The sequence below is a fragment of the Corvus moneduloides genome, chromosome 4, assembly GCF_009650955.1.
Source record: "Corvus moneduloides isolate bCorMon1 chromosome 4, bCorMon1.pri, whole genome shotgun sequence".
Taxonomy (NCBI): Eukaryota; Metazoa; Chordata; class Aves; order Passeriformes; family Corvidae; genus Corvus; species Corvus moneduloides.
In genome coordinates, this window is record NC_045479.1 from 9316782 (window position 1) to 9603343 (window position 286562).

Consider the following 286562-nt stretch of genomic DNA (forward strand, 5'->3'; position numbering starts at 1 on the left):
GGGACACCTTCCCCTATCCCAGGTAGCTCAGAGCCCCATCCAACCTGGCCTGGAACACTTCCAGGGATGGGGCAGCCACAGCTTCTCTGGGCAACCTGTGCCACGGCCTCAGCACCCTCACAGGGAAGAATATCTTCTCAATATCTAACCTCAACCTTCTCTCTTTTAGTTTAAAGCTATTCCTCCTTGTCCTATCACTACACGCCCCTGTAAAATGCCCCTCCTCCAGCTGAATAAGCCTGTGCTCTGAACAACCCTGAGATACATCTGCTGGTTTCTCTTGAGTGTTTTGCTACTGTACTGTAACCATACCAATTAATACCAACCACCTTTCCCTCCAACAAATTATTTATTGCAGCAGAAATGCACAGTGAGGATTCAGGGCTTGTTCTCAGCACCTCTCCTGCATTAAGCTGCTGTGATGGCACCAGCAACATAGAAAGCTTCTCATGAAGGTTGCAGTTCTTACGAGAGAAAATTATGGTCAACCTTAGATCTGCATCTGCATTTTTACAGCTAGGCCTAGTACTTATCATTCTGTGAACTCATTGTCCAGAAATGTTCCTCCTTGTCATGTTCCTTGACCAGAAACCTCTGAAAATAGCTATTAAAAAAAAAGAAAATAAAAGAAAATGAGGTTAAACAAAGCGCAGTCAACAAATAAGCTGATAAATTTGAGGTACTTTTCTTCTGTAATTTTGCTCACTTTTAAGAGGTTATCCAGAATGCTTTGCTTTTAACCATTGTCAGACTTAAACAATGTAGCAGACCAGCTGGTTTTGTGTATATAAAGCAATTTGCAGCCTCCATATAGTAAGAATTCAAGTTCTTGACACAAGAAACACTGACTTTTCTTTGATCTCTGAATAATGAAATTTTCAGAGAATTTTCTGCGTTTAGTTATTTAGAGCTTTCAGAAAACTTGCCTTGAGGCCATTTTTTGGATCACGCTTGCTTCCCACCACACTAAGCTTGACAGATCTAAGAATCTCTTATTTTTTATTATTTCTTATTTTGTAATAGAATTGTTTCCTTGCATTCATGAGGCACCCTTCCTTCTCTGCCATGACGTTTGTTGTTGATTATGCCACCTGACATGAATACTTTGATATCTTGTCTTTCATTCTAAAACCAGGTTTAGACTGAGTGTATGCAAAGTGAAATTTAAATAACATGAACTGGAAGTTGTGTCACAGTAGGTGCTCCCATTGACTCTCCCTGTTGAAGAGTCAAGGAAACTTAAAATCATAGAGTTGTTTAGGCTGGAAAAAACCTCGGATATCATCAAGACCAACTGTTAATTAGCAGCTGTGCTTATTACCAGTCACATGAAGGGGACACTAGAACTGAAGAGAGTGTGCTTTGAGAGCACTCACATTTGCAGTATGTGGTTTTAAGGAGACCTGTGATGTATGCAGAAAAAGAACTTTAAAGATATATATATAACCATAAACTATATTTAGATAAGGAAAATTAAATTATGCCATATGTCATATTTTTTACCTAAAACCATTTAGATGCAAAGCTCTATTACTAAGTATTCCTTTAACGCTACAAATAGGGTAAATAGGATTGCCAGGCAATCATGTAACACTCTGGCATTTGGTGCAAATAGCACTGAAAACGCCCATGTGCTGCACAGGTACTCAATTTATTAGGTGTATTTCTATTTCACTAAGCTTATCACAGTACAGATTAAGCTCATGAAATGCTTTTTCTCCTTAAATATAAGACCTTCTTAGCTTAGCTTGGATTTAAGTGTTTACTCTCAGGATTTAGTAATAAATCAAACATGACAGACGTTATATTTCAGCATAGACAGAGCGTTTCTTCTCCCCACCAAACCCATCTCCTGTCTCCTGCATTCCCATTAGAGGGAAAAAATGGAATCCATTCTCTTCTGAGATTTCAGTATCTACTGTTCCATTTCAGAGTTCTCCTCTCAAAAGTGAGAGATGCTCCTCAAAATTTTATTCCCTCTCCCAATCAGACATCAGCATACATTCCATTGATCAAGTAATCCAACCTGGTGTAATGCCTCTTCTGAAGAGATTCATGTATTTTCTTCCCGGTCAGCACAATAACTAGCAACAAGAATATCACCCCAAAAAGCAAAGCTGCTACAAGGCTGCTTTTCTCCCCCAGCTGAAAAACACCTTTCCCTCTCAGAACACCTTCTGACAGGGAGCGTTCTGAGTCAGATCGGTCAGAACCCCAAAGGTCATTTTGGGAAGATGCAGGGGAATCACTGGACAGAGTGAAACCTGGAAAAGAGAGGAGGGTCACATGGCTGGTATGACTGGAAGAGACAACTGTTGGCTCAGGAGCCATGGCTGGAGTCCTTAGCCTTGATGGGGTGGTAGCAGATCCAGAATTTGTGGTCACTTGCTTGGTTGTAGAAGTAGAAGCAGAATTTGTGGGCTTGGAAAGAGGAACATGAGTGACAGCGACGCTGGTGACAGGGACACCAGGTTTAGCTCCAGTGGCTGCAGCAGGTGGAGAGGCAGCTGTAGTGGGGGAGGTTGTAGCTGGTTGAGCAGCACCAGGATGCAGAGAGGTTGTACGAGACTCCAGCTGGGCAGCACTTGTAGGCAGAGGAGGAAGAGAAGCACTGCTGGTTTTGGGAGCGCCTGCCTGAGTAGTGGTGGGGAATGAAGCAGTGGGGTTTCCAACTGGAACAGCAGAAGGCGTGTTTGGTGGCAGATTAACTCCCTTCTGCCTTGAGATGAGGTCTAAGCTCTCAGCCTCTTTTGCTCTCGGAGATTCAGGAAAAACTGTATGAAATTCCATGTTGTCTAAATGCTTGCCTATGTGGTTCAGGAGTTCAGAAGCCTGATGAAAGACAGATTGTTGTGAACTGGCAGTGTGATTCTGGTGGATATTCTGACTGTGAGAAATAATGGTGCCAGCATCCAAAGGCAAAGAATAATCATTTGAAGAAAAGTTCTCAGTTTTGATGGATTTATCCTCTGGGGCATGGATGTCTGGAAACAGAAATACGGGTATTTAATTATTAAATCTATTTTTGACTACTGTAGGCATACTCTATTTGTATTTCTTAGAAACATTTATATAAGGGGGCTCTAAGAGATACTGACTAATGAAACTTGCTTTCTTTAAAATATGCACAGTGACATTTATATTCTACGTCATAAAAGCTGTCGGCCTCAAGCCTAGTCACATAACAGTGTCCTGTGGCAGAAATACCATACAAATGATAATCTTAAAAGCTACCTGATTTTACAGTATTTCTTCTACAGTATTTACCTGATTTACAGGTATTATAGAAAGTATTTGGCTGAGCATGAGCTCTTGGAAAGACTGGCTAATTGTTAATTCATATTATATATATATAATTTTATAATTATATTTATAAAAATACAGAAAAAATATATAATAAAGACATAATAACTATTCAGCTGCTGTACAGAACATTTAAAAGGGAAAGCTCTCAAGCAGTTCTGACTCTTACTCATCTCTTTTTATTATTGAAACAAAAAGGTTTGTTAACTGCACTGGAATTGAAATAAATAATTTTTAAAGTATCTTTCCCCCTTTTAGCTTGGTTTTCAGTGTAACCACATACAGATTCTCATATGAAAGAACAAAGTTTGAAACATTTGTTGGTACTGACACCGCTCCGGTGCTACCTTTGAAAACTTATTAGGAACATTAAACAAGCTAGCATAATCTTTCCACAATTAAATGTTCACAGAAGCTAAAATGTGCAAAATGAAAAAGAGGTGCTATATGCAATCAAATTGTTCACTCAGCACTGCACTACATGCCCAACAAAAGCACAAGCATGACTGCATTTCTTGTTTCTTTGTTTGAAACCCCAATGTTCTTCTAGGGGAGAAGGAGCTGGAGGAAAGTGTAATTATAGTCATAATTTTACAGAAGTGCAGTTCATTTGTTGCACATTGCTTTTGCACAATTCCTGTGTGATTGTGCTTGCACAAAAATACTTGGTAACTTTATATGAGTAATCTTTCTATATATCACACTGTTGCTCCTTGCATAGTTCTTCTCGGAAAAGTTCTCTTTTTCAGCAAAAGTTCCGTCTCTCAAGCAGCCACACAGAAACTGCCTTGTAAACTCTTGGCAGGACAGTCTAATTATCAGTTTCTTATCTGAGCTGTTCAAATAGGTCTGGTGCAAGTCAATGTCAATCAACAAGTAGGCCTTGCTGTTAAAAATCCCACAGCGTAGGCCAGAGAGCAAGAAGTTCCCGAGTGTGCACCCCACATGCCATAAAGCTCTGAGTTTAGAAAGTTTGCTTCTGTACTTCAGGTTCCCTAACTGAAAGCAGAAAATAATGATTACCACTGCCAGTTATTCATCAGTGTAGCTCGGGTCCTTTCAATACACAGCTGGCTACAAGGGCATGGTATTTCCCTTGGTTTTGGTGATACTTTTCAGCATTATGTACAGGAAATTTTCCTTCTTGAATATCTCTAGATGGAAGGAGCTTCTTTTTGTTTTAAGCAAGGACAAATTACAAGGAGTTCTGAATCTAATGTGAAGGTATTTTATAAGGGTTGGGACATTATTCCAAGCAGGAAGCTGGGCCCACAAAGGAGCTCACCACACACCTGCCCATCCATCTTCCACAAAGAAAAAGAGCAGTATTTTCAAATTATAATGCTTGCCTTAGAATACTTTACTAAAAATACGACCCCAAGCAGTTCCTCGTCACTACTGAAAGTTCATAGGTGCAAAAGTAATCTGGTGTGGGAGCTGGTGGCTCTCACTATTATTTACCTCTAGTTATCTTGTAGCTCACAAGTCCTGTTGCAGGTTTCATTGGACAAGCCTCAGTGCTAGGACAGTAAAACAAGTAGCAGTTGGGATGTGTACTTGTTCTTGCAGCATAAAAAATAATCAAATTGCACTTCTTGTCTCCTGCAAAACAAAATAAATGCCTGTTTCAGCAATAAGAACTTTTATACCAGTATGGTAATGAGATCTAGTTCGTTAACTTTTCCTCATGTGAGTAAGAGGAAACCTACTAACACATAACATTCCTACAGGAAAAACAGCCAAAGACTGCAGAAGAATGGCCCAGGGCCAAAATATGAAAGGTCACACCTTCCTTTTCCTGTACAAATAAAGTTGGGGAAATTATGAGTCTAATCTCCTATCCTCCCCTCACCCATACCACACTGGCGCCACTTTATACAATGACTTCTTGCTTACAAATCCTGATAAATCTGAAAACCTCCTTGATACACTTATAAGGAAGAAAATTATTTAGACATTTTTCCTTATTACATCCCAGGAATCACTTGGCTAGTTGCTGCTTCGGGGGGTCACCTTCACCACTGTCATTTCTACTTCCTGCTCTACCTCCTACTGCTCCAAGAGCTTGGCTCAAACCAGCTGTCTCAGAGAAGGGTGAGCATTCTCATTCTTGGCTAAAATTAAATACAGTGCAAAATGCCAGCTACTTTTAGTGCGTCTACTAAATACAGCTTATTCACCTTCGGGGTTCGGGATTTGTGAGGTTTTAACACGTAAAACTAACGCTTAAAACTAACGTTTCTGTGATGCAACTATTTCCTGAACACTACGGGGTCTTGCGTTAAGATCTAACATCTACTGGCAAAAGAAGGTAGCAGCCGCAAGCTGGAACTAAGCGCAGCCTGAATGAGAGGGTAAATTCTGTGCTGAACACGGAGAACACCAGCAGCTGAACACCCCGCGAGCCCAAACTCCAGAATTAATCTCCCAGGCAGTGGCGGAGAAGGAGGCCGAGGTTACCTGCGAGCCGGTGCCCCGAGCAGCAGGCGCGGGCACACGCACCCGCGCTGGGGACGCGCAGCGGCTCCGCGCCCCGGACGCCGCGGGGCAGGGACAAGTCTATATCGATGATGGAATTCTCCATCTTCTCCGCGGAACACTCCTGGCTCAGGGCCGGCCCGGCCATCACGCAGGTGATCACCAGCAGGCGAACCGGCCAGAGGCTGCCCCCGCGGGCCATGGTGACCCGGGCCGGTCCCCGCGGGGCTCCTCCGGCACGGCCGGGGTTCGCGGCCAGCGGCAGCCGGGGGACCCCCGTCGAGGAGTCTCCGCTGCTCCCGGGACGGGCACGCGTTCCTGGGGCACCTTCGGGCTGCCCCCGCCCGCAGCGCGGGGTCGGGAAGGCAGCGGCGGAGCGTGGCCAGGCTCGGGACGGCCGCTCGGGGAACCGCGGGCGTCCCGGCACGTCCGGGAGGAGGGGCCCTGGGAGGCGGGCCCGGGCCCCCTGCTGCCCTCCTCCTCCTTCTCCTGCCTGCCTGCTTGCCTGCATGCCTGCTTGCCCTCCTCCTCCTTCTCCTGCTTGCTTGCCTGCTTGCCCTCCTCCTCCTTTTCCTGCCTGCCTGCCTGCCTGCTTGCCTGCTTGCCCTCCTCCTCCTTCTCCTGCCTGCCTGCCTGCTTGCCCTCCTCCTCCTTCTCCTGCCTGCATGCCTGCTTGCCTGCTTGCCCTCCTCCTCCTTCTCCTGCCTGCCTGCTTGCCTGCATGCCTGCTTGCCCTCCTCCTCCTTCTCCTGCCTGCCTGCCTGCTTGCCCTCCTCCTCCTTCTCCTGCCTGCATGCCTGCTTGCCCTCCTCCTCCTTCTCCTGCCTGCCTGCCTGCTTGCCTGCTTGCCCTCCTCCTCCTTCTCCTGCCTGCCTGCCTGCTTGCCTGCTTGCCCTCCTCCTCCTTCTCCTGCCTGCCTGCCTGCTTGCCTGCTTGCCCTCCTCCTCCTTCTCCTGCCTGCCTGCCTGCATGACTGCTTGCCCTCCTCCTCCTTCTCCTGCCTGCTTGCCTGCTTGCCCTCCTCCTCCTTCTCCTGCCTGCCTGCCTGCTTGCCTGCTTGCCCTCCTCCTCCTTCTCCTGCCTGCCTGCCTGCTTGCCCTCCTCCTCCTTTTCCTGCCTGCCTGCCTGCTTGCCTGCTTGCCCTCCTCCTCCTTCTCCTGCCTGCCTGCCTGCCTGCTTGCCTGCCTGCTTGCCCTCCTCCTCCTCCTGGGCTTCCTGCTTACCTACCTACCTGCCGTCCTCCTGCTTTCGTGCTTACCTACTTACGCGCCCTCCTCCTGCCTGCCCTTCTCTTCTCTTCCTTCCTTCTCACTGCCTGCCATTCTCCTGTCCCCTTCCTGCCTTTTCTCCTGCCTGCCTTCCCTTGCTTCCTCCTGCCTGCCCTTCTCCTGCCTTCCTCTCGCCCTCCTCCTTCTGCCTGCCCAGCGGGGCTGCGAGGATGTTCCCGCTCCTCCAGCCACTCGCCGGCCCCAAGGGCTCTTCCTGAGCATCAGACACAAAGGGAAAACCACCTAGTGAAGCTCTTGGTGGTCAAGCTGATAGGGTTTTACCCACAGTCAGACTTGTCCTCCTTCTGAGATCTGCTTTTGGAAGCTGTAATGAAAGCGATTAATATGCATATCCTGGACTAAACGGACATGGACATATTTCCATGTTTGTAAAAGACTCCTTGCTACCTGAATAATCCTGTTCAAATCACAGCCAAGCACACAATGTTTGTGGAATGGGAGTTGTACAGAAAAGCCTGTACTACTACTGGGACCCCGTCTGGTGTCTTGGCCATTCTTCCCTCAGCTGTCTCAGTGCAATTGCTTGCTTAAGTAATGTTTTTGCTTGGAAATTTTTCATTTCCTCTTTTTAATTATGTTTTTTTCTTACTATTTTTGGGGTAGTGTTTAGGAATAAAAGTAGACCAAAGGAATTAAAGAATAAAAGGATTATATTCCTTATTTATATATATTCCTTATTTTCAGGAAAGAGACCTTTTATTTAATTCCCTGTAAGTAAAATCCATTTTCTTTTTAGAGATGTACATTACCTCACGAGATCCCAATGGGCAGGTTAGGTTATATATTGTAATGGTTAGATGCCAAGGCATGGGCGGCTGTCTTGTTCTTCATGCCCAGTTAGTCCCCTTTGTCAATACTGCTGGGTGTTGGCTTTTATTTGGACATGAATGTTGTAAGAGACTGAGCCACCCATCTGATTTTGCATCACATGGCCATCTTGGGGCAATTCATAATGTTTGGTTGTGATTTCGCAGTCTTGGTGGGATGGTTTCTTCAAAAATTTTCAGCTGCACTTGTTTAAGAAAATATTCCTTTCTAGCCCAGCTTCTCTCTTTTGGTAAACTGGTGACATTATTTTCACTGTTAGAGGACAAAGTCCTAAGAGAATGTGAACATTAAGGTGTCACCTACTAACTGCATCACTCGGTGAATGAACAGGGGGAATGAATACTAAAAGCAAGCACAGATATTACCCCTGCTATGTATTAGATAAAGTTGCAGCTGCCACCTGCCTTTGCTTACGTAGAGGTGGTAGAAGAAGCTGAGCAGAAAGAAGCTGAACAATAATGCTAAAAATCTGGCTGGGTGGTCAGAACTGGAGGGTGAGGAAACTGGTTCTTCACCTGAAAAGCTGGGATGGTGTACTGTAGTGATGGTGAATGTGAGAATATGCACAGACACTGCTGTGGTCAGACAGGCATAGATGACCATGGGAAAGTGAGAAGGGCTGATGTGATCCGTAATATAAGAAGGGCAGAAGAGATCCTGGGGATAACACGACTGCCCCACTCCAGCCACCATGGCAAATTTCTGCTCTTCCTGCCTCTTCCTGGTGGGACAAGCACTCAGTCTCCCTGGCGAGACCAGAAGCAAATTGGTGAGGCTGCTGAGGTGCAGGGAAGCCAAGGTCCCTCAAAAGCTATGCAGACACATCCACTGGGCTAGGAGAGAGCCAGCCTTGCCCAGCAGCTGCTGTGTTCCCTCACCACTGCAATGGGAAGAAAGGGAAGCTGAGGGAGGGAGAATGGTGGGACACCGTCAGCCCTTAGACATGGTGCTAGGTCACTAAAGGTGTTTTCTGTAGAGCATCTGTGTGCTTTGCAGCCAGTGCCCTACATGGTGAAATGCTCAGGCACAGACAAGATGAACTTCTATTGTAACCAATGCTATTAGGTTACAAAAGCACACAGTGCAGCATACAGCCTACAGCTAGCAGCAGGTGCTGTTGGATTGGGATTGTTTTCCCATAGCCTGGATCTTAGAAACAGTGCTGAGGTGCAGTTCTCACAAGATAGGAGCCTCATTCTTGTGTTAGATTAAATCTTGGTGGCAATTAGCAAAGGCAGCCAAGAGAAACGATGCCGAGTTCGGTGCAGAGCTTTGGATGACGTTGGGCTTTGTGCGTGAGCACAGAACAGGCTTGTTCAGAAACCAGCACAGACCAGTGCTGTTCTTATTTATAGACAATTCTTCTGTCATAGACAACTGTGTGATGTCTTTGCTGATTTGACTGTCAAATATGAAAACAGTAAGTCCCAAATCTTAAAGTATGTTTCCTTCTCATTTACGCTTGAGGTTTTTTGAGTTTTTTTAATCTTGTTTTTTTCCTAAGCCTGAGCTGCCTGTGGACTTTTGATCTTGGCTTTTCCCTCACTCCTGACACACATGTATATAAGGGCTGCTGGTGATGGGTGTTGCCCACACTGCTCTGCTCTGTGCCCAGCACTCTGGGGTTTGGCAGGTTTGCCTTGGCACAGAAGAATTCTTACCCTTAACTAAAAAAATCACAGAATCACAGAATTGTTAGGGTTGGAAGGGACCTCTGGAGATCATCTAGTCCTGCCCCCCTGCCAAGGCAGGGTCACCGTGAGCAGGTGACACAGCAACCCACATTCCAGGTGGGTTTGGAATGTCTCCAGAGGGGAAGACTCCACAATCTTCCTGGGCGGGTGGTCCAGTGTTTTGCCATCCTCAATGGGAAGTTGTTCTTCTTCATGTTGAAATGAAACTTCTCGTGTTTTAGTTTATGGCCATTGCTCCTCGTCCTGTCACTGGGCGCCACTGGAAAGAGTCTGGTCCCTCCTCTTGGCACCCCCTTTAAGATCTTTATCTGCATTAAAGAGATCCTCTCTCAGTCCTGTCTTCTCCAGAATAAACAGGCCCAGCTCCCGCAGTCTCTTTGTAGCAGAGCACCTCACCCCTCACAAGAGTTTGTTATTTGTTAACTGGTCAGACAACTCAAACAGGACAAGCTGTCTTGTAGTGAGTCATTTTGGGGCCATGGGGTTAACACTGGTCTGGCATCTCCCAACTGCCAATAAACATCTCACTGTCCAAGTGAGATCTGGAAAGGTAAGCTGGATTTCTGACAGACTCACTTTCCAGCTATAAAAGCCACACCAAACTTCCACAAAGCAGACATCTTCTACACATTTCCCAGGAAATGTGTGGAGTTTCTGTCCTGAGCAGGGACACTGCTTTGTGGTTAATCCCCTGGAGGTTGAGTGAAGGAATCTGGGAATATTACTCTCACATCAGGGGAAGTTACATTTGACTCCTAATACTATTTCTTTTGCCACCTTTAATAGAGGTACCTTGATATCATGCACTGTTTTATGTTATGCTGTAATCTACTGCTAGTTGTTTTCAGTTTTATACTGTGTAGTAAGTTATTCTGATTAAGATCTTTTGTCTATCTCTTGTCTGTTTAATAAATAATTCATTTTTATAAATAGACCCTATCTGCCATCACTAGAACTTGTGGGCCAGAGTGAGTCCTTACATTTAAACTGTTGCCAAAATCTGAGGCTAAGGCAGAGCTTGTCTGAAGCTCCCACTTCTCTCATGGCACTCCTCTTATATGAAAGGTGCTCCAGACCCTCATCATCTTTGTGGCCTCCACTAGACCCTCTCCTCACCAAAAACTGGGAAATGAGCTCTCAAGCCCAGTTTGTTAGGTTAGAAAGCTGGCATTACTTTATTCAGCACAGAGGTATGTGGGTATTGCCTCACCAACATGTAAATCAGTTATCAAAATTTTGGACTATTTATACGTGTTGGTAAAGGAATTAGTGTTCATTGGTTACAAGTTACATAGCTCTCTTATTAATTAATATTCTATCTTCTATTGGTTAATGATTCTCTTGCTTTTCATGCTAATTACTCCACATGCTCAGTTTCTCTCTTCTTTGGGGTCAAGGAGTTTCTTGGGTTGGTGGCCTGTGGATCAGTGGTTACAGATCCCCCTACCACAATTGCCTTTTACCCACCTGGAGCTGATTTCAGCACAATTACTGAGCATCCCTGGCTGGGCCAGGGAGGGAATGTCCGGCTCTGCTTTGGGCTGGGGCAGCCTCACCTCGAATACTGTGTGAAGTTTTGGGTGCCACAATGGAAGAAAGACATAAAGCCATTAGAGAGTGTGCAAAGGAGGGCACCAGGATGGTGAAGGGCCTTGAGGGGAAGCGTGTGAGGAGCAGCTGAGGACACTTGCTCTGTTCAGCTGGAGGAGACTGAGGGGAGACAGCGCAGTTCCAGCTTCTCGTGAGGGGAAGAGGAGGGGCAGGCTCTGAGCTCTGCTCTCTGGGACCAGGGACAGGACCCAGGGAACGGCTGGAGCTGTGTCAGGGAGGGTGAGGCTGGGTATCAGGGAAAGGTTCTTCCCCCAGAGGGTGCTGGGGCACTGAACAGGCTCCCCGGGGAATGGGCACGACCCCAAGGCTGCCAGAGCTCCAGGAGCGTTTGGACACCGCTCTCAGGGATGCACAGGGTGGGATTGCTGGGGTGTCTGTGCAGGGCCGGGAGTTGGACTCGATGATCCTTGTAGGTCCCTCCCAACTCAGCATATTCTGTGATAGGCTCCTTTTTAAAGAAATATAGCTTGTCCGGTAACACCGAGGAGCACAGAAGCGGAGACAGCACTCCAGATATTGGCCGCACTGGGGAGGAGCAGCGGAGGAGGAGCACTTTCCCTGGCCAAACAGAGCAACGCTGCTCCGCCCCGGGCCGGCTCCGGGGAGGCAGAGCCGAGCAGCCCCAGCCCTGCAGCCCCTGCGCCGCCCCGCCCGCCGGGCGGAGCCGCCGTGACCCGGCGCAGCCGGAACCCCGTGGGCGGCGGCGGCCCCGCGCTGCGGCGGGCGGGGGACGGAGGCAGCGCCATGGGCGCGGAGCAGAGCGCCGAGGCCGAGAGCCGCCCGGGCGAGCCCAGCGCCGCAGGTCGGTGCCCGGCAGGGAGCGAGGGCGCGCGGCTGTCCCCCGGGGAGCGGGGCTGTGCCGGCACAGCGGCTGTGGAGAAAGGCACGGCTGTTTCCTTGGGAGGAACAGCGGCTGTGGAGAAGGGAAGGGCTGTTTCTCTGGGAGGCAGCGGCGGCGCGGCCCGGCCCTTCCTGTGACGGCGCGAGGGCATCGCCCGGGCCGGGGGAGCAGAGCCGGGGGTGAGGAGCGCCCGGGGCGCGGGTGCGGAGCTGGGGTAGCAGGAGCGAGCGGGCCGTCAGCGGTGCAGGTGTTCCGGAATCAGCTGTTCCCCGGTGTGGAGAGAGAAAGGAGCTTAGAACCCTTCAGTGATCTCGCCAATGTGCTACAGAAAGCACACCTGTGCAATGTGAAATAGAGCAATATTCGCATAGGGTTGGATTCTGATGGAATCTGCGTATCGATTTGATTGTTCCCTCTCCCTCCCATATCCAGCATCTCCGTTGCCAGCCAAGCAACGAGCAAAAATGGACGACATTGTGGTTGTAGCCCCAGGAACGCAATCCTCACGGAATGTCAGCAATGATCCAGATGTCATAAAACTGCAGGAAATTCCAACTTTCCAGCCCCTTTTGAAAGGTAAGTGATTGTTCTTCCTCTGTTTTTAAATGCCTTCTTTTTCTGTACCTAATGGAGTTTGTGTATCCTGAGGTTTCTACTGAAGTTTGTATTTCTCTCCCTACTTTTCACTACCCCTCCCGTTTTAAACCTTACTCTCTTTTGTTCTGTCATAATTAATCCCAGCCTTCTAAACAGTGTGTGAGCTGGTTTAGGGGTGTGCTGGTAATGTTCTCTGCAATGGAACCATCTACTGTGGAGGCAGAACAGTTCCAAGCATACCAGCTTGCCCTGTACCACTGGTTGATGAGAGATGCTGTGTTACATTCTAATATATAATGGATGACAATCTCCTATTTTGCTCTAGTCTCTTAAAAACAGTGTGTTGCTCTCAGAGTCATAGCTACCTGTGTATGCGTTCAGCTGCTTGAAATCAAGATACCTTGTGGGAGTTTCCAGCACAGAGCAGATTTTATTCTTGTTTTTCGTAGTGGAGTAGATGGGCTGAGATGTTTCTTTGTTTCTTTTTCTCCCACTCTTTTTTTTTTTTTCTTTCATCTCCTACACTCATTCTTTGTTCCTTCCATTCTGTTCAAAGGGAAGTGAAGATTTCAATCAAAGTCGTCAAGCCTGCAGTTTATAAAAAACTGTGTTTTGTGGCCTAGCTTCTAGCTATCTCTTTTTGAGGAGAATGCAGAGTGTCCTTAGTATCTGAAAGTCCCTTAGGAGGTGTGATGTCTGGAGCAGCCTGAACAAGTTGATTTGGCAAAAGCAGCCTCCTCCTGAGTTCCTGTCCCTGGAACAGCGTGGGTAAGCAACCTTGTGTAACTGTGCTGTGCAGTGGGCACTCAGTGAGCCCATGGTTTTTTGAAAATGCCAGGCCTGCTGTTCGTGCATGCATGGGCAGCAGCACTTGCTCCTGCCTTGGAGGTCTGCTGTGACAGAGAGGACGGAGCCAGGATGTTTATCCCTCGCTGCTACTGGAAGGAATGATGTGGTCTTGTACAGCTGAGGGTTTAGGCACTACTGGTCAGAGTGTCACTGATTCATGCATGGCTGCCAGGCAGTTGTGGGAGCTGCTTTGCTCTAAAGGCATCACTAAGGTCATCTACTAGAGGCAGCATCACACCACCACCTTCTGGACAGAAGGTATTTACTTTCTGTTTGTTTGTGGATGTCTACTGCATGAGGGTCCTGGAACATGACCAGAACTTGTGGACATTATGATAGCCTATTGGGCCAAATATTTAGCATTTTATTGGGCATTTTATATTATAAGGAAGTTCTGGATGTGCATGGCACTGTCTGCAGTTTCCTGCAGAAGGGGCAGAAAGATAGGGAGGCCATGAAAAAAAGCAGAACCTGCTTTGCCTGTGAAGCAAATGCTTTGTCCTGCTTTGTATGTAAGGCAGAACCCAGATCATGCTAGTGACAGCTTGAAATATAAATGCTGGAATCCAAATCCTTAAAAGAAATGAGGAACTTTTAATATGAGAGACAAAATTTAGAAGATGCTACAACATCTGGCCCCAAGGTTGTTGTGTATCTGTAAGAGTGTGATGACAAAGAGTTTCAGTTCCACCCAGCCTCAAACTCATGAGCAAACCTGGGTTGCACAAGACGTGTGGCAGGAAGTCCTGGGAAGTGAGACTGGTGATCACTTCCAGAGATGGTGTTCCTTTGAGGGTGTTTGAGTCACAAGGGTACAGGGCTTGAGGTGGGAAGTGAGAAAGAAGAGAGAGCTGCAGCCATGTGGCTGAGATGGAAAGGTTGGAGGGCACTGCCTGAGATGACCAGTCCAGGTCCTTCAGCTACTAAATGGGCACACTTTAAGTTGTCTTGGTGACTGAGTTGCTCTTTCTGGCCTTACTTTGAACCTGAAGCTGTGGATGTGTGATGGAAACCTTCTCTTCTGTTTTTGTCACTTGGCCTGCTGCTTCCCTGCCAGTCTTCTGAGACATGGTGACATCTGGTGACTGCTCAAGAGTTTTGCATGCTGAATCACTTTTGTGAACAGCTTTTTCAGCCTCAAGTACTTGTTATTACTTGAACAACTAGACTGTGATACTTGTGTTCACTACAGAAAGCAGCGTGGGCCTGTTGAGTGAGTTGACTCTCGAGACATGGCAGATCTACCACAGGCCCACTTGAGAAACTGTTCTGTTCTGGTCTGGTCTCTTACCTGTATTCTTCCCATGCAAGATTATGTCTCTGGAAAGGTTGAAGAAGTTTCAACATCTTTTAGGAGCTCATTCTAAAAACTTGTGTCTTCTGATCTACCAGCTTGGAGGTGGACTTACAGTCCCTGTGGACTTAATTGTTCTATTCAATTTCTCCTTGCCTAAGCAAAGCCAAGGGGTTTTATTTTGCTTTTAAGTTTCGAAAGGGGAATAATCATTAAATAAATGGACTGGCAAAGCACATGGTCACGTAAACACTGTATATTCTTGAAAAGCAAATGCCCTTATTCCTTCTAGCCGTATTGAGTTGAACTTGTGATCAGTGAACCTGGAAATCTTTACCATTGTGTGCTCTCACTTGGAAGAAAATGCCAGTGGCCTGACTATTACATCTTTCATTCTTTCCCTTGACTTCTGCAGGGAGAATTGCACCTCAGAGTTATGGCTATGAGCCCTTGTAAAAAGTCCCTCTCCATCTTTCTTGTAGGCTCACTTCAGGTTACTGGAAAGCTGCTATGAGGTTTCTCAAAGCCCTGTCCAACTTGACCTTGAAGACTCTTCATGATCTGGATAGCCTGTTCCAGTGTCTTGCCACCTTCATCATAAAAAAATTTCTTTCCTTATGTCCAGTCTGACCCTACCCTCTTTGGTTTAAAACCTTTGTCCCTGCTCCTTCATTACAGGCTCAGGCAAAACATCTCCTGTCTTTCTTACATGCTTTATTTGTCTCTGGAGGCTTTCAGGGGAAAGAAACTTTTTCCTGCCTATGGCTAGAATTCTGCACTGGTAAAAGGTATTCAGCATGAAGAAGCAAAAGGAACAGAGGTTACTGTCTCACTGCAAAGGCACTCTGTGAGCAGCAGAAACTTCTTTACATCGCTGTGCCTCCTCCTGTTCTCATAGGATTTTGTGATTAGTTTGCTCTCCAATCTCATTTCATGGTTCTTCAGGTCAGCGTGGTGTTATTGTGACTATCTGAGAATCCTGACTGGTTGACAAAAGCTGCCAGATAGACAGTGACTGTCTGCTGCTGCTGGCAGGTCAGGGAGGACTCTGACCTCCCTCTGGGTGGGTCTTGTACATTAAAATTAACCTGTAACTAAAACAGCACCTGTAGTGACTTGAAACAAACTTTTGGTAACTGGTCCCCTGTAAATACTGGTTATGTTTTTGTGCTGCCCTTTCCCTTGTCGTTTCCTCCTTGTTTGGAGGAAGCTGTTGTGGCAGTGTCCCTTGGAAGCATGGTACTGAGTATTGAGCATACTCTGAGTTCACTGGATATGGGCTTGTTGTTATTTAGAGATAATTCAGCAGCCTGACTTATTTCTGGAGGAAATCTTAATACTAGAAGAATAATTTTAATGCTAGATATTTAACTGTTGAAGTTGCTGGTGGTCCCTGCTTGGCCTGCTTCAAGAATGTGATGATACTTGCCTTTCTCTTTTGTTTTGTCTGATGGTGTTTGGATGGTTGTGTACAAGTTCCCAGGAGAGGAGGGATTGTTTCTGTGAATTAAGCAATGTGCTGATGTGCAGCTGGAGACTGGCCTAGGAACAGTTCAGCTGTGTCACATGCAAATTGCATTTGTCATCATGTGCAGCATGTCTTCTGTCGTAGAAACTCCTGCTCCCTCCAGCACTGAGAGAAAAAAGGTCAGCAGAGGCTGCTGAGGCTCACCTGCATTCCCAGACGTATCACATAGGTGAGAGGTGTCTTCTCTGCAGACATTCAGCAAGTTACTTGTGCACTCCATTCATTTGTCAAACATAGATGGTCTTCATCTTACAGCCTTGTCAAGGGTATTGTGTGCAGCTCATTAGCATCCTCTAGCCCAAAATAACTGGATTCTTCTCCTAGCAATAATACTGCTGTTTTTCTAAGAATAGCAAATAATGGGAAGAGATTTCTCAGTAAGGTGGTGGCATTTCTGCCCATAATGTTTTTAAGGGCATAATAAACAAAGATCTATCAGTCATGAATTGGAAGCAAATGAATACATTAAGGAGTATACAGTGAGAACTTAGTGTGCTGCTTGTTACCCATATTTATTATTGTTAAAAAGGCATTTCACAAAGAACAAAGTGAGACTTCTACTCTGAAAAGTCAAGGCTACAGTTTACCTGCAACAGAGAAACCCAGGTTAATGGTAGAAAGAGTAGGTCCAGCATAAGGAGTGTCCTTTGCTCTCAATGTATTTTGAAATGGAAAACTTGTCATATATTATACCCGGTGTACATCTTCAGCAGAGAAGCATGGGAGATGCTGAGAAATCTGTGAGCAAGAACTGGGGTGAAACTTGTGATGCTGTCCTGATGCTCCGTGGATCTTCTCTTGTCCTCCAGGGACAGGAAACAGAAGCTTGTGTTACCTTGAAATGATTGTTTATACTTTTATAACTTCTTTTCTGAAGTCGTTTTTCAGGCAGGAAAGCTACTTGTCTAAAAAATGCCAGTGTATTTTTCTTTCTGGCATAGTGTACAGAGGAAGGATGGATGTTTAGAGTTTATTGCATTTAAAGCAAAATTTTGTCACATCCTCACCCCTCAGTGTTTTCTTACATCCTTGCTTCTTTCCCTTTCCTCATTGTATGCTCCTACTTCGACTTATAGTGTAAAGAATTTAGCTAATAGCACGTCAGTGAACTTTATTCCTGTAATTCTCTACACGTGGTACTTGAATACTTTTATAGTTGTGTCCCTGCACCTTACAAGGAGGATCTGCTGCTTCCAGCTGCTGAGGGTACAGGCCTCTATTGGAATTTGCAACATCTGAGTTTGTTGTATGGGCTCCATGCCTAGTGCTTGTAACAAAATGTGCTCTGAAAATGTTCATGTTGGGTGGAAGGAAGTACCAAGAATGTGAGTACATCTGCCTGGTGGGTTTGGGGTTTTTTATTGTTATTTTGTTCGTTATTGGGATTGGTTTTTTTGTGTGCTTGCTTGGTTGGTTTTTTTTGCCTTGTAGACCAATATTCTGTATTGTAGAGATGTGTCTCTCCATTTTGAATTCATGACTTGAAAGTAGCTCCTGAAATCAGAACCTAGAATATGCTTCCGTTTTGAGGAAAGAAGCTTCCCCTTCAAAGGATAGCTGTCAGAGTGGATAAAGATGATGTCTGATTTCCATGTATTCTTCAGTTGTTTGTTAGTTGTTTGGAGACCTGAACTAACTCAGTTTTGTGTGTGAGGGGATTTGAGTCTGTGGTTAGACATTATCCAAACAGTATGCTCAACACCCATAGGGAGAGCATTGGGGACTGCAGATACTGAGTTCTTCACCTTTCCCTTTCTCAGCTGTTCCACACCACTTGGTGTGGTTTGTGTGTTGGCAGATGAGCAGAATGAGTGTAAGCCTGTCTGCCTGGGTGATTAGCCTGGCCTCTTCCCTGGCTGAGGACCTTGGAGGCCCAATTTCTACAGAACCCAATAGCTGTGATTCTTGTCTGATCTCCTCAAGCGCATACTGCTCCTCCCCACCATCTTGCTGCATGGGAATAAGCTTTGGTGGTCATCTCAAGTCACTTGCTGATCCTCCTCCTTTTACCTTCACAGAGCCTCTGTGGCAGAGCTCTTCAGCTGGCAGTGCAGCTCTTGGGCTGCAGCTACCCTTGGGATACATTAGAAGATGTGCTGAGGAAAAATACCACTTGGGAAGGAGTTAACTGTGTCTAGGCTTATCAGTTTGCCACACACTTAAATGAGGAGTATTTGCATGCTGGCCGGTGTACCTTGAAATCATTATTAACTGGCTAGAGTGAAAGGCAAATAATTGCTTATAACATCCAAAATATCCAAGTGTAATTATAAATGTGTACAGAATGTGTAATCTCTTTATGTTGGTAGGAGACTGGAAATCAGATGCATCTGATTGATAAGGCAGAGGAGCTAGAGTGGTCTGCTGGAGTGTAGGTGGTGAATCTTTCCAGACAAGGATAAGCATGTAATGGGAAAGCACATGGAGAACTCTTTTTTGTCCTCAAGGACTTCAGGCATCAAAATCTGGATAGATTTTTTTCTCTTTTCTCTCCTTCACATTTGTGTACTTTTATTCAGCATTACTGCCTTGTTGATAAGTTAAGACTTGATTGAATCTTTGGCTGAAGGGCCAGTGCAATTTCTCTTCTAACTTCTTTTTAGTGTGACTGTTGGCATCTTTCTCCAATGGATATCCATCTGTTGAATGTGATGTTTTCTATCGATGCAAATTTCATGCGAAGAAATGTTCCTGTTAGAAATCTGTCTAGGGGTTACATTTGTGCCCTGTATATACATAGTGTACATACCTGCCTTTTCTGTATATACCAGCTGTACATATGTAGTTTGCTTCATGGGATGCTGCGTGATCCCCGGTTAATATTCTTTCTCTTGACTGGTGGCTGCTTTTGGAATGCTTGTGTCTTACCGCTGGCCCAGCAGCAGCGTTGCAGTGCATCACTTTTGAAAATGGAATGTTTCTGTTTGATCTTAGGCTTTATAGGAATTAATGAGTTTATCCAAGTCCAGAAGGTTATTTGGTTTTAGGCCAGTTGGTTTATTGAGAAATACTATGCTTGCCCAACAGGGTGTAAACTATTGCACCCTAATTATTGATTTTTTTTTTCCCTTATGGGTGCCGATTCAGTCAAGTGACTGTGGTTGAGGTAAAGGATGAGAGGATGCTTCTGCATCTACTGCCTGTCTGCAGTTAACTACACTTTCTATAACATCACATCATTCAAAAACTCCACTCTTGTCTTTATTTCCTGCCCAAACACTATCAGCAGAATGAAGAGCAGATTGCAGAAAGTCATATGTGTAAATAATTCCCCCCTTTCCTAATAAGTGTTTGACTTACTTAGATTATATGAAAACAAGAACGGTATTAAGGTACAAGTGAAAAAGCAGGTCTGCTCCAGCCCTAAGCCTTGTTATCAAAGCAGTGTGGTGGGAGCTCAGCTTTAACCATGTTCTCTCTGGATAATTGTGTAAGATGAGATCAACAGCTGACCAGTAAAGCACAGGTCAGCAAGCTCATTGTTACAAAACCTTGAAGTTTAGAATCAAATTTGATCTGCCTCTATTCCTTTCTTAGGGCATCTTAACAAAAGGGAAAACAGGAATTTTGTGGTTCATTTAGCTTAGTGAGGTCTGACAGACTGAATATTCCTTCTATTTTCCATGTGGGGCTGGCCATGGTATGCTTGGCTTGTTGACACCCTTGCATGCATAAACCAGAAGATGTGCAATTGCAGATTGCATATTGAACCCTGAAATGCAGATCATCTCCTGGACATCCTGATTTTCAGGGTGCAGTAGTAACAAAATGATGAGTAGTAATGTTAGTAGGACGTGGAATTGCTGCCTCTTGTAGCTGTTATAAGCACCACTCTGGCAGTGTGCTGTGCATCTCAGCCTGGGAGCCTCCCTCATCCTGAGGCAGTGGTCAAAGAAGGGATAAGTTACTCAAGGACAATGGGCGGGAGGAGATGTACATGCTCTAAAGCAATAATTTGTATCCATAATGGATGTTCAGGGTGAAATCATGACTTTGCTGACATGGAAGGCAATGCTCTGTCAGTTCCAACGGAGCGAAGATTTCTGGCCCAAATCAGTGAGCATTTCTGTATAGTTTAAATTTGTATGGCAGAGTGCTAAGGTTGATGTTTGAAGTTTAACAGTATGGAACAGGTTCTGGAGACAGTGTGGAAAGCTGCCCAGTAGGATTGCTAGTTAGTTCTCCCTCCCACCGTTAAACTAGATCCACAAGGGCCTTGGTTGTTCAAAAGATGGGAACTTCCTTAGGAGTTTTGTGTGTTCACCTGTTTTCTACACTGTGTATTAAATAACTACAGGCTAGAAAGCATTTGTTGCTCAGGAGAAGGGACTGAAGATCAGAATTCACACTCCTCCCTTCACTCTAGCTCGCCCCCTTCTCTTTGAGACAGCTTGCTCTTGTCGATTCCTTGACCTTGCAGACTGAGCTAAGGGGCTCCTGGCAGCCTTTGGTGGGAGCTGCTGAGACACTGCTCAGGCTGTGGTCATCCTTGGAATACTGTAACGCAGTGTGGGAGATGCTTTTCTTTTTTTTTCTTATCTTTCAGCAATCTTAAGACACTTGAGAAGTTCTGAAGATGGCACTGCAGTGATGTGAGCACCTTTTGTGTGTCTTGGTATCTTGGATGCTTGTGGAGTTTTTTTTTTGAGGTTTTCCTGTCTGTTATGTGTGTGATTGTTTACCTGGGTGTTTTTACCTGTGTTGCGTGTCTACTTCTCTCATGTTTCAAAATATTTATTAACTGTAATTGTGGCACATAATTTGGGAGAAGACACAATATGCCCAGGCTGCCCCTTGATGTGTTCATTAAATGCAAAATGTACATTATCTCCTGCCTGCTTCTTGTGTTAAAGATCCACTATGAGTATGTTTCTTCATGTGGTAAAGAGTTGAAGGCGAAAATTAGGTGCACTTGCTGTTTATGAGAAGTTTTTTTGTGAAGTTAAGGGCAAACAGTAAAAATACTAGGCTGCTGTTTGAATACACTTTGTGGGGGGTTTTGGGTTTTTTTATATGCTGATGCATATAGAAATGACAGTCTTGAAAAGGTAGGTGAGTCTGTTCTAATGCAGTGAAAACTGAGACTTTATGATCCCCTGCTGCTGTTGTTAGTTAGGATATCCCCTGGAAGTCACTCGTGTAACTTAGACAGATATATTGCATTGTGAAGTGCAGTTCAGTGTTGCAGTAAAAGACCTGAGAAGTTCAGGCATTAAAATGAGATTCTTTTCACCATGTTACATCAGTGTGGCAGTGGTAAATTTGTACCTGAGGGAAAGGTGGAACAGCAAGTGTGATACTGGGACAGCAGCACAGGCTGCTAGTGAGTAGCTGCTGTGCAGGAGAAATCGGTGCATTTCATGCCCTAGGAATAATGAGGTGCACCAGCAATCCTTCAGCTCAGGGTTGCAATGTCCTTTCTCTGTTTTCTGACTTGCTGTTCTTTACTCCCGTAGTTAAAAATACGGATACTGATTGGAAAGCCTGCAGTCTAGGTAAGTGCCACAGGGTGTCACTGGAATACAAAAGAAGTAGCAGACTTGATTTAAAAGGGCTGGAAACCTTGCTGAAACAGCACGCTGGAAACTGCTTTCTCTTCGAGCTCTTTCCATGAACATTTGTGTTCTGTTTGCACTGGTACCAAGTGACCAAGGTCTTGGTGACCTTGCTGGATTTGGTACCCATTGGAGCTGTGAGCTGAGCCGCATAGTGCTTTACTGAGAGGCAGCTACAGGCTGAAACAGTACTGGGTCTGTGAGAAGGAGATGGTGCAGTGATCTTCAGCCAAAAGCCCTTCAGAAGGCTTTATGATCTTGCAAAATAGAAATATTGGGTGCCACTTATCTTCAGTTGTTGTTACTGGCGGGTTTCCAAGTGTGCGTGGTAAGAAAATGCAGATATAGATCAGCAGTAACGCAGGTGGAAGAACTTGAGGTTCAGAGGCTGTCTGTGGCTCTTGATCCTCAGCTCAGTACACCATCTGTAACATGGATTTTAATAGTATTTTCTTGACAACACTCTTTTGGTCACAGGTGTGTTGAAGATCGAGGTGTTCTCATGCCAAGAGAGTGGTGAACAGTAAGTTCTTCCCTCATGGCCCATTATGCTGAGAAAAATGTTTATTCAGCATAGGGGATTGAAACTGGGGAACTGATGCATCTAGAAAATGATTGCAACACTCTTTCCTTCTCCCCAGCCCAAAAAAGTTCAGCTCAATCGGATCTTCTTTCCAGTTCATCACCAGCCCTACAAAGTGGTGTTGGTGCAAGAGTGTGGAACATGGGATGAGCTGGGTGAGGGGAGAGACATGAAGTGAGAAGGAGAAAGGGGAAGAAATAATGTGTCTGTTCAGTGATAGCCTAAAATTCCAGACTTTTACCCCACCTTCCTCGTGTATGAGTACAGGTAATCTCACATAAATGAAGACATCTGTTTTGGGAGAATCTTTGTATTGATCACATATGTCAGTTCAGCTAAAATCCAGTGCTTTGCTAATTCTTAAGTTATTTTTAGGAGAGGGAGTGTGGAAGGGGAATGTGTTGATCCTTAATATCTCTTGCCTTGGAAATGTCATTAAGGTATCTTGTGTCCAGTCTGTCATGCTAATAAAAGCCCTTTGAGTTTGCAGGGGATTTATGTGATTCTCTTCTCATCAATGCGTTAATGGGAGGTCTGTACCACAACATCTGGACATCAGCTGGAGAGTATTGCCCTTCGCTAAATGCTGCCCAAACCTTTTGGTGCTTGGGAAGGTGCTGGTGCACGCCAGGAATTTAAGATTATAACCTATTTGCATATAACTATTTTAAAAAAATGCTAATATAGGCAACGTTACTGCTTGCCTAAATTTGTTCTCAGTGAGACATCATACAGAATTACTTGTGCAGATTCTCCTCCCCTTGATCTCACTGTCCAGAGTGAAATCTCTGGCAAGGCATGCCTCATCAGCACTCGGACTTTGGTGTAAAAGTACGGGAGTCTGAGTTTCCTCATTTAAAATTTACTGTTTGTGCAAACATTTTCTAAACTCTTTTGTCAGCTGCAATGGATGGGAAGCCATGTTTCAAGTTAAAACAGGAAGCATAGTGCCAAGGAAAACCCTTATGCTAAAGAATCCCTTTCTTTTTCATATACCAGCTGGCCAGGAAAGTGATTGTCTCTTCCTACTGTGTTTTCACTCTGCTGTGTCCTTATTGTGGTGGGTTTTCTGCTGTGCATCCTGCACCTTCTCTGTGAGTGTTGTGTGTAATTGGAAGCTGACCTGGGATCTGCTGGACTGCAGGTACCATTTGCAGTTATGCTGTGATTGGGATGTTTCCAAAGAGCTCCCTGGAAAGTGATCTTACGGACCAGGGAATTATAAGTCATAGTCATCAAGTGACTTCAAAAAACATCATAACTTTCATCTGGTAGTGTTTCAGTGAGTAACCCTTTGCTTTTAGTTCTTAGTCAAACCAAGATGGTGTTGACATGCTCCGGGAAGAACATATCCTGGTGATGCTTCACAAGTTTTGGATAAAATCGCTTATGTTTTAAAGTGTTCCTTTCAATACTGTGTCAAACACAAATAAAACTGCTGGGAAGGCACTACTGACACTCCTGGTGCTGGCTGATCTCTCTGCAAGGAATGGCTCAGGGTTGGCCTCAGCTGGCTCAGGAGGAGGATGGGAAAAAGGTTGGTCAGGATTTTATCCATTCTCATTCTTTGTAATAGGAGTCTTAGAAGATTTCTGTCAGCTAAACAAAGCCTGAACCTAAAGGAGAAGCTTGATTTTCCTTTTAATCCTGGAGTCTTGACTTCATCTAACTGAGCAAAACTTTTATCTTGAATAGGAAGTGGAAGAGATACTAGAAATGAAACTTAAGTACTGCATGCTGCTTTGCCTCCTGTGAGAGCAAATCTTATTTTTTCTGTGATGCAAAAGTAGCAAGATGCAGGCGATTGAAATGGATGTACATATTTGCATTTATACATTTGCAGAAACAGGATGAATTAGGGTAGAATACTTATTCTTGGTTTTTGTTGTCTCCCATTCAGGGAACTTGTCACCAATTTTAGTGTGAACTGAAATTTGGAGTCAGTTTGGGTGGTGGCTGAGTTGCTTTTTTTTGCAATAATTTGAAATTCTCCACTGTTGTACATTTCCTTAGTTATTCATCTGATTTATTATGTTCTGTGGTAGAGAAGACAGTAAGAATTTGTAGATTAATCACTTGGGAATGTAAATGATTTCTTTTGTCTAATGATCGCTAGTGTGACAACTGATGATTAAGCTACAGTGGTGTTTTAGACTTTCACTTCTTTTTACTTTAAATGCCAGATGCCTTTTATTACTATCTGAATCCAATTACTTTTGTGGTCAATGTTTGCATATGTATTTAGATGAGGAATGTAAAGGCTCAGCCTAGCTTTTAGTGCCAGGCCATGGGACAGATGTGGTAGGAGCAGAATTATTTTTCATGCCATAGCTCTTACCTGTGCAAAGAAAATTTGTGGTGGTGTGTCTACCTTTGTACCACCTCAGCTTGCAGAAGAAAGCATCTAAAAAGGTTAAAGTTTTGATTGCATCAACTATTTAAAATGTAAGTAAAAATAAAGCAGTTTTCTGTGCTGTGAAACAACAAGAGTGGGTTAGATGCTGAAGTGTTGTACTGCAGGAGTGGGATTAACGTGGAAAGGGGTGGTCTATCCATAAAAATACAGTGAAATGGTTGAGTGAGTTGGCTAAAAATGGGCTGTGCTGATGTGCCATCATGGTCAATGTGCAACAGGGAAAGATAAGGATAGTGCATACAGGACAAAAGAAAAGGTAGAAATTGTTAAATATTAACAGATTCGGTAGAGTTTTGGGAAAAGGTGAGAAACTGAGGATGTTTGTTTTCTGACCTCCAATCAATTAATATTTAACCAGTTGTCCTAGGTGACTCATCTCTACTCCTTGTAAACGAAATTTTGAGATGGAAGAAAGATAGGGTTATCAGTGTAACCAAGGAATTATCTGGGAAATAAAAAAGGAAAAACTCTTCTGGCAGGCAAGGAACTTGATTTGGCTCACCATGGGATCCGGCAGGCACTTTGGCTGGTGTGGGGAGAAATCCCAGGGGTTGTGGACTGAAGTCACGTGGGGGCCAGCTGAGATCAGCTTTGCCAGCTGTCCTGGTTAGGTACTTTAGGACTAAGGCGAGCACATATCCAAAATTAGCTTCTGGACGTGGTGCAGGAGAAGATAACGTGTGCAGGATTTATTGAGGCACTCTGGCTTCCCGCAGAGTGTCCCATTTGGATTCACCGATGCTTTGCTGACCAACTTACCCCTCAGGAAAGTGGGGCAGGATGGTTATGAAGCACTGGGAGGTGATGCTGTGGCAGGAGTACAGACAGCTGGACTTGTGGACTTGCGCCTCTGGAGCTTCTGTACTAACATTTTGTATTCTGCTCTTTAATTCCCTGTTTGGTTTGGTGATTTTTTCAAGAGCAAGGGTGAGCAGAACAGTCTAAACCTAATGGCTTGGAGCTCTTTTCCCTAAAACCAGCAGAATTGGGCCGTACTTTGAAAAGCAGCCATCTAGAAGGAACTGAGGTTTGAAAAGATAAAAAGTGCTGAGACTGCTCATAAACCCGTTGTTTAGAAACTGTTTTGATGCCAACTATTTTGATGCTTTTGATTTTCCTGCCCCCTTATCTTCTTAACTGAAGGGGCTTAGCAAGAAAACAAAATCTGTATTACTTCTAATTTTTGACCCTACTGAAGTTTTTCAGGAGACTCATCAAGTTCTGTACTGTGCTAAACTGCCTCTTTATTATCCAGATTGCTAGGCTTATTTTTCTTGCTAATCAAAATAAAGTACAGTGAAATCAAGATGAGTGTATTACTGTATTGTTCAAGCCCTGAATATCAAAAAATAAAATGAAATAAATCATACTATGCAGTTGAAAACCACAGAAATCTCTCTCTCCTCTGTCATTTCCTCAGCTTCTAGTCTGTACTACCATGCCTTAAATGTAACTTGGGAGTGTGTGTGGGTTCTTGGCTCTTTGAAGTCTTTGTGCATGTAAGAACAAAATTTATGTGACTTCAAGTGCTTTTCACTTCCTGTGGACCACCACACTGATTATTTCCCCTTCAAAATGTTTCCTTTGCAAAATGAAGCCACAAATGCACCCCTGCGTGAAATAGAAGGGATTTGAGTTGCTGGCATTTGGCTAAAAAAATAAAAAGAGATTTTCTAGTATGTGTATTTTCAGGCAGAGGCATTGCTCAGGCATGAGGTGGTTGAGTGGGGCTGGACTAATGAATGGATAATGTGCTAACTTAAACACGTCAGGGTGCACTTAATGTTTTTGTTGCGTGAGACTAGATATGGGATTGTTTCTTGAAATTCAAGGCAAGTTGTCTATTTTACTACTATTGCTCATTCTATGGCAGGTGTAAATGGAGCCAATGCCTCAGTAGGATGGAGGCAGGGAGGGGGAACTGAATTTGGCCTAGTATTTACCAATGCCCAAAGGGTGTTGTTCAGTCTCCATATTCGGCTTAATATGTCAGGCAACAAACCAGGTACAACCTTGTTACTTGTGGATGGCTTATAGCAAAAATGAGAATTATTTCAAATATCTTTCAAATATATGGCAAAAAGTCTTTGAACCTTGGTGTAATAGTCTTTATAGGAGCACATGTAATGCTTAAATGACTTTTTTCCTGAAATTTTAATGAGATGAGCAAGTTTCTCCTAAGCATTTGACAAACTGGTATTTTCCATGAGCAAGTCTAGGGTGTATATTTGTTGCCTGTTCACACTCAGCAATAATATTTACTTTTAATGCCCGCTCTCCAAGCTTGTGTCACTCTTCTCATTAATAGGGCAGTTTCTGGAGAGCATCTGTGACGGGAGCAGCTCTTCAGATGTGCAGGGACTGTTTCCTGTGAAAAATAGGAGCAGATAGGTTGATAAGGTGGTTCGACCCTGCCTGGAGGCCAGACACCCAAGGAAGCCACCCTGTCGCTCCCCTCCTCAACTGCAGGGGGTAGAGGAGATACAACAAAAGGCTCATGAGTTGAGATGAGGGCAGGGAGAGATCACTCATCATGGGCAAGACAGACTTGACTTGGGGAAATGAATTCAATTTAATACCAATCAAAATCAGAATAAGGTAACAAGAAGTAAAACAAACCTTAAAACCACCTTCCCCTCACCCCTCCCTCCTTCCTGGGCTCTACCTCCTCCAAGCCAGTGTCACAGGGAGATGGGAATGGGGATCATGGTCAGTTCATCACACCTTGGTCTGCCACTCCTCAGGGAGAGAGGTTGGAGGCCTTTCCGTGCTCCACCATGGGGTCTCTCCCGTGGGGTGCAGTTCCCTACAAGCTTCCCCAACATGAGTCCTTCCCGTGTGCTGCGTTTCTTCAGGACTGCTGCAGCGTGGGTCCTTCCCATGGGGTGCAGTCCCTCAGGAGCTGCTGCTCCAGCCTGTGTCCCCCACAGGGTCACAAGTCCTGCCAGCAAACCTGCTCCAGTGTGGGCTCCTCTCTCCATGGGTCCGCAGGTCCCTGCCAGGACCCTGCTCCAGTACAGGTTTCCCAGGGGGTCACAGCCTCCTTTGGGCATCCCCCTGCTCCAGTGTGGGCTCCTCCAGGGGCTGCAAGTGGATCTCTGCATCCCCATGGACCTCCATGGGCTGCAGGGGCACAGGGGACTCTTCTGCTCCTCCTTCCTCACTGCTCTTGGTGTCTGCAGTGTTCCTCTCACATGTTCTCACCCTGCTCTTCTCTGGCTGCAGTTGCTTCAGCCCAGTAACTTTTTTCCTCTGTAAATCTGTTATGCCAGAGGTGTTTCCAGCCATCCCTGATGGGCTCGGCCTGCTGGAGCCCGTGGCATTGGCTTTGCTGGACAGGGGGGAAGCTTCCTGCACAATTCTCAGAGAAGCCACGCCTGTAGCCTCCTCTACTCCTGACATCTGGCCATGCACCCCCAGTGCAGCTGAGGAGCAGACGGGTTGCTGTCTCCCTCCTCAGCCGCAGAGCTGTGTGCCTTGTGCCATGCTGTGGTGGAGCAAGCACAGCCAAGAAAGCAGAAGTAACATGGGATGAGATGCAGTGAGCAAAAGGGCTGGATCCCCTGTTTGAGCACTAGGGAAAGAATCTGTGCCAAAGTTCTAGGTTGTAGCATGCCTTAACACACTGATATTGGCTGTTCTGTCAGTACATTTCTACTGCCTCTGAGCAGTGGTAAAGTAAGGCAATCACAATCACAAACTCGCTGACCGTTGACTCTGTTGTTCATTTAGAACTGTGTCTGTAATTTCAGGGAGGAGTTAGAGTTCTGCTGGTGAGATCTTAAGTACTGTTTCATTAAACATTGGTCAGAGCCATTGCTATCCCACTTTGGATTCTCAGCTGTGGGATATTTTCTCTTGAAATTAAGCCAGGATGTGCTCACTTGCATGGAGTTGTGTGCAAATGCCTTTTTTTCCCTTGAGTCTCACTTATCAAAGTTTGGAGTTTACTGTACCTTGTAACTAATTTTATTCATTTAACACACTAGACTTGTTCCAGCCAAAATGTTGGTCGTGAAACAGTGATGAGAACTTTTAAGCTTGAAAGAAAATTTTGTATTTCTTCCACAGGAAATGTAATAAATGACCTAAAATAGTGTCTTATCTCATGTTTATACTAAACTTCAACTCTTGTTTATCAGTTTTTTTCTTAAGAAACGAATGAACATTCTTTCAATCCTTAAGAATCAGAGAGCTGAAAGACTCCCGTGTTCGTGTGTTCTTCTTCCTTCATATTTTTTTCTTCACAGTGACGTTTTAGGTCTTGCCTACCTGAAAAGCCTTATCCTTAAAGTAAGACTTTGCATTAGGATGTGTATTGGGGAAGGAGCAGCTGCCCCCCTTGGAGTTCCCTGTAGTTCCAGGAACACTGAGAGCCAGGCTTGCTGCAGCTGGAGGAGGTCCTCATCTGAGCTGCTCCAGCTGAGGTGATGGTGTAGGTATTGTTCTTGTAGAAGAGGTCAGGGAATGGAGATGTGCTGCATTACACTGCCCTAAAAAACCTTAGTTTTGCTGATATTTTGGGTCAAGACAGATGATTTCATACCAGATTAGGTGCCTTGTTGGGTTTTGTTGGGTTAGGTTTATTTTTTGGCTTTGGTTTCAGCAGCGAGCCTTTGAAATGAGACCTGGGATTTCTGACTAGAGTAGAAAAGTAAAAAAGTTAAGTAGCTGGTTTTGGTTTTCATGTATTTACCATTAAGCAGAAATGGATCATCAAGACTTCTGTACATTAGGAAGCAGTGAGACAAATGACAGTGACAACATTTTATTTTTGCCTTTCTCTTCTTTAACTATATGCTCCATGAGGCAAAAGACAGAGCCACTTAACAATGGGCCCTAATGTTCTAAATGGCCTTGAGTTTCACTGTGGCAGCTTTTGACTTGGAGCTGAGCTAGGAAGGTCGCCTCAGTATTCTTGTCCTTGGAAGGACACTCTTGTACCTTCACTGAAAAGCCCTCACAGTAGGATGATTCTATCAGACTGGAAGATTTTAAAGACATTTGTTGCCTGAATGTAGGTAGGGGTTAACCAGTTGTAAAATGTACAGATTGGTTCACTGCCTTACATTCTCATTCTCTTGTGAAGTGACACTGTAAAGATACTGAGGGGATCTCTTCTGTCCAGGAGGGCATACTGCCCAAACCTGAAAAGGGAAAAAAAAATGGTTAGACTGATTTTTTTTTTAAATTGTTGTTGGTTGTGGGTTTGGTTTTTTTTTGTTCTTACAATGTAGAAGGCAATTAATTGCTGTAGCCCCAGAGAGCTCTGCTCTTTTGAGGTGTCATCGAGGAGTTTGGCATGATACTAAATACACTTGCCCTCAGGCATGCTCTTGTTCTACAGTTAATGATGCTGCCTGAAGGTGATGCTGTAGGTAATGGATTTTTTAAAAACTCTATGAAGTGGGTTGTACTTAACTCCTGTGCCCCTGCTTTGGGATAATAAGCATGGGTTTGTGTTAGGAAGCTGTTCGGTATTGAGAAACGTGTTCCTCAGGTGGCATAACTTATAAACCTTTGACATATCTCTGTTTGATTTTTTTTTTTTTTTTTGGTATGTTGGCATCTTGGGGGGTGTGTGTGTACATGTGTGTATATCCATGTATATTTATACACACACACACGTGTTGGATGAAACACTGCAGGGTGCAGAGAAGCAGATAATCTTCCAAGCACTAGAGCAGATGGGCCAAGACTCCATGGCTTGTCTAGTTCTGGCTGTTTGGGTATTAGTGGAAGTAAGCCTTGTTGCCAGCTAGACATGTATGTTCCTTCTAGAAAGAGATTTTGGAAAGACTTCTGTGTACAAGCTTACTGTAAAAGTAAATGGTAATATTTTCAAGAGTAATTAGGGATACTGGGATTCTTTGGTTTTTGGATACTTGGTTTTAATATTGTCTTTAAACAGTCCTAAAATAAAGATCCCTTTGTGGTATCCCAGTAGTGGAAGCATCTCTGGTGTCTTGGGTTGCAGCAGATGTGGAGCTTCCAGTGCTTTACGCTGCTGGTTGTCATATGGGTCACATGGCAAGTGACTGTACACTGAAACACATAAAGGTGACTCCTGTGCTGTGCTTTGCTGTCTCTGCTTCTGGGAACAGTTAAATGCAAAGGAAAAAAAAAAGATGTTTTAAGAACATCTTAAACCACTGCAGTCTTTTATTCAGTGACTATCTGTCCCTTTTCAGTGAATGTTAAAAACACAGTCACAAAGTTGAATTTTCACTGTCCCCTGCTTTAAATGCAAATAAACAGTCATTGCATAGTTGTCTTCTGATGTCTTTGAAAGGAAGCTATTTCTGCAAAGTGAATACAATCTCTCTGTTATCTGAGTGAGCTGCTATCCAGTGCATGGCTGAATCAATCCCTGCAGAGACACAGAGAGGATGCCTGGAATGTAGTCCAGAAATGTTCTAGATTCATCATTTCTTAATAGAAGGATCAGACTGATGCATTAGTTTTGGGTTTTGGCCACATCTGGTAAACTAGCCCTCACAGAGGATATGGAAAAGTAAAATAAGGAAACAAACTGCTTTCTTTTTCCTTTGTTTTCCTTCTTAAATGAACATTTGATTCCTATCAAAATGACATTTGTTGCCTTGCAGTCATATAGTTCTGTATTAAAGTGAGGCAGTCACTGAAGAACTGCAGGTTTAAAGAGTATTTGCTCTGAAAGCTTGCAGAAGGCAAAATTTCTCTGGCCTGTGTGAGGAAAGTGCTTGGCTTGGGCTCCACCTGTAGGATGGGTACCATGGGGACTGCTGTTCACTACTTCTGTGCAGGTTCACTGCCTGTGCTGTTGGATGGGAGAACATTGAAATGGTGCTGTACAGAACTGGAACACTCTGCATGGAGAGGCTGGTGAAGAGAGGCTGATGTCCCCTCCAAGGCAAAGTGAGACAGTCTGGTTCCTCAGGGTATGCAGTATAGCTTGAGCTGATGTAATAGCTCCCTCCTGTCCAAGGAGGAGAATACATCCACCCACATTCCTCCTTGGCATGTCCCTCCATCCTCACCAAGTCTGACATTTATCAGACTCTGTGTGAAGCTGATTTGTGTTGCTAACACAGGAGAGAGCTCTTTTTGTGCCAGGTTAATTTTCTACCGTTAATAAACCGCTTTGGTCTATTCCGCTATCAGACAAGTGCCAGCGTTGGTACAAGAGAGGAGGTGGATGCAGGGCCACCACCCCTTTGTGACAGTGATGAACCATTAGGAGGGAGCTGATTGGGCTTCATGCCAAGGCTTTGCTTCTCTGGTACTGGGTGTTGCTGGTTGATGACCCAGTCCCTTCCCCTTTACTTTGTGCTGGTGCGAGTGCTTGTTTGGGTGGATGTGCTGAAACATGCTGGCACCTAACCTGCCGTGAAACCATGGTCTCCAGGTGTGATGAAAGAGCTTTCCTTGTTTTTCTCTTGCTGGGAATCAGGTTTCACAGAGGACTTAGCTCCCTGATGGCATTAGCCTGGCAGGTGTGTACAGGCATCCCGTGGCACGCGCGTCGTGCTGTTCCTGCTCAGAACTCCAGAGTGCATCCATACCTTTAGATGAAGTCATGACTCCCACATCTGATTGCAGCATTTGCTGAGTAAAATAGGTCTAGTAGATCATACTTCTGCCATTTATATTGTCAGCCACATGTATATTGTCCATTTCAGCTGAACTGTTTGATTTTTATCAACAAACTAAGAAATTTGGACCCAGCAATAAGTCCGTAGTGGAATAAAATCAGATTTTTTTTTTTTTTTGGCCATGACTGCAGCTGTTCTGGATATCAAAGACTCTTATTAATTTTTTTTTGTTTTTAAAGTCATTGGATAGCCTGTTCATTCTTGGCTGTTTTATTCTATTTCTCCCCCTGTTAAATGATTGCACAACTTGACATTAAAATCAATAATTCCTCATTGATAATTGCTCTCAGGCTATGACATCAGGATTTTCTGGAAATATAAATTCATAGTGCTGATAGCAGACTATATGATTTCACTCTGGAAAGTGGCCCGTACAGTTGGACTCCCTGATGTACAGGATGCAAGGGAGGAGATGATACATGAGTCTGTGAATGTGCCTGACACATTGGGTCTGTGTTTTCGAGGGACTGATGTGTTACAAGAGCACAGCCTGTAATTCAGGTGCGCTCTGATGAAACCAGAGCATCTCCTTGCTATTAACTGCTCGAATATCTTGCTGTTCCTGTTCAGCTGTCCTGTTTCCTGCCTTTGCATTATTTATTTTTGCCTAGCAGAGTGATTAAGTGCTTCTTCCAAATATTGCTGCAGGGATTAGTCTGCCATAGGCTTTTTCCTTCTGGCCTTCCCACAGTTCCTGGCAGTTTAGTATGTGGGTTTCAGAGGCCTGGTGCAGACCTGCACTGAGACAGTGCTCTGCTCTGAAGCAGATGTATTCAAAAGGATTATCAGGAACATTCTTTGCTTGCACGTGGGTGGAGTGGGCTCAGTGTTTAAGTGAGACAGACCGCGGCAGGCGGCTCCAGAAGTTAGGAATTGCAATTAGATGCTGGAACAGTCAACCACAGGATACTGCTGGGGCCAAGAATTTAACAAGGTTCAAAAAAGAGTTGGATGTTTGCTTAGGGGTTAGGAATAGAGGGAGTTGTCAGAATAAATGATTACCAAACGTTTTGGAGGGAGTCTCAAGCCTTGTGTTTTTGGATCTGTGCTGGTTTCTAGGTATCAAGCGAGGTTACCTGTCCTGTGCTGATTCCTGGGCTGCTAATATTCTTATTAAGGAGTATTAATGTGATTAATATTATTAATTCCTCTTAGGATGCAATGCAGCACTAGTCAGTCCTCTAGTTATGTTCCACTTTGGCAGTTCTGTTTTTGAAAATGATGCCTGAGGCTTTTGGGGAACTGGGAAAATTCAATTTGCAGGTTTGGCTTGCAAAGCAATTACAACCTCTTGGTTTTTTACATTTTAGGGGAGGGCTGCTTGTGGTAAGGGAAGATGTACACCCTCAGCAGTAATCCCATTGCTGTGAGAACCCAAACTGCCTTGGAAGGAGTCGATTTGGGTGTTAGGGACTAACTTTTAGGCACTGCAAGGCAGCGTCAGGGAGTCTCAAACTGGAGCAGTGGGGCAGAATCATTCTCAGCTAATAAAGTTAAGTGTGTCCCTGAGCTCGGGCTGTCCACTTCCCCCAGACCTCAGCTTGTGTCTTTTGCAAGAGACTCTACTGGGCTTTGTAGCTTTGCCTGCTTTTCAACATTGACTTGTAGCTCTTCACAAAGCTTTTTAGTTTTAAACATGCACATTGTACACACCTCAAGCACTGCAGTAGTCTTTGGGGAGTGGCATGAGCACAGCAGGTTTCATGTCCTGATGTTCCAGCTGGCTCGCCAAGTTCAGTTGGAACTTAAAGCTGGTTGAAGGCAGTCTTATTTTCCCTACTCCCTTATGTTATCCGTGCCTCTCATGCAGCCAGACAGGGAGCTGAGCCAACTGAAAACTTAACCCTAGCCTCTCTAAAACAACGCTGGCTTCTCTTAATCTCATTTCCCTGAACCAGCTTTCCACCTAGCCGTAAAGCAACAGTGATGTAAAGGAGAGGTCAATATAATGTATTTGGGTTGTGTATGGGGACGTAAGACAGCAGCTTTGGCTTAAATTGGCTTACCTTGTATGCTGAAACACAGTCTTTCTTCCAGCAATCCTGGAAACAAATTCAAAGCAGAAACAAGTTGGAGGGTTTATACCCTTACTTGAAGTGTTTGAGCTTAGGCTTCCATGAACTTCCTCATCTGCAAGAGGTTATTGATTTATTTATTTTGCTGCCAGTTTTAAGGGAAAGGAAAATAAGTAAAAAAAAAATCCTATGGGTTAATTCCACTGCTTTTGGATAAAAATGGAAAGGACAGAATTTTCATCCTCTTCCTATACTTGTTGGAAAGATCTGTTGCAAACAAGAGCAGTGATATTGTCAAGGGCTGCTCATTAATGTTTTCTCTATAGCAGCAATATAATTTCTTGATAGTTAAATGGTAGGATTTTACACCGTGCTTCTACCAGTATTAAAAATTTTCCTTAGGAAATAACGATAGGATGGAAAGAAACTTCCAAGATTTCAGGGTGTGCACAGCGCCATGGGTGAATGAATGAATGAATGAATGAAGCCTTGCAGGATATGGTCTGATGGTTGTGGAGAAGTTGACATTTGGCTGTAGGGAAAGTCACCATTTTTTAAATAATTTCAGTGATGTGAGTCAAAGGCACAGATGCCTTCAATATAGTATCATTAAAGAAGGAGTTTCTTTACATTGTGATTTTTGTGCTGCAGCCGTAGTTGGGAAGTGATTACTTTCTCCAGAGTAAGGGTTTTCTGCCCTGTGGTTTCCTGTGTTTCCAACCTGTCTCGGTGTCTGGCAGTGGCTGGGTGAAGGTTAACGTCTGGGATGCAAACTGCTTCCTCTATTCCAGGTTGTCTGCTGAGGTCACCACTCTCTCGAATGGAACTCTTGCAGTGAAACCTGGAGGATGCAGACAAAACTCCTCAACTCCTGCCCCACCTGGTTAAACCAGGACAGGCTGGTTAAAGCATGCACAGAGATGATGGTGCTATTGCAAAATGTGTAAAGACCCTGTGTCTCCTTTTTAAATTGTACTGAGACCTGACCATGTTCTGGTCTCAAAACCAGTGGAGTCTGACAAACATGTTTTGTGGTGTCAGTCTGGTGGAGAGGAGAGTGCATTCTTAAAGACTGAACATAGGTAGGTTGGAGATAAATAGCTGTGAAGTTTGGTGTGCTCTGAGAGGGGAGAGGTTGGGTTAAATGAGGCAAAGGAGTGGATTTCAGTCGTAGAGCTTGGAATGCTTTTGGTAAAGAGGACCAGGGGAGAGCTTCATGCCCTTCACTTGGAGGAGAGGAGGGTGAAGCTGCTCCTGTTGAAAAGACAAGCTCTGCATGATTGTTGAAGCCAGTGGGTGCAGGTGGCAGGAGGTGCATGACTCAGGCAAGAGGGGGATTTGTAGCTTGTTCTTGTGTGATCTCGGGGGAGTGTTCCTGTGTACGACAAGTTTGGATGATGATCGTGCATGATTTTGAAGAACTTACGTGGGCATCACAGAAATTGTAAGTTGAAACGCCTGTGTTTACCTTAGTTCTCTCTGAGGAAGGACCTGATGTGGGTTGAAGTGTTCTGGTTGAATGACAGTTGTCTTTATCAGCCACAAGCACTGAAGAGTCACGTGCTAACCACAAAAAAACCCGCTCAGACATTTTGCTTTGTAGACAAAATCAGAAGGCAAGTGGAGAAATATGGGAAGAACATGTGTTTTCAAGCTCTCTGCAGCTAGCATGTCTAGAAGTACAGGAGATAGTCCTTTAACTTTGCTAATACTGAAAGAAAAAATACTACATGTCCTGAAATTTGCAGTGCAGTTATGGAAGTAACACTGAATCTCAATGTGTGGGATGGGTGCATGCACACAATCACATGTACAGTAATTACAATAGCCTGAAATTCGTGTGCTGACCACAGTGAGCTTGCTCCATTTTTCAGTAACTAAGAAAGGAATTTGGCCCCATGAATGAATTTGAAACGCTCTCAGAAGCATTCCTTCATGTTATAAGAAACATGTGCATTCTGCGGTCGCAGGCGGTGATGGCCGTATACCAGAATGCAAATGGTGTGCTCCTTGTGCTGCTGCTTCTCTAACCCAGGCTGCACTTGATCAGTTTGCATTAACCAAGTGGGAGAAAAGAGGCAGAGTGCAAACACTGAGTTAGAGCTGGGTGTAAGTTAAAAGTCCTGTTCTGGTAGCAATTCCATGTACTCTTTGTTGGAAGGATGCAATATGATTTTACTGCAAAGGGGTAATGTTCTGAGAAGTTTTATAATGTTCTTTAAGAGTAGCAGAGATTCTTCTTTGGGTACCTGTTCCACTGTTAGATCACCTTCATAGTAAAAAAACCCAAAAACATAACAAAACTGAAAGAAGCTTATGTTTATGTGTTTCAGTTTTTGTCCACTACCTCTTACCCTTTCACTCTGTACTTGAGAAGAACCTGACTCTTTCTTTTCTGCCTCCCATCAGATGTTGATCATAGATGGGGTTCTCCTCCAAGCCTTTTTTCTTGAGGATGAGCAGTTCCAGCTCGCTCAGCCTTCCCTTGTGGGACAGATTTGTAGCCCCTTAATGACCTCCATGATCCTTCACTGGACTTACTGCCAGCATGTCCATGTCTGCCTTGTACTGGGAAGTTCAGCGCTGGACACAGCACTGGGCTGCGCTGGGCAGAATGGATGGACCACCTCCCTCTATCTGCTGGCAGCTCTTCCCAGTGCAGCCTGGGATCTCTTGGCTGCCTCTGCTGCAGAGGCTTGCTGTTGGCTCATGTTCAACTTGCTGTCAGTCAGTGAGTCCTTCTCTGCAAGGCTGCTCTCTCCCCCAGCATGAGCTGGTGCTGGGGGTGACTCCTCCCCTGATGCAGAGCTCTGCATTTTGCATTGCTAAACTTCATGAGATTCCCATCAGCACATTTCTCCAGCCTGTCAAGGTGCGTCTGAATGGCAGAGGTGTTATCAGCTATTTTGTATAATCTGAAAGTTTGCTGAGGGTGCTCTGTCCCTTCATCTGGGTCATTTATAAACATGTTAAACAGTATTGGCTCCAGTATCATACTCTGGAGTCACACCACCAGTAACTGTCCTCCAGCTGGACTTTGTTCTACTTAACACAACCCTTTAAGCCTGGCAGCTCAGCCAGTTTTCAATCCACCTCACTTTTCTCCAACCCGTTTAGACGCTGTATGAAGTTAAAATCTGTATCAGCAAGTAAGGATCCATCAAACCATTTTTAATTAAAAGGTCCAGATAAATATTTCTGGAAACAGGAGATTAAAAAGAAATAGTAATGCAGAGGCAGAGACAGAAGGTTACAGAAGAGCACGGAGAGGAAAGGAGGTGGATAAGTACAGCTTTGGGTGGGAATTCTGCGAATGAGCTGTGGCTTAGCTTTTCCTTTGTCTGCAAGAGACTTTGGAAATGTGGACTGATTTTTGGAGGAAAGCAAGTAAAAATGTTAGGAAGGAAAAGTTCACAATCTTGTTTGGAGATCTCAAAAAGCTGCACAGAAAACTTGAGCCGTGCCATGGCTCAGTTTCACAAGGACAGCTGGCTGAAATAAATGTACTGGATTCAAACCCTTCTTGTCCCCATAGGAGAACAACTTTCCTTTGATTATTGCTGATTTATACAAACTTTTCTCTCTTGAGTATGGGAAATTATCCAGTACTTAATTATTAGGCATTGTGGACCTCAAGGTTATGCATGTTATGTACACGTTTATCTCAGCTGGTTCTGTTTCAATTGATACTAATTGGTTTTGTTGAAAGCAAAGCCTCTGATAAGATGTCTTGTTACCAGGGTTCCTTTGAAGCTAATTAGACCCCTGAGACAGCACTGCTATATGTTTTTTAATTCCTGTTGTGAAAAAGAAGTGTTTATTTTCTTCACAGGCATATGAATTCCTGTATTGCAACTCTCACCTCCCTTATTGCATGGGGTGTATCCTACTGGAGGACAGCTCTGGGAAATTCTGCAGTCAATCTGTCCATTGAAACAAACCAGCCAGGGAGGTGTCAGTCGGCCAAACGCCACTAAAATTAGATGGTTAATTATAGTCAAGGTCGTTTGGGAATTTGTGTTCCTGTCAGTATTTCCGTGACCAAACATCCTATTTCTGGGTACTGGAAATACTCGCATGCTTCAAATACCATAAATAAGGATACCCCTAAAATGAGTGCAGGTGTGACTTGGCACCCAGGTTTTCTATGGAGCTGCATCCCTGCTTGTCAACCAAGGCTCATTTCACCTTTAGGACAGAGAAACAACTGCTGATGAGGTACCATCAAATGGATGTGCTTCTATCCCTCCAAATACATTCCCCCCCTTTTCCACCCAAGCTGTGTTAAGATACGTTTCAGTGCAAATGCTTGTAAGCAATTTCGGGCTAAAAATGTTCTTTGTGTATTCTGGAAAATCAGTCTTTTTTGGAAATTTTTTGAAATTGTATTTTAAGACTGGTGTGTATTGTTTCTGTTTGTGTAGGGTTTTTATGGCATGCTGGTTCATGTTACAGGTTTGCAGTGTTTCTGTGTGAGGTGTTGGTGCATCTGCCAGTCATGGAAAGGGACAGGATAACCTTGAGGGCAATCTGTTGCAGTAGTGGTGTAGCATCTTATCAGGCCTTCAAGGCCAGAGGAGAATTTCCATTTATTTAGGCCGGCTGTCTTCTTGGAAAGAGAGTGGGGATCCCAGTAAGATTAAGCACTCTATTTTGCAAAATTTGTATTTGTTTATTTTTCAGCTGCTACTAATACTTTACAGTTTCAAAAGAACTGGTATGAAAAGAGGAAATAAGACCTTGATCTTCCAAAATATCTCTCTAAAAGATGGCAACCTTCTCACTGAAAATTGATATAAAAAATGTCTCATTTGTTGATTAAAGTTAATTTGAGAGCCTGGATGTTACTTCCTCGTGGTTTGAGAACATATTTCTTGCCTGACCTTGACTGTGATTGTTACTTGTACTCTGCCTACTTCCATGAAAGCAGCCAAGGCTTTTAGAAAATCAGGTGATGAGGAGGAACTGTCTTTTTGTTAACATTTTCTGTATGAACTAGAAAAAATAATAGAGGGAACGACAGAAGAACAGAACTTGCTGTTACGTAAGAGGATGTTGCAGGTAACCCTGTGGCAGCAGGTATCACTGGGATTTGTGAACTTGCAAGAGCAGTTGGATCCAAGTGATATTAGAGGCACCACTGAGAACTGGAAAGGTTGAAGAACCCAAGGACAGATTGACTGGCCTGTCTGATCACTGGATTCCTGTGCTGTGTTTGAAGCCAGGTTGTCATCTTGCCTTTCTTCCTTCTAGCAGCTGCCTCTAAGTTATGGTGGCAGGGCAGGGAGTAATTTCCTGTGTTGTTTTTTCTCGGTGCTTCTCATGCTCTAGTACAGCTGGCATATGTTCATGGTAGTACTCAAAACTGAATTTTTTTCTTCACGTTCTTTCTGAAGGTACTTGTTGTTCATTCTGCCATGTGTAAGCTAAAAGAACATTGTTCTTGCAAGCTTTTAAGAACAGCTGCCACCTTTTCCTGAACACTGGAGCAGCTTTTAGGACTGGTTTGCTAGAAAAGTGGGAGGCAGTAGGTTGGTGCTAGCAGAACATCTTCCATTTGCAGCAGACCTTTCCTTCTGGGTAACAGGACAAATGGATTTTTCTTGCTCCCCGATGCGCCAGGGAGGGATGCAGTTGTAGTTGCAACATATCCATTATCTGTAAGTTGAAGTTTTTGTAGAGTGCTTTCTCTTTGATGGAGTTGTATGTAAGAGCCACTCAGGGTAAAAGGTGTCTATTCACTTTCTTTACAGTCTTTATTCACTGCTAGACATTTCAGGGCTCTTGAGCTTTACTCAGCCCTTTAGGTTTTGTCAAAATTTTCTCTCCTTCTTGCTTTAATAGATTGTCCATGGATTCCATGTTGCTGGGACAGAAAGGAATGCCTTTCATTCAGCACTAGTTGTCTGAAGGCACAGGTTGGCGTACTTCAGATAAATGTCAGCTTGGTTAAGGGGTATGGGGAACATGCCAGGCAAAAGATCATTTGCATCCTTTCTCTCCAGAAAGCTGGTGGCTCATGAGGAGAGGATGGATAAAGGAGGGAGGGGAGAAGAGGAAAACATCTGAGGTTCTTCATCAGGTGGGAGGAAGGTACACCAGCCCATTTATCAGCTGTGTCTGTTCACAACTTTAGAGCAGGCTAGGAAAGGATATAAGAAAATCTGTAAAAAAAAAAAAAAAAAAAGAAGAAACCTAAGGTTAAAAAGATATGGGTCTGCACTCCTGAATTTGTTCACATATGTTTTGTTTTGTTTTGTTTTCTTCTCTGCAGTATCAGCTTTTTCTTGTTCACAGGGAGACAAACAGACTCTTGTTTGAGGGGGAGGGGGTGGTGGGAGACCCGGGTAAGCAGCAAGGAATGTCCTGTTCATGGCCTCACTCTGCTCCAGGTCGAAGACATGCAAGGGGGAGGATTTTAATGTATAACGAGCAGCAAAGTGTCAGAAAACACGACAATGAAAACAAAATGCAGCCAGTAACCTTGGGGCTCTGACACTGAGCAAATGTTTATCAGAGGAAGATTCTGCTGGACATCACTGGATAAGAATGAGTTGATGTCACTCTTGGCAAGGGCAGGAGCTCGTTTTTTTCCACACAAACAGCACAACACAGCAAGAGGAAGGAGAGGGAAGGGTGGGAAGGAGGGGAGGGGAAAGAGGAAGAGGAGGAGAGAGCTGTTTGCTATAAATTGTTCTAATAAAAGTATATTAAAGCATGGCTTGTTTTGTTGGAAGGGGTCTCAGTGCTGGGACATAAATAGACAAAGGTTATGAATGCACCAGGGCTCCTCCTACACTGTGGCTCTGCAGACCTGTACACAGATTCCTGACAGCTGTTGCGTAATTTGCTTTGACTTGCTCCCAGTCCAGAGAGTACTACAGGCTTATTCCTGTGGTCCTCATTCAACAAAACCTCATTGGGCTTCAGTGGGAATTTCTGCTTGAATAGAGAAGTTCAGCTTTTGTGACCTCTGGTAGTTTCGGTGCCTGGCCAATGAATAGGAGGATATCCCCTCACCCTCAATCTCTGTATGTCCTTTTAAAGCTTCATCATATTTTATGCTTCAAGTAATGCAGAGTTTTCTCTGTAGAAAAAGAGACTTATGTCACATAGGTAGCAGAACAGTGAAAGCTGCCTTTCAACAGGGACCACTCTGTAGCCAAGAAGTAACAACTGGTAGGTATGTGGTGAATTTGAAGGTGAGCAGTCTTGGAAAGCACCCCAGAAAAGATGTAGATATGATGAGTGGATGTAATGATAGAACAGTTCTAGAAAAAACTGCTTCTAGAAACAAAACAATCTTCTACAACCTAAAAAACCATGGGAAATCTTTAACAGCATCTAATCTATGAGTTGTCTATACTGAAACATCTACTGGTCATCCCCTGTATGAACGCTCCTGGTAGAGCGTAGAAGTGACAGGGATTTTTAAAAAAAAAAATTTAAAAGGTATAACAAGAACAGGAGTTGTATGGTGTTTGCTCTGTGTTCATGCATTCTAGTTCAGAGCAGACTGTTTCTAAAGTGGCACAAGTTAAACTAGAAAAGAGTTCTCCTAGGCTGGAATCGGTGCCCGTACTGAGCCTTCTAGGAGTACAGATATGAGGTCATGTTGTGTATCCTTCCTTTCCCTTTCCTCATCTTCATCGTGTACATAGGTTGCTATCAGCAACCTGAACCATCCAAACATCCTCTAAGGTGTTTGTGTGGATATCAAACAGCCCTTCAGGATACTGAGCACTTGTGGGAAGTTGGGCCATTCTTTTTCAGAACATTAAAGGGTTTAAGAACTGCATTGTTTGGAGCCCAAACTTTGTAAATCAGTTTAACAATTTACTGTGTTCAGCTGGCTCTCACTGCCAGGCTTGTAGGGCTGCTGTGGCAGAGTAAGGAGGCAAAGCTTTACCTTTGACCCTCTTGGTATGGGATTCCCTCAGGTATGTGTGACCCTCTGGAAGCTTTTCAGTTTGATCACTTCCTGCTAGACCACACTGTCTCATTCAGAATACTCTGTGTCTAGTATGGTGTTGATGGAGCAGATTGGAGTGTTCTCTGGTGAATGACCTCACTGGACTTGTGCACACTTGAGACCTTTGCAGTGACTCAGCTCTGGGCATGAGCAAAGAGCAGTGCACCAGCCTTCAAGGCACACTGGACAAGGAAAAGTTGTGGTTGTGTTGTGTTGTGTTTGTGTTGGCTGGAGCCTTTGATAAGGGCAGGCAGTTTGACTTGGGAAGGAGAACAATCAGGTTTGGTGCATGTTCCACTCCTTTACTGAATGCTATCAAAATCAAACAAGTCATTTAACTGCTGCTGCAAGTGCTGTTCTCCTCTCCTAAACTAGGTCATAAGAAGGGGAAAAAGATGACACATTCGTTAACTACAGAGTTGGATGAAAACATTTAAGGTTCTAGTGAATGTCTAAGAGAGTCTTAAGAAGTCAAAAGCTCTGGACTTTCAAGTTCTAACATGTTCTAAATTGTTTTATACCTTAACTTTAAAGAAGTTGAGGAGGTAGATACTGTTACATGTTGCTATTGCTTGTGTTTCTGTAGAGCTGGTTTTCCTATTCTTTCTGCAATCCAAGAAAAGATGTGTATGTATCTGCATTACCACAGTTTGTTTTCTTACTGCTTTTAGACTTTTATTGCTAGAGTGGAGATGTGGAGTCAACATGTTGATAGGTATTTATATTAGTAAGAACAAGAAATGCTTCGTAATTTCAGAACAAAAAATGGTTCTTCTGTTATCATCCCTGAGGTTACAGGTTCCCAGATGATCAAAATTCTTCCCCTACAAAGTGTGGCCTTTACTGAAATATACCTCTCCGTCTGTTTTTGTGTCATTTGAAAAAGCAGTGCTAAAATCACTGCAGAAGTGGAGATGTTTGTGTAGGACCCGATACGAAAACAGCATCTGGAGCAGCTACTTTCTGTTAATAGCTGGAGAATTAATTGCTGTCACTGTCACAAACCAAACTGTTGTTTCAATGAAGAGAAAGTGAGCTTTATGGGCATGTATATATATTAATATTAAACTCAGCAGCTGAGTAACTATTCAGTGTTTTTAGTTTTATTTGGCTGTTGTGCTTATTTTCTAGTATTAGGAGCATCTGGTATTATATGTCCTTGTCTACCATAATTACTCTTATTGGTGGTATTCTGATGCTGTACATATCCATAACATGATGTATTTTTCTTTCCCTCACAGTGCAGGAAGATGATGCCAAGAGTGAATTCTCTGCTTGGGGAGGTGCTTTTATAAGTTTGCATGCCAGACTCTGCCCCAGACTGTGGAAGAATGTCTGTCTGTCTGTCTCTAGATCATCCCCAGAGCAGGAGAGTCGATCTAACAGCTGTGAGGAGGGAAGACATACCCTATGGCTTTGTTTTGTGCTGCTTCTTGTTGGCCCCCTTGTGAGCCAGCTTAGCTCAGTGGGATGAGGAGATTCCAGGGGTGACAAGTAGGTAGTTTTCTGGTAGGTTGGTGGGCTCAATCCATCTGTGCAGGAGCTTAGTGAGAACCAGAACTGGAACAGGAATGGCAAGGAGGGGTGGCAGAGCAACAAGATGAATTTCATTTTTGGTGGCAGAGCACCCCAAGATCTACTCAGGATGTAGTTCTGAGAGTGTGTCTTTAACAGGGACAGGGGACTTTTCCAAATGCTGGGAGGCTTTCCAGCTGGAAAGGCTTTTTAGGTCTTGTAATGGACCTTATAAGTACCTTGAGGGAGATATGATTCAGGATGAGCAAAACTCCACCTGCCACGTATTTAAAAGCTTTATGGTGAAGTTTTGCTGTAAAATGACTGATACTTTCCATGACAGGCGTAGGAAGTAGGTTCATGCTGTGTGTGAGCACACCATCAGCAGGCTGTATATAGAAAAATAAAAAATAAGGGGGGATGTTTTTACAGCTGCACTGTTTTGAGGGGTTAAGTGGAGGAATGAATGAATTGCTATATTCTGGTTATTTCTAACTGTAGAGAAGTGGTACACATGCTTGAGTCAGGCTCAAGAAGCTCCCAGGCTTCCTGACCCTGGGCTGTTACTTCCAGCTGGTAAAAGCAGTACTCCTAGACTGCAGTTACCTAGAAGGACAGGATCACACAAATGTTGTCATGAGGTATTCAAAGCTTGCTTAAGTAGCAACTTATTTTAATAGTGAGATGATGCTCTTTCCTAATATTTTTACTAATGAGTTCATTTACTGAATTGCAGAAGGAATGTAAACTGAGGAGGTGCAGCTTGCTTTATTTTTTTCCCCCCTCCTCTGGGAATTTTAAAACACTTCCTGCTAAGGATTCCTTATTGTGCTTTGTCTTTCTTTAAGGCACTTTGCCACTTGACAGTATTTGACAGAAGATGATAAATACAGAGGTAATACAGAGCACAGTGGGCCACTTACTTCTGTGTAACTGCTGAATGTTTCAGGTGCCATAATAAGGCCCTCCAAGCTGAATTATTAGTTTTTTAAAAATACTGTCAGAAGTAAATAGTGTGTGTGTTGTACCCTGCTTCCCTCCCCAACTCAGCTTTTAGGTCATTTCAGTATCCTAAATTTAGTTGTTACAATTTTGTGCCAGCTCCATATTTCCCTCTGGACTTCTTAGTAGGTAACCACTTACTCTAAAAACCAAGAGAATCCAGTTAAACTTGTTATAAGAAAAAGTAAGGAACAGTTTCTTAACTTCTGTAAAGTATATGCTGTATGAGCTATATATGTATGGATTATAAAATTTCAAATGTTTCCTCAGCCCCGCTTGGGCTTTGCTCCTCCTGAGTAGTGCAGCCATTTCAAGTCAGGCTGGTAAAGCCTTCAGAGAAGAAATAAGTGTCATCCAAATTAAAACTGGATGTGAAATGGCAGCCCACATTGCTAGCAATGTGATGAGTGGGTTGCGTGTGAGAGAAGAAGACAAAGTAGAAAATGTCAACTCTGTTGCATTTACAAGTTTACTCTTGTTCTTTGCTATATCTTCCTGAACGCACATGGTAGAGATAAATCACTGTTCCTGCTACCTGTGGCCAGAACATGCCAATAATATATTTTGGACAATGCTTCTTTAACGTAAATTTTAAATAGTGCTCTTGAAAAACAGGCAAAGGCCATGACATGGCCATAATTCTTTTTATTATGGCAGTGTGCTGGTACAAAACTGATAGGAAGTAAATGAGTTGGAGTTGATGATCGCTGTGAGTCCCTTCCAACGCAGAATATTATGTGATTCTGTGAAAAGTGTTCATAGGTACCAAAGAGAAACTGTGTGTTTCATGTATATAAAATGATGGTTATACCAGCACCAGCACTGGGCTTGGTTTGCAATTGCAAAGTATTGATAAAACATTCACCAACAGATCTTATTACTTATTTAAAAGGAATTCTTTTAGTGAAGGTTTTCTCTGCCACTTTTAAAACAGTTTTCTCCATGCATGGAAAAGAACCAAAATCGTGGTCTCGCTGAATCTGTTAGTAAATGGCCTGTTGATCAGTCTTGCTTCATGCCATAATGTGAAAGTAAATTGCAAAGAAGACTCTCAGATTTACATCTGAAGAAAATGCCCAAAAGTAAAGTGACATTGCTGCCTGATAATTTTCTCCAAACTTCTGGGCTCTTGGTGAAAGCAGCGCAGTGTATGTGCCCCCACTGAATTTACCTGGGGTTAGTGTGTGTACGCAGGCTGGTTATTGTGGAGTAGCAAACGTACCCCAGCTTCACATGGGTGCCCTTGTGCTTACAAGTGATTTTAGATGTCACCTTTTCTCTAAACCACAAAACACTGGGTTTTTGTTTGGTTTGTTTGGTTTTTTTCCTGCGGGTATGGGCTGTGTCATGTGGATGAATATCCATGCACTTTTGCCTAAAATAAAATAAAATAAAGATTGCTGTGAGGTTTATCTTTAGTACTAGTTATAGAATCAGTTGCATGGATTTTTAGCTTGTAGATTTTTAAAAAAATTATTTAAAAGAAATTGAGTTTATTTGATCCTGTTGTCCAACTTCTCTTCCATCTACGGCCTAGAAAACTTTGCAGAGAGAGAGAGATACAAAAGGTAGTTCAGGTCCCATTTTTTTTAAGGAAGAATGGTGGATGTAAAGTTGAGACTCACTCAAGGCTTTGCACGCATAAAATAATTGAAGTGACATCTTGTTGCTGCTAAAACAGAGAAGTCCCCCTCTGTCCTTTCCTTCCCTTTCTCCTGGGACTAGCTCTAGTATTTGATCTCGTGGTGCCCTGATTCCTTTTGCTACCCTAGAGGAAAGAGAAAACCACAGGATTAGTTGTCTATGGTTTTAGTGGAATGAGTAATTTTCTGTGCAGGAGCTGTGGTGAGGCACATGATGAGGAAGGTGGGAGCTGGATCTTCCCTTCCATGGAGCATGAATTTGGGAGTCAGAAGGAAGAAGCCTCTGATTTGGCTCTGGCTTTTATGAACCTTTATTAGATGTCTGAGAATCTGTGTGGGAGAGGCTGTGTCAGTGCTCAGTGCTCAGCTCTTGTGGTGCTGTAGGAAATGAGGCTCCTCTGCTGCCTGTCCCACTGGCGTTCGGTATTTGAGGGCTGAAGAAGGGGAAGGGTGTTCTGGCACTGAAGTCATCAGGCCAAGGGACAGCAGCTTCCCTGTGGTCTCAGGTAAATCCTCTAATCCCTTGGTGCCTCGATTCCTTATCTTTTAAGATGATGTTAGTCTTCAGGCTTTTGGGTTTGCAGAGTACTTAGAATAACAGGGTCCGCTGTAGCCCGTGGGTATGACGTGCATATATGATCAGATGATGGTAGCTCTTGGGTCTCTCTTGGTGTGTTTTCAAGGAAAAAAGGTTGTTGCATAGCAGATACAATTTATTGCATAGCACAAGAGCATTGTCTCTCACTTCCCTCTGAATAATCCTGTCCTTTTTTTCACCCTTACGTCTATTTTTATACTTCGAGGTCTGTTGCAGGAAGTTGACCCTATGATACTGCAACTGTGTAGTCAAAACCACTTCTTTTCCATATTACTTCTGTGCTCTAGAAGTGAAAAGTTAGTGGGGAGATGGACTGAGTAGGATCTTGGCTGCTTTTAGTTGACAAAGTGCAGCTGTGTGCTTTCTTCAGAGTATATTGTGTACCTTTTTCCCTAACTGAAGCTTCAAAAGAAGCTTCCAGTTTTGTGGCAACCTCTAGCAACTTTTTGAAGATGGAACCCCTGGGCAATCTCGTACTTGCAGAGAGGTACATGTTCTGTGACTCCAGGCTGAATGCACATGCAGATGGTGCATTATTTTCTCCTTTTGGACATTCAGGTTCCTAACAATCTAAATGAGACAGCATTTCTGATTTCTTTCAGCTTTGCTTCTTTTATAATGGAAGCTTTCCTTTAAGCATTTTTTGTGTCACTGAGAGACATTTGTGTTTTTCAGCAGTCTTCAAAGTCCTGGTCACGATCTGGCTCCATTGTGCTAACTGCTGTGTGACTTATACAAAGCATGGAGCAAAAGTCATCACGTGAGAGAAGCTGCAAACTTCAGTGGTGCAAAAAAACTCTGTCCAGGTTATTGGTTATGTGTGGCCATCCCTGTGTGACAGAGAAAGCTCTAATGATATATAGAGATCTTTGCAGAATGTAAGGCTTAAGCAAAATGAGCCTCCATAGGAAAGCAGAAGTATCACAAACAAATACTTATTTAACAATAATGATAACAACAGCAAAATCCCCTCTGAATCCAAGTTTCTCTAATGTAAGTTATGTGACCTCAATAGGTGGAAATGTGTAAGAATGTGGGGGTTTGTCTTAGAATTGTAGCAATCTACACTTTTATAGAAGCCTAAATGCCCTGAATCTTCTTAATGTTTGTTTTTTAAGACACATGGTGGAGGAACAAGAGGGCAGGTGATTCATGTATCTCGGTGACTAATGTCTTGCAGGCCATAACTTAGAGAGTGTTAGGAGACCCAGGTGGAGAATTCACAAAAAGAGCATGTTTGAGCTCTGTGGTCAGAAAAGATGCCTCTTAAACGATAGACAGGAGGAGAGTCCTCAGCCCGTCTGTCACCCATGCAGAAGTAAAGGGTCACATGGTACCGACTCCAAAGTAGAGGGAAAATCTGCTGCTACAGCCAACATTCCTCGCAACAATACCAATGTGTTCTTTGCTTACACAATAGCTATTCAGTTTGCCTACAGTGATTGTGCTCTCCCACTAAAGTTCAAAGGAATTGAAAATACCCAGGCGACAAAGCCAACTTTTGTTTTGGAGTGAATACGTATTTTAGTACAAGGTATTTTTTCAGTGAGATTTTCAGAAAATTAACTGCTCTGAGAAAAAGATCGTGTGGTCATCTGCATTTCAGCTTAAAGATTTCTGGGTGAATAGTAGTGATTTTATTTTTATTTTATTTTTCAGTTTCTTTATAATTGACTTCAACTAATTGCTGTTTTCTTAAGGGTGGCCTGAGTTTTAAAAATTTGAGTGTATAAATGTTTATGTTTCCTAACTCAGGTGTTATTAAAAACACACAAACAAACAAAACCTTCCTCAACCAACCAAAAAACAAACCACCAAAAACCCCACAATAAAACCAAAACAACCTTCAGAAAAGTTTTTTTAACTGTTCAGGCTTTGGTGAAAAATTTAGTCTTTTCTTAGTTTTCAAGAATGAGAGAGGAAATACATTATTAGAATTCAAAGCATTTAGTCAGTAAGAGTCCTGTCAATCTGATTACCATATCTGTGTGCAAGTATTTTAATACCTTTTATTCTGCTGCACATAGGTGTGCAATTCTTTCTTTTCAGTAGGTGATGTTAAAGTGCTCCTGCATGGAGAATGTATGGAAATGAGCTCTCTATTTCAGCTAATAACAAGCTGCTGCCTCCAAACATGTGGAAGCAGCAACAGTCAAGAAGCAAGGTTCCGTCTTTAGGGCTGTAGTTTCATCTGTTTCTTGTGGGGATCTTTTTTTGGTACTTAGGAATCTTGAAGGTACTGGCAAAACAATCTTCCCGTGCAAATAGCAACAAGGAAGACAACTGTAATAGTTAATCCATGGCCACTGAGGCCAGACTGTATTTAAGAAGCTGACCAGACTGGGTAGCTTCTACCTAAGAGCTTTAAAAATGCTTGATATGAGACAAGTTGTGGGGTTGATTGTTTTTAAATACCCTTGGAACACAGGAAAATTCCTGGAGACTTGAAAAACATTAGTTCTTTTTGAGCTGAAACTAATGTTGCCTTAATGATAGTAAATGAAATGACTCCATTATATCTCTATCATTATTATTATATACTATAGCAACTGTAGTCAACTCAAATTCATGAGGGATAGAAGAACTGAAAAATTTTACTGTCTTGGATTAATTCTATGAAGAGGAATATCATAAAAAAATGAGGGTAGCAAGAGAAGTAGAGAATGGCTGAAATAAGTTTCAGGCAGTACAGGTGGGTTTGAAGAATGGGAGAAGGAAAAACAGTGTAGTTAAAGCAGTATGAAGGGACCTGTAGGCAAAAAGATACCCACACTCCAAAAACAAAAAATTCCCCAAACCCAGGCAAAAAGAAACTTGTGTTAGGAGAACAAAAGATTACAAATTGTAGTGGGTTACATAGGAAGTCACCAGAAAACCAGAACAGAAATTTCCTTCAAAATGGCTTTCTACTTGTATGTACTTAATAAAAGCTTTTTAAGTTCTCTAGAAGCTTGCTGGAGAGTCTGTGGGATTGTCTTCAGAGAAGACTTTCAGAGAAGCATCATTCTTTACAAGGATGAAGGAGACGTATTGACAGAAGAGGTTTTAGAAAAAATGGTAATAAACCTCCAGAAACAGGTACCAAGCATCAGGAATGCCTCTGTCAAGCTGACAAGCCATTGCTGACTGTGGTGTGGAATCTGATGCTTTATTTAACCTTGGTCTTGGGGGAGGAGGTGATGACATGTGCAATACACTGTAATGCACACTCTTTAAAAGGGTGTTGGTGATTAGCAGGTCCTGCAAAGGGGTAGCAATTAAAAAAGCAACTGCATTTTTAGAGGTGTAACCAATACACTCTGGAGAAGAACTGACTTGGCTTCTAGAGGGAAGTAAGGCCTCAGATTAGAAGCATTTGAAGGTATTACAGAGGTAATCAAAGAAATAAAGTCATCTCTGGGAGAGGAAACTGATTAGTGCGGTTTCTGAGCTTGGAGAGATGCTGGAATGAAGTACAACCTGCTCAAACTTCTGTTGTGTCAGCACAATAACAGAGCGTAAAGCAAATGAGAAGGGTTTTTTTCATGTTGTGTAAATAGGCATCATACTTATTGTCACAGGATATTGTGGAGTTGAAGGTATACCTTTCAAAAAGGAGTAGTGAAATTCAAGTATCGACGGCTTCGTTGAGCTCAGTCTTTTCTGCCTGAAATTTTTATTAGTAACTTGGGAGGTGTATAAGAGATGGGGGTTTTTTTAAATGTCCACTGTTGTCAGATGTTGGAAGTAGTATCTGGGGAAGATAGACTTCTGGTCTGATTTAAGAAGGTGTAACTTCTGAAGTCCTCTCTTAGATTCCACAGAAAGATTGGTTAGCTGATGACAGCAACTCTTTCTGGCCTTAAAATTAGTAACAAGACCCCACAGCATAATATGCTTTGCTGTCTGTAATATTAAGTTAACAACCTACTGGTTTTCTTTTTGTAATGCCTGCTGTTACTGGTTGAAAAGGGGATTGACAAGTGGAAATACAGAAGTCAAAAAGAAATATTAATGCTTTTCAGGTTGGAAAGCATTCAAGGTATTGGGATTGCTCATTAAAGCAGCAGAATGTAACTATGGTGGGGTACTATGTTCTGTATGTGAGTAGAATCAGTATTGCGTGAAAAGCTTTCTTTCAAGAACTTCACTTCTAGTCATAAAACTGCTTTTTAAACTAACAGCTTTCTTCTGCTCAGTAGGATGTGATTTGTTGGATGTGTATGTTGACCTGGAACCAACAAGGAGATGACTAAGTAGGAGGAAAATGGTTTTAACATGCCTCTGCTTTGCCAAGGAATATGGAAACAATAACAGATTTGTCAAGTCTGTGGGTCAGCTAGCCTTGTAGTGATATATGATATTTCTCTGTGCACGACATACTTGGTGTATTGAGCTGTTTTTTTCTGAAGCACCATTGTGCTTTAGAAATGTGACTCTGTCTCAGCTGCTGTTTGTCACCTCCCAGTCATGCTTTTCATTGACCAGATGTGTCTGAGTAGGTAGGAGATTTTACTTCATCATGGCAGGCACAAAGGTGGTCTGTGGTCTTCCTTGTTTGATGGTGGAATTGGATAGCCAGGACTGTGTAATGTTTGGCACTTGCCAGACCCTTCTGGTCCATGCACTGGAGCTCTGCAGGAGGCCTTCTCCCATTCTCCTGTTCCTGTTTCCCCAGCCACGACACCCCCCGTGCTGCCGTCCCTTGTGATGCTGGGGTGTGTTGTATCACTCATGTGCCAAGCAGCCTCTTCCCAAGGCTCCAGACAGTGCACAGAGGATTCCTGGTGTGGTTCCTTCTTTGGAAGAGAACCAGCAGCTTGAAAAATGAGTATTCAGTTTAACAAGAAATGGAAGCTCTTGATGCTGTTTTCTTTTCATTTAAGAGCAGAACTGTGCTCTTGGGGGGCTGGGGAGTAATAATCCCACAGAAGAAGTCACAGGAACACCATTTCCTCAGTGCAGAAGAGATAGTACCCCGGTGGCTGGTTGCTCGCTCTGAGATGTGCTGGTGGCCAGGTTCAAGTTATGGATATTTCAGGAGCGAGCCTGAACCACTCAGCGATCTCTGTTTCTCCCCTTTTTGGCACTTGTAGGAGTGACCTAATAAATATGTTACTGCAACAGATGTGATTTCACATCCTCTTACAAACCACATGTAGACCAGTCACTGAGGGATGGCCCTGTTCAGTGGAGAGGTCAAAATGTGGGACAAGGCTTTAAAAAGGAAGCAATGATATTCAAGAGGAGAGATTTTTACTAATACGTTATGTTATTATAATATAAATAAGGCTTGCTAAAAAGTAAAATGCGCGAATTAATTAAATCATAGAATGCTTTTGGTCGGGAGGGACTTCTGAAGATCATGTAGTCCAACCACCCTGTCATGGGCAGAGACATCTTTCACTGCCTTTCACTAGATGAGGTTGCTCAAAGCCCCATCCAGCCTTACCTTGAACACTTTCAGGGGTAGGCCATCCAGCTTCCCACCACCCTCATTGTAAACATGTCTTCTTTATGTCCAGTTTAAATTTCTTCTGGTTTAAAACTATTGTCCCTTGTCCTGTCACTTAAAGGCCCTTGTAAAAGTCTCTCTTTGTCTTTTTCACAAGCACCTTTAAATATTGAAAGGCCATGATAAGGCTCTCTGGAGGTTTCTGTTTTTCAGGCTGAACGACCCCAGGTCTCTGTCTTTCCTCACAGTAGAGGTGTTCCAGCCATCTGACCATTTTTGTGTCCCTCCTGTGGCCTTGCTCCAGCAGATCCATGTCTATCTTGTGCTGGGAACCCAGAGCTGGATGCAGTGCTCCAGGTGGGGACTCACCTGAGCAGGGCAGAGGGGAATGTTAGTAAGAAATGTTAATATTTATAGCATGGTTAGTAAGTGGTTACAGTGAGCAGCAAAAATGGTGGATTGTCTTTCTGACAATGGGAGTTTCTGCCAGGCTGCATGGCCTTTTTTGGCTGTTGTTTACTGTACTTTTTCCTTTCTTGCAAGTTGAAAATAAGCTAAATTGTTCTCTGGCATTGTTGGCATTACCTCAGAGATCTTTGGAGAAGCTAATTCCTTTGGTTTCTCCCTACTGCATCACCCAGAATAATATCATAGTCTATCTTTAAGCAGCATATGATGTTTGTTTTTTATCCTTAGTCCAAACATTTGTACTGGATTGTACTTCCCCCTCTGCCTTCTTACAAAGGAATTCCAGCTGAATAGGGAATGTCTCCCTTCACTCGAGCTTGTGTTTTTCTGGATAGGATATTAGAGGCTTAGGTTTATTAATTTTTCTTTTAGCATCATGTAACCTGTACAAGGCTGTAAGTACATGAGTTAAGTAGCATATTCTTTATTAGCTCATTTTACAGTCCTTGGCCTGTTCCACTTCAAAATTCTCATAAGCAGCATAAGTTGGCCAAAGTACATACTTCATGTTAATTAAATCTCTTAAACAGTGTCTAATTTTCTTCTTCCTCTTGAAGTTGGTGAGAGATTAGTAGTAAAAGAAAATTAGTTCGTTGATAGTATCATGTATTTGATCAGTGCAGAGACAGGATAAGTGCCTCAGGTGTATGGTGAGCTCTTCGTTCCTATGTGAGCATTCAGCATGTTATAAGTCGACAATATTATTTGAACATTCATACTAACAAGATAATATTGTAAAAGATCACAATTCATGAACTGAGGAAGCACTGGAACATGAAATATAAACTATTTTAAAAAGTCTTATTTCCTTCAGTGGGTTTGTTCCTGTCGGAGTACTTTACCTGAAAGTAGATTTGAAAGATGTGCAACTGATATTGATGAATCAAAGATTTTGTTTGAGATTATTCCCTCCAAAACCTAAAAAATTATTTGACTGTTGCTAATACAGGGTTTTGAGACTAAATGGTGAATGTTTGTTTCCTCTCCTGACCTCTTGACTGTGGCAACACAATTGTAGTGGGCAAATCAGTAAAACAAAATTACCTTTTTTATTTATCTCTTATGATGACATTTTGTGTGGAGAGCAATTGAGAGCATCCCAGGAGAGTAAGATGCTGAGTGTTGATGAAATGTAAACCTGCTTCTTCTTCATATTTGATGAAGTTACTGTCCTAGTTTTATTTTCATTTTGGTCGGGAAATGTTTTCAGAAAGGTTTAACTTGCTCATATTCATAAGCTGCTTCTTACTTGCATCTTGGTTTCTATCTTGTTCTTGTGCTTTGGCAAGAACTCGATGTTACCAGTTGGAACTTCCAATAGGCATGGGGGCCATTCAAAATACTTTCCATTTCCCACTGAGGTACATTCTTAGAAGAGCTTTTCCAATCCAAATAACTGGCATTTATTACTTTTTAATTGCTAAGTGTGATACTTGCTTACATTTGCTGTTTTAATGTCTTTTCCTGTCTGTAAAATGAGAGTCCCAGAGGGCACATGCATGCAGTCACTGAATTCAGTTTACATAGCTTGATGGATGTTTTGGGAAAAGCATGCTGTGTGTATGTGCAGTTTGTCACAGATGGTGTCCCAACAAGAAAAAAGTTGTGCTAATGCTGAAGGAAAATCAAATTAAAGTAAGCAAATGAAATGGCAAAAAAAGGGTGGCCTGAGAGCTTAGTGTCATTTTTTCCAGCTGCTGTGGGGAAGGCGGTCAGTGTGGCACACACATGCTTGAGCTCAGCAAACATTCTCAAGTTGCGCTATGTAGGCAACAAACAATGGGCAGGAGAAATTTTCTCTGGGCAGTTTTGCTCCTCTGAATATTACCAGCGTCCCATTTTTAAGTCCAATGTCTCTTTTTTGTGAGCTTTTTGTGAAATCTGGTCATGCTTGTAGGTAGGAATCTTAATTTCATATTAAAGAAACAAAAAGAGGTATATTGCTAGTCTTTGAGAGTGTAAAGAAAAGCCTTAGAAGGTAAAAGAGTTCTGAAGCTTTAAAAAAGGCAAGGTAGGCAAAATGCAGACATGTCACCCCTAATAATTTAACTTAAGGTGGGCCATTTGTTTACTCAGGTTTATTTTGGGGGACCAATGAATTTTTAGAGCTCTGGTCTTGGCACTGTGAGTCTGGTGAAAATAGTATGAGTCCAGTGCCCTTCTGGGAATGCAGATCTCAACTCCTTTTGGCATACATAGATGAGGAGAGGGCTCATTCTTCACAGTTTAGGATTGCTTGTGGAGGAGAAAAAACGGGACTTGCATATGGCTGAAAACCTGGGAGATATGCTTTACGGACCTGCATTTAGAGTCTGTTTAGTTTTTGTCAGGGAGGGCCAAGCTTTATGGCAAACTGTTCTATGCACTGCTATAAGTTTGAAACATCCTTGAATGATTCTGAATTAGCTTTTCATCACCCCTCATAAATCTTGTCTGCTGGGTTTGTTCTGCTGTCTCTTGGATTGCAGCTAAACTAGTTGTATGAACAGTCAGACTCACTCTGGGCCTTCCTTTGCTCTGTAGGACTCCTCAGTGGGCAGACGTCTCCGACCAATGCCAAGCTGGAGAAGCTGGACCCGCAGCAGGTGCTGCAGCTGTGCCTGCGCTACCAGGACCACCTCCACCAGTGTGCAGAGGCCGTGGCCTTCGACCAGAACGCGCTGGTGAAGCGCATCAAGGAGGTGTGGGGCAGGGAAGGGCCGGGGCCGCGTACCGGGAACGTGGGGGCTGGCTCGGCGTGGCCCTGGGTCCCTTGCAGCCGCCTGCAGAGCAGCCTCTGTAGGACAGAGGAGCCCTGTGGGTGTGCCCTGCAAGTGTCCCTGGGTTCTCACTGTGGCTACTGTCACGGTGTTTGTTTGCTGGCTGTGCCTCAGGAGGCCTGGCTGTAAGCAGCGGCTGCTGCTCTGGAATGGCAAGTGCTGCAAGCAGCTCTTGGGGAAGTAAAAGATTACTGAAGCTTTTAAGGTAGCATTCCTTGTTTACGTCTGTATAGCATACATTTTATTATGCCCCATGGTTAGGCTCTAATTTAAGGAAGGAAACAGTTATCTTAACATCTTCTATGGCTGGAGAAGGTAGTGGATTTGTAGAGCTAGACTTATTTTCAAAGCCCGTAACATGCCATCTCATTTCTGACCTCTATGGCAAAAAGGTCTCCTGTGCTGCTGCTTTTACCACTAAACCATCATTTGGAAACCACTGATCTGTTTAAATATTGAATTATACTATTTGGTATTGAATTAGTTCCTGGGATGAGCATCCTGCAATGAGATTGTCTTTCTCACATGTGACTACTGATGTTGGAAGCAGTAGAATGGCTGCCAGATTTATTTTTTTGTTTTAAGTCAAGACAGACTGGCATGAGAGGGAAATGTTGCTTGAGGTGTTTTCTCAGATACTGCCAGATGTGCAGAAGAGCTGGTGAATGCTGCATATGTCAAAAATCCTTGAGACCAAATACCTTTTCAGTGTCAAAAAAATGTTTTTGAGCATGTGGTTAATTTTTATGCACGCAGTATAAACACTGACCTTGATTTGTTGTTGCTCTATTGGTTTAGCGTTAAGAAAATCCCACATGACAAACTGGGTAATAAATTTGATTCATGGGCTGTTTTGAGAAGCTGCTGTCATCTTGGAGTTGTAAGTCCAGAATAATGTGGGAAGCATTAAAAAGGCCTTTTTACTTTGGTGTCTCAAGATCTAAGGCCAGCTATTACACAAGATGTAAAGATATTTGCAGATGTTGGTGACTCAGATCACACAATCTCAGAAAAGGGATTTAATTGCCAGCCTAATGACAGTGTACTGCATTAATCCAAGCAGATTGTAATTCTTTTGGCTGTTAAAGTGTGAGAGAGAAGAGTGACATGATTTAAAGTCATGGTAGACACCACCAGTACAATCTTCATTAATTGGTGTTTTGTTTTAATTGATTGGGTTTGTCTTCTACACGGCAAGTGGCAGAGTCCCTTTCAAATTAGTTACGGTGGCCTTCTTCCAGTTCGTAAGGCTTGTGATTATCTTTCATCTAAATAAATTAAATGATGATACTGTTATTCTCACTAGCTTCTTTATAAAAGACTCCACTGACAAAGTGATGGAGAGATGGGGAATTCTCTAAGTCAGGGAACTGACAAATCAGCTGTGGTTTGTTTGTTTTGTTTGTTTTGGGGTGGTTTTTTTGGTTTTTTTTTGGTTACAACTTTTAAGTAACTTCAGATGCTTTCAGTCCCTCTGCCAGATCTGGTGGGTTTTTACTGTTCATTTTCCTAATAATTTTTAAATGTTTTTCTTTCTTTGGCTGTTCTGCATGTGTGTTCTGGAGGAGCTGGGTGGGACCCACTCAGCTTGAATCATTCTTTCCAAATTGTTTGGGCTTTCCTTGATGCACTAAATCCAACCACTGCTGACAGTTGTTGACAACACAGGGTGCAGCTGAACCAGAGCAGGGGATGTCTCTCCTTACAAGTGTAGACAAAGGAAATCGCCTTTGGCTTCACCCATTTGTCAGCAATGATTTAGTTTTGCCATGTACACAAAGCTTTGACCCTTAGTAAAGCATAAAAATGAAAGAGAAAATCAAGTGTATTGTGAAAAATAGAATGTGTGCACGAGCTGAGACAGTAAATTCTTTTATCCTCATTTTGGTAGCCTTTCCTTTTCCCTTTCTTTAACACTGTAAATACTGAAGTGTTTTTCTTCTGATAACAGACTTGTCAAGTGACTAATGTTTTTTAACTTTCTACAAAATGTTAGTGAGCTTCAGTCTGATTTCCCACCATTTGTCTGAGGTGTGTTCACTTCTCAGACTCTCACTAACTGTACTCAGCGAGTAATAGTCCTGCTGTATAATATGCTATACTCACACTGCCTGCAGCCAGGATTTTTTTTTAGTCTTTCCTTGACAAAATGTCCCAGGGCAAATATCTTTTGTCCATTGTCTGTGTTGCCAGGAAAGAAGTTTCCTGGATTCTGTCAAAACTCAGAAGTACTGCTGTAAATTAATTGGTCCTCAATAACTCAGAATTGACTGGGGTGGTTTGTAAATCAGCACACATTGAATTACAATGGTTCTTCATAGGAGAGAGAATAAGCTAAGGGAAAAAGCCCTACTTGCGTGCCAGTAGTGACTGCAGATCTGAGCATACCCAGCTGACGTTCCGTACCTTCAGGGAGCATTATAGTCTTGCTTTGCTCTCCATCCCATTTCCCAGTTTAGCCAGAATTGCTTTGCAGTGTTGGCTGGATCCATATCTGCTCCTAAATGCAGAACCTGTGCAACTTCCCGGTGGCTGTGACTGTTCTCTCTCAAGCAGAAATACGTTTATGCAATGTATTCCTTGAAGGGGAAAGAATTGAAGATATGAATGAAGGTGGTTGACTCAGGTACCTTTTTTCAGCAGTTCTTCATACCAGAATGAGTTTTGGTTTTGGAAGGGAGTGATTTTTTTTATGACAAGAGGTTTTGTTTTCACTGTCAAGAAAAAAAAGGAGGATGTGCTTGCATCTCTTTAGGGAAAATATTATAGATTTGCATGGTAACTCTGAAGTTTTGAGGAACTCCACCTGCTGTGGGTTTGATAGGGCCACATGTGTTCTCTTCACGAGGAGTGTCTGCCCCAGTTTTGTGATCTGCAGAACAGAGGGTTTCTGACAAGATTAGCTTGAAGGCAAGTGTTGACCAGCTCTAAAGGTATGGCTGGAGGAAAAGCAGCAAATTACGTGGAGAGAGGACTACTTTACATTAAGTCCTTACCAGTGAAAGTCATCTGTTTTGGGTGCCAGGGAGAGAATTTCAGGAGTCATGTGATAAGGGATGGTGAATACCAGGGAATGGGAAACAAGTAGAATAGGTAAAAGCTGGGGAACAGTGCTACTTTTTCAGAAAGGGCTCATGATTTGGTGTGTCTTCAAAACAGTCTGGTTTCAGCGCCTTAAAAAACAATTATTTGTGCACAAGGTGCGAAGCTTCTCAAAAATCACATCTTACAAAATATCTGAAGGTAAGCATCCAAAAATTACTAGTCACACGTGAAAATTGAGGCCTGTCTTTTTTATGTGAAAGCAAAAGGGAAACTGAAAGCCCTCTAAGCTCCTTTCAAAGACACTTTGAGTGAAAAGATCTTCAGCATTTCTTATTAGACTTGCAGCATTGTCATGGGGGTTGTGGTTTTGAGTATCCGATGTACCCTTAAAGGCAAACCAGTTCCTAGATACACTGTGCTTAAAATGTATTTGAAAATGGATTACTGGGAGGGCTCTGGTGCTTTGCCTTGAAAACAAATGTTAATGCAGTGTTATTTGTAGCTTTTATTGCTATAGGAATCCCAGACTGCCCATCATTTTGAAAACAGAGCAGTTTTTACAATACTAGATGAAATTTTAAATGTCTCAGTCCAAGCTGGCACACATCTATGCAGGGGAGTTGGGGGAAACCCCCCACATTTTCAAATATAATAAATATTACTTCTATATTCACAACAGTTAAATAAATTTTGTCCAGGCAGGCATTAATATCAGTAACTGGTTTGCCATGCAGAAAATTGCAGTGTATGGGTTGTTTCATACCTATGAATTCTTCTATGGGAGTAGCTCATTATTTTGAACAAATACTCCAGAACAGCCTGAACATGCATTTGACTTGTTTTGGTTTCCTTTTTTTTGGGTTTTTTTTTTCTTCATCAGCTTGCTGCAAAAAAGTAAATGTGATAGGCTTCTCTAGTATTAAGTTAAATTATCCAGAAATACATCCCTTAATATTTGGCAAATAAATAACTTTTGCAGCCACACAAGCACAGTATCACATCTCCCAATATATTTCAGCTTTTTAAAAGTATGAGCTGAAGTTCAATCATTATTTCCTATAAGCAGAAAATCTAATGCATTTGACAAGAAAACCACTTTTATACACCAGCATTATATACAAGCATGTTGGAGCTTATCTCGTGCATTTAATACTCATAGATTGTGATTCAGCTATTCTTGTCACTGCATGTGCCCAACAATTTGGGGATTTAGGGATTTCAGTTTATCTTTTTGTGAATGCTGTGTGGCCTTTTGACCTTTATTTGCAATTACATTGTTTCTGTGACATAAAGTGGTTTTTTATCAGGGACACCCCATCATTTGTGGCAAAACCTGCTGGGAAATGTGGTGTGCAGAAGTCATGGACATGGTTTTGTTCACCCTAAGAGAATGATGGGTTTGCTGTGGGCAGGGCCCATGGCTTTAAACCCCTCTCCTTAGGGGTGGGAGGGCTGGCTGTGGTAGGGAGAGCTTGTGGAAGTCTGATGTTCCCTGCTGGAAATTTAAGGGCAAGGTCCCTTAAGGTGGTGATAAAGGGAAAAGCTGTCCTAAGTGCAGGAAGCTGTTCCATGAGCAGGAATGAATGAGATCTGGGCCAGAAACTTTGGAAGGATGTTGCCTGGCTGGGGACTATGTCAGGCAAAGCTGTGGTGAGACTCAAGGTGCACTTCTGCTGTAAGCACACAGAGCTTCTACTGTGTGAAGCACCACAGGCACTTCTCCTAATTCCACCCCTCCATGGGCAGAAAGATCTGAAGTGCCTGGGATTCATCCCATGCTCCAGTCACAGCTGAGTAGTGTCCCTTCAGGGAATGGACTCAAATAAAGGGGAAGTTTCGGGGAGGTGTTTTTTGCCTGGCCTTTGGTTTTTTTTGCTTCAGGACTCTGCCGAGTGAGGTGTTTATTGCCATTCCTCTTAGTTATGGTTTCCCTGTAGGTGGTTTCAGACCTGAGTTTCCAAGACTGTTTGTGAAATCTGTTTTCAGCAGACATGTTCTGAGTGATGCATCTTCTGACTAAACTGAATTACGCCAGAAAAAGATAAATGGCCTTACTGAGTCCAAAATGCATCTTCAGCTTCAGGCCTTTGCTTTAAGGCCATATGGATCAGCCCATGAAGTTACCTTTCAGCCCATTGAAGGGGAACGCTTAGGGGGTCAAAAGTAACCCTGTTAAAAGAAGCCTGGTAAAAGTGAAAATGGAGATGTATTTAGTTTTGACACAACATATAAAGATCTTCTAGATGAGGCTGTGTTAACTTGCAAGCAGAATTGAGTCTTTTGGTTCACAGACTTAAATTACCAATTCCCCAAATCCAGGGAAAGTGGCCTGAGAATTCCTTGTGATATTTCTGAAAAGGGAAAGAACCTCGGTTGAAATGCCACTTGTGTTTTCAAGGGATGTAATGCCACACTGCCTTTTAGAAAAAAACTAGGGAGCGTTGTGTTCTGTAAGAAATCAATACCTAAAATTTAGTCCTTGGCATCTTGGAAGTTGATGGATGAGGACTAGGACAATCTATCCAGCTCTTTATTTCTCCTCTCATCAGCAATGAAGTGTTGTTTATAAAGACTGGAATCTCAACAGGCACCATCATGCAGAAATAAATGCACAGGATTATTAAGCTGGAAACATATTAAGCTTCACGTCCTTTAGTTGATCTTGCTCATTTTTCTCCACTCTGATGTGCAAGTAGCTTGAATACCTAAGTGGTGGGGTGGTGTCTTAACCAGCCAGTACCAAAATGTGAAAATGCTCTTGAAAAGGCTTCACAATTGTTACCTTAATATAGAGAATTAATGTCTTGCACTGTATGCCTGAGGCAGATGGCCAGTGCTCTGTTGTACATGAACTTTATGAAGGGATCTAGCAGTTATGAAGGAAGAGGAAAGATTGTTTGCACTGGTGACAGTCTGAAATCTGTTTTGCTGACATGCACTGCTTCGTCTGGTGTCATAAAAAAACCAGTCCCTTGCTCCTAGAATGTATGTGTGCAATCAGTTCTAGCATGTTCCCTTCTCTTCTGCTTTATGGCCTTTTGAGGAAAGATCCAAACTGGCATCCTTCCCACAACTGAATTTCCAAGGAAGAAAATTAGGTTTAAACAAGCATCTAGCAGTCAGAAAGGTTTGTGTTGTTATAGAACTTAGGTGCTTAAGAAACTGTCACTGAAGATCCCAAGTCTGGCATGCAAAGCCTTTTAGTAACACTTTCACTGGAGTTAATGCACAGAGCTTATGATCATCAGGTAGCAGAAAGAATATAATTCAGTTCCTTCTCGCAGCTTGCTTAGACTAGGAAATTGGATTTCTTATTCTAGCCTTGTTTTCCCATTGGAAAAAACCTCCAACAACCCCCTGCCCCAACATTGTGGAACTTCAGATAAGAACTTCAGGAATAAGAAGTGCTAGATTTCATTACAGAGTTAGCAGAATTAATGTTGGATTTGGGCATGAAATGGATTTGAGATAGGAAGAAAGCAATTATCAGTCTGGGGTGTATCACAGCTTGTACTTCCAGGAGAAATGAGAGTATGCTGATTGTCTTGCACAAAGCTGAGGGATCTCATCTGATACACTGTGTGCAGCTCTCATAATGCTCAGGGAAGGAGAGTTCATAACACAAGACAAGGGCTGTAAGGATATGTGGGGGGTGGAGAACCTTGGGGAGGAAACTGGAAAAGCTTCACTTGTTTGGCTTAGTCAAATGATGGTAGAAAATGATACGATTTCTCTTTCTAAATAAGTTTGGCATTAATGTAGATTAAAAATGGTCTTCTCCCTCCCTGAAGGATTGTGTTGGTATAGGAAAAGTCAATTGACAAGCTTTCATTCTTAACTATTACCTCCTGTTCCAGTGTTGAATTGAAATTTTCAAGGTGTCAACTCTGCCCTTAAGTGAGAATTGGGGTGGGGTGTGGAGGTGCCAGGAATATTGGCTAGAAGCTTTTCAGCAGTTCAATATTTGTTTTAGACAGGTTAGCCAGCCTTACTTGCAAATATTTGGAGTTGCACTGATGACTTAAAGATGGTAGTTGGTAGACTTGAGGGAGCAGGGTGGACCTTGTGTTAGCAGCCCCATAATTAGCACTTTGATAACAATCAGATGTGATCTGCAGAGATGAATTCATGTTGAAAGCATTGTGAAGCCTTAGTGCCAGTAATCTGCCCATCTTGCTTTTTATGAAGGGTAGGGTTTCCTAAATGTTTCTGTGCCATTGGGGCATGAATGCTTCTACATGAGAACATTTATTAGCCATTATTGCAGCGCTGCTCTGGAGGTATGAAACATATGATTTACTATTAATTAATTCATTCATGTGGGCATTGCTCCTGACTGGATGCGTCATCTGCCTCTAGAAGCCTGGATAAAATGCTGTATTGTAGTATAGTAGAATTCCCTGTAATCACGTGTATAAACTGTGCCAAAACTGTAGTGAACTGGATAAAAAATAAGACTTCTTAACTTACTGAAACAGCAAGTGATGCATTTGAAAGAGTGGCTGCTGGAACTTGCTGCTGCAAATTGTCTAAAAGACAAAATCCCAAATCAGATGAGTTCCAGCTGAAAAAGAGGCTCAGGTAGTAGTTGTAAAAAAAATCAATATAACAGCAGTATATGGTAAAGAATTTGTTAAAGTCAGAAAGGATTCTTGGGTCGTAGCTTTCTTTTTCTTTTGCTTACTCCAGTCCATAGAATTTAATTCTTCCTTACACCTGACCTAAGGCTACACAGAAACTGAAGATGAGCTACTTATTTTCAATTACAAGTTCTGCTAGATGGTAGTACAAATTTTCAAATGCCTTCTTGCATTTGATCAATTCATTCTAGAGATGCGTTGGTAGACATAAAAAACAAGAAAGAAATACTCAGCTTTCTGTGAATCTTGAGGCCACTGCGGCTGAATACAGTAAAAATGAATGCTCAGAGTGGATCAGAGGTGGCACTACTGACACACTGAACTTTTGTGTGAGTCATTGATCTCTGATGGTTTGTACTCTTGTTACCGTCTTTTCAACAATGGTCTATAGCCTCAAAAGAGCTTGGTCTGTAAACAATCTACAGTGCTCAAGATTTCCTTGAGGCTTTCCTGAAGCCAGAGATTTACTATCCAGATGTTGTGACCTCCAGAAAATTGCTGGGACATCTGAGCTTCAGCACTGTGGACGTATGGTGGAGTCAGCCTTGAAAGTCTCTCTTCTGGGAATGAAGGAGTAGATCCTCCCCTTAACATCACTGGAGTGTACTTGGCTCATTTCATGTGCTTATCAAACATGGAAGCACTGATGTAAAGCTACAAATAGATATTTCAGGAGTTTTTCAGGTTATCACTGACTGCCTTTGTTGGAACTGACATGCCTTTGAGTTTCTCTGGTGAAGGGAAGTTGATTTTTCATATGAGAAATGTGGCTCGCAGGAAAAGAGCACAAGCTTCATCAGGGCTCTCAGGTGTGCAGAAATCCCCAGTTCCTGACAGCTGGGCTCATGTCCATGCACATCTAACACTTTAGCCTGCTTGCATGTGTCCAAGGCATGTGCAGAGCACGTGGAGGAGGTCTGATGCACCCAGATGTGTTGGACGGGCAGTGGGAGTGTGTCAGGGTGCGTGAACCCAGCTTTGTCTGCAGTTCCCCAGAGAAAAAGAGGGAGTCTTAGATAATCCTTTTAGAACTTCACACACAGTCAGCAATAGTTAAAACTCAGCTCCTTTGCATTCTGTGAGAACAGATTTAAGAGCATTTTCTACTTAAATATAATTTTCTTCTAGTGTGTCTAACCCTGACTAAACACAGCAATACCATTCCCTTTTGAAAGACTTCTGTAGGACATGTGGAAAAGAAGACCTGCAGCTATCAGTTCCCATGTGTGAAGCTGAGAATAAATAGCAGATGGCTTGCAAATGTAATGATGATGACTATTTTCACTCTGAAATGAGAATGGTGATGTTTTCTGAGAAACATCTCATTAATGATAGTGTGTATCTCTTTTCAAATCAAAGCTTATTTGTGATGGGAAAAACAACTTGCTTAAAGCTAGTCATTCTGACATGTTGCAAGTACAAAACTGAAATTTATTATAAAATAACCCCCTGGGGTAAACAGCATTTTTAAGTGCTGTTGTCCTGTAACATTCAAGCTCTGGCTGGAGATAGGAGTGTTGTGGGCAAGCAATGTGTCAGCAGTATAAAATCAAGAAACGAGGAAATTGAAGGTTGTGTTTTCTAGAAGAATTATTAGGTAGCCTGAAATAAGAGTTGTGCAAGCTATCATTTAGGCAATAGATCTGTAACAGATACATATTTTTTCTTTTCCAGGAACAGCTAATTGAAGACAGATCAGGAATGTGTTATTAATTCCTGTGGAATTATATTCCACAAAAGAGAGGTTTTCTGAGAACATTGCACACACAGGTGCAATAATCTTGTTTGGGTGGAGTATTTGTATTTATTTTTCTTAAACTTGGTTGTTTAGAATAGGTATGGAAGCATTTCTGATGCTCAGGATATAACTTAACATTTTTAACCGTGATAAATTTTAGGGGTGACTTCTTAGATGGATGTAGATTGTTCTACAAAAACAGCAAATGAAAACTCTAAAAAAGTGTTCTTATTAATCAAAGACAATGAGCTAGAAATTACTATGATCTTTTCTTGGTGACAGTTTAGAAAGCTTACTGGTGAAATCAGATTTTTTTTTTTCCTTTCTGCTGTTTCAAGAATCTTGGGCATTTAAGTCTGGTACAGCCACAGCAAACACTGAGTTAGAACTCAGGATCACGTGCAGGGGGAGAGATGGTGCTTTTCATCGTGTGATCCTGCTGATTTGTGACTGTCAGACTGGTGGTCAGGCCAGCTCATGGGCCAGAAGACCAAACCACTGAAAAAGAGAGAGGCTGGGAAGACTCTGTTTTGAGGACTTAGGTGCAGAAGTAAGCTTGTGATTATTCAGCTCATTTGAAGGAGGAGGTTGTGACTGCTGCTTTGCAGTGCCCTGAGTTTCACTTGCTTTTGTGAATAGTGTAGCTGTTTTGAAAGACAAAGATGATGGATATCTGTGGTGTTGAGGGAAATATAAGAAAAGACAGAGCAGTAGAATGAGACTGTGATAGGAGATGTGTCCAAACTGGAGAGCTGGCTGTAGCACCTGCAGCACCAGGTATTCCCCTGGCTGTCAGGTTTTGCTGCCCATCTTCTCCTGCCTCTTTGAAGTGGGGCCCTGCTGGTTTTTTAAACTCCTGGAAGTCTGTGGGTTCATTAGGTCTGGGCAAGAGGTAGGTATTGTTTCAGTCATAGCTTTGGGACTCTTCTTTTAGCACCAGTCAGTGATAGCAGCCATTACTTAATCTTGGGGGCCTGCCAGCTGGCAGAGGGGTGCTGGTGGCTCTGGGGCTCCAGCTGGAGCTGGGAGGGAGGTGTGGGCTGAGGAGGCCACGCTCTTGGAGTGACAAACACATCCTGTTCAATAACACAATAGGCAGGGAAACACTGACATAAAGGTGGAAAAGCTTATTTCAAGAATAAACCTTGTTATTCTTTGGAATTCTGAATGCTTTTGTGTGTCCCAAGGCCTCCCAAAATAATTAAATCTTGATCCTACAGGTGCAGCAGCTTATCTTATGTTGATAGCTGTTATAATGTATCTACTATAGTACTAAGGGACTAAGCATGGGTTGAATTTAGGTCTTTAGGAGTAAGGGCCTTGATGTACCTATTAATATTGCTATAACTCAGTTCCAGAGTCAGTTAAAATGGTTACTCTTCATTCTCTAACTCAACTATGATCTGTGCAATGCTTAGACAGAATAACCCTTAGCAATTTTTTACAGCAACAACAGATCACAGAGGGAACAAAAGGAATATTTTGTCATGGGATTTGGTCTTAGATGTGATAAGGAAAACCTGAACACAAACTATAGTTGTTTACCTGGCAGTGGGGCAGAGGAAGGATACAGTGCCATGAGAGCTGTACTCATGGCTGAAGCTGAAGAGAAGGGTGTGGGATCCTTGGCTGGGCATCTCTGTTTGGTACCCTGGCACAGAAGCTGCCCACTCAGTTTATCACTTACCAGTGTGTGCCGAGTGGGAGGAACAGAGGATGTTCCTATCATCAGGAAGTCATCACGATCTATTGTGCTGACTTTGCGTGACATTATCAAAGAGAGAGGGGAAGAGGAAAAAAAGCCATTCATTGAGCACATTTGTTTTCAGGCAGTACAGAAAGAGGAGCTGTCTTCAGTTTTAAGTGTGTTGATTGAGAAGTATTTTCACACCAGCACATCGTGACTAATACTCCATGCAGTCATGTTCCTGCCTGCCACTTTCTGATGTGGTTTGTGTGCAGCTGCAGGAAGATGTTCATTTAACCCCAGTCAAGCACCTGACAATGTGAAGGAAAGGCTGCTTGTGCTCGGAATGCTGCTGTAGCAAAAGAACTTTCTGGAATAAGGATTGCACCTTAATAGCTTTGTATTTTGGAGGGGCAGCCATAGGGGATGGGAGCTGTGAGGAAATTGTTGGGACAGAAGGACACAGGACAGATGCATGTCTGGCTGAGCTCTTGAAGACTGTTACTAAATGTGGGGGGAAGCAAAAACATCTTGCCTTACTGGCATTTTAGGAGGGACTGGAAAAGCTGGGAATGTCCAAACATCCGCTTATGAGATGTATTTGTTTTGTTATGAATGTCAGCAGTGCCTCTCTAGAAACTTGATTCCAAGTTTAATGAACTTCTGATTGCATTTGCATGTTCTGCAACTGGGGAAAATGTGTCTAGCCGCAGTTTTCAGTCTCTCAGTCATTGAACTGACAAGATGTGACATCTCTTTCCGAGAGCTCAGGACACTCACGTGCCCATGACAGGGGTGTTATAAAACCATGCCAGGGAAGAAGTGTATATATATGTGTGTTGTGTGTGTGTGTGCATATATATATATGTATATATAGTCACAGGTTTGTTTTCAGTGTGGTCTCTTGAAAAGAGTTGGGCAGTGGCCAGTGCTGACCTCAGTCTTTTTGTGGGCTAAATTAATGTCTTTATTCTGCTTGGCAGTGTGGGCCAAGAAGAATTTTTAAATGAATGCAAGAATTTATGGTGTGCAAGATGTCTGACAGTATCCTCAGGTTTTTTTGTGTTTTATCAGTGTGGTGTTACAAATGGGCCTGTGTAATGCAGAGGAGACTCTTAGGGTTGACAATGTGAATGGTGTAGTAGGAGGGGCTGTGCTGGGGCCCTTTTAAGTGAGGAAATATCCATCTTGCACTGTTGTTAGAAGTAATTATTAATCTGTTTTCATTTGACAAAAAAAAAGCCCAGTAGATGTCATTTCATGTTTTAATGCGAAGCTGAGGCATAAATTAGTGTCCTGCCTGATGATAATCCACAGAGGAGGCATGAGCTTTGAAACAGAAACAGACACAAATTCTGAATGTCACTGGCTGTACAAAAAAAGTGTGTCATGCCTGGAGGGTGAGCGTTAGGCTTGTCCATTTTTATGGTCCTGTGTGGAGGGCTGTGAGCCCTTTGCATGAGAGCCCTCTGCACTCCCTTGGAGCAGAGAGGCCTGAGGGCAAAAAGACTTTCCCCAGAGATAAGCAACCTTCCTCCCGGTCATGGTGAGAAAGTGAACCACCCCCAGCAGGCCTTGTTTCTCTATGGTAATAGCCTGTACCCAGTTGGCTAGCTGGTTTCTACCCCAACCCCTGCCTTTCCCATAAAAGCCCCCCATTTCTGCCCCTCAACAGGGAGTTCTTGTCCCTGGCCTCCCCTTCACAGGGGCTGCTGGACAATAAAAGCCACCTCTGTGGAACTGCTATACGAGGCTCCTGTCTCTCTGTTCCCAAGTTCGCCTTGGGTGATTTCACAATGAGCTGAATCACAAGAGCTGAAATCACTTGTAGCTGAGAAATCACTACACTTGGTGAAATCACTTGCTGCCCAGGGAAGCCAGAGACCACTCCTGGAAGAGCGGTTCCTTGCAGGACACTCCCTCTAGGAAGGTCGTGGCACTCTGGGTTGACCATCCCTGGCCTCCTAGGAAGCAATAATCCTGTGCTTCTGAAAGAAAAACTGAAGAAACTCCTCCATCCTTTTTGATGTAGGAAGGGGAGAAAGATCCTGTCTTCTACTCTGGGCATGTCCAGCCTCAGGTTTGCTGCTTTGACAGGAGAAATGATTTTTGGAAAGAAATAACATATGCATTAGGAGCTGTCACTCCTTCATTGAGAACACATCTTTTTTTCTCAACTCCACATGGGACAGAAACACTTGCTTTGATGATCATTAGGACTCTGACCTCACATGCTGGGCTCTGCCCTCTGCTTTGTTCTGTTGCTTCTGAACAGGCTTCAAGTCCAGTCTTTTAACTCTCGAGAAACTCTTCTGTACCACTAAGCTGGGGATGGTCATAGCTTCCTGAGTGGTGATGTTTGAAGGACAGATTGGTGATGGTGAGGTTGTCAGGGGGCTGGTGACAATGCTGCTTCACATCTGTCATATCTGATGGGTTCAGGGTGATGGGGAGTTGTCTGCAGCTCTGGTGGCCTGGCGCTGTAGGAAGCTTGAAACAACCAGAGCAGAAACAATGGCTCAAATAAACACTCTCAGATGGTTGTAGGACAGTGAAGAACTACTGGCGCTGGGGTGTCTTGCTGGGCTTCCCAGAGAGCTTTACAGACTGGAATGGGCAAGAAGGCTGAGACTTGAATGTTTTCCAGATGAGAATGTGGCAGGGCTTTGTGTCAGGGACGTGGGAGTTGATGGAAGCTGTTCAGAGAAGGCATGTTCACTCATTGACCCTCGAGGGTGTCTTGGACTGCCTTGGCTGTAGGCAAGGGAGCAGACTCTACCTCAGCTCCCCTTCTCCAGATGCTTTTTATTGCTACTGTATGAAATTAAATAGATAGGAATGAAGTGGATTCTTATGCGTGTTCCCTGCTCATTATGGATTCCTGCAGGCCAGTTTTAGTCTCTGTGGTGGGTAAATGGGGCTGATTCTCAGAGTCTGAAGGCCCCGTCCGAGTGCCAGAGGAATGGGACTGCATGCCAGGAGAGGTAAAAGCACAAGGTCTGGCTCTGGAGGAGCTCACTTGGAGGGGGAGGAGGCAGGAAGGATGTAAGTGTGTACTTAGGCCTGCTTCAAGGAAAGCAGCAGAGAGACATTGGCATTTATCTACAAGAATTAATTAGTTGCCTTTTTTTTAAAAGTTAAAAAGACCAGGTTCAGACTGAGTAAAAATTGACCTTTCCTCACAATTGCTCGACTTCAGTCCTCCCTGTTGTGTCTCTGGCTGTGTAGCTGCTGTGGCCTCCCTCAGCAGGCAAACTTGGATGGTAGGTGTAAGGAAACCATAGGAAACACTCACTTCCACCCGTTCTCTTCCTTGTGAGGCAGTTTTTTTTATGGCCGTTGTGAACGTGTCCAAAGGTAGCAAAGAGCTTGGAAGGCCCCTCTGCATTTCTTCTTCCTATTGCAGGTCAACATCAGCTTCTCCCCTCGTTCCCTGCCAGTAAGTGGATGTTACTCATACACAAGGTCAGCAGATGGAAAAGTCAGCAGATGGAAATTATTGGAATGGAGAGAAAGTGGGGGGCCTTGGGTGTTTTTTGCTTGAAAGCTTGGTTAGGTGCGAGCTTTGCTTCTTGCACAGTGCTGTGAGGCCATGTGGAGAACCTGCCAGTGGAGGAGAACTTCAAAACCAGAGGAGGTTTCTGCCCAGGTCCCTGTGCTGCTGCATTTAATGAGGCGTGCTGGCTTTTGGAAGGTTTCCCACTGGCTGCCCCTCCAGGCCACTGTCTCTCATTAGGTAGGATGTTTTTAGGCACTGGATTGAACTTGCTGGTTGGTGGTGGTCTCCTTTTTACACACTCCTCTTTACAGAGCTAGCGCCAAGCTACTAAATTATTCAGCTGGGGTTTTAATAGAAACCCCTGTGTAGGCTTAAATTGTTTCCACTCTATTTGGAGTTTCCTGCTCTGCTGGTTTTTATTTTGTCCCGTGCATGAAGGCATGGAGGAAGGAATTCACAGGAAAGCACAGAGGCAAAGAGGAAGAATTCAGCCTGAGAGCAGTAGAAAGTACAGGCGAAATTAAAGGTCAGTTGGTACTGTATCCAGCTCTGACGGAGGTGACAGTTCAGCAGAAACTTGTGTGTTTGTTTTCAATGCTGTTTGTGACTGAGGTTTCTCAATAAAATATTTTCTTGCCCAACTACTTTTGACTAGGGCTTGAAAGGGACATTTGTGAGCACATACAGCTGCAGCAGTTTATCCCCAGTGTCAAACCTTGCTGCCATCAGTGGGATGGCAGAGTTCCCTCTGCTGGGACCTCCCTCCTCAGCGGGGCCTTCCAGTGTTGCACCATTTCCACCCAGTCCTCCCTTGCTGCAGGCTCTCCCCTACAGACCCACAGCACTGGACACGGGGTCAGGATTGCACCTGCCTGTTCAGTGCTGTGTAAGTCAGGTCAGGTCAGCACCATGCGTTTTCTTAGCACTGCACTGATAAATGTATTGTTCCTGATGACAGGTATGGTCACTGTCCTCCACCGGATGGGTTGACTCTGTCACACAGTTCAGGAGAGGGATGTTATTTGAACCTGTGCTTCTTGGCAGACCAGGAGTTCTCAGCATCAATTCCCTGAGGCTGTTTCATGGTGAGCAGTGACCTCCTTCCTCTGGGAGTAATTAGATGGGAAAGGTTTGGGAAAACAGTGGTAAGAGGTGGCAGTGGGCTAAAACTGCTCAGTGTGCGTCCTCTCCTGCCCTTCACTCACAGCCACTGTGGGCTTGTGCTGAGTCCCAAGAGAGGGGACTGCTTTCCACAGAGACATCCCAGTTGGAAGAGCCAGTGCATTGGAGTCACTGGGGTTGTCGAGCACAGATACAGTGAGCCAAAGCAACTGAGCTTCAAGTGTGCACTTGAGGGCTTGGAGCAGCCGTGTTACCGAGCTCTCGAACACGTGGTATGTCTTAGGATGTGTAAAACTGCTTAAACCATCTGGCTGGGCTGGTGTGTAAGGTACTGGCTGAATCCTGCCTGGAGATTGCAGGTCTGGCTGAAGAGAAAAATGGGCTGTGAATTATAAAGGCTGCCTTCATCACTCAATGGCAGGAACAGCACTGCAGTTCCTGTCATTGTCATCATGCTCGAGCCATGTTTGGCTACTGACTGTGTTTAATTGCATGGCTAATTTACTTAATGTCTCTCCTGGGGTCACTTATGACACTCTTATTTTTGGGTTTCAGGGAAATTAGGGACACTAGCAATCCACTGTGGCTCTCTCAAGGCAGGAGTTTTCCAGATGATGATGGTAATAACAGCTGTGGCTTAGTTGCAGAGTAACCTGGCTAAACAGGGAAAATTGAACACTGGCAACTATGGTAGAGCTTAACACTTGCAAATGAATGATCTCCAGTGGAAATATAGTTCAGGTGTAGGCAGAGGGCACAGGTTCCCTGGGTTTGGATAACTTGGAGGATGTGTGTATTGGTTTATTGGGAAATCCCTGGCAGCACCTGTTGGCTTTCAGTCCTGCAAATGAAGAATTTTCTGATCAGATATTTAGGTATTTGGGTGGAGAACTGAGGTCATCTTATGTCCTCCCTGGTATACAACTACAAATCATCCCATTCCATGACAGACTGGTTATGAGGAGCTCCTCTGTACCTGTCTGTTACCTCTGGTTAGTGGAGCATCTAAGGTGGTTGTTTTTGGGAATGACAGTGTGCTGAAAGGTCTGCGGCAGCAGTTGTCCTAATGAGCCCTGCTGTGCTTGTTGTTTTTACACAGATGGACCTCTCTGTGGAAACTCTTTACAGCCTCATGCAGGAGCGCCAGAAGAAGTACGCCAAGTACGCGGAGCAGATCCAGAAGGTCAACGAGATGTCTGCCATCCTGCGCCGGATCCAGATGGGCATCGACCAGACGGTGCCGCTGATGGAGCGGCTGAACAGCCTCCTGCCAGAGGGGGAGCGGCTGGAGCCCTTCTCCATGAAACCCGACCGGGAGCTGAGGTTGTAGCGCTCGGCAGCTCCCCCTCCTCACCTTCCACACTCCACGTTCGGCACGGCCGCGCTTCCAACAGGCTGCATTGGCGGCTCTTTGGAGCGGGCGGCGCTGCCACCGGACTCTCTGCCAGGGCACCGGAGGGAGAGCAGCGTCAGCTGCCAGAGCTGCACAGCCAGGAATCCAGGAGCTCCCCAGAGGAGATGATTTACCGTTCCTTCATCTCCCTTCTCTTGCCCTCCTGTCTCCTTTGCCACTACACCGCCTGTGCAGACACATTTGTTTCATTGCTGTGACTAGCTGGGGTTTACAGAGGAGGAATTTTCTTTCATCTGATTTATTTTATTTTTTTTACTAAAAAAATTCAAAGGGATATGGGGTGTGATGAACCCTCTAACATAGTTTGTGTGCCACTGGGGTTTAGACAGTTGGATGGCTGGAAGGTATTTCTGAGATCCTCTGGCCTTGGAAATACGCGTTTTATAGGTGAAAGTCTGGGAGCCAGGAACTGGCTTATTAAAATCTGCCTATTATCATAATTAACATGGTTTGCATGGCAGGGTTTTGGCATGTCCTTGAGGCTCCTTTTTCTATGGGATCCTTAATTTATGAGGCTGTAAAGGAGTAGCTGTTCTAGGTATGTATGTCTGTTAATGTAAAGCAAACCTTAGTGTTCCTTTCCCCCTTGCCCTGGCAATGTCCCCATGCTTCAGCTGGTGGCATTTCATGTCCGTCTGACAGGCACCGGTACCAACCTGCTCACTTCGTATCCCAAAGTTGGACACAAGGTGGTTTTTTTATTCGGACACTCCCGTTACCTTGGTGCTGTCTTTTTTACCAGTCGAGTGCAGCTGCTTCTTTACCTTCAAGTGGACGAGGGTGGAGGGGAGAGACACGAGAAGTCCTTTGGCTCTTTGTGTTGGTGTAGCTGCCCTTGTGCCGGGAGCTGGCGTTGGCACCTTGCTGAGTGCCTGAAACCACGGGGCCGTTCTCAGCCATCTGCTCCAAAGGCAGCAGGATGTTCCTGCCTCCTCCCAGGCGAGCCAGGGCTGAAGAGCCCATGAACCCCAAGGGTTGTTGTATGTCAGGAGTGCAGTTCCAGTGGTGAGGACAGTCAGGGACAACCCAGCTTCCAGTACAGCACAAGGTAGGGTCACTTGCCAAAGGCAGCCTGCTTCGATACGTCTTAGTGCTTAAGAGCATTTATTCAGCAAAAGGTTGTCTCTGAGCATTTGGAAGTAAGAGTGCAGTAGGTTTTTGTAATAATTACTGCCCGGTGGCAAGAAGCAACAGGCTGTGCTCTTGTTGCATTCCCAAAGGCCACGTAGTGTCATGCAGACTGCAGCCAACTTAGAGGTGCATCTGAACCACGGTGGTGGTTGATCCCAGGGCCTGCTGAACACTATGAAATGAAGAAATGAAGTCCTCTGGAATAATGCCCTGGGAAGAGGGACAGACTGCTTCAGGGAGGGCAAGGAACTCAGCAGGAGGTTTTTTTTTTTAGCAAAGGCAGCAGTGGGTCTCCTTGCCTGCTGCACCAACCCCAGAGGTTTTATACAGTTGAACATAAATAGGCATATGCTGTGTATTGCCCAGGATAAAACATCAGAATTCCATCCTTGTTCAAGCTTCCTGCCATGTTTTACACTTGGTTTGTTAAAAGCTTTTATGAGATTTAACCCATGAAAAGCTGCTTGTCATGGCTATCCCCTTGTGGGTCCTCATTGTCCATCATGGAATATGTCTCTGCCTCCCACCATCAGACACACAAGAATATTGAGTTACTTTAAATAGTGGTTGCAGCCCTTTTTGTCCTCTTTGTCCAGATGATGCTGTCTGGATGTTTAAAATGTGCAGCATTCAGCTGTCTGCCAGACGGGATCATGAGTGTCCCACGCCCTGGTGTGCTGGAAGCCTGTACCAGTGGGAAGATCCTGATACTGCATCTCAAGGCAGATGCTCTCTCCTGTAAGACACTTCTCTGAGGCTTGTAGACATTTGGCCTCAGGCCATTAAGTATCAGATCAAAGCAGGGCTCCTTGCAGTGCTAATGAGGGCAAAGGAAGAGTATTCCCAACTGAAGGCTGCAGGAGCAGGGCTGCAAATCAGGTCCTTCCTCATTTGCCAGAAAACACCAAGGCATTGGGCTGAGAATGGGAAAAAATGTTTATTCCTAGGAACACTGGTCTTTAAGCTTGTGGCTGTGCTGCAGAGCCTCACAGACAGAGCTTCTTGAACAGCAAGGGCAGGTTGTGGAAGGTGTAACAACTGAACTAGAAAGAAACTTAGAGCTCAAGTGTGAAGGCTAACCTTTCCCAATGTTCACAGGTCATCACCTTCATTCCACAGGTGATAAGTCTCTTGTATGGGTACTGTAAGAAGCATGCACCCTCTAACTGTCCTTGAACAATGGTTTACAGTTTTATTTAAAACCTTGTCACTCTCTTCAGGAACTGTAAGTCTCTGGCCCTCTTGCTGAGGGGGAGACACATCCTGCCACATCTTCTTGAGCTGCTGTTTGTTGCTTGGCTGCTCCTTGTTGGCTTAGCTCCACATGCTGCTTTCAGCTTCAGCTCAGATGCAGGTGATGCTCAGGGTGAGACTGACACTTCCCTCCCACGCTGTTCAGCAGAGGCTTGGAGATGTTACCTTGGAAAATTACCTTTCTGCTTGTGAATTTCCTCTTCCAAGCCAAACACTCTTGGAGGAGGCCTGAGGTATCTTTCTTGAACGTACCAGCTGTTACTTTTACCACAAATTTAGTGCTATGAGTGGGGAATAATCTGGTGTCCTCCCCTGAAACCAGACATTGCTGCCCTTATCTGCTTTCTGGGGTGGTGTGTGGTCTGGGGTACAGGCTAAGCTTCTTGAGACATGATCTTGTGAAAAGCTGGGGGAGCAGGACGAGTCACTGGATCTGTGGTTCCTCTCTGGCCTGAGCTTCTCTGGCCCTTCCCCTGACTCTGCTGTTGCAAGTTCCCCATTGTGCTGCCAGTGGTGCTCCTTACTGGTGCTCCTTGTGTCCCGTGCTGGTCCCTGTGCTGCCCACGCAGAGCAGGTTTGCTTTGTTGTTTCCGTTGGTTTTGTCATTGAATGCATTGACACGGTGCTAAAGTGCCAACCTACCTGCAGGGTCCTGTGAAGATCTGCTGAAGGGGAGAGAAAAGAGTTTTTGTTTGTTTCTTTTAAAATATATATATATTAAATTAAATATATTTAAATATACTTGAATATTTAAAGTGTGTTTTCCCCTCCTCTAAGCTTTTACACAGAAAGAGCAGAAATACACGTTGTCACAGGCCCATTGGTTGCATGAGCCAGCCCCTCTCTCAGACTGTGTGCCAGTAGTTTCCCGAGGTACTGCTGTAATGTCCCTCCCGTTCCCAAACTGCCAGAGGGTATTTTGATTGCCAGCCTTGTGGCTGAGCACTCCATGGTTTATGGGTGGTTACCCTGTTCAGCTTCCTACTTGCTCCGTGCTCCGCAGCTCCAGCATTAAAACCTTTGGTGTGGCTCTTTTCCAAGTGTGTTGTTTCTCCAATTGCCTTATTGCTCATTCTTCATTCCCACTTTTCACCGCAGTGCAGGCATATCTCAGCTTTACTTTGCACCCACTCTGTGCCACAGAGGTGCCTGAGTTCAGCTGCCTCTGCCCTGGGATTGTGAGGAAATGTCCCCAGAATGAAAATAAATGCTGGTTGGTTTTTTTCCCTTAGTGCTGTCCCAATTCTGGATGGCGCTTGTTTGAATACAAGATGTGAGCAGCAATGCTTGGGACTCACCAGCAGTGGGGTGGCAGCTAGAGCCTCACAAAATAATCTTCCTGGGGCCTGGGGGAGGAGGGGAGGATTCAAAGGGCAATTCTCAGTGTCAGCTGCCTAAAATAATCCTTTTTGTCTTTTTAAAAGCTTTGTATTTTTACAGCCGGAGGGTGAGTGCTGACCCCAGAGGGATGGTCTGGTTGACAAGGTGATGTTAGGTTGTAGGTTGGACTCAGTCATCTCAAAGGGCTTTTGGAACCTCGTTAATTCCATGATCCTGTGAAATACAGTGGTGTGCTGTGGGACAGTGACACAACCAGAAATAAATGGGCAGGGTTGTACTTTTTGTCAAAACACTGGGTATGTGAACAGTCTCTCTGTATGGAGAGGGATTTGAGAGAACTTCCCAGTGCAGTTTATGTGTGTATCCCAGCAAAAGGGCTTCCCTGACCCAGGTGTGGGCAGCTGACTGGGGATGGCATTCCAGCCCTGGAATCTGCAGAGCACCACTGCACTTCCCTCCACAGGAAGAGGCAAGAGCCTGCTCTACTTCCAGGAGCATCTCTTGGGAACCTGGTGAGCTTAGGGAATCCCGGGATGGAGCTGTTTCCTGCAGGGAACAGGTTACTCTAACACACTTCATCAGTGGTTTAGAGGCAGATAAGCACCTGCAGCACTGTTCTCATGGCATTGGGAAAACGGAGTGGTGATGGACTCTCACCTGCACAGGGGATACTGAACAAATGAAGAGAGGCAAATTTAGTGTTTCTTGCTGTTTTGCTGCTGTTTTGTTCTTTTCTAAATGGCCTGATGCCCCAGCCTCATCATTGCCTGTAGTGTCACACTTTGGCTTTGTACAGCAGTGGAGCATGGTGAGGGTCCCTGGAAATGACAGCTGAAATCCACTCCTAAACTGAGCAATCCCTTCCAGCAGGACAATGCTCCAGAAGTGTTTGGCAGCATTTTACATGCCAGGAAAGCAGCCCCTTCCCAGAGGGGTGGGAGTTGCAGAAGGCAAGAAATAGCTCCCTTTCCTTTTCTATTTATGGTGACTCTTATTAATATTCTTGGAAGTGCAGAATTAGCTGAAGGCTTTACTGCAGAAACACTTCAGTTTGCCTCAGAGCAACCATTTGGACCTGAGGGCCAAGAAGTTCTTTGCAGGCAGGGTTCAAAGGGAAAGTGCTGTTGCCAGGCAAAGCTGATGTATTAGGAACACTGTTCTACCTGAATTCTCAGTTGTGGGTTTGTGTGTATAATAGGGTAGTGGTACTGTGTATGCTACACTGTCTGAAAGTGCTAGAATAACTACTTTTATCACAGATTATTAACAAATACAGACTAGCTAGGTGTATGGCTAGCTACAGCAAATGTCTGGCTAGCTAAGTTTGGTTGAATCGCAGTAATTTTGGATTTAAAAAGTACCAGTGTTATTAGGACCCCAGTGCTGTCCCCCTTGTTCTGGGCTTTTCATGCCCCCACTTTCTGGTAGAAGTCAGTTTATAACTTGTGCTGTGAGTCACAGTGTACTGAGCACCTAGCTGATGAATAGTTAGTAAAGACAGTAGTTCACCTAACCACCACATTTCCACTCTTATCCTCCCCAGCCCCCTCAAAAGCAGGGCTACCTGATCCATGCTGGGGGGAGGTTTGCTTTGTTTTCAGTTCACTTCATTCTAGGAATGTCGCTGTGATGGTTACATCAAGAGCCCAGTGACCTCAGGGACCTCTTCCCAGTAATGCCAAGCAGTGAAATGAAAATTGAGTCTTGACATGCATGAGGCACATTTCAGTTGCCCCTTGGGTTTTGACTGGAGGTGGAGTTAGACTGTCTCTTCCCAGAGCTGTCTGGTGGCAGGGCCAGGAGTGGAGGGATGGAGGGAACAGGAGCAGAGCAAGTCCTGCAAAGCAGGCAGGAAGAGTGGTGAAAGCTGAAGTGAATGCTTCAAAAAACACAACTTGAGGGAACAGAGCTACTGCAGTCAGAAGTGGACTTTGGAGTGGGGTGAGCAGCTAAATCATAGAAGATTGTCATGTCAACCTGTTCTGGAGGCTAAGCAGCTGATGATGCCATTGAATTTGCATGGTTCTTGTTTTCTTCTCTGAGAGCTGCACCATCTTGTTTGTAGAAAGTAAGCACAGAAACTCAGGTTGTTACCTGTGCTCTGACTGATGGTTCGGTTTATTTTAGAGATGCTGAAGATTTTGCATGTCCCTTTCTGGGATTGTGCTTTGAAATTCTCAAAAGAAAAATCTTCTGTTACTGCACCTGAGTTTGAAGATGCTGTTACCTAAATTCACAGCTTTGCCCTCTAAGGATACAGCTGTGGCAGCCCCTTTTAATTCTAATCTATGCTGTATTTGTGTGAGCCATTCTCTGAAGCAGTGTGGGGGGGTGTGCTCCAATCTCAGCACGCAGAACTTGCTCTGAATGCTTCATGTCTGACAGCATCAGTCAAAACAAGTATTTAAACGAGTAATTAAATTATTCTTCAAGTAAGAAGTATGGGAGGCAAGAACAAAGCATGGGCTTCGTTCTGGGTAACTTCATCAATTTGAAATACTTGCTTCAACAAGACTGCCCCAGCTGCCTGAGGAACAGGTTACTCACACCTGCATCAGACAGTGGAAGGTGTTGATGCAGACAAGTGCCACTGCTGCTCATCAACGGAGCAGAGGAAGGGGATAGTCAGGGACAGGTAAGAGGCCTGAATGGTTACTGGTGCTGTAAAATCACCACTGCTTGTGACAACTGGTCTAAAGCTGCTCCAGCCCTGTCATTCATGAACACACCTGCAGGGAAGGGCGTGTTCCCTAAAGGACAAGGCCCCTCCTCTCCTGGATGCTGGGGGGAGCAGGTCCTGCTGCAGGTAAAACACTCCACAACTCCTTCCTCAGCCTTCTGTATAAACAGGTACCATTTCTGATTTTATTTCATCATAACATACAGGTAATGCTCATGACACAACAAGATGAGAAACTCACATCTCTCTGAACCATTTCACCAGCTTGCCATACACCAAACATCCCAAGTATGCCACACACCAAATGCCATACGTTATATTCATATTGAACATGTACACATTTTTCCCTCTCACATCCTCCACTTCGCTTTCCAGACTTCTGCAAACCATTTCCAGTATTGTTCAGGGACAGGACTCTAGTTCAGGTATGAGCCAGGCTGGGCACCACTCTGTGCAGGACATGGGGTTAAGGCTTCCTCCTATGGGAACCTGCCCCCTGTAAGTACTGAGCCTACATCCAGAACACACTGGGAATCACGAGGAGCCACAAGACCAGATTTCAGTTCCTCAGAAGGCAATCAACCAAACCAACCCCAAACACACAGTCTGAAGGAGCACAAAAGAGGAAGAATCTGTTTCTGCCTCTAGAGATTGATACGTGTTAACTCCCATTAACTGCTTTTAATCAAAGCCATGGGCTTTTCCTGAAATGTGGTTGAGAGGAGCCCTGTTCAGCTGTTTACATAGGTAAATACACACACAGCTGAAAATAGTCGTGATGTAATCACTTCCACTGGAGATGTAAACAGTGACAAGTGGCAGCATGTTCCATGAACAGCCAACACCTGACACAGTGTCCAGGGTGATGTCAACCATCATCCAGCACAAAGAGCCTCTGGGCTCAGTGACTCCTGGTGCTTCCTCTCTCTGTGCCTTTTGCACTTTTTAGGATCAAGTTAATCAATGCTGTAGCTTTCAGTGCTATTTTCAACGGTCCACTGTAGGAAATTAAAGTCACATCCTAGCCACAAAACAAAACAATGACAAAAACTTTCTCCACTTTTCAGTATAGTAAAACCTGAGATTTGAGTCACAAACTAGCTAAACTTACAGTAAAAAAACCCCAAATATAACCCAAGCTGCTGACTTTAATTAGGGCTTCAGTTTGCTGCTGACAATTTTTTTTTTAAAGCTGTTGTCCAGGGTTAATTATTTGTTACTACAATTTTCAGCTGCCTGCACTGAAATGGGACAAAACAATATAGTTTCCCCTCAACACACGTGTTCTGAGGGGTGCTGGGGAAGGCCCTGGGAGCAGGAAGGATGCAGCTTTACACAGTGGCTCTGGTACTCCCCCTTGCTGACCATAAACCTCTCATGGCAACATGCACATGTAGCCCAAGGTCAGCAGCAGCCAAGGTGGGAGGAGAAGCACCTGCTTGCTGTCAAAAACATGAGAAGGGCTGTGCCTCATCTCCTGGGAAACCAGGGATGTGACACCTCCTCGAGCTGGAGGTGTCTGCCCTGGGGTGCCGAGGGTGAGGACACGCTACAGCCCTGAGCGTCTGCAGTTCCACACTAGAACTGCTCAGTTAAGGACAAAAGCCCACCCCAACTCATTTTTACCTTAAAAAAACCCCAACACATTTGAATTGGTTTTGAGAAGTTGAATTGTAAATGGGCAAGAAAAGCCTGTTGTGGCCACTTGTACCAGCCGCTTCTCTTGCATGTAGCCCTACCTATCAACCACTCCATTATAGCTCAGAAGCCAAGGCAGCTACCTGTCTCCCAGAAGCCAGCCTAATATCAAACATACAAATACTGTATCAAAAGACTGGGGGAAACAGTCCTAAGTATGGTTCATTCATCTTCTTTTAAGAACTGCTGCTGAGCCAGCTGAAACACTTGTGCGTAGACAGCTTTAAAAAAAAAAATAATCAAACGTGGCCAGTCATTACTTGTTCACATTGAACTGACTACCAGCATGTGGCAGCCATAAAGCCCTAGTTTATTCTGTGTATCTTTGAGGTACTGGTTTGTTTTTTTTTCTCTGAAGCAGCTCTCTAGCGAATCACCTAAAGCCTATCCATTAGAACAATACTTACACCAGTATTTACATTTGTCTGAACGGTGTGTTCAGACCAGCCTTGCTGTAACCGGTCCCTATGGCCTTTGGAATCGCTCCCAGTCTCCTTTTCTTACAGGAAAAAGGTCTCCCTCCAGAGGTTGGCTCAGTGTCAGGGCTAAGGTGCACTGGTGAAGACGTGGGGAGTGGGAAGGGGAGAACAAAACTAGTTCTGACAGGTAGGAGTGTGGTTCAGCGGAACCAGAGAACGGGTCTGACACCAAGAGAGCTTCCTTGTTAAAAGCCACTGAAAGGACGTGCAATCCATTGCATAGAATTGCTTCCTCTGACAGGGAAAGGTCTGTGAAATGTTCTGCCCTTCTCCCGGGGAGGGGAGCAGAAAAGCCCAGCAGCACACTCGGGTCTCCTCGGGCAGAGGCCATTGTCCCTTCTCTGCAGTACCAACCTTTCCCCGGCTCACACCGAAGCCTCCGTTTCTTCCCTCCCCCCACCTTTTTACCCAAAGTTTCAGATTTACAGGGACCTCTCACACGCTGGGGGAGCGGCCTGGAAGGGGAAGCGACTCTGGCAGAGTCACATGAGCCGCTGCCCCTCAGGACACTTCAATGATTTCCATGCTGCCTGAAAAACTTGACTGACTGCCTACTTTGCCCAGTTCCTCTCTGGATCTGTTATCCGCCAGGATGCTCTCCCCGAACTCCATCTGGCAGCTCCTGCGCTTGAACTGCTTCTCGAAGGAGCTCTCCTCGTGCCAGCTGCGCCGGGAGTCGCCGCGGTCGGCCTGGCGGGGCCGCCTGCGCACGGCGCCGGGCTGCTCGCAGCCCAAGGGCAGCTGGCTGCAGCTGTAGGCGGGGAAGGCGGCGCCGCCCCCGAACACCGCCGAGGCCGAGTAGAAATGCGAGGACTCGGCGGCGAAATACCAGCTGTTGGTGAGGGACGAGGGCTGCGGGGCCAGAATGTCCGAGTGCCAGCCCTTGAGGCCCAGCCCCGCGGCGGACTTGGCCAGCTGCTGCTGGCTGGTGGAGAGCCCGAACACGAAGTTGGTTCTGTAGGTGTCCTCCACGCTGCCGCTGCGGTGCAGGGGGTACAGGAGCGGCCGAGGCGCGGCCGTGCTGCCGCCCGCCCGGCCCGCGTGTGGCCGTGAGGCCGGGCTGTCCAGCGGCCACGGGCCCGGCGCCTCCTGGGGCGGGGCCGCCTCCTCCTTGTCAGGGCTGCTCTCCGGGCTCTGCTCCGACACCTCCTGCACGGGGGAGAACTGGCACAGCTTGCTGCCGCCCTCCAGCGCGGCCGCGTGTTTGTAGTACTCCAGCGTGTCTTCGGAGGATGCGAAGCCCTGCACCGATGCAGTCACGCAGCTGCTGCTCGCGGAGTAGGACACGGATTTGATATCCAAGGAAAAGGAGCGCTTCAGCCGGTTGCTGTCTTCCACCTTGTCCAGGGAGACGTGCAGCCCGTTTATGCCCTGTACCAGCGGGCCGTCCTCCAGCGGGGCCGCGTGCCCGCGGGGCGCAGGGCCACCGTCCGTGGGCTTGGGCTCCAGCAGCTCCGAGGCAGCGGCGAGGCAGAGCTGGCTCGTGGAGAGGCTGCTCGGCCCCGCTTCCAGCACCTGCACGTGCTCGCTGCTCTTCTCCAACTGCAGGAGTTTCAGCTTGCTGATGTGGCCAGGCTGGCCGCTCTGGTTCTTGATCTTCTTCTCAAAGTCCAAAAGCTGGCCCAGAAAGTTGAAGTTGGGAGAAATGGTTGGCCTCTTTTCTTTCACAAACCTGGTAAGAGGGGACAAACAAACCAAGAATTATTTCAAGAACCTGCTGCTCAGGTATAAGATATCCCTAAAGTGAGTGTTGTGAATGTCTACAGCCTATTCTTAACTTGGGCTACGGTTCAATCAAGCCTAAGTAACTTGAGGATGGAGTTTAAAAAAGGTAGTTTAAAGCAAAATAATGCTGCACGCTCTCAATTGTCTCTCTAGCTTAAAGGTGGCTAAAAAGTGGGGGGGGGGGGGGGGGGGGGGGGGGGAGGAAACATTTTAACTCTTCATGATGTCCACAAGTGATTCAAGTGAATAGTTTTCCTTATTTACTTCACCAGTGGGATCTTTGCTACCTTGCTTTCTAACCAGAGTCAAGAACCCTGGGAGCTTTGCGTGAACAGCACTTGAGCTTTAGCAAAGAGACCACTTCCCATGGGATACAGAGTGGACACCTTCACCACCATTCCACTGACATCACATGTTCCTGTCACCTCTCTCATGTCACCACTGCACTGCCTACCCTGTTTGTTGTTGTCAGGCAAGACAGAGAGCCCTGCTGCATTCTGACCTTGTCCAGCAAGTGCCAGTGATTTCTACCCCACACTGTTATTGACCACTGATGTGATGACCAAAAGCAGAAAGGTGCAAATGCAGCATTACAACAAAAACACTCTCTCAAGCCCTGCAGGTGTTCAGCAGTAAAGGGCAACGGGATTGCCGAACCCCTGCAAGAGCTCACCTATTTTGGGGTGCTGTAGGAAGCAGCCTGGCCTGGCACAGGTGTGCCAATCCACTCATGCACTGAAAGTGCAATGGTACTGAAAATGTTTTGCTGAACCAGGATTCTAAATGTATGAAAGACTTGTATCACGTGATTTCTACTATTTATTTCAAAGTTAAATATAAAGACATATTTCCTACCTCACTGATTTGCAACATGGATAAATAAGTACTTTGCTTTTAACAGGCTGCAAAACAGAGTTGCCCAAATCCCTCCTCCTCCAGTTTTGTTTTTTTTTGGTTTTTTTTCTAAAAAACATTCCTGGAACTATGATTAACCATATGACAAAAGAATTAACAAGGGAAGAAACCTTGATGAGCTAAATCTAGTACAAACACACATATAATGTGTCACTGGGAAAATTAAATACTATTAAAAATAAAACCTGTCTGGGGAAGTGTACAGATGATGAGTGTGCAGGCATTAAAAGCAGTGTGAGAAAAATGGAAAGGTGTACCTGTGTATGTGTGTTCATGCTAGCACATGAAAAATGTTGAAACTTGCATTTTTTATTACTATTTTTTTGAATTTGCCAAAGAACAAACAATACTAAGAGTAGTCAAGCTGACATTATGACCTGGAATATCAGGTTACACGAGCTGATAGTGGAAACTTCCACCATGAAGTGTAACACTGGCAAAGGGAGAAATCTAGTGAGTCTCCCCAGGAGAAATTCTGTAGTTTGCCCTCTTAGCATTTGATGTGAAGGTTTTTAGCAATTTGCTCCCAGGAATTATTAGTCTTTGTTCATTTTTTTCCAGTCAAAGTTAGTTGTACTTGGGTTAGTTATTTAAAGCAAGGTCCTCCTTGCCTTGTTTTCTGGTAGTGTCCCCAACACTCTGTTCTCTCCCCTTTCTCCTCATCTCCACTTTCTCCTCTCTCTCCAAAATACTGGGCAGTTCCAAATTTAAAACTAGAATTTTTAAAAATGAAAAGAGTAGGGAAAGCATGCTGGATCCCCTGACAAATTGTAAAGCTTTGCAAGCTTTTTCATCTCAAAATACACACTACTTTTTCCAATTGGAAAACATGTATAATGTTTCATTCTTATGTTTATTTCTGTTAAATAGTCCATTATACAAAAGTTTTTCAAAGTTTATTTCTTCGACTTTCACTTCAAGTAACAGTATCACCTTTTTATTTTTGTAATAGTGTCAGACAAACATTTTATCTAATGACTTCCACTAATTCAAAGAAGAGTATTTTTCTTTTAAGCTTGGCCAACAAGAGATCCCAAACCAATGAGTGAAATGTTCTGCAGACGATTCTTACTGAGCCATGTCAAAGGAAATATAACAAAATATAGTCTAAATTGCACAGCAGTTGCTCAGCATCTACAGTGCAAAGAGAAAAACACTTAGTGTTTTCTGTTCATGCTTTTGGTTAAGATACAAACTAGAATTTAATGCGGAGATTTCATGGAGGAATTTAGAAGCTCCCTGAAGAAGTTCCCTGAAGTGTGTGCATTTTAGAAATGTTTAGTTCTCTACAGCTCTGCCCTCAGCCACTATGGCCTGAGACCAGGCAGGTTTTTTCACTGAGCTCAGACCGTGCACAGTATCTGTCCACATCCACTGTAATTCATGCCTGTTATCTGTGCCTGGATAACTGAGCTTCTTAACCAAACCTGTTTCATGTTGAAATTACTGCACACCACCAAGCTGCCAGCAGGCTCTAGTAGGGAAACGTGGGAAGTGTCTAAGCACTAAGCAGGAGAGAGCTGCAGCTCAGGCACCTCTTACATGCAGTTTTTTCACTGCACACATAACGACATTCAACAGCTTAAAACAAAAGTTTCTGGGGAAATCACGCTCCATGTGGCAATATCCAGTGTTCATCTCTCTGTCCTCATCCCTGTTTTAGGGATGGTTGTAGCAAACACACAGGTGATTCCAAAGGGGCTCCTCTCCCCCTGCTCCAGGGCAATTACTCAGGTTGGTTCTGCATAACTCCTTACAGTGATGCACCAGGGAGCCCATCAAAAAGAAAATCATCGTTTTCTGTGCAACACAACAAAGCAGTTGGTTAAATTAAATACAGAAGTCATAGTAAATGGCAACCAAGCCACCTGGAGGGTAGGAAAGTATTCACAGTCCAAGTGGAGAAAAAATGGGATCTGTAAACGAGGAAAGGGAAGGAGGTCTCCACAAATATTACCAAATGCCACAGAGACATGATATTCAAAATGCTTTCTCCCAGGCTTTGGTTGAATTCAATAGCAACAAAGAAGCTTTTTCCATTCCTGGGCATTTCACTTGCAGGCAGTTCTTTGTGAGCACTACCAAACACCAAACTGCAGGAGACAGATCCAGTCCAGCATTTGTCCTAAGTTACCCTCAGTTGTCTCTTCAACCCTGACCATTCTGCTCTCCCTGTGGCTCACAAGATGCTGTTACGCGTGTGCCGTAGCTCTGTGTTTGTCTGTACACACAGCTGTGGTTCAGGAATGGTGCTCCCACCAAAACACTCCCAAACCATGCACTGCTCCTCTGCAGCAGGATGGAGAGGGGAATTGGAGGCTCAAAAGGCAAAGATCATGGGTTGAGATAAGAGCAATTTAGCGGAAACAGCAATGAGATAAGAAAATGGACAGTAACAGCACAACAGTGGTGACAGAGGGTACCAGAAAGAGGTGAATGATGCACACCATGTGGAAACCCCACAGTACCTGACCCTGCCCCAGAAGGGACTCTTCCCCTGCTCCCAGCAGTGACAGAAGGCACAGAATAACCTCCAGGTCCTGGCCATGCCCCTCCTGGCTACTGCAAAAATTAACCCTGTCCTGGCCAGAACCAGGACAAGACACATACATTGAATAGGCACTTTACATTCCATGTACTTGCCTGCTTGGATCAAAGACCATTTTGCAGTGGGCAGTTAATATTAGCTGTGTGATATCTATTCAATACCATTAATTTATTTCTGGAGGAAACATATGCTTAAAGCAGAAGTGTGGCCAGTGAACCACCAGATAAAATGTCTGCTTCTACCCTTGGTCATAGAACCTTTCATCATCCACCCTAAAAGCAGGCCAACAAGCACAAGAGTTAGTAGGAAGGGAAGATTTGTCCCTACCTGTAAGCTTCATCCAAGGACATATCCATTCTTTTCATGATGTATGCAATGGCAATTGTAGCAGAGCGAGATATCCCAGCTAAACAGTGCACCAACACATGGCCATTGGATGCTTTTGCTTTTTCTGCATGGCAACGAAATTAGCAAGTGTCAAACTCAGCAGCATCATACCAGGATGAAAAGTTTGCAAAGAAAGCAGTGTTCCTGAAAATTATTCAAAGCTTCCAAGTGAACTGCTAATTGCAAATCTTATGGAAGCTTGAAACAAAACTTAACTTATTTTCTCTAGCACTGTGTAGTAGCATTGAGTATAGAAAAAGCATGACTACACACACAGGAAACATCCTGCAGTCACACCATACCTCATTTTAATGTGCACATAAACAGCCCTATTTAGATGTCTGGGAAAGATGATTGTTTCTAATTTTATATACAAGTAAAAAGCAAGCATTCACGATGGAACAATTTGGCCCGTTCAGATCTGGCTAGTTCACGTCTCAAAGGTAAAGACAGAAGGTGTATGTCCAAATTTCTAATCCACCCTCTGCAGACATATATCAGGCATCTACCAGGCTGCCTGAAAGCTCTGAAGTGTCTTTGTTCTGTAATGCTGCAACGTGCAGTGGAAGAATCTCCCCACATTTTGCTCCTGTGCTTATGAAATGATGCTGACCATGTCCACAGATCCTGAGGGTATTTTCACACCACCCAGAAAGCACTCGGGGCTTCCCCAGCCAAAACAGCACAGCAGACACACAGAGCAACCCACAAACTGTTTGAGAGAGAATTAAAATTTTCTACTCACCTATAAAATCGACTGATTTATCCAACCAAGGCAAAATTTTCTCACAAAAGCTGTCATTCACAGGCACTCTGAGGAAATGGGATTCTGGAATAAAATCAGGCTTTGGACAAGTATTGCTGGCATTCAGGACATAGCCAATGTCGTTCTGCTGCATCAGCTCCTAGGAAAGAGAGGAAGATTAAGCCTCAAGAAGTCAAATGGTACCTTTGGCACATTACAAAGCTAAAAATCAAACTGAAATTTGTGTTGGAATTGCTCTAGCTGTGTAAGGGACATTCTTCTAAGAAAAAGACAACTCCTCAGCTTTCGATTCTTTTAACAACTTCCAGTGAGACATCCAGTATGTCCAAATAACATATGGACTGCAAATCCCATAAAAACAAAGTTAACAAAGAACAGAAGTAATGGTAGAATACCTTCTGCTACTCTGAAGCATCACTTCCAAGAGAATGAACTTTTTGCTACTTTGGTTTAAATTCTCAGCATGCAAGCTGACAACAAACACTTCCCACATGCAGTTTGCTGACCTGAATATGTGTTTTCCAGATCACATATCTAGGACTGAAATTGCCCCATCACAGATATTGGTGGGAAATAGGAAATGAAATGGATGCCTCCTGCAGTCACCTCTCAAGTCCAGGAGTTTCTTGTTTCTAAGGGAATGTGCAAAACTCTCAAAACCTCAATGAAAGAGATGAAGATCTTGAATTAAACCATCTCTACACAGCACTGGCATTTTACAGGAGTCCTGCTCTGTGATTTACAATTTCAGCTTTCAGTCTCTAGGCCGCTTGTCTCTCAGAGAAATGTCACAGGAACAAGCAAAGACACTCTATATATTTAAGAGTCAACTGGGATTTTAAGTAAGTCAGTTTTCACGACTGAAATAAAAGAGAGGCTCCTCTTTTCTGCATCTCGCCATACTTACAGTATCTAGAGTTATGCAAAGTAGTTTGTGATGCAGTGGGCACCTTAGTGCAAAAACATGTGGAAGAAGTACTGGAAAAGTAGAGGTGGGTCTATCACAAACCATCCAGTCTCCTCCAAGGAAGCATCTTGACACAGAAAAGCAGTTCAGCATGTTAGAGTAATGCTTATCAAACTGCCATGGTTCAGAGAGAATCTGGCAGTAAGTGACATGCAGTACTAGGCTTGGACACTACTCAAACTGAACATAAACATTGGGGGACTTTTGGCCAGATTTCTATGGAAACTCTTCTCTCAAAATAAACGTTAAAAAAAAGCGCCCCCCAAAATCTGATTTTAGTCCTTTTGCTTTCATAGCAGATATATAATAAAGTTTGTCAATCCATAGGAGTAGCAGCATGAACGAATTCTTACACTGCAGATTTCAACTGGCGATCTACCAGTAGGAAAATACAGTCACAAAGCCAAATGGTTGATTCTTCCCCATATTTTTTCTGCAAGCACAGAGATCTTTTGGTGAGGAGAAACAGGGATATACTTATTTAGCAGAAGAGCCAGGATTCTATCTTGTTCAGTCAGAGCAGTCTAAATAATGTGATGTTCAGCACAGGTACCCCACACGCGTGGCACGGTGTGTGTAGAAGGGATGAACACGCACACGGATATCCGTGCATAAATTAAATGCTGAGTGAGAACAAAGGGCTGCAGGGGAGAAGGGAATCTACATCAGTCACTTGCAGAGGAAGGTGCACAAAGTCCAGCCAACAGTGGTTGTAAACAGGGAATTAGCATGAATTTCTGCTAGTGAGCTGATTTTTGTTGCCTGGAGCAAAGTGAGCAGTGCTCCAACCCTTCATCCAAAGTCTCTCACATCTGCGCATTCAGAGGCTGGAGGTGTGTGCACCTTAGACTAATGGACGTGCATTATGTCATGAACACACCCATCCGAGGGGAACAGGAGATGGACAGTTCCTTGCAAAGCAAATCAGCAGAAATAATATTTGCAGCAATGGTCAAAATAAAAAAAAAGAAAGAAAGGGAAAGGGTTGTATGTGTCAAGGTAAGTTCTCAGCCTTAGTACTTCTTGCCCTGCTAATTTCCTGGGTCACACTCCCAGTATAGCTCAGCTTCTCATCAACAAATTCCAGTATGTCCCTGTTTACTCCTCTCCCTTCCTTCACATCCTCCAGCTGAAGCACCAAGCTCCCTCCAGCCCTGCATGCCTTCCACAGCTGCTGCTCTCGCACCTTCCTTGCCTCAATTTCACATTCACTCACTGACATGCTTAAAAGCAGGAGTGCTGTAAGGAAATACAGGAATATTGGGAATTATCCAGAGGGGAGAGGTACTGGGAACGGGATTCCTGGCACAGGGGACTAACTGGACTCCTGGTATCTTACATGTGCCAGGGAGACCCCTGATCCCCAACATCCCCGCCTCACTGTCCTGGACTGCACAGCTTTTCCCTTCCAGGATCCCAAAGTTCTTCAGCAGCTCCTGGGAAACAATTACTGGCTTTAGGTCACTGAGCTGAAATACTGACCCCAAACCAGGTCACTCCTTGTTGTCTCTGCTTGAAGGTGAGTGAGGAGCAACTGGAATATCCGAGACAAAAGCACACGCCGGGTCCTGAATTCCCAGGTAGAAAGAGGGAGGTGGTGGAGGTCTCACTGACAAATGGACTGCCATGGTCAGGTTTGTTAAGAGCATAGCTAAGGGGGGTGATGAATTTGGGAGAATAGAAAATCTTATTATTTCTTTTAAAACATAAACACTGATGGGCTGCACAGTCCAACCATCACCACTGCACAGTTATGCCAGGTTTTTGATGTGGGATTGATTATTCAAATGGAACAAGAAGGCTGCAGACGCCAAGTCCGAAATCTACAAGCCAAAAAAACCACCCCAAAATATTAGTGCTGGTCTTTCAGACTGAGGCTAAAGAAAGAAGTTCTGCTTCCTTCTGTTCTGAAGAATCAATCATTCCCACTGTGACATGCTCCAGTGTAATAACCATAACAGTGCCTTCATTGTGAGGCACCCAAGAGGAAGAAGTGAATTACGATCGAGGAAGATCCAGAAATCCTAATACTAACAATTCTGTGAATAGAAGGTAAATGCTCTTTTGTAAGCTTATTTACACTTTATGACTTGTTTAATCTGAAAATTAATAGCACCCTAAAATGTTATTTTGTTCCAGGAAATAAAATCCAGGTCTGGAAGAAAGAGAATAGTTATGCAAGTGGGAAGGCAGAAAGTTTTACATTTGAAATGCTGGTACAAACCATGAGGTGTAAGTAGGAGGCTCATTCAGGCCCATAAACACACTACAGATTGCTTTCTGTCACACTAATTTCAGAAAGGACATTGTCACTCCTGTGTAGGTTAGAGTGCAGCTTTCCTCTCTTTCACAAAATGCAACAAAGATCTTCTGTAAAACTAAATACTGTCTTGCAATGTCACTAACCTATCACAGGAAAATAACCACAGTGTACCACACTGAGACCCAAAACAAGCAGACTTTTCTCTTAGAACTCTTAGGAGGTTTTTAGCATTTCAACACTGCAAAAAAGATGAATGTTTTCCAAATTAAGCATGTAGAAAGAAATCTGCAAAAAATATTACAATTCTCCTAAGACTTTCCTGAATGAATCATTAATTTTGCTGAAGGACACAAACCAAGCATTTGTGGCTGCATATCTTTCCTAAATAAAGCATTATCAGCAGAGGTATTAATGGTAAATAACATTAGTATTCTGAAAAGGTCATGAATACAGATTATTCTGCAACAAAAGAAGCATTTCCCCTACTCAGGCACTCAGAGGTAAGCTTATAAAGATTCTGAAAAGATAAGCTCATCTTGATAAAACCTGATGAAAATTCACATCTTTAATTCATCAGGTTGAACAGTAGCGCTGCTTAGGAGTTTCTTGCAGATATCTTTGAGATGATTTAATTTTAGAGAAATTGGTACGTCTAGTGAATGGAAGGAATCAGGAGAGCTCACAGCTTTTGAAGGCAAAAATAAGGTCAGTGTATACAACTGCATCTTAATAGTCAGGGGAATCTTACTAGAATTTTTCAGCTTTTTTTTTTTTTTTTTTTAAAATCTGGATTTGAGTAGAAAACAGCTAGTTTAATCTTAGCAGAAAGCTGACTTCTTGTCCCAAGTAGCCCCAGCAGGGCCATTAAACCAGAGCATGCAAAGGTAACCACTTACCAGCTCCTGGACTATCCTAACAGAGACAGCACTTTGCTACTTGTCCCTTTTTTTTTGTTTCTGGCCCTCTGCTTTCGAATGTTCTTTACTTCACAGATTTCTTGCGATGTGTTTCCGGGCAATCAGTGTGGTAAGTCATCCTCTTTGCTCTCCCCAATGCCCCTGAGCAGGATCCAGGCTTCCCAGCAACCAAGCATGTTGCAGGAAGAGCAGCAGAGATCCATTATTCGTGTTTCTGATGTGCCAGCATGTGGCTGCCACTAACTTTTAGTTAAATCCAGAAACTGATTAAACTCAGGAAACTGGGACTTGCTGGTATTGGTGAAAACATCAAGTGCATTCTAAGAGGTAGAAGTTGTAATTTGCTCCCACAGCTTCTTAGTATTTTCCAGTATTAAAGATGGAAGCCATTTAGCATTTTCCAGAGGCAAACATGGAAACTGAAGATGTAGGTAAGAGGTAGATAAGCCACTGGCACTCAGGTCTAGTTTGTGCAGCCAACAAGTGATGTGCCCAAGTAAGAGGAAAAGGTACAAAAAATTGGTAGATCTGAAATCAAAAGATTTGTATTTGTCCTAAAAATGGATAAGAAATTTAAGAGGTGACCAATGGAAGAACTTCCGAAAGACTGTCAGGTGACACCAGGTGGTAAGAACTTCCTGAACACCTGAACAGGTGGTGTGCTGTCATTTGTGTGCTTCTCCATACAGCATGGGAAACACAGTAACCCTCAATTTTCAGTCCCAAGATCATGTGAAGAAGTACAAATCTGAGCAACTCCTGGGGCTCTTGCACTAATTCTAAAGTATCTGCAGCTGCAAACTGAAGTGACACCAACACTGCAGACACACTGAAAGCAAACAGCATAGAAACATCTAATACCTTATTAACTGAAAGAATTATTTTTTTTTTTTAATTACTTTGTTTCTGCTGTCTTTTGTCTGGGGACCATAAATGACTTTTGTGGTAGGAAGAGTGATAAGCTGCTTTGACATCCATCATAAGTGAATCCCGTTTGAATGGCTCACTTGCTACCTTGGCAGTAAAGACGAGGAAGATGTAAAGGACAAAGTAGATGCAATGACTGCTGACTATCCTCCATTTCTGTGCTGTTTGCTAAAGCACAATCACCTTCTATATGATTGCTCGTGTGTCAAAAATCCCCTTAAAATAATTGTGAAAAATCTAAAAATAGCCCATTAATGGCCAGACTGGGATAGAGTAAAAGTAGAAGAAAGCAGTGAAAATTAAAATGGTCAACGTACATAAATTTTATCAATTTACAGGACTCCTTATTATAGCTCCTGGCTTAAGCTTTGTACATGGATTAAAAAAAACATACACATAAGCCTTGCACACAATTAGGGCAATATTCTAGGGTGAAGCACTCTTTCCCTCTCCCCCATCCATGTATTTAATGCCATCTTATGAAGGCTGTTGGGGATTCAACTAACGAATAGGACTGTCAGAGAACAAGGGAGGCAAGAGGGCACACACAGCAAAAGGAATAAAAATTCCCTTTGAAGGGACCCAAGATGCAGGTTGGAAGCAGTGTGAGCTGGCTCCTTGTGGGGGAAAACATCTGTGGATATATATAGGAATAGAGACCTATGGCAATTTGAGACAAGCTCTCTTAGACATCTAATAGTCCAGCATCTTACAAGTGCTGTATTTGATAATTTTGCTGACTATTTTAAGTATATAAAAAAAATTTTGGGCTGTTCTTTAGGAACAGAAATTACTAAATGCACATGTACTTAAAAAGAATAAAAGTTTATTAATGCAGTGCTACTGTAAAAGCTCATTTTAAAGAACCCCACTGATTGTCCAGGTCTGAACATTTCAGTAGGTGCACAAAGATTTGTTTGCAGTAATCCCTTATTATACAATTCATGGTGTTTAAATGCTATTTTTTCCTAGCACTTGAAGGAAATACTAAAATCACACAATCTTCCTTTGTCCTACTGTAACCATGAATATAATTGTGTCAACCTCCAAGACCTGCCAAAACAAACCAGTCAGAGCTGTGACAGGAAAGCACTTGACCTGCTCTCATGGCAGATGTGACAGTTTGCTGTTGGTTGATCGGTTCCTGAGGAATGAACCATATCAGCTGCCCCAAGATGAAGGAGAAAGAAGCCCAAGTTTTGTATTTAATGACCCATAGATTAATTATGTGGTGTGTGGATCACTGGTTCTCCCACAGCTTTCCATGGCTTGTGCAGGCAGCTTTTACCTGCATCCACTTCTGCTGTTTCACAGCTGTAACAATGCACCATGATGGAAGCTTGGAGGAAGATCCCTGGAAATCAGCTACTCATTCCAGTGACCCACATGGCACCCAGAATGCTCACCTTGTTGAGGACATCTCGCTGACACCCAAGGTAGAGATGAGGCAGGATTCTAGTTGGGCCAGTGTTGGAAACAGGTAGGCAGGGTTGAGAAATGCAAGTAGGGATGAGTGTGGATTTTCCTTCACAGAGACCAGGGAAAGAGCTGGAGAACTCAGCAAATCCACCTGTGAGAGGAAGAGCAGGTATTTAATCTACAAATGTGGTGGTGCCTGTGCCAGTTGTGGGAGAGCAGCACTTAGCATGGGGGTGGCACTGAGGGGCAGCAGGAAGGCCTTATCAGAGAAGCTGTACGTGTGCCTCTTCCTGAGGTCAGCTTTGTAGCTCTCCAGACAAAATGGGAAAAACAGTAATCCTTGATTTTTCACTCCCTAGAATATGAGAAGAAATACAAATCTGTCTGTGGAACCATCCATCAGCAGCCAAGGCCTGGCTACATATTCCCACTCTGCCTGGAACATTTATTTTTCTCCCTCCACTTCTCAGAAGTTTTTGATGCTTCTTCCCACTTTTAATATGTGGAAATGATTCTTCAGAAAAACAGGCACAGCACCCACCCTGCCAAGAGCAGGCACACCTTGTAGTCTCCACCCCAGCAAGATGCTTTCTAGACACTTCCTTCTCCCGTATCAGGTTTATACTGAGAGCTCATTAAGAAAAAGTCATGTTTACTCAATTTGATAAAAGCATTAACATGTGTTTAGTAATGCTTGTTTTTAAAATCCTATATTGCTAATTAAAATCCTACAGTACTCACTAAAATCCTACAGTACTCATTAAAATCCTACAGTACTATTTTGAGCGCTGCTCCACAATTAATATATTTCATCCAGAACCCTGGAAGAAGTTTAATCTTTCAAAACCACACCAAGCCAAGGCTTCTCCATCTCAAGGGGGGGAGGTGAAGCAGAGGGAAGACTTGCAAAGCACAGTGAAAATCCCCAGCTCTTTCCTCCCAGATGAGCAGAGTTTCAATGGAAGGAAGAGTAATTATAACCTGTTCAGAACGAAGCACCTTTTTATCATCAAGGAATTGAAGCAGTGACATGCTGAATCTGCCAAATGCTATGTTCACTATGATTACAGTTTGAAGATGTGAATTAAAATTACTCAGGAATAAGCTAATGTACTGTTTTGCCAGGGCTTGCATTACCATTGCCTGAATTACGCCTATTCTTCAGATTTTAAAATCTGTATCATTTAGTAAATGTAGAAACACCAAGGCAATAATGTGTAACAACCCATTTTATCTAATAAAAAAAGCCAGCAAGCAGATTCTAGAGCAAACATTTTATGAACAGGAATTCCTGCTCAGTCTCCTAAATAAATAAATAAATAAATAGTCTATTTTGTTAGACAAGCTAAGGCACTGCCCACCAGGAGCACAGGTCCTGCTTGTTCTGTAGAATGAGAGGAAGAGTTTGCAAAACAATTCTCTCACATACTTGCTAAATTTTCTTCTGTATGGCCTAATGTTTTCCTTCCTGTTATAGGAAGCATTCCTTGAACTTATAGGTAGTATATACACCTGAGATTGAATTTAAGCAGTTATTTGAGAGGGTGGTGAAGAAGAGGAAATCAAATATTGGCTTTGGTTTCATCTGCTTATTCTTTATTTATTGGGAGCATTGTTGGCTACTTTCTGGATCCTCTCAACATGGCTGGAAATAAAAAGTCCTTACAAAGAAGCTGCACAAGCAAGGATTTTACATCTGTGCTTTCTTTGCAAAGACTACATGGGAAAAGTTCTGCAAAAAAGGTTTCTTCCCAACAACCTACGGATTGGTCTCATTTCTGTGTGAAACCTGTGGCAAGAAATTAGGCAAGAAGCTAATGTGCCAAACACTTGAGATTTTGGGAGATGGAACCCATGCTCTGTCCTCATAAGGAGCAATCTTTTATTTTAGTTTTATGCCAGGACTCCATCAAGACCAATTGAAATGATTCAAGATTAGATGCTTCAACACTTCCTCTAGGGCATTCATCCTTTCAAAGTCCTGTTTCTTCTTTTCTGCTCATGCTTTCCTAGTAACATGTTGGTTCAGTACCTTTACAACATGAATTACACTCACAAAACTATCAAATCTCTAGAGTCTAACATTATATTGCCTGCCTTTACATGTGCACCAAGTGAACCCTCCTTTCCTTTGAGTGTATCTTAACCTGGTGTTAGTATCTGTACTGAACTGATTTGAGAAAGCACGAAATCAGTGATTTGTTTCAAGTATTGAGCTGTCTTCCCTGCCATCCTCTGTGACCAGGTTTTCAAAAGGTTAGTAGCTTTTCAATGAATCTGGCTTTGATTTATGGCACTTCCCAATATGAAAAACCCATTCCAGGTCAGTTTGTTGGAAAAATTGCTTTAAAAACCCACAAGCCAGCAAACCCCATACCAACAAAACACACTCACATATGCGTTCTGCTTAAGTATCAATTTCTTTAACTGTCCGGGGTCTGGAACAACAGCATCCACATGTATGATGACTGAGCTGTCATGGCAATATGAGACTCATTTCTGTTCAAAAGAACTGTACTCATCACTATTTGCTTGCACTAACTTACAAAATATACCTATTTTTAAAATATATAGGGAAATGTCTTTTTAAAAGCCCTCAGCATCTAAAGATGTGTAGAGAAAAGGGATTTATTTCAAATGTCTCTGTTTTCTAACACAGATGATGGCTCCCCAGAGTCCCCAAAGCTGAACTCTATGACCAGTCTACATGAGGAGCCTCTTAGGAGAAAAGTGTTTTAAGCACTCAGACCACCTGTACACTTCTGTTGTAAATGAGCAGTTTTCAAAAAATAAACTTTAAACACTTGGAGAATTAAATTAGTCTACAGGTAAGAATGCAGAACAGAAAATTGAGCCTGAAAAGAAAAATGGGACAGGTTTTGTTTCAAATTCTATAATTGGGAGATGACCTTTGCAATAAGGCAATCTTTTTTCTTTAAATCTTGTTACCGACCTCAGTTGGAACAGGGCCATTGGCAGCACTGTGCAGTTTGTTTTAATTAGAGAAAATACACTTTTCTTCTGGAGTTAGTTTCTAAATAACACCCTTTCTCCCAGCACTACTCCAGCTCATGTGAATTATAAATCAATTGCAAGAGCATGTTGAAACTGTGGAGGGGGTTGGGGTGGGGGGGGGGGGGGTGGAGGGAAAGAAAAAATCTACAGATCATTAACAGAGCTACTGGGTTAATAGAGTTTCACTGAATTCTTTGATAAATGTCACTGGGCCTTGGAAATAGAGGACTGACAAATAACTCCAAAATATTCTCTCCTCAATAGCTCTGAACCACAGAGGTTTTCTGTATGCTCGGTGGTAAGCTGAGCTAAAACAGCTCTCTTGACATTCAGCAGGATGTCTCTACAAAACCATGTCAAGGTGCCAAAAGCTGTCAGTGGTTTTGCAGCCCTTGTGTGTGGCAGACAACCCAACACCTCCCAGTCCTTATAGCAAAGTGTTTTTTGCTTACAAGCCTCCACATCCATTAGCAGAGATCTGGCAAGATCCAGTAAAGTACTTGATTGCCCTGTTGCTATGGTTCTGCAAAGTGGTGACTACAGACTTCTCTTTGATCAAGGCTTCCCTAACTACAGCTGGGACCATAAAGGTAGGATCTCTAAGGGAATCTTGGTATCAGAAGTGTCAGCTCCCTTCTCAGCCAACTCAGGAAACAAAACAGGGCCAAACTCAGAAGGGATGAAAAAAGTTCCAGCAAAATTCTGCAGTAAAAGTTATTCCTCCTTACAGATTCACTGCACAAGTCCTTATATAAATAGAACTCCCAATTAACTTTGCTAGAAACGGGAAGAGGCAGGGGAAGAATATGGGATCAGATGGCAACAAATGATCGAGAAATATTGTTGATTTGGGAAGAGCTTCCTTTCACTGAGGGAATGGAATCCATCCAGATCCTTATGATTACATAGTTTAACTACCACCAAACAAAAATCATAAATTAATCCAGAGGAATGACTCCTGAGAAGCACAGGCACTTACAGCAGCTCATTTCTCTGTGTTCTGTGGAAACAGAGCAGGAGCATTCTAGTGCTGCCAGCTGCCCCGCTGCAATCAGGGACAGAGCTCTGCAAACCACTCTGCAGGTTTGCAAATGAAAGATCAGCTAAGCTTAAAGGTCTTGATTTGAACACTTAGTACAAAGTACTGTGAAGTGTAGGTCATATTTGATTGTTTTTATCCAATATTTAATAAAACCTTTCCAGTTAAATGACACCATAACAGGATAGGTGGATGTTTCTTATGTTCATTCCATGTTACACTGGTTTCTCTTCTTCCCCCTGGTCTTTGTATTTCCTTCAATGGGATGTCAAACCATTCAGAGATGTGACCAAAAGTCAAGACAAGTTTGCAGGGAACATACTAATTACTGATTTGGCCCAGGGAAGAGCAAAAAGGTTAAATAGAAACACCAATTACTAAAAAATCGGTTTTCAAAATGTGAGCATCACTCTTTATTAACATCACACAGCACAGATGCTCCCTCATACATCCATCCTGTGTCTCAACTTACACATATTTCTAACACGAAGGGGAAAAAAAATATCAATCAGGAGGCAATCCTAATATATCTTTATAGTTGCTCCTAACATAAGTGTTGAAACAGCCAATTCTGTAATTCCTTTTCATCCTCAAGTGCCTGCAGAGGTGTGCACCAGAATTTTTATCCTTAATCCTCTAGAGAGAGCTGCTCTTGCTAATCAGGCACGTGCATACTGACAAAGCACATAAACAAACAGAGATCTGACTGTGCTGCAGAGATAAGGTGGGTTGAGTGTGAAACTGAAGAGCAACAGCTGAGGTGCAACTCTGAGTCTCCTCACAGCTCTGCAGGGGAAGGGAAAGATGAAAATAAGGAACCTTATCGTTAGGTGTGACTTGTTTTTTCTGTACAATTGTCCAGGTATGGAGACAACTCCTACAAAAGTGAGAGCTCCATGCATACAGAAATCCTAACAGTTAGAAACAAGCTTAAAGACAATGCATTTGTGCCGTGAGGATTTGGTACTATTTCTTTGTAAATGCAGCCATGAAACCTAACTTGGAACGAAAGAAAGGTGAGAAAATAGGTGTTCACATCACTTCACATGTTTGCAGTGAGCCTGGTCAGCTACAGCTTGATGGAGAACCCCAGCAATTGCTTCTGAGCCCCAGAGCCTGGCAGCGTGGCCAAGGCAGAGGAGAGAGGAGATCCAGCTGGAGGCGGTGACCAGGATCAAAGTCTCTGGCACCTTCTCCAACTAATGGAGACCAATTCCAAAGACCAGAGGAGCAACTTTCCACTTTCAGACTACATAAACATATTTTTCATCCAAGTAATTGAGGGGCTGCAGAACCAAAGAATCCCACCTGCCACCAGTGCCCATCTCACAGGAGATCCTTGGGAGCTATTCCAGCCTGAGCTCCCTGAGCTGCTTGGTCACACCAGCAAATCCACTCCCAGCTCAGCTTTTCAGGGAGAGACACTAATTTGAGGCTCTGCACTGTACCAGTGCTCATTTCATACAGCTCACAAGAACTTCCATTATTTTTTCATTTAATTACTCCTTTTGTGAAGCCTTATTGAAGCTGACCAACAAGCTTTTGAAACAGCTTTTGTGGGTGACAGCAGAGACACAGACAACATGGCAACTCCTAAGAGCTTGGCTTCCCTTAAACTCCAGGCTAAGAAAAGCCTAGGAAGTGTTTAATACAACATCCCTGCAGCTCCAGCTGGCCCTGCAGTGCCATGTGCCTCACCCAGGAGGCACAGAAAGATCCTGTCTGGTGCTCCTGATGGAGATGTGAGAGACACTGGATGTGTCCTTTTTTCACATGGAGTCTGCTGGAAAAGACCACAGACAAGGCACGCTGGTAACACAGCAAACTTTGGCACTTTTCTTAAGTGCCATTGAAATCAGATACTGCTCCTTTCCCCCTGCTTTGGATTCTGACTGTTCTGAAAAAGCCAAAGGGAGAAATTGGTTTTCTTCAATGAATTCTTGAAAACAGACTAGAAGCTACTTCCTTCCTTTTCCCACAAGGCCTAATTGTCTGCCAGTACATCAGTGTTAATTCAGCATCAAACACCATTATTTTAAAGCAGGGAGTGGAAAAGGTCTGAGACCCAAGTGATGAGTCAGAAAACCAAAGACTACATGCATGTACTAGGACAGCATTGCAAGAGGGAGACTTTGAAGCTTGTGGATTTAACAGACAATTCCACCTTTATTAAATCCAGAATTTGCTTCTTCATTAAGGGCACTAATTATTCATCATTTTATATAACCCCAGACTAATAAATATTATATTGCTATCCCTTTTTTAAAAGGAATATTATTATCCTCCTTTTTTTTTCCTTTTTCATTTAATTTTCCCTTTTAAAGGAAATAAAGAATAAAAAATGCAGGAAAATTTGCAACTACCTCTAAAACACAATATTTAGGCCCTATGATTCTAAGTAAGCCTCACCAAACTCCTGTATTCACATCAAAGGTATGCAGTGGAGTAACTCATGTTTAGCTTTTGGGGTTTTTATTCCTCTCCTAAATAGCAATTTAGAATTTGTTACTGTAAATACTGGTTAGTGCCAGGCCAGTAAGGTAACATTACCTAAAAGTAGGCTAAAAAAAATAAATCAAACAGCACTATAGCAAAGACAAAATATACAAACCCTGAAGTTTTACGTTTGCTTTGCCTCAGAGGCTCTTCGTGCTCTTTCCCAGTAACATTCCCGTGGAACATTAACGTGTTTATCTAAAGGCTGCAGTATAGATTTTTTCCCTTGCTGTAAGGAAGGAAAGCTGTAAACTTTCTGACTCACAAGTTTTACGAATCTGCAATGTTTCCACTCTGTTTAAACGAGCTGCAGACCTCCACAGGCCATTACAATTCCCGCATTCCAGCTCCGCTCCGCAGGGACCTGTGCCATTTTCCATTACATAAGCTCAGGCTGGAGAGCCCCATCGGGAGGGCTCCCATCCCGTTCCTGTCACCCCCTCCTCAGCCACAGGGAGTCCTTCCACAGGATCCAAGGTTTCACAGTTTGGGAAAGCCAGGGGTGTTTTTATTCCAGTGGCGTTCGGAAAGTGGCCCCGTTATTCCAGGTGTTTTACAAGCACAGTAGCAGGGGAAGTTCTTTGCCCTGGAGAGTTTCTGCCTTTGGTAAGACAAGGTTAATAGGCAGGTTAAGCAAACAAGGAAGGGGAGAAGTGTGAGAATGGGGTCAAGCTTCCCATCCCACCCAAGTGCCATATTCCAAGTCACACAACAAGTACAAAGAGCGGAGTGGACACCCACACTCACCCTTTCTGCCTTTAAGGAAAGAAAAAAAAACCAAAAAACCTTCACCATAATTTCAGTCAATTAAGTTTCACAAGCATCCAGAAGTATCCAAAACAAAAGCAAACTTAACAAGTTATTCTTGGGTTTGGGAAATGTTACGCGAGCTCTACTCCAGTCAAACCTTGCTCTGTCTCAGAAGACAGCAAGTGGATACACATATGAAAGTAATAAACCCTACTCCCATTCTTCCAAGTGCTTAAAACAATTATGGCACTAAATGAACACTAAAAATTGCATTTTGAGTACAGAGGGTGGGAGGATATTCACAGAGGCCTGGCTGTAGCCAAGGGTACTAGCTTTTCTAAGCTCTCTTAAAAATTGATGGAGAGGGAGACTTTTCAAGAGGGTGATTCAGAGCTAAGCTCCTCTCTCTCTCTCATGTCCTCCCCACCAACACTGGCTGTACTCCATGGGTTATGGGACCACTTGGGGAATACTGCATTCCCTCAGCAAGATTTTTACCTCTCTCAATAGAGGCTTCCTTCTAATGGAATCAACCAGTTGGAATATCAGGAAAGCTGGCATCACTGTGCAACAATCTCTCCTCCTACAAACACTGGCAGGATATTTAACAGCTCATTCTCACTATACTGCTTTCAATTCACAGATAACCTGATTATTTTAATTGATGACCACCATTTTAAGGTGTGCTGGGGTACTCTGCAAAGACTTATATATAGGAAACACTCAGAACTTCAGTCAGCCACAACTGAAAGTTATGAAGCTCCAAATCCAAATGTGAAAAGGTGTCAGGATGTTTCCCAGGACTTTATCAGACCTTGTGCCTTTTTTCAGTCCACACTGAACCCCATGGCACCCCCTTACTTGACATATGGGACTGCAGAAACTGGGAATAAAGCCCTGTCTCACAGCCCTGGTCCCTTCAGCACATGGAAATGATCAGCTCTACCTACAAGAGAATATTCTTCAGATTTCCTGCTCCCCTGCCACAAGGAATGTTTCTTCTGCAGATAAAGCAGGGAGAAAGCACTGGGCTTTTCTTATCCAGATTTTCTTTAGGCAAGTAAGACAACACAATGGTAAATGTACCCTACAGATACTTCAGTATTTTTATACTAAAGGTTTCTTTAAATGGGCTTCCAATTTCAAATATTTCTAAAACGAATGGCAGGATAAAGAAGACTGAAGCAAAGTTCCTGACTTGCTTCCTTCTCCTTGGATCCTCCATGCAAGTCTTGTTTGGTACAGACACTTTGTTAGGCAAGGGACAGGTTAGGGAGAAACAAGGAATTGGGAAGTTTCATCAAAACCATACCTTTTGCCACACTCCCTGGGTAAACACTCACTGCTTTGTTTCCAGGACCTTTGTCCAATCTCACCAAACTCATTCTGTTTGCTGTTTCTTTACATAGCCATTCTGCCTAGGATGTCATTCACTGTCCACTGCATATGACCCTGACATTTGTCACTGAATAGAAAAGCAGTAATTTATTTATTTCTCCTTACTACTCCTTTGTGCTCTGCAGGAGTTTACCAGAGAGCTCTTGTGAAGGGAGAATCTGCTACATCACATTACTACTGATATTTTTCATAGGCAGAAGGGTAGCAAGAGATTAGAAGGCAATTCCCCACCAACCACTGTTTTGAGTATGCCTCATATAGTGTTTCAGTGTTAAGCTATCACAATTTTTAATGACAGTTTGTATATACAGAAAAGTTTTGTTTTGCTTTTTTTCTGTTTTTTTCAGAAAGCCTTCTTTTTAGATTGAGTGTTTTGTACAAAACATACTTAAAAATCAACACAATATAAAAAGCTGTGCTTCACCTTCTTCACAGGAAACATCTGAAACAAACACATAATGAAGACATCTGTGCTTGCAAGAGTAGAACTAAGCCAGATTAAAAGCAGGAAAGAACAAGTATTTAAGAAAAGCAGAATATGAATGCTCCCATTCACATAGTGGAATAGAATTTAATCAAGACTCTTGATGTTTACTGCCTTAATAATGATCATTCAAGCAAAAATCACTGGTCTCTCCTGTCTCTGCAGAGCAAGCAGGAAAATCATAACACTATTAACTAGGAAAAGGACTCCATGCAAGTAAATCCAATTCTCAACATACGAGAAGGAATCAAGTGACATCCCTGTGTTCAAATCTTGCTTAACTCAGAGGAGTAGATGCCATGATGGGAATGGAATTAAGTCCTTGGTGTCCACATTTCAGTATTTTGTGCACTGTTAAAAATTAAGAACCAAACGGAATATTTAAATTCCTAAAAACATTCCTCACCAGATTATAAATATTTTTATGGTTATATCAAGATCTTAAACTAATTGGTAGGGGCTCCTTTGAGGTCTTTACAATAGTTACTTCAATGAAAAACAACCTCCAGGGCAGAGCATATCTTTATGCACAACCTAAATAAAAAACCACCTCACCCAGTGCTCAGTCATGGGGGGTTTCAAGAAGAAGAGAGGCAGGAATTTCAGATATTCATTAATTGCTCCTTATTCTGTCCCAACAAAAAATATTTTCCTACCCCAAAATGTTTATTTAAGGTCACTATTTTAAATAAACCAGATTTAGTGGCATAGGGAAAACTCAAGTCCAAAGGTTTTTCTTTTTACACAGTGCACTGACCCCTGCCCTCCTTATGGGCCATAAACATTTATGAGAGTTCGTCATCAGCTTGCTGAGACAACATATTTTATCTAGTTTCCTACAGCCACATATCAATAAACTCCAAGGAGCTTTCTGTAAGACTGAATCTACCCAATTCTCCTTCACTCCACATCCCAAAAGGTTTCTCGTATGGGCATTGAGTGGCTGGATTTTTAACAGATGTAAAAAATAAGCACATGAAATAAGTGCTTGAGTGTAACAGATCAGTAGTAAATAATTTCCCTGTATTTCCCTTTTGTTCTTATTATCCTCTACCACTGGTTTTGAAGCCATCAGTTGTTTCTGCATTCATAAATATCCCCATCCTAGCTATGTAAAAAAATATAAGAGGAAATTCTCAAACCTGATCTTTGCTGAGAGAAATCCATTTGACACTCTAAGATAAAAGTCCTGCTTTTTATAAGGAGGCTTTTGACCCATTAGATTCCCAAACTAACCCTTAGCAGCTGTGTGTGGCGAAGTTCACCTCAGCTCATGTGCACTACTATCTTGCTTGTGCTTTAGGTAACATTTTTGTCTTGAACAGACAACTACCACAAATGAAAACAAAACAAACCCATTTCTCACAGTATCATTATATACATGCAACTGGTGATTGCCCAGATGATGCACTGGGGAGCTGGGAACGCTCCCTTCCTGGTCCTGTCCGTTCCTATGAGAGCCACAGGCAAGTCTGAGAGTGGAGACTCTCCGAGCACTTCTTTCAGAGAGTCCAGCAGATGAGACAGAGGATCAAAGCCATGTCTCACACAAGTGAGGAACAGCATAAGGAAGGGAAGCTCATGATACTTTCCTGTGCTTGGCCCCTCCCCAACACCTCCCTGCCATGACATCTAATTCTCAGTTGGAAGAGAGTTGTTTCTGTTTCCATCATGGAAATTGAGTTGTGGATAGTCTGATTCCTGCCTGGAGCTGTAATCTGCTCGAGGTTATTAAAAAACCCCTCAGGACAGCTGAGCAGAGTTGGGAATTCGAACAATAAAAGGATTTCTGAGGAGATACGAACTGCTTTTAGACTGGCTTATTTTTCAAATAACAATTTTCAGTTTTTAAGAGAGTATTAACCACTTATTTCAGCACTCTTGCATTAAGCATTTACTGTGCCTAGACACCACACAATTACTTGGTGGCTCAAATGTAAGAAGAGTTACTTATTTTAATACTGTAGTCCACCACCCGCAGGTGTAATTCTTACCTAGACAGCAAAGAAAACAAAATCACCAATCCTAGCCAAAGCAAAACCCCACTTGGCTTACTGTAAGTAAAGCTCACATGAGCACCAAACTCATGTCCAAATGCAGAAATTATTCATTTTCTCTGTAATCACTTTCAAAACAAGCTGAGAAAAGTTCTCTCTGTACCACAACCTCTCACTTTCATCTGAAGTCACTACAAACTGTAGTGAAACCCTGTTGCTAAGAGGAAGCATCTCTCTGGAGTTATTTCCCTTCTCTCACCATTATTCAGTCCCTGTGTTTCATCATTTCTCAGAGACTAGGTGTACACTTCATCAGATCACTGATCCAGTCACTGCAATGGATTTCCTACTTAGATTCTTCATTCCCTCTTCTTTCAGCCTTGGATCTACTTCACGCCCCTCCTTGCTCCTTCTTGTGAACACTGTCTACTGTTCCATGACAGAAATAATGACACAAGCACACCCTGAGACCAGCAAATACTGTATTATAAGGAATTTAATTTCTATAGATGCTTTGACCTGGGATTTAAAAAAAACCAAACCAAACCAACCCCAAACAAACAAACCCAAGCCCAAACAAGAACAAAAAAAAAAAAAGGCAAAGGAAAAGACCTAAATAAAGTGCTACCACTTAAGGAGCTGAAGTTTAAAATGTCACACAAATTAATCTCCGTAACTCTGGGAGATCATTTCCTTTGCTCTTATTTTAGTAATACCAATTCAGTACGGAAGAGGTTTTCTTCCTACCATGTACAATACTTAAAAAAATAGGAAGTCCATTTCTTCCACTATTTTTTGACCCTAAAGTAGAAGGCATATGCACCTAAAAACCTCTGCATTTCTCCATTTCCATTTACACAGAGTAAGGGTGTAGTACATCCCCTGTAAGATTCAATTTCTAAGTACTGCATGTACTATGAGTGTCACTCTATGCAAAATGAACTACAGAAAAGTCTCTGCTATAACTGAAGTTTATACCAGCCCTTGCAAAACTGTACAGGTCTGCTATACCAAGAGCATTTTCTTTCTTCTCTTTATTCACATATTTCAGAGGTTTCTTTTGGTACATGTCACCCGAAAGGGGTTTCTTTTGTTACATCTTACCTGAAAGCAGATACACAGAGCTGAAATTCTTCTCCAGTTTGCCCAGGAGCACAGTGAGAAAGCAGTCAGATGAGAGAGAGGTCACATCTTTAGAGCTTTGGTCATACACCACCACTTCCTGCTTGCAGTCAATTTCAATCTGAAACACAAGGACCTCAGAGTAAATCAGGAAGGAGGAAGATGATTAAAAGCACCACATTATCTCCTCCATCAGGGTTCCCACACAGTTGCTATACCAGCAGTTCAGATACATAGATTTCTTATGCACCTGTTCACTAAACAGTTTTTATTTTAGACTTCATAAGTCTCTCAGATTTAATTCCCGGTAGAGTTTGTAAATTGATTATTTGCTGCATGTTGAAGCCCACTTCAAAAATTTCTATCATTAGGTAATTTTATGTCACTGGTGAAATGTTCTACCTTCAGCTAGGCTGGTGGATGTGTTTAAAAGCTGAGCTTTTTAGAAGGTGGCCCCGCCTCACTTTCTGCTTCTGAGAGTTTTGTACATAAACAATAAAGAGACCTTAAACTGCCACTAAGCCACACACATTTTGGTTACCTGCACAACTTTATATATAAAAATATGCTTTAGATAACAAAAATAAAAAGCTTCATTTTCAATATGTCAAAGCAAGAATGTAGTAGGTTATTTTTATATCCAAAACACGTGATACAAGCATCAATAGATTAAAAAACCCCAATATCCCTTCTAAACACACACACACACACACAGATACACATTACTTTTAAACAGCATAGCTATTTTCTTTTCACTGATAGCACTATCTGGAGAAAACCACACCCCTCTCCCCAATTAAAGAAACAACAAAACAAACACCAAAATCCATCAAACTGCTCCCATGAAAAGCCCTTTAAGCAGCAAGTAAGAGCCAGGACTGACAGAGACAATTTCTTTGCAAACCAAATGACCACTTGCTAAGCAAGCCCCACCACCACAGACCCCAAAGAATCCTTCAAAGTTTAGGAGAGAATGTTTCCTGCCTTAATTACATGCGCTTGAGAGACCGTGCTTTGCAAAACACACAAGAACCCTGAGAACATTCTTTCTGAGTAATTTCTAAATCCCTGCCCTTTACTCTGTCACTGATTCTAGAAAGAATCCCAATGATAAGCTCAATAGTAACCGATACCCTCTTCAATCAGGTAACATTTCAGCTAAACTCTGTCCTCTATAATCTTGTTTGGTTTTGGTTGTTTGGGTTTTTTTTAATGAAATACCTAAGGAAAAATTATTACAAGTTGCTTACCAGCCACTCCCTTTAAACAAATACAAGGAATAAGAGGAAAATGACCCCTACCTTGTGTTTTGCTGAATGCTGAATGAGCTCTGTAATCAAAACTTTGTCCTGCTGCAGCCTCCGCTTCATGAGCTTGGAGCAGTTGATGTTGATGGCATCCAGGATGTGGGATGTGTTGTATTCCACAAAGGGGCGGCTATCAATCAGCAGCAGCTTCTCTGTACCGCTCTCCAGCAAAGCCACCAACTTCTCAGCGACAATGAGTTGGGTCCTGATCATCTCATCGGCCATGACAACAACGAGGCCTCTTTCCCCACCTCCCTCTCTAATTTGCTGCGATGATGTAATGGCTGTGTACTCAAAGGCTTAGCCACACCATTGTACTAGAAGTGTATGAGGTCATGCTGGTAGTGACTGGCAAAAGAAAAGTTAAATCCATTTTCAGAAAGAGCTCTTGGACTGAATGTCTCCTCCTGCTTCCAGTTGATGTACAAAGGGTTGGCTCCACAAAGCAGCCCCTCACGTCTGATTCATTGGGAGATGACTATGGAGTAGCCATTTCACAATTCACACAAAAGATGCTTTCTGGCTGCTGCTGCATTACATCATTCTTTACCTTTGCTCCCACCCATCAGCTTTACACCACACTGAGAGCCTGTAAGAAGGGGAAGATGGAAAAAACAAAAAACACAAACCAGATGAGGCCATGAAACTTCGCAGAACAAAAACATTCAGCTCCGAGGCTTAGCTATACAGTGGGCCATACTATGTAATAAACACATTCCTGAGGAGTTCTCCTCTCTGCTGGATGTGCCAAACACCTAGAGAGAGCATTGGCAACTACAGGCTCTGAACCTATTCCAACACTCTTGCCTGGACAATTATCTTGTATTTCAGGCAACATACGCTGCCTTAATTGCAGACTTTTGTTGCCACTAGCTCTGCCTCTTCACAAGACTTTGTTAGAACATAATTAAGAGATACTGCCCTAAATAATGGTATTCCTTTCAATAGCAAAACTATTTAAATGCATTTCAGCACTTCACCACTTAGTAAGAAGCTGTAAAATTAGTTTTTTAAACATTTAAACATTTTAAACATTAAACATTTTTAACGTTTAATGCCTTGGGAAAATATTTCACAAAACAGCACTGCAAGTTGGGAAACTGAAACTACACAAGAGAAAGGACCAAACTTAATCCACCTCTCTGAAGAAAATGCTTGAATAGAAACCAGTACAAGATGCCACATCAGGACACAAGCATTTTATTTGAATTAATAAATAATCACCAGAGATGGATGAGGTCTCACACTACAGGGAGGTAAAGCAGTGAGCACTTTTCTGTTCTTCCTGGAGCTGTGTGATTCTTATGTGAAGTGTGTAACACCCAGCCCTCATGCTAAATACTCTCTAAAATTAGATCCTGACAGCATCTGAACAACATCAGCTGAAACAGCGGCAGCAGCAGAGCAGTAAAACCACCTGACACATTTGACCCCCTATTTGACCACTGCCTCACAGTTGCCCTTAGGCTCTTCAGAGTCTCCCAAAACACATTCTGATGGCACAAGTCTTTATAGGAACAGTCCTCAGAAAGGAGCCACCATGGGGCTGCATCCTTCAGGGATTTAGCTCACATTTTATAGTGTCGACTTGCTGCCTCCGTTGGAAATGTTTGTTATTTATCTTAATTGCAAGAGAAGTAATGAATTCAAAGTATCGATAGATTATTAGAAGTCCTGTTATACCAACAGGTCAGTTGCATTTGGCAGTGGGAAATCCCAAGTCTGAAGATGCTTTACTCTTTAGATATATTGTACAAATCTACATTTACAAAATCTTAGGCAAAATAAATTCTGCAAAAAGTACAAGCTTCACCTTACAACCCAAAAGAGGAAACTGGGAGTTGTTTCATGAGTTTCATGTGCCAATACAAGAAAAACACCAGCTTCCACGTAGACAGACATTAGACTGACAAAATGTGATTTTCCATTCGTCCTGACTTTAGTGCTGTTGTGACAGTGCTGTTAAGCTTGCCCAGATAAATGGAAGCACATAGCAGTGAAGTGCATATTGCTCTAAACTACAGAAAAAATATTGGAAAATATACTATAGCAAGTCTTAATTGAATGTTTTACAGAACCTGGTTGGTAGGTGTGCTCCCCCTCAGAGAGCAATCAATATACACTAGTCCCCCGAAGGTATCAAAAGACACTTGATTATCAAAATGACATTTTGCCGGGGGGGGGGGGGGGGGGGGGGAGGGAAGGAAACTTGATAGTTATGTCAATACCCCCACCCCCTACCCCCCAGGAAAACAGCATTCTACAATTTTTTAATTTCTCTTAACATGTCCTGTCACAGGTTTTGATTCTCTTTTATTCACATCAAAGGTTGCCAGATATTAAATCCACTGAACTCAATGAAAACTTTTCCACTGGCTCTAGTGGGAATTGGCTCCAGCTCCCTTGTAAGCTAAACAGTTTGTTCGTGAACTAGACAGTTTGTTTTGATGGATAAATTGCTGACTTAAAGTCCAAGTAATAAAAGGAAAATAAAGCAGCTGAGAAAGTACAGAACTCTAAACCAGATGCTGTTAGAAATACTTAATCTTTAATTTGCAATTTTCAGTTTGAGTATGCTTCTTATCTTCTAAAAGCTTACTGTTTGCTGTGTCAGCCTTCACTTTCATACAACAGAAGTTTGTTTCAGAAGACTCTTGAGAAGAACTCAAACCAGTCATATCTGGTGACAGGGTAAAGAGCATGTAAAGAACATAAGGCAAGTGGGCTTCAGTCAAGAATCCTTTTAAATAGTCCTGTTACCTTAACATACCAAGGACCTTAAAAGCATTCTGCCCATGGCTTGAAAGCAATAAACTGAACAGCAATGTCACCTCAAGTTATTGCAACTGAAATCCTATTTCAACAGGAACATCTCCATTGCGCAGGGGAGAAACAACATTTTCAAGAAGTACAGGTTTTTCTTTTAATTCTCTCTGTTTCTGGAACTATCAGAGTTTGGGACTCTAAACAAGAGGAACCTGGCAGCCTCTTGCTTTAGGTAAACACTTGAGCTCTTGTCCCCTTCCTCATGACTCCTCTTATCATTCAGCTGCTATGAGGTGTTGAAACATCTGTTTAATTTCTAATGCATTTGCAAAGAGATAAAATTCAATTTCTTGACTGTTCTCTTTCTACTCGTGACTTAGACCTCAATGGTATTACAGTGTCTCGTAAAATGATGTCATATAATGCACTGCCCCAAACAGGCCATTATATTGCTGACCTTAAAGGTAGGAAGCCATCCTAGTCACAGGGTGTTCCATGATGAAATCAGGATTACAAAAAGTGATCTGTAATTGAGCCATGAGAATCCCCCACAGAATCATTCATGTGTACACTGGGAACACTGCATGGCTGCTTCCTCCTTCTAGAGGGACTGGGACACTTTTAAACAAGAAAATTAAACATTTAACTCACTATGAAACTAAAAAGATCTGTTCCACACTTGCCCAGTACCTTTACAGCTTTTCTTTATTGTTTAAAGAACCAAACCAACAAACCCTCTACTATCTTGCACACAAACAGTGGATTTCTGATGTTTGCATGTATGTTTAATGTTGCCACAGAACTACAGGATCTCTTGCTTCGGGGATTCCTGTCCCCATCCTAAATGGTTCAGATGGAGTGAAATAAGCAAGTGCCACATTTTCAGTTATGTGGTTGTGTTTGGTTTTTCAGTTACAATAATTCACATTTTGTATGCACTCCTAACTTCTACTGCTATCACTTTGACTCCAAGCAATTCCTTTCCATCACAACAGGATGCTTGTTTGAGTTCTCAGGTTTTGGCTCATATAGAATCACAGAACTATTTAGGTTGGAAAAGACCTCCAAGATCATTGAGTCCAACTGTTAAAGTAACATTGCCAAGTCCACTGCTAAGCCATGTCCCTAAGCTCCACATCTCCACATCTTTCAAATACTTCCAGGGATGAGAGGCAGATGTAGTAGGAATACATTTTAAAAACTCTCAGAACAAGAGTCTCTAATTCTAGCCCAGTTAAGGAACTAGCAAAGAGCTTCTAGAAGCCTTGCTACAATCTCTGAAAGACTTCTGCCTCACGTAAAAAGATAACCTTGAAGTTGAACCTTGGTGTCATAAATAAAGGGCTGGCTACGTCACTAATGCCTGCTTTGTCAGGAGCCTGCAAGCAGTGCTCCCACACACACGTCATGCAAAACACCAACAAAATCACTTTACAGCACCTGAACAAGGTCCTGATGGGCAGCCTTTATGAACTCAGCTGAGACACTTGAAGGAGTTGGGTTTTTTAAACTGTGTATTTTTCTACTTTTTACAGGCAAGCACATGTAACATATGAGAAAAACATTCTCATCCCCTAGAGTCCCCTTCATGGTTCTTAGGGTGGGCACCATCGTAAAAGAAAAGTTGAAAAGCTGAATTAAAAAAAAAGATGTAGAACATCCCAAACTGCAGGACACAAGCTACTGCTGGCTGTTACAAAAAGGGTATTTGGCTTCAGTGTTACTGGGAGTGCCAAGTAGTTCAACAGCTGGTGCCAATACCATCAGCACCAGTTCCTATTAACACGGTCACACGTGATAGTGGACAAACAAGCCTACACAAACTAGAGAGGAATTCCAGATCCAGGGACCACAGGGTGAATTCCTACTCCTGCAAGAACCTTTTCCCTTCTGCCAACACCTATGACAAGCATAGCATTCCCTCACCAGCCTCAAAAAGATGGAAATAAATGGTGTTCTGGATGGATGCTTTTACCCAGTGCTACAGGAGACTAAGAGAGCTGAGAGAGGTCCAACCCTTGCTCAAGATGCTACTCCAGTAGCCAGGAACACAGAGTGCCTATGGAGCACAAGGGAAATAAAATTTTTAATTGAAAGCGAGGAATGGCTGTTTTTCTGAATTCAGCAAGCAAGCAGTCAATTCCAGAGATCAACAGCTGTATAATAAGGTACAAATTCTGGGGGAATAAACATTAGCTGAGGTTAGAGAAGTGTATTTATTACCTGCCATTGTGTGAACACACAGGAGTGAGATAACAAATGTTTGTCAATTCAAAGAGCTCTGTTAACAAGGGCTCACGTCACTCCCTCAGCTGAGGGGAATGAGGGAGTCTTTGGGCTTTTTGGATGATTCAGAGAAGTGTCACTATCTCATAAACACATCATTTCCTCGTGCTTCCTGGCAGGGAGGTTGAAGAACAGACACATTCCACCACCCTCTGAGCACACTCCACTTTGGTGCAAGACTGGACAGCAGTACAGAAAGTCACTCAAATAGAAACACACAGATTTTAATTTTTTTTAAAAATGTCACTCATGTGCCATGTTCATAAAAGAGAGGCAGTTTTAAAAATGTCACCGTTTTCCTTTGCTTTTCTATGGGCGCTCCCTCTTCTCCTCTTAACACATCTGTGCTTTGAGCTATATATGCAGTCAAAATGCAGAGTGCTAGTTTTCTCTTCCTTGTAGAAACGCCAGCCACATGCAAGCATTTTAGATTACACACTGTATAACCACGAGAAAGGCAAGTGGTTGGCAATGCCTTGGCTTCCAAGGCATTGGAAAGAAATAGATGAAGGTGGATTTTCTGTTCAGTACTCTCTTGTCCTTCATCCTGCTTGACTAATTCCTCAACTTTGATTACTAGTTCTAAAGGAAACTCACCCCACTTCACTGTGCTCACCAATCTGAAAACTGAGACACAGAGAGTCAGAAAGGAAATCAACTTCCCATGAATACACTGCATGAAAGACCTCCAGTTTAGATCTTTAAGCTCACTCTATTTCTACACCTATTGCTCACCAACACTTTTACCACTGGCACTCTCAGACAGCTGGGCTAAGCAAGAGGAATGGGCCTTCCATTTAGATAACAGATATTTCCTGTCATACAAATAGTCATATTTGAAATAATGTATCATATTATTTCAAAATAAAACCAAAAAGCACACCAAATCACCACGTTTTCCTGACCTCCTCAGCATAGCCCTCAAACACCTGCAATGTTCTTGCAAATATCATCCATGTACCATCACCATCTCTAAGCAATAAGCCAGGTTATCATCACCTGCCCTTACCAAGAAGCCAACCTCTTTGACATTCCCAGTGAAACAATAAACATTTACTAAGAATGACTGCAGGGAAACCTGACTGGCAGAATGTGGCCTCACAGGAAGCATTAGAACCTGCTGTTGATATGTTACATAACTCTATTCAAAAGAGACTCAGACTTAATCTGGGGACTCCCTTCTCCACCCATACAAGTGAGAAGCTCTTTCCATTTCAAAATACTTTTTCACTGCAGGTTCACAGCATATAGGTCTGTGGCAACCGGAATGAAAGCTTACTTAATCCACTTCAAACATCTATTATAATACATTACATTTTTAGGTTCCTGTGGCCCAGGACACTCGACAACCAGGAAAAGTGTCAATGGATTTTTAAAAGATGATTCTCCCTCTATTATCTCCAAGTCAAAGCAACTGAAAATTCTGGAGTATTTTTTTATGAGTTCATTATTATTTCATGTCAAAAGATATTACTCACCTACATTTAAGGCACAATCTATATGGGCTGAACAGGACAGAAAGAAGGTGGTCCACATACAAAGGCCAGCAGAAGGAATTACCTAAACACAAGAAAATAATAATATTAATAATAATAGTAATAAAATCCTTATTACAAGATTTAAAAACACCAAACCAAACAAATACCCCCCAATCCAAACCAGGAAATGGATTTTACACTTTCAGTGCAGTAATTTGCTGTACAACTCCCCCAAACACATGAAAACCTAGGTGAGAAGTTATTTATGAATGCTGACATTCATTTACATGGAATGGGTCCAAAATAGGAAGTTATGCTATACTGATTTTCCAAAAGAAAAGAGAAAAAAACCACCACAGCAAGTCTCTCTACTATCTTTAAACTAAAATTAAAAAAAAAAAAAAGTTGGAGATGCTCTAAAAATATCCAACAAACAAAAAACCGACCAGTGACAGCCTTCCAAACTCTTTGACACATCTCCCTGCTAGAAAACCAATCTATAACTCAGCATTACCAGGCGATGCATTTGCATGGAATTAAGCAAATTCACAAACTCTTGTTCAGTACCTATTAAAGTGAAAGATTGCCACAAGTAAGTGTGAATACAGCTGTATTTTGCATGGACAGAGACCAATGAAACAGGACATTTGTGCAGTTAATCCCACCTCCCCACACTCTAAAAAAGCCAGCACTGGAAACCGGTAACACTGGCATCACCAATAATCACACACAGTCATACCCATACAACTTCTACCCAAAGCACCTGCTGTTCCAACGGGAACAAATTAAATTACAACTTTTACACGAGGAAGCAAAAATAAGCACATCAGCGTCAATTCCCAACTGCTTCCTGGGCAGCTGAACGCAAGGTTTAAATCATGGCTGCCAAGAGATGACAGCATCGCCTAATCACTGTGATATAAACCATGACAATAAATTATTGCCAAGCAGCGCCTTACTGTGAGATCCAGGAGTGGCTCTGAAGCACGGAGTAAAGGACATGACAACTGTGAAGAGCCACCACAGCAAAGGGCTGGGCATGTTATGGTGAACAGCCTGAAAACCCACAGCATCCCACAAGGAAAAGAACTACAGGGATCAATCACCTCTCTGTCTTTAGGCAAACGGCAGCAGTAGAGCACAGGGTGAGAACCCCTCAGATACCGAGCTTATGACCCAGAACAGGCTTTGCTCACTGGGCTCATCTCTTGACTGGGACCTGTGTTTTACTCTGGAAGGACCTAGGCTGGAGACCCTCTCGCTTGCCATCATTAGTATGTAGGCATATGTACGTGAGAGCAGCAGGGCAGAGAGCTGGATGAGATGATCTGTTCAAGATTGGGCTCAGTCCTTTTCCCCCCCTCTGCTTGCTCCAGCTTCTCATTCCTTTCTGAGCCTCAGGAAGAGGCTCTGCAGACCTCCCTTGCTCCTTCCCATAATCCAGTGCAAAAGCCTGGCAGAAAGCAAAGACGAAGGTATGAAGAGAAAATTCATCCTACTCATCATACTTGTTGCTATCCCCTTTTCTAATCTCATCCCAGAAATTAATGCTAAACTAATGCTCAGCACTGATTAGGCTCTGCCTAGATACAGGGCCCTATGATCTGAGACCACCTTGTGACAGCCCAAGGAAACAAAGTCCTGAGACAAAAAGCATCTCCCTTTTTGTTCTTTAGTGCTTCACGTGTAAGCTCCTGAAGCCTCTCTGAAAGCTGTCAGGTAGTCTTCACATTCACCAGCACCTGCCTCTCCGTGCTGTCCATGCCATGCCATGACTCCTTCTGCCAGACACACCTCTCCGAAGTTCTTACAAATAAACCAGCTCTCACCTCAAGACACTGTATTTTGTTTTCCCCATTTTAATAAATACATGTAAATCAAGTGTTTAAAGCAGACCCCAAGAGCCCTCATTTCACCATGGAGCATGATTAGTTCTGCTGAAGAGCAGATGAGAAACAAAGCATTTCAACACAGTTTACTAGAAGGAGGTGTCACACTTTAAGAACAGGATCCACTCATGATTGAAGACTGAGCTGCTGCAACTTCAGCCATAAGCATTAAGCACTTTTGGAAATTCCCTGGCAAAGCTGTTTAAGGAACAGACATTTCCTGTAATTTTCAGAAACATTTTATATCCCCCCCTCCTTTTTAGGCTTGGTGGTAAGGAGGGGAAGGGAGAGAGAGGATACCATATTACCATTAAGTGAAATATGAATGAGCCACCCAAGTTTAAAGTGGAAACTTCAGATATTTGTGCTTAGCAGAAGGTTTTAAAAAAAGTCTTTCATCATTAAGAGGCCAGGATTTTTCTGCTGACTTTAGAAAAAGAAATATACATCCTTTCAATTAGGGCGACTTACAGAAGGATATGAACTTGTCTTTATACTTACTTCTGGCAAATAAGAAGTCCTCCAGGCCTAATTTAAATACCTTTTTCTATTTTCCAGAATTAGAAATGGAAGCCTTTTTTGCTCCTCTCTTGCTCAGGGCCTTCCCTAAACTGCAGCTAAACAAACCCAACCAGTGGAGTCACGCAGAGCATTCCTCCCATGGCAGAGAGTAAGGAACATCGAGCAAGAGAGAAGCCAGGAAGAGATGGAATAGTCAAATGTGACAGCATCCGTCTGTGCCAGGGCCTCACCACCTTCCTCTTTGTCCTAAAAATCTGATCTTGTATGAAGCATCTGGTATAAAATTTATAAGGTTTACAGTAAGTTAGAAAATTATTTCACTTATCTATGTAACCCAAGTCTGAAGAGATCCAATCCAAAGCCACAGTATATAACACATGAGTTCACAAACCAAATTAAAACGGAGGGACAGTTGCCTATCCCCACAAAACACATCACGAGTGCTACTTTGGCCCTGTACACCAAATGGCAAATATTCATCATGTAATTGTGACCAATTGTCCACATCTGCCACCCTCCACCAGCAACTGTATGGTGGAGGGTGGCAGACACAAAGAAAACAAAGTAACTCAATGAAAAAATTAACATGTTGAACTAATTCATAAATCCTCAAGCTGTTGTGATGCCAGCATATCCTTGTTATTTGTATGACATGGGTGCTTTACAGCAGCATCTTTCATGATACCGAGGTTTCCATCTCCTACACAAGCTGCACATTCTGAATCAACTGTTCTGCAGCTTTGCACACCAATATAAACAGTGACTTCTGTATTTTACACGGTCATCTTTTTGCTGAGAAACAGATTAAAAAACAGAGTGCTCTGAAGAGTAGCGCTAAATAAACATCAAGCACAGCTGTTGCAATAGTCCATGCCACTTCTTTAAAAGGCTTGCCATGAAAGAGGGTAAGATGGGACCTCAGAATCTTCAGATAATGGTTAGCTTTTAAACAGGAGGCATTCTGCCTAATGAGAAACTTAGAGGGGGGGACATCCAAATAATATGGCCCTGCAAATAAGGAGCCAAAAAGGAGATTAAAAAAAGGGCAACTCTGATGTGCTTCGTGGTCACTGTATGATAAAAACAGAAGGTGGATCAAGAACAAGGACCAGGATGGAATAAAGACAGAGGATAATGACGGTAATTCTATTAGGGAAATTAATCAGAATAGCTTCTGGGCAAGGCAGGGATGAATTTCTTGCAGAAGACTTTTTATTGACTCTTCTCTTAAATTAAACTGACTGACTAAAGGGAGTCAATCTCCTTTAAGAACAGAGACTTGTAGACTGCTTGCGTGGTACAGTACAACGTGGGTTAAAACGTTCTGGTCTTTCACCCATTTGAGGAAATGACACCAGTTCTCCCGGAAGGCAACTCGCACATTCAACCCCTTCACATCAGGGCATGAGAAAGTTTGCAAGGAATTTTTTATTTTTTCTTTAACTGTCAACATTAATACTTTGTTTCTTCCTGCTTGTGTTTGAAAATACAGTGCTGCACTGTGCTGCATGCATGTCCTGTCAGCTGTACGGGGAAATATCTAGAAGTTTAAAAAAATATCTAATAAAAGTGTTAATTAAGTCTGTTGTCAAACTCATTTTATAAGCCCTCTGCATGCTCTAAACAATATTAATATTGCCACCAGTGTTTGATACATAGTGATAAAAGCATGCAGAAGCATCTTCAGAAGGGAGGCTTGGCCAAATAAAACATTGACATTACACATATGTAAACTCAGTCCTACTCGTTACAGCAGTTAAATATTATTGGGTTTCTCTTTAAATGACATTTACATGGCAAGGAAACAGAATAGATGACGGAAAACAGCAAGTCCACGCACATAGTACAGCCCAACTATCTTGAAGTGGGAGTAGAGAAGGAAACTTAAAGGAATATGCTCTGCAGCAATGGCTCCCAATTAACATGGGGAACTAAATCAAGTTGTTGTATGTTCCCAGAAATTAAACAATTGCAGTAATCCTGCTAAGAGGTCTCCCATTCTGGGCAGTTCAGAGTAGTGAGGGGTTCAGGCTGTGATACAGAGCGATGGTTGAACTGCAGATGAGGCACGGAAAACAAATTAACAAACTCCTAGATCCAGATGATTGGGACTCAAGTATCTCACCATGGTGTAGGACTACTGACAGGTCACACTCTGGGAACAGAACATGTTTTCATACCTAATTTGTACCCACAAAGGTAATTATGATGGCTTGCTTATTAAAATTGCTTTCAAATAATAATTTAATTGACAAGATGGTACCAACAGGGCCCCAGCTGGGAACAAAAGCAAGAGCCATGGTACCTCACTGAGCTATGATCCCAGTCACGTGGTCTGGTATGTCTTTCCCAGAGGATCCCAAGTGTTTCTTTGAATTTGAATCATGTTATACAAGACCTGCAGCAGTGCCAAAGCCACATTTCTAACACGGTAACCACATGGCTGAAAAGAGAAGCCACATATATCTGTACAATGGAAGAAGGAGAGCAGACGATGATTTAGGTTCCCCAGCTGTGCCTCTTGCATCACTGCAAACATTACCATTGAAGTAGAATCACAGAGTCACAAATGGTTTGTGTTGGAAGGGGCCTTAAAGGCCATTTCATTCCAACCCTCCTGCCTTGGGCAGGGACACCTTCAATGATCCCAGGTTACTCCAAGCCCCATCCAACCTGGCCTTGAAGACTTCCAGGGATAGGACAGCCACAGCTTCTCTGGGCAACCTGTGCCAGGGCCTCATCACCATCACAGGGAAGAATTTCTTCCTAATACCTAAACACACCCTGCCCCTCTGTCAGCTTGAAGCCATTCCTCCTTGTCCTATCACTCCATGTCCTTGTAAAATCTCTTGTAGGTTCCCTTCAGGTGCTGCTGCCTGACATAGAGGATGAAAAGTGACCTAACCACAATATACACAAATCCCCCATAAGAACAATTGACAAAATGCAACCACCAATTTATGTAGTGGGCAAGAACCAGAAGGGACCAGGATTTTTTAAATTTTGAAGGGAAAAAATGCATGATACCAAACCAAGGGAGAAAATTATGTTGTTTTCATCTGATAGACATCTTACTCAAGGACCAGGGTCAACAAGAAATGTTTTATAGCAACCTCTCTCAGTTTATAACAGAATTTTGAATACCAAAGAGAAACAAAACATACTCCCTTAAAATACACTGGTATTATCCCATTTGATGTGTGCTTACATGCATGCACAGCTCTGTAGAAATCTATAAATAAGGTCTTATATTTCTTCAGAATTTGAAGAGGTGTCTTGTTTTACATAGTCCTTTTAAAAGCAACCAGAAAGGCATTGACTGTTGTCAAAGTAATCCCAAGCTTGGAGAGCTTAATACATTTCTGCAATAACTGAAGTAATACATCAACAGAATGGATCAACTTCAGGGCATGCAGAGCCAACTAAAGTGCTTGGAAAGAAGTTTATTATCTGCAAACTCCAAGATCCTTGTATTCCTTAAGTATTCAGCAACGGAAGAAGGATCAGTTCCTTGTCAACAATCACGGATACATCAATAAATAATACTGATTAGTTTTATAATAACTTATTCATTCTACATAAATTCCTGCTGATACCATTGGCACGTGTTCTGGTAATTCTCAGACAGACTTCCAGTCTGCATGTGAGCAGCCAATAGGAACGAGTTGGGTTTTGGTAGCAGTCCTGAGGTTTTTACCTCCAGAAACTGATCCTGAAGGATAAAGGTATATGATGGGTGGTCCTTAATCACTTCCTTTATGTGAAAATTGAGGTCAGAGTAGAAAAAGAGCCAAGGAAGGAAGTCTGCAGCACCCCTCAAACACACACACACACCTTCCTGAACAACTCCTTAAACAGTTTAGAGGGTTAACTTGTAGTTTAAATGAAGTAGTCAGAGTTGGGATAGAAATAAACAGCTTGCACAAGCAAGATACTGTGCTATTAAGTTTTTATAAGTGACTTAAAAATTAGGTCAGTCTAATTTGTGGCTGATACTTTGTTCTTTCACTACTATGAACTCACAATGATGTCAGTCTCATGTTCAAACATGCCACATTTAGCAGCGCACAGGCTTCCTGAGAGACTCTCTCAACCTTCCTTTGTGCAAAAGGCTTCTGCCAGATTCTTAGCTCATACTTCATTGACTCAGGCATGCCACTCCAGTTTCAAGGCAGTTACACTGGCTTCCCGTCAAATACTGTGCAGTTTGGGTTTTTTTTCTTCCTTCCTCTTCTATTTTTTTAATTTTCTCTAACTTTACTAACTAGAAGTTTAAGAATATGTGTCCATATTCAGGTTACCATTTTAGGCCTCACCGTCCTCACAACATCCAGAAGAGAACCACCTACAAAAGGTGTGGGAAACAGGTGTTTTTAACTAATTCAGCCCAATCATTTCAATAATTAAAAGGGGCCTACAAGAAAGTCAGAGAAGGGCTTTTTACAAGGGCATGTAGTGATAGGACAAGGGGGAATGGCTTCGAACTGAAAGAGAATAGGTTTAGATTAGATATTCCAAAGAAATAGAAATCCTTCCCTGTGAGGGTGGTGAGGCCCTGGCACAGGCTGCCCAGAGAAGCTGTGGCTGCCCCAGCCCTGGAAGTGTCCAAGGCCAGGTTGGACAGGGAACATTCCCTCCGACAGGCACAATCAGCTTTTTGTGTGAATATCCTCTTAAGATGAGGCACAAAAATTCTTAGGTGAGAGTAAAGGAATAGGAATAGAGTGGTAGGTGAAAAAAACCCCAAAATCAAACAGGTCACTGTTTAAAAATGGCCATCTGCAAGTTTGTTCTTAGCAACCCCAATTCGCACCATTTGACTCAAGTTTGTGCCTGTCACTAAATATCTATACTAAACATTGACTGCAGTGAAGATGCACACAGTCTACATTTCCCACTGCAGAGACTTTACCTCATAAACACTAAGCTGGAGCAGAAGGTAAATGCTGGTAAAGCATTTCTCTTGGGGGTACACTGTGAGAAATGTAACACTGGCCCAGGCTCTCCCCCTCTCTCATTCATGAGGTCGTGTTTCACAACTTATACAGACATTTTTATTGGGGTTTTTTTTGTGGATTTTAAAGTATCATGTTGGTATGTTCAAACCTGTATTACATATTCATGGACCAATGCTATTGCATGAACCCTTAACACGGTTAGAAAAGCATCCCGCTCTGTCTCAGGAAAAGGCACATCATCCCACAGTCATTTCCAGCACCACATTAAATCCCAGGTACCCTATGAAAGAAAACATATATATGTGGCCCACAAGAACTGCATATCCAACAGATCCCCACTGTTCCTGCTGCATCTGCAAGTGCCCAAGGATACAGGAAAGGCAAGTCTTGCAGGGAGAGGTGGTATCTTTTATGAGAGAGGTTAATATGAAGCGATAAGGAGAGGAAGGGCACGAACTCCAGAATGCACAAGCCCTTCCTCACATACACTGAAGTGAAACAGAACCAAACCATGACACAGAAGCAACAGCCAAGGCTTCCAAAACATCTCCACATCCAGCCTGTCTCTCCTCCCAAACAGGAAGGGAAGTCCGAAGCACATCCCGAAGCATGTAATAAATTACACAGTGAATCATATTCCTTATGGAAACTGTCTGGCTGAAGTCACACCACTGGAAATATGTGATAAAAGACAGAAAGAAACCTAAAAGATAGCCTCAAAGAAAGAACACTCCCCCCACCCAAATTCTTGGAGTTAATACCAAGACAAGAAAATCCTGGAGTCATCATGAAGTTACTAGATTTTTTTGTAGATTTTTCCCATAAACAAACTTCTCCCTGGATTATAAAGTTGTTTATTGCTATTAACTGACATTTGACCTAGCTTTATATTCACTGCTTTTTTTCAAGATTTAAGTGAGGTTTGTGTTCCTGAAACCTTGCCTGTCTTCTCCAAATAAGTCAGTTTAAACTGAAAAAATTTTTCTCCTTTCAAACACTTCTTGTAGCCTGTTTGAAAAAAGTGTGTATTTCCTGAAAAATGAAACAAACAAAAATCCACCCAAACAAACAAAAGCCCCCACAAAAACACCATAGGAAAATTACTTTCCTTTAAAGTATTTTCCTGGTTACTGATAAACTTTGACCATTTCCAGCTACAACTAAAAACGTACTGCATTTCTCAAAATTCTAGAACTAGAAGTTTCATCCTGCAATGCAACAAAGAGACAGTAACTTAGGTCTTTTAAAGGAAAACCAATTTTCTTTTCCTGGAGTTCCAAGCTGATTTAGGTAGCAGTGACAAAGGCAGCAGGTGAGATTAAGCACATTTGACAAAGACGGCAGGTGAGATTAAGCACATTTACCTTTAAAAAGTCATGACAGAGAGAGATGTAGTTGATGTGTTTGTTACCTGGGGTCATTTTGCTTGTTTTTTTAACTTTATTTGAATTGCAAAGAAATGTTAGCTGGTGCTGGTTTGCCGCCAGGAATGGTGTGCGCACTCAGGTTCTCCCCAGGAACACCCAGTGGCATGAAAAGATTAATCCTGGTGCTTTGAACCAGAGAGTAAAAGGAGTAAATTCCTACCAACAAACACCAAAACCATTTCAGATGTGCAGACTTAGGTGAGAAATCTTTTCCAGCAAAGACTTCAACCCTGATTGCAATTGCCCTCTCCGATAGGATGCCAGCACGGGTCAAAATGTGCAGGAAGAGAGCTGAGCGCACGCACAGAAGCGGAGGTCACCAGGAAAGGGGGGAAGGAGAAGTGCTCCTCCCACCCTCTTCAGGCTTCTTCCTCTGCAGCCGCAGCACCGGGCTCGAGTCAGAGCTGGAATGCCTGGGGCATGCGCTTCCAAAGGCAAGTAATCCATAACCCGGGAGATGGGAAAAAAATCAAGTACAAATCCAAATAATTCCTTAGAATATCGAAGTTTTAATTTAGATTAGACTACCTTGGAAGAAGTAAAATAATTAAAACTTGTGACTTAGCTCTAGAAGCAAATATATCTAGGCTACCTGTGGCTACAATGCCTATCCAGGACTAAAACATTCTTCCTAAACTTGTTCTCACTATCAGCTTAAAGCACAGTCTTGCCAAGGTTTAGCTTTCTGGCATTCTATTGAAAGCATAACCACATAAGACCTTACCGAGAACCAGCTTTAGGTTTGGCAGGGAGACCACCTGGCATCAAAGGTATGCTTGAGGCCATATCCATGAATTTTAGTGAAAAGCAAGAGGCTGCAGGTTTTGGGGGTTTTTTTAATGCTTTTGGCAGCTAAATTATTCTGATATTCCATGCATGCTTCAGTGCAGGGACAGAGTGCAGGGGAGATGCTTAAATCTAAGACTCATGAGTTACCTCTGAGCCAAACCACCAGTGTGGTGCTCAAGCCTGCCTGATAGAAAGGAGGGCTTATTTGTGCAGGCTCACCTCATGGCACAGCTACAGAGCTTTCCATACCCAAGCTAAACCCTTCCTCCATAGCAATCCACAGTGTAGGGCATATGGACTAGGCTGCACTGTCCCAGAGTGCCACATCCTGAATGATTTGTTCAGCAATTGCTGCTGTGTGCAATTACAGGACCAAACACTGGACAAAGCAGAGATCTCTAAGCTTGTGTTATTACTCCTGCTCAGATACACAAAGAGTGTAAGGAATGGAAAATAAACTTGCCACCAGCACAAATAGGTTGCTGCAGATAGCAGAGGCAGTGTACGGAATTGAGTGAGAAGTATGCTGGAATAACTGAAGGTGAGGAAAAATACCCTAGTGCTCCAAGAAGATGAACCCAGCCACCAGATAGTAATCCATAAAATGTACAGTAATCCCCAGGACGTGATACATCTTTGGCTTTACACAAAGTATGCACTGCTTGGATGGGGAAGGGGAACTTGGCCACACAGAATTCCCATTCCACTGGTATAAATGGATGGTGCCTGGTTCCTGGGCATGAAGGTCCGAAGTCCCACTGCACAGTCTGAAGTACAGTATTGTCCCATATGCTGGACTGCCATGGATTTTTGGTGTGTTTGAGGTAAAATTCAAGTTAATAGTGCCTTTCAGCACAGATCTGTAGAGTCAGGTATGAGCCAGCCCCAGCGTGATGACTGCTCACAGTCTCAGCACAGCACCCTTGTTCTTACACAGCACAATAGGGACGCTCATTACATGAGCGCCTTCCTCGGGGCTGTTCACTCAATCAAGGAGAAATTATTTAACCGCAATCCCATCTCCTTTGCATCCCCGTTAAAGAAAATCTTATGCAAAAAGGTAAGAGCTTGGCTACGAGTCCTTGCCCCAAACATCCTCCTGCCAGTGCTGTACTGCTTGCCAAGCCCTCACTGTTTGTACTTCAGGAGTTTGCAGCAGACAGACTGTGCCAAATCCAAAGAACTTTGTCATTAAAAGAAAAAAATAACAGTAGCAAGTGCTCTCCATGCTTTGCTAATCTTGTCAAACTGTGCAGACAATTACAATTAATACAAGTATTCTTAGGAAGCTTAATGACAGCTTTAGAGCCAAAGCTACTCTGCTTTCAGGTAGACTGGTATGAAGAAAGCAGCAGGGAAGAAATTGTCTCTTGCTCACAAACAAGAAAAGGACTCCCAAGGGAAACTGCCCTGCTCCAGATAGCAATTTAAGTAGTACAGATCTACCCAGGGACATAAGCTTCCCTCTCTGCCTGCCCATGAAAATACCTTTACTACCAGCACCTGAGCTTGTAACCACAGAAAAAGCATGATTCTTTTCTGCATGAGCTACTTAAAAGCATTTGAGGTCTTTCTTCCAAAAGGAATAAACAGACAAAGTTCACCAGCTCCAAGAAGATCTGAAAAAACACTCACCCTGTCTCAATTCCACAAAGATAGAGATGTGCAGTAAAATGGCCTGCTCCACTACACTTGGCACCTACAACTGCATGTAACACCTATGACTTAAAGCAGTGGCTCCCAGACAGGGCAATGAATAGCCTAGGTAAGTATCTTTTAAGATGTCTAGCTTGAAAAAATCAGTCATATCCAACATTCTTTTGGTGAACAACTGACATCAAGTAAAAGATTTACTGACTTAGAACTCACGTTTCTTTTTAGGGATAAATGATCACGGAGGACCAGACTAAGAATTTAAATATGGGTGCCTTCTTTTAGTATTTTTAAGGTCAAATCCTCTTGAGGCTTTTCACAGGCTGTATATCCACCCAGCAAGGCTAAAGGCAATTCCCATGGTACTCCACCCAACCCTTGCGTTTTTCAGACATTCAAATGCATTCAGGTCTATCCACGAGAAAGCTTTTTCTAAGGAGCAAGTTCCCTGTCTGAACCCAGCAATTAGATTACCAGGAGTTTCAGACACAGACAAACTTGCAAAATCCACCTCTAGACTACTGATGCCCCAAGCAGGAATGGTGATGCATCCACCATGGCAGAAGCATTTGGAACTTCACAGAGAGAGCAGCCTGGAGGTAACAGTGCCATCAGGTTTGCTGAGATAGGCATCTTCTGATTGTCTCACAACAATTAAGAAAACCTTAGAGTTAAATAATTATGAAAGAGAAGAGCAACTCTGGGCCACCTTTTGTGATTCACAGGTTTCAACTAAACCATAAAGAACACAAGCTTAAGCCTCCTGGAAGGTCTGGTAATTTTGTTACCCTATGTATATTGTCATCATGATCAACTGTGATTTGATTTTAATTTTTTAATCAAGAGGATTTACTTAATCTGCTGTAAAATTATAAATACAGCTAAACTGTTTGGGGTTGACATCCTCACTAAGAGATAAATAAATCTGTGGCATCATATACAAACAGTTCAGTGAACACCCAGCATTATTAGCACCTGAAAAGACACAGTCAGAACTGAAAGCTCAGTCAGAAGACTTAGCCATTTGTTGTAGCTTTGAGTTTTCTAAGAAAACCAATACCCTGAAAATAAATCTCAATTCAACACAGACCATGTGCACTAAGTTCCCAAGATAACACAGCAACAACAGTGGTCAAGGGATTTGTCCTGATGGAGAAAAAGAAGTTTACATTAAATGTTTTGGGGATTGTCAGGAACCATCAGGTGTAAACCCATCACCTTGACAGCTCATCTCATCTTAGATTGGTGTCTCAAAATTTAGCTCTGTTAAAACCTCCACAGCAAACCTAATCACATGTTAAGAAAACCAGAACTGCTTGTAATACAGTCTCAAAAGTAAAAGCAGAAAGACTGGAATTTACACCAGAAGTTAGAGAAAAAAAAGTGGCTTTATTTTTTAAAGACTTACTTTGAAAATGTCGTCTTGTGCATGTCAACTGTTGGCATCATCAACAAAAATAAATTCTTGCTTTTAACAGAAGTAACTGAAAAGACAGGCAACTTAAGATGTCATTACACTTTCTCCTGGATTTTAACCACCACACGTTGCAATAAAAGCAGTGACAGAAAGAAAACATGATTAACTGACAGCCAGTCTGGAAAAATGCGGCACTAGGTAATGGTTTCACCTCCAGATCAAGTCAGTGCATGTTTAAAAAATTTCTAGTACCCTCCTGAAGGAATTAAACTACCTTCTACAGCCAACAGGGTCCCCTTTTTCAGTTTTCGCCTCTTACACCATCTTATGTGATGGATTTCTCCCCACACTTCTACATCAAAGTTAAGAGTTGTACCCTGCCCTTTTTTCCACTTCCTACTAAGACGCTTCAAACTACACAGAAGGATGAGAAATGCTCACCTAGGCACATGATCTCTTCTCTAGTAGCACAGTAATGTTTCTTTTGGCCTTAACTATGCTGCTCACACCTACACACTCCAACAAATGTGATTTTTCAGACCTGTTCTTTGACGAGATGCATCATTATTTTCTTCTTAGCCCGTATAACATGAGACTGTCACCTCTGTCACACTCCCTCCAAACCACTATTTGCTGAACTGTCTACAAGGACTTTGGCATCAGTACGAAGACTATTTGTGCTGACCAGAACTGCCTAGGTGAACACTTTGCCTCTGGGACCACCAAACACAGCAGTCCATGGTCTGTGACTGGCCTCCCGGGTTCTGTAATAAATCTCCATATTACTGCGTGGAAGGGATACTCTAAAAAGAGTGTACACTAAGTAAAAATAAGCTGTGTCTTTGGTTCTACATGCCAAAGCAAACAAGATTAGTACTCCACAAAGAAAATAACCAAGTTATTTACCACTTTGGAGTTTTACCAAGTATTTGATACAGCCAAGCTAAAGCTGAGGATTTTAGGATATTTTCATTACAACTTGTTTTTGAATAATTGGGTCTCAAAACAGCACTGTTTTGCAGAAAAAATATGCAAGCTCCAACATCTTTTCTCTGCTTCTGGAGTAAAACTTCTTAATCATTCAATTTCACAACAGTGATCGAAGCAAAATGAAGAAACCAGTATTTTGATAGCAAGGTCTCTGTGTTCAGTGTTCCATAACAATTTTGTGGCTGCAGAGATGCTGTGTCATTCCAGACAGAGTGTCTCTCAAAATGGAAACCTGTCCAGAAGGAATTTAGAGAATCAAGCTCCCCAAATGAAGTGAACACAGCTGACACAGAAGCAGAGAGTGCACGATACTGTAGCCCAACCTTCCTTACTTCCATTGGTAAAATGGCACTGAAGTCAACTGAAGCCCTCTGTACACAAGGAACCATAAGTTGCCATGAAGACTGAAGAGGAGAAGTCTTCTCTAGGAGAAAATAAGTACAAACCAACCCCCAAGAGACTCCGTCAGGGGAGGAGGGGAGGAACAACAGGAAGGAAGAAGAAATCACTACAAATCTGGCATCTTTAATTCAGAAAAACATCAGAGCTCTTGCAATTCCCACAAACTAAACAAGGAATCACACAGCTACTGTGGAAAAGGGGGAAGAGTCCAGCCAATTCTGTTTAGAGAAGGAAGTAACGGGAATACCATGCCAAGCACAAGAGGAATTTCATTTGATGGAGAATCTACATTTCAATTTAGCCATTGAACCACTGCAGGTCATGCCAAAGGACATTTTTTTGTTCCATGTTTGTTCCTTACCTGGCAATAAGAAAATAAGCTTTTCCCCTGCTCCTCACTAGAAGGGTCTTGTAATATGTTGGAAAGGTAGTTCAGTGTTTGCACCAGCTCACTGCTGAATGACAGTGCCCATAACACAACACAGCTTACCACACTCCTGGAAGAGCTCTCACCAAAACCCCTGCCATGCTGCTGTGCTTCAGAAATGGTGGTTAAGACACCGCTGGTCGGTCCAAAAGATCCTCAATTCAAGAAGGCAGAGGAAATGAAAAGCTGCGTGTTTAGCTCCCAGCTGAGTCTGGAAGTTGTGGAAGGTATACATAACACTTCACAAGGAAAGGGAACAGGAAGCCATGAAAGAAAAGAGTCATTATGCTGAAATGGTAACATTTTCGTGAGGTTACATAGGCCAAATGAGCATATCCCAGAAAAATGTGAATCAAAGCCTGGGTAAAAAAACAGAAAGCAGTATAAGTGACAGCAGATAGAAAAAAAAGAAAAAAAAAGAAAGAAAAAAAAAACTTTAGAAGAGCAAAAAATATCAGATCAAAAACCATACAAAATAAGAAAAATCCTAAGAGTTGATGCACAAAAATTGAAGAGTGCAATTACATTTGATATTAGTAACTAGATAATAATAACTGAGAAAGCAAAAATAGGTTTCTTTGCAAGGGCCTATCCTGCACAGGGTGCTGGCAAAAAGTAAGTTCAAAATGGATTAAGTCAGGACTGACATAGCAGAAGAAGAGGAGAAAAACTGATTAACTAAGAGTAAGCCACCATGTTCTCAACATTTATGAGGGGATTAAGTATTTAAGGGCTGAGCGGAAAACAGAAATATGTAATGGTCATTAAAACAAGGTATTCCAGCATAGGTACGAAGTGTTTGTAGAAAGTGCTGTACATGACAGAAAAGAAGAAAAAGACAGACAGAAAGATTGCTGAACTTCAGAACCAGAACAAGTTAGCTAAAAGTAGTCACACAGAGCCTCCAGCAGGCCTTATGACAGGCATAAAGGAGCATATGACAAGAAATGAGGGAGGACACAGAACCACGCTTCTCTCCCAGACCCAAGCCCACCATTAAATTTGCTCATGTGTCTTTGAGCATGTCAACTCAATTGCTTGAAGGAACTTTATGTAGACTTTCTAGAAAGCCCACTTTGTAGTCTATAACAAAAAGTTCCAAAGAATCTAAATTTTAAGATAAACATAATATTTAGAACCATATGCACCCATTCCCCACTGCTGAGGAGATGGAAAAAACCCTCAGAGGAGTAGTAGAGGTGGAAAAAAAAACCCCAAATGGATGTGTCTGCTGATAGTAACAACACTGGATGAAGTCATGGGGAATTAACCACTTTAGCTTTGCACCTGGCTGAAGGGCAGAGCTGTGCTGACAGACAGGCCACTTCAGTTGACTTGTTTGCACAAACCCACACGCAAATTTGGCACAAGTCAGCAAAACACAGTCTTCATGGTCTGGGAGGGAGGAAAAAAGTCTTTTCCCTGAATGACAAAAGCCTTCAGCTGTCACCAGTAATATGACTAGTCCCAATGTGCTGTAGGGATGGCAGGTTCACCAGTAGGATGTTCCTATCTGCACAAGACGAGATCTTCTGCAACATCATCTGTTCCAGTGTGGATGCCATTCCATCACAGCACTGCCACACAGCATCAGGAGCTCTGCAGAGCTCCAGCTGAACCTGCAGAACCCTTGTACTCCAGGCAGGACTCCAAGAACATGGTGCTGGTATCACCATACTATTGGAGTAAATGTAAGGAACACTCAAAACCTCCAAATGATTGAGATTGAAATGATATAAAAATACAGCATTAGGATTAAAAAGAAATCAGACACCACCACTTGTAAAGGAATGGGAGTGCTAAATGGAGTTGTAGGTTTAATCAACACTTCCCCCAGAGCAGTGGGCAGAGATGACATAAGGTATTAACAAGTGAGAAAAATGACAACTCTGAACACACTGGCACCATTTCAGTTAATATGAGAAGGAAAAAAAACCAGGGTAAAAAATGAATAGACATCACTAGCTATCCATTCTCAAACCAGAAAATTATTTTACGTAATAAGTATGATATAAAAGAAATGCTTTCAAGTTTCCAGTAGGAAGAGATGAAGTTTTCCTTTCACTTTCCTTTAAAAACCCAAGTAATGAATACATTATTTCTGCTTGTGATTTCTGATCAGACAGATACACCATAACCTACCAAATGTACAAAATTTACCTGCCTACTTCAGATAGCTATGATCACTAAAACTATCTACTACATGAAGACCATGTATCCAGATTTTCTCAATTCATTATCCCTAGAAAGAGCCTAAGAAACCCTATCATCTGCAAGGCTATTTTGTTCTTCTAGCTAATTAATTGCTTTTCTTATCATATAAGCCATAATAAAAATAGAAAGTCACACTGAATGAAAGCTTTATAAGATACAAGCTGCTCTGGAGAGAGTATATGTAGACATACACACATGCATGTTCATGTATGTATAGATACCCACATGGTTTGTATGTGGGTGTATCTATGAAAATACACATACATATATGTATATGTCCTGGCTCTGTTTTAAAGAAAAAGCATCCTGACAGAACCCAAGCTCTAAACTTCTCAGGTGGCAGACAAGAGTTTCCAATGGAGCACAAAGCTCCTGGAGCCCTGGGAAGCCAAGCCCAGCCAACTTGAACGGACAGCGGCAAACAAAGAGCAATCAGCTTAATAGCCTGAATCAATGGCTCCAGCCTTGGTTTCCAGGTGGTAAATCCATGTCATGAATATACTTCTTGCTGCCTCTGCAGAAGACAAGCTTGAGGCGGTACATTCCGTGGCAGCTTAAAACAAGCTAAGTCAGGGCTACCAGTGAGCACCTGAGTCCCTCATGCCAGCTCACACATTAATCCAGCAAGCTGACTCAGAGCGCTACATCAGTCACCAACTGACGGTACAACTGTGGAACCCTGGGTTCAGAGAATTTCAGCCTTTCAGTGCTGACAGGCAATGATCTTCAAAAGCACACTGCATTTGACCTGAGGCCTTGGGAAAGGCTTCCCAGATTACGTAACAGCACTGAGATTGTTGCTGTGTAATTAAAGTTATATCACTGCGTGGAATATATAGAGATGTAGAAAATTTAGGTTTCTGGGATATAGTAACAATATGGAGGATTTTGGGTGTGGATTAGTTCTTCTTCTTTCCTCCTTCTTCTTCACAAGTCTGGGTGTTTTGGTGTTCGTTAAAAAAACCTGCAGTGTGGAACATGCATGTTTAGTTACTGGATTATAAGTAAAAATAAATTAGTTGGCATTCCATAATTGAATAGATTGGACTTTAAAAGACCTTGAAAGGTAGCACTTGGGGGCCATTTTTACCTTGTTAACTTAGAGGCACACTCTATGCAGCTGTAATATAGATAAGAAATAATAAACATATGAGTCCAAAGAAAAGCCTGGCATCTCCTGCATTTTAATCTGAACTCTGAGTAAAAGAACTTGCAAGACAGAGGTAAAACAAAAATAGAAAATTAATATACAACCAAGTAGAATAAACAAATGCAGCAGTAAACCACATCCAAACAATCTTCAGCCATTTCTGGTTCCCAGCTCTGGCTCACCGTGGGATCCTGACAGCCATTAAAAGGCTGAGTTTGAGAAGACAGTGGCTGGGAAGACAAGAATCTCAGTACCTGCAAGCCTTTGGTGTTACTTGCCACAGAAATGCACACTGTGTTATCCTCACGTGAGAGAGCTCCACTACTTTCAGTAGATCCATGCTAATGCTCTCCAATTCCACTTTTACAGTGACTGAACCCACTTCTTTTGGATAACAAGGGTAATAGCCACTTGGGCAGAACACAGAAGAAAGGAAAGGAGAGTCTACAAAGTATTTTACTTCTAAACTTTTAAGAAGGCAGGTAATTTAAGGTCTACCATGGAGCAAACAACCATCTAGAGCCTATGGAGCAAACAGTATGATGGATTTCTGGTCTGCTTCAAATCAAACACAAAGAAAATAGAGTACTTGTGAGTTTGTTCCCTAACTTGGACTCGAGTGAAGTCATACAATCTACCCAAAGCAGCAGGCTTAGGGCAGCAGCTACAGGCAGAGGGACTGGGTCAAGCAGCCAGACGTGGTAACCTTTTCTACGTGCACAGCTGGAAAAAGACACTTTGTCAATAGTCTTTGGACCGCTGTTCTTCTGCTTTGTGTATTTAGGTTAAGGCTCCTTGGGGCACTGACTACTTGTACACACAAAGCACTTACACCAGTGGCAGCAGTTAATATAACCCTAAAATGACAGAAGACAAACAGCAAGGGCCGGGGGAAGCTGGCACATTTGTACTCACAATGTATTTAGAGGATATCAGCCTCTTGAACTCAACGTATTCTAGAAGCAAACACAAAATTTGCCACCTTTTTTCTTTAATATAAGTTTCTCTTCTGTCTAGAATAACTCCATAGATGCCAGATCTTAAAAGAGCCAACAATAAATTACTAACAGCACGAAGAAAAATAGCAACTCACAATAGAAGTGTTCAGACAGATAATTTTCCAGACTTCTTCCCATCCTCTCAGCTGCACTGAAAGACATGTCTTTATGTGGACTCAAGAGCAAGCTATTTGAAGCTTAAGCCTCTGAACCTTACAAATTTTCAACATGAAGATATGGTCTATAATGAAAAGTTTTGAAATCAACTCATCCTTAAATATTTACAAATACCTAGTGATAAAGACCAAATACACAAACCCACACAATGTTATTTTCTCAAAAGCCACCACATAATCTCATACATTTCTAGTTTTTAATGTGTATGTTCAGTTACATGAATTATAAATCAAATATACTTTAATAATCTTCAGAAGATATTTCCTAGATGCACAAATAGTATTTACTACTATGAACCTATTAGAAGTTACACCTTCCCCTGTAGTTCCTGTAACTTGACATTAGACTTTATTTACACAGCCTGTCAAAAGATTTCTCCTCATACACACAGAAAATAACTCTTTTGTTATCTACTCCTACAAGCCTAGCCCTACCAACCAAAGTGGAATGATCCTATTCTGTTGTCAGACAGAACAGACATTAGAACTACAGTTTCTGTGATTTAAATGAAATGTCATTGTCATGTGCAACTAATGCAGGACTTTTCTTCCTTCTTAAAAATACTTTTAATCTCTGTTGATTCTCTTCTTTTTCCTTTATTTAACCCACAGAGGTATATTTTCTCAACATCTGATCAATACCTCTTCTTTCCATTGTGCCCTTTTCTTTTTCTCTCCAGTTCTGCTCCTTACACGTATCTTCCTTTTCTAGTATTTTCACTAGGACAGAAGTTGACCTTTTTAACACACAGCTTTTGAAACTGGATAAACTGTTTGAAACTTCAGCTTGAGAAAGTGATAAGCATGAGTATTTTTCCACTGTAGTACAATTTAACTGCATTTTGAGTAAAAGCAGAAGGATCACAGCTCTGTCCCCAGACATCAGAAGACAGAACTGCATTTCAAGTTAACCATTTAAACGTGAATCAGAACAAAATGAGCAGAATTCGGAATTCAAGGAAGCCCATTTCATTGCTGTTAGAGAAGCTGAAGGATGTGGTTACATGTTGGTGGTTCAATTTCTTTATCTACATCTTGTCCCAAAGCAGCTGATCGACTTAACAGCCATCCCACTTCACCTCAAAGAAAGAGCAATGCTATTTTTTGCCAATAGATAGACTACTCCAGCTGTGCTTTCATGTATAACAATTGACATTTGAAAGGGAGAGACATTTCAAGGAGGAAGTTAGGCTTGTATATTCTCATTTTGCTGACATAAATTATAAAAACAGGTAAATAAGTAATAAATAGGTAAGTAAGCATAAAGTATGACTGTACAGAAAAAGCAGTACCACAAGCTGAGCCAAATACTAAGCACTCAATAGGAATGCCTTACGCTGGTGGATATAACAAGAAGATTTTTGTAAGTGTACTTAATAATTTAGTTAAGCAAAGATATATAAAAATGCTACTCCTGGGTATCTACTGCAATATCAGGCAGGTTCTAGGTCAGGGAAAAAGCATATCAAATGATGCCTCTTTTTTCCTTAGGATCTCTAGCATCTCCCTTATACTGAAAGGTTTGTTTTCTTTCTCTTTTTTAACCAAAATTGAACTATTGAACTGGAGATCACATGTCAGTACTGAGGTGTGTATATATATATATATGCTGAGAATGTACATACACAAAATCTTATATGCCCAACATCCCTCCCAAGTTAATCCATTACATAAATTCTTGGCTTTGAAATACTGAAAAACTTAAATCATCAACACAGTCTTATATTTCTTCTTAAATTTATTCATCACGCCATGAAAGCCATTTTTCTGTCAAAGTAGACAGCCTCTTCAGGAGAAAGGGGGAAGGAAAATAAAATGAAAAAAAGTGGGAAAACCATCATCAAAGGGCTCAGAAGCCTTTAAAAATTTCCAAAACAACTGCATCTCTCTAATCTAGCATTTGCTAACAGTGTCACTATATTCAGCTTTTTTCTGTGCCTGCCACTAAGCAGTACATTCAAAGAGATGGTCCCAAAGCCTTCTGAAAAGCCAAGACATGAACCTTCACCCTGAAGCAGTCCCCTCTTCCCACCCACCCACCTCCCCTACTCATTACCTCCTTACTGCTGACTTAAACAGTATACAAAGTCAGTGACTGAAAAGAACATTCTGCCTATTTTAATTCTAAATCTTAAAAATCCTCACCACAACTCAGTTAGAAAGATTAGATGATCATTGGTTGAACCCTCAATATCCTGTAAGTAAAAGAAAAAGATTTAGTGTTAAACAGCAGCTGTATTTTCACTTAGCTATGCAGACACTTCATAGCCACTTTGCCATACTGACTTATGTCTGGGTGTTTGAATAAAAATAGCTAATGTGCTTGCTTGTTACACCATGAAATAAAGTGCACAAAGCAATTGCCAGGACTGGTTTTGCCCATGGAAGGCAATGGTCATGAATAGCTTGTATTTGCAGAAGGCTGTCAGAGGAGCTGCGTGCCTGCACTTCCTCCACAGCTTTCTATAGGTTTAACCACACATGAGGCAGAAGGGAAAAAGACACCACATATTTCCTCATTTCACAACAGGTCACACCTGCAGGAGAGCTTGCAAGTCATGCAGGCCTCAGTTGCAGAAAAAAATTCAAATCCTTTAAATTTGAGAGGCTGGAAAGATGTGTGTCTCTTCATGGAAATAGTATCTTGGGAAAATGTGCAATGACAGTAATAGTTAATCAGTATTTCACAACTTCCTTTTGCTGTCCCGACCAGTATCTTGGAGATTTGAACTTGTACTCTTGGTCTTTTTCATCCGTTTTTTTCTTGAAGGAGTTAAATTTCTTTCAGTAATATTTAGACAGGAAACAGGCAACAAATGGACTGCTCATACAATCATGCCTGGGCTGGATAGACATATTTTTCAGGTGTCTTCAAATAAGTCTGCCTGGAAATCATGGCAGACAGCGAAGTGAGCCACACTGAGGAAACAAGCTTTGTAACCTGGATGGTAACCAAACATGGATTATGGTTACTAAAAGTGTGGCATTGTATCTCTAATATTATGAATTATCTAACGAGCAGAACAGAGGACTGAGAAGCTGACAGCATGCCCACACTGTGTCAGCCATGAGAAATCAGGGATTTTCACCAGCTGGACAAGAGACGTCACTCCACCAACCAGGAAAATCAGACCTATTCAGCTGAAAAGTTACATGCAAGAAAAACCAAAACAAAAAAGTGACATAGTGAGAAACACTATAGAAACAAGGTAGCAGCAGAAAGTGCAAGTACAAGCAGCTCTCTTAGCTTTATTAGACTTTATTGTAAATCTCCTACTAGTCAGGACAACATGAAGTTTACCAGCTCTGCTAAGAATGCTGCCCATCTACCTTCAGCTGCCCTGTCTTCCTGAGGTGCAGGACTACGAACATACAGACTGGTGGCTGGAGATTACACTTCTACAGTAAGGCCTCCCAACACCTAAGCTTGAGAGCTTTTAGGAAACTGAAATGACATGGGTGTAGCCTGGGAGAAAAGGGAAGAAGGTTCGGAGTCCTCTTGCTAGGAGAAGAGACTTACAATCAATGCAGAACTCCAAGCAGACTATGGGAAGAGAGACTTTCACAGCCTGTCCTCAGTTTGGAGCACACCTGCCTTACACACGAGGTCTTCCAACAGGTGGAGGGAGCCCTCCTAAAGTGGTGACACCATTTGCCTTCTGGTGATCTGGATTCAGTCTATTGCATATTTTGAGACTTATTAGAACCCAACAACATTTCAACCCAATGCACTAAGATTACTGCTGTACTCCTTTGCTGGAATAGTTTTTCTTCTTGCTTAAAAATTGGCAAACATTTATGAATCTTTGTGGAAACCAAGCTGAAGTTTATTCTGTTTGCTCCCCAACTGTTCTTAGTGAGAGGCCTCTACCTAAATTGTCTTAGTTTGGAAAGGCACTTCTGAGCATGATGGCATTAGAAGAATGACATGTAACACAAAGTTTCTTCCCTCTCCACCTCCCTTCCCTCCCAGCTTTCCAGAGTTCAAACAGACTCCCATGAAAGTCAGGGAAAGCAAAACTGGAAAGCAAGAGAAAAAAATCCTGTGTCCCAAGTATGACTTTTCAAGTAGGGAGGTATGAAACCTCAACACCTAAGCACTTGTAACAAAACACCTGCGCGAACTGGATAGGTGATAGGTGCTATACGTATTCCAGGTAGCATTAATAGGATGAGCAGAAAGTAACCCCGTGCCTGTTATTCAGGCAAACGTTCTTGGCAACTTCAACCCAGCTCTGACATTAAGGCTTGTTTCAGTAGCAGGATGGCTGAGAGAAGCTCTCTGAAGCATAGTTCGGACTCTTTGCACGTATCTGTAAGATGGTGTTTAGAAGCCTGTCCTGCTTGAGGGACTGCACAGACTTAGTGAAATATGCACTATAGAGAAAGGCACCCCCCCTGCAAGGACCATCTTGCAGGTAGAAACCCAAGTTCTGGCATGGGATTTGAGTCTACAAAGTCTGAGGTGAATGATTCCTACAGCTAGCAATCAAGAAGCAAAAACAACACTTGGGCTATTAAAAGTATGGCATTTATATCTCTAACACTATGAACTACTCAGGCTCTAAACATGCTTTACTAGGGGTTCAGTAGGAGCAAAATGCAGCACTGAATCAATTTTATCCAGAATAGTGTGGGAGGAGGGAGAGTTCCTTTCCTATTTTGAGAGCAACATCTATGCTACACATGCAGAGCCAAAGCCTTCTAATCCAGCAGGCTGAATACATACTAGTTATTCAAACTCAAGAACGTGTGCATAAAAGGAATTTCATACAATTAGTCCCTGTTGTCCTCCTCAGTTTATGCTCTCTGTAAAGTTCTCATTCCAGTGTTGCTATATTACACACTCAGACCCATCTTTTTGCCTCCCACAATGCCTTCAGTAATGCAAAAACACTAGACAAGCAGGCAAGAATATGTAAAAAGAGAGTATCTGTACAGCCACTGATCTATCATTTAGTCAACAGACTCAATTCATAGATCATTTTAGTAAAGCAAAAATCAAGTGAAGCACAGTGAAAATGGGTAATGCTATTTAAGTCTCAACATTAGAAAAATGTGTCAGTTTTCTGCCAAACTAATGTAATGGAACACAGTTCCATTATGAATTTATGAAGAATTTTGTCATATTATTTTAGCAGACCACAGATCACTCTGGATAGCATGCAAAAAGATCTTGTGGAGAAAAAAATTACATTTATTCTCAACTAATGAAAGCTTCTGCACATCTCTAGTTTTGTATCTTTATTTGCTAAACAAATGACAGAAGTTTATATCTTCAGCTTGAAAGCAAAGAAGAGTGCAAATGTACCTGAGGAGGTCTGTGCAAGGAACTGATCCTAGTTTATGAGGAACAGCATGAAAACTCTTATTGCACAGGGAAAAATTAGTTCAAAACACACTTAGAGAGAGAAGCTGTGTAAGTCACTGGAAACATAAGTGTCATATTGTAACCAGGAAGGAGCAGAGATAACTAAATTCCCCTCAAAGAAGAACATTGTTTCAGGAGTTCCTTTCATACCTTACAGCTTCAGACAGTGAAAGCACAGAAAAGCAGCACGATGGGAGCTTGGGAATGTCCCCACTGAATCCCTGCAGCCCCACCGGAAGCCTCCCATCACTGAAACAACACTCTATCCCCTCTTTCCTAGCTTGCCCAATTATTAATTTTGGTGGGTTTTTTTTTCAGCTGCCGGAGGAGCATTTCATAGGGACACAACATGGAAGGCTGCCAGCCTTCCCAGAGCCAGCTCCGAGTAGGACACTCTTGGCTCAGCAGCAGAGCACATAGCGCAGCAAAAGGAAACACAGTGCCTTGAACTCACGCCCATCTTCGCTCTTGCCCTCCATCTACACACCCTACATGCAGATTTGCTCTGAGCCCTGAGCAGCAATTCACTGGTGCCCAACACCATCTCCGCTGGAGACCACGATACCTGCCAGCAGGCCCTACCCACAGGCAAATCAACAACTGCTCAGATTAAAACCAGGCAAATCTAGAAGTTAAGATGCCAAACTTGACCATTAATGTCTATTTTTTGCTTCCTTCAGATGTTACGGGAAGTTACAGAGTAGCTGTAATAGAGTTTTGCTATTTGGAGCTGATGAGACAATACCAATGTAAAGATCAGACACAGTGGAGCAGAGAAGTGGTGATACAAGCTGCCCTGGTGCCATGACTGTCCTCAGACAGCAGGAATACTGCAGGAGCACGGGGCATCCCAGCCTCCTCTCTTGCTCCAGAGCCAGTTTGATCTCCATCAGCTTTGGCACTGGGGTGGGGATACTATTGCACTAGTGATAAACCCCAAAGAAGAGGATCCCCCAAGTAACTATGAAGGAGCTTGAACTTACAGTGCTCACTTCACCTTCTTGCAAATGACCCCTGGTCTTCAAACAATTAACAGCTTTAGGCCAGAACAACATCCTGACACACACCACCAGGCCAGCCATCACCTGTGGCTTTTGATTTGTGCAGAAAGTAGAGGCCATGTATGCAACTGGCAGCCCTAAAGGATGATACGTTACCCTTTGTTTATGAGGGGGATACCAAATAAACCACAGAAATATTAGTGATACTGATATGTACTTATTGATACTTAAAATATTCTACAGAAACCCTCCATGTCCCAACACTCATTCTGGGCGCAATCCCTAAGGAATTGTAGGGAAAGTACGTGTACCATTTGACACATTAGGGACATGCTTACCTTCCTATTACCAAGAAAACCAGCTTCTTGAAAATTCTTAAATAATTAAGGATGTAGCATTACACAACCATGCACAAAATACTACAAGACTGCAAGAAGCATTTAGTCACTATCATAACAACAAATCCATGGGGCAGATTCAGTGGAGTCACAGATCAAATACACGTTTCTTTCAAAGGTTGAAAAAAAAAGTGGAAAAGAAAAAGGAAGGGATGTGTCAATCCTTCCACACCTCATCCTTTGACAGTAACTACTCTATGCCATCTGGCTATTAAGAACTGTCAGCACTTGAAGAATATCCATGGTGCTTTCCTGACTGCTTCTACAGAAAGAAAAAACAAAAAAAAGTCCTAGAAAATTCAGCCGACATAGTATAAAGTGAAAGCTATCATCCTGCTGCCTCCTTTTTCTTGGGGGGATAAAAATGCTTCAGCTGTACTTACTGTATTTCTTAGCTTAACTGTATTTTGAAAACAGTGAATATTGCTGAATCAGTGTGAGGATTATGGCATGGAACTTTAAAAACCCAGGTGACGGAGCAAAGCCCTCACCCTGCACACCCCTCTTACTGCCCAACACTTCGGAGCAGAGCTCACCTGAAGATAAATGCAAGTAACAGAAATCAACATCTACCTTGACTATTTGACATTTCTTATGAAGGCCCAGAAGAGAGCCTGAATTTAGCCCCTGAGGGCTTTGGAAGGCCTACATGAATCTCTTATCTGATAGGCAGAAGAGTGACTGGCCCATCTCACATCCAGTTTTCAGTGACTCCGTATGACTTCACTCCCCCTGTGAGCAGCAGCACAGAGCTCCCAGGGAAGAGTTGATTTGCCAAGGAAGGTGCACAGGCACATGGCAGATACAACCACAACTCCTCCCATGGGTTGAGGGCTGGCACCCTGCCGGGGCTGGCCTGGGAGACAGAGCTCCCAGCAAAATCCATTTAACACATTCCTGCACAGCTTCTGCCGATATTGTCCCTATGGCCTGGCCAAGCTAGAAGCAAACACCCCTGCCCAGCCAGCTGTCTTTGCTGAAAGAAGAGCGCGCCTTTTTATAAAAACAAAGATAACTGAGCTCACTATCTTGTACAGAAGTTTTTCTGGTGTGATTTTGTTCCATTACATCTGCTTAGGTAGCTAACAAAAGCAGAGCTACTGGAGCAGGAATGTTCTCAGGTATCTTTATACAATATGTTACATTTTTAAATGCTTGTTTTGTTTTTCTGGACCTTTCCACATGTATTAAACCCTACAGCACTTTGAAGCTACTGTCTCTAGCACAAGAACTGACACCTTCTCTGCTGCTTTTACATATTTGTTCATTTAAAAAGGGACTTTAAAATTGTGTATTAAGATTTACTAAAGCACTAGTGTATTAAAAAAGCATAACAACTGGAACTTACTACAACTCAGATATTTCTTATAGATTCCATCCTCAAAATATTAATAAGCATACTCAGTAAATGCAAGATTTGCTTGTGAATATCACTATTCTCTGTATCTTTTGTAATTAAAAATGAAAGCTAAAAATACATGTACACCTCCCTGTTGCATACTTCGCTCCACATTCAAGCAGAAACTCCCAGACAACCAACATAAACAACTGTGATGAATGTTTCAATCTCCAATGGGCAGTGGGATGAACACCATAAAAAGAAATTAAGACTTACTATTTTTCCACCTCCCCTCAAAACACAAGAGTCTAAACCAACTCCTGTTTGGTCACTTGTGACTTTGTAAACTCTGTATCTACCAAACCACACGCTGCCAGGAATAGCATGAATCTCAGAGCAAGGATTACAAAATCATTCTGGGGTTTTGGCTGGGGTTTTCTCTTTTAAGAACCCCAACACACATCCTTGCAAAGAGAAACAGTTTAATCTGCTTTTAAGTCTCAAAACTAGCACAGATCTATTTATTCTGCTGGGTTCAAACACTGAATGTTTGAACAAAAAAAGTTAGTCATATGGCAGACAATACAGCTCGCTATGACTACACCCTTCATTTGAAAGAAAAACAAAGAAATCGATTTTATATTTCAACCAGCTGAAACGACAGTAAAAGAAAGTAAACTCTCCTGGGTTTTCTTAAAAAAAAATTTTAAAAATAAAATAATAATTTAAAAAATCCCAGCTTCTCATCTGACATCTAACCAAATGTTTTTTGGCCGCTGAAAAATCCTGCCATTGGTCAGACTCGGCAATAGGCACATCCCATACACCTGGTGATGCGCGCTCAGCCCCGCATCCCGGGCCGGGGGGGACAAAGCCGGGAGCGGGGATCTGTCAGGCCCCGGGCCGGGAGCTCAGGCGAGCGCGATGCCAGGTTAACAATTTGCAATTTGCCTCCCTCCTGGACGCCGCGGCAGCCCTCCATTTTGTCAGCCGCCTCAATTTAAACGTTTTCCAAGTCGAACGCAGAACTTCAACATTTCTTCGGGAGCCCTCCGAGGCTTTAAAGCATCCCCGACCATTTTACGCAGCCCGCTCGCAGCCAGCGCTCCGGGCTAAGTTTAGCGGGGCAGCCGCGCACGCCGCGGCTCACGGGCAGCGCCGAGCCCCCCGCGGGGCAGCCCGCGGGCTCCTTCCCATCGCTTCTCCCAGCGGCGCCTGCTCCCGCCCCGCGCTCCGGCGGCGCCCGGCCTCCTCCCCGCACGGGGAGAGGCAGGTGGATGTCGGGAGGACGGGAAGGAAGGGACGCGAGGCAGGAGCCGCCGCGGGCAGCGGGGTGCCGGCAGCAGGTAGGGAGGGCAGCGCGGGGCGGCCGCCGGTGCCTGCGGTGCCTGTGCCGTTCCCCCTCCCTCCGGCCCCTGTTCTTACCACCTGCGGAGGCGGCTGGAGCACGCCCGGCCCGGGGCAGCGACCTGTCCACTGCGGGCGCTCTCCTCCGGAGGTGAGGGGGCGGCGGGGAAGGGCATGCGGGAGGAGAGAGGGAGGGCTCCCGCCGCCCGCCTCTCGCTCACCTCCCTCCTCCTCCTCCTCCCCGCCCAGCCCGGCCCGGCCCGGCCCGGCCCGGCCCGGCCTCCCCTCCCCCCCGCGCCCCTCGCCCCCCTCCCGGCTTGGCTTCCACGGGGCAGCGCCGGGCCGGGGGTCCCTGCGCTGCTCCGGCACTTACTGTGTCACCCCTGTCAGTCTGTCAGCCTGTCCCCTCGGCAAGGATAAAAGTAATTGCCCACCAGCCTCGCCGCTGCCGCCCGAAACAACTTTGTCTCCTTCCAGTCGCTGGGAAAGCTCCTCTTTTTCCTTCTTCTTCAATAAGGAGGGGGAAAAAAAATCGCACCCAAAAAACAACAACCAAGCCCCAGCAATTTTAAAAATTAGAAAAGAAAAAAATATATTCTTTTTTTTTTTTTTTTTTTTTTTTTTTTTTTTTTTAAGAGTGGGAAGCGTGAAGGTGGGAGTGGAGAGGAGCAGAAAAAGGAAACATTTGGAGCTTTGGAGCTCTCTTCCCTCTCCTTCCCCCCTCCCTCCCAAGATGGCTTGAAAAAATTAAAAGGGGACAGTGATGAGGGGGACACACACACCAAAAAGCTCGGGAGGACGGAAAAAGTTTGGGGGGCTGGGGGTTTTTGTGTGTGTGTATGGTCTTTTTGTTTGTTTGGGTATTTTTGTTTTGTTTCTTTAAAGCATCAGATTCCCAGAATGACCGAAACGACGACAAACACACGGGAAGAGCAGGCACAAGGAGAGAAACGAGCGAGAGAAAAGAGTTTTGCTGGTCAGTAAACTTCAAGCTGCTGGGATGAGGTCATTGGTATAAAAATAAAGCGATGGCGTCATTTGAAACCAATCCCAGTGAATGAACTCAGCCGGGGGGTGAAGGTGGGGGGAGAGGGTGAAGGAGAAAGAGGAGGAGCAGCGAGAGAGGATCCCTGCGGGGCAGCGGCCGCCGCACAGCCCCGGCGGCGGGAGGCGATGGCGGTGGGGGGGAGCGGGTCTCTCGCTGTCCCCAGGGCAAACACAGACCCGCGGCCCCCAGCGACAGCCGCCGGGCCGCCTCTGGGAGGAGCCGCGGAGCGATTCAATCGAGCCGCCGCCACGGCCCTTCCCCGCCCCTCGCCCGGCCCTCGCTCCGCTCCGCTCCGGCCCCTCCGCAGGGCCCGCCCCGCCCACGGCCCCTTCCCCGCGCGGCCCGGGGCCTGCCCGGCATGTGGCGCCTCGCGACGCCTCGGCCCCGGAGCCCTGGCCCCTCGGCCCCCTCAGCCTAGGCCCCTCGGCCACCTCCCCTCCCTTCTGCCCTGCACCGGCTCAGGGGGCATCCCTAAATAGCGTCCTGGCCTTTGCTTTTACAATGAGCCACTGTGCGGTGCGGTGCTGAACCACCTGGGTGTGAAGGCGTTACATCCTGCTGCCGTAGTGTTACGGGATCATACAATCACAGAGTGAGGGAAGGGAGCTTAAAGTCATGCAGTTCCAACCCCTGTCACTGAGGTCAGCAGAGCACCTTCTGGGCCATGTGGAACATTGGGGGCCTTTGCCCTTTAGATAACCTTGCTAAATAAATTTGAAAATCTGAAACCGCCCAGTGAAAAACTATGCAGATACACAGAAGCGTATGTTATTTTTGTCTGACGTATCTGTTACGGCTAGTACCAATCCAAACTAGTGAGGTACATCCTTCAGGGGCTACATGGGTCTGCAGAATATTCTGCAACCCTGTTCCAAATAAGACAGAATATTCTGCAGTCCTTTCTCCCTCAGAGGCATCAGTACTATGGTGAACCTGCCAGCACCGCTGTGTACGCGGGACAACTTACACACCAAAATTCAAACTCCAGTCCATCACCTCTGATGGCTTTTGAATCCCTGTGCCAGAAGCCCTTGGAAGACAGCATGAGGAAGAGGATTAACTGCATGGGTCCTTATGTTCTTGGTGGCTGTCTCTTCAAACGAAGTGCCTTCGGAAAAGCACATGGCTATCACTCAGTAAAATGGTTTGGGTGGTTGGTGCTTCAGGAAGCAGGTAACTCGGAATAAATTGTATGGTGGTGGGCTCTGTCCTGGCAATATTGACCAGGAGCCACCTTGATGAAGGGCCTTGTGTTAAGGAGTTGTGAGCTGTCTCATGAGAAAGCCTTGTTGGCACTCATACTGAACAGTCTCGTCCTGTGTGAGGGAATGCAGAGCATGCAGGAGAGAGAGAAGCCCAAGCTCCATCAGAGAGACAGAAGATCAAAAGCAGTGAAGAAATTATGGTAAAGCAATTAACATTGGGATGTCCACTATTTTGCATGTGTCCGTTTTCCAGTAGCTGAAAAGCAATTTTGCCTTGTGTCTCAATAAAGCAGTGGCCCCAAAGATGCCTTTCCCAAACCCCCAAAGTGCCCACAGCATTAAAAATCTGCACAATTAACTGCTGGTTAATGGAGCTAGAACTGACCCATTTTGACGAAGGAGATCAGAGAGCGTGCCAGAGAAACTGGAGGTGACAGCCAGTGCCCCAGCTCTTTCATTCCAGAAAATTGCAGGAACAAATAGTTCCAGCATGGTTATCCTCACAAAGAGAAGTAAGGAGCAGCGGAGAGAGATGCGTGGTGAGGAGGAAGGACATTTCAATTCTCTCTTCCCTTTTGTCATCTCAACTCAATAACACCTTATGTAACACGTTTGGGTTTTGTTTAAGTTGTGAGACTGTAAAAGTTTCCTGACTGTAAAACTGTAAGAATAGGAAGTACTTGTGATCTTTTGAAAAGATTTTTCTTTCTAGCTGAAAAAAAGGATATATGCAGAGAAGCCTGTACTAGAACAGCAAGTTAAAGCTTTTTCAATATAAAGTCAGGATATTTCTTTTTCCTAATGTAATAAAAGGTGTGACAAAACCAGTGGTATCACTATTAATTCCTGCATGTTGAAATTATTACTAAGAATAACTTTTCACCTGAGGTTGAGCCGAAAGTCTGGTGTGGGAGAACATTGCAGGGTGAAACTGGACAGGTTCATTGCTAACCTGAAGACACAAACAGAAGGAGTCAGGAGGACTCAGACACAGCAGCATCAGACCTCGCTTCATTGAGAATAGGAGCTGCATCTCCTGTTTGTAGTGGACAAAGTGTGAGTGTGTTGGCGGCTGACATCCCTCCAGCTGGCCGTGGCCACTCGTGTAGGAGCAGTAACTCCTTAGCATGTCAGAGTCTAACTCTGGCTTAACTCTTTTTTTTTTCCCCTATGAGAGCCTTTTGTTCCTCCCTACCACTTGCACAGAGCAGGCTCCTGGAAATGATCTGAATTGCAGGTGCAAATCAGGAGAGAGTCAGGCCTTAGTCTGGCGAACACCTGAACCATCTGGCAGAGAGAGAGTGCCTGTTTTTGGTGGTGTCCCTGGCTGCTGACCTCCCCTCCCCAAGTTTTTAAAGTCCGTCAATTCTGTGAAATGTATTTTGCTACACTTCTGGTGATGGATTTTTTGGCCTAAGTTCACTGTTCCTTTTTGAGAATGTGGTATGGAAAGAGTTAAAGTTAGTGTTCCTTTCTTGTGCCTCCTTATGAGGCTTATGAGATAAGAAGATCGAAGTGTCTATATGGGGTAAAACAAGGGCAAAAGACACTATGGTGGCTATCCAACAGGCTATGCAACAGCCCATGAACTTTGATACTCCCCCCATCCTACCTGTTCATGTCTCACTTCTGGCAGGAGTGGCTGCAAGTGTGTCACCCCTCACTGCCCCTGTTCCTGGGGGCCAGGGAGGGACAATAGCTGGGTACTTTTAAGAGCTGAAGGTCATGCACCTTTTTTACAAAGGTTTCTCTTTCTTTTTTAGTAAAAGCTAGCGCAGCTTTTTGTTCCTTTTCCAGCTAATGGATTTTGTGGCACTTCATTTGGTTAATCAGTTAGCAGTGATTAAACAGGGGAAAGATGAATGACAGTCGGAGTAACGTCATCATGGTTTCTGCACAGTGGAAAGGAGTGGTTTGCCAGGGAAACCTCTTGCGAAATAAGTGAGAATTGAACTATAAGCACAGAATTTACCCTGCTTTAAAATCCCCTTGTGGGTGCTCACTTCCTCCATAGGCTGAAGTTGTTGAAGAAGTTATCATTCCCAGACAGCTCCCAGTCACTGTGGCTGTCTTCTGCCAAAGGCTACCACCTCCCCTCCCTACCTGCAAGCTGCTCACTCAATCCCTCCCAAACTTGTTTTCACCAAAGTCAACCAGAACAGCTTAAGCAGTTTAAACAGTAGAAGTCAGCTGCACTGGTTTGTTTTGGCCGAAATGGATTAGGGGAAACCCAAGTCACCAGATGGGAAGTGAGGTGATGACTTTTTCATGGACAGCTTCAGGGGCAGTGGGAGGTTGGGCCTAATCTGCTTTCAGAGCAGACTTTTGTACCAGACATGACTGCTACCGACAGTTCTTCAGGGTATCTAAAAGTAGAAGTGTTGCGGAGATACCCACATTGAAACATTCATAGCATTTTTAGATACTACTTACTTGCTTTGTTGGCATGGAGAGCAGGTTACAGCGGTCAGAGTGGCACAGGTTTGTGGGAGAGCAGCAATGGGAACATGAGGATTTAGAAACCAGTACCTATAGAAGATGTAGGACTGAGAGTGGGGAAAGAGCAGAAGAGAGAGAAAAGTTTGTGGCTGTAGATCAGTGGGAGATCACAGAGCTCAGTCCACAGAGGAGGGATTTGAGCAGCATGTGAAATGCAGGCATCAGAGAGACATGGGTGGCAAGTAGCAATGCTCAGGGGCTAACAGTGAGCTGGGAACACCCAGTGTTTCCCCATTCTTCCCTTCCATGTGTGCATCAGACCTTGGAAGCTCTACCCCTCTGGAAAATGGTTAAATGAGAATAGCCTCACTAGTCTGTTGCTGCAGGTAGTTTTCATAGCTCTGCTTCCCTGTAGCTTCTCGAGGACTGCCAGATTCACAGCCCATCCAGCAAAGTGGGGTTGGTATGCAAGTGGAGGGGTCTAGGTTCGATGCAGATATGGGCTTTGGGCTGGGAATATATGACAAGATGAAGCAATATTCTTGTTCTCTATAGGACAAAAGTGGGTGATTTGGAGCAGTGAAAGAGAAAAGAAGAATTACAGGAACTGGAGCAGCAGAAAGCACAGAGAAAAAAGGAAGGAGAGCATCAGCTGTTTGCTTCCCTGTAACTCCCTACTTCATAAACCCTGTACCCATTACTCAATAGAAATGTACATTATTCCTATCTCTACAATCTCTGTAGCTTCTGAGTACTCTTTGTTTTTGTAAGTCTTTTGTGGGACAGAGGAGCATAATGAAACCATGTTTTATGGATGTAAGACTGAGTTACTGAGGTGAAGTAATTCATCCAAGGCAGTATAGCAAGATGGTTACATATCAGAGAACTGAACCAAGTTCTCTTAAATTCCAAATCTAACCACTAATTCATCCTTTCCCCTCTCCTCTCTTGCATCTCGGAAAAGAAATAGTAACTTTTGTTTTTCTTACCTCTGCAGGCAATTATTAAAATTAAGCACTTGCACGAAAGCTTGTTGGCTTAGCTTGCAATTAAGAGACGCAAACATATATAAAGGCTGTAAGTGAGATATAGAACATAAGACAGTGTGAAAAGACAAGGAAAAAGTAACAACAATTTCTGGTTCTATGGATGGCCTTTATGAAGCTTAGGGGGGTTTGATAAATTCTAATCATCTTAAACAGAAAAGGAAGTTACAATTTTGATGCTCAAGCCACTTCTCTATGAAACAGCAAGATGAAGTTGTGAGGAGGCATTTGAAATTGGAGATCATAATAAATATTATTTACAGAAAAGGAGCATAATAACATGTGGTCATCAGGAAACAGAATAATGAAATAATGTTCTCAAGAAACAGCAAGTTCAGACAAATCTACAGCAACTGAAAAACTCAACTAGTAACATTTCTCACTTTCCTATATATCCAAAGAGAGAATATTTAAATAAAAACAACAAAAAGCTGGTACATTAAAAAAGAATCACAAACACATTCCAGAAATTAAGATAGTTGTCACAATAAACACCCACCTCACTTAATTTTTGCTCTTACTCACTGTTAGTCACTTGTCTGTAGGCTGGTACACTTCTATTGAAATGAACTGGTAATGGGCTGTAAGCACAGATGGTGTAAATCATCATTGCTCAACTCACACTTCAGTTGCTATGCTAATTTATACTATCTGAAGAATGGCTTCGTGTGTTCATGTTTTGTTTGTGGCCAATGATGAATCAGAAGTAAAATGTATTTGCGTTTATTATGAGGGCAGCATAAAATGTATGAGGTCTTTGACTATTCATATCCTTCTTTTTAACTGCTTGAGTACTTCAAATTTTGTGGGACACAGTAATAACCAGCCTTAAATAAATTTTAGACTTCCTGTTTTTCTAACAATGAAATATTTTCTTAGGAATACCAAGGATATGATAAAAAATGTACAGCATTCATAAAATGCTTTAAAGTTGTGATATGTGAAATGTCATCTGGGTCAATATAAACCATTTAAGTACAAAGTTACTGTCTTGACAGCATGCTGAAGTGAGCTCACCATCAGGAAAATAGTTAAAAAGTCTGAATGTAGAAGGAGACTGTATAACCTGTGGTAATGAAGATCAGTTTATTTATATTTTTTTCTTTTAAAATACTTTTCAACATATGCTCACAGGAAAGGAAATTTTCAGACAGTTTTAGAGTCTTTAGCATTTCTCGCAATCCATTTTGTTGTTTTTTGCCAACCTTTAACATCTCCTGACACTTACAGGTATCCTAAACATTGTGGATTTGATAGGGTGCTGTTCATTTAATTCTAAAGTGCAGTTTGGGTGCTGCAGTAATATGCAAGCGAAACTCCATTGTTATTCAAATAGATTGTGAAAGAGATTTTGATTCTGTGGGGTCTTTAGAATGTACTTAATAGATAAAAAGAGCCTAATATGAAAAAGACAGACAAACCCATAATGGACATGAAAAATAAAGTTGGGTTCTAAAAGGGGAAAGAAAACCAAGTTAATTACTATTTGTTGCTGTGGGAAAGAAGGGCATGAGCACCACAATGACCTGCATTTATAAGCTTTCATTCATATAAACTGTTAAGTGGATAACACCCAGAACATCAATATTTTGGCCTTACAGTAAAAACATTCTTAGGATAAAAGACTGTTAACTCTGAACAGAGTCTTATTTTGTTGAATGCACTGCTCAGAAAATTGTCAGTCTGAAACTAGCTCAATTGTCAACAACAGAGAGTGGAGTTTGTTGAGAAAGACAGGTGAAAATATCAGGTTACAGAGAAAAGAAGCATGTGAAAATTTCAGAGCGTGTCTTTTTTTTTTTTTAGATGCAAGGTGGAGGTGAGGTGAAGGACTGCTGGTTTATTTTTATATTGCCTTCTTGACTACCCTTCCCATGGTCAGGAGCAAACTGGCTTCTGTGTGTTATGTCTGGGTACAACTCTTTTAGCTCTGCAGAGGGGTTGAAAATCTTGCAAGAGCATATCTGCATCAAAGCAGTTTGCCACTTGTTCTCCTTGTAGCTGGGGAAGAATCATTAATGTATTGAAAATGTTTAAACCCCTGGTTTATATTCAGCCTGCAAAAAGAAGGGGAGAAGATCAATGAGAGTGAAGCACAGGGCTGCAAATACAATGTTTCATTTTCTTTGTGAAGGTCTGCCTCAGACTTCTCATGACTTACTTGAAGCTGCTTGTGCTTACCTCAGATATAAATTTGGCTTGTTGACTCTCCAGTCACTAAAAATTGTTTCAAGCCATTGATCAAATGATGATGAGTTCCAGATAGTGTTATGCTGAAGAATGTGCCTCTTCATGACCATTTAATATATAAATGGGATATTACAAAATCAAATGGGGCAGAAGGTTTTTTTAAGAGGGGGAATTTCAAGTAGAGGACGTGACCTTCCAAGACATTTTTTCTCAGCAGCTGTGAAAGCTCAGAAGAACTTCCTAGACAGGAACATGTGAGGACACAGTCTTTTGTGAGCCAGTCAGTGGAGACATTTGTGGGAAAATGGTAGATGCAATTTGAATTCCAGAATATAAAAGGAAAAAGAAGTCTCTGTTAGAAGGGCCTGTCTAATTACTAAGTTGCAGAAATTATATGTTTATTCATCTGTTATTTTGTAGTAGGGCCTACAATTAAATGATGTCAGCCACAGTTTAAGAAAAATGGCTATTATAACTGATGATTCATTTAAAATACCTTCTTACCATCTAATGCCAGCAGGAGAGCAGGCTGCAGTGGCACTAATGCTGAAAGCTGAAAAAACAGCACGGTCCCCTTTGGTTAACAGCATGTGAACAAACACTTCAGCCACTGGAGAGGAAATGGCAAAATAGGAACAAGGCTGCCCAGCAAGTGGTAGGGAAAGAGTGAATCAGCATCTCTCAGTGGCATGGGTGTACAGAGCTTGGGAAGATGCAGGCAGGTGCCTTGGCTGAGCCCATCTATCAGGTGATGCTCTACCTCACAGTTTCCTGCCCTCCGCTTCTTACTGTGGGGTCCTGACATTCCCTTGCTGTGGACCTGGCATTGCTACAATGCAACATGAGCCAGTCCATCTTGCTAATCCAACAGAAGTAGAGTGAGTTATTCTTTTTGTCAGTCATTCAGTTGACATCTGTTGTCTGACAGGGGAGAAAAGCTCTTTAGAATGAAGGTGGTCAAGCACTGCAACAGGTGCCTAGAGAGGCTTCCCCATCCTTGGAGATGGCCAGTGCTGGAATGGACAAGGTCCCGAGCCACCTGATCAAACTTTGGAGCTGGATTGAATGTTGAGGTTGGCTCTGCTGTGAACAGGGAGTTAGACCAGCTGGCCTCCAGAGGTCCCTTCCAACCTGATTTGTTATACAGGGCAGTCATGATTCCTATATCTTGTATTATTTTACATGGAGAAATCTCAGTGCATCAGTGTCCCTGGCTGAAACTTTATCTGTCAAACATCAGGATAGTCCTGTCACTATTACGAAATTTCAGTGTATTAATTTCTATGTTTAAATTGTTATGAGCAAAGGGATTTCAGGAGGAAGTCAGTTCTTTTAAAATATAGATACTGTAAGGTTAATCCTATTATTGCTAAACCAAATATTCTGAAGTCAGGTTATTGAAGATGAATTTATACTGTAAAAATTACTAAACTAACACATATACAATTAATATAACGATTTACAAGCTTAACTTTATGTTAAAGAGAGACTCTGCAGTAATCATACAGTAACACACAATGTATTTTAACTGATTCATCTCAGTGGGTGTTAAAAACATACTCAGATCCTGTCTCTGCTTTGTCTCTCTGGGGCATACCTGTGATGCAGTAAGGCTTTTGGATTTTATAGGACAGATAAAAGTTGTTGTTGTGCTTAGCAATTGGATATTTTTATGGTAGAAAATCACATTTATATCCGTAGGGAAGCCCTTTGACATTGGTAGAGGTGTGAAAAAAGGCCCTGGAATAAAATGAGTCAAGGCCATATATATGTAATTTAAGGAATGAAGGTATGAAATCGTTCAACAACAACACCACCAAAATCCCTGGTAACAAATGCAAAAGCAAATATATCTTTAAAAAATCTCAGAGTCTTAGTCTGAATTGCATACCTCACTCTCCATAGCTCTTCATAAGTTGACAGTGTAGCTCCACAGGGTATATTTGCTTCCATTAAATGTTTCTCAACACTTCTATAGTGGTGCAAAAGGGCTGTATTGTACCCCTTTCTTCTCAGCTGTGTAGGCAGATTGTGAAATGTATAAGCCAAAACATACAAAGACTAAGCAACAAAGCCATCTAAATTGTTTATGAATGATTTATTATGCTAAGGAGCTTTGTAATATTTTGAAATTATTTTCATTTATTTATGCAGACTACCAGCACTACAGATTCAGGGACATAGGTCTTTTCTGCAATCTGTAAGGCACCTATTTTGTTTTCAGTAGTTTACACAGGTATGCTCAAGTAGTTTGAGACTCTTGTGTTTCAAAGAGAGTTTTCAGGAGGTATGTGGTTCCTAATGGCACTTCAATGTATTTCGGTGGGAACACGGCTATAGAATCCACATTGTGTTCAGAGAGGAGGGCAAACCACCCTGTAAATTGTCTGGCACTGGGGATTTGGACCTGCACTCATGTGTGTGTCACCCTACAGTGCCCACCGAATACATGTGTTGCAGATAAATTTGCCTCAGGGTACTTACCTGCAAAGATTGTGTCTACCCAGTGTGAATCTGTACCACACTGGTAGTGAGTGCAACCTGTCTGGCACTACATGTTCTTTGCTGGGAGTTTTTTTCTATATTAAGTGAGTTGTTCCAGGAATGTACACAATGGCACTTTTCTGGGATTCCCTGTGATTTCCTGCCTCACAGGACGCCCTGTGACACATCCATTAAAAGTAGTAATCTGCTGCCAAAACTGATGAAAGATCATCAGGAGCTGAGGCAGATGGGACCTCCAGTGTAACTCACAAATTCCAGTTTCATTCTTTGGATTGATGTGTAGGACACCAGTCAGTTCACAACCTCAGCTGTGAATCAACCATTCCTTCTTGAAACTAGGAATTAAAAAGTCATTAGTTTTGTTTGGACTTCATTTTCAAAATCCCAGTTGTCTCTAAAACATGCTGGGTCTCATCACTGGTTTAGAGCAACTAAAGACCTCATTTTTCAGGAGTGGATTTGTGCTTCCTCACAGCTTCTATACTCAGTTAAAAATTATGTCTAACTGGGAATCAAATGCTGTAAACAATTGCATCTTGGTGGTATTCTACATTTGTGAATCTCTCTTGTGCCTGGCCAAAGCATGTGTGGAAGAAGAGTGAACTTGTGAGAGATTCTGCCCATAAAGCTCCACACAGATCAGAGCCAAAAAGAATCAAGCTTGCTCTTTCAGTACACAGTATAGTACGAACAGACATAATAATCCATAATGATTGATTAATGGGAACATTGTTCATATACCCAGTGCATGACATTTCCTATTACTTGTTCATATCATTAGAGAGTTAAAGGATATAAATACTTAGGAATTTACCAGCAGTTGAGTTGCCACCTGTCTGCTGAACATATTAAAGGGGGAAAAGGGTGAGTTGTATTCCATTTAAGAATGCTGTATCTGTCTGAGGGACTCTGAATAACATTTCTGACACTGTCAAGGGAAAATTTTCCATAGCAGTCTCAATACAGATTCAGCAATAAGGTCTTTTCTCCCTGATGAAGCTAGACATTTAAAGGATGTTAACGAAGGCAGAGGGAGTGGGAAGGGGGTGATGGCACTGAAGGAAGTTTACAGTGCTCTGAAGCTGATGCTTCTTTCCATAAGACAAGTCATGAGAGAGCTAAGTCCTCCATATCTGCAATCAAAGTGAACATTTAGCAAACAGCTGTCAATCTCTGTATCGATTCATCACTTCCTTGGTTAATGTTCATACCTGGCATTGTAGCAGTTAGTTAATAAATGGCTCAGTTGCGTAAAGAACTGGAGATGGTAAAACCCAAAAAATATCTGTAACAAACACACATGCAAATCCCCCACCTGCATTTCTTTTCGCAAAACACCTGTCAAACTGATGGCAAAGCTATTCTGTGGCATGACATCATTCAGTTCTATGAAATGACTACCAATGGGTCTGCTCATAGCATCTATAATTAGCTCCTTACCCCTAAGTTTCAGTGATTTGAGCAGCACACTGATGTAAATGTTTTAAATCAGCTCCTGGAGATGCCTTTGAAACCAAGCAACACCTAACATGGGCATCAGCACTACATATGTGTGTCAGGCTTTCTCCTGCAGCTTAACCTGGGCCTTACAATTGTGGAAAATATTTGGAGAAAACTCCTGAATGTCCTATCTGTAAACACATAGGCTGTGGATCTCAGGGGGTCCTGAAGAGGATGAAAGCTTCGCTTGCTCTAGGTTTACTACCCCTGAATTACCTCATAGCATCATTTAGCACTTCTGTAGAGATATGCCCCAGTAGATAAAAGCCAGGAACGGTCTCCCATGGGGAGGGAGAGCCATTCAGGATTTGGTAAAGCTTTAATGCCCACTGCTCCCAGGTCTGACAGCAAAACTGCTGGAGACAGTGCAGGAAAGGGGCACAAACACCTTCTGCTGCACACAGAACCACCCTGCACAGCCTGACCAGGAGTGGTTTGTAACACCAGACTGTACAGACATACATGAAGCAAAGTATTTTGTATAGTTTCTAAAACTCTAGTCTTATTTTCCAGTTCTGGGGGGACAATATAGTCCCCAGTTGCAAATTCTAAGCGGAAATCCTGAGGTAGAAGTTCAAAAATGACCACTTGCTTAAAAAACAGGTAACTTGATTTCAGTGCTAGTGTTTCACAGAGCCCATTTCCTTCTTCCCTTGGATCAATCTTGTCTGACATTTGTCTGGTAGTGTTGTAAAATTCAAAAGAAAAAATAAGAGTTCAATGTGTGGGTTTTTATTATGGTCCTTTTAGACATAGGGGAAATCCATACACACCCACCCCACCCGTGCCCCCGTCTTGTACTTTAATGCTTTTTGCAAACTAGTCAATATTTTCTAATTTTGATCTTATAATTACAGCTAATCCTCCAAATCTTCAAACAGTTGCCACGTATCAATTATGCTTTCAAGTCAGAGATAGTTTGGAGCTTACAATTGTTTTGTGTATATATGTGTGTGTGAATGAGAAAACTAGATCTTTATGTGCATTTGTAGTCAATCTTCTTGGTTGTTACATTTTTGATATCATAGTTTGAGAACTATCAGCAGTCTGACTTGCAAATTTAAATGCCATTCCTTCCAGTGATGCCAAGATCAAAGTGAGCAGAGTTAGAGGCATATGCCTGACTGAGGAGTTTAACAGAACTTCTAAGACTCTCATTTTAGTTGTTATGTAAATTACTCCGAATACCTGAGAAGCCATTCCAATTTGCTTCGATTTACCAAGAGAGAAGCATGGGAGAATTTACATTCATTGTTTAGGTGTCAATAGTACTTTTCAAGGAATCTGAAGAAGCATCATGTTGTGTGAATGTAGAAAAAGAAATTCAAGAGTATCTGCACTTTTTTACAGGGTTGCACCTGGCCCACCTGATAGGCAAATTTTTGCAACCTCAGTGAAGTAAAATGCAAAATTTGATCAGCCTATTTTTCAAAATACACGCTTAAAAGTAATTTTCTCTAAAGCCAACCTACCCATGTGAGTCAAACTGTGGTAGCCCCAGTGACATTAAAAAAATTGTTACCTGTTATTGTTCTTCCCCTTTCATCTGTCCCATGTTCACTGAGCATGACCATGTCCATCTGTGACTCCTTTAGGCACTGGAAGGCTGCTCTAAGGTCTGCCTGGAGCCTTCTCTTTTCCAGGCTGAACAAGCCCAGCTCTCTCCAAAGGAAGGGAAAACTTGGGAGCTTTTTTTTTCAGGAGATATTGGTGGAATGGGAGCTCTGGGACATGTCAGGAAGATTTTGGGAGCCATGGAGAAAGGAGCTGACAACAGGGTAAGGGGTAACTGTGCTTTTTTCAGTGTATTTCTGAAACAACCCACTTTTATTTCCCCTGTATAGATATGGATGGGTGAGGCAGGCAGCCTGTCAGCTCCCAGGAACCTGCTGCGTATTTTCCCTGTTGCATTGAAATTCCCTGTGAACAAGTGTGTGTTATCCAGGAGTGTATCCTTCATTTACATTTATTACACATTACTGCAACACTTTTTGTGGTGCAGGTTTGATCCTGTAAGTAACTCCTGTTCACAGGAGCGGTCTCATTAAATATGAACCTCATTAAACACAAATATGAGGCTCATCGGCGGCTACAACAACGTAGGAAATCCAATACACTTAAACACAGTTGCAAACCAGAATTTAGCTGGTATGATGCTGACTGAAGATGGGGTGAGCAGTGCAGACCAGGGCAAAGGGCTGTATATGATGCCCCAAGCCTCCATATGAGGGACAGTGGCATTTCTGAAAGTAGTCAAGGTTGTCATGGAAGTCCTCTGACCCAGTTCCAGTGCAGCTCCAGCTTGCCATACAAGTCCTTCAGTTTTTGCTCAAGCTATGCAGAAACCTTGTTTGTGCCCTTGGACAAACAGTATCAGGCTTAGATTAGTAAATGTTTTGAGTGTGAGCACAGCCCATGCCATAGAATGTGGGGCTGGACAAAACTGTTTAAAATGATTTTATATGTTGTGGAAAGCAGCCAGAAATGCTCTTACCAAAACAGCCCGCTACTGGCAGCAGTTCTTGACTGGCTCTAGTAGGTATGCATATGCAGGCATATTTGTTTGTGTAGGCCAAAGGGGAGGAGCATGTTGCAAAATATCTTAAGAACCAAAAAGAGACACTGAGCTGAAGTGGATTTTTAAACCTCTTGAGAATGAACAATATGCCTTTTTAGTAAACCAGTTGTGCATAGAGATCAATGTACACAATTAAAAGACTAATCCTGCTGTAAGTTCACCTCAAGTATTTCATGAATTTCACATGATCCACCCACTTTTTTCTGTACCTCTGCAATTACCATATCACCAGCAATAATTCTCTGTTGTTCAAGTGCCAGATACAACATGGCTCTCACATTCCTGAATGTGGCATATTGTGCTGTTCTGTTTGTTTGTTGTTTCGGAACAAGATTAAATTTTACTCAATTGCACACCTCACTGAACTTCAGCCCACTCTTTGTCAGCTCCTTAATCAGTGATTTGTCTATCTTGATCCTTGGCTCTCAGTTTCTTGTATTTAGTTTAAATTTTGTAAAATCCATGTTATTTAAATGACTTTTTGAACCATTCCTAGTTTTCCCCTCTGATCATATTTGAAACTACCAATCATACGTGTGAAGCATAGGATCATCTGACATCTTTTTCTCCCTTCCACAAGCTAGAAAACATGAAGTAGCTCCTTTCCAACTGCCCCATAAGCATTTTAATTCAATATTTTAATTTACAGATAGTCTTCAGCAATATAAAAGCATCATGAACACTGTCTCAAGATTTTGCTTATGTGGGAAAGTTAGTTTGGCTAGATAAAGCAGTAACTTTTCTGCCTGTGTGTATGCACAGGAAAAGAGCTGATTATTCCAAATTATCTTATTTCAAGTCCATTTTTCTTGAGAAGTACATTTGCAATAGCTAAACAGGAAGAACTGCCCTCGTAGATGTGACTTCAAGCATTTGCAGCTACAGAAGGCGCTCATCTTGTCACAAAGTAGAATTTAGCAAATATTAGAGTAACCCCCTTATCAACATTTAATTATAGTGTATAGGAAGTAGTTGCAGATCAGGCTTCCAGTGTGCTGTGTTTTGTTCAAACACTGATTAAGTTTTAAAAACCAACTTTCAAAGAGCTTTTGTTTTAAACAGAATTTTCTTTTAATCGATCACTGTACTTGTGAGCATGTGCTGTTCATGTGTTTACCAGGTCTTCTAGGTCTTTAGCATAGACAGCTGATTTCTCTAACGTAAGGAAAAAAAATCCAAACCAACAACAAACTGGTATACTTTTATCCTAGTTATATAAACAACAATAAGATATAGAATATTAGGTAAGTAAACTTTTTTTCAGTCACTCCTTGGTGACAAATACTTTAAGTGGTGGGTTTAAGTGACAAGTTAAAAGTTCTCTGTCTCAGTGTGAACAGAGTCTACAAACTGAAAGACAGAGAATTTCTTGTATTTCCAGAAACATTTCTTGGGTATCATATTAAAGGATCTAGAAAAGTGCAATTTCTCTATCAGTTCCACAAAAAACCCCCAAACCCCAAGGGATTGAAAGACAGGCTGTTGTTGCACGTTCTTTGCCCCATGGCAAATGAGTTAGCATCTCTATTAAAGCAATTAGCATCTCAGTACATTTGGAAAACAAACAAGAGAATATCTTAGCTTTATCTTTGCCTTCACATCCATAAATGAACTCATCTCAAAGGCTCTGAATCTCTAAAGGCTCCACAAATGTACAGTGGAGCAATTGCAGCAAAACACTTGATACCAAAAGATTGCAAGATTTATTCTTATTTCAGGCAGGCTTTCAGAGGAACAGATTTTGAATTACCCAAATTAACACATTTACAGTTATAGGGAGAATAAACACCCTGTTGGGATGTGTTGAAATATGAGCACATGGTGCAAAATCACTGTGAGTTACATCTCTTTTTTAGTCACACTGACATCGGCAATGATTTTTAAGCTATTGCCTGATTGCTGAACTCACTTTATTTATCTTCCTCAAAGTTCTCTCTGGATCTCAGAAGCAGGACCCTTCTTTTAATAAATATTACTAGTTTCATCAGGGACCTGCCAATAGTTATTGCACAAAATGATTTGTGACACTGAGTGTATCACAAGGTAGTATTTCCTTGGTGTACATCACTATGGCTCAGCAATAAAGCCCTCAGGATGTCTCAGAGAATTTCTTCGGAGTTACCAGAAGTAACCTGCAGTTAGTGGGGATGAGTTGGTCTAGGAAAGAGATCATCTGCCTTTACTTTTACCAAGGAAGTTTTACTTAAAAATCTTAATTCATTTGTGAGTTTTTGGGGGTCAAAATGGTGACCAAAAAAAAACCCCCAAAAAAACCACCTGCTGAGTCAGACCTTTGGTCATCAAGAAGAGACACTTCCTAGGAAGAATATGTGAACTTGGCCTTTTACTGTCCTCTGCTCCTCTCATCCCCAATATCCCGAACTGTTGGATTAGGGGTGATAGAGAATACATGGTTCCCTTCATGAAACATAAATTTTTATTCAGCTTGCTGTACTCTCTGCCTTACAGTATCCTGTGGCAGTAAGCTCCAAGAATTCACTATTTGCTGTGTAAAGTACTTCCTCTAGCTGCTAAAATCAGTTTAAAATGTTATAATCATATGCTCTCTCTATATGAGCATATATAGATAATATCCAGTTCCATTCACAATTGTTCTTTCTGACAGACTCCCACTCAACTTGCATATCCAAATTCATCCAGAAGGACAGCAGAGCCAGAGTGGAAAAGCAGACTGAAATGCATAGTTTGAGTTGTTCCCTGCTAACATACAGAAGCTCTTAGGTGCTGAGGCAGGCAACTTGTGCTTATCCTGCTCAGAAGCTGGGAGCTCTGCTTCTTACATGATATAAAGCAGGATGGGTAGTGTGGGGCAATCTAGTGGGAGGAAAAGATGCAGCTAAAACTTTAATTTGCTGGTTAAAAGGATTCTGGCCTTTCTGAATCAGCACCAGGGCTCTGTCTAATCTCCTTCCTCCACTCATGTTGCAACAGAGGGTTGCCTAAGTGAGCTATGTTGGCTCTTTGCCACTCAATATTTCCCTTCACCGGGGAAACCCCCAGCTGGCTTTTAAAGCCAGCTTTATGGCCCCAGGATAGTGCCAAAGGCAGTATGAGGTGCCTCACCACCTTCTGGAAGAATTTGAAGGCAAAGGTGGGGGTGGGATCACAGGAGACAAGCTCATAGCGAGCTATTCCTTCCACTTTATTAGCTGCTGCCTCTTGTTTAACACACTGATCATCCCTGCTCTTTTATTACTATTATTTCAGGGGGAAGTTGCCAGAACTGATTCATTGTTTTCGGACAAGCAAATAGGAAGCAGTGTGCAAACTGACTTGACTTTGACAACTGAGCAGCATATAAGCTTATAGAGAAAAAAAAAGCTTTGGAAAGTGCTTTGTCTCTGCCATCTAGCAAGCATATCCCTCCAAGGGGAAGGTCTGTGATTCAGGGGGAAAATCCCATGACAAAGCCTTCAGCCCCAACAATTGCATGTAAGAGAGATTAAGTCATGGGAAACTCCTGTGGATAGAGTTGCATGAATAAAAAGAAACATGCAGCAACATGAAACACGCCAAGCTTCAGGTTTCACTGCGAGCTTGAAACGTGGGCCGTGCTTAAAGAATTGTGCACTGGGGTACCTGTGTCTTTCCAGCAAGCACAGGACTAATTTCAAGGGACAGGCACGGGACGATGCACGGCCTTGCTTTGCATCGAGCATTCAACATTAAATCTCTGCCATGTGTCCACAGGAAAACGGGAGGGAACTGGGTATTCTCAAAGGATTATACAGGATTGCTTCTCCAGGCTTGGGGAAGCTCAGTACGGTGTCCAGGTGGTCTGGAAAACTCGGCTCTGTCTTCAGGAACTCTTAGGGGAAAGCAAGGCAAACAACACCTTTTGGGGGTCAAAATGGTGACCAAAAAAAACACTTAAACGTGTTGTTGTGTTGTTTTGTTGGCTTTTTTTGTTGTTGTTGTTGTTTTGGTTTGGTTTTTGTCATCTAGCTCGAGACAGCCCCGGCCCCACCAGCCGCTGGTCATGGTTCCCGAGCCATTGGGGTTGCAGGAGAGCAGCCGTGGAATGTCGGAAGCGTTAGAAAACAGACAAACAAACAAACAGACAGACAGCACCACCCCCCCCCCAGAAAAAAAACCAACCCAAAACCCAAAAAAACTCACAAAAAACCACCAATAAAACAACAAACTCAGTTGGTCCGCGAGGCGGGGGAGCGCCCCCAGCCTCCTGGGAAATGTAGTTCGCCCAGCTGGCGAGGCGAGGACCAATTGCCGTGCCGCTCCTCGGCTGGGCCTGCTGGGAGTTGTAGTTTTTTCCGTTCCCATCAGGGCAGCGGCCAACGGCGACGGGGCCGAACAAGACTATACTTCCCAGCGTGCACCGCTCTGCCGGCGCTACCGCGCCCATCGGCTGTAAACAAACATGGCGGTGGGCGATGGCGGCGGCCGCGGGCGGCCCTGAGGCTCTGTGAGCGCCGGTGTCCGCCGGGGCCGCGGGCGGGCGGGCGGCTCCGCCTGCTCCTCGTGCAGGGGCTGCGGCGAGGCGGATCGGGGCTGGCAGCACACATGGATGACAGCAAGGTAAGGGCTGCGGGGCCTATCCGGGAGCTGGAGCCGAGGGCAGCCCGTGAGGCTCTGGGTGCAGGGAGCCTTCTGAATTCTGCTTTTGAAGGGCTCTGCTCGCTGCGGCCGCCAGGAAGGAGGGGTTGCCCCCTTCGTTCTTGCTTGCAGCGCTTCGGTGCTGCCTCTGGTGTTTCCTTAAAGCCCCAGGCATGGGCCAAAGGCTGGATACTACCAGTGGTGTGGTGCAGTGGTTCATGCTGCCAACAGCACCCTGAATTTATTAGATAAATAGCAACTGTGCATAAATGGTGGGGTACGAGCGTGAGTTGCAGCCTTGTACTGGGTGCTGGAGCTCGGATTCTTCCAGCATTGTCTCATGAGAGCAGCAGAGCGGCATCCCTGACGGTGCAGGGCTTCCACTTGAGCAGTGCCAAACATGGGAAGATGCCCAAGGAATGCAGCTTCCAGCTGCTTGTACCGGGGTGCCCCTAAAGCCGGGCCGGCAGGGACAGCTGCTGTGCCCACTCCGTGCCGCGTTCTGCAACTCAGCTGAGTTTGGGTATTTCAGCTCACGGGGGTGCTGGTTAGGGGCTGTCCTGGGGGTCGTGCTGGAGACTCCACTTGAATTTTTCTTTTTCACACAGCCTGTGCTGATCTGCCTTAATTCAAAGAGGGGAAAAATACTTGATACGATTTCTTGGGGAATAAAGAAATTTAGAAGCGATCAGTAATTTGGCAATCCACAATCCACAGAATGGATTGTAAGTATACGAAAGGTTTATGGTCATCTGCTGTTTTAACAGGTATACTAATTTATTTTGTTAAAGCCTTGTCTGAAAGCTGTGAAGGAGGTTGGGGGAAATCTGCATGTCTGAGAACTGCATCAAAGTTTGTGTAATTGGGGCAGTAGTTTAGAAGATCCAGAAGATTGAGTTCTGGAGGCATATATAGTTCATGAGTATTATGTGATTTTTATTTCTCTATCAGATGTAGGTTATTTGTACTACCCAACTTCCAGATTTCCATTTAAAAATAATTTTTGATCTACCATTGTGTTATGTGGGGGCCTGATAGTCTGCATTTTTTTTTCCTGAAACATTTTATGACACATTTGCTAAATAAAATGTATCTATTTACAAAGTCAAATCTTTGGTCTTTTTTTTTTTTTTTTAACTGATTTTGAGTTGAATAGGAAAAACCCAAAAAACAGCAGAGTGGAATAGTCACTCTTCTTCCTGTCTTCACTCCCAAGTACAATTTTTATAGTTGAGGCTGCAGGTCACCCTGAGGGTTTGGTGACTCTGTTCAAGAGATGCCATTTCCCTTGGGAGGGCTCTTCCCATGGCAGGTTGCTGTGTCAGGATGAGGCAAGCACTATTTATACCTCATCTTATGGCCACTGTGGTTACAACTGGAGCCAGCATGTCCTTGAAATCTCCTAAAAATTCCACTGAGTCATGCTTTCCTCCTTGCTGGCCTGTGAAAGGACTTTCCCTGCAAAAACTCAATCAACTAAATTGTGTTGGTAGTGTAGTGACCATTCCATAGCTGCCTGCAGCCAAGTTCAGTGTTTGCCTTCATCTATGTGATATAAAGAATTTAGAATTGAGCTTGCAGGCTGAAAAGTTTTCCCTAATTCATGGTGCACTTTAATTTAGCCTTAACTGGTTTAAGAGAGCATTAGAAGAATGGTTCTTGTTAACATATTCCTCAAAATTGGAAGGAAACAGTAAGAAATAAAGGGATAGATAGAATATCTTAACATCAGATCTAGAAAAATGTCATGTTTCATTTCAGAAGGATGTTCTTAAATTATTCATACACACACAAGAAAACCCCCCAAACCCAAAATATTACCTTTTTTTCTTCTACAGAACTGCTTTTAAAGTAGGGTTTGTTCAGGTACTGGCCTCACTTCTCTCACTGTGGTTTGAGCTATGGTGTAAGGTGTATGGTATGGTGTGTAAGGGAAAGAGTTTAGTGATGTAGCAGTTCCTTGGCAAGTAATTCCTGTTAAAACAACACTTGAGCATCTCTGAAGTATTTAGACAGAGGAAAAAGGAGAAGCTCTGTTACTGTGGTTTCAGCCTTTACAGGTGAAATTTCTTGGTCAGTTTACAAGACTACATATAACATATTATGTATTTGTTGTATGCATTGGGGAGCAGGGACTAGGGTAAGAAGTTGATAACTCTTGTTAGTAAATATTAAAATACAGTTTTATACATCTAACTGCAATCTTTTGTATTAATTACAGAGGTTTTTATAGGGAACACTGACAAGTTTTCTTTGAGTAATTAAATTTTCAGTTTACAGCTAGAAATGAGAAATAAAAGTTTTTAAGATCAGATCACTTTTGTTATTCCAGTGAAGTTAAAAACAAGCGAACAAAAACCAGACCGCCACCAAAAAAGGTTGGGGTTGCTCTCTTTTATTACAACTATTCTTGCCTTGCACAAAAAAGATGTTATGTTACTATATTTATGGATCCAGCAGTTGTTGATGTCTTGCTCTGGTGTTCGTGCAGCTTTCCTTTTTGAGGGAACTCTTGGTGTTAGAGCAGGGGAAGGCTCTCAGCAAAGACCTGCGCTCAAGGAGTTGGGTTGCTTTCCACAGCCTGGCTGTGAGGCATCAAATACTCAGTCCTGTGTGGTCCTGAGTCATAATTGTGGGGATGCAGGTGTCCCTTGGAGGGAGTGTGGGAGCAAGCCAGGTGTGAAATCTTGTGTTTAAAACAGAGAGCTTGAGGGGTCTTTGGCCATGAACTGTCTTGTAGCCTGTGACCCTTGCTGGTGTGGCTGACTGGGATCAGGGAGAGAGATCTCCCAGGCAATGCTGGAGTCAGCTCTGGGTAATGCTTTGAGTGCCACAACAGGGCCAGAGCTACTGTGGAGATGATCTCAGTTGTTAAGGAGGTGGGCTGCTATGTTTTCAGCCTTCACGGCCTTTTCAGAGTATGCAGGTTCTCAATGTGCTAGAGAAGTCTTCCACCCAGGATCATGTCCAAACATAAAGCATTCTCATTGCTGCTTGCTTGGAAATATAAAACCTTAACAGTTTTGGTTATAATTTGATACAAGCAATTTCAAATCATTAACTGTTTTAAGAAGCTGCTGCTCAGCATTGCTCAGATGACACGTCTGCTCATATTTGCGAGGAGTGAGTAAAATGGAGGAGCTGAAAGCCTCTAAACCAGGTAGAACAGTTTTATTTCATTGTTACAGTGGGCTGGGAGGATGCACATGTTAGAGTTAGCTGACCATCCCTGACCCTGAATTGTAACAGAGACAGATTTAGAAAAGTGCCTGGTTTCTGTTCGTGTGAACTGAGAGAATGTGTAGGGCACAGTGGTGGACATAATTCCCTGTGTGAGGCTGTGTAAGTCCTTCAGGGGGGGAAGAGGAGGGTTGTCACCAGTGGAGTGGCAAGGTGGCATCTGAGTGACTGCTGCCCAGAACATTAGCACTTACTCATCTGGGTGCCTGAATAACACCTTATGAAAACTTGATATTTAGTCCTAGCTCATGCTTTTTTAAAACAGACGTTGGCAGCAAAGACAGGCAGTATTCTTTATGCATCTGTGCTGAACATGATATTCTTACTACATGAAGCACTTTGTATGGTGAGAGTTTTAGGATTCATTTCTGTTGACACATCTGCCTAAGACTTAGATCATGTTTGCTCACTATATAGTATCTTACATTTTTGGTTCCTTATCAGATGCATTTTGTCTGCCAATGAAAGTAAAATAATTGTGTTGGGCATATAAAATGTCATTCAATGGAGGAATAACAAGCATGCTCTCTAGCTGGGTTTTGTACTGCTACTGTGAGTGGTATGCTTTGAACTGGAAGATCAGAAACTTTCATCTTTATTAGGAGACTTGTGACTGGCTTCATTTGCTGTCTGATTTTGTGAAAATGTTTGCAAGGGGGAATAGATTCTTCCCCCCTCTACTGTAACACAGCACTTAGGTTTTATTTCTTACTAATAATTTTTAAAGTTTTATATAAATTCTCTAGATGATCACCAGTTCCATGCTAAGTTAAGTTCTGCAGACCTATACCTTCAGCTGCCAGTGCAATGAAGGAAGAGTCGGCTTAAGATGATTCCTTGAGCTGGATCTCAAGTACTGGTTGATGGAGCTGCTTGTTTATTGGTTGTACTAGTTGGAAAGCAAACCAGTGAGAGATTCCAAGTCAGAACTGCAACTTAATAGGAAAATTAAAATAAATGCGGTAGTACAGAAACACTGACAAAGTCAGTGCACAATCTGACACCCTGTCGGTCAGGGTGGTGGTAGCAGTCCGATTAAATGGTGGCTGCAGTCCTTGCTGGAGTGATGGATGTGATGCTGTCAAAGCAGTGATCCTGTAGAAAGATCTGGTCCTTCTCCAGTGATGGTTGTCAAGCTCTTATCCTCTGGGAATCCTGTGGTAGATGCTCCTGTAGGAATGCTTGGTTCCTCCCCCTGGGCAGAGCATCTCACAATGGGATGATGTAATTTATGAGTCATGCAGTGAGACCTTGATGGCCCATTAGCAGAAGGTATCCCTTGGAGGGAGTTATCAGGGATGAGTCATGAAGGAGGTAAGGAACACAGCCCCACCTGGTTTTAACTGCTTATGAAGATGGCGATAGAATACATACTTTGTTTTACATCTTACATTGTAACCTCGGACACTGGTAAATGAACTCAGAGCTTCTGTGAGATGCTGACCTGCTCAGTGTGATCATCATTGCTGATCACAGGTGCTGAGCAGTGCCTAGGATGGTGTGGCTTTAATCTGCTAAATTGATTCAAACCTGTAGATGTCATGATGAGGCCAATTTTATCACAGTCTTCTGTCCGAGGGGCTCAGCTCCTCAGGGCTGTGAGTGCTAGTAGCTGTGTTATGAGTGCATCTCCTTCCTGAGGAGGACCTCTCTGCTGTGCATTCTGGCAAGGATTTTGGAGAGATCTGCTGCATCCTTCTAATAAAACAATCCAGAAGTCTGAGGGATTTTCTGTATCAGGTTGAGTAACTGCAGCTATTTCCAATCCCAGGTCAAATAACTTTGTGCCTGGACACTGATGGGAGGCAAGAATGAGGTTATGATCTAAGCAGTGTATTAAAAAGGAAATAATGGAATCACAGAATAGGCTGAGTTGGAAGGGACCCATCGAGATCATCGAGTCCCAGCTCGTAGCCCTGTGCAGGACACTCCAAGAATCACACCATGTGCCTGAGAAAAGAATTATGTTCTTCTATTTTCTGAACTGTGAGTGAACTGAAATGGGAGCTCTGTCAGATCTCTAACTAATGCGTGCCTTTATTAATATTTCTATGAAAACTTTTATGATTAATGTTCTGAGTCTTGATTGCTTATGACTACCTGAAAAAAACCCACATCCCCACTGCTGAATGCTAATAGATCATGTTCCTTTATAAGCTCAAGAGGAATACAAAGGGACAAAAAATGTGTGCTTGGTCTGTTGCCATGTTCAACATCAACTATCACTTCTGCTTTGTCTCCTTTCTGTCACATCAGCATAGCAACTGAGTAGGCAAACATGACTAGAAGCCAGGGAGATACGGTGATGCTGGATGGGGGCAAAGGATTTCCCAGGCCTTTTTCTCCCCAGCTGGGTTGCTTAAGGTTACAGCAGGAGTTTCTGAGTATTGGTGAGACAAAACTGACGAGGATGTAGGATTTAATTACATTGCTTTCCACTGCTGCCTTTGCAGGGTGATGTGTAATTGTGTGGCGAAGTCCAGGAGCCATGAAGATAGTATGAGTCTTTGGGGATGGTGTGAAGGCAGATTATTAGGGTGTTAGTGCTTAGAGTCAAAAGACAAGGAAGCTTTTTGTTATTTCCATTGTCCTGGTGGTTAGAGTGTTGGCAAGCAACAGTGGTTGAATGGTTGAGAGGTACAAGCCTTTTCCTGCCCTAAGGGAGCTTGTGTGCAGGGCTGCTACAGTGGTAAAAGATCTTGGAGGGAGAGCAATTGGCACACCTGTCTGTAGAATGCTCTCTGGAATGATCAAAGGGAAAGCAATTTATGGATAATGGTGGATCCGGATCTGTTTGCCTTGTGCTGAGCAGCCTTTAACTTGCTGTTTGTGAGAAACGGCGTGGTGGGAACCATGTACGTGCCTGAGGCTGGGGAGAGAGGGCATGGCTGTCAGTGCTCCCCTGCAGGACTAGGACTCGAGGTACTGCTTTGTTCACACAGCAGTGCGGGGTGTGCTGGGGCCCCAGCCTTGAGTGCCAGCTCACTCGAGCTCTAGAGGGTCAGAACCCAGAGTGGCCAAGGTTTTTTGAGAGAGCTGCAGTGTATGTCTCTACAAGACCTTATCTAGCTCTTGAATTCAAAGATTTACTTTGAACTACCTTGCATTGGCACAGAAAAGCCTCAGGTGCTAAAAGTCTTTGAGAACTGAAGTACTTTGGCTGTAGTGTGTATAATGTAATATCCATCAATCTTCCAAGTGCAAGTAATAGTAGAAAGCAAATTGTGACTGCCTGCAGCCCCACCTGAGAAGACTCTGTGTAGTTCTGCATTCTGCTGAACTGGGAGTATGGATCACACCACGCATAGCCAGGAGTGTGTTTCCATGAGAGGACAGACCTTGTCATGCCTGAAAGAGGACAGTCAGTTTCCCTTTTTCAGAGCTCCTGTGCCCTGCCTTGGCCACACCTGGTTAGTCTGAACTTTGAACTACACTAGATTTTCTGAACTAGAAAATTTTAAGGGGAGCACTTTGATGGAGTACAGAATTATTCAAACTGTATTCAGCAGTTCAAGTGTAAAAGAGCTTCATTTTTTTTTCCTTTGCTCTTCTGAATGTATTGTGTTTGTTTCATTATCGTAGATGTCCATTAAGTACTTTCTGTTCTTTCATTTGCTTATGGTAGGCAGCTACTCCTGAATAAATTAGGAGGGACAATACAGAGAGGGTAGGATTATGTTGGCATGTGATTGTTGACTCACTTTCCAAAGAAAGAATAGGCTCAATTGTATAATCCTTTTTTTCCCTCTTCATTCTGGCACATCAATTCACTGTTATTGTTTTTATTGCAGCTTGCTAAGTTTGCAGAACAAGTGACTTCTTTGAATGTTAAAAATGACTTATTTTGTAGCTTTTCACAGTAAAAGTGCCTTTTTTTTTTTTAATGATGAACTCTGATATTTTGAACACTGCCTATTAGAAAAAGTCCTGTCTGTATACAGGATGGTGAAATACTAAGGCAGCAGTGAAATTCTTGTATGCAGGTGCGTGTTAGGTGTATTTCTCCACACCCCCTCCAGTCAAACAGTGTGGTCAGAATGCAAATAAAGACAAATCCTCACTTCAGAGGGGAGCTGGGGTGTGTGGCTGATGTAATGTTTACAGGGTGATACTACTCAATGACCAGTGAACTGAGCTTCAGACCATATTTAAGACTTTCTTGTGCCATGCCCCCATGTTAAGAATAAAATATTTGGGTGGGGAAGAACAGAGTAAACACACAGGAAACTGGTTTTGGTTTGGTGGGGCTTTTTTTGTTGTTTTTGTGTTTTGTTTTGGGTTTTGTTTTGGTTTTTTTTTTTTTGTTTTGTTTTTTGTTTTTTAGTTTATTGTAGCAGGAGAAGTTCTCAGACCTGTAAAAAAGGAGCCACAAAGAAAAGGGGAAAGTGATTGCAAAAGCTGCATTCCATAGGGCAAGAAGCTAGGGAGTTACATTTCTGCAATGGAGATCTAAATTAGGAACAGGGAGAGTTCAACACTGATGGGTTGTGTGAGGTGTGAGGAGACTCACCAGGCTGTGTAGTAGTGTTTTGAGGGTGAACGTGGCCAGAGTGGTGATGTTCTACTGGAGCAGAGGCAGCAGAGATCGGGCTCAGTGTGACTGAGTTCCCTGTTCAGTAAAACTCCTCAAGATTCCTTTGAAAGAAATCTAGCCCAGGGAAGCTCAGATGGCTAGTGAATAATTCTGAATTTAGAGTAGGCCAAAACTGTTGACTGCAGCAAAACTGAGTTTTGCATTATATTGATAGAAATAACTATATTTTTTTCTAAATTGAAGTGTTAAACTCCATAATATAGTATTTCCAGACCTGGCAACTACTAGAGCAGGGGCTGTTGGTTATATGAAAGCAGCTTCACTACAAGCTGACTATGCCTCCTCGATACCCTTGTAGACACCTGGAGTAGTGTGTTCAGTTCTGGGCTCCCCAGTATGAGAGAGAAATAGAGCCACTGGAGAGAGTCCTGAAAACTTCATAGCTCAGCATTCTTATTTCCTCTGTTGCTCCAGAATTTGTATGGAAGATTTTATACTTGGGACTCCTAGTAGTTACAATCACATGGTTCCAGCATTACCTTTGCAGAACAGGATCTTTATTGTGCTCTTCCTTTCCAGGTGGTTGGAGGCAAGGTAAAGAAACCAGGCAAGCGAGGTCGTAAACCAGCCAAAATAGACTTGAAGGCAAAACTTGAAAGAAGTCGTCAGAGTGCAAGAGAGTGCAGAGCCAGGAAGAAGCTGAGGTACCAGTACCTGGAAGAGCTGGTTTCAAGTAGAGAGCGAGCCATCTGTGCTCTCAGAGAAGAGCTTGAAATGGTGAGGAGCTATCACTTAACCTAACCCTCAGTATTATCTGGGACCTGTCCTTGTGAACACTTGTTCTTGAGACCACAGTGACTGACAGTGGCATTTGGCTGGCCCGGAGGTATCAAAACATCAGATGCATCCAGCTGTTTGCCTCCTTTGGTGTGTAGAATATGAATTCACGTCACAAGTTATGTGCTGGTTCCGAACTGGAAGCAAGTGAAGGAAGTGCCATTACATTTGAGTCTGTTGTCTTTGAAATGTCTGGTTTTGAAAAACCTTTGACAGAGGTAGATTGTGGGAAGAGGTGTTAAAATATCAAAGGGGAAACATATATCCACAGGGTGTCATTGCTTCTCTGTTGGGGAAGTGGATTCTTGCAGCATGCTCTCTGTGTCGATGGTTCCAGCATGTGTAAGATGGGGTCTTGGCCAAATGAGCAGCAGTAACCAAAGAGAGTGTTTCATCTGGAAATACAGACACAGCTCCTCAGGGATGCCATTGAAGTGTCACCAGCGCTGAGAACACTGCTTTGCCCTGGCTTTAGGTTCGTTTGAATGGGCAGGGCTGATCACTACAAGGCAGTAGGTTTAGGATCAGGTGAAAAGCCAGCCAACTGTCCCCAGGTTTTTTTGGTGTGCTTCAGGGTTTGGCAATGAAGAGTTTAAGATGAAGGAAGTAGGAATAAGGCACATGTGCTTCCAATGTGCCTTGCGCAATGGGAAAGGACCTCTTAATAGTCCATCAGCCCCAGAGTCATGTGAAATATTTGTTTTTAATAGGCCATGAACTGGAACAGTGTTCTTGCATGCCAGCAGCGAGAAATTGCACAGAGTGTTCCATGTTGTTTAATAATTACAGTGTTCTGTCTAGTGCTGCCTCTGAGTAGCAGTTTATTGACTGAAAGAGCCTTTGCTGAGGCCAGGTATGCAGCCATGGACACGTGCTCAGCTCATTAGTGCTCTGCAGTTTCGTAAGAGGCTTCAGCTCAGTAAATTCGGACCTTAAATGAGTATACCGGAAGGTAAAGATTACAGCCCTGTTTTGTCTGCTAATGTGATCCTGGCAGTTTGCTAAGGCCTAATGTGTTTGCATATTTCAGTACAAGCAGTGGTGCATGGCCATGGACCAAGGGAAAATCCCCTCAGAAATAAAAGCCCTGCTAACTGGAGAGGAGCAAGGCAAAGCACAGCAGAACTCAACCAAACTTGCCAAGGCTGCGAAGACAGAAGCAAACAGCAGCAATCCCTGTAAGTATCCAGGCTATGATTAATTCCTGTTTTGTTACATCTTTTGTGGTGTAGGAGGATGGCTGTGGTGTAGGAAGAAACATAAGGATGTGCTTTTGGGCACAAATAGTTGATTGAAGCAAAGAGCTTAGTGGGTGGTACAAAGGCTCTGTGTAATGTTTACATGGACAACACAGAAATTACACTATAGAGGAAGCTGGGCAGTTACTTTAAAAGAAGACTTTGTGTTTCACCAAAGCCTGTGGAGACCTGTGAAGACCTTAATTTCTTACAGCATATTCTGTTTTTTTAATGCAAGCTAAATGGAATGCATAAAACACAATTGAATTTTAAAAACTCCACCAAGAAAACATTATTCTAGCTGCAAGCACTCCAAGAGAGAAATGCCGGGCTTGGGATTTCCTATGGGGTCTTCTTTTTGACACCTTTGTGCTCGTGCAGGGAATGGAATAGGGTTCTTCTGGGAATTGGAAGGTGAAAAGACCAAGTGATATGAAGTCATATTCCTGATATGTTTATGCAAAGAGAGAGAGTTAAGGTGTAGCATAGGCAATTCTATATACTTCTTATTTTGTAATAGTTCATGCAACAGGGTAAATTGCACTTCACTGAAGATTTTTTAAAAATAGGAGTTTCTAGCTTTGTAAGATTCAACATGAAAACCACTTTTTAAACTGTAACGATGTTCCCTGGTGCATCATTCTCAGGAGGCCGATGCAGAACCTTCTGCGCTGCAGCAGAGGTGGCTTGGGAGCTCGCAGAAGGAAGAATGCTGTTCTGAAGAGTGGATGCATCCCCAGGTGCAGGGGAAAGGATCCCAGTGCTCTCTTCTCTTTGTTCCTCCCCATCTGAAATTCTTTGATTATGGTGTTCCTAAGGCTTCGTGGAGTGGGGCTTTTGGGGCAGCAGGTGTTTGTGTAAGTGGAGCGTTGTTCTTCCTTTCGCTACACTGCCCTCCCCATACAGCTATGGCAGCTTTGGGACATTCCCAGCACAAGAGTGGGGCTGCTTTTATATCAGAGCCCAGAACTGGGCTGGCTTCGTGTTTGGTGGTTATGTGGTTGTTAACTGTTGTGGGATACTGGGAGGTTCTGTAAAAGAAAAGCAAGATAAGGATCTTGGTAACAGCTTTGCTAAAGCCAAACCTGGTACTGTTGAGGAGAAGGAGCTGGATCAAAAGCTTTCAGTAAGAAGATTTATAGCAATGTCATTTGTAACGTGAATGAAGGTGTTGCTCTCAGCATCCATCTGTAATGCAGCATCTCTTGTGTGTGACTGGGATTCTTAAAGAGAGGTACTAGATACATTTCCTGCTTCTGCCCATACTTCTTCCACCGGGTGCATTTTCCACCTGCCGTGCTCCCAGGAAGAGAGTCAAGGCATGTCCCTGCATCCTGCTTCCAGCAGGGGAACAGCAGCCATTCCCTCTCACCCAACTGGGTCCTGAAACCTTCCTGTAGCTACCTACATTTTGGGCCCTATTACCTCTCTGGACAGCAAATTAATGTGAATTCTGCTGTGCTATCCTGGTTGCCCAGCCAAAGACAATGCCAGGAACTGGTAGCAAGGAAAGCAAGTTGCATCAGTTTAGTTTTGTGATCAGAGAGGTGATGTCAAAACTCTTGTGGGCTGATGTTATCCCAGTTATTGACAGATAACCTGCCACCTTCCTCAGACTGCTCTTTCTCCTGGATATGCTTTTTGTATTCATCAGATGCAGTGTGGAGAGTGGAGCTCAGGATTTTCAGAGGGGGTTTGGCTTGCTTATTCTGTTTTGTTTATGACAATGTCTTTCTCTGTATTTTATGAAATGCATGGAACATTTTTTAATCTCATGTTTTCAGCATTGTTTCATAGAATAAATATTATAATGAATGACTTTGCTAGACTGAATGTTGCCTTCTTTTTATTGAACGAATTGGGTCTGTTTAGCATTATCTCAATTTAGGGGGGGTCAGAAGCACTGAAAATAGTCGAGTGCCGTATTTCAGGGTACAGCACAATTGTTTTCAGGATTCCATTCTAAGCACCTGTATGTTGAAGGTTAACACATGGTTTTAAGTTTATTCTTTAGACCCTGCAACCATGTACCCAGTTAGCAATTGCTAGAAATGTTGCACAGACACACAAGACTGTTAAGAGAGGTCAAGTCACACTGAAGCAGAGATGGGGAGGATATTAGGCTTCATGTTGTGTTGTCTGTGTCCTATCCCTCCCACCCCATCTCCATCATCCACCCTCTGCATCTGAAGTTCTGCACTGCAGTTTGTCCTGAAAGATAGCAGTAAAGCCAACCTGTAAGTTTGGGGATTTGTCGATGTTGCATCCTTACCTGTTCCTTTTCCTGGATTTTCTGGAGGAAGAAAAACCCTAGGCCAAATGTTCAGAATTATACTCTGCCAACCTTGTAGTTGGACTTTATAACATGATCATACCAGAAGTATAATGGATTATTTTGGGTTAGAATTAGTCTTACACAGCCCACTTTCGGATGTAAACAATGTATTGTAATTAGACACATATTCCAAATGTTATGCATATGTTTAAGTGTCTTTCAGAATCAGGGATATAGAAAACATGCAGAGGAGTTATGGTATGTGACCAGAACATCTCTGCCCAGCACTAGGTAATGTGACAAACGCAGCTCTGATCTTGCCAGAAATACCCTGCTTGCTTTCTTCCCTCTCTCTGTTTCACGTGCTGTGATACCAAAGAAGAAGCCTCTCAGCAGAAGGGTTTCTTTTCTGGAGGAAGTGGAGAGTTGGAATTTGTCGTTGTGGTAAGCAAAGTTCCTTGTCATGGTGGTTCCTGCTTCTTGGCTTAGTCAGCACCTGACATTCCAGGGCTGTGTTTGGCAAGCCTGGGCCCAGCTCTGTGGCACAAATGGGGATATCCATGTTCTGACGGGTTTCTTGTGCTTTGTGCAGATGGACAGGAGGCCTGGTACAGCCTCTGTCATTCTTGATTGTCCTGCAAGCAAAAATCTGTGACATGCATCTTTTCCATCTGCTCTAGATGCTGTAGTCCATTACAAAATGTAGGATTCCCAGCTGTAATCTTCATTAAAGTTCTGTGGCTTCCATCACACAGCAGATTGTGCTGTGTACCATTTTTTGGCCTTAGCTGGATTTCTGGGAGTCCTTTATTTTGGAGCTTGAAGTTTAGCAGTTCCCCTTTGTCATAGGTTAGCAAGCATAGTCCCGGAAGGGACGTCCTTGCTAAGGGGTGCTTACAGTTTCCTCTGGGAACTGAAAGAACCTATCAGCTGGCCAGTTTGAATACGGACAATTCTCTAAGCCACTTAAAGTTGTGATCACCTCTGTGATCCACATTTAAGAATAGGCAAACTCCCCCTCCAAGCTCTCTCTCGTTTCCGGCGCTGGGACAGGTGGCTGCAGGCCCCGTGTGGGGGCCAGCGGGCCCGGCCAGGCCCTGCTTGGGCCAGGCCGGGCCGGACCACGGCCGTCCTGAAGCCATGGACCTGTTCCAGCCATGGAACCCCCCCCCACTGCCTTGCTGTGGGCAGCCGGAGCGGCTCGGCTCTCCCCCCTCTCCACTGCGATAAGGAAAATTCAACATTCCAGCTGCAAAGCTGCAAGGCCGAGGTGAGAGTAACCCTTTTATTGCTGTGAAGAGCTGAAAACCTGAGGGAAGAGAGAGAGGAGATGCTTAAAGCTGAAATTCTGTTGTGAAGCTATGATATATCAGAGTATCTCGTTGTAATTTCATGAAGATATGGGGGGTGGAGTGTTCAACTCGTAAGCAAAAGCACCTGCGCTGAGATAGGCAGATGCTGACGCAGCTGTAATTTCATGAGAAGTTTGGACAGGGAGAGATGAACCAGATGAGGACTTTTGCTCCAAATGGGAAAGGAGAAAACCTCAGTCCGTAGAGATGAACCAGATGAGGACTTTTGCTCCAAATGGGAAAGGAGAAAACCTCAGTTCCTAGAGATGCTCCCAGAGATAGTCCTAACGATGAAGATGATGAAGACCCTTTGCTCCCAGGGAAGGAGAAGGGCCTCTGTTTTTGTTTCTGAACGGCTCAACCTTAAAATTGTACCCCAAAAAACTTCAAGAGTGGACCCTCGAAAGCAGTTGCGGGAAAAGCTGCAAGTCGGGGGAAAGGACTCACACGCAGGCAGAGAGACTCCTCTTCCTAAATGGACTGAACAATATTTGGAAGTGGGCGGCTGTCTCGTTGTGATAATGTTTTCATAGCATGAGCAAGAAGAGACTTCTCTTTCTAAATGGACTGAACAAGGTTATTATGGAAGTGGTAAACAGACTGAACATCTTAAGGGTTGTCTTTTCACATTGTCAGTGGGAGAAGGGAGGAAGGTGGGGGGAGGAGGAGAGTTCTGAAGGCGGTATAATTTTTTTTTCTCCTTTTAGGTCTGTTAATAAACTTCTTTTATTCTTTCAAGTTTGGTGCCTGTTTTGCATTTCTCCTAATTCTTATCTCACAGCAGATAAACAGTAATGAGTATTTTGGACCAAACCACTACACCCTTGAAAACCAGCAGGTGTTTGTGGTTTGTGCTTGTTTGCTGCTCTAATGCTTATACTCTTCATCCTTGTTGGGGTGGCTCCTAGAAGTGATACAGCCAAGTCCTCTGGCCAGGAGTCTCATCTAGTTCCCTGAATAATGGAGGGTGGTATAGTCTTACCCTCTCTTTGTGTGTAGGCTGGGTACAGCCTTTCACATGTTTCTCCTCCAGTGAGTGAGCACAGTTGGTTCTCTCTCACAAGGGCTGAAGGAAGGAAATGAGCCTGGAAATGCCTCATTTTCCCACTTGCCATGGAAATCTAATGCTCCGCCAGAGCCATTTACCCAGCTAAAGGTGGGTTTCTCTTGGAATATGAAATAAGTCTTTAAAGTCTTGGAAATAAGTGTTTAAAAAATGCTGTCTGTACTATTTGGTGTTTACACCAACACTAGAACTGCTGGTAGGGTTAAGTGTAGTAAGGCTGAACTCGGTGGATGATGGTGGACTAAGCACTGTACAGTTACACCAATCCTTTTGGGGAATGTAACCCAAGGATGGACCAGATAGTGGCAGCTTCGTAAGAAAAACATGCAGGAAATCTTGTCTCTTTATATGCTGCATATGTGCTGCATGCACAGAATCCTGCAGTGGATACATTTAATTGACTCATCACTTAACTGAGAACATTTGTAATTATGTGGAAAAGAAAAAGAAACTAATCACAGTCTGCTTTCATAATCTGATAATTAATGTTTGTCAAAGAATCAGTATCCTGTTAAGTGCTTTTCAAATACTATCTTAACTTGAATTGGGTTTTTTTTAATGTATTAGATAAATTTAAAAAACTTTTCTCTTTCTTGACAGCTGAAATCTGGCCAACTTTGAGAGTGCCTGTGACTGTTTGTTTTTCCATTTCTTTCCCTTTTACATTTTAGGGTGAAGATTAATCTACATCAATAATGAATCTAGTTTTTCCTGAAGAGCTGGAGAAGGTTTGGGATCATGGATGCATTTGCTACTTTCCAAGAAATCATGATCTCTATAATTACCTATAAAATTCCTGTTAATAAAAGAAGCAAATGCTTGAGACTAGTCTCAAAATGCAGAAAAATCTGAAGTAAGGACCATAGTCCTCCTCATCGCTCAAGAGTTACAGCATGGGTGACAGAGGATGGGCTGATGTAGAAATCCCTGTTGGAGGTAAGCAGGGCAGAATACCAGTGAGTTCCTGCTCTTTGTGCCACTGAGCATTAATTCCTCCATAAATTATGTCAATAACTGAATTTCTTACATGACTCCATTGTGAATTTGTATGAGAAAACATAAGCTTCTAATCCACAGTAAAATCTGAGGTATCCCACACTGAATAGCACATCAGTGGACTAAAATGCAACTGATGCTGTATTTATGGGATGTACAGATTTTTGTATGTGATCTGTCATGGCCTTCCAGTGCCTGAGGGGAACCTGCAGGAAAGGTGGAGAGGGACTGCTGACAAGGGCCTGGAGTGGCAGGACAAGGGGGAATGGCTTCAGACTGAGAGAGAAGATTTAGATAGGGTATTAAGAAAAAATTCTTTACTGTGAACCCTGTAACAGATTTCCCAGAGAAGCTGTGGATGCCCCGTCCCTGGAGGTGTTCAAGATCAGGTTGGATGGGGCTCTGAACAACCTTTAAATTGCAACTAGAAAATGCTGTCATTGGTCAGCTAATGATTTTCAGCAGCCCTTCATGAAAAAAATAAACTAAAAACCCTAAACTGCTTTTCAGTTTGGTTTTTTTTTTCCTCCATAAAAAGCACTTGGGAGGCAGGAGTTTTGCTTCCATAACTAGTACAAGATTAACTCTGCTTTTTTATGTGTCAGCCTGTGTCTTACAAGTGGCTTAATCAACATTACTGACACTAACTGCTGCTTCAAGGAATTCTTGTGTGTGATCTCTGTATGTTTGGGTGGGTATTGGTGATATTCCTAACTATGCTGCAGCTGATGAAATAAATGTGTGAATAAAAGACTACAAGTGGATTATAAAATGTGTGTTTTCATGAGACAGGCTGTTCAGTGTGAATAGAAATAGCCCATGAAGGGTGACTTATTCCCATACCTTCTTTCTTGTGACAACTTTCATGACAGAATACATTTTGATCAAGTTTGACAGTGCTGCCAACAGCAGTGCTGGGTGTTCTTGTGGCAGTGCATTCCAGCAGTGTCCTCCTACTTCACCGTCTTTATGTGGCATGCTCTGAGTGCCTGCTGATGTAAGAACAGTCCTTTCCTGCTCCCTATCAAACAGAGCTGGCCATGTTGCTAGGTCAGTGTTTTCCAGTTTGCATTTCTGGGCTTTTTCTTTCCTCTCCCCTTTGAAATCTCCTTTTTGGAATGCATTCCTTCTTTGGTACAGAAAAAGGCTTTCTGTGAATCTCCTTTCTTTCTCAAGTGGCCTGGCAGCTACTTTCAAAAGCTGTCAAGGTTTCCCTTTCTAGAGGACTGTGTATGAGTAACCATGAGTTACTCTGCTGTTTCTGCCTCCGCACATGTGTACCACACCCACCAACCCACCCCTTCTGCATTTCAAGCTCTGTGACATCAGTGTAAATACCCCTTCTGCACTGTCCTTAATAACAGCATCACCTTCTGTAGCTCAGGACCCTCTTGTTTCTCAGCCCAGCACAAGCAGTGCTTGCTCAGGCATTCTGATGAGCTGTATGACCAGGAAGAAGGTGACAGCATTAGCAGACAGCAGTTGTGCAGTAGATGCTGGGCATGCATTGAAACAGTTCTGCAAAGCCCAAAGTGTAATTCTTCTTTCACTTGAAACTGGAATTTAGATGATTCTGTTACTTGTATTTCTGTACAATTCTAGGTTGCCCAGCATTTTCAGCAGTAGTTCCAAACAAAAGGGCAAGCTCAGTTTAGGTTTACATATCTGAAACAGTCTGTGGAGTTAAGGGAGGGATTCATTTAAAAAATTTTGGCCCAAAGTAATTTATCTCATGAACGTAACCCAAAAAAAGATTTCATCAAAGTAATACAGTAGTAGTGTTAGTTTTCCATTTAAAGCTAGAAGCGTATCTGGGATCTCAGATAGTGAAAGGGGAAGGAGGTATCTTCTAGCTTTCTAATTAGCTAATTACTCTTGTGAGAAGTCTGTGTGCAAACCTTCCCAAGGTGATGGTGCTGTGGGGGTCTCTTGGTGAGAACAGCGTTACCACTCTCACTTCAGCAAGCTGCATTCTCATTACTTTATTCTTAGGGTTTCTCACTTTCTGCAATAAAATAGTAATTAGCTTTTTAATTACTGCTACACCAGTGGAGCCAATGTTGCTTGCTGTGGGTGTTTGAGAAACAGCCAATTAACTGTTTCAGCTTTTTGGATTTATGTAATCTTTTTTTTTTTCCTATTTTTTTTGCAGTGGCCACTTAATGTTGTCATCATTTCAATCCAGTGCCACTAAATGAGTGGCATTGTTAATGCAGCTGATATTGTCTGCACATGCTGGCAGGTAAAAAAGGTTGACTGATAGCTGGAGAACAATTATAAAGGTTGGCTGTTTTAATCTCTCTGCCCTGAGCTACCTGTGGAATGAGCACAGTTGCAGTTCTGTGAATGTATTAATAAAAAAATGTAGGCAGAGTGATGAATGGCCTCTTGTGATTGCTTGCATTCACCTTGCATTTTTTTTTCTCAGTTGTCTCCTTTGCATGAAATAGGGCATAGAAACAAAACAAATGTGCCTGTTACTAATACAGTTTATCCTTGATCTCTCCTAAATACTGCCACCAGCTGTAACTTTAAATACCACCTGTTAGCATGGATTAAAATTATTTTCTTTATTACTCTAAAACTTCCTTTTCTCTGTCTTTTACTAGCATATAACTGTTTTCAGATATCAGTGAGAATTTTATAAAGTAGCAATTTCAAGTTAATTAGAAAGGATGGAGAGAAGTGCAGGGATTGACGGGGATGCTTCTAAGTGCTAATTTCTTCTCTGTAATGCCATTTTTCTGCCACACTTGATTGGAAGATCTACCTGGAGGTGGTAAGAGTAAAGTGGAGGATCAACACTGGTGCACTCCAGTTCTGTTTCTGCTGTCAGGAGCTTTCCAAGGAGCACTGAGAGCCTTTGAGGACACAATTTTACTGTAGCGAGGGACAGGGAAAGCTTAGCTAGTAATGTTTGCACTGCAGTGATCAGGCTACAGGAAAGAACCAAGGTGTGGGGGCCAGAGCTTGGCAGCAGTTGTTTGTCCTGGATAGGTGACATTTGGAAACCTGGCCCCCTGCAAACTCCTCTTTTGGCCTTCAAAGGAAAAATGGAACTTGAGTTGCTTTTCATTAAATGTTTCCCTTAAAGACAAGTCTCCCATGATTTGTTAACTGGTTAGGAATTTCTTTGGGCAGTTAACAGGATCAACGTGCAGGAAGTGATCTTTTGAGGATGCAGTTGTGCTGAGGGCCACATCCCCAGCATCCCTCTTCTTACAGGAAAAAACCCCATAAAACCCCAAGAATGAAGATTCTGACAAAGGTGCCCTGAAACAGTGTGAAAGACCAAGTCAGTAGCGTGGCAAGAGCTGTTTCAGAGTCTGCAGAAAGGCAGAGGGCAGATCAGCTCCCAGCAGTGAGTTAATGAGGGCTACTCCTGCTGCATTTACAGCTTCCTGGTAACTAGTCTGAAATCTTGCTAACTCTGGATATTTCTTAATAATTTTCCTTCCTGTATTTGGATCAATATGGGGAGGGGCTCTGTGGAGTATGTGTAGAAGTGGAGACAGTAAATCTTCAGGGCTGAAGAGCTGTAGTGCCTTTGGAAATAAGGTGGCTAATTATATCCATCCATATGTGGCCTCTGCTGCCTAATTCTACATGGCATCAAAAAAATTCAAGTCTTTGATCAGTCCCTCTTCCCCAAACCATGTAAACAAAAGCATCTCTTCCTTTTACTGGTGCATGCAGAGAAAAAGCTTGTGTCTGGCCAGCCATGAGACAAGAGCAAATTTAATTATTTGGTGATGTAATACTTTTTTCTTTTTCTATTCCCCTGAAAATGTAAGACCAAATCAAGAGCTGGTGTAAAATGGTTGAGATGCTGCACACAAAGGAATTACTGCTGTCTTTGTCACTCCTGAATTTTATCCAGGGACCATTTTCATGAAACAAATGAAAGACTTTATGTGCGTTAGCAGTAGTGTAGAAAAAAATCTATGGTTTAGTCCAGACTGGTCATTGGGAGGTGACATTTATGCAACAATTTTCCAGTAGGTCTGTTATGTTTTACTAGAAGCCAGTTCAAGTAAAGCTTCTGTAATTTATAATGGGCTATTCCACAACACTTGCTAAGTTGAAAAGAGCCAACTAATAAAGACATATTAACTTACAGGATCACTTAGGGAGTTAATAACCCTTCATTTGAGCCTATGGGTCTGGCTTTAATAAACTTCAAATCTGCTTTTTGTTCTTTTAAACAGGAAGGATCTGATATTGAGAAGGGCTGAGCACTCAGAATTTCAGCTGCAATTGATGGCATGTGTTCAACACCTTGGAAAACCAACTCTTAAATCAATGTCAGTTAAACCTGAATTTAAATGGGTTGAGTTGAGGAGACTGAAAAACTCTGGGGATTCTTAAGTGGGCATATGGAAACCCTTAAATCCAATTATTGGTGATAGCCACTTTGGTATCACCTCTGTAAGGCTGATGGAAAAATAGGTACAAGTGATGTGAGTCTCTGCTTCTCACTAGCCCCAGCCCCTCAGCTGGAAATTTTTAAAATATACTTAACCAAAAATCCAACTTTCTGCTGAAATTAAAAGGAAGGGACATAATTTGACAATTTGTAATAAGATTTCCCAAGGGCAAGCCACTTAATACCAAATATAAACAGCAGTGATGGAATCTCTACTGAATGTGTGTCTGCTTAATGGGAAAAAAAATGTTTCATGGTCAGCACTGTATCATGTTCTTACACAGGAAACATTTAAAACTAAGGGGTGGATGGGCAAGAGACGCAGGAGTGCTTTCTCCCAGAACTTCTTTGCAGAGGGGGTTGAGATGTGTTTGTGATCTGGGAGTTTATTCTGTTTGTTTTGTGTCTGTATTGATCAGGCAAATCCTACAGAATTTTCCATTTCTTGCTTAGATAATCCATGATCTTCCTCCTGTCTCTGGGGCCTTGGCAAACCAGGAGGTACCTGGTGTTGGTGCTACCAAACCCACCCATTGCCTGTCCTAAAGTGATGGAAGGAGTGAGAAAGATTTCTCCTTGCTCTTGTGTTTTAACCAGTGTAGTTTGGGCTAAAAGAGTGAGCCATGCTCACTCTGCTGCAAGTGTGATTGGGGTTTTGCTGATGTGGAGAGGTGGTTTAAGAGACCCAGCCACCAGACTTCACTCATGGTTGCAGGGCTGGTTATGCCCATGATATCAGTGCAGAACTACCAGCTCTTTCAGCCTGGTGACATTGTGTCCCTAGCTGTTGTGTCATGGCAATCCTGGCCTTTTCCTGGCCACCTTCCGTGGTTAAAAACCTTTTGAAGGTGGGGAAACACAGTAGACTTGAAGAAACAAGTGTCCTGGCTGCCTCTGGACTCAGACCTAGCAGGAGGTGGGTAAACATGACCCTGTGGTCCTCTGTGACCTCAGGGCTCATTCTATTCAGTTCCTTCTCTTTAATAAAACTACTAACCAAAAGGACAAGTGTTTCGTTTCAATCTCCAACCCAAAGTTAAAATTAATGTCGAAAAATTGAACTGGTCTGCTTATCCTAGATCTGATTTTACTGTGTTAGAGGCAATTAAATGGCAAAGAAAAACTAAGCATATGGTGATGTTTCAGGGAGAAACAACCAGCCAGAATATGAACCACACAGAAAATACTGGTCTTGTCTCAGTTTCAAGGTCCTCTCATCTCCTAATTCGTGGGAGTTTTTTGCTAGTGGCTTTAATGAGAAATATCAGATCCTTATTTAATGGGGATTTCTGAATTTGTGAAATACATACTGGAAGTGTTCCTGTGTTCAGTGAGGGTTCTTCCAACCCTACTTTGTGTTGCAGAGGAGGAGGACGAAGGAAGCTTTTTACCAGACATGTCAGATATTTCTCAACAAAAGGGATTCCCCACTCCTGCATTGCCAGCAGAAATTCTCTTCAGAGGATGTAAGCTTGGGGCTCCAACACACGTGTGCTTCTGCTCCCTGCTGATGGCAAAGGGAGACACTCAGCCCTGTTCATTACACCCTGTGGTACCTGCTGCTCTTGTTCTATTGACTTCCACTGCTGCAGCACTTTCAGACTCCAGGCATGCACAGGAACCCAAGTGTGCCACATTTGCTCTGAAAGCAGAAGAAAAAAGATAATCCTCTGAGGGGGCTGTGACTAGGGATGTCTCTTGCCAACAGACAGCAGGGAGCTGGAGATTTTGAAACAGAAGTATGAGGAAGGATAGCTGACACCTGCACACTATCTTCCATTGTCTGCTTTAACACCTGGGTTCAAAGTGTTCACAACGCTTTTAGGATGCCTTGAGTGTGAAATGCCTCAGCCTGGACTCGAGGATGTTTGGCCATGCCCTAGCTGCTCCGAGGAGAGGCTGGTCTGGAGCCAGTTCTGTGCAAGAAATGAAAAAGTTGGGTAAAGAAATAATTGAGAATACATGACAGAAGTTTACAAACTCAGGACTGGCCCAGAGGGAGTGGATGGGACCAACTATTCACCATGTACTGACTTTGTCAGAGCTAGCCGAGAAGAAAATAAAGAATAGGAAGAAAGTACTTGAGATCCTCAACTGAAAAGAGGTAAAATCCTTGGTTCTTAGGCAAAATGCTCCTGAAATCTGCTCAGATGGGGTCTGAGCAAGCAGAGTTGGGCTGTTTGTCCTGTCTTTCAGGCTTTGTGACTCCGTCATTCTGGACCCACTCTGGATTTACAGAACGGCACTGCTCTTTGGCAGCTACCCTGTGAAGGGTGTTCATTCCTACCAGTGACAGCTGGAGGCTGGGAGGATGTGTCGGGAGTCCTTTATCTTCTCTGCTTTCTCTGCCCTGTCCTCAAGTAACCAAGGCTACAGTAAAGAGTGGAATACTGGGAGGGACAGACCTCCACTCTGAACCCTTCAGAACTCTCCTGTCAATTTTGTAAGAATTATAAAAAGGAAATCTTTGCAGGCAAGGGGTGCACTAGCAGCCTGGGCTGGACCTTCCATGGGCCACAGAACCATAGTTATCCAGCAGAGTGAGGGGAATTCACCAACAGGATGCTAGTGCTGCCGTAATTTAGAGGGCAAATAGTTACCTTTTCTGGGGGTATGCTACTGTACTTGTGGGCAGTGCTATGGGAATTGAGAAAATAAATCAATATTCCACACATAGACTCAGTCCAATTCTTATTAAAGAGATTGATAACTAGGAGAAAGAAAGAAAGAAAGGAAAAAAAATGCTTTCTGTTTCAGGAAGTATAGATGGTTTTGGGTGAAGAAATTTTAATTCACAAAGTCCATTTTAAAAGAGAATGGCTTGGCTTACAGTCCCTTTTTCCTCCCCTTTCTTTCATTAGGTCCTCTTCTTTACCTGCCAGACCCTTGCAGTCCTTCCTCCTGCTTTCCACCCCCTCTACGGGCACTGCCCTGCCTGAGCACTGACCACACACAGCCTTCATGGCTCAGAGGCTGGGTAGAGAACGTCAGCAAATTGGTGAGCACGAGGCAAGAAAAGGGGTTGGAGTGGGGTAGAACGGACAGGATGGATCTGTGGGCTGCCAACCAGCTCTCTATCAGGTGGATCATAGCTAAGCTTGGGGTTTCCAAGCAGCACAAAGTGGTCATCACACATGGTGAGAGTCCAGCACTTGTTCTCTCATTGCTGACTACACCACCCCCTGAACAATAACACAGTCAATAATCCATCTGCTTCTTAGATGATGTTTTTCCTGCCTGGATGCTCAAGGGACCTCTGCATTTCTGAGCTAGCACTGAAACATAGCTTCTGGGACCTAACCATGTTGTTACCTCCTCCTTGGGATACAAGTGGACCTACTTGCCCTAGGGAGGAAGCACAGTTTGCTTCCAGAGCACGTGCTTCCAGCAGCAGGACCCAAGGTGTACACACCCAGAGTCACATGTCCCCCATGCACAGTGCCTGTTTCCCATGAGCTCGTCATCACTGTGCGAGACAGGGCTGTGCAAAGAAGCTCCTGCCTCTCCCTACTGGTCTCCACTGTCATTCCCCTTTTCAGCAGAGCTGAAGACCCAGCCATTCCCACTGGGTTGTTTTTTCACTGTGCTGGCAGAGGAAGCGCAGCAGGAGTTGGCTCCACCTGCAGCCAAGAGCTCCCAGGCAGGTTGTGTCCTCTGGGACACCAGTTAGGGACCTCTTCTAACACACCTGAACAGTGGCAGATGCTGCCAGGCCACTGTGAGACTACAGAGCTCGTGTTCCTGCTCCTGTTTGGGAAAGGCCGCTCTTTGCTGCACGTGCCACGGCCGTGCCTCAGCAGGAGGGATGCAGACCAGGGGACACGGCCAGTTTCAGATGTGAGGAGGCCCTGGGTGCCTGGCATAGGTGTGGCCCCTTTTGCTCAGCAGCTCTTCTCCCCGGCTGTGCCCACCCCTGGGTGGGTGCAGCAGACTGGGGGTAGAAGCAGCTTGAGGGGCTGAGGAGGGTGAGACCAAGGAGGGGGACTTTTCCTGGGCAGTTCAGACCACGAGACCTCCAGAGAGGTGCAAGGACAAAGATGCAGAAGCATCCAGCACTGGCCCAATGCTGACCCTGCTGGGGCAGTGGGAACTTTGTCACTGCTGAGGCCAGTGGCCTCAGGCTGAAGCCAACAGGCCCCATATGGACATCTTACCTGTGGGGTCTCAACAGGAGGGACAACCCCGGTGCAACTCTGTTTGTGGGAACATAATGGAAGGAAGCCTAGATAGCTCTGGGTGGATTTAGGCATTTATGCACCATGGCCCATCCTGCACAGGGATTAAAACAAGCAGTATTTCTTTCTTTTCCTTTTCTGCCTACAGATAGAGAGTGTAAGGACTCTTGTTTTGCAGATAACCACTGCAGCATTGCTCATGATTCTGGGTGAGGAGTTCCCCAAAGCAGAATGTAGTAGCAGAGTGTAGCAGAGTGTAGAAATGAAATAGAACGAAAGCATCAAACCCAAGGCATTTAATAAAATAAAACATCTCTTCTTTTCCCCCCCCAAAAGCTGTGTTAAAAATACATAACTGTACATTGGTTCAAAAGGGAGAGAAAAGTCCTTCTTCTGGGGATACAGAGTAACTTTACAAAACAATGAAGCCCATTAGACAAACGTATTTGGGGGATTGGATGGAATAGGCCAGGCAAGCTTTCTTTCCTTGGCTTCTCTGTTAAAAGCATCATAGGTGGAGTCTTTGGTGACACTTTTGGCTGTAGCTGGAATATCTACAATACCAACATGATTTTTTTTTGCCATCCTCGAACTGGTGGTGATGGTGTATGCATTGCTTCTGTAGCATTTCATGGCAGACATGCAAAAAGTTTCTTTCATCCCTCTTCTGAAGTTTGCATTATAGATGGAGTAGAGGGTTGGCTTAGAGGCTGAGGAACTGAAAGAGATCCAGGTGACAGCCAGGAAAAGCAAGGAGCTCTTTCTGTAGTCTGTTTCCTGGGGGTGCCACAACTGTACCGTGAAGAAAGGGAGCCAGGACAGGAGAAACATCGAGTTTAACATTAAGAACATCTTGATGGTTTTCACTTTTGTTCTTGGAACAATATTTGTTGTTCTCCTGACAGTCATTCCATCTGTGCCTATTCTCCAAATGTACTTAATGATTTTCTGGTAAAAAAGGATTATAAGGAGTGATGGGATCAAAAACACCACCAGGAGGTGGATGACACTGTAGGCAGCTCCTTGCCAAGAATCGGGGAGGAAGAAGTTGCAGTGGTGGTCACTGTCGGAGCCATAGAGAAAACAGGCTGGTGATGCAAACAGAGCACCACAGAGCCAAGAGGCCAAAATCATTTTTTTGGCTTTCCCCCTGGACACTTTGAAGCTCAAGGGGTAGACAATAGTGTAGAATCGATCCACGCCTATGGAGAAGAGCACGTAGATCTGGACCCCGGGCGTGAGGTACTGGATGTACCTCACCAGCCGGCACACCCCGCTGCCCAGCATCCACCGCCCGGAGCTCAGCTGCAGCAGCAGGAAGGGCGCGCTCCCCACGCTGCTCACAAGGTCTGCACAGGCCATGGACACCACGAAATAGTTGGTGGTGGACTGTGTCCTCCTGCTCCTGTGGATCACTAAGCAAACGAGGAAGTTTCCCAAGACAGAAATCAGCCACAGCGCTCCCCAAACCACGCTGGCAGCTGCGATTTCCCCCGGCCTCAGCCCGTACTCTACCAGAGAGTGGTTCCTGCTGGAGCTGGCGCCTGGAGCTGGGGGTTCTGCCATTTTGTAGCCAGCACAAGGAGTGGAGGCTTTGGGGTTGCTCGTGTTCTGCAGCAGGAGCAAGGTAAAGGGAAGAACAGGACAACTGCTGTTATCCATGCTGCGAGCAAACTCGGCCACGTCTTTTGCTCAGGCTGCAGACAGAGAGGAGAGAAAAGGTTCTCTTGAACAGCTGTGTATGAAAAGCCCATCTTAACCTACAAAAGAATATTCTCAGTAGTGGAAATATATACTGTGAGTTCTGTATTTCTGAGCTAACACTGAAATACAGCTTCTGGGTTCCACTGTAGCTGGTCCTTTGTGGTGGTATGACATGCTGTGTCAGGGCGATCCCACCCCACCCCCTGGCTGGTTTGTGGTGGCTGCCAGCCTTTCACGCCCCCTCACTTGTGTTCCTAACAGCCCCATTCCACATCTGCAGCATGGGCACCGTGACAGGCAACAACTGACAGAACAAGAGGACACAGTCTCCAGCTGCGCCAAGGGAAATTTAGGTTAGATGTAGGAAAAATTTTTTTACTGAAGGAGTGATAAAGTTCTGGAATCGTTTGCCCAGGGAGGTGGTGGAGTCACCATCCCTGGATGTGTTTAAAAAAAGATTGGATGTGGCACTGAGTGCCATGGTTTAGTTGAGGTGGTGTTAGGGCATGGGTGGGACTCGGTGATCTTAAAGGTCTCTTCCAACCTGGTGATTCTGTGTGTGATTCTGTGACCCCAACGCTGCCTTCATGGGGGGAATGAGAAGGGCAGGACCCCTTGGTCAGCACAGAAGGTCCCCAGGTATTAAGAGGCCTAAGTCCAGAGAAGTTTCTGGACCGTTACCATATATGCCCACAAGCCCTGACCCAACCAGGTTATAACTCCCTTTTTGCTGTGGTTTTCCTTGGAGCAAGATGTCTGCAGCGGGAAGCCCTTCCCTTGGGGCTGGGGTGCTGCCCAAGGAGACTTCCTGGGATTGGGCACCCTCACCACCAGCACCAGACCTCTGGAAGAATGACTGGTTTGATCTTGAGTGGTCCTTAGACCCTTGTGGATGAAGTGAGCAGAATTTTGGGGAACCCTTCAGTGAGAGGACTTTGGGGTGCATGTGAGTGTGCGTGCACTTTGGGTCATCGTTCTTGTCTGTGGCATAACAAGATCCCCGACTGGTAACACCAAACCTGCCACCTGTCAAACGTCACTGCTTGTGAGTTACAGTTTGTCTGAGGGTGTTACCTGTGTCAAATTGTTCTCCTGCACCCTCATGGCACACACACCACAGAATGCGATAGGTGTGACCTCCTGTTCTGAGGAGCAAGAGACAAGAATGCCTATATTGATAGAGTTTCTAGTGTTGACTTTAGCCAGATGGTTGGGTTGGTCTTAGCCTGTTGCAGGGATAAAATGGAAAAATAGCTAATTTTAGTGGCTATACATATGCAAACACCCTGCTGCTATCTGATGTCCTTTCAGTCATCATCTTGACATGCAAAGCCTTTTACTCACTAGAAACACAAAGTCTTTTCTGTGGTTCTACTGTGGGAATGCTGAACTCCAGAGCTTGATAATGTGCAAGATAAATCAGGATTCAGTGAACAAGCAGAAGATCAAAAGGTTCATCCTAGAAGCCAAATGAACAAGCTCAAAAAGCCACCATCATCCTCCTCAGCTTTTCAAGTGATCCAAATTCCCATGTTTGCTTTCTCTTGGGCTTTTTTCAATGCTTTGCTGATGCTTTTTTCTGTGCTTACTCTAGCTCTGCATCTACCACCTATTATTTTCTCCTTGTCTGCCTACTCAGAGTGAAGCCTGAAGGCACAGAGCCCCTGGATGAATTTGGGATCTTGCCCCTTGTGCTGTTTCACATGTCCCCTTCAATAATGCAGTGCAAAAAAGTCATCAGATGTGGAAGAAGAAAAGATGTACTAATTGCTTGTTGTGGTTATAGAAGATTTTTTCCTCTAGCTTTTTAGAGCCTGTACTTCATGTGACTGTTTGTGTCACATGAAGGAACACCATCAGCAACATTGTCCCTTGTCCCCGCTTCTGCTAGAGGGCTGTGGGTGCTGCCCAGCCTGGCCTTGCTTTCCCCCTCATCCTTGGTTGCCTTCCCTCATAGTTTTCTTAGTGGCTTTGCCTGGCAGATGATTCCTGATTTCTCCAAGGGCTCCTGCTTGTCTTTCCCCACCCTACTTTGGATGGATCTGCTCCCCTGGAAAAATCCTGCGGTTACTAGCTGTTGGCAGGGCATTTGTGCTGCTGTGTCTGGCAGAGTGGCAGGATGCACTGTCAGTGCAACCTGCTAAATTACCTGTTAGAATTATCTGTAATAAAATAATACACGTGGAGCCTATTAACTAGATAGAAAGGAACCTTATGGGATAATTTTCTTCCTTAATTTCCCTTCTTGCCGAGCAGAAGTATGTCCCATTTAAAAATAGCCAGCTGTACAAATTAGGCTTCATAGAAGAACAATCAGATAAAATGTCTTGACCAGTACTGAAGAGCAGTGGAAGTCTGGTATGAGAATGAAATGGCCTTTCTTAAGCTGTTAAAATAGGCAGACTTGCTAACACTGTTCTCATGATATTTCTTCTCATGAGACAAATCTGCTCTCTGTGTCTGTTTAGACCTGGCACATTTAGTTTTGCATGTGAGTAAACCCCAAAATAGTTACAGGGTTGTAGTGCTCAGATAATACTTTTTTGGATTTTTTTTCTGATGCATCTTGCCTAAGAGCCAGCCCAACCACTGTTCACGGGAGAACTTGGGTTAACTGCCAGCACGCCTTGGAGAAGGCAGGAACCGAGCAGCCCCAGGCAGAGAACAGTGTGTGACCCCCATGGAGAGCAACCAGTGGGTGCCCAAAGGAAGGAGGATGCCAGGAGATGTATCCTGCTGCCTTGTGCTGGAGCTTTGCTGGCAGAGGAAGCAACACGAGAGCAGGAAGAGCCGCCCATGTTCAGCAGAGATGGTTCTTGTGTGGTGCTGGTTTCCTCGCTGTGAACAGAACAGGAGAGGCACCAAACAGAGCAGCAAGTAGTGCTGTGTTTATTGATTCTTCCTTGGAAAAATTCCAGGTCATCCAGCACACTGCCCACGAGGCAGAGGTGAAAATACAGGCGCAATTATAGGGAGTTTGACTGACTTGAGCGTAGTTTCACTGGTTGTACAGCAATCACTTGTTTTATTTTTCTAAAAAGTAAAATGCTATCTGATTAACCAGTGTGCTCTGAGATTCCTGCATTCCTGGTCATAGATAATTTTGTCTTCAAATGGACCAGAAACTGATATCTTTTATTTTAAGTGATCTCTATTCAAGCCTATTTTCCTTATGTGGCACTGAGATCTGGATCATACCCTGATTTAGTACTAAGAACCTGAGTGTCTATGGCCCAACATATATTTTTCTTCAGTGGGCAAGTCTGGTTTTTATGAGTCTTTTTTTTACAGTGGAGACTTGAACTTCTTGCATTATGAGTAATGCTCCAAAAGGAAACGTGACCATAAAAAGCTCAGCATAGGCACAGCTCTGTAGGGGTCTGGGACACAGATAACTGGAGATTCCATGACTTGCTACAATATTTATCTCCAATTCCCACGTCCATGTTTGCTGCATTGTTTGCTGAAATATGGTTTAAGTGTTAGGGAACCATTCAGCTTGCAAATATCAGATCCGTAAAAACCAGTGATGAGTTCTGTCAACTCCCTCTGCCCTGAAGGCCAATAAGCAAAAATTTAGAAGCACAACAAGTAAAAATTACATATAGCAAGTAGGTGAGGCCTAATTACATTTTTAGTAAACAAAAATGCTTTTTATTAATTTTCCCTTTAAACCAATATAATACTGGTCTGAATGGCTGCTTTCCAGTAATTATGAGTCTTCATGGATGCAGCAGTACCAAAAATCTCACTTTGTCTTTCCAGCATTTTAGAGTGGGAATCCTTTTAAAACTGCTATGAGGCCTTTCTGTATTTCTGTTTAAAAACCTACTTTTTTGTGCATTAACTTCGGAAAAGAAAGAGCATGTGAGATGACTCATAATCATTGAAGAGGGATTTCCTGGTGCCACGGTTCCATTTTATTGACCTCAATTTGCAGTTTGGAAACCAAATCACTCCATTTTGAGCTGATAGCTCTCCAAAACAGATCTGTTACTTAGAGATTAACTATTTGAGTCACAAAAATTTTGTGAAATCACTGCCACAGATACTTGGCTGTTGCACAAAGCCCATATGGCATAGTCACTGTGTGTTTGCATGTTTACTGTCCTGTCTAAAAATGCAGCACCCATTGCAATTTGGAAGAGCAAAACCTAGTAAGATTCACCAAGGGTTGCAGTAAATGGGTTTTTAAGAAAAGTTTAGTCAAAAGAAAAAGCATTTTGTTTCCCAACTAGTGTTTTTCAGGATTAAAAACAGCTAAAGAAGCAGATCATTGTGCATGATTTGACCTAAGCACTAGCAGAGGGGCTTTTTTATTCAACATATTTTACCTCTCTGCATCATAGCTGCAAAACATCAGGCAAGCATTGATCCAACAAATTATTTCAAAAGCATTAAGCTGGTAATTTACTCCATAAACTTCCCTCTCTGGAGAGTATCTCGGGAAAAGTTGCCAGACTGGAAGAGAAATGCTTCATCTAACTGAGTTTAATCAACATTAGGAGTGTGAGTAAATTGAATCTGGATGGGGGAGGGGGGCTTTTGTCCGGCTGTGAGATGCTAGAAGGTGACATCCACCCTGCCTAAATTCAAATGAACTGCCCTGTGCGTGCATGGTGCCAGTGTAGAAATCCCTTTGTAGAAGAGCACACTCCTTTAGCCTCAATCTGTCCCTTGCTATGCAGAGATGACTGTTGTGCATATTGAGGCCATTTAGTCCTCCTGCTTCCAGGGGAGGAATGCGGATGCACATGCTTTTGTAAGCACACAGTTTCCCTGCCAGTTCTTTTCCCTGCTCTAGTGCTCATAAAAATGCTCAGCTCTTTGCCCTGCTCCTCTTACCAAGGCGTTTCTATTCTCTGGGCAGCTCTTCTGAGCAAAGCCTGAAATTCTCCCGAGGTGAAGTGTGTTACTTCTCACTCTCTGCATTCCAGTGTGTGGGGATAGGAAACATCTGCCCCTATTTTATCAGGAGAACAACATGTTTTGAGTGCAGTGAAGCTTTGAGATCTGTACCCACATCTCACACGCTGCTGCCTGCTCTCTAGCTTCACCCAGCTGGTGGAGATCCCTGTCCTGCAGCGTGGATAACCAAGGATGACATGACTGTAAGCAGGGATTGGTTAATGGATGGAGCTCTCAGTGCTGGTGTGGACACGGCTCAGCTGATTGTCAAAGCTTCAGAGCTGAACCGATTGTGTGAGCTGATCTGTGTTTTTGCATCTCACATCAGGATCTGAGGGCATAACCTGCACTGAGCGGTGAGGTCATGGGAGCAGGAAATACGGATGGAATCAAATAAAAGAAGGAAGTGTTCTAATTTTCAGCACTTCTAAAGAATATATGTTATACTCTTCTACTGAATGAACGTGAATCTAAACAAGCTTTTTCTGCTGTGGGCTGGAGGAAATTCAGGGTACCCAGGCAGCCTCTTTCCCATCGACCTTTGACCCTTCAAGTTCTTTTCTGACTGTTTTAACAAGGTATTAAAACTGAGGACAAGGTATAACACTGCAACAACTGCTGGGATTGGAATCAATTTTTATTTCTTGAACTGGCTGCTTGAGGAAGAATCCTTTTTCAGCTTCATCCTTCTAACTAAGCTTAGAAAGGAGTGAGACACGCAGTGGAACAAGAACAGGGTCCATCTATTGCTTCTGGGTCTGTCAGCTCACACCTGGAGTAACTACTCTGACCTGGAGCACCGGGCTCAGGGCAAATCCATGAGGTATGATTTTGATGAGCAAGCAGGATTCAAACCCGTGCACAAGTCACAAGTCACTGCATTTTGGCTGAGTCTCCTTAACAGATGTTGCCATCTCCTGAAGTTCATTGTGGTTTTAAATGTTCTGGGAGCAGTGGCTTTTCCCTGCATCTGGAGGGAATGAATTTTTCTCATGTATTTCCTGTGGGTTAGGATTGACCCACAGGGAGCCACTGTAGGTCTGTTAACCTCGGGTAAGTTGCTAAAACCCAGTAATTATTCATGCACCTAAACCTTAAGATGTTCATTCTCTCTTGGCACTGCGAAGGAGCCCTCACTGTAATGGCAGATTCCACTTACACCCAGCATTGTGCTCTGGTCCAGGTACAGGCAGCGGTAAAATATGAGCCAGGTTTGTGCTCAGTGTTACGCAGACAGACATCCTCAGCTCCTCAGAGGGCACCACACTGTTTACAAACAGGTACACAATGGTTGCAAGTCTCTTGTTAGAGATCTAACTCTTGCCCCCAAAGGACAGCCCCACAGGTTTAAGTGTTTCAGGGCTTTATTTCATCCTCCTACTGCTGGGGTTAGTATGCAAAACTCCAGATTAGCCCTGTTCTAAAAATGATGGCAGAACCCAGATCTGTGCCCAGTGTGACTGTGGGGGCATGAGAAAGTGGGAGCAAGCAGAAGGACTGACCTAATTTCCAACTCTGCTGCCACAACAGCTTCCACCTACTGGAATTGTCCAAGAGGAGTGTAAACAAGCTTGAAATACAACTTTGGAGGCTTTTTGTCCTCCCTGATGGGGATTGGGTCTGTCCTTGGGCATGGCTAGGCTGTATCCTTTCCTGATTCAGAGGTAAAAATATAGATGCTCTCTCCCACGCGCTTGCAACAATTTTTGGCAACACCAGGCCCTGCCCACAGCACAGCACGTTCTTCTGCTTGATGTGAGGAACATGGTGCTTACCAGGGCTGCTTTGCCATGGTGGGTGTTGACAGATAAGAGGTGGTGAATCTCATGCCTGGCTGATTTCTCTGCCCATCTCTTGGAAATTCTCACCCTCTCCCCACTGAGTGTCCTCTCCCCCACAGGGAAAATGCACCAGCAGCTACAGCAAGGACTTTGGCAGCTTAGCTCACCCTCTCACCAGCAGTGAGCACAAATTCTCCCCCTACAAAAACCTGGGGAGGTTTTTTTATTGTTGGTTTTGTGTGAAAAGGTTATGTAGAAAGGAATTCTTGCTAGGAAATCTTGTGAAAACTGCTTTCTCATTGCACAAGAAGTTAATACGGCAACAGGATCTTTGCACTGGTGTGAACATTTGTGCTGGGCTGCAAGAGGTCCTGTCACATAGCTCTTGACCCTTCTTGGTAACATGGGTCCCCTGTGCCAGACATGGTGACAGGGAGTGGGGTGACAGTGGTGGCTTATAACCAGAGATGCCTGAGATGCTTCCAGGAGGACTTCTCTGGTAGGACTGAGAGGAGCTGAGCTGCATGAGCAGTAGAATGACACTCCCACGGCCTCTGCCAGAGGATATGGCCATTAGTGAGAGCATTTCAGTTGTCCTGTACCAGCTTTATTGGAGAAGCTGGGAGGGCTGAGGGCCATGCACAGCCCAAAGCTGAGTTGGAAATGCCTGATGGGGAGATGATTGTGGGAAGGGAGTCTCCCTGCTGAGCAAGGCTCGGGGAGGATGAAAGCAGCCTAGGGGAAGCCACTGAGGCAAGGTGTCAGCCTGCTGATAGCCCCTGAACTGGAGATGCCTTCGAGGACTGGGTGCCAGTTGCAAGAACTGTGTTGGCTGCTTGCCAGAGGGAAAACCTAGGGAAAGATGGAAGCTGCTGGAATGAAGAAATCCCAAACACACAAGCGCTGCGTCATATCTTGGTGCTGGGAGAATTGTGTGGTGGGGACGGTGAACTGACTCCACCTGAGAGTGTTAGGGGTTTGTTCTGCATTGTCTGACTGAAATTGCTCTCTGTTGAGCACCTGAGAGAGGATGCCTGGTGGGGCTGCAAAGGAAAATGCAGATGGAGATCATATGGTGTGACCCAGATGTGGGAATTGCACTGCACAGCTCTGCAAACAGAGGCCTCACAGGAGAGCTGTGGGGGAGTGAGGGTCTGCAGGCTCTTACTTTGAGACAAGGAGCAGAGCTCCCCACATGTGTTTAAGGTGTAGAGATTCCTCCCCTTACTGACTCATCTGAGACCAAGATGCCTAAAATAAATTAGAAATCAAGCTTACTCATAAATCAAGTTTCAAAAAATCCATATTTAGACACCCAAATAAGCTTTTAAGGATGCCTCAGGGTTGGCAACCAGTTTTTCTGCAAACCAAGCCACTTGTTTAAGTGGTTAAGAGTGACTTTAACAACAAACCTTCAAGAACCACATCTGCAAACCTTTGCCAGAAAGAACTGGCTATGAATCCTGCCTCATACACACAAATGGCCTTTTGAAAGCAGAAGGCAGCTTTACTTCCCCATTACTCTGTGGAGCCAACATACTGTTTGACATGCTGGAAGCCAGCTGGATAAATGGGAAATATTGCTATGCATTCTTAGAGAGTCTGTGCCTGAATTAGCTAAACTGGAACAGCCCTCTTGCCTGTGCTGGCTACAGATAAGCAAGGATTGCTCTGCCTGTGGGGTTTCCCTGAGTAGCTGCACCCAGGCACCCACACAGAAAAAGGGAGACAGCGCTTTAAGAAAGTATGATTTGAAATTAATGACTGAAAAATACAAAAGCAGCTGTTCTAGAGCAATGACATGAGGAAGAAAGAAGCTGTTTGAATGTATTTAGAGACAGAAAAAACCAGATGAGCAGATCAGTCTGCTCCATTGCCATAAAGTAATTTTCTGTTTTCACTGAACTGATGATGTCAGGAGATTGTTTCAAACAAATAGGTAGCATAATTGAAAGATAATGAATATAGATAGAGAGAATGTAGATTTGTGAAGAAAATATGGGCAGTTATTCTGCAGTAATTCTACACACCCCCTGCTTTCAGCAGATAATCTTAAAATTCTAGCCCCACAGAACATTTTCTCCTGGGGAATGAGTCCTCCTGGCTAAAACCCTAGTGATTTAAACGCACATAAGTAAATACACGTAAGATAAATTACTGGAAAAGATCATGTCGTTTGCCTCCACAGGGAGAATTACCCCTTTAGCTACAGTAGTGCTCAGCACAGCCCCTATCCATCTACATACCTGCTCCAAAGCATAATCCCAAAGCCGCTGGTCTCCTCCTTGCTCTGCTGGTTATCCCAACTGAAGCCACGTCTGGGAAGGTGCCGGTCATACTGGGAACCCCGGGGTACCTCCAGGTCTGCAGCTACCTCCGCCCGGCTGCTTGCAAAGCCGCTTGAGGGGAGGGACGGGGTATTCTACCCCTCTTCTTCACCGGAGGAAAAAATGACGTTTGGCAGGGGTGGCCGCTGCCCAGCGCCTTTCCGTGTCATGTGCCATGCGGATCATGCGGCCGCCCCCCGGCCGGTCCCGCGCCTCCTCCCGCCCCGTCGGGGCCATCAGCACCACGGACAGCGCCGGGCGCGGCGGGGCGGCCGCACCGCGGGGACACCGAGGGGACACCGAGGGGACACGGGGGGAACACCGGGGGGACACCGGGAGGGCCCCGGGGGACACCGGGAGGGCCCCGGGGCTGGGCCGCCCCCGGCCCGCGGCGGGGCCCGGCTGCCGGCGCTGACGTGCCGGTTGCCATGGCGAGCGCGGCGGCTGGAGAGGATGCTTTTCTCCCACGATGGTCGCCATGGGACCCCGCCAATTGAAAGGAACGGAGCGAATGAATAAGAGGAGCGAGGTGGAGAGAATATTTAACTAGCTTCCTCCGGGAATTTGTGCCCTTTTTCCCCTTTCTTTTTCCTTTTTTTTTTTAATTCCCGTGTGGATACTGAAACTCCGACAGCCTGGTCCGTACCCCTGCTTCCCCCCTCATTTAAAACTGGGCACCTTTTATGTTTTGTGGGGAATGGCACCGACACCACTTCCTTATGTTCTCTGTCACACACACTTTATTAAGCAAGTTGGAATAATAACAACCCTCCCCAAATCTTAATCTGTCCTCTCTCACAAACGTTTTTCCCGCAGAATTACAGCAGCTCCATAAATTATATTACACTGCAAGCTTAAGGAAGGAAGGGATCATTTTAGTCTTGACAAACTTTCTGCCTGTGAACTAAGCAAGAAATTTGTTTGGAGTATGGATTTCTATTATTTTGGGCTTTCTGACTTGAAATGCATTGGTAAACTGAACCAACAAAGCCTGGGTATTTTCCTTTGTTTTCCCTCATTTTTCAGTGGAGAACTCCAAGTGTATTTTAAAATTTTTTTTACCAGATGTCTTCAGTGGAGAAAAAGTACAGTTGTATATTGAAAAATACAGTCAAGGAAGAAATAATCAATGTGATTTTTTTACATGAATTACTGTGGCGTAGTTCAGTTCCCTATATTTTACACTTTTAAGTTACATTACATACAGTGGAATGGGTATGCTGGGAATCAGGTCAGAAACATAGAATAACTTCTATACAAAGATTAGACTAGGTTAGAAATGAGTAAGGTGTGGGAAGATTTTTTAGACTGAATTACATGGAGAGTGTCAACAGGAATTATCTGTTCATCTTCCAATGGGAGAACTTGGAAGGGAGCATCAGATAAAGGAACCTGGTTCAGAACACGAAGAAGGGGTAGGGGGAAGTTCCTCAAAGTGTGGGTGCAACCTCCTGGGGTTCCTTGCCTGAGGATGGTGTGGGTGCAGAATTGCATGTGAAACTGAGGAGAGGTTGAACAAATGTTTAGAAAAATGCCAGATAGAACTGAAGTCTCTAAACTAATAAAACCCATTGCTTTCAGAAAATCATCTGAGCTCAGTGCACTGGAGGTTGGGAAAACTCCTGGAGAAAGGATTGTACTGAGGTTCAGTGAAAGGCATTTTTACAAAAAACCCAATAATTTTATGAAGTTTGGGCTGGGAGTGTGACTTTCCAAATACACCTACAATATGCCTTTGTCCTCTTAGAGAATGGCAATAGCAATGGCAGCTTGGCCATACACCAGCTTCATTGCCAGGTACTTCACACAGTGTATTTCAAAGTTTGTTGGGTTTTTTCCCAGCAAATTGGGTTTTATGTTTTGTTTTGGGTGTTTTTTTGTTTTGTTGTTGGTTTTTTTTACTGTTCTCCTCCCTGATTGTCAGTGTTAGAGGAAAGTAATCTTAATTTTCACCTTCTCTCCAGATTGGTTTTCCTGACAGTGCAGGAGGGTGAGGGAAAGTTGCATGACACCTGTGTTGAGGAAGTGTTGCCCAGGGAGATGGAAACTGCTCACAGCTCAGTTCCTCCAGTTCAGGGGTGGAACCTTTGGCAGTTGTAAATGCACCATGTTTTGAAAGAAGGCATAAAACCCTGACAGTTGCTTTGGGGCTCACTTTCTCCTTCTCACCACATAGACATAAGGATGAGTGCCTGAAATATTTAGTGATATTAGTTTTTCATGAGCTTTGCTCACATTATCTTCTCCAGTGGCTGTTGGATTGATCACACCTTTGTAAAATCTGAGCACATCATTTTGGTGTTGATAAACTGGAAGAGTGTGAGGATGTGCACCTTGTTCAGCATATCCAGAGAGCCTGAGGCATGAGGCCTTATTGCTTGGAGACTTGTTTCTCTGACAAGACCTAAGCATTTTCTCAAATTTGTCCCAAACAACCCACGTTGTTCCAAATCTGATGTCAGTTGTTGCCAGAGCCACAGTTGCTGTTGATTATTTTGGAACTGTTTTTGCAGGGAAAAGTAATTTTCATTCAGCATTGATTTGATTTTATTGTGTGGTTTTTTTGACCAGACCTGGAAGTAAATCTCAGATTTTTTTTTTTTTTTTTTTTTTTTTTGACTCCTGTAACATTCCTGGTATTAAAGATGCTTTTATTCCTGCCAATGAATCCAGAGACAAACCCAGACAGAAACGGCAAGTACCCCAGCTGACACTTGACAAGTCACAAAAGGGTTCACCCCCAGAAAGTTTGCTGTGGGGAGGAGGAGCAGAGAAATAAATCCTTTGAAGGGATGAGAGATAATAGGTGCAAATCAAAGGCTGTGCCTTTGGTACATTGGGATCATTATGGCTGAGTTACTCCCTGGGGTGCGACTCCACATGGAGTCTGTGTTTGCAGGGGCAGGCAGGGAGAAAGCATTGTCATTTTTGCATAGGGCCAGACTCTGATCTGGCCTCAATAGTCCATATGGGTCCCTTCCAACTCAGGATATTCTGTCATCCCGAGTTTTCCATTTTATTCAGGGGGATCAGGCTCTGGGGCTCAGTACACAAAGGTCTGGCGGGCTGGAGGCAGCTCGGGGGTTGCACCAGGAAAAGTCTGTCCTTAATTCCTGCCTGCGTTAGTGCCTCAGAGGTGTGGTTTTGGATCCATCATTTAACATCTCTGGGCCAAATTCTGATCAGGAGAATCTGCACTGGGTTAAAGTGAAGTCCACTAAAGCCACGTGGCAAAACCCAGCCTGTTACCAGTTAAACACATCTGCACTGGTTGTCCTTGGGCTGAATTTGGCTCAGGACCTCGAGAATGAACAGTGCATAAATGACTCCAGGTTCTCTAAGAACGCTGCATTTCAGCCTGGTTTTGTTTCAGGGATGGACAAGGATCCCTAAGTGTGAATTGTGCCACCTAAGGGTAGCCAACCAAGAGCAGGAGTTTTTGTTTTGTTTTGTTTGTTGTTTTCACCGGCTTAAATCCCAACAGTGGTTCAGAGAGTAGTAAGAAATGCCCCACAGCTGAGTTAAAACCTTATCTTTTCTTAGCTGTGCTCAGACCCCTCTAAGGTCTGACCTTGCCCTTCTGGGGTCTGAGCACAGACATGTGAATAGAAAGTGAGATTCTGGGATAACAAGCTCCAGGGACACCTTATATGTGCTTAGTGTGGAAAATAGTAACTTGCCTGGAGGAAATATGACTCACTCTCACTGGTGTTTGGAAAAGTAGGGGGAGTTCTAGGTTTCTGTTCAATTAAAGCTTATTATGAACTCATTTACTTTGCCTCCTCCCCAAGCATTGCATGCAAAGCAGGAGTCACTGGCCCTTGGAGTGAACATACTGTACTGTGCATCCTGATGGATGTCATTCCATGTGACCTACATGCACAGAGAGCAGCTGGGATGAGTCAGGTCTCTGTGGCTGAGGCTGCCACAGCTCCTGCACTCTTGAATTAATGCATATGTTTGAAACAGAGCAGGACTGATGTCGAACCATTCATTGAGAAGCAGCAGTAAGATCTGTAGCAGCTTTAAAGAGGAACTCATTCCCTGGAGACATTGATCCTTTGCCTCTTACTTAGAGAGAGTTTCCAATCCTGTGGTGATGTCAAAGAGGATTAGGACAGAAAAGATTGCTGGCAATGCCAGTCAGGGAATCCTGAACAGGGAGGGAGCTATGGCAAGCACAGCAAATATGGATAATCCAGTGCTAAGGAAAACAGTCACAATTTATTATTGCAGTCTGTACCTACTCTTGGCTGAACATGACTGAATGGGAGGTCTTTCTTGATTGTTGGGGTGGCTACCTCCTGCTCAGCAGAACAAAAGCTGTATTACTTTCCTGATAGGGCCAGAGAACCCAGGATGGCTCAGACTCAGTCAGTGTAGTTTGGAGACCTGGTACAGGGCAGAACTGGTGGTGTGAGCTTGCCTTAAACCAAACCAAAGCAAAACAACCCTCACTCACCCCCAAGTTTATGAGTTGCTCTCATCTTGCCTACCTTCAGGTGAGAAGACTGGATCCATTCAGATTTCCACGGCTCTCCTTGGAAGAACTGTCCCCATTAGAAGTTCAACATGCTCATCAATAGGCAGGATTAGTGCTAACCCTGCTTTATAGCAGCATCACCTGAGGGACTGCAGAGATGGGAACTGGCTCTACATCCACACTGCAAAATGTAATACTCTTCCCAGCAGCAGATCTGATTTCCCAGGGACATGGAGGGTGAAAGGAGCTGCTTTTTAGCTGCTGTGTTACATACTCTTGGTCAGGTCAGGGGCATGTCCAGCCCTGAGCATGTGCTCCAGCTTGATACAGCAGCTCAGGGCTCAGCCTGGCTCAGTGCCATGGGCAAGGGCCCCAAAGGGACTGGTGTTTAAACACAGAATCTTACCACAAAGCTGTCTCTTGTACCACACAGACCTGCTGCAGCCATAAAAGCATCCTGCCACATCCTAGCCCTTAGTCCTCAGCCTCTTTCACCCAGTTAAGACTTTTACATAAAATTTTGCCCAGTGAGCCAAAAATGAACTAGGCATTGAAGAGACAAAGCCTTCCTTGCACTAGAGGTAATGAGTCTCTTTGGTGCTGAAGTGTTTCCTGAAAATGGAATGAGAGGCTTGCTGTGTTGATGAGAGCAATGGTAAAATAGATTGCCAAAATCTGGGCTAAATTCTAACGAGCTCTGTCTTATGCTTGGGGAAACAGAAGCAAAAGGAAGTGAAATTGTAGAGCTGTGAATTGAGCCCTTATTACCCAGGCCAATGTAGAGAATGTGCTTCTCACTGGGCCTAGGGAAATAAAGAAATAGGACTCCCTTGAAAATCTGAAATTTTGCTCTTTTGAATAATCACCAAGATTCTTCATATAAAAATCCCCATAAATACTTTCACATGTTCACATTTAATACATTGGCTACTTTCAGGTATTTTTCAGAAAATCCTTGCCTTGTCTCATCTTTGGTGAAGGAGGGCCAGGGGTCCCCATAACTTTCTCATCTTATGTACTTTCCTTTCTCATGCTGTCTTTTTAAACATGGAGACACTTGCCTGTGCTGTGATGGAGTCTATTTAGCAAATCTGGTACTGGGCTTGGGAATTCTGTGTGCTCCGACCTGTCCTTGTTCACATTCCTCTGGTCAAGCGTGGCTGCTGCTGATGGCTGAGAAACCAGATCCACCTGTTCCCTCCAAAAGAGGCAATAGAGTGGCTTTACAAGGAAAACACACCCAAGAAGTGCTACAGGTGTGTTTGCTTTCAGCCTGATGGCAGTCTCATTAAAACCATTAAAAAGGCTCCCCCTGACTTCAGGAGGGAGAGCATTTCCTCCTCTGGAGTTGTCTGCTTGAGTTACGCAACGGAAACAAGGTCGGGCCTTATCTTAAAGTTGCTTGTATAAATAACTTGTTCCAGGGTTAATAACTGATGAGCCAATTCTTATAGAGCCCCAGAGGTCAAAGGGTTGCTTATGACAACTGATAAACCACCCCTGAGTGGTGTTTTCCCAGCATCCCTGATAATGCTGCTGGTAGGCATATCATGCTTATCCATCAGCCCTTTATGGGCTGCTTATAAATGGCACATCACTGTGAATCTCAGCTAGCAAAACAAGCAACATCTGTGTCACAGAGCTGCACAAAAAGTTGGGAAACTCGTGTGATTCTTGGCATTTGCAGAATGCTTGATTGGTGGATTGAATGTTGTGAAGTGTATTTCTGGGAGAATGTGAGAGATGCTCCAGCCACAAGGCTCCCTAACGTGTCATTAGAAAGTCAACTTATTTTCTGGCTTAACTTTACCATTGTAAACAAAAAAAAAGTGTGTGGGGGGGAGGGGATAAGTTTACTTATTTCAAACAAAAAATACTGCAAATGATGGACAAACCCTGAGAATGGACACCAGGTTTTCCCACATATCAGCTGTTTCCCCCCCTCACCTCTGAATTTGCTTTTAAAAACGACTGTGGGGCCATTATATGAGTCTGTTATAAAAATAGCCATTGTCTGCCGCTCACTAGGGACACCAGATTTTCTTACTTGAAGAGATATGGTAATTTCTTTCTCCCCACTGTGCAAATAGCTGAGCTTATTTGTGAAGCACTCCAACCCTTAGTTTGAATCCTCTCTGTCTGGGAGCAGCCTAAATGGAGTCACCCTCTGAAGTGTCAACAGTGGCGCTGCTGGACTGGGACCCTTTGTCTTCCCTGGGTGAAGCAGTAGCTGCACACCCAGCCCCAGTGCCAAAGGGGGGATGGGATGGTGCAGGAAGGTGGGGGTGGCTGTGGGGACCCGGGCACTCCCCCTGAGTCAAGCCCGGGGGACCGTAGGGCTTTGGGAAGTGGTGATCCCAGAGTGACCTCACAGAGCAGGGGAATTTGGTGAGGAGACACCTGTGTCAGGATGTAAATTCCTCTCTGAGCATCAGCTGAGTCCCCAGGTCATTAATCCTTTCTGGGACAGGTTCAGGTTTTACTGCTCGAGCTGGGAGAGCTCACAGACATCCGTGGCTCTTAGGAACGGCTGCAGCAGGGCAGAGCCCTGGCAGCTCTCTCCCTCAGGGGGAGGGACAGAGAAGGATGCACAGGGGCTTCCACCTCTCCCCTGTTTTCCCAACAGATTTTCACAATCGTGGCAGAGAAATTTCCCACATGAATAAAACTGTACGAGTGAGAAGGGTATTATTCCAAAGAGAGAAAACAGTGGCCACAGGTGGTTTTGGGCATTTACTGTCTATAGTCAGGTTGCTTTTGGGAAAATGATGTACAAAGGGATCTGTTCCTTGTCCCAGCCTCCTGGCCAAGAAGGCTCCACCACCAGGAATTTGGCTCGAAGGGTTTAGAAACCAGAAGAGAGATACAGCAGAAATCTGCCAAGGCTGCACTTACACTTCCTTAGTGACCCTCCGCTGTAGGTTTTCACACGTTCGCCCGGACAAGAACCCGCAGCAGTTCCACGTGGCTCGTCTTTAACAAGCTCGCTGCGCGAAGAATGGAGCTCGCTGCGCTCCGCCGCGTCTCGGAACGCAAATCGCTGCTGCCCTCCCGCGGCATCCCCGCACGGATCCGCTGCTCCGCAGGCACGAGGGAGAGCCACCGGGCACGGCCATCTCCGCACCGGGGCGTCTCACACCTGCCCCCACTCTGACACCTGGGGTCGAAGCCTCATTTTTTAAATCAAAGAGCGGTAACAGCTTAACGAGGTTGGTCATTTCCCCCCCCCGCCCTTGGAGGAACGTGCTTTTCCCCTTGAGAGGGTGGTGAAGTCAAGACTGTCAATGTAGAGTCCTTGAATCTGTGCAATGACAGTGCCAGCCACGGCGAGGTTTCCCTGAAACCCATTTCCCCCCTGCATTTGCCTATTTAGGCCTTCCCAGTGACTGGTTGGAGGAGGGGATGACTCTTCAAGAGGCTGTGTTGTCTCATTTTCCCTATCTCACACATATACACTCATTTCTAGCACCAAGGGCCAGAGATGCCTGCACTGCTACAATGAGACTTCAGGAAAGGAGGATTATTATTGGAGGAACGTCGAGACAACAGCAGTTGCAGATTGAACAAATGTACTGTGCTGGGTGACAGCTGGGGAGGTGGGGATGTGTTAAACAGGGCTAAATTCTGTACCAAGTCTGGAGCAACCACCCCAAAATAAGTGAAGTAACTTTGGTCTGACTCCAGTGTATTGGAGAGCAAAATTGGCCTTGCAATTATGTGAAAAAGTAGAGCAGATGAAGAGTTTCAGATAAAGCTCACTCAAGGGAAGGTTGGTCAAAGCTGTTGTATTTCACTCTGTCTTCTCTTTTCTGGTAGCATTTCTGGGTCTGGATTCTCATACCACATTTCTCTATGTTTAGGGGGATTTTTTGATTTTTATAAAAGAGGCCTGGACTCTGCTCTTACTTATACTTGTTGTACACCTGCTTATTTCAGCGTAGTTCAGCTCTACTTGAGCTTTCATAGGCAAGAAAAAAGAAATCACCATTGGTCTTATTGTAGCTGAGCAGCGGGTGAGTCACGATGGGTTCAACAGACACCTTGAATGCTGTGAACAGAAAGACTTGGGGCTGACTTCTGTCCTCACACACAAACCCTTCAACATCTCAGGGTAAAATTTTGCATCTCTTGCCTCTGCCTGTCCCTCAGCTTTGTAGTTGGGAAAACAAGCCAGTAGTTGTGAGGAATCTCTCCAGAGGGCAAGATTACTCCTGCAGGAGTAAATTTTCTGGGTTTTATGAGTGGATTTTAGTGCTTATCAGATGTAAAATGCAGAGGAGGAATAATGAAGCCCCAGCAGGGTGTCACTTCTGCTGAGAAATGGCCAGGCATGTAAATGTGTTCATGCTGAGGGACCATACTTGTAGCAGATTAAAGTGCATTCTATAAAGTATTACATACAGTTAGGGCTGCAGGTAAAGCTGCTTTAGGGTTTGAAATGAAAAGGGCACATCAGCCACACGACTGCTGTGTGCACTCTGCATGTGTGCACTGGCTTGAAGATCAGAGGACAAATCTCACTGCTGGCAGCCTTGTGCTGGGGCCATGGCGTGAATTACCTGTCCCACCTCATCTCTTCCTCCAGGCCCTACATATTCTGGTGAAATTCAGCATGATGATGGTGCTAATTCTCTTCTTCCAAACCTCTGCTCATACCAGTCTTGGTTTGCAAATGGACCCAAGTTTTGCCCAAGTCAGTGGTGCTGCATTGGTTTGTGCAGCTGGAGCTCTGGAGCACTGAAGTTACGGGAATTTTTAAATTCTCGGGAAAGGAAAATCGAGGCGGATGTCTCCCCTCTTGTTACTGTCTGACCTTTTTTCCTGTATGTTCTCCAGTGTATCATTTAGCATGTGAGCACCTCAGGGAAGAGAGGAAGGAAGTATCCTTAATGGGCTCCTTTGTGAAATGAGGTAGATTTGGTGACTGGTTTTTTTTTTTTTTCCCATGGAGGACTGTAGATTTAACACTGCAGACTTCACTCTTTCAGTGTTCTCCCTTAAACTGTGAACTTGGCTTAGAAAGGATGAAAAGGTTGCAGTGCTTACATCTGAGTGAGGTTAAACCCTACCTTTGCACTTGCACTGGATGATAGGTTTTTTAGTCAATATGCCTGAAATCTGTGTAGAGGCACGTGGCCTGTCAGTCTGGAGTCTCTGTAGATGGAAATGATGGATAATGTTATTGGAAGGGATTGAAAATAATTTGTCTTTGGTGCTTCTGAAATAGACTGGTCCCAAGACACTGCAGTGTTGTTCTACCCAACATGAGTACATTGTCTCTGTTCTTACCCTCCTTGGTCTGACCTGCAACTGCTTTGCCAGCATGGGAAGACAGCTGGTATGGGTATTTAGGGGGCAATGCTGCTTTTATCAACAAGCTGTGAAGCCCATGGTCAGTATCTTTAGAGATCTGGACTAAGTAATTGAATGGTGCAGGTATAATCAAGTTGCCCTGCTCTGGGCTGGAGGAGGCTGCCTGCAGCAGGGTGATGGATGTGACTCAGTTCTGCAGAACCCTGCTCCTGAAGTGGTGAGCTAATGAAATGTCAGTGGCAGTGATGGACTGAGTTAGAGGCAGATGGGATTTTGAATCTGCTGCTGCCAGTGCTCTCCTGTTATCTGCAGTGAATCATGCACAGCTGTGGCTGCTGGAAGATAAGCTCTGGGATCTGGGCTAAAAAAGGAGCAAAGGGAAGTTCTCAGTTTCTGCTCTTCAGGCATGAGATAATTTTTGTATATGGTGAGTGAGATGTGTTGCCTTGTGCTAAGTTACCCAGAGGAGGGAACAGAATACAACTCTTCTTTTTAATGATTCCTTGCGGGGACTCAAGGCCTGGCAGCCCTGGGAACAGGAGGACTAAACACTCCTTCAGTCTTCCAAATCACAGAAATATAAGTCTCTTACAGATGCCTCAGTAGGTGGTTTAACTATAGCCTTTAATCCTCCTGTGCCTCAGCTCCCTCTTTTTTAGGATACAGATATACTTTGCAGCCATGCTGGCAGTATAAATATCTCAGGGACTGTGATATTTTCTGCTATCTTTTTACTGTGGTGGCAAAATATAGAGGCAGGGCATTACTATTTACTGTTAAATTTCCAGAGCTGGCATTTTAACCTAGTGTATGTTTTGGAAACACAGTGAGGGAGAGCTGGAGACAGAGAGGACTTGCTCTGTCTGGGCAGGGAATGGGCAAAAAGGCTGCTCCCAATCTTCCTCTCTGCTTATGGGGCCACGTTGGTGGATTTTGAGGGGAAAACCTGCCTGACTTCCATGCAGTCTGCTGCTGAGCTCTGAAGGTCTGGCACTCAGGAGCAGAGGTGTCAGGAAGCTTGTCAAAACCCGCCATGGATCTGCTCAAATAGCCTTCATAAAATAATAAAAGATGCACGTTGACATTTCTGAGCATGAGGGATGAGAGGAGGTCACAGGAACTTGGGGTCCTGCAGCAATGCTCTTACAGGCGGCGGTATTTTGGAGCTTTCCTGTTTTGTGCTGTACCCTATGGAAGGCATGTGATTAATCCACTTAACTTGTGGGTACCAAATGCTTGACTTAAGGAGAGAAAGGATCTAATACAGGGCTTAACACCTCAAGTGGATTTCCTGGCAAGCCTAGGCATGAGATTTTCCTTACAGAGATTAGTTAGGTTGTTTGGTAGAAATGGAAATCAGAAGACCTGGGCATGGTTAAAGGAGGAAACAGGCAAAGGATGGTGTAACTTCAGGGCTATGGGAAGATAAGAATGTACTTTGGGAAGTGGAAGGTACTTTTTTAGTGATGGGAAAGGACTGTGCTTTGAAAAGCCATGATATGAGAGGGATGGAATGGAGGATATGTAGAAATAAAAGGCTCTAAGACCAGGAGAGTACATTTATGAAGTGTAGCCAAGTGAGGAATAATACAACAGTGAAGAAAAAAAAGAGCTCAGCATGGTCAGCAGCTCATTCTTACTTTTCTTTAACATTTTCCTGGCAGAACCTGGAAGAATCACAAAATGAAATTGCCAGTTCATGCTATGTTTCAGCTTCTATCTGGGACAGCACTTGTTCTGCACCTGATACAGAAGCCTCCAAAATCTGCTATGAAACGGAGGGGTCATGTAATGCCTGTGTTGGTAACAGCATTTCTGCAGGTGACCAGAGGGGTGTTTGAGCAGCTGCTGGCAGTCCCACAGCCCAGGCAGGGAGGCTGACCGAGCCTCATCCTTCAGTGGAGCCGCACGAGTGATCTTTAACGCAAATTTGGAGGTGTGCAAGTGTTCACAGTACATGCAAACACACGCACACATTTATCCAAGGAAAATTTCCCCCAGCGCCGGCGCTGTCCTGTTCTACACCTCCAGCTCTTTCTCCCCTGGTGCAGGAGAAGGGTGAGAGGTCCTCCTCTGGCTGCTGCCTGCTCGGAGGGCGAGATGAAGGTTTTGACCCCCTCGGTGTGCTGGATGCTGCAGACATCAGTTGTGTGGGAGACTCAGCAGAGGGAGCCTCGCGTTCAGTCCTGGAGCAGAGCTGATGCAGCTCGGAAGGAAAGGTCGCCTGCCTTTCCTCCCTCCCCGGGGAGCCTGAGCTTGCCGCAGGAGTGGGAATGCCTCGGCAGGATCGCACGGTTCCCTGTGGGAGTGCTTTATGCTGCCTGTGCCGTTTTTTGAAGCACTCAGAGCCTGTCCCTGTGACGCGGCGCTCCCAAACGCAGCTCTCCCACCACATCCCTGGGGCAGCTGTCATTCTGCTGGAAAAAGTGATGGAGGAGGAGGAGAACTCTGTATGGAGTTGGTCTGCATTGTCCGAACTTGTTTGTTACTCTGAAACTGCCCAAACATCCTGCCTGGCAGTGGCTCTGGTGTGTGCAGGCTGGGGAGGTGTTTCTCTTGTGTGGCAGCTCCTGAGCATCCTCCCCGTGTTAAATATTAACCTGTTGCTGCTGATCTTCCGGGCCATTTTACTCTATCTCCAGTTCTGTTGACACACGAGGAGAATACTTGAAGTGTAATGTGAATTTTCTATGCCTGGCTGCTTCACTGTTGATTTTTTGATTGAAAAATCAGGTTTTCAGGTAAATGAATATTTTTTAAGCAAACGCCTTACTACTCATAAAATATTTTTGGTCAAAACCTAACATGTTTTAGCTTTCATCTGCAAGGCTTTCGTATTTGTGACAGTCATTGTGTGAAAATGTTTGCTTCTCATGTTAACATATTTTTTCCCCCCAACGGCAATTAGGACTTTATTTTGGAAACGTCCTGTTTCCCAAGGAGTTTTCTGTTTGAGCAGCCTGTGTGCCCAGCCCTAGTTCAACAAAAGCTGTTCTTGTTCCAGGCCAAGAGGCAGAGGAGAGGATGGGCAGTGGTGGTGTTTTTGTGGCTATGCATTGTTCAGGACAGCAATAGTTAAGAAAAAATGACTTTAAAACAGAACAAGCAAAGAACCAACTTTGGCGACGTATGTCATGTAAAACATTTCCTGCTTTTTTATCCCAGAACTTCAGGGTCTGAGACATTTTCAGGTGAGTCTGTTTTGTTTGTTTACATGTCCATGTCTTACCTGAGCTGACGTGGTTCCTGTGTCCCTGGTGGGCAGGAGGTGAAGCCCCAGCCCAAGGCATCAGACATGATGTTCCTGTGAGCTCACTTTTTGTTTTCCTCACTTCTTCCCTCTCTTTTCTTTTTGCAGTGAAGGGGGAGCCTGTCCCCTGTGGGGTCCCCAACTGAGTTTTGACACAGTCACCCTGCAACTTGAGCTAAAACCAGTTTGCCTGTTCCAATAGGTAAGGGTGAAGAAAACAACCCCTACTAGAAAATGTATTGGCCTTGCCTATGATTTTAAACACCATTTGGCATGTAATTTGATTCCCTTTCAAACAGGCCAGCTGGTAAAAGTCTGGCTCTAACAGGCACTTGAGAGGAATCTCAGCAAGTTAACATGCTTTTAACACATCCTGCTCCATCATTCATAAAGACCTGATGGAGAGCAAGCAATTGTGCTCTCTAATGGTGCTGTCTGATCTGCTGGAGCACTTTCCAGTCTCTACCACCACCCTCTCTTCTGAAACAGAGAGCAATAAACCTGAGGAGCAGCTCGTGAGCCTCTGTCTCATGTGCAGTTGTGACCTAACTGAACAGGACAGCTCCCACCCTTAAGGAGTAGCATCCACGCAGGTGTGGCTGCTTTGATGGATAGACCTCCCTGCAGAGGTTTCACCCTTGATCAGAGCAAGGCAGTCATGACCATCGTGGGCAATTGCTGTCCTGGGAGGACAAGTAAGTACTCCAAAATGCCGGTGGGAGAAAAGAGGGACCTTGAAGCCCCTGCCCCGTGTATAGTAATGCAAATTAATATTCCCTGCAAGCACACCAGATCTCCTCAGGGGACCACAGCAGCTCTCTTAAGTTGAACCAGCTGAGCCCACGGGCTAAAATCCTCATGGGCACCCTTGCCTGGGCTGGCAGGCAGCTCATTGCTCAGAGAGTAACTGCTTTATGGCATTCCTTCCTGGATATGGAGAACTGGCAGGGGTTTCTCCCTCAGAACAGGTAAAGTGGGAGCACTGCGGTGGGCTGTATGGGAAACAGGAAATTCAGAGGGGCTGCTTGGATAAACATGAGTGAACAGCTTTTATTCCCAGAGCCCTGTAGGTGCTGTGCTCCCTTGGCAGAGGAGCTGTCTGAGGCAGGACATCTCTGCCAGCCCTTCACCACCTGCTCTTCTGCTCTTCCACAAAGCCAGCCAACCCCAATCCCAGTCCAACCAAAGACGCCTTTGAATTTCATCCATGCCAGTCCAAAAATCATAATAAAGTTCTGTAGGGCTGACTTGCACCCTGTACTCCACCCTCATGCCCTACATATCCCCTGTACTGATGGGCAGACCCCCAGGCACTTTGGCAGGCCCTGCAGCTGTACTGCTTGGGGGTGAAGAGAACAGCGATGGGGTGGATCTGGGTCCAGGGCTATGGTGGTGTGGTCATCCAGCTCCCAAGCTCCATACATATATGGCAGTCATGTAGCTGAATTACTGCTGGAAACCCCTGAGCTGAAGGAGATCAAACCACTCTCTGGGTCCTGGAAAATGTGAGGATGTGACCAACAATTCCAGGAGGAAGACAGGAGCATTTTGAGGTGAATAGCAGTGCATAGCACCAGTCCAAATCACTTTCTTTAACCAGGTTGACTACCAAGGGTGAAGATGATGGGCTTGAACCAGGGCGACCAATCTCCCCAGCTGCCTGCAGCGAGAGCAGCCCTGCTGGGCACCCCAAGGCTGGCAGGGCTCGTTTCCAGCTCTCTGCCTCACGGGAGAGTGCCTGCTGCTCCTGCTCGAGGGGTGCTCATGGTGTGCAGCCCAGATGGCTGAGGCCCCAGCACGGTGTGGGAGGATCTCATGGCACCAGCACGAGAAGGGGGAACAGCTGTGGGGCGGGTGCCACCTCTGAGGAGTGCTGGTGGGAGGCTGAGACACGCTGAGGGTGCTTGGCCCAAAGCCTGGTGGCTGCATTAAGTGCAGCCACTGGGAGGCCATTTATCATCCCCTGTGCAACCAGCCACCCATCAGCAGCAAAACTGCTCTTTAACAGCTTCCAAACAGTGTTCCCTGCAAGCTGTGCTTGCTGTCATAACCTAAAAAACAGACAGAGGATGAAAAATCTCAAACCTAACCAAACAAAAACACAGCTTTGCAGGGATTTTGTGCTTTTCTTTTAAAATCAACAGGTGTTCCTGGTCACTCTGCAAAACCACAGGGAAAATATCTGCATACCACTGAAATGAGCAACTCCAAACTAAGCTCTGTGAAGATAATCCCATCTTTTGCTTTTGTTTGGTAGAAATGAATGGGGGGGTGGGGGATAAAAAGGTTCAACTCTGGGTTTTCATGATGATAGAGTGGGAGCTTTCACCACCATCCCAGTTTTGGCCTGCATCTGATGCAGGCTCATGGAGACAGGGGACTGTTATTAGAGCTGCGTGAATAATCTACAGCAAGTAACTGAATGGAAGTGTTTGGTCTTTTATCTGTTTGCAAACTATCTGTGAGCCTGCCTGGATGTTCTTGAATGTGTTTGTTGTTTGAAATAATACTGCCCATAATTTCTGTGAATAATCATTTATTTGTAGCCTGCCTATGAGTATTTAGATAGTCAAAATGTCATTTCTGTTCCATGGTTCCATGAGTGCAACCCTGAGATTCCCACCAAGAGTACCCACAGTCAGGAGTGGTAAATTCACTTTCTATAAAAACCTATTGAAATCTTCTCAGGAAATGTGAGTTCATCTGCAGTAGTTGTGGGGGAAAAGGGAGGAAAATGCAGTTAAATAACAGGGAGGGCCTGGTAAAGTGTTAAAAAGCATTTCCTCTAATTCTTTCTACGGCCAATTGGATGATTTAAGTTTTTATGGTTTTCAGTCTGGAACCACTCAATCAGAAGTAAGTCTGCTTAGAAGATTTCTGCTTGAGCCAGACACGGTGGCCTGGCCCTGTGACTCTAAAAGCATCTCTGCGTGGCTTAGTCCAGATCTGACCCACTTCCAGATTCCAGAAGTTGTGTGCTGACATACTCAGGTCTCCAGCTGCTAAAGGACTGTTCAAAGCTCAAAAGAAGAACTCACCATTTGGTTTCGGAGCAGGGCCATCCTGGCTGTTGGTGTGTATTGGGTTTGTGTGGTGTGGCTTTGGTAGCAGAGGGGGCTACAGGGGTGGGTTCTCTGAGAAGCTGCTGGAAGCTTCCCCCAAGCCCAGCAGAGCCAATGCCTCCAAACCCAGGATGGACCTACCACTGAGCAAGGCTGGGCCAGTCAGGGATGGTGGTAACGCCTCTGGGATAATGTATTTAAGAAGAAGGAAAATAAAAGTGATTGTGTGGTTGTGGTTGTGGCCAGAGAAGAGCAGGATGAGAACATGTGAGAGGAACACTGCAGACACCAAGAGCAGTGAGGAAGGAGGAGCAGAAGAGTCCCCTGTGCCCCTGCAGCCCATGGAGGTCCATGGGGATGCAGAGATCCACTTGCAGCCCCTGGAGGAGCCCACACTGGAGCAGGGGGATGCCCAAAGGAGGCTGTGACCCCCTGGGAAACCTGTACTGGAGCAGGGTCCTGGCAGGGACCTGCAGACCCATGGAGAGAGGAGCCCACACTGGAGCAGGTTTGCTGGCAGGACTTGTGACCCTGTGGGGGACACAGGCTGGAGCAGCAGCCTGTGGCTGAGGGACTGACCCTGTGGAAGGGTGATCCTCCTGGCAGCACCTCGTGCAGGGCTGTTGCCCATGAGATGGACTCACACTGGAGGAACTCACGGAGAACTGTCTCCCATGGGAGGCACCCCATGGTGGAGCAGAGGAAGGACCCCTCTGCCTGAGCAGCAGCAGGAGCAATGTGTGATGTACTGACAGTACCATTCCCTGTCTCCTTGCAGCACTGGGGGAGGGGAGGAGATAGAGCTGGGAAGGAGGAAGTGATAGGGGGAAGGTATTTTTTAAGGTTTTATTTAACTTCTCCACCATCCTGCTCTGACCTGACTCCACCATCCTGACTCTGAACTGACTCAAGTCAGTTAAGATCTCCAATTCAAGCCTGTTTTGCCCGTGGTGGTATTTGGGGAGTGATTCCTCTCTGCCCTTACCTCAACCCATGAACCCTCAGTTACATTTCCTCTCCCCTGTCCCCTGTGGAGGGGAGTGGGAAGGGGCTTTGGTGGGTGCCTGGAATCCAGCCAGGGTTGAAGCAGTACGCGGGGTGCTGGTGTCCCAGCAGGGGCTGCTGCCTCCTGTGCTCCCCAGGTCTGGGCACCGGCGCCGCCGGGAGCTGACCCAGCTCAGCCCGGCACCCGCAGCTCGCCGCTGCTCCCGGCCGCCTTTCGGGAGCACGGAGCGATCCCTGCCCTGGAGGAACCCGCTGTACTGGGGTGTTTGCCATGTGCTCATGGCAGAGACGGAGCAAACATTCCACCCACGTGCTCCATGAGCCGCCCAAAGGGGGTTTATAACCATCTTGTGCTTCAAACAAATGGTGCAAACTGCATGCCTGGAACACTCTGAGCCCTGTCATGTTGTGACCACTTGTCCAGGAGCACCCCAGGCCAGGTCTTTGGCAGCCACCAAACTCTGCTGGCAGCTCTGAGAGGTGTTTCTTTGGCAGCAGTGCAGGCAGGACCAAGAAAAGTTTGCAGGAATCCCTCTTGTGTTTGTCTTCCTCCACAGTTCATGGGTTCCCCAGCACGGCTGGATGGTTTTGTGATAAGGACACCTTGAGGGATAAACTGCATAGGAGTAGTAAGGAAAAAATTGTCAATGCTGTAGGCAGGCTAAGTACCTGCATTGCAAATGGAGATTTATTTTCAGGGGAAAACCAATATTTTGCAAACAAAACAGGGCATGAATCCATTTTGAGTGTCTGTAAAACTTTCTTCTTTAATTTCTTCAACAGAGACTTGTTGTTTATCTATTGTGTTCTGAAAGAAATGTACTACAGAAAATTATTTTTTCTGCAAATATTTCTCAAATCCTGAACCCTCTGTTTCCAAACAGCTTTTCTCTGAACTATTCTATGTGGGTAGGCATTTCCAAAATATTAGATCTCTTTTGGCTCCCCAAAGAGTGGTGTGGGCTCCACCTTTCTGTTATCTTGTTACAGGCTGCTTAGAAAGCTAATGGACAGCACGTCAGTGACAGCAAAACCTAAAGCTGTGTGGGCAAAGGTGTGGGCTCGGGTTTGGGAGATGAAACAGGCTGTGACCTCATGCAACTCTACTCTGTTTCCTTTCCCAGGCTTTGTCTTTACCACTTAAAACCATAAACATGTGGGGTTTTCTACAACAGATGAAGAAAAGAAAATTAAACTTTCTGTAATGGAAGGGGGAGAAAAAAAAAAACACTGTTCTTTCTTTCACCCTTCCTGCTCTCCCTCTCTGTGTCATTTTGCTGAGTACTTTCATCCTCTTTTCTTCTGTTCTACCCCTCATTGTGACTCCTTTATTGCCCCTCTTCCTTGTCTTATTCTTCCTTCCCCAGGCAAATTTTAGTGGAGGGGAGTAATTGGAGGGAGTAAATATCTGCCCATCCAGCTTGTGGCCAGTACAGACTGAGATGAGTGTTGCACTGAAGATGAGACTTTTTTTGTGGAAAATGAAAGCAACAATAAGTTTTTCTCATATTATTGACATTTTTCGGAGGGTATCGTCATTGGTAGAGTGAACTAAAGCCAGAATTTAGGCTTTGGCTGTTGAAATGTTTTGACGAAAATTTGCCAAACTCTTAATTTATTTTTCCAATTCTCCAATTAAGGAAAAAACCCCCCACAATTATTTAAAGCATCTTGCCCACACAGCTCCCACAGCTCCCTCCTTCCCCTGTTTTTTTTTTTTTTCTTTTTGGTCAAAGAACCAATTTTCCACTTGCACTAATTCAATACACTCCTTTTGTTTCAGAAGCCACATTGCAGTAATGCTGAGAAAGGAGTCCAGAACCAGCTGATTTACTGCTTTGCTCATGGTTGTTTGTACCCTTCTCACTTTGCTTTACCTGTTTTTGAGCTGCATTTGGTGAGGAGTGTTTTATATGCTCAAGTACAGACAGCAATTCTGTACTCTACAATTCTGCCTTAATGCTGAGCTGTATCACCTGAGCTGTGGCTGCAGGGCTGCATTGTGAGGTCACCTCATGCCTCAGCCGGCTGATAGCTGATGGTGGAGGTTCATGTATGCATGATCTGGTTTTTTTTCCTCCTCTGGAGGAGAAAAAAAATCTTTTAAAATTGTTCTCAATGAGTTAGGCTGAAAGCCAGTCTGTCATTTTGGGCTCTACATGATGTGTGCATGTGGAGGGTAATGGAGGGTTGGGATTGATTTCGACCTGACAAAAAATTGTGTGAAATGTTGGTAGTGAAGTCATGGAGCTCCAGAGCAGTAATTAAGCTGTGGGAAGGCTTCATCCTTCCCCCTCCTGCAGAGGAAATTAATTAATGTAATTTACTTTGAAAATCTCAGGTTCTGTTTCTTAAGTGATAAAAGGTCTTGGGGTCATGTTTAAAAGTGAGTGCTGTGAAGGGATGTGGTGATGGGATCCAAAGCTGTTGTGAAGGACTGCAGAGGATCCTTACCTGCAGCATTTCCATGGGGCATGAAAAAGATGTATTTAAAACCAGCATTGATTTGCACCTTAGACATGCTGCTGGTGTGCCTGTCTGTCCTTGCCTTGCTTCAGGACATCACCAGCTCACAGCACCCAGCCTGGTTCCAGGCTCTGGGCTCTGCCTCAGCCTTTAAACACGTGGAAGATGCACATTCTTTGAGCAAGATAAAGGATACTGGTTCTGGGGGAGGTGGGATGCTCCTTTCTTGGTTGTAACTCTGAGGGACTTGGGAAGGGAGACCTGAAGTGGAGCACAGCCTGCGTGCAGGAAGTGTGAGGAGTCAGCAAGGGGAGAGTAGTGGCTCACTGCCAGAATGTCCTTAGCAACTGTTGATATTTAACAATATATTGGACGGAACCAGCCCCAGGACAGACCTCTTTGCCCCAGTGGGTTGGGAACAGTGACTGAATGGGGCTGCAGCCAGGTTCCAGAGCTTTACTCAGGTCCTAAGGCATTAAGTCACCTTCATTTGCAGCTAGGACAATGATGCCAGTGTCATTTTGCAAAGAAAGAAATGAGCTGGCTGGTGAGGATTAGTGCACCTAGGTGCACCTCGTTTGTGGGGATGCCGTGGTTAGGTCACCAGGAAGGTTAAATTCCATTTTTTAGGCATGACAGAGACTTGGCCCAAGATGCCTGAAGGGTCTGGCAGCACCCAGGACAAGGAGTTAACAATGGAGCTGGGAAAGTGGGTGTCTGCTGCTTCCTTGTCATTAATTAGGGACACTTGGTCACAGCAGGGCAACTCAGGCCAGGCTAGTTAGGCAACTCAGGCCAGGAGAGTTAGCTACGGAAAAAGGTTTGACTCTAGCCCTTGCTAAGAATAACTGTTTCTTTCACAGGGAATATCCAAGACTGAAGCAGATTTTGCATGAAAAGTGTTCTCCATCTTTGTAACCTTAGGGATTTGTGGCACGATCTGGAAATACAAGAAGGAGAGGCTCTGGGGCTCTGGGTGCCTCTGTGTTCCTGTGACTCTGAAGCAGTATTTAAACCCTGCCCAATTCCTGACTCTTGCAACATCATAAATTTTCTTAATATGAATCTAAATATCACAAACTTCTATCTTAAGCTGCCACTGATTAGTAAAAGATACAGTCCTGGAGCAGAGTCGAAACACATGGACAAGATGGTCAAGGCCAAGATATTCAATAGTTCTCATGGTTCTGTCTCCAAACTTTCTCCTCACAGCCTGTCCCAGCATGGGCATTCTGTAAATGGGCACTTAGGACGTGCCCAGCACGGGAAGAATCTGGAATAATCGTCCATGTTGCAGTCTTCCTACCAGATATATTTACACCTGGAAAACAAACTTCATTGTCCTTCTGGTCACTATCTAGGTGAGACTATGCAGACAAGGTTTATGTGCCTGCAGTTATGTCCCCCAGACCTTCAGTTTTCAGCTGCAAAGACAAAAATCAGTGGCTGAAACGCTCCTCCTGAAGACCCTACAGATCTTGTGTGTTGGCACTTCATGATCCTAGAAATGCTGTTGAGCTTGGCAGGACTGGCCTAAAAGCAGCAGTGCCTCAGACCAGGATGGAAGTTCACTGGCCAAACAATGTGGAGGAATGCTTGACTGTGCTTTGATTTACTGTCTTGCACTGCTAGCAAAGCTAGGTGCATAAATCATAGTGATTAATAAATCTGTTATATCCTCCTTTACTTCCTATTTGCAAACTGCCCAAGCAATTTTCTCAGCTGCATTTTTTATTGGGAATTTTTCACTGAGTAATTTCTGGAGATAATTCTTGTGTTTTTATCTTGTCTGGGAAGTTGTGCTGAGCCTGACATTGGAGCTGTTTTCATTAGAGACATAAATCTTTCTTTTGTTGTTCCAAAATCACATTTCCCATGCTACCATTTGCAATTACAGATATGAAACTTGCTTTCTTTGACTGCTCTTCAACATCCATTTATCACTGGCTGCTTCAGCTGCTGTTGAAATGCTGGTAAACTGTATCACCCTCATATTTGGGACCAAACACTGTACAGAGAAGCATGAATTTACTTGTACAGAGGTTAAAAAGTGTGAATGATCATCCGTGAAATTTTGGGGATGGGGCGGTGGGTAAAGAAAAAAGAAAGTGAACATTCTGTGAACTACTTCATTCTGTACTTTAAAAGAAAATATTGGCCACCACGGCCTTCTGGAGGGAGGAGAATCCTGAAAATATACCCTGAGAATGGTTTCTAGGTCAGGAGTCTCAGGGAAAAGTGGAGGAGAAATGTTTTGGTCCTTGCCCATAATTCAGATTAGGCACTAGCCTGCTCAGAGAACTTTAGGAATGCAGAAATGGAGATGTCTTGTTTCTGGGATCAGGATTCAGCTGAGAAAAAGGTTCTCCAAGACAGTTTTTGTAACTAGGTGCCCAAATTCCCCTGATATCTCATGGGCTACAGCCTCTTTGACCTTGTCTGATATAAGTGTAAGGCTTTGGGGCACACCTGTGAAAGGAGAGGTTGGGACAGAGAAACTGCAGGAAAACACCTTAGTTGAGGAATTTTATTGTTGCATATTTTAGTGGGGTAATAGAGGGGAAATCTCCTGACAAGCTTGAATTCTAGGGCTTTCACCTTGAATTAAGCAAAGGGTGGCAGCAGCAGTTGGTGGAATAAGAGTCTCTGAACTCAAAAGCAAGCCAATGCATGCATGAAAAAACATTTGCAATTGTTTAGTGGAACAACGACAGCCTTAATAGTACAGCATTAGGCAGAGGGCCAAGAGGCAAAAATATTTGTAAATAGGGTTTGCTAATATTTTCCACTGGCAAACATAGCAAAAGAAGGAGGGGGGAGTTGGTGCTCTGAAGAGACAGTCAGACTGGGAGCACAGGTCCTTCTAGGTTTTTGAACAGAATCCCTCTGCAATCCACTTCCCAAATGCAAATAAGAAGTTTGTCTCTGGGTGTTTGTGGGGTTTTTATTTGTGTGTGTGTGTGTGTGTGTGTGTGTATGTGTGTGCATAGCAGGGGGATATAAAGAAGACATGGTAAGGAGACATTCCTCCAGCTCAGAAACAGGAGCTGTAGGGTAGCAAGAAATATAGAAGGAACTTTCCTTTCCCTAAAAGGATGTCAAGGACTAATTGTGAAGCAGGCAATGCTGGGTATTTCTTCCTGGAGACCTGTCTTTGGAAGGTTCTCTCACGTGTTGGTGGTGGGGAGCTGATGGGGTGGCTGTGTCCCTACTCCAGCTCTCCTCCCTCCCCTCCACGGCTTCCTCCTGGCTGTGGAAGGAATTCTCATCTTAGAGAGGCACTCTGGAGCACACTGAGATAAAAGGATTTGGGAGATCTGCAGCAGAATCCCCCAGCAACTGGGCCTGGAGAAGGTTTTCTGCCTCCCTCTGACACACAGCTCAGAGATGTTTCTTCCACAACCCCTTTTCATTTAGAAAGAAAATCCTCTGCACAGGTTCTGTCTGTTCTGTGGCTGCTGCACCTGCATGGTGAACCCGAGCTATGTGCTGTGGGCAGAGAAACTCGTGGAAATCATCAGGGGTGTCACCTCTGTAGAAATCAAGAGATTAATCATCCTTTGAGTACAAGCTAACAGAGCTCTTGCAGTTTGTGTATGGTGGCAAATAGAAGGGCTTTTCACAGGGAGTATCAAAGTGTGGGCTGCAATTTTATAAAAACATTCATTTGTCTCCATTCTGACACTTGCTCATCAGATCTACTTTTGCACCCACCTGTTGCTCCTTGCCACAGTAAGAATAGGATCGACTGAGACACAACTTTACTGCAGAAAAGGACAGGCTATAATTTTTTTTTTTTAATTGAACTGTCTCCTCAAATTCAACATTCTACTGTTAATGTTTCTTCTTGACCTTGAGGCACAATCATTCACCTCTTTGATCTGCACACATTTCAGTATCCGAGCAGGTGATACTTGTATCTGAACTGGACAAACTGAAGCCTTTTGAGGTTCCCTTTTGAGGTGGAGCTTATCTGAAGACTGCAATCAGTTTGGCTTCAGATTAGACAAAACTCAAGCTGCGAATAATTTGTATCTAAACAGTGAAAAAAGGAATCTTGCAACACTCACTGTTCATGTGAATAGTATAAACTCTTACAAAAACCCAAAGGTGGTTAATGATAAACGTCCTGTTAACATTTACCTGAAAAGAAAAAAGGCATCTTAAAGGTGATGAGAAGGAACTAATGAGTGTTTTATACAAATAATGCCAGCAGTTCAGCAGAACTCTCTAAATCAGGGTCTGCCCATTCTTCCTTCCTCTGAAATAGTCTGACCACATACAAATGAAAAAAGAGAAGACTCTTCTTTAGAGTCCAAGGAAGAGCTTGCACAGGTAGCAGCACTTTCAGAGGGGACTGGGAGCAGAGTCAAACCAAAATGTGTTAAGCTAAAATCACCACATGATGGTTAACAATGCCCTGCTGGCATGTTTAGGTTTTCTGTAAAATGTTTTGCACCACCAAGTCCTTACTTGCACAAGAGCTGAGAAAATGTGTGGAAGAGCTTTGGGTGCCCCTCCTTTTTAAAACCAAACACTGTGCTGCATCCTTGACGGTATATGGAAGTGAGGAGAGGGTTCTTGGGGCAGGCAGATATTTAGTGAAGGTTCAGGCACAGGTTTTTACATCTCCTTTTCAACTTGTCGGCCGCATGCCTGAAGACTTCATGTTTTACCCATCTGGTTGTGGGAGGATGAGCCAAACTCCTTCTCCAGTTCACTGATGTTGCACTAATCAGGTGAGCATGCAGCATCTTTGCACCTTCCCGATTTGGGAGGGGATGTGGGAGCCATGCAGGAACGAGACAAGGTAGCTGAAACATGTCTGGCCTCCACCAGACCTCTCCTGTTCCTCCTGTTTGGTCTGGGGGCTCTGCCACTCGTGTTTGCCTGCAGACTGGGGCTGCAGAAGCCTGGAACTAGACCCTGGGAGTTCAACTTGTACTTATTTAATAATACATTTAATAAATATTGAAAGATGAAAAGGTCATGGACTGACCCTGATGTGAAGGTTGTGCTCTTTCCAGAGAGTACAGAAAGTTGCTAACAGGGAGATTGAGAAGTAACCCCCCAGCTCACTGCTTTTGTGGCTTGTGACAGAATCCCACTAAAAACAACTTGTGATTTATTTCAGCTGCATAATAATATTACAAAGTAATAAAAATAAAGGCATATTTAATGATGTCCTTCCATTAAATGGTATGCCCTGGCTGTCTACCAATGGCTCCACAGACCTACTGGCGCCTGTGTGAAGACTCTTTCTTTCAGCGTGGGGAGAGACATTAAATACCATGATAGAGTCCTGTGTACCACCAGGTTATGCTGCACAATTCATTTCCATTAGGCAGGTCATTTTTTCCTTTCCTTGGCCATTGCTACTTCGTTATGCTAATAAATATGCTTGTGCAGTGGGACCCAATTTAAACAGAGACTTGACACAGTAACTTTGCTGGACACATCCAGAATGGGACATCTGGGTCTCATCGCAGCCAAAGGTCTCTCCCTTCATCCTCTCATCTTCACAGCATATCAATGCTCTCAAACACAGCTCTCTTCAAGTCTCCAGAATGCATTTGTTATTTTCATTATTAGCTGGAAAAAAATCAGGCAATCCCTGCTCAGAAGAGGACAGGGAGAAGGATTTCCAATTGTAAAGGAAACTGGAGAAAAAAAATGACGAGAGGAATTACTAAAGTGGGATAGAAATAATTTATTGACATCCTCCTTCTCAAAGTTTTCAGAAGCATTTTACAAACTGCATCATATCATTTTTCCAAAACAAAAAATGCTGCTATCTCTTGGGCAAGAGCACTGGGGCTGTGCTTGCTGTCCTGGTGTACAATGAGATGCATGAGATGGATCCTACCCCAAGCAGCAGTTCAGCAGGGGAGGGCTGAGCAGGCAGGATTACAGCTCACCAAAGGTTCAGAGTGTCAAAAGCCAGTTTCTGGGGAAAGTGCACTTGCATGTGCTCGTTAGAATCACCATTTTCTGTCTTTTCTGAGCTATTTAGGGAAGGCTGGAAGCCTCTCTCAAGCAGTCAGAGTGAGGTGAACAGCTTGTACTCCCATGTGCTGACTGGCTGCAGAAAGAAATGGAGCTGTGTGTGCTCACATCATCCCATCCCATCCCATCCCATCCCATCCCATCCCATCCCAACCTGCTGTGTCCTACCTGGACAGCACCCAGTATCCCACACTAAGGCTGCCCAAGCCGTGGGGTTGAGCTGCTTGACCAGCCTGCTCTGTTCTGAGGGGCAGCACAGCAGACAGGGAGGTGCAGGGGTACCTGGAGGTCAGAAACAGAGTGTCTGAGGATGGCTGTGCTGCACTCCCCCCACCGGAACAAACACAAATGCACGGAGGAGGGAAGCAGGGAAGAGGGCAGGCAAAGGTGGATGAGTCACACACAAAACCTCAGCAGTTTCCTGGAGCTGCTGCTGGAGTTTTGTGGTGTAGTTGTTGTGCAGTGTCACGTTAAAGCTACCGCCAGGAATGGTAGTGCCATGAAGGTCCTTTCTGCCGTGTAAAGGGCTCGGTTCATCTCCGACTCAGGGATGGTTCCCCACAGAGTTACCAGAACCACTTTGGTAGTGCTTGTGCTTTTCTTGAAGGTTTCCCATCCAAGGATCCAGCAATGTTGACCTTGGTTAATTATTCCCAGAGGGAGCCTACACACACAGCATCCTCCCGCATGAACCTGCACTGCCAGATGAATCCCAGCCTGTTTCAGAGGAGGAGAACAAGGAGCCTGGGGGCAGGGAGAGCAGCTCTGCCCACTTGCTGAATCCTGGCTTACCCCATTCTTAAGCCTGACCTTGAGCTACCCATGCTTTTGGGTTGAAGAGGCGAGTTTGGCACCTGCCACTTTTCCATTTACAAATTAGTAGCCAATGCTGAATTCATTTTTATCCTCTTCTCATAAGATATTGTTTGTTTAGTCATAGGAACGAAGCATAAATGATTACAACAAGGTTTCTGCCAAGCGATTTTGGTGCACTCCAGAGAGAGCCCCTTCGCAAGCCAGGATTGTGTCCACTTAGAGGTAGTGGAGACCTTTTCGAGAGAGGCAAAAAGATGTGTTCTTCAAAGAGTCTTCTGGCTTTTCAGGTCCTCAGCAGTGGATGAGGAGGAGGAGGAGGCAGAGGAGGAGAAGAAGAGGAAAGGGAAGGAGGGGATGAAGGAGGAGAAGGAGAAGAGGAAAGGGAAGGAGGGGATGAAGAAGGAGGAGAGAAATAGAAGGTGTAGGAGAAGGAGAAAGAGAGAAGGTGGAAAGAGGAGAAGAAGAAAAAGTGAAAAAGAAGGAGGAGAAGAAGAAAGGAGGAGGAGAAGGAGGAGAAGGAGAAGGAGGAGAAGGAGAAGGAGAAGGAGAAGGAGAAGGAGAAGGAGAAGGAGAAGGAGAAGGAGAAGGAGAAGAAGGGAGAGCCCAGCATTTTTCCCTTCCCACTTTGCATGTTAGTGAAATTGCAGGTCTGTCCAGCTCTTTGATAAAAACCCAAGCTCCTGAGCAGGGAGGGGGTGTGTGACTCAGGGAGATTGGCTCGCCTGGTGCAGGGCCTAACCTTTAATCTGCCTTGATCGCTCCTCCACGACCTCTTTCAAAAGCTCTTTTTCTGCACTGTAATGTTCTGCCAATCATAATTTGCATTTCTGAACGCATGAAAGAACAGTTTCCTGTCTCTGGTGGAAAAAGGGGGGCGGGGTGGGGGAGAAGTATTTAAAGTCAGAACGAGATTTTTCTTTTAAAGCCTACTACGGGAAAACAAAAGGCGTTTCCTGTCCGGGCACGGCTCAAGAGCGGCCGCAGCCGGGAGGTGTTAACAAGCGCGGGGTTACAGCCCCGGTCCCGCTCGGGTGCTTTGCCATCGGGGCGGGTGGGTGAGTGATCCCTGGCGGAGCGCATCCCACAGGACTGATGTCACGGCACTCCATCCATCCATCCCCGGCCCCGCCGCTCCATCACTGCCGGGGAATCGCCGGGAGGGCAGCGCGGAACCCCCCGAGCTGCAGCGCTGGAAGCTCTCCTCTCTCACCCAGCCGCCGAGCGCTGGAGCAGGTCCTGGGCACCGGCGGGGAACAAAAGCTCTTTGACGGGGCTGGGATGCCAGGCCCTGCTCGGAGGTGCCGGTGTGTGCGCAGCAGCTCCCCCCAGCACTCGGCTAATCTCTATTACATATCTACAGACAAAACAGCTACTTGGCATCGTGTGGCGGATGTCTGCAACTTCTGCCAGGACGCTGAACAGGGGCCAGGAACTTGGGTGGAGACAGGAGCCAGAAGGTCATCTGGGGTTGCTGCTCTTTGTTAGAGCTAAATAACGTTGTGAATGTATTAAGCTCCTTTCCACGCACCGATTTTATTTTTTTTTAATGCCTTCAATAGTCTTTTTTTTTTTTTTTTTTTCCACTGGGCTGGATTCATGTACAAATATGCAAGGCAGAGCAGTCTGCTCATTTGCACTTAGCATGAAACCCTGAGTTTGACTTTTTTTGAGAAAAATGAACCAATATACTCACTGCAAAGGTTTGCTCTGTGAGAACAACAGCTTGTGTGCTTTGTCATTTCCTCACTTTCAGATGCTGATCAGACAGTCACCTTCACAAAACTATCAGGTGATCTCATTATTGTTCCCTAAGAGAAGTTGTTTTTCTTTTTTTAAATAAAGCTGAAAGTGGGCCGAAGCAAGTCGTGGCACCTGGAATTGCAAAGCTGCAGCTGGATCCCAAAGCCCTGCTGAGCACGGGCATGTTGCTAGAACCTGTGGGGACTGAAAAATGGCACAAGTACGATCTGCATTTTATACAATTGATGCTATTAAATGAGTTCCGTGGCTGCATGGATGTATCTGCTTGTTCTGACCTGTCAGATGCCAGAGTTTATAAATATATAAAAATATGAATAGAAATAGAATTAGAAATAAAACTGAGTCATTCGTGTGGATCTCCTTCTTAAAACAGCCTGCAGATGAAAGGAGGTTAATAGCTCAGCAATCCAAAGTGCAGTTTCTTTCCATGTCAAATTACAGGAAAACAGTTACTTACATGGAAATAGTAAACCATTTACTATCAAGGAAATCATGGTTTCTTTTGGACACCCTGAGAAGTGCCTGGGTGGGTGAACACGTGGACTTCAGGGTTTCATGGCAAAGACTCCTCTTCCCTGCTGAGACTGATGCTCCTGTGACTTCTTCCTTTTTTTTTGTTCAGGTATTCTTTTACCTAAACATGTGCTGTCTATTGAATTTCACCTCTTCCCTGCTCCCCTGCGTGAGGTTCACAGTCATGGGAGATGCGTTGTTAAAGTTGACATAACCAGGCTTTTTGGTGGTGGGCAACAGCCCTATCTTCTCCAGACTGGACAACATATATGTGAACATCCCCGTTCTGTTTTTCCTTCAGCCCCTGTTATTTTAACCAGCCCTTTCCATGTCAGATAGCACAAAGTACGACAGAAAAATCACAGGCCCTTAAAAAAATGGTGCTCTCTGCAGTCACCTCTGCTGAGCCAGGCATGATGTGCTTGGGCTGGGATGCAAAAAATGCCACTGGAGACCACAAAAATCCCATCATGGATGCCCTTGGCAGTCCTGGGGGAGGTCATAGCACATCTTCTGTGAGGCCCCTCTCTCAGGAAAAGCTTTGTGCTGCTTCCTTGTTATGTAAAAGGCATCACAAGCATTACGTGTCACCCACCTGCTGCTCCAGTTCACCCCTGGAACAGGATTCCTTTGTATCAGGCCAAAAAGTGTTTGGGTCTGAGATGCAGACACACCTGTATCTCTATATATTTGTATAATGATATGAAACATCTTATTATTTCTTAAATAGTAAATAAGTGCTTTTACAGGTTTTTTCCCCCTGGAGCCTTGCTGGATGAAAGGTGTTGTTACATAAAATATTTTATTCATGGCTGTGTTTATCCAGATTGTGACATCCTTTTCCAGGGACGTTATCTAATTCTAGCATCTGAGAGAATCTTTGAATAAGATTTTGTGGTAACCACAAATAACAAAGGGAGGAAGACTGTGGAAAGGTAAAAAGGCTGATCTTGATTTGCAGCAGGTGAGCTAAAAATTCCCCGCAGTCCCTCAGTCCTACATCCCAGTCTCTTTGTGCTTCTTTGCTCTTTAATAATGGCTTCTTTTTTTTTTTTTTTTTTTTTTTTTTTTTTTTAAGGACAAGACAAATTGTCTAGCCACAAGAATTTAAACAATGCTTTTAATCTGAGTGAAGAAATGTACTGCACTGCTTGGCTGCCTTTAAAGTCTGCTATTGCAATATCTCAGCAAAAGGTGTATTTGTAGAAGAGAGAGCTGTAGCTTAATGTAGCTGCACCATAAAGTTATTTATCCCTGCTCTACTTGATTTACAGTTCTCAATGACATCCTTGCCATTTTTTTTTTCAACTGAGAAACCTTGAGGTGGTGCCTACACTGGTGGAAGCAGGGGGTGATTCACAACTCCTCACCCCTGGTGCTGCCCTTACCCCTCAGTCAGACAAGCTGGTTGATGATTAATTTTAATTCTTCTTTAAATAACCTGAGTTTTAAGAAAAAGGAAATTTCACTGCACCTTTTCACTCTGAAGCCATGGGGAAATACACTGAACAGCACAAATTTTCCTTGAATGGAAATAAACCTTTGCACCCTAAGGGCTGGTGACATTTTGATGCTCTTTTTGCACAGATCAAGTGCCTGACATGAGCCTCTGCCCTGCTGGTGTCCAGCTCTGTCCTTCCTCCCTTGGCCCAAGACAGTCTGCTATACAGGGCCCCCACATCACTGGTGAGATCTTGTGTGCACATCTCTGTCAGGCCACACGGGTGGGTTGTGGAGGAGATTCCATAAAACCATGTGAACAGACAGGGATTCAGTTCATGTCTCATTTCCCATCAGGGGAGACCGTGCCAGATGCTGCTCTGGGACCCAACCCAGACCCAACACCAGCCCTGACAGACTGGTGGGAGCAAAGGGGATCAAAAAGTGTTTCCCATTAACTCCTGGAGTCCCCAGTTTCCTTGACACACCAAAATGTGCATCTTGTGGTTCACAGCCCCATGAAGAACTTGATACATGGCTTGTAAGGTCAGAAGTTTTGGCTGTTCCTGGGTGCACACGTTTTCTTACCACACATTTGGGAGGGTCTGTGCACTCTGTTAGTGAAAACAGCTCTGCACACAGATATAAATCCATGTATTGGAAAGCAGGGAGACAGATGGCCTCTATTACCCCATGTAACCAAACACAGGATGCAGATGATCTGAAACAATTAGAATGGGAGTTTTCCTATCTGAGTTTTAAAGAGATGTCATTCATCATGTGCTTAGTGGCATGGCTCCAGCTCCAAGGATGTATCTGAGGCAGAGATTTTAAAATATTCATAATAAAGCTTTTCTGCTCACTATAACTTTATGATTTTAAAGTATTACTTTGCTTGAGCCCTTACAACCAGAAGCAACTGATATGCATCACCCGAAATCCTGTGAGTTTCCCTTTTTTGGGGGGGTCATGAGAGTGTTCCTTCACTTCCTTCCTGCCAAAACTCACCTTAATTTTTAGGAACAGTGCAGCAAAACACTTGTGTGGGGCACTCCTTTCCAATGGCCAGCTCTCCTTGGCCCAATGGCGATGGAGTGGGGAAGGCTCCTGTTTTCAGGCCTAATTGTGTGGGAAGAATTGTTGTTGCCTGTTCCAAGCAAGCTGGGGAGAATGTTTGTTTAGCAGGTGTGTGTGTTCTGGCTTTACCCCATCTGCTGAGGCTGCTCAGCACTCTGGAATGCTCCTTGCCTGCACCGAGGGGATTACTGGGCAGGGGGAAGGTTTTTATCCTATAAACACAGCTGATCACATGGAGCCACCGCTTCTCAGCACCGCCTTATAAGACAAAGGGATGAGTTGGGAAGAGATCATCTGAAAGAGGGACCTAGAGAATCAGAATCCTAGAATCCATATTTAGTTCCTGAGCTGATTTTTTGTTTTTCAGAAGAGTTGCTTCTGAGTAACTCCTCCTGTTCAGTAGAAGTCACCGTAAAAAGAAAACCAGTGTATGTGCATGCCATGTACTATAAATCACTTCATCACACATTGAAGCATGGCCAGTCCTGGGTGAAAACCAGGAGATGTTTAACATGCCATGGCACAGCAGCTCCCTGGAGCAGATTTCAGTGGGGCAGGAAGAACGCCACAAAACTGCAAAGAAAGGTTGAGTTAGGCGAGACGTAATTACCAACCTTGGACTATGTCCAGGACACCGGGGCAAACCCTCCTTCCTCTGCAAATTTGATTTTAACAACTTTAATTTTAAACACCTGATAGTCGTATTTCTTGCCAAGCAAACAGATTGCTGAAGGTAAGAGAGGCAGCGTTTCCTAAACAGAAAAAAAACCCTTAGAAAATTAGGAAAGGGAAGGGAAAAAGCAACAAGAGTTTCGTCCTATAAGATTTGTGACACCTCCGTGGGAAACCATGAAATATCCACTGCAAAAACACATTTTCTGGGTGGTAGGTAAGCTTAAGCACCCCACAGATCAGGCCAATATTTTGTGTGTGGAAGTGATGAATTGTAGAAAGTGGAACCACACAGGGGCATCAGCAGAGGGAGTCCGGGTCAGAGCAGTACAGAAACAAAACAAGAAGAACCTGCGTAAAATAAGAGGAACACTCAGCTTCTTTTGCTATTGAAAGGTATTTGTGCACCAGCATTTATCGATGATTGCAAATATCCACCTCTGACAACCAAATGGTTTGATACACCAGGTTGCTTATGTGGAATTCAGCTGTGCCTACAGTCCCACAACAGAACAAGCAAAGCAAAACGAACACCTGAAAGAAAACCTCTTGTATAACACAGACCCTCGGGATATCGGGAGGAACATTGCTGACCTTGGCTACCCCTGAGATTTGCCACGTGAGCAGAGCAAATCAAATCAGTTCTCACAGCGGTTTGCAAGCTTTGGAATAAGCAAGTCCTGACCCTGCTTTAGCACAGGGGGATGGAATAGGTGATTTTCTAGGTTCCCTTCCAGCCAGAAATTTCTGTGATATTAAGGCCCACTCCCAAACCCTGTAAGCCAGGATCCAAAAGATAATGGTAAAATAATAAAGCATCAACTACTGCAAGCTGGTGGGTGCTGCAGGAAGACAATGCTACCCTGCAGAAGGGTGCTCCAGAGTAGTTTGCAGAGGATGTCTTTAAGTAGAAGAAGCTGTACTTGCATCACCCTGAAGTAACTAGAAGCACATGGAGAATCTATTTTCCTGGCTTTTTCTACCAAGTGAAACAACCTTCTCGAGTTGCTGCTGAAAGGAATTTAATGAAATAATCTATAAGTGAGATTATTTCCATATTTGCACAAAACATAAAACAAGTGTTTGGGACTTGCTCTGTCCCATTTTCAAGCTCTGGTTGTGTTGCACACATTCATCTCAGATGGAAAAAGTCTGCAGCACTGATTTCCCTAATGTGTGTGCCAGTCCCACTGGGGTGTTGGATACCACTGTAAGAGCAGAGCCTGAGGTGTGGCTACTGAGCACATGGCCCTGAGTCACACTTGAGCTTCCATTCCCAAAAGGGGAAGAGGAGGGCTCAGGCAGGTGCAGCGGTACCCGTCTGTCAGCGTGCTGAGGATGCTGTGGGCTCCAGTTGCAGCCTCCTGCTGCGTAATCCTCAGACCTTACACCAGCGCTGCCACCTGGTCCTGAATACCCCGAGTCTGAACACATCCACCATGAGAAAGTGCCACTTTGGGCTTTGAGGGATGGCCACAAAACCCTGCAGCCAACCAAAGCCAGAGGTCAGCACGCGAACCCTCAACAGCTTTGTTGTGGGGTTGGGCTTAGCATGTCCAAGGCAGTTTATGCCCAGGGAAGGCAGCAGACCCAGGCTGTGGGGTATTGCATTTTTAATCAGCTCTGCTGCCTCATTTCAAGAATGGGAGTGTTTACATGGCCTATTTTAAAAAGTGTTATTATTCCAGCTTTTCGACGTACTGGCACGTTGCCAGCTGCACACTCTTAAACAAGAAAGTGCAATTCACAAGTTGAACAAAATAGCAAAACATTCCATGTTCCACAGTCCCTCCAGCAGCCTGGTAACAAAACACAGAGAGACTTTATCCACCCTGCCGGTGATGAAGCTCAGACACTCGTCAGAGGTTTGTTGTTATTTTTAACCGTGACACAGAGAAAACTATAGCAGAAACCATTTTTCTTTCCCTTTCAAAACCCTTGTATGTGGAAAGGAGGCAATGGCTTTACATGGCTATTTGTCCATTACACAGCTGCTTGTCCATTTTTTCTGAGCAGAGTAAGGAAAAGCACCAGAGCAAAGCTCCAGCTGCAGCTCTCCTCTGGTGTAAATCAAGACAGTTCCACCACAGAGCAGTGGAGCTGTCGTGCAGTGCACACCAGGGTAGGGTTAGGCCCTCTGATACAAGTGTAAGATACTAATTGCAAACACTGGAATGAAAACAATATTTCCCTCTCCATTTGTGTTACTCTATATCCTCACCTCCGATATTCTGTCTCTCCTAGAACTATTAATGAGTCGTTTTTTTAATGCAAAAATGACTTTAATGAATTGGCAAGCAAAAGACATCACCTTTTCTAATCAACAGGAAACCCTTTTCTACCCTAGTCCTGAGCTCTCAGTCACCATCACAGCTGAGATTGTCTATAAACACGGACAGGACCAATGTCCAGCCATGGTCTGCACCTTTCAGTCTCAGGACACTGAAATTCCACTCTAAGCCCATTACCTGCATTGGTATCCAAAACCTGTGTTATCAATAAAATAAACAAGTGTTTTACTGATTCCTATGACACCCCAGTGTCCCAATTGCAAAACATTTAAGGAGATAATTCCTTTTAAATATAGGCCTAAGCACTGAGGTGTTTTGGTATTAATATGAAAAACAAAAATACCTTTCTTGTTTTTCTGGGACAGCAGTGCATTGAGTCATTATTTCTCCTAATAAAAGAAGCATTCCTTTTTCACTTAAAGACTTCAAGATAACCTTGTGCATGGCCGACTTTAGGGCTTTTATGCACAGCTCATGTCACCTCAGTCAGAAAGTAATTCTGCAATTAACCTTGCTACAACCCCAAAAGGTGCACAGTGTCATTGGTCTGCTTTAAAATCACAAACACATGGAGAAACAGGGGTGCAATTTTTCTTAATTAGAGAAAATGACCACACTTCAAAAAAAGGAATAATAGATTAGACTGTTCTAATCACAATCAATGTTTAAAAATTAACCCAAATATACAAAAAAGCCCAGTCCTGCACCTTCATGCTACGTCCCAATAATCTGAAAAGCTTGTAACAGACTGGCCTAGCCCATGAAGTCTATTCAGAAACAGACTGAAATCACTGTCTTATGTCATTTGGGGGAAACCCAACTAACTCCTTTATTTATGTCTAAATAAAGAAAAAAAGAAACACAGTAAGCCCTTGCGATGTTGCCTGTAATGTATTGATTCCACCACTTCTCATGCACACACCTGACACACACACACAAGCACGTTAATTTTTACTGCTCAGGAGAAGCCTTAGTTTGTTTAGATTTGAGACAAAAAGCAGCAGTCCATCACCTCATGCCGTTCTAAACCCCTGACATTTACAGAGCTCTTTCCAAACCAGTTCATTAAACACTGCATGCATCTTAGGGCCATATGCAGCAGTATAATTTAGAGTGTATATTTTATAGGTTTCTTTTTCTGGTTTACCCGCTGATTATTATGTGCTGTAAAATTTCAATTATTCCAACCAGTCAGGGGAATAAAAAAGGGAAATAAAAAGCAGGTGATGGAAAAGTGTGTGTTAACAAATGCCATAGAAAAGAAGCCAAAGCAACACTCAGATTCCAGTGTTATTAATGCACTTTTCTCACAGACAGATTAGCAGTATGAATAAAAAGCACAAAATGACAACTAAATAATCTCCCTCATTCTTACATGCAGCAGACCTTTCAAAACACAGTGGACAAATCCGTGGGCGAAATTTATCTTAGCTTTCACTGTGCAAACTCATAGACCTGGGAGGAGCAGCACAACCCAAATTAAGGGCTGAATTTGGCCCAGCTAGTAACAGGAAAGACTTGAAGGAGACAAGAATATGCCTGCAAATTTTCCACATAACATGTAAGTTAAACAACCCAATTCTCGTGTGTGGGGCAGACGTACAGGGCTAGAATGGCTGCTGATATAAAGGGAGATGTTCCCAAATAATTTCAGCTTTGTCCATTTACATAGTTTACATTGACACCCAATGCAAACACAAAATGCTGTACCTGAAAAAAATAATCACAGAAAGGGCTGGGAATTTGTTTTTCAGTGTGCCAAACCTGTAAAGCTGAGAAGGTGAAACTTGGTAAGTTGTCCCTGCTAAATCCAAAAAAGAGGGTGTGTAAACATGTGGCAATATGAAAGGGCCCAACTGTACAGGGACTTGTCCAAGCACATTATTTCACACATACAGTTGTTTTAACTCTGTACCACTTTCTCATGCACCATGATTTTTAATGCACATTAACCTGGTAGTCTCAGCCAATTTCTGTAGTGTCCAAACTTGTTAAGGCAAACAATTTCTCACCAAAGTGATTCCAGCTGATTAGGCCTGACCCCATGGCAACGGTGTATTTGCTGTTGTCACTGCTGCTGTCAGGAGCACACCTCTGAGGGATGCCCCTAAGTAGCCACAGCCTGCACACAGAGTTTTTGAAAGCTGAGGAAGCTTGGCAGATGTTTCCAATCTCTTATTGTTTTTAAGAAGTTGACTTCTTTGCAGCAGCTTGCACATTCCTTCTTACTTGCTTCTTTGCTGAGTAGTAACCTGGAAAACACACAAACAGAATGAGGGTGCGACACTGAGAACAGCTGCTCTTCAAGAAATCTCTCAAATCTCGTTCTTGTGTTGAAGAAATCATTTTGACTTCTCTACAGCTCCTGAATGAACAAAACTAATACCTTTAGCATGTCCCACATAAAGTTATGTAATACCAAGCAAAACAAAGGAAATGTGCTGGCTTTTATCCAGTTGAGATCAAAAGCATTTGGACCCTCTCATGCAAGATGAGCAATGCAACATTACACTCCAGCTTTGAGATCCACTGCTGCGATGCTCTCCCGGCAGAAATAGGGCTGGGGCTTTTTCCTCCTTAAAAGTAACAAAAATTATGCTGTAAAACAACATCAGAAGAACTATGTATAGGCAGCACTTTATTTCTGCTTACTATCTCAAACTGCAGATTCAAGGGCTGCATCGAAACTTGCTATCGCTGAGTTATAACTAATTCTTTGCTCACAGATGATGAACTGTGGCTCATGGGGACAACATCCTTTATATTTTCACCTGTACATGCAGCTGAATCTTTGTTTCAGGTGCGAACTTAAATCATCCCGAACTATAGAAATGTGATTATAACACAGGAGTTCCCGTATGAGTTCCTTCTCTGCTTCCCAATCTTGCACAAAAAAACCCCAAACATACTTTTTTCAGGCCATAGAGCAGAACTAGCTGAAATGGAAGCTAGGTGAATATTTATCTTTAGAGTTCATGGCATTTACTTGGTGTAGATTGTTTATATCCATAGCAATGAATTTGTTTCAATTTCAGTTCAGGATGATATTTAAACCTGAGCTTTCTACACAGTCAAATTGGCAACAGCTATCAGGTCCTCTCAGCATGAAGTCTCGCATTAATTTCAAAGCAGAACATTACTGGCAGCATGACTGGAATTCTGTAGGCTTTAACTGCCAAGTTTGTGCAGAGAGATTCCGGCAGCCAACTTCCTTAAGGATGTGTCTGCTCAGCACAGTGGTACCTGAGCTAGCCCTAAGTCAAATTTCTGGAGCAGGATGTGACCCCAAGGAGAATGCACTGTTAACTTGGTAGAAAAGCTAATCCTGCTATTACCATAACCCTCTGTAGTCTCTTGGTGGAGCAGTAAGCAAAAATTGCCTGAATTACTGAATGTGATCCTTACTATTTATTTCTTCCATTCAAAAAGCTTCTCATAGCTAACCTTAATTTTGTTTTGGGGAAAGAAATGCATTAGGAATTATGTTTAGCAGATGAAATTCAGAAAAGACTGAAATAGTTGGTATTCCCATTTCTGCCTGTGGAGAATTTTAGCAAGAGCCCAGCTGCTCAGATGCCCACATGATGGAGCCTGGTTTCAAAACTGAGCAGCCAGGAGGATGCAGGTTCCCCAGAGCCATGTTCAGAGGGTGTAGCCTCCATCTAAGATGCTACACAGAGTCCATGGGAATTGGCTGGTTTGCCTAAGGAACCCCAAAGAGCACTTGCACTGGCACAAGTAAGTGAGGGTGCTGGAGCCTGTCAGAAGGAAAGCCTGGCTAGAGAAACCTGGGAGGGAAAGATTTCTGTTGTTCAAATAAACCTGCCCAAACAACTGCTTTCCTTTCCTCCCCATTTTCTCCCCAGCCATTTTGCATGGGGTCTCTGCTTCACAAGTAAGACAGCATAACAAAAACATAGGATTTTTACCAATTTTCACTTTGACTTTTTGCAGAGGAGGCAAGGATTTATGAATGTCTCCTTGGAGAGCCAAGGTCTAAGTGTAACAGGCAGAGGCAAGCCACAAACTTTGGAAGAGAAGAGCTGGCATGGAGCACCAATCTCGCTAGTGGCAGGGGAAAAAAAAGGGAAAAAAGGAAAAAGGCCTGCATTGGACCTACTTTTTGAATTTCAGACTCTCCCAGAAAACAGAGCAGAACCATCCTGGGTCCACACTGAAAAAGAGAGAATGGAGATGGAATATGTCTATATAAAAGAGTTGGGAAGTAGAAGGAAAGAAGGAAAAACCTACTTTTGTGCTGGTTGTCTCTCTGCATGACTGAGGAGTCAAAATCAGCAGTAAAAACTCTGCTCCTTCCATTCTGGAGGCTCCAATGTCCATGAAACCCCGTGGCTGGGTTCAAATACATTGATATTCATTTGGAAGTCTAAATTAAATGCACATTGCTGAATCTCAGTGTAATGCATTACAGTGTTCTTGACCAAAGCAGAACACAGATAACCAGGATCACATCCAGACTCAGATCCTAATCCCAAAGTGATCTTCCCTTATGGGATGGCAGAAGATGAACAAAGGGGTGGTACCGTGGGGTCAGACCCTGTCTGTAGGTGTGACTTTCCCTGGCTCAGTTTTGCCTGAATTACTTCAGTTGTGCCCAGAGGGTCAAGGTGACACCGGAGGGGAACACCTAATGCCCCCTTCAGCTGGCAACGAGAAGGATCTGTGTGTGTGAGAGAAGGATTAAGAGGCCTGATCTCCAGGCCTCACCAAAAGAGTAGACTGCAAATGGTCTTCCTGGCCCATCTTGCACCCCTACAGTCCTTGGGGACAAGAGGACTGGTTTCTCTTATGAAAACACATGTGGGAAAGTGTTAAACTGTGCAGTGTGGTATTTTGGTTTCTACATCCCCTGATGAAATGTTTCTTGCCTGGGGAAAACAAAACGGAAGAAAAATATCCCCTGGAAATATCTGCATAATTTACTCCCACACACCTAGTGAGAGATTTACAATTGAACAGCAGTTCCCCTGAAACCATCACCATGTTGTGCTCTGAATTACACTTCTGTACTCCTACCTGCAAATTATACTGTTAATTAGTTAATGGCTGTAAAGTGCTTTGGAGAAGAAAAGAGCACTCATTAAATACCATTGTTCTGCTCTCCAGTGTGTAATGTTCCACTCTTCATTAATCTCTAACCTCTTCCCAAACCTCTTGCTAGTAATTAAGTTTCATAATCTCAAGTAGCAAATTAGTCTGAGATCAACATCACTGTTCCAAACGTGTTTCCTGAAACTTTAGCTTCAATTACATCCTAGAAGATTTCAAGCTGGTGTCTTACATGAAATTCCTCAGACAAAATCCTTGATCTATGTCCTGAAAATCTCCCTTTGGATAAACCAAAACCTGCTTTCCTTTCCTTGTCCTTTCCTATGGACAAGGAAAATCTAATATATGGGACGAGATTTTTCGAAGACATTCAAACCCCACTGAGAAGAGCAAACAAGGGGCAAGATGCTCAGAAGAGCTCAGCACGCAGAATACTGAGAACTAAAGCTTTTTTCTGTGTGCTGGAACCCACTCCTGGCAGCATATCCTGGTGAGAGGCATTTGAAAACTTAGCCCCTTCTGCCACCCAGCCAAATTTAAGATCGATTTGCCCTTAAAATTCCTGGATGCCTTCACTGAGTATAATATCCAAGCTGAAGTTAGCAGGAGACCTGGCTGCTTTCTCTAGTTTTGGGTTTAGATGGCTGAACTGTGTTCCTTGCTGTACTTGGGAAAAGATGCCCACAGCCAAACCTATAAGCAAGCAAAAAACCAAAAAGGAAGTGAAAAATGTCCTTTGAATTGCATGACCTGGGGCAGGAAAAGACAGGCAGCACAGAAGTGGTACCTGGAGAAAAAAACCATGACTATCACCTTTAACAAGGGAAAGGGCCTGAAAAAAAGATTTCCATGGCAACAAAGTCTGATGGCAAACCAGTGAAGTACAGAAGACTTGTTTAATTTACAGCTGAGGTGGTATCTCTGTCCTGACTGCTTTTACCACAATTTGCTTTGCAGTTTCAGCCAAGATGGGAGTAAAGATGATCTGGGAAGTCACCTGATTCTTGCCTGGTATTTTCATTCCCTTTTCTTGAAGCAACTCTTGCCTGAGAAACGGTCACAGTCAACAAAAACACTGCCTTTCCTACAATGGCAAATCCCATGCAAGCAACCAGTACCTGGCTTTCCCATTTCCCAGAGGCTGCCATGGGGACAGAAGAGATCAGGTTTTCACCTCCTCCTCTAGCAGGTAAGGTGGGGACATGGCAAGATAGAGAAAATCCGGCATTTTTCAGGTTTCATAGATCAGAAGGGCATAAATATACCAAAAGAATTCACATACTAATTCCTGCACCAGGAATTCTTCAATTTCTGGAAGAGCTTAAAAATAGATCTTAAAGGTCATTAAATCCTTTCTATCTCTCTGGATCCACAAAATTCAGCCCCTGCTCACAAGCAGTGGATAGTTTAAAAAAAAAAATCTCAGAGAAATATTAGCAAACAGCCAAATTCTGGATTTGTTGTGTTACTGGATTCTAAAGGGCATAAAGAGTCTGGGAAGAGAGCTGAGAGGTATGAACTGGTGATTTGTCTACAGACCATGCAGACAGGCAGAATTCCTGCAGAACCTGAAGCTTCAGCTTTGTTCTTCAAGATCTCAAAGGGTGCTCCAGCCACAGCAAACACAAATCCGGGTGTGACCGGAATAATCGCCACCCCATGTTATCTTTGCAGGGTCGTATCTGAGCTCTGAGCATCGCCTCCTAATCACACACCAAGTGCCTACTCTGAGAATGTCTCTTGGTGGTTTTGGTATCAAGAGATTGTCAGGGACAGGGCAGTGTTGGCACTTAGGTGGTTCTGCACAGAAAAGTGCCACAGAAAACTCAGATACTGAGGGATGGGGCTCCCTGCTCCTAGGCAGAAGCCAAGTGTCAGTTCTGCAGCTGATAAGACTGATAACACACCTAAGCAGGATGCCCAAAGATGGGTCCTCATCATTTATAAATCTTATTCCCTGTCCTTAGTGGCTCTGAACCAGTGTCCTGCAAACACATGGCCTAGAGCCACAGGAAATTAAACCAGGGAGTGCCAGGTCTGGGTCACGCTTCTGGTACATGCGCTGATTTCCAAATCTTGTTCTCCGGAGGTGGATGGAGCTCCAGGGTGGAAAAGAGAGCGTGAGACACCATCTGGGGCTGACCATGAGGTGTGGTGGGACTGCAGTGGCTCCTGGGCCCCAGCCAGGTCCCACTGGTGGTTCTGCATCCTTCTGCGTGGTTCCACCTGCTCATCCAGCGTGAGCCCTCGGCGCTCCGCTGCCCACGGGAGCAAAGCTGGCAGGGCCCCACCAGATGCTCCCTGCCCCCTGCAGGGCTCAGGAAAGGTGGAAAAGCACTTCTCCTGAGGAAAAGCCGCAGAGAGCACAAGGACAAGGATAATCCTCTAGGTGGCATCCAGAAACTCCAAACTTCGCACAAAACCCTTGCCGGGGCTGCGCACAGCCTTGTCCTTCGCCATCGGGATACTCGGCGGGGCCGGCTGTCATTATAGCTGGTAACAATCACAGCTCCGATGCTTCTTCACCCCGTGCCAAGCCCTCGGCAGCTTAAACTGATCTCAGTCTGAGGCAATCAGCTCTTAGGAAATGGCAAGAGGTCTAAGGAAAGGTGCTTTACAGGAATCTCCGTGTTAGAAATTTTCCTCATTCGTAGGAGGAACTGGTTGAAACCAGTGAATCAGGGTAGGGAAGAAAGGAGGTATTTATCAAATAATTATGGCCTTTCCTATTAGCACACTTTAATAACATACAAGAATGAAGTAGAAAAGACCCAGTGTTGCTCTGTTAATGATTATGTCTATTCCAGTGCAGCTTGTGAATCCAGTGCCTTGTCTTTAAGACTGTCTAATTCCAGGTGTTTCAAAGGAAGATAAAATGCCTGCAGAGAGGATAATTATAGAACAACCTTTCCCTGTGGAAAGTTTCCTTCTAATGTGCTTAGTTATGTCATCAATCACAAAGGTTCTAACTCCTCTAAACTTACATCATGTGTATATAATGCCTGTTGTCATTGCCATTATTTACGGTAACATCCAGGGTGAAACTGCGGCCCTATAGAGTCAGTGCAAGTTCACTGCAGCACAACCGGGATGTGGCTCCTCACTTTTTTCAGGACTCTTTTCAGGTCTGGGCTCCAAAGCTGCACTGTCACTATTCCCACGGCTCGGTCTGGGCTGCGTGGGTGTATTAAAACATCTGTAAAACAAGACCAAAATGCTTCTGAAATGCAAAGGCTTTACCGGTGGGGTCCTTTCTCAGCCCATGATTTTTGTGCCACCTAAGAGCACACTGTCAGGTGAACTTTGTGGGTTGAGATATGAACAAGTGAATAATTAAAACAGGATAAAATCTATTATTACTACTAATTGCAATGAGAATGAGAGAGAGGGAGAGAAATAAAACTCAAGAGAAAGAAGTAATTCCCAGTACAGTTGCACCCCACCCGCTGATTGATGCCCAGCCTGTCCCTGAGCAGTGGTCAGTGGCTCTCGACCAACTCTCCCAATTTCTATACTGACCATGATGTTCTGTGGTGTGGAACATCCCTTTGGCCAGTTCAGATCAGTGTCCTGGTCATGCTCCTTCTCAGCTCCTTGTGTCCTGCTCACTGGCAGAGCATGAGACACTGGGAAGTCCTTGATTGCAGTGAGCCCTGCTCAGCACCAAGTAAAACATCCTTGTGTTATCAACATTCTTCTCACCCTGAATCCAAACCATACCACTGTACTAGCTCCTAGGGAGAAAATTAACCCTATCCCAGCCCAAATCAGGACATTATCTACCTCTTATTCCATGCCATGTAAGTCATGCCAGTTCCTACATTTCCCAATACGTGATCATCTTTCCTGTCTTTTGATATATAGATATATAGATATATAGATATATATACGTACAGAAGTAACATTCCCACATTCCCTCAGTCATGGACCCTACCTATACAAGTCCATTATGTTCATTTAGTCCTTAGTTCATAACCTGGGGTTCCACCTGTTGTTAACAGTCTTTCAGGACAGGAAAGGTGGTGCCGAGCAGCTTAACAGTATTCCTTCTGCTAGAGATGGAAAGAAAGGTGCTGAGAGTATTTTTGTGGATTTTAGTAGCACTTTGGCTGAGATTATGGAGGGTCTGGACAAGCTGAGGTGCTCCAGGGGCACCAGAGCCCCTCTGGGTGTGGGTGTCTAAGCCAGGCTTGAGTACCTGGAGATGCTGGTGATGACCCTTGTGGTGTGTGCATGGGGGGGGGTTCACATTCTACATCAGCAGAGGAATGATGAAGGTACTGCTGTGATGGACTGATCACTGACAGTCATGGTCAGATTTGGTCACAGACAGAACCCCAGAGTGGGTCAGGTTTGAAGGGACCGGAGTGGGTCATCTGGGCCAGCCTCCCTGCTCAAGCAGGGTCATCCTAGAGCACACAGACATTTATGTCATAATCAACATTATATTTTCCGGGGTTTTAGTAATCTAAAAAAATTCTTCAGATGTAAAGTGTTTTAATTTCCATGTTGCTCTCAGCAGACTTGTGAGGCAGGCTGAAAAACACCTTTGTGGGAAGGTAGGACTGTATTATTTACTCCATTTTTCAGGTTATGATACACAGCCAGAAGTGGGCAGAGGGTTTGTTTGTACTGGCGGTGGGGAGGGACTCTGCCTTTGGAATTTTCATTTCTGAACTTGAAAGGCCTGGTTGTTTTTATTCTTCTCTGTTCCTGTACTAATGTTCAAGAGCAGGAAGAGAGGGAAGAACTGGAAAAAGGCTGCATGGTTCCTTAGTTCACAAACCAGGAAGTAAACTGTCATTAATGATCAGAAAGATGAAGATTTCAACTGAGAAAGGCCCAAAAATATTAATTCTATGAGACATGACTGTTGTTAAATTCAGGCATCAGAGCCCTTTTTTCCATCTTCCTCCACCCCCAATGATAAGACTTACACCATACTTTCATATTCTATCCCTTGGTATCACCCCTGCAAAGGCAGAGGACGAAAATTTGCTTTACATCTCCCCGTTCCAAACCAGCTTTAAACTCTTGTGGGGAAATCTGGGCATGGCCTGGGGAGACCCTTTTTGCTCCATCTGTGCTACAGGTGCTCCTGTGCTAGTCCAGCGTTTCAGCGTGGGGGGATGCAAATCGGGAGCTTTCATTTTAAGTCTAATGGCAATTTCAGGTGTTAAGAAAACCTGCCTCTATCTTCATTGTTACATCTTGCAAAGTGTTTTGAGGTTGTTCCTTCATCAAATCACAAACTATGAAACCATGTGTTTTGCTGGCAACATTTGTTTTTCTTGTAGTCTAAGCAATTTCCTATGGAAGTAGCAATGTTAGGGCTTGGGTTCGTTTCACAGAAAATTGAACTCTTTGGAAACCGAATTCTGGGTTTTCTTACTGAATTTTTTATTTTAGGAAGCTCAAATTAATAATACAGTTTCTGGCATAGCTATGTGTAATCACATGCCTTATCTTAGGCACATGGAGGTATTTGTGCCAAATGCTATGAATCATCTTCTTAGCCATTTCCAATCCTGATCTGAGGTTTCACAAGACTTATAAAGGCAATTCATGTTTAGGCACCACCTCAACCTCAAGGTTCTGCTCTTGGTTTACAATGTGCTTTTTACAGTGGATTACTTCCTGCAGGATCATTCTCTGAGGCTAGGATTGCTATCCGTGCTGAATTTCTGGAGTCACTCGTGCTTTGACATCTCTAGCTCTCAATTTGATGCACAGCTACTGCCTCACAATTCACGACAGCAGGTGAGGACAAGGGGATGAAGCAGGGGCTTGCAGCAGAAGGAAGGTTGTATGGATGTGTCTCTCTTCCAGCCATGTACCAGCTGCTTCTTCATGCCCTTTGATCCATTGGGATTATCACTCTGAGATGTGATGCTGCCTTTATGGTTGGGAAAAGTAGACTAAGAAAGGAAGGGACATCAACACAGTAGGTCTTCATAAACACCCTTTTTTCCCCTTACTTGTGGCCGTGTAGAGTTTTGCAGCTTCTTATTTCTTACGCCAGTAAGATTTAAATGATAATTAAAAAGTACAGCATTTGTATTCCTGAACATTCTTGACAACCCAGACTAAAACCCAAAGAAAAATGAAGGATGATGGCAGGTTTGGTGGGAAAGGATTTTTAACTTAAGTCAAGTGTGATAAATGTGAAGAGAGACAGCTACGTTATTCTATCAGTTCTGGTGTCTGTGCAAAGCTAGGGGCTTGGATATTCTGTAGCTCATAGCCTTTATGAAGTGCCAGTGAACTAAAAGACAAATTGCTGCATGACGCCAGTGCTTTCTAATAGTGTGTGCCTTGAAAAACGGCACTGAACGAGCTCCTATTTTCAATTAACTCTCTAAATGAAAAGATAAATGGAGACAGAAGAATCACCACTCCATTATCTATTCACCTGTTCACTGGAGATTAATTTTCAAATAGGCTTAGGAGTATTGACTATAACATAAAACCCAGATGTAAACACAGGAGAAATTAGGGGCTGGGCAATCTTTCACACTCCATTTATCGTCCTGCACTGCATTTAAAACTCAGTCACAGAAACTAGACCCTCTAAGATTTGGAGGAAATAGAACTTTTTCCTCCCCCTACCCACCTCAGAAACAGATTCCCCATTAGTTTTCATATCTGCAGTGTCCTTCACCTACTGAAACAAAACTACTTTTGCCTTCTGAAGAGTGTGTGATTTAGTTAGCCTATAGAAAACCCAGCTAAGTATATTTCTGAGCAAGTATACCCCATTTTAGGGATGGAGCAGTAGGGATGGCCTTTTGCCTGTTGGCATATACCTGAACAAATATCGAAAAAGAAAGCATATATATAAAAGAAAGAGGAAGGCTGTTGCAAGACATATCAAAAATACTTATGCAGAAGTAACATAGATGCTAGTGCAGGGAAAGCTGACACTGTACGGAGGAGAGGAAAAATGCATGGTCATGTGGAGAGGTGGTAAATGTAAAAGCACAGCCAGGAGCCTCTGTTTTGGAAGGGAGGCGGGAAAAGCCCTCACTGTACCTGCCCTGCATATCCTGGCAGGACAGCTGAGATCCAGGAAAACAAAGGCAAAGTTCTCTTCTGGCCATGGACACAGGGCTTTCCTGGGACTGTGAGTGTTTGAAGGGGATGTTTGCAGCTGCTCAATGCCACCTTTAAAATGAACTTTGGCCCTCAGTCCTTAAGCAGCAAAATTCAGTCACCTCTGCCTTTTGGTCAGCTTTTTCTCAAGTGACAATCAGCAAGACCACAAAACAAAGGTGTGTAAATTAATAGTGTGCTTCTGGAGAGGAGTTCTTGAGCTACATATTGTAATTCTATCTGTCTTCATTCACTCCTGTGCAGAGATGTCAAAGGTGTGAGCAGGAGATGGAAACACAGTGCTCCTGAGCTTTTGCTTTTCTTCTTCCCCTTTTTGGACAGCAGGAGCTCTAGCTGCTCTATATTCCAGGCCTTTTCTGCTGGGCATACCATGGAAGGGAGTGTGCAACCTCTTAGCCATTGCCAGACAACAAAGCATCAGAAATAGATGCAACACCCAAGGACGCCTGGGCACCTGATGCTCTTTGCCAGCTGTGCAGCTTTAGTGAGACTCTTTGGATCTCCATAATGTTTAAACTTGCAGATACCCCAAAAGCTTTCTTTACAAAACCAAGTTACATAAACTCGGTGTTGCTGTGTCTGCAAAACTCACTGTGAACATCACACAGTAGTTTCCACCTTATTAGAATAGGTTAAATGTTAGGTTACAGTATTGAAAGTGAAGGTAAAAGTAAGAGTATTTCTAATAAAGAAACAAAAATGCAAACTATAGCTGATGTAATTTCCTTGCTGCCATTTTATCCTGGTCTCCTGAGGAAACAAAAGGCCTAAGAGGTCTGGCAGTTGTCCCCTAATCACTTTTAAGCTCATGGCTCAGAAGCCACCAGCCTTGAGGAGCAATGGGAGGGAAATTTCTCCAGGCAGGCTTTGTGCCATGCTTGTCCTGCAGTGAGAGGAAGTCCACAGCTTCTGTTTGTTTCCAGTACAACAGTCAAATTTTCCCACAGAACCTGTGGATGCCCCGTTTTTGGAAGTGTTCAAGGCCAGGCTGGACAGGGCTCAGATCAGTCTGGTATCTCTGACCATAGCAGGGGGGTTGGACTAGATGATCATCAAAGGTTCAACCTGACTCCAACTGTTCTTTTCTCCTAATCTGACAGTATTTTTGGCCCTTTTTTACCCACTCTCCCAAAGCTGGTAGGAACCTAAAGGATGTGGAAAGCCAAAGGGTTTCAGTCATTTTCTCTCGGCTGGACACCAGTGCCACCAATGTTCCACAAGTGTCAGAAGTGATGAGCCTGCTTCTTAAGGATTTGAGCCCTTTGCCTACCCTCTTGCTGAGAGAGCTGTGACACACAGGATTAAGGCTAAAACTGTGCATGCCTTGCCTGAGCAGCTGGATGTCACTAGATTAGAGTACATGACTGAGCTCTGTTTGCCTTCTGCACTGGCACCTAAATTTGGGGGCATTTCCTTTATTCAGCTGCCAGTTTTCACAAAACTTGAGAAAACATCTTTTTTTTTGGTATGTTTTTTCCCTTTACACCGAATGTGCCAAAGTTGTGAGGCGACGTTTGGGGTCAGTGAGGAAAAATTTCACTGGCTGTTCAGCTGTGATCCTGGATTTGTAAGGCAAAACTGTGCTTGGCCACAGTTACCTGTAATCACATAAATGAGCCTATCTAAACCTTATTAAATATATTTTGTACAACCTCAAGAGCTAAATAAATTTCTAGTTAAATAATAATTAAGATGCTGCATAGGGCAACCTAGGACAGTGTTAATGCTCTGAATGAGGTTTTAAGTGATAAGGGGATAAGGATGCTTGGTGTGCACACAGCCTATAGCAACCTCTCCTCTGATTTAAAACTCTGGGAAATGTTCTCACTGCAGTTGTTGTCCTGGAATTACGTGCCCAAAAGGGAAGGATTGGTGTTTATTACACATGTTAAAAACATGATTTCTTTGAACCCATGGGGTCTGAGTTCAAAGTTTTTGGTCAGTGTTTGTAGTTCTGTTCACACCTCTGTTTGTCTCTGCACTTAAGAGGCGGTTGTATTTTAGCAGAGTGGATGTGTTATTTCTCACATACTGTGTTTCTGCTAAAAGGGCTGTTTTCTGTGTGAGATGGAGTAAAATGGGCCATATAAACATAGGAGATAGCTTTAACCCAAGAAACACTGTAGTTTAGAGCCTGTACTGCCCTCCACGATTAGGCCTTTGAGGGACTTGGGAGTGAAACTGAATTCCTCAAAGCTAGTGTAGATGGGATGGGCAGAAAAGGGAATAAAGGGAGAGAAGGCACATGGTGAAGAGGTGACCTGCTCTCTTGTACAAGCTACAGACTCTGAGAGGCAGAGGACATCCTGGATGGTCACCTGAGGCTGACAGAGAGGTAGGGAGCTCACAGTGCAGATCTCATTTTGGCCGGCCAGAAGAATTACAGTTTCTGTAACATCCTTGCTATGGAAACAGCCCCAGATCTGTCAAGTTATTGGAGAAAGACCTGGTCCTCAGAGATCATAGACTCACAGAATCAGAATGTTAAGGGACGGGAGGGACCTTAAAGATCATCTAGTTGCAACCCCCCTGCAGTGTGCAGGGACACCTCCCACTATCCCAGGTTGCTCAAGGCCTTATCCAACCCAGCCTTGAACTCTGACAGGGTTGGGGCAGCCACAGCTTGTCTGGGCATCCTGTCCAGATGCATCAGGGCTCCCACTGGGAGCAGTACCAATGTCACTGGGAGAGCCTCTGCTCAATTCTGACCCTTTTCCATCAATTTTGCTTGCACCTGGGGCTGGGGTGTGTCTGCTTTTGGCCAGCAAGCTGCACTGGTGGCTGTCCTGGCTAGAGTGGGGTTCTAAGGACTTGCTGTCTTCATGCCTCAGCACAGTGCCTGACAGGGCAGGGCTTCCCTCCTTGAATGATGCTGTGCAAATAGGGGTGTGGGGGGTGTTTTCTCCCTTCCCCTGGAGCACCTGGCCCTGGTCACTGTCTGGGACAGGCTGCTGGGCGGGTGAGGCACCGCTCTGCTCCAGTGCTGCAATGCCGACGTTGCTGTCTCCCTGGTGGGCTGGAGTCCTGTGATATCTTTCCAGCTGGGAACATGCCCAGGACAGAGTTTTAGCACCATCCGCCACTTGAGCTGTTTGCAGCCTCGGTGTAGCATTACCAAAAATAAGGCTGTTTGAATGAAACAAGTGTTGGGAAACGAGCTGTCTCTCTCCCGCCCTCTTTATCTCTCCCCGCCGAGGGTGGCCGAGTGTGCAAGAGTGGAGGGAGGAGAGGAGCCTGGTGAGGGCTGACCAGGCACAAACTCTCCCTCTTTTTCCTCCTGTTCCTTCTCAGGGAAGCAAAAATCCTTACACCTCACAGAACAAGCTCACTAAAAAAACCGCCCTGATTTCCTCTGCCAAAAGGAGCTCTCAGGATCAGGTTCCCATCCCTTAACCCATCACCCGACACATTGAAAGAGAAGGGAATCAGGAGCCAAACACAACATTAATCAGATTAGGACCTTTCTTGGGACACCTTTATTTTTACTTTGGTTTCCCCGTTTCAGTTACTTACCTCATCTCTCCTGAACACCAGGGGCGGTATCCCAGACAATGGCCTGTAACATCCTTCACAGCGTAGATTTTCTAGTCTCCAGCCCAAATGTTTACTCCTAGGTCTGGCTAGTCCCCAGCTGAAGCAGTTAGTCATTGGCTGGACATCTCTTTGTACAGTTCATGCTTTCATCAGGGGCTGCAGCGAGCCTGCACCGTCAAGGGAGACAGCAGGGTTTTTTTATTCTATTTTCACATTATGAGCTCTGAAACAGCTCAGCTGGGACAAGTTAAGTCTTCGAGGCATGTGCATTGCTGCAGAAGTGTCAAGGAAGATTAAAAACAGGCACAGAAGTATGACTGCTAGACTAACCCCCAGAAAATGCTAGAGGGGAGCTTTTTGTCTCAGTGCAAGGTAGATGGAGGTTAAAAACTCTGAGCAAAAGACCACCTTCATCTGCTGCCTTTTCATTTCTACATTGTGTCTTTAGGTTACAGGCTGGTTATTCATGCTTGGTAGTAAAAGACAGAAGCCAATTTTTGCCTGTAACAGGGAAAAAAGGAAGAGCATTCAGCCAACTGTTCCAGTTAGAAAACACCACGGCAGTGGTGGTGCCATCAGTTTATTAGTGCAGGTATGTGATGGAAACACTGCTGTCCCTGGGCTTCCTGTCTGGCTGAGCAGCAGAGATGGATGAAAAGTGACATCAGCACCGTTTGGTTAAGAGAGGATGGGCGGGAGAAGGGAGCAGTGGGAGGCTGGACCAGCCTGCTGGCATTTGGGTGTATTGAGGCAGAGGCGAAGCGGGGAGTGTTTCACATCATGAGCAACGAGGAGTCAAAGGCTGGGTTAGGGGATATGCAAAAGGAAAGTTTAGTCTCGCTCTCAGGAAAGATGTTCCGTCACCTGCTGTATTGTTGACGGCTTTCCCAGGGGAAATCATAAGGATGGGATTTTTTAAAACCAAATGGGGCAAAGAACAAGAAAATTCACAGTCAAAACCAGTCCTAAACCAGCTCCTGCATGAACAACTGAGGTCCCTTCCCTTCTTTATTGACCTCTGTTGCTCCTGCTCCCCAGCTAATTCCTCCCTTTAACCTGTTTATAAGAGCAGCCACAGTGTCTCAGATGCCTGTGGACATGACATGTTGGCTCCTCTTGTCCCTCTTCCCCTCTGCTCTGTGCTCTCCATTCTCCTTCCTTCCCTTGCTCGAGAGAAACTGAGAATCCGCTCCCACTCTGCTGCCTGCCACCAGAGTCCAAACTTCTGGGGACCTCCTGCTTCTGCTTTCATCTCTCCCCCAGGTTTCTGTGAATTTCTTACTGCGGAGGACTGCAGTGTTCCCAGTCATGGGTCACTGGCCAGGAGACAGAATTTTTCATCCCTACAGCTCCATGCACCTGGCTAGGAGCAGGGGAGTCTGTGATCCATATTTTGCTTATATGAAGAAGCTGAGAGGCAGCCAAGAGAAGAGGTTTACTTGAAGTGGGACACAGGAATGGGCTGACTCAGTTCTCTGGTATTCCATCCCAAATCCTTTCCACTGGCTCGTGGTTCCCGCACTCCTGCCTGACCTATTCGTCAGGAAAGCCTGTAATGTGAGAGCACTCCCAGCATGTTAGGCAGTACAGAGGAAAAAACATGATAGAGAGGAAGATTAGACTTAGGTGTGAGGCTGGAAACTTCCCTCTGGATCAGGAATTGAAACCATTTTTGGCATTTCTTTCAACAAGAGACATGGCACTAAACAATAAACAAGGCACAAGTAGCATTATTTACCAATTAAGGAAGTCGGAAGTCTCCATAAAACATTCCCCAGATTTGAAGTAATCATGTTTTTCAATGGAATATTTAAAAAAAAAAAAAAAAAAATTGGCACACAGCATCTTTCCTGAAATCTAGGCTAGAGGCACATATTTATTTGCAGTAGCAGCACAGACCGTACTGAATGTAACTAGGTGAGAATGCTAAACACACCCAGTTTCCTTGCTGGCCTCTGAAAACAGGGATAAATTCTTCTGCAGACAAAAGACAGATGGTGTGGGCATTGCTGAGATCCTGGCTTCCCAGAATCAGGAGGCCGTGCAAATCCGGAGGTTCAGAGTGTGAAAGATTGCTAATTAATTATTATCTTTGTTGGGATGCTGTCATGCTCTGCCAGCGGTGCTGAGGTCTGGCAGAAAGCTCAGCCCTATGGCCGGGCAGGGTATTTCTGGGATGGTCTTAATTTATCCTCCCTGGATGACTCATGTGCTATTTCTTGTGCAGAGGAAGAGCAGTCGGGCTGTTGTTGTCACAGAGGTGGGGGATGCTAAAAACGACCAGGAATCAGGATCTTTGACAGCTCTTGTCTTCTGGAGCATTTGACTGCACTGTCAGAGCATGAATCAAGCAGCACGAAGGTGGTGAATAGGAGCAGGTGGTTAAAAGTGAGGCTGAATCAGTGGAAGGATGACTGATGGCCAGGCTGGGGAAGAAGGCAAACTGAAGAAGGGCAGTGAAAGCAGAAGCCCAGAGGGAGAGTGGGAATAGAGCTGGGAGGTCTGGTTGTCTTGCTGGGAAACAGAGATGAGAGATCTACTTTAGCTAACTGGGAAAAAATGGCCTGGAACAGGGAACCAGAAATACAAAAGAGATAAAACAGGACAACACTGGGAGGAGCTTATGTGCATGGTTTGCAAGAAATACTTGTCCAAGGAGTACAGCCCCCTCAAACCTAGAAGGGAACCAGAGCTTGCTGTTCTCCTCCAGCTGACAAGTCTCAGTGAAACCCGAGGGCACATGTCCTATCTGTCTGTGGTACAGGGACAACTTTTTGGCTACCTGATGCTTAGTTCAGGCGACAGAAGTGTCCTGGGCATCGGGAAACTGTTTTACTATGAGGGTGACTGAGCACTGGCATAGGTGGCCAAGAAGGGCTGTAGAGTCTCCCTTCTTGGAAACACACAAAAGTCATCTGGACATGGTCCTGGGCAACTGGCCCTAAGCAGTTCTGCTTGAGCAAGGGTGGCTGGACCAGAAGACCTCCAGAGACGCCTTCCGACCTCAAGTAGTCTGTGGTTCTGTGGTTCCTGAGGCTGTCTCATCTTCACACACTCCCCTCCTGCCTCTCTCTACAGCATGAACTGTTACACCAGCTGATCTCTCCTCCTTCCTATAGCTGGATTTGGCAGGCTGAGGTGCTTGAGAGGCCTTGAGTATTGAGGAAGACTCTAGAGAGGTCTGTAGTACAGATGGTTGAGCAAGTGCACGTGTATGATTCTAGTTATTTCTTTGTGTGGTCAGCAGTGTTTCTGGAAGGGCTTGTTTTACTTCTGTGCTCATAGATAAAACAGCATCCAATCCTGGTAAGGGGTATATCTGGAAACACATTAATCATGGCAGCCAGATGGCCAATTTCAATGACTCACAAGGGCTTCCCAAAAGGCTTCTTAGTGCACATCGTGTGACATAAATATTCCTTTGATCCTCTCAGAAACTGTATTGTGATTTCTCCCTTGTTTGATTTGAAAAGAGCATTTGTCCCATTTCTCAGCTAGTTCAGGCTTTTGCTTCTCCTGATTTTACAGCATATTAGAATGCTGAAAATTTACACGTGGCTCCCAAAATTTGCACAGATTACAGGATAGGGAGGAGGTGGGAGAAGGAAATACATCCTCTCACCACTTCTTCTAATGCTGGAGGCTTCTTTCCAGTAAAAACATGGCATTGTCAGGTTTACTTATCTCAGGGATCTTAAACGTGTTGTGTGTGCTTCAACAGCCTGCAGGCAAGAGACCTCACTCTCTGCTGTGCTGGAGGGAGGCTGCTGATATTCTTGGAGCCTGATGACTGTTTCTCCACTTGAGAGCTTTTACAGCACCAAAACATTGGCTCATTTGCCACCTGCTCCCTCCCAGCCTCTAAAGGAGGGCTGTGGGTTACTGCTGTGCATCAGTTGTGTGCAACGTGACTGCTGTGGCACATCACTGTTGTTTTCTTAGTCCTTTCTGTCGGTGTCCTGAAAGCTTTTCATTACTCATCCTGGAGGGGGGAGAAACCTCAACCCTCTCTCTTCACATTCTCATGGCGAGTTTTCCAGCCTGACTTTTTTTTTTTAAGATGCAAGCTTTGGATCCACACATGAATTTTTTTGCAGTCATGAACAACCAGGTCAGGAAACCATGGTTTGTAAAAAAATGGGTCATTTGGGCTTCCAGGTTTGTGGCTCACTTCATTTTGCCGCCAGACTGCATAGCACTGTCTTGGCTCTGCCACGTGAGCCACGACTGCTCAGCACTTCTGGACATTTGGGCCATTTACTGGTAGGGGATTGAGAAACAGATTTAGATTCCTGATTCTAGCTCTCTAACTTTAGAGAAGGTATCTTTGGTTTTTGTGCAGGACACCTAACACCAAACAGTCCCTGCTATTTTTAACAAAATTGTAAGAATAGGGTAAAAACCTGGAGGCCCCTTTGAGGTTCTTTGGAAAATCCAGGGGCTATAAACTGAATTTTTATCTTTCTCAAAGGGATCCTTAAGCATTTTTTCACTAAACTGTGGAAGATTAATCTCCAAGCTATTCTGCATATAATTCCCTAAGGGAGTCTGGGCTTGACAGGGCATTTTTAGCCAAAGAACACCACTTTTCCTCCCAGACCATTTTGCTGGATGAGGAGATGTGCAAGGATAGAGACACCCAGCACTGGGGCAGGTCCTAAACTCTGCCCAGATCCTTTTTCATCTCCACAGTGGGCTGATTCCAGGCCTTTACAGGTGGCTGCTCATGAGAAATATTAAGTGTAGTGCCTAAGGGGAGGTTGGGCTGGGTAAGTGGGGCCCCTGATATCCCTGGCTCAGTAGGGTATGGATATCCAGCTTAGTCAGGCTCCCTTGGGTAGTCCTGGCCAGGAAGCAGCTGGAGATCCTCAGCCATACAAGGTCCTGTTTGCACTTGCTGTGATATGAGTCTAATCTGGTTATTGATGCCATCAGTGCTGTGGCCATCCCACAAGGGGGTCAGCTCACACTGGAGGTCTGGCACTTGACTGCCATGGCCCTTGGAGGTGGCTTGGTTTCCCACAGAGACTTCCAGAGAGGTGCTGGGGAATCAACACCACGGTTTGGGGTGGGCACAGGTCTGGGATCAAGCAAAGAAAGCAGAAGCACATCTCAAACTTGGGCATTACAACACAGAGGTTCAACTCTAGAGCCAGAACTAAGGGGGACTTTGTTCTTCTTGTTGCTGTGGTGATCCTGTTTTTTGACTGAAGGTACTCTGTGTCTCTTCCTTATGTGTCAGTCTTCAGCCCCCCTGTCTGAGATCTCTCCTGGCTTGATCTTTGCTTCATAAACACCATATTCAAAGCTGCTGAGGTCTCAAAATAAACCACAAAAGGAAGGAGTTAATTTGCTATGGGGTTTTGGTTATCTCAGAATAGGTCAGCACTGCTGACCACCACTCATTTCCAGTTTCCCCCCACATTGCCAGTTTCTCTCTTCTCTGCATCCCCTCCATAATTTTCTCATACTTTATGTCCTCCCTGGCCACCCTTCAGTCACCAAGTCCTGTGCAGGTGGTGTCATCCCATCCTGGCAGCAGGACAGAAGCTAGGTAGGAGTGGATCAGGGGCCAGGAGGATGCTGAGACCTGGTGCTGCTTGTTCAGACAGTCCAAGGGGCAGCAGTGGGTTAGGGGAGCCAAGCTCTGCCTATTTTCATGCCTGTGTTCCCCTTGCACTGGGCTGTTTGTGTTTGGGGTGTGGAAGCCACATAGCTGTGTTCCCACTATGCTCCTGGGACATCTGGCTTGGCCTGGTATCAGCTCATGGAATCCCTGCAGACCACTGCTGGGATGTCTGTGTCCTTTTTGTTTTTTCCTTTCCCTCTCCCTGGACATTTGTAGGTCACATAGGCTTGGTACAACCATGGCTTTCCTTGTTTCAGGTTTTTGTTTAGGGAAAGATTTCATAAAGTGGCCCAACTCGTGCCTTTGTCCCCTCTTTGGGGGACATGTACTCTTTGTCATAGGAGGATGGTGGCCCCACCATGGAGGTGTTTCCCTCCAGCATCACCATTGCCCCACATCATCCCCACCATTCCCTCTCATTGCCCATATGATTCAGTGATGACTGGGAGGAAGGTGCTCATTGTCTCTGAAAATGGGGCGTGTTGTGAGCAGAGAGAGGGAAAGAAGACCACCAGTACTGACCTCCTCCCCCTGCTAAGCCATAACACCACCAAATAATCAGCAGGAAAGTCCCCATTAAACACTTGGGATCACACAAGGATTTGAGTAGCTGGTGCAGGAAGTAAAAGGCAGAAGAGCGTGTCTCAGCAGGAAACCTGGCTAGTGTGATGTAAGGACAGAACAAAAAGGAAACCCAGCCCTCCCTGGTTTTTCCTTAGAAATATGCCCATGAGTGAAAGCCTGTCATCCCCATGGCACAGCTTTTTTGCTGGGGGTGAATTTCTTTATCCTCCTGTGAGGTGGGTGCTTTGCAGTTGTGGTGTGTTGGAGCACACTTGTGTTTCCAAACCAAGCCTCTCGTGTGAGACTCTGACATCCTTCACTGAATACACAGAAAAAAAGGATCCCCTTTCTTCTCACTGCCTAAGACCAGATAGGGCAGGGGTGGAAGGAGAGGTAATTCAATACCCCAATTCAACAAGGTTTTTTTTTTAAGGCCTAAGGTATCTAAAGGCTGTTTCTAAAACTCATATTTCCACATCCCTGCACGTGTGCCTTTGCCCAGTCCTGGCTCCCCTGCAACCTGCTGGGCAGCTGTGCCTGTGTCCCTCTCTGTGCCCTACATACACTGAGGGCATCTCCCCAAGTTCTGGGTCAGAACCCTTTCCACTTGTGGGTAACTGCTCTAGGACAGGCTGGAGCCTCAGAAGGAAAGAAGGAAGATAGTATCAAAGCCTGGAAGGAAAGCTAATTTTCCATTTAAAGCCATCTTCAGTCTGGAATTGCATTTAGTGTCTTATTAAATGACACTACTGAGTACTATTCTAGCACAGAGCTGCTTAGAAATAGCTTTAAATAAAAAAACCAGGAGAATGAGTTACAGAGCCCAAGGTACAGATGTTCAGCCAGCAGAAATCATCTTTCTGACATGGGAGTCCATTGAATTGAACACTTTTACAGCTGCTGATCTCTGAACATCTAAATTGATTTGCACAGAATTAAATAACAACAATAAATTAGAATACTTAAACAGATAGCTGGCTATCCTTTAATTACTGTTAGAAATCTGTGGTGAACTAGAACAACACCCCATCACCTGAAACTGGTATCATGGCTGTAAATGCCAGTGAGGAGCCTGTGGAGGAAGCCACTGTGGACTATATTCCCTCAATTCTAAAGAAAAGGGACCAGATTTGAGAACTGCAGTGCTGGAGGCTGTGGTTTGTAGGTGCCAAGTGAACACGCTCTTCATCCTGGCACAAAAAGCAATGGCTTGGGCATGTCTGCCACTGCAGCAGTGAGGACAAGGCTGGGTTTGGTATGTGTTACGGAAAAAGCTTTTGCTAAATGCAGATCAAGCAGGGAGGAGGAATCTGTTAGCTCCTGGAGGATGAGTTTGCATGACAGAGGTGGGGTTAGGGTGGGCAGCAGCAACGGAGAGCGGAGGAAGAGGTGAGTAAAGACAGGATGGGTTTGGAGGAAGGAAAATGCATTTGGTCTTGGCTGTATTAACCCTGATCTGTCAAGGAGAAGCATATGAAGGATAGACAGAGACAGGGGGCTGGCACTAGGAGATGGAGGTGGGATGGGGAGGCCTGTGCATCTGTGGCCCATCAGCTCCAGGGGTGCAGCTAAAGAGGGTGATCCTGAGGGACAGTGAAGCTCCACGGCAGGGCCGTGCTCCTCCAGCTCCCTTTTCTGCCCTCGTGTCCATCTCCTCCAGCCCAGTGAATCGCTCCTGGTGCCCCCTCTGCAGCCTTTGGCTTGGTTTCCACCACCTCCGCCACTGGCCATCTCACCATCTGCAATGGAAGTGTTTTCCCAGCAGGTTTGATGCTTTTCAGGGCGCTCTGCTTCCACACGGGGGTTCAGATCCTGGAATTGTCTAATTACTGGGGAGTGTCAGGAGCACAGATCCCTTTGAGGGTGCTGCGTCTCCCCTTCTGGGTGTGCTGTGGGTGCAGGGGAACAGTCTAGAGCAGCCTGAGTGATTTGTTCAAAACCTCTTCTAGTCTGAAACTGAATTAGTGGGAGATCTGTGCTTTGTTTTGGTTCTTAAGTAGAAGCAGCTGGGTTGAAGGGCTGGGGAGGGGGAATAAAAAGAAACTACTAAATCAGCCTTACTTTTGGGCAGCTGCTTGGAGATCTCCCCACAGGGCTGGGTTCCTGCTTCCCATACTCATCTACTGCCATGTCTTCCTGGGGTTTTTCTTTTTCAGTTTGAGAATGTGGGTCATTGATAGAGCAGAAGTTACAGCATGCTGGAATATGTAGGTCAGGAAAACTGTACCGAGAAAAGAAAGAAAAAAAAAATTTACAACTGCTTCCAGCAGGAAAAGGCCACACTGGGATTTGTGCTTTTGAATGGGATATCCTCTCCTGATCCAAGTGCCCCGGCTGAAACGCCCAGCAGTTTGTGGCCAAGAATAACAGGGAGATCAGAGAAGGGGGAGGGGGGAAAAGGGGAAGGCAGGGGGTCTGACCAGCTCATATGACCCTCCATTACAGACTTATAAAAAGGGCTGGTACGAGCTCATTTTTCATGAGTTTTAATCCCTCCTGCTTATGATGCTGAGCCAAGGGTTTTCTGGAGAATCTGAGTCACAAGGCTTGCAGCTGGAAAGAGAGGATTGATAGCAGTGGCTCAGCAGGCACAACCACGTCTGGAGAGCTGGGAGGCGAGCAGCAAAGCCACCGGTTTTCAACACCACCACAGATGTCTTTGAAGGAATGGAGGAAAAGTGGGAGGAACACACCAAAAATATTAGGAAGGGGAAGACAGCAGTAGTCCTTATGTCACTGTTTCTGCTGCTCTCAGGAGCTCCCGGAGCAGAGGATTTTTACAAAGAGTGTTGTGCATGTGTGCGTGCATGCAGGAGAAGTGATTTGTGAGTGGAGTTGTGATTTCACAGTAGGCTTAGCCAGACGCATGTTTGGAAGCAAGGAGATGTCTTATGAAGTTTGGTGTCCCAGCTTGTATTTGTCTGTCTTTGGTTTTACTTAGAAATTTATGTCAAATTTTTTGGGTTGTTGTTTGGGTTTTTTTCCATGGAGAGAGGGTTTTTTGCTGGAGCTTGACTGACTGGAGTCCTGTCCCCTGTGCTGCCAAGTCTGATATCTGAGCAGGAGAAGGGAGGAGCAAGGAGAGATGCTTTTGCCCTGGCTCAGCCTCAGCACATTCCCTCACGGTATGGGCTGGGCTTCCTTTAGGCAAGAGAGCATTAAAGCTGTTTGGAATGAAACACAAGGCGCTTTCCCAGTTCCAGTTGGGGTTTCGTGTCTTTCAGTCAGTATTTCATTAACGTGTTCCATAGCAGATGCTGATGAGGGACATGAGGTGCCTTCTGTCCTGTTACATCTCTCTGCCTGCTCTTTCTGTCTGACAGTCCCAAATCTTATTTTCTACTATCCTTTTCCCAGGATAGGTGGCAAGCAAAGGCCATTGTAATAGTTAAGTCTTGTTAATTCTAACAGGAGTCGCCTGCATGAATGACTTTGCTATGGGAGTGGGAAGAACATCCCCTTGGGTGTTAACCAGAACATGTCTCTCCTCAATCCTCACTGCAGACTGATGTGTACAGCTGGTGCTTTTCTAATTCATTTTTAATTATGAAATCTGATGAGGGGTATCTCACAGTGTGCTGGCAAAGGGCATTTACACAATGGCAGAGCGCTTTCTCGAGCTCCTCTGACTGGTGGGACACTTAGCTTCCCTGGCCATGGTGGCATTACTGTCACCTGAGCAAAGGAATATACCCAGACAAAAACACTGTCTGCAGCTCTGTTCAGACATTCTCTGGTTGAATCACTCTTTTCTGCCCCTTGAAGGAATTTCAGTTCATATGGAGGAAAGAATTTCACTGTGCCATCAGAGCTGGTTAAACAAGGCAAACTCCAATCTGCAGCCTGCCTTCATTTCACTGCAGGACCTGGGAATGCCTGTGGGTATTTCCTGAACCCTGCTATCCAGGCAAAGGATGCCTGGGTCGGGAGGGGCTGCTGCCTCCTCTAGCAGGTCTGGGGACTGGGACACACCAGGGGTCTGTGCTGCAGTGCAGGCACAGTCCTAACACTGAACTATGCACAGCAGTCCCTTGGCTCTTCCCACAAACCTGGATCCTGCTCCTCATCTCCTTTCTATGCCATGCCATCACAGCTGACATCTCCAAAGCATCCCCAGTCCTACAACTCAGCTGTGGTGCTCTTCTCATGCCAGACCTTCATACCCATCCACACCATACCATCATCATCACCTTCACCTGAGCTTCCCCTGTAACACTCCCAGCTCTGCCCTGTGGGCTGTCATGTTTGATCTCCTTCCTACTCTATTTTACCAGTCTTGGAGCTTTTAAACAGCTCAGTTATATCCCACTAAACATCCTGAATGAGCAGGCTGGTTCCTCTGCCCCTGGTTCAAAGGCAGCTGTGGCTGTGGAGCTCACTGACAGATGTTTTGGACCATCAAATATCAAGCCTCAAGAGCTCAAACAGAGCCTTTTCTCCTAGTTGCATCCTTACCTAAATCCCTTTAAATGTGGACCCAAATCCCTTCTGAAAGTGGGACATGGGCTCCTAAATCACGGAGAGATTGTTTGGAAATGTTAACTTGTGTTAGGAGTTTGTGGCTAAATGAATCTGTCCTTACGTATGCACAGAGGATTTGCCTCTCAAGTCTGTTTTGCAAGTCAGGGAGGAAAACTGACCTGAAGGTAATAGACTGACAGTGGTGTAAAGCTGAGGTAAAATGGAGTGAACATCCAAGCCTGCATCAATTTCCTTTGAGCGCCTGGCTGTGTACTAAAAAGCATAACAAGCAGAAATAGCATGGACAACAAAAAAATGCAGAGTCTTAAACTCTGGAGAAACTAAAGGCAATATCAGGGGAAAAAAAATGCCAAATGGTATTATCTGAACATCCTAAAAATGCATTAAAATTGAAGCCATGGTCACCAGGTAGTCTGGTGGTGTGCATTTGTATATTCATCTCCAAATACCCATCTTCCAATGCTGAATGTGAGATAAAATCATACAATGATGGTGTTGCATCCAGGCTGGACTGTTGTGATACTCCAAGCACTCTACTGGCAGATCATCCTGAAAGGCCTGATTTTGAGCTCTTAATTTTACCCCAGTGTCTTTTGAATTTCAGTGGAACCAATCGTGTGCTTATAAATTAACCACAAGCAGTGTAAGTGTTGGCAAACTTGGAGCTGAATCATTTCCCATAAGGAATGGAATTGGTGCATGGAAAGACATTCAAACCAGAGTTAATAACAAGGAAAAGCTGTTTTACATCTGCTTCGTACAAAGGTGGAAGAGTCCTACAATGCAAAGCTGTGGAGAATCAAGTTGACTTGGTTTTCCTGTGTTTCATTAAATCAGACTCCTCAGTTACCTTCCAGAGCAGCAAGGAAACACTGTAAGATCTCATGGCAGAGGATGTCTGGTGCCTCCAGCTGTGTGACACAAGATGTGATGTGTCACTAGTGGGTAGCTGTGAATTTTACCTTCTTGGATGACCCTTCCCAGCATTATCTGTAAGTGCCATTGTCACCTGCAGTTCTCACACACAGTTTTACTGCGTGGAAATGACATCCTCATTGCACAGGTCATGTCTCTGGGGAATCTGTGCCAGCCTTTGAATGTCATGTCTGGGATCCTGTGTGCTGGACCCACCCTCATATCCTTCCAGTGTAGTAAATACTGATTTACACTACTGTAAAAGTGGGTAAAATTGGTTCACTCATCCATCTAAGGGCTGAAAATTTTAGGAAAACATGATAACTGCAGTCAGCCTGGAAACACCATGATACAAACTTTCCTAGCATTTATAAACCAAGTTCCTAGTTTACCAGTGAGAATGGCTCAACCTCTCTGTGTTTAAAACCAGATTCATTTAGCAGAGTTTAGCTCAGAGGTCTACTGTTTTACACCAAGTGCTGAGGTAGATTTAACAGTGGTAGCTTTCTCCAAATACCAAAGAAATTCAGGTTTGGTCAGAGTTGTGAACAAAGCTTTGGATTGCTTTGGCATAAACCAGGTTAATGGAAGTGGTCTAAGCAGTGAGTCCTTCCTGGTCCCTTTCCTTCAGGCTGGAAAACATTTGGAGCTGCTCATGGATAGGTAATCGGGCTCACCTTGGTGCTGGCAGCTTTGGCATCTCTTTAACAAGCAAGTGTCCAGTAAGTCCAGTGTCTTTAACAAGTGTCCAGCTATGTAGATGATACCATTGCTGTACATCTAGCTGGACAATTCGGATGACTAAATAAAGTCAGAAAAGAGGTTTGAAGTTACTCTTGCCATCCACAGGTAAGGTGTAAGTCATTTCTACTCCTGCAGACACCTTGGGAGGCTCCTCGGGAGGTGTTTGTTAGGGGGCAGAAGATGTCAAATGAGGAGAAACTTCCCCTGTGGTTTGTGACCCTCACCAAGAGGTCAGGGGCAACCAAAACAAGACCCAGAGTGATGGTACAGACATGAGCCAGGCCATGGGAGAGTCAAGAGAGAGCCCACTTCTCTCTGGTTGTTTTTTTTTTCTGTCTCTTACTACAGAGGAAACCTCAAAATAAAACATCTTCCTCAAAGCAGCAGCCCACAGGTTCCTTCCCTGCCCAGCTGGGCATACCCTTCGTCTTAAAGCTCCACTGCAAATGTCTGTCAGAGACCTGAAATCTCAACTCTTTCATAATTGTTTTACACAGGAATTGTTCCATGGTGGGAATATCCTGATCATTTTTTTACAATTTTTTTTGACTGCCCATACCCTTCTCTTCCTGGCTTTCTCACCTCAGGTTGCCTCTGTCCTGCAAAAGTAAAAAATTACACCCTCAACAAGGGTAACAAGGATGTAAGAAAAAGCATTAATTTTAGGCTTCCTATCCTGCAATGAGCTCAAGATTTACCCTGTAGAGTAAGTCTCTGCAAACACTCCTGGTTTTGACAACAGCAAGACAAAAGAATTCAAATTCCCTTGTCATCAGCTATCAAACAAGATGCTTCTTTCTTTCCTTCTATTTTCCCAACTCTGAAAGGAGTGAACTTGCCAAGAAGATACAGACCCTGCTGCCTGCAGTGGAACAGGGCTGCAAGGTGGGTGAGAATGGCCTGAAGCAATCTGCATGAGTTCAGCTTGCATTTCTATCCAGGGAGGTGGGGTAAAGTCTCCTTTCACGTTACTGTGATGAGATTAGAGGGGATGCAAGGTGTTAATTAACAACCACTTTAAATAATTTTGACGTTTTTACTTTACAAGACAATGATACTGAAGCTCCTTGATCTGATATGAAAATCAGATCAAAATGGACGTCTATATTTCTCTGTTGGCAGATGGAATAACAAGTTGGGAGTGTAGCTGCCAGGATGATGCCTAAACGCCATGCAAACTGAATTTTGCTTGAAAGTGAGTTCAGGCTGTTACATGCATGAGATTTTTCAGAACTGTCCTGAAACAGATTAACCCAGTTTCACTGAGAGTGGGATGGCAAAGGAGCTTGGAGGAAGGTCTGGTCCATCCGTGTTATGTGTAAATGCAGTAACTAGCAGCTTGTCTGGGAGTTGAAGGGAATTCTTGGTACCCATGAAGGGAGTGGTTATGTAGTAGTTTTTATTTTCAAAACAATTACCCATCCTCTCTGCACACACAATTTGTAATATGTATTGTATTGTTTACAACTCATCACCCAAAAGGGAGCAACTCCCTGAGGGATGGAAGCAGAGGGGGAAGGTAAGAGGAGAACACTGTAAATAACTAGGTATCTTCTCATTCCCAGGGTCTGCAAGGCTAATCCTGAGCTACTTGGGGTACTTGGGGAAGGGATCCCATGACGTAAGGGGGATTTTTGCTGCAGCAAAGAAAACAGAGTTCAGATCTTTCCTTTAGTGTAAATAAATATGTGGGGGAACTTCCAGAACCAGCAGAAGCAGCGGGCATTGTGGAGCTGAGCAATTTTGTCTGTTAGGAAGATAATATCTAAATGGACTAATTATAGCTCCAGTTTAGCATCCTAGGGGAATCCCCACCATTACTTTTTAGTAGCTGCTGCTGTAAAGTTTCAGGATCTGAGCCATGACCTGCTTGATAACTTAAGTTTACTACAAGCCTGTCAAACTACAAATATTTCTGTTGTTGAAAAAATCCTCCTTTGCTGACCCATCCCTTCTCTGTCCTGTATTGAGAACAGTCTGCATTGGGAGCTGACTGCAGCTCAGTTTCCACGAGCACACCTGTGGCCTCAGGATTCACAGAAGGATCACACAAATACTGATGATGCTGTGCCTCCACTTGTCACACAGAAAGCCTTGAGAGCTCCCCAGGGCACTCAGACCTTCAGGCCATGTGTATGACAACCCAATCCGTGCCTCCACTGAGCTTTTCTTGCCTTCCTCAGCTCCTCTCCCGAGGGTGGATCATTTCAATGGTGATGCCTGAGAGCTTCCTAAGCAGAGTGAGCCACCTTGCAATCACTGGACTCAGTTGATGGAGGACTCCCTGCCCTTGTTTCACTGCCAGTATTCTCCTCTCCCTCCCCCATAGCGAGGTGCAAAAGCAGGGCAAGCCATGGGACCAAAGTGCTCAGGGCTGGGTTCGGGGATGTTGTGGGGCTGCTGAAGCATCAGTTTGACCAAGAGATGATCCCAGAGTCTTGCTTATGCACCAAAGTGCAGCTTCCACCATGAAAGGAAGTCTCTCATGGACAGATCCTGACCTCATGGAGAGTAGGGGATTAACTGAGGGAGGGACTGACCACCCGTTTCCGAGCCCTCCTCAGGCCCACTGATGTTTCCTCCAGAAATCCTTTGCATGGCACTTGCCTTATATCTCCTATTTCATGATCCTGTCAGTCCCCTGGGGATCCCATAGGAATAGCAACCCCAATAATAATAATAAATGCAAGCCCAGAAGAACCTTCTGGCAAGGCACAAGTTCTCAGACCAGTCATCTCTGTTCAGGCCTTACCCTGGTGAGTGCCTCAGTCACACACAGTGCTGTACTTTGCCCCTGTTATCACCTACTAGTAGAACAGGAGCCTAAAACCTGAAGGGAGACAACAGGGTTGGCATAGGGTTCTGTATGAACTGATTGATATGGAGTCAGTATCCATACTGGGAATTTCCACTGGCAGAGTCACAGAGGTCCCATTGCTTGGAGGGTTACATGACGGGGGCCTCTCTGCTTGTCTGCCTTCCAAAGTTGCCCTAGTGCAGTGGACAGGACAGGCACAAATCTCTTGCGTAGGCAAGAGGAAGGAAGGCATAGTTACATGAGCATTAGATCTGGAGAGTCACTGGGTCATCCTGGACAAGTCACTTGGACATCTGAGTTTCTGTTCCCTGTGAGTTAATGGGTAAACAGGACTGCCCTGCCTCCCAGGAGTGTTTTCAGGATAAATATAGCAGAGATGTGTGGGTGGCACAGCACATTTACCCTGACAACATCATTAGAAAGGCCTAAAATCCACACAAACCCTGAGTGCATTGCACAGTTTAACAGCTTTCTTGTATGAATTCCAAACGACCTACCAGACACCACTTGCTTAAACTCCTTCAATAAGTCTCTTTGGTGTTTAGATGTTGGGATTTTTTTGTTGCCATTGTTGTTATTTTTGGTTGTTGGGGTATTTTTTGCTTATACCTTTGAGGAGAGGGGAAGCAGCCCAGTCAGAAGCTGAGGGTGCACTTGCACTGTCTGTGCCATTGATGCAAATATTGAAGAGCCCCGGTCTTGAGCCAGAGCCCTGAGAGCCACCACTTGTCACCAGCCTCCACCTGGACACAGAGCCCTTGACCACAGCTCTCTGGCTGAGCCCATCCAGCCAATTCCTTATCCACTGAATGTCTATCCTTCAAATCCATGCCTCTCCAGTTTGGGGATCGGGATATCATGCGGGACCATGTCAGAGGCCTTAGTAAGCCTTACGCCTAAGGAGAGTCTGCTTAGGTGACACCAGCTGGTCTTCCCTTGTTGAGCATTGCAGTCACTCCCTCACAGAGGGCCACCAGACTGGTCAGGCACAGTTTGCCCTTACTGTGGATCTGCTCCATGACCTTCCCAGGCACAGAGGTGAGACTCTGTAGTTCCCCAGGTCTTCCTTTCTGCCATCTCTGAAAATAGGAGTGGTGTTTCCCCTCTTTCATTCATAGAATCAACAGAATATGTCAAGCTGGACGGGACCCAGCAGGATCATCGAGTCCAACTCCTGGCCCTGCACACGACACACCAACAATCCCACGCTGTCCCCGAGAGCATTGTCCAAACACTTCTTGAACTCAGACAGGCCCACTGCTGTGACCATTCCCTTGGGAGCCTGCTCAGTGCCCCACCACCCTCTGGAGGAAGAACTCCGTTCACTAGAGACTTTGCCTGACTGCCATGTCTTTTCAAATGTGGCGGAGAGTGACTTGGATCCAACATAGCCAGCTCCCTGGGGATCCTGGGATGCATGTCATCAGGCCCCATAGACTTGTGCCTGTCCAATTTCATCAGGTGGTCCTGAACCTGCTCTTTGCTTACAGAGGGAGACCATCTGGTCCCAGCAGATGATATCAGAGCAGGGTCAGCTCAAGCAGGTTGCACAGGGCCTCATCCTCTTTGGTTTGAATACCTCAAAATGATAAAGCCTTCTGACTTTTGGGGGGGGAAAGTATAAACTTTAACTCTCAAGCAAAACAAAATCAGATCATCTGAGCTACTTATGCAGTGAAGCCCTATCTTTTAAATTTACATTCAGCACAAGACCATAGTGGACAAAACAGTTTTGATATCTGACAAGAGACTACTGAGTGAGTGTAGTCTGTTAACTGACTAGGTGGGGTGCAATCCAGGGACAGAAAAATAAATTTTAACTTTGTCCTAGACTCAGAGAGGATGGCAGGTGGGAGGGATATTGAGGTGAGCAGCATTGCTTTCTCCCTGGATACCCACCTGGGCAAAGCAGAGCTGACCCTGTTGCTTCTCCTCTCTGGCAGCTCTCTCCAGGGTTGTAGTTACACAACATGTCACGAGGAGAAGAAAAACAAAGTCTTTTTTTATCTCCTCACCCATCTGTACTTCCTCTTTCTGAACCAGTACCGCAAAGAAAATTATCAGAAGCATCATGTTGGCAGTATTTTTAGTAAACAGCCAGAGACTCATGTGAACTTGTTCCTCCTTGTCCTTGTCCCTTTTACAGACAACAGATTGGAGAGTTTTCTGGGCAGAATCTTTTGAGGTTCTCCTATTTCTGCCTTCCAGGCAAAACAGCTGGATTGTTACAGCAGGTCTAGAGCTGATTGGAGAGGCAAGTGCTTTTGAGGTCTAAAGAATAATTCCCCCCTTGAATGGTAATACCAGGTTAGGATTCCCAGAGTTCCAGGGATTGACTTGCTTTTGGATCATGAATGGCTCTGTACAGAATAGCTGGCAAAGGAAGATGATGGAAATCCACAGGGGAATACAGGAAAAGAAAATAGAAAGTATGTTTATTAATTAGGAATGTTCCCAAGGGTTTCCAAATTGTCCTAAAATAAGCACACGCATTCCTAAGGACAGTGCAAATGTGGGTGGCAAGATCCTCCTGCTACTGTTTGGGGAGAAATGGGGAGGGAGGTAGAAAATAAATTTGAAAAGGTATTTTCATTTGGTTCCCTGGCTTGGCTGAAGCAAGGAAACCACTATCAACTTTTAACCTGCACTGTTCCGAGAGCATTTCTGCCAAGAGCTGTGTCCTAAGACTGGTTTGAACTTTGCCACTGGTCTGACCCTCAGCCCCACAGAAGGGAAGAGTTGGCTGGGCCAATTCTTGCCTGGTGCTTCAGGAATACAGACTGCACTGCTCCCTGTAACCTCTTTCCTCTGTTTCATAAAATCCCTTTTTTTCACATTTTGAGCTGTCACTTCCACAGCACCTCTGGTTTTATAATGGTACCTGTGCACCATAAAGTTCCTGATGTGGAGGGCGGTTGCTTGCCCCCACCCCACCTTTATGTGGGAAACTTTTTCTTGGTGGTCTTCATTTTCCTCCCAGTCTTTTCCTTCCTGTTCCTCACAGTTTGGATTGACATCTACTACCTGGGACAACTTCTGCAGGGCTCTGCTCCTTCTCTCATGCCAAAACACTTGCTTTATATAAAGAAATGTAGGCCTTGGGCTGGAGGAATTTATCCAGAGAAGTTGAAGGAGAACCTCGGCTTGCATCTCCTTCTAATCTGCAGTTCTCCATCCATCTCCCTGTGAAGTGAAAATTCCTTGATTTTAATATGTCAGGCTACCACTTAAAAAGCCCCATTATTTCCTCTTCCTTTTGCTCCTAGTTTTTAAGGTGCATCATCCTGTGTTTCACCAGAGAAATTCCATGTGTCTGCACGAAATCCGTTGGTTTTATTTTGCAGAGGTAGTAGGTGTTCATAAATAATCAGCATAGTCTGGGCTAAGCTAATTTTCTGTTGTTTGCTCTAATTTTTGTGTTTTGTGTTCCCTTGTTGAATTGTTTTAAATGAAGCAAAACAAATGAAAAAGTAATTACTGAGCATTTCCCCACATTTCCCAAGCTTCCTTTTTGAGTCATTGTTTGTGTGCCCTCCCTGGGAACTTAACTCTGAACTCTTCTGCTTCCTTGCTGACATGGTCTGAAATATTTTGAAATCTGCAGGATAATTTAACCAACACACATTTCTACCCTGGCCTTGCATTTGGTATCACAGTAACTTTTAAAATGTGCTACTACTCCTTGCCACTGCTTTTTTTTTTTTTTAATCCTGCAGTTTATCAATAAACTGATTTTCCAAGCTTACATTTACCCACCAAATCACTTTAATGACTTCATGAGTATGGGGGGAGGGATTGGTGGGGGTGATTTAATTTAATAAAGATTTGTGTCCTGTTTGGCTTTTATCAGATTCACTTTGAAATGATACAGATGAAATATCTTACAACATATGGCTTTTCTTTCATTAGTCATGTTTCATTCACAGAAAAATGGATCTTGTACCAAGTAGTTCCCATTTATGTGTGCTGTAAAATTAACTGAGTAGTCACTCTACACATAAATCAAGCATGTGCCTACGACACAAATTAAAAACACCCCAAATACTTCATGTCCTATCTTAGCATCTCTTTTTGGCATGCCTAGCCATGAAAAGCCTTTTTTAACTTATTGGATTTGCCATGTGTCTGGTAACTCTGGTTTCTCTATACAAGCCTGGATATCTAAATGTGGCCAGAGATATCCCCCAGCCCCAATGCTCCAGAGCAGGGGAAAGAAAAACAGCTCCATCTTTCCAATGGAAGCACTGATCCTGGGCTGTGCTGAAGGATACAGCAGTAGCTGAGCAGTGCTGAGCAGGGGTTGTAGGACCCTACCAGGAGCTGGTCAGTCTGATTTTCATGGATTTTCCATTTGACCCAAAGAGACAACAAGAGGTGCAAATCGCAAGAAAAGTTACTAGTGTGTAATAAAAACCATTCAAGTAAATTGGTGACTCAAGTAGGCAGAGTAATGGGATAAAGCTGGAAATGTGATGTTTGTAACCATGGCCATTTGTTTCTGAGAGCATCTGTCAGAGAGAGAAGTCCAAGAGCAGCCAGTTGCCTTTACAGGCTTTGGTCAGAAGGGGTTCATTCTGGCTGGGCTGTGAAGAGCAGGGATGGGTGTAGAGGGTCAGGTAAGGGGGGGGCGCTGAGCCCAAGGTTCTGTCTGTACCTGATAGTCGCCCCCACTGTTACCCCTGGGGTGGGCATGCTGCCTCCTTGCCTCTGGCTTGGTACCTGGATGACAGCCAGCCCTTGAAGCTGCAGCTTGCTCTGTGGCAAGAGGGACAGGGAGCTGTGCAGGAGCACTGGGCTCTGAACAACAGCATATGAACGAGCTGAAGAGCAGCTCAGTGGGAACAGGCAGCATGGATACATTATTAGTGTCACTGTGGATAAACACAGAGTGATGCATATGGGAAAAAGCCTCCCATGGAAACAATGGGCTGAGTGCTCACGGCTGTCATGGAGGAACAGTCGTGGGCTGTAATGCAGGAACAGGGGTCAGCAGGGGTCAAAGACCTTGACTCATTTTAGAAATGAAATCTTGTCAGAAATCAGAACTCTTCACCCTGCCCCTATGCAAATCTGTGGTATGCCTACCTCCACGAGCAGTTCTGCTCTTCTCAGCTTGGAAAAGACTTGTGGAAATGGGAAACATTCAGAAGATGACAAATGTGATCCAAAGTATGGAATGGCTTGCCAATATGCAAGCATTAATTGGGCTTTTTCTTGGAACCTTCCCTAATTCTTCAGCCTGAAGAGGATTGATTGAGGACATCTATGATAGATGCCAATAAAATCATGAATGTCTTGGCCACTTTCTCTTGCAGGACAAAGCAAAGAGCTGTCAAGGCAGCAGTTGAGAATAAACAAAGGTGAGCAGTTTTTCCCAGTTCCCAAAGGTACATGTTTCCAGTGGAATTCCCTCTGATAATCACCCTCATTTATCTGAGGTGCTGTTATTTCTTCTAAAAACCAACAAAACCGACAAAAAAGCAACAATCTAGAGTAAAATATGGCATGGAAGGCAATCTCTCAGGTCCAAGGGGCTCGACTTCCCTCAGAAAAGTTTTCTGCTGTTAGACTTACAGTCAACAAACACATTTGGTCAATTTGCATGACTTCAGACCCAAATGAGTTCAGACTCATCATTTCCAAATGAGGGCTTTTCATCTGCATATCCTGGCAAATGCTATTGGAAAGCAGGAGGATCTAGTGGTCTTGTAGCAACAGCCTGGTTCCCTCAGTGGATCTTTCTGATGCTCCTTACTTAGATACCCCCAGCTCCTAAAAGGGGAGATGGAAAAGGTCCAGTAGTTAAGCCTTCCTGAGGTGGGATGTCCCAAAAATGGCTGCAGCAGTTCCACAATGACACCAATGACTGTCCCAATTCCTGCCCACTGTCAGCAATTCTCATTTAATCTTTTAAGCTTTCTGAAGGCAGTGTTTAGCCCACGCATCCTTCAAACACAGTAAGTCTACTTTGCTACAGTGGAAAGCTGGGCATATACACAATTGTTTTTCTTGATACAGTATTAAAGGCTTTTATTCTGAGCACAAGTGTGGATCCACTGTGCAGCCTTGTCACAAATCCGGAGCAGAAATTGTCTTTTCTTTCTTTGCAGGAAATCTAACCGAGGTGGAAGTGCCGAATACTTACAACTGGGGAAAGCCTGTGAGCTTGGTCCAACACCCTTAACCCCTGGCAAAGCTTTCATTTTGTAATGTGTCTTGGAAGATAAATACTCTAATAGGAGGTAGGAAGGCAAACGAAAACAGGGGTGTTAATTTGGGGTGGGTGTGACTCTTTTGAAATGGCTGAAACTGCCCTTCCTTTCACGGAGTCTGGATTTGCTGCCTTTCCCCTCCCCATACCTGTGGAAGAGCAGGTGTCCCACTCAGCTCAGGTGGGAGCCTGGGTGTGCATCCTCAGCTCTCAGTCCTGCCCTTACCCCGTCTTTTTACCAAGTCAAAAACAAGCCCAGAGGAATTTTAACCTGCTGTTTTTGTTCTGTTAACAAATACCAGCCACAAACCTGTTTTTCTTGCTTCCTTGATGGAGAGGGAATGACAGTATATGGAGATGGAACTGATGTTTGTGCTTGTGGAGGTCAGGAAGGCTGAAAGGGTTAAACAGGCCTGGGTTTGAAAGCAGTGGAGAAAAAGAGCATGACAGCAAAAAATATTAAAAATAAAGCCAAAACAGGAAAAACTGGCTACAAAGACAGACTTGGGCAAAAGCTTTTTATTGGAAGAGTCATAGACACATATGGGATAAATTACAGAGAAAGGGCAGGGAAAAAAAAGCCCATCTTAAATATATATTTAAAAGCAAAAGAGCAAGGGGGGGAGAAGAAGAGACACGGGATGTTGCTAAAGAAATACGATGAGAAAGACAGTGTAGGAGCCAGCAGGAAATGGTAGCAAAAGAGCTGCCAGCAAAGGACTGGTGGGGCCAATGGTGCTCTGCTGCCCTGGTTTGTCCAAGGCTTTGTAGTACCTTTCCTGCTCGATTTTATATGGATGCACATGGAAAAGAGAAGTAAAACACCTGATCCCTCTTTGGGGGAATTCCTGTGGACTGAAGGGCGGGGGGGGAGAAGTAAGAGAAAGGGAGCACAGTACTCATTGCAAAATACTCCCCTTGGCTGCCACCCAAGAATTCCTATGGGAACCTAAGGTGTTTTTGGCATGTGTGGTGCTAAAACAAACCTTATCTACGCCACAGAAAATTAGATCAGCACTGATTATCTGCACACACTGACGAAGGCAGCTGCACTGTGACTGTTCTGGTTCGTACCTGCTCTGCTCCCCAGGTTTATCCCTGCTTCCAGCCAGGTCTCATCGTGGCTGCAGCAACACTGCTGAACTTAGCTTGTCCTTGTCTACACTTGCGGCTAATTCACATTCAGCCCTGGTTCAGCCGCTCCTGTTGCTGACACCTGTTGTCAGCAGTCGGTAATTTCTTTTTTTAGGACCAGCCTACATTGCCCTGGAGCTTAGAAAGGGCCTTAAATTAGACTTAATTCTATTCAGATGTAGTTAGCAGTATTTAATTAGCACAGTCCTAAAGCAAAAGTCAGTCTATTCCTTGGATCACTGGAGTGCATTCTGGATACCTTCCATATTGCTGCAGGAGTATGACCTTTTTTTTAAATTAATTTTTTTATTTTTTATCTTTAGTCCAAGAAATGTGCTGGGGCTTTTCAAGCACTTCCAGAGTAGGGGCCATGTCTTAATAGACAGATTCCTTTGCAGATGGCTTCCTGCTCGTTTGCAATTGCAAAACTCCACTGAGGCAATTACCATGATTGCAGACATGGGAATGTGACATTAGGAAAGCATTTAATGTATTCTCAGCATCTGTTACAGTGCTGCTGCAAATGGAAACCTCGGGGAGATGCCAGCACTGTGGGCAAGACTCGCTTAGATTTGGCTGACTGGAAGTTCACATCCAGTCTGATCTCGACATGTAGGTACTCTCCAAAGCCCACGAACAGACACGGGCACCTCCAGAGGGTGATTCACCTATCCCAGCTGGTGTCCCAGAGAAGAGGGATGACTTGTCTTCTGATGGTGCTTGTCTTCTGATGGTGCTCCATCCTGTGGGAAAATGAGTAGTTTAGATGAGGAATCCCATTTTAGGCAGCTAAAATGAGGTAACTTGTACCCAGTCCTCTGTGATTGCTGTGATTTTCACAGACCACTGGAAACTGCCCCAGAAATGATGAGCCAATGCTATTTCACTGCCATGGACTTGTAAACTGACAAACTAGGAGATCTTCTGCTTGCCAGAAGAGCTCAGTTTCCCACAAAGTGATGCAGGAGCTGGCAAGAAGATACTCTATGGGAATAAGGAGAAAGAGGGATGTATCAGCAGTGATGAAGACAAATCCCAGCCTTAAGATTAAAAGCCTTAGCTGTGTAGAGAACAATGCTCTGGGAACTATTTCTTTTAACTTTGCTGCTTTTTCACCCATTTTCTCCCTTATTTCTATGAAGATGCCTACACCACATGGCTAGGCAATCATCCTGCTTGAATCCATTTTTAAATGGATGTTCAGAGAAGACTATTGAACTGTTTATCTTAGAGTCTCTCTGATGAAATATTTTCATTTTGCGTAAATATGAGAACAAAAGAAACAGAGAGAATTAATAACATATATATTCATTTTAAAAAGACCTATGTTTCAGGCCCTGAACATGAAACAACCCCAAAAGACAAGGAGGAAGCCCCAGGCTGGGTGACCTGGGAGAGCTTGTTGGTTGGGGTGCAGGTGGGATCTGAAATGGGGGTGCTGGATGAGCTCTGTGCTCCGCACACAGCCGTGCTTTGAAGGGATTGATTCCTTGTTTCTGGAAAGGAAGAGTTTGGGCCTCTTCATGGCTGCAGGTCTTAAGAGGACAGGCTGCTGAAATGGTGCTGACTCACCCAACCGAGATGGGTCTCCCAAACAGGCTGAGAACCACAATTTAACGAGGTTTCACTTCCCTCATCCCCTCCTCCTGCGGGTTTTGGGGCTTGTGCAGAGCTGGGTCCTCCTTGCAGTTCCATGGTTTCCAGAAGAGCCTGCAGCAGGCACGGGTGGTGACTAGAGCAGGTCTTGAGAGCAGCAGGTCTTAGGCCAGAGCTTCCCACCTCAGCCTTTGCTATTTCTCACCTACTTGCTCAAAGTGCTGCTTCAGCTCCTCACACGTCCACTCACATTGTGGAGGGCAGTGTGATCCAGCGACCTCACAGCTTGTGAAAACATCTCATTTGCTTTGGGGGATCTCCCCCTCACGTTGCATGGAAATACCAGCTGGCAGGGACCAGCCGAGGACTGGGAATCCCCTCCGTGGCTGAGCACCTGTGGCCAAAGTTCAGTGCCTACCACCTACTGACCCGTGGGCCCTGCCAACACTGCTGTCGGTGGGGTTGTGGTGTGAACCAGACCTGGGAGCTACACTGAATATTAAACACATCCCCACTCTGTCCCTCCTTTATTGCTAGTTTAACCCAAGGCACTTCCCAGGCCTAGCTAAAACCTTGCCGAAGACAGGCATCCACTCCACTGAGGGAGAAGGTGAAACCAGGGTGAAAACGTGCAGCTGGAAATGGTGATGGTGGAAAAAAAGCAACTTTGAAGCAGATCTTAAGAGTTTTATTTTGGTGGGCTTTTTGTAAGAGTCTAGGCCTAGATTTTAAGAAGTTAGCCTGAAGTTTGGACTAACGTGATTAGTTTCATATCAGCTGTTAGGGACAAACACACTGCTTCTTTGAATTGAAAGTATCTTTGAGTACTCAAAGTACTTCAAGTACTTCTGAGCCTTTGAGTATCTCAATCTGTCTGGCAGAGGGAATCCCATCCCCTACAAACACTCTGATGGGACACTGTCACAGAAATCATCCAGCTCACCTTCCCTCTTCTCCAAACCCTCATTCCCTCTGCTGTCACAAACATTAGCATGGCTGTGTGCTGACACAGGTTGGGGAAATAGTCCTGTGGTTACTACTGAGTTTAGCATCTTCTTTCCTGCCTCAGAAAAGGCCACTTTTTGACCTCCCTCTTCCTCAGCAGTGAAAGTGCAACAGTTTGTAGCAGTGCTGCAAAATTATCTGGATTATTCCTCCCTCACAATCCTTTTATTTTTGTTAATTTCTTTTCTTACTTTTCAGTTTCATTTTAAAGGCCTTGTTTAAAGCTGAGGTGAGAATAAGTGGCAAAGGATGGAAGCCTCTTAAATTGGCTTTGTGATATTGTAGTTCTGGAGGGGATGGTGCAGCAAATTGAATTGTTCAACCCTGCCCTGCTGGGGCCAGGAGCTCAGCTAGGGGCTGCTTTTGGCACTGGAGCCCATCCCTTTGGTGTGTGCCCATCTGCAGGACACTCCATGCTGCCCACTTCTCCTCCAGGATTTTGGGGAGCTCTGTCAGGGGCACACAGGCTTGCGACAACTCGCTTACGCAACACAGGCTGTATCTGCTTGCTGCTGCCAGATTGTGGAAATCTGCAAATAATTGCGAAGTCTGCCAGTTTAATTGGATTGTGGTGTATTTGCACAGATGGGTGAAGTCTTCCAGGCCAATATTTTCCAGAGTGACTTAGCAGTCTCTCAGCTTTAAGGTACTCAATATGAGAGAACATAGAAGCAATGGGTTTCTGCAGCTTTTTTTTAAGAGAAGCACCCCCAAACTGAAATAATCCAAACCATCAATAACCCAGATATCCCTTGCCACAGAGACCTTGAGATGGGGGATCTTTCACAGTAGCTTGATGTAAGCCAAACTAAATTCATAAAAATAATACAAGACATCCTAACACATCATTTGTTCAGCAGAAAAATCCAGTGTAAATGTGTATGTGTGCAGGCACTTTTACAGGAAGCATAATGAATAAATGAATATTTGTAAAACAAGAGGAGGAGGAAAAGAAAGACGTTTTATTTCATGAGCGAGTTGGCTGTTGTTGTTATTTTTTTTAATGAGGTACAAAATGTTACTGTGGAACATTGTCCCTGTGTGCTCTGGCCCTTTTCCAGGCCTAGAGCTCAGTACCTACTGGGGAAAAGAAAGCCTCGTACTTGACTTTCTGAAAGATAGGCTGGTATTGCTTGTTAGAGGCTGAAAAGGAAAAGAATCAAATTACTTATTAATTAAATACAAACTCTGTAAAATTGCTCAGAAGGAACTAGCCCCAGGGCCCAAGCTACAGATGTCCAATATCTGAGTGTACAAAAGAAAAACAGTTGATTAGCATTATCATCAGCTTTTTCTACCAAGAATTCACAGGGAGACAAGAAAGCTGTAGAAGATGCTGCTGTTCTCTCTGAGAGGGTCCACTAAATTACCCTTACAAAAATCCGCAATTTCTAAGAAGAAATAAATGGCTATTTTACAATATTGTTAGGAACATTCACAGAAGCGGTAGGACCAACTTAAAATCATTTCAAATAAAATATTTTTCAATCAAAACATTTTTCACAGGCAGCAAAATGATGTAGTTACTTGATCTTGGTGTAACTACTTCTGAGAACGTGACCTTGGAGGTCTGCACGGCTGTAATGAAGTCAAAGTGCCCTGGTGCTAAAGTCACTCCTGAACACAGAACTTCAGTAGCTTTGAACGTAACCAAGTTGGCTTTGGAAAGTCTTCCCAAATACTTCTCCAGATCATATGTCCAGAGCTGAAGTACCTTTCCTTTGAGTAGACAAAGTGGACCTCAGCTTCTGGTGCGAGCACTTCTCACTGTTTTGCTGTGTCAATTAGCTTTTGTCTTAAAGCTCATGGTCCTGAAGCCATGCTACTGCCAGAATCTTTGAATCTTTCCTTCACAGAAAAATGAGCTTCTGGTTTTTGTGGGTAAGGAGGAAGCCTCAAAAAAACAGAAGAAATGATAAAGAGCCCCAACATTTATTTTTTTGAAAATTCAGCATTATGAAGTCCCTGAAGTGACTTTGCACCCTCAGAGCCATTAGATCCCAACCTCCCCCTTCCCACCAGGCACCCTGAGAAGGTTTCTTGCCAACCACCCTCTAGAGCATTAGAAACAGGTTTTCAAAGGTGCTTAGACACCTGAATGCCTTGGAGGAGTTGGCCCTGACTTCTCAGCAGGCTTAACCTGGCCTGGTGGGGGACTGACCAGCCTCTTCTGTGTGTTCAGAGTTGGGGTTTTTGTTTCTAACTCTGGGGCTGAGCAAACCAACCACACTAGAGCAAGGCAATCCCAAGGCAGGGTCTAGCAAGGTCTCATTGTTTGCTCTGAAGACTTGCAAGAAAGGGCTCCCCACTGGCCTGGGAACCTCTGGCTGCGCTCAGGTTCTTCAGTCCCCTTTGAAACGACAGGGTGCTGTAGGCTCAAAAAGACACCCACAGGGCCAGATAAGGGCTTGGGTTAATTTTTGGTAGTTTTCATTGCTTTTGAAGGGCAGAGGAGTTCTGAGAGGTTGGCAATGGCTTCAGAGTGCTGGAGACCACCAGGAATAGAAGAACTTATTTTAGGACCTTGTTACAGAGATCCAAGGAGCAATTTTTGAGTCAGACCATAGCTTTTGCTGCTTTTGTGATTTCCTACCTGTCTTTTGAAGGTTTGGGGGGGGGGGGGGGGGGGGGGGGGGGGGGGGGGGGGGGGGGGGGGGGGGGGGGGGGGGGGGAAAGGGGGACAACAGAAGAAAAGGAGAATTGCCAGGGCCTCTCATAGTATTAGCCATGTTTCATTGTTGTCAGTAAAGACAGTTATTAAATATAAACCGTGATATTTGCAATGCTAACTTTGCCCTTTGAAAACATTTTGAGTGGAAGTTGTTCTCAAAAAGCCATTCAAACTAGAGATAACAAGGTGACAAATCCTTTAAAGTGATGCTTTCAGGTACTCCTCTTTGAATAGATGTCCCAGTTTAGCTGCTGGCAGCCAGAACAAAGGGAGTAACCAGGCAGCTTTAGAGACTCAAAATCACAGCAGATTAGGCCTCTGCTCAGAGAAACCTTAACTCCTTAGGAGGGAAACCCAGAACACATGCTGGTAAATAAAAGTCCTCTCTTTTTCCGTCTTTCTCATAAGCCACTGAAATCATGGCTGCAGTGCATTTTGCAATAGACTGGCTTCAGTGAAATAATGTTTGCTTTTTGACTTGCCAGCTTGCTCTACTTTTTTAGGCTTGGCTGGTTTAGGTCAGCCATGAACAGGCTCAGGAGCACTGATGCAGCCCTTTGGTAACCGGGCTCAGGAGGCTCTTGGCCTGGCAGGACCATCCTGATGGGCACAGCTGGAGGGATGGTGATAGAACACTTCTTTTTACAAGGGCATGGAGTGATAGGACAAGGGGGAATGGCTTCACACTGACAGAGAGCAGGGTTAGATTGGATATCAGGAAGAAATTCTTCCCTGTGAGGGTGGTGAGGCCCTGGCACAGGTTGCCCAGAGAAGCTGTGGCTGCCCCATCCCTGGAAGTGTTCCAGGCCAGGCTGGATGGGGCTTGGAGCAACCCAGGACAGTGAAAGGTGTCCCTTACCATGGCGGGGGGTGGGACTAGATGGGCTTTAAGGTCCCTTCCAACCCAAGCCATTCTGTGATTCTGTGATTCTCTGAAATGCCTGTCACCTGCCTCATTACAATTTTCTCATTGCCAGATGCTTGCAGAATCCACTTTCAATCTTCCTCTGTAATAACATCCCATTACTGTAGGTTAATGCCCTGGCTTTTGCATCCTGGAGCTGTACAATTCCCTTGCTAGGTTGGTTAACACAAACAAGATGTGGTACTGTACAAAGAGAGTGTTTCCAACAGCTAAAAGTCTAAATAGATTAGGAAGAGGGTGAGGGAAGAAATGTAGGTGCCAAGAGTTACAGCAATGTGCAGTGACATGGCCAAGGGAAGCCAGAACCAGAACTCAGATCCCAAGCCCTGATAGTAATCTGTTACTTAATGCCATCATTTTGGTATGTGAGATGGGTCATCTTCCTTAAAGGGTTTAGAAAGTAGCCAGACCAGTTCCTCTGTTTATATAAGGAAGATGTTTGTAGATCTCTTTATCCTAAGGCAATTAATACAGCCCATTGGTGAAAGGAAAAAATAAAAAAGGGGGAAAAAAAAGAAAAATAAAGAAAAAAGAAAAGACAATGAAAAATAATAAAAAGGAAAGGAAAAAGAAAAATAAAAGTAAAAAAGAGAACTGGGCTGAGATTCTCATGTAAACAGCACCCAGAATGCCTAAAATTCTAACAGATGCAAATGTTTTTATGTCGGGGTACTTTTTTCGTGAGCGGCCTCTTTGTGGTCAGCTGTAAGCATCACATTTACATAGTTCTGTATTTCTGAAAAAGCCTATTGCATGAAGTTGGGAACCTACCAAATGAAAACAAAACACACCAACAAAAAATAACAAGCTCTTCCAACAATGTTCAGTAACTGACTTAGAGGTTAGTGCTGTGTTCTGGGAAAAAAAATTATCCAGGCACCATAGAATTTCATGCACTAAAAACTTTCAGCATTTCAGAGGAACATAACATATGACACAGGGTGTTTTTATTTAAAGAATGGCTGTAAGAAATGGGGCCAGCATCCCTTCTCACAGATGAATGCCTTGTGCCAAGAGCGTTGCTGTACAATGTGTCATCACTCGGGAACCTAAAGAATTGTACTTGAGAAAACATTGCTACAAAATATCATCCCCTTCCCAGAAAGGTTCACTTCAGGCTTTGTAGAAAAACAGGACAACTCATTTCCACTGCACATAATTCTTCTGTTGGGAAACTTTCTTAAAGGCATAGGTGGTGGAGCAAGGGGCTGGAAAACTGTTTAATTTCATAGTGACAGTAACAGTTCCTGGTTTTTGTTGGTAATCAGCTCTTGCTTTGGGCTTTTAATATTCAGAACTCTACAAACATGGAGCAGGTTAATCCTCTACACACCCTGAAAAGGGGGAGGGAGAGGGAGAGAGGGAGAAGGAAAGGGAAAGAGAAGGGGAAGGGGAGCAAAAGGAAGAGGAGGGGAGGGGAATGGACATGGAAAGGCAAAGGAAGTTTAGTTGCCATAAGAAACCTCTAGTTAACTCTTATGTCAAAAATTTGCTATTCTAACAAAGTGGTGTGAGTTATGTGATGTATTGAATGGGAAGTCTTACAGACACGGAGTTAGACTGGCCTGAAAATGACTTTTTTTTTTAATATGTTGTGTTTTCTTCCAAGAAATTAGGTCAGTTCACAGCAAGTAATCAATTTAGGCCTCACCTCTACAACAGTAGTGTTTGCTGGTATAACTCAACATAATCATGTGTGAGTGTGTGTGTTTATTTTTAGGGACTGTATATTAACATCCTCTTTCTTGTTCCTGATTTGAAAAAGGAGAAGCTGGTTACTGAGAATGGTGCATCCATCACTGCTGGCTTTAGGACACTCCTGGCTTCACCTGCTTTAAGAGCAGTTTAAGCTTGCTCCTATCTTGCACTTCAAACAAAATGAAAAACAAAGATAAAATTGTCTGAGCCATACCAGAAAAGTCTTCCCTGAGACCAAATCAGGGCACTTTGGAAGGGCTGCTCCTTTAGCAAGTCAAGGGAAGGCTGATGACAAGCAGAGAGCTCCAAAGAGAGAAGAATGAGTACTTCCAGTGCTAGTAATTCAACTTGTATCTTCTGCAGACATAACTGTTTGTGTAACCTGCCCAACAGTTATAGCACAGAGAAGGCGTTTCTGACACATCACCCGCTTCTTAAAACAAATCCCATTAAGGACACCCTCAAAGCCCATTAAGGACACCCCAAACCCCATTAAGGACACCTCAAGCTGTACCTGCAGCCAGCACCCTCTCAAGGACTCAAAATGCCCTGGGTCGGTCCTCACACCTGAGCCCTCCCAAGGCTGCTGCAGGTGGTGACGGGGCCGGTATCCCTGGGCACCGCTGCTCCCCGCCTGCCGGGAGGGGAGCGGGAGCAGAGCCCCCCGAAGCGCCGGCAGCAGGGATGGCAGCGGGGATGGCAGCGGGGATGGCAGCGGGGACAGCCCGGGGACAGCCCGGGGACAGCCCGGGCGGGCAGCGGGGAAGCTGCCAGCTGCGAGGCCAGGTCCTGGCGCTGGCCTGATCTCTGTCCTTAGGCTCCCTCTAGAGTTCACAGCAAAAGAGCAAAAGGTCTCAAACGCCGCTTGCACAGGAGGGTAGCAGCTCCTCGCCCCCCCTAGGCAGTGAGTGCTCTCTGGTCCTGGGCACTGCTGGATTGTATCCCAGGGCCTTTGTACACTCAAATGGCTCTTTCCTTCTTGACAGCCCCTGCTGCTGAACCTCACGGGGTCCTAATCCTGCCAGGAGGAAAGGGCTCCTGTTAAGTAAATGTTACATGGTGAATACTTGGGGCCTGCACCTCGAATCTCATGGCAGGCTCGCCCCACATCTCTTGAAGAAATTGGCACTTGGCCTGAGAACTGGAGAGGTGGAGAAGCAGCACTGGCTCAGTAACAGCTGAGGTGGGTTAGGAGCAAATCTCAAACCTCCAAATGGGTCATGCCACATCCCTGCCTTCTTCATCCTCAACTCTGGAAGACACATCCCGTGGAGGAGCTCCAGTATTATTCCCAATTTCCCTGCTATTTGCAAGGGAACGTATAAAATCCCAAGCAACCCAGATGCTTTATGTGTGCGGTTCAGATGGGCTTTGCTGGTTCCCTGGACAGCCTTATAAAGTGCTGGGGAAGGAGGGTGGCCAAAAAGAAGACGGGAAGCTTGCCTAAGCGATTCTGGAGGAAAGAAAAACAGCGAGCAGCTTTGCCAGTGGAAAAGCCCAAACAAGAGCGAGGAGAGGGGTAATGGGAAGAGAGGGGACAGGGTGTCCAGAGCCTGTTAGAGAAGCCAGGACATTCTTCGCCCAGACCTCCCTGTAAACACTCCTCCCTCCTTCCTGGTTCACTCCTCCAAGTTTTGTTGAGCTTGGGGTTTTTTGCTGTTGTTTGTTTTCCTTTCTTTCTCTAATCCTCTCCTCCGATCTTTGACTGGCTGCATCTCCAGCCGAAGCGGCCGCAGAGCGGGGCAGAGCCGGCTGAGGGAGGCTGGAGCTCTGCGGGGGAGGCTCAGCTCTCGCCCCCGTCCCCACCCCGCACCGCCTCCCCCGCAGCCCCACTGTTGTGCCCCTCTTTTGCAAGACGATGGCGCTCTGATCTTTCCACAGCTTCACTCCGGGACTTTCGAGTATATTTTTTTCCTGTATTCTTTTTTTTTTTTTCCACGCTTCACTGCTACTACGGGCGGGCGCCTGCCTCTGTCCCGATTTGCTGCAGCCATCGGGGGTGCCTGACTGTAAACAAAACACTTTAGATCATGGCAAGGTCGCTGCAGACACAGCCTTTTTCTTTTTTTTTTTTTTTTTTTTCCCTTTGCAGCCGCAGCGATTTAAGGTGGATTGCCGAGATCGCCTGGAAGAGAAGGGAGGACGAGCCGAAAGAGCGGCGGGGACCAGCCCCGATCCCCGAGCATGGCCGCGGATGCTCCAGGCCGCGGATGCTCCCACCCCGGGGCAGACACTCTGATTTTTTTTTTTAAATTATTTTTCTCTTTAATTTTACCCCCTTTCCTGATGATTTGTCCCAGCGCGACCCCAGCGTTTCCGGCTGCGTGGGCTGGGGGCTGCGCTGCCCGCGGAAAGACGCGCAGCTACCGCGGCTGCGGGGGTATACCCCCGCCCCTTTTCCCTTTCCCCAGCCCCTCGGAGAGCAAGGCAGGGTGATAGAGGAGAAGGGATAGAGGGATAAACCAAGGGGCAGACCGCTCCTCTTTCATTTTTTCCATTGCTTCCATCAGTGGCTTAAATTATTCGCGCCCCTCTTCTCCTCCCCCACCCCCCATCCCCCCTCCTCCGCCCCTTTGGATTTAATTATTCGTGCTCAATATACTTGTACAGCATCCAGGGACTCAGTCTCAGGTCCTTGTGCTAAGGGAGGTGTAAACAGAACAACAGCAAAAAAACCCCAGAAGGTACTTGTCCTGCAGTAACTTGGTTTTTTTCCTTTTCCAAAGGCTTCAGATAAATCAGTGCTCTCTGTTGCACTGCCATCATGTTGCTGCTGCTTTACTCGTGGGGCACAGAAGCTATTCCAGTATTTGGAAACCCACACTCCCCACTTCTTTTTTCTCTTTCCTATTTTGTGCTTATACTCTGGTACACTGTCATAATCCTACACACAAGAGGGTTGCCTTTCCCTCGTGGATTAGGGAGAGAAGAAGTGTCTCCCAGGGAGCAGAGAATGGGAGCTCCTCACCTAAGGAGTCAGGGGTGGGACACTCAGCAGGTTACCAGCAGGCAAGCCCCCATCATCAGGATGAGCCCTGGGCAACCTCAGAAATATTCTGCACATCCCTTTGTTACAATGCCCTTGTGTGGATCAACAAAACAAGCTCAGTGTCCCTCCACCTGACAGAGAAAATGAAGTGTGAAATGAAGCTTCCTTGCTGGTGGCAATGGAAGTCAAAGACAGGAAAGCCTAGAGAAATGAAGATGAAATCCTGCAAATACAGCAGATGCAGGCCCCACTTTTTCCAGCTGATGGAGTTTTATCATGGACTTGCAACTTCAAAAAAACATCTCACATCCTGCAAACATGTGAATATTAGCTTTAATTTTCTGCAAGTGAATTGCTAGAACTTGTGGTTTCTGAGAAGAGCTGGAAAACAATTCCAAGTACTAAAATGCCCAGCATATAAATAAAAATAACATGGCTAATATTGTATTTCAACCTTGTGGTTTTTAAACTAATCTCTTTTTTTTTTTTTTTTCTTGTACACATAATTTTTTTGAGCATGCTGATGATACGAGATTACTCTGCTGAGTGGTATGAACAGAAGCTGGAGGCCTTGAGTCTGATGATGGTCAGCAAAGTGCTCTGGGCTTGAGCACTGTGTAAAGGTTGTGTCCTCTCTCCAGTGTGTAAAATCTCCACATCTTCAAGGCCAAACGTGCTGACTCTCGTTTCAGCCAGTTAAACCCAATTGTGTTGACCCCTGCCTTGTTGAGATAGCTTGCTACTTGTGTAGCAAGCGATTTCAACCCCTCTTCACCCTCCCACCCCGAAGCAAAGTTTGCACAGGGTTGCTCTGCTTGCAAAGGAGACCTGGCCAGATGGACTGGTGTTAAGAGCTTTCAGGGCCCTCCAAAGATTCAGGCACAGGATCTGGGCACCTGGGAATGTCATAGCCTTTAGTGCCTGGGAGAACCCGCAGTGTCACACAACACACTGAGGGGCCTGCCCTACCTGGTAAGGGAATATGGCTGTGGAAAGGGGCTGGAGAAAAGGGGGCCAGAGAGGAGGGCACAATTGCTCTCATGTCCACCACACCTGCTCTAACTAACCGAGGAAGTTGCTTAGAAAATCCCTGGCTGTGACTCTTTGCTCATCTAATCTTTTGAGTACACAAACAGGACAAACCCCAATGGTATTTTTTTTTTTTTCTTTCCACGGGTTGCTGATATCTGAAATCTCAGCAGAGGTTATTACAGAGATATTTCTTAACCTAGTCCTTTCTCTGCCGAGAGGTCAGGAGATGATCGTCTCGGCACCAGGAGCCGCCAGCCCATCTGCGCAGGCAGTGGGGTCAGGGTGCTGGTCGCCGCTGCATGCCCTGGGGTGGCCATTCTGCCCATTAGCCCCGAGCTTGCCCCCAAGCCCGGACTTCGGCGGCGATGTGTCGCCAGAGCCCAACCCGGGCAAACCAGAGCGGTGGGACACTCCTGTCACAGCCCAGAATCAAAGCCAGCCGTCACCATTTCTCAGGCCGCTCGGGCGAGCGGCGGGATGGGGCGGGTGTTTTTGTGGGGTGGCACAAACCCCGCGGGGCTTTGCGGGGGGCTGAGGAGAGCGGGCCCCGCGGTGCCGTCCCACCCCTCTCGTTTTCTCCTTCGCTCCCGGGCTCGGCTCACCGTAGCCGGCCGGGCTCGGTCCCGCTGGGCAGCACCCAGCTCGCCCCGTCCCGTCCCACCTTTAGAGCCGGTGGCGGCGGCGGGGCAGGGCGGGGAAGGGCCGGGCGAACGGGGCGGCGCCCGCCGCCGTAACCAATGGTTCGGCCGGGCTGTTTAAATAGACTCGTCCTGTCAATCATTTTCTTCTTCGTCAGCCTCCCTTCAATCGCCATATTGGGCAACCGAGAAAAGGGCTCGTCTGCTCTTGTTTTTTTTCGTCTCACTTTTACTACGCGGCGGCGGTGCGAGCGGCAGGGGCATCATCAGCGCCATCGCCATCGGCGGCGGGCCGGCACCGCGGAGGCAGCGCCGCGCTCCGCTCCTCACCCGCCCGGGGCTCCCCGGCGGCGGCAGCGGCGGCTCTCGGGGCTCATCCCCGGGCCGGCGCTTATGCAAGGGCGCCTCTTCGCCCCTTCTCCGCGGGCCGAGGGCGAGCGGGGCCGAGGCGGGGCCGCAGCGCGGGGCAGCGCGGAGCGGAGGCGCGGAGCGGAGCCGCCGGGCGCCGGGCAATAAAGGGCGGCGGAGAGGCGGCGGCGGCCGCGGAGAGAGAGCAGCGAGCGCAACAACCGCCGCCTGGAGCCACACCGTGCGGGGAGATGTCAAACGTCCGCATTTCTAATGGGAGCCCTACCCTGGAGCGCATGGAGGCCAGGCAGTCGGAGTACCCGAAGCCGTCAGCGTGCAGGAACCTCTTCGGGCCGGTGAACCACGAAGAGCTCAGCAGGGAGTTCAAGAAACACCTGCAGGAGATGGAGGAGGCGTACCAGAGGAAGTGGAATTTCGATTTCCAGAATCACAGGCCGCTGGAAGGCAGGTACGAGTGGCAAGCCGTGGAGAAGGGAAGCTCGCCCGACTTCTACTTCAGACCCCCCCGGCTACGGAAAGCCGTCTGCAAGTCCGCCGGCCGCCAGAGCTTGGATGTAAACGGGAATTGCCAAACCGTGGTTTTTGTCGGTTCTCAGGGAATCTCAGAGGACACTCACTGTGTAGCTCAAAAGACTGATGTTTCAGAAAATCAGACGGACTTAGCAGAGCAGTGCACTGGCCAGAGGAAAAGACCCGCGGCCGATGGTAATGTACCCCATGGCTCTGCCCCGCGCCCCATTCGTGTCAGCGCCGGGGCTCCGGCCCTTCCGCCCCTGCCACGCGTGGCCCCGCCGCGGCGGGCTGTGCCCCGCCGGGCACCGGCTCGGCGTGCCCCCCCCCATCCCCCCCCCGCCCCTTTCCCCCTAAAAAAGCCCGGGTAGTGTTTGCAATCCCGGGGGGCCCGCCTAGAGTGGGAGCCAGTAGATGATTTGCAAGGAAGAGCCCTTAGACGCGGGTCATCCCCCTCGACCCCTCGCCGCCCCTCCGCGGGGACCCGGCCTCCTGCCCAGCTGGGAGGAGGTTCACAGCGCTCAGCAAAAGACGAATATGGATTTTAGCCGAAAAGAGGGAACTCGGATCTCCTGCCTAGGGAGAAGCCCATCTCCCCACTCCCTGCTCGCTTCACGCAGCCGATACCTGACACGGGGATCCGGGAATGTTCCCCCCTCGGCTCCATCTATCCCCCCTGGATGCCGAGCAAACATCTGGAAAGAAAATATTTTAATATCTTTCCTCCATCCCTCTCCTCGTTTTTAATTTTCCCCTCCTAGATTCCTCTCCTCAAAATAAAAGAGCCAACACAACAGAAGAAGAGGTTTCAGAAGACTCCCCCAGTGCCAGTTCAGTGGAGCAAACACCCAAGAAATCAAGCCCGGGAAGACATCAAACGTAAAGCGTTTAGGTCAGTGCCCTTTAGGGTCTGGCATTAGGATGCAAAGAAGGGAAAGAAGGGGTAACCGAGTGTCTATCCCGCGTCTCTGAGGGGGTGGGGAGGGGGCTTCGTGCCTCTGTGGGCTCGCTGAGGGGTGTTTTCTTCGAGGAAGGGTAGCTTCCCCCGACCGCTCGGGAATGGGTGTGCGTTGGAGGGTGGGGAGTGGGAGGCGTAGGGCTTGAAAAGAACAAAACAAGGAGCGAAGCCCAGCCTGGGCTCGGCAGCGTCAGGGGCTGGGGCAGGGGCTGTAGTGGAACTGACCCTGCCTTCCTCCGGGATGGGCACCGGGGGCAGGGAGGGCCCTTTCCTAAGGACCGTGCGGGTGGAGGGACGGAGACGCGGCTGGTGCATCATGTTAGATGCTAGAGGATTTCGGGGGGCTTCCCCTGTAACCCTCCCCCGGGGCTTTTTCACCTCCAGTGTCAGCCTTGCCGTCGCATGTCGCGGCCACTTCCCACTGCGGGAGAAATAAGTCAAGAAGTTGGGTTTAAGGGGAATCCGGGCACTTTCTCAAAATCCGAGCGATGAAAGGTTGTTTTGTTTTTGTTTGGTTTGGGTTGTTTTTTTTTTTCCCTCCCCCCCTTTTTTGTTTCTGTTGTTTTGGTTTGGTTTTAGAGGCTGGCAGGGGGAAGGGAGCGGGTTAATGGGAGGTTGGGTTCTGCAGCTTTTTTTTTTTTTTCCCCCCCTTCTCCCCTACCCCCTTCTTGTTGTTTTGTTTTAAGGCGAGGGCTGGGGCGGGGAGAGTTGGTAAAAATTGCGCCGGCGGTTTGGGAGCCGAGGTTAGGAGCGAGGTTTACAAAAACGATTTGCGATTGTGCAGAGAGAGATTAAGCTGTAAAGCAGAAGTTGCAACAAATTAGTCCCGCTGGGGTGAGCCGTAGCCGAGCGCGGCCATGCGAATGCCGCTACTCCCGCCCGCTTTTGGGGGTGGGGGCACGGGAGGGGCCCCCCGCGCTGCCCGGAGGGGCCGGGGCCGCTGCAGAGGTGCGGGGAATACGGCCCGGCCCGGCGGGGGCGGGGGGGCGGCGGGGGCCCCGCCCGGGCTGGGCCCGCCCGCCCCGGGGATGCGGTGTCGGTTTGAACCGGTTGTGCCGCGGATCGCGTTTCTTGTCGATGTTTTCTAATCGCGTTCCCCCTCCCCGTCCTTTTTTTTTTTTTTTTTTCCTTCATTATTCCCGTTGCAGAGCGGAGGATGTGCGTCCTCGTTCGTCGAGTGCGGCGGGCGGCGATGAAGCGAGGAAGATGTAAAGTTGTAGTGGGAAAGAAAAAACACATATCGCCGATCTCTGTGGGATGGAGGTCCTGTACAAGCACTGAAAAAAAAAAAAAAAAGAACAGCAACAAAAAGCAAACAATAACACTAAATTTTAGGCACTCTTAAAAGACCTGCCTCTAAAAGCATTGGATGTAGCATTGTGCAATTAGGTGTTTCCTTATTTGCTTTATTGTACTACCTGTGTATATAGTTTTTACCTTATGTAGCACATAAAACTTGTTGGGAGGGGGGAGGGACTGGAAGAGGGTGACCGATTGGAACTTGCTTTCACAATCTAGCAAGCAAAGAAATCTATGAAGAGAAGCAGTGTAGGTTTTTTATTACTTAAAGATGTATTGTCCCTTTAAGTGGGTCCGCAGTGTTTTTCTTTTTTAATTTAAAAAAAATTTTTTTAGTATTTTTAAAAATGTATAATTGTGGTAACTGTTCAGAGCAGATTTTTGTCAAATTTCTTCCTACTGCATTAAGCTGAAGAGGTGGGAGCTGTGATGATTCCGTTATGTTATGTAGTAGCAAAAGTTCCCCCCCAAATCCATATACCAAAACTGAATGCCTGTAAAAAGTTGTGTAAAATCATCCCACCTGATTACATTGCCTGATTTTCTTGGTTTGTTTTTTTTTTTTTTTTTTTTTTTAGCCTAATCTGGAAGGCTTTTGCTCTGAATCTGGAATATTGTTGTTTTCTGATCTGACCCACTTCCCAAAGTGCTTGTGTGTGAGGGAAAAAGGGATACTACATCTTTAAACAGTATTTCTACGTTGCCTGTGTACCTGTATGTAAAAATAAAAAAAAAAAAGTTTGAAGTGTACCTGTGTACATAACTCTGTAAAGACACTGAGAAATTATACTAACTTATTTATGTTAAAGATTTTTTTTAATCTAGAAGACAATATTTTTTCCCCATAAAGCCAAAGTGGCATGTTTTTGTGCATTTGTAAATGCTCTATTTGGTAGACTTTTTAGAGGGTTTTTTTCCGTTTGGGGTTTTTTTTTCTTCCTTTTTTTTTTCTTTTTTTTTTCTTTTTCTCATAATTAATATGGCTGTGCTTAAGAGATTGCAGACTGAGCCAATTAAATTTTTTTTTTTGTAATGTGTGGGGAAAAAAAAATCCAGATTGATATTGTTTCACATCAAGCAATCAATAAAGAAAACTGCCATATATAAGAAATATGGTCTTCATTAGTGTGTGTTTCAACCTCCCTCAGCCTGGCACAGGAGGAAATAAGACTGCAAGAAATAACAGCACTTTTCATTTGGGTATCCATTTCTTCACGGGTCTGTGGCGCAGGTGAAAGTAAGGGATGCGGCACCCTTAGTGCAGGGATGCCATTTCTTCATAGAAGGGTGCTCAGGCATTGGAACGAGCTGCCTCGGGCAGCGGTGGAGTCCCCATCCCGGGAGAGATTTCAAAGATGTGTAGATGTGGCACTTGGGGACAGCGTTTAGGCTGGGTTAACAGTTGGATTCAAAAGAGGGCTTTCCCAACATTAATGCTTCTGAGTTCCTCTGTGATAATTGGGAATGATGTGCCCTCTTAGTGC

The 286562-nt window shown here is 44.3% G+C and overlaps 6 protein-coding genes and 1 long non-coding RNA gene across 12 annotated transcripts; 3 read left to right on the top strand and 4 right to left on the bottom strand.

Annotated features, from left to right (window-relative positions):
* Nucleotides 1–1439: 1439 nt before the first annotated feature.
* Nucleotides 1440–6217, bottom strand: MANSC1 (MANSC domain containing 1). Its single transcript, XM_032107279.1, has 3 exons — nt 5764–6217; nt 4765–4905; nt 1440–2984 (listed from the first exon to the last, which is right to left on the bottom strand). The coding sequence occupies exons 1-3, from the start codon at nt 5981–5983 to the stop codon at nt 1987–1989; spliced, it is 1359 nt and encodes a 452-aa protein (XP_031963170.1). The 5' UTR covers nt 5984–6217; the 3' UTR covers nt 1440–1986.
* A 5689-nt stretch (nt 6218–11906) lies between these two features.
* BORCS5 (BLOC-1 related complex subunit 5) lies at nt 11907–76479 on the top strand. Of its 4 annotated transcripts, none has more exons than XM_032107881.1 (5): nt 11907–12005; nt 12477–12620; nt 20859–20904; nt 55671–55828; nt 72737–76479. In XM_032107881.1, exons 1-5 carry the CDS (start codon nt 11948–11950, stop codon nt 73246–73248), a joined length of 918 nt encoding a protein of 305 aa, XP_031963772.1. In that variant the 5' UTR covers nt 11907–11947; the 3' UTR covers nt 73249–76479. The 4 variants fall into 4 exon arrangements, with proteins under 4 accessions (XP_031963772.1, XP_031963771.1, XP_031963774.1 ...); XM_032107880.1 differs by lacking the exon at nt 20859–20904 and adding an exon at nt 71474–71600; XM_032107883.1 differs by lacking the exon at nt 20859–20904 and having other exon boundaries at nt 72737–73132.
* Nucleotides 76480–79607: 3128 nt separating this feature from the next.
* Nucleotides 79608–143637, bottom strand: DUSP16 (dual specificity phosphatase 16). 3 transcript variants are annotated; one of them, XM_032107878.1, is made up of 8 exons: nt 143448–143637; nt 114607–114688; nt 108071–108665; nt 106752–106890; nt 94456–94619; nt 87955–88114; nt 87150–87273; nt 79608–83306 (listed from the first exon to the last, which is right to left on the bottom strand). In XM_032107878.1, the coding sequence occupies exons 3-8, from the start codon at nt 108299–108301 to the stop codon at nt 82136–82138; spliced, it is 1989 nt and encodes a 662-aa protein (XP_031963769.1). In that variant the 5' UTR covers nt 108302–108665; nt 114607–114688; nt 143448–143637; the 3' UTR covers nt 79608–82135. The 3 variants fall into 3 exon arrangements, with proteins under 3 accessions (XP_031963769.1, XP_031963770.1, XP_031963767.1); XM_032107879.1 differs by lacking the exon at nt 143448–143637 and adding an exon at nt 143153–143234 and having other exon boundaries at nt 79614–83306; nt 114611–114688; XM_032107876.1 differs by lacking the exon at nt 143448–143637 and adding an exon at nt 143153–143234 and having other exon boundaries at nt 79614–83306.
* An 18335-nt stretch (nt 143638–161972) lies between these two features.
* CREBL2 (cAMP responsive element binding protein like 2) lies at nt 161973–173832 on the top strand. The gene is made up of 4 exons (XM_032106354.1): nt 161973–162142; nt 170514–170711; nt 171802–171949; nt 172657–173832. Coding segments are annotated over exons 1-4 (363 nt in total). The 5' UTR covers nt 161973–162127; the 3' UTR covers nt 172659–173832.
* Nucleotides 173833–186580: 12748 nt separating this feature from the next.
* GPR19 (G protein-coupled receptor 19) lies at nt 186581–197340 on the bottom strand. The gene is made up of 2 exons (XM_032106353.1): nt 196939–197340; nt 186581–187996 (listed from the first exon to the last, which is right to left on the bottom strand). Exon 2 carries the CDS (start codon nt 187959–187961, stop codon nt 186732–186734), a length of 1230 nt encoding a protein of 409 aa, XP_031962244.1. The 5' UTR covers nt 187962–187996; nt 196939–197340; the 3' UTR covers nt 186581–186731.
* A 72516-nt stretch (nt 197341–269856) lies between these two features.
* On the bottom strand, nt 269857–271560 carry LOC116443542. Its single transcript, XR_004239958.1, has 2 exons — nt 270961–271560; nt 269857–270131 (listed from the first exon to the last, which is right to left on the bottom strand). It is a non-coding gene; the product is annotated as an uncharacterized LOC116443542 (long non-coding RNA).
* A 10534-nt stretch (nt 271561–282094) lies between these two features.
* Nucleotides 282095–285828, top strand: CDKN1B (cyclin dependent kinase inhibitor 1B). Its single transcript, XM_032106962.1, has 3 exons — nt 282095–283016; nt 283583–283713; nt 284928–285828. Exons 1-2 carry the CDS (start codon nt 282542–282544, stop codon nt 283702–283704), a joined length of 597 nt encoding a protein of 198 aa, XP_031962853.1. The 5' UTR covers nt 282095–282541; the 3' UTR covers nt 283705–283713; nt 284928–285828.
* Nucleotides 285829–286562: the final 734 nt, after the last annotated feature.

Excerpts from the sequence above, each read along its gene's own strand:
- BORCS5 (XM_032107880.1), top strand. The coding sequence starts at position 11,948 with ATGGGCGCGGAGCAGAGCGCCGAGGCCGAGAGCCGCCCGGGCGAGCCC. Across the intron at positions 12,006-12,476 it reads GGGCGAGCCCAGCGCCGCAG|CATCTCCGTTGCCAGCCAAG; the intron begins GTCGGTGCCCGG and ends TCCCATATCCAG. Across the intron at positions 55,829-71,473 it reads TGGTGAAGCGCATCAAGGAG|GTATGGTCACTGTCCTCCAC; the intron begins GTGTGGGGCAGG and ends TCCTGATGACAG.
- GPR19 (XM_032106353.1), bottom strand. The coding sequence starts at position 187,961 with ATGGATAACAGCAGTTGTCCTGTTCTTCCCTTTACCTTGCTCCTGCTG.
- CDKN1B (XM_032106962.1), top strand. The coding sequence starts at position 282,542 with ATGTCAAACGTCCGCATTTCTAATGGGAGCCCTACCCTGGAGCGCATG. Across the intron at positions 283,017-283,582 it reads GAAAAGACCCGCGGCCGATG|ATTCCTCTCCTCAAAATAAA; the intron begins GTAATGTACCCC and ends TTCCCCTCCTAG.
- DUSP16 (XM_032107878.1), bottom strand. The coding sequence starts at position 108,301 with ATGGCCGATGAGATGATCAGGACCCAACTCATTGTCGCTGAGAAGTTG. Across the intron at positions 106,891-108,070 it reads AGCATTCAGCAAAACACAAG|ATTGAAATTGACTGCAAGCA; the intron begins GTAGGGGTCATT and ends CTTGTGTTTCAG. Across the intron at positions 94,620-106,751 it reads CTCTGTGTATCTGCTTTCAG|GTGGATTTGCTGAGTTCTCC; the intron begins GTAAGATGTAAC and ends TTCCTCTCACAG.
- CREBL2 (XM_032106354.1), top strand. Across the intron at positions 170,712-171,801 it reads TCAGAGAAGAGCTTGAAATG|TACAAGCAGTGGTGCATGGC; the intron begins GTGAGGAGCTAT and ends TGCATATTTCAG.
- MANSC1 (XM_032107279.1), bottom strand. The coding sequence starts at position 5,983 with ATGGCCCGCGGGGGCAGCCTCTGGCCGGTTCGCCTGCTGGTGATCACC. Across the intron at positions 4,906-5,763 it reads CTCGGGGCACCGGCTCGCAG|GAGACAAGAAGTGCAATTTG; the intron begins GTAACCTCGGCC and ends TTTGTTTTGCAG. Across the intron at positions 2,985-4,764 it reads GAGCTACAAGATAACTAGAG|ACATCCATGCCCCAGAGGAT; the intron begins GTAAATAATAGT and ends TTCTGTTTCCAG.